General features: G+C 38.5%; 3 protein-coding genes and 1 non-coding gene across 12 annotated transcripts; 1 reads left to right on the forward strand and 3 right to left on the reverse strand.

Annotated features, from left to right (window-relative positions):
* Positions 1–24528: 24528 nt before the first annotated feature.
* Cpne3 (copine 3) lies at positions 24529–74254 on the reverse strand. Of its 2 annotated transcripts, none has more exons than XM_036179555.1 (16): positions 74144–74254; positions 59573–59712; positions 58695–58874; positions 56815–56889; positions 55138–55209; positions 51325–51408; positions 49381–49470; positions 44188–44286; positions 42843–42929; positions 41279–41338; positions 40622–40755; positions 36249–36303; positions 33244–33295; positions 29874–30007; positions 28601–28837; positions 24529–25536 (listed from the first exon to the last, which is right to left on the reverse strand). In XM_036179555.1, exons 2-16 carry the CDS (start codon positions 59702–59704, stop codon positions 25426–25428), a joined length of 1602 nt encoding a protein of 533 aa, XP_036035448.1. In that variant the 5' UTR covers positions 59705–59712; positions 74144–74254; the 3' UTR covers positions 24529–25425. The 2 variants fall into 2 exon arrangements, with proteins under 2 accessions (XP_036035448.1, XP_036035449.1); XM_036179556.1 differs by having other exon boundaries at positions 74140–74254.
* LOC118578910 lies at positions 55750–55868 on the reverse strand. Its single transcript, XR_004944301.1, has one exon. It is a non-coding gene; the product is annotated as a U5 spliceosomal RNA (small nuclear RNA).
* A 4969-nt stretch (positions 74255–79223) lies between the features above and the next one.
* Positions 79224–108891, forward strand: Rmdn1 (regulator of microtubule dynamics 1). Its single transcript, XM_036177715.1, has 10 exons — positions 79224–79459; positions 85681–85798; positions 94444–94531; positions 96043–96202; positions 100278–100367; positions 102704–102759; positions 104061–104148; positions 105352–105382; positions 107289–107422; positions 108048–108891. The coding sequence occupies exons 1-10, from the start codon at positions 79331–79333 to the stop codon at positions 108084–108086; spliced, it is 933 nt and encodes a 310-aa protein (XP_036033608.1). The 5' UTR covers positions 79224–79330; the 3' UTR covers positions 108087–108891.
* A 1913-nt stretch (positions 108892–110804) lies between these two features.
* On the reverse strand, positions 110805–227192 carry Wwp1 (WW domain containing E3 ubiquitin protein ligase 1). 8 transcript variants are annotated; one of them, XM_036177717.1, is made up of 25 exons: positions 227035–227192; positions 209722–209817; positions 188004–188094; positions 181873–182011; positions 181150–181274; positions 176716–176853; positions 176566–176632; positions 174022–174206; positions 155936–156263; positions 147676–147771; positions 145957–146131; positions 143434–143488; positions 143262–143346; positions 143018–143146; positions 141931–142006; positions 141760–141831; positions 138610–138698; positions 134312–134471; positions 131067–131200; positions 130833–130973; positions 127002–127122; positions 125079–125183; positions 121515–121611; positions 120647–120719; positions 110805–114285 (listed from the first exon to the last, which is right to left on the reverse strand). In XM_036177717.1, exons 3-25 carry the CDS (start codon positions 188071–188073, stop codon positions 114186–114188), a joined length of 2760 nt encoding a protein of 919 aa, XP_036033610.1. In that variant the 5' UTR covers positions 188074–188094; positions 209722–209817; positions 227035–227192; the 3' UTR covers positions 110805–114185. The 8 variants fall into 8 exon arrangements, with proteins under 8 accessions (XP_036033610.1, XP_036033612.1, XP_036033613.1 ...); XM_036177719.1 differs by having other exon boundaries at positions 176566–176629; positions 188004–188097; XM_036177720.1 differs by having other exon boundaries at positions 155936–156233; positions 188004–188097.
* Positions 227193–288358: the final 61166 nt, after the last annotated feature.

Here is a 288358-nt window from a genome sequence, read left to right on the forward strand (position 1 = left end):
ACATCAGATTGACAGTTCCTCAGTTTTCGGGGCCTACATGTACAGCTGTTTACAAATCCTTCAGGTTAATTAAGTGCCCTTCAGGAAGTTGTCCTCAGACTTCAGTTAGCACTAAGACAATTACCAGAGTTGCATGCTGGTAAGAGGCCAAAATCACCAGGCTAGTATTGAAAGTAATAATATACACAAAATTTCATTCTAATGAATGTCATTAGTATGTAATGTTGAGTTCTTTGTAATATGGCTCTTCCAAGTCCCAGAAGATGGCTATTGTAATAGCACTTTGCAAAGAAAATTTTAACAAATTAAATTGCTCAAAACTATACAATATGGATGGATTTAACATGCTTTGTGAAAATCAAAAGTTGTTTTTTCAAAGGTATTGTTTGATCAATTTTTACAAAAGGCTGATTGATATTTTTCATAATTGAAGAGAATATAAACAATTTTTTAAATGGAAGTTTTAATATTATGAAGAAAAGGTCCTGAAAAGAAGCTGTGCCTATAAAAGCTAAATGATGTGATTATTTAGCCTATAAAAGCTAAATAATCATTAAAAATTCAACGATTGTGGAGTGGTGGGAAGGTTGCACACGTAGATCCTATTCACAGATTTTCTTGAGCTGCTGTTAGTCTCCTCCAGACCCATTCATTACCCACCTCTGGGAATGACCTAATATCCTTGTATTAGGTCAATCCCTTTGGAATGTAGGAACAGGCTGTTTCGCTTCCACAAGCCCAAGAATGTCATTTGATAGCATCTGGAAGCTTCAACAGAGATTTCCCACTTACGTGGTAACCAAGGTACCTTACATACTCACCAGCACATGTGAAAAGTGTGTTGACTGACAACTTTCCTTGTTGTGTCACCATAAACACTTCGTGCTGCTGCCCCCTTTGAAAATGGAATTTGGGGTGAACTATATCTATGGCCTGGGACCTCATATTTGCCTCCAGAATAAACCATCTCTTACTCTTTCGATGGGAGACTTGTGTTTTTGCATCAGCAATATGTAGGAGTTAGGGTATATAACAGTGATTTTGAAACCAGAAAGAAGGAATCTGATAGCAAAAAAGTAAACAGAAGGAAAACATGGTGAGCTTGCATACACTTTCACTCTTTTTGACTTTTTCAAAAGAAAATCCAAATTCCCCATTGCAGCCCATGCTCTTCCGTTTTTGTTTATTAGTCCTCTCCCATTTTCCCTTTTCAGATAATATCATGTTTTTATTTCCAATCAGTAACACTGTTTCAAGAATAATCAATAACATTAATCAATGGCTCTGTAATTTCTTATATAGTGGTGCTGGTGAAGGACAGAAAGACCAGGAACTTATGGAAAGTAGGAGAGGAAACCCCTCACCTAGGAGTCTGATTGTAACCTCTGACCAGAGTCTAGAGTGATGGTTCACAGTTAAGAGCACTTGATGCTCTTCTGAAGGACCTGACCAGCACCCACATGGTGGCTACAACCATCTACAACAAAAGCAAAAATCTTCAGACCAGCTGAAAAGGGAGAATTCTAGTAAAATTAATATTTGCTGGGAAGGTTGTCCACATAGAATCTTCTAGGCTTTTTTTTTTAGAAATTCAAGTATTCAAAGTTGAAAAATCTACCAAACTACATTTCTGCAAAAATTCAGTGGTACCAAACACTTCGCAGCTGGTAAGACACAATAACCCTTTTGTATTGAGATGGTTTATGATAAAACAGCAATGGCCTAGGCATAGGCCTGAAGGTAGATAATCTTGGGTAGGGTCTCACTCCTTCCCCAGGCACCTTCTGGGCCTCTCATTCAAAACTGTCCACCTAATTTGCAATGCAGAGACCCCACTTGGAGGCTGGTAAGATTGCTCAATGGGTAAAGGTGTTTGCCACGCAAGCCTGGCGACCTGGACTTAAAGCCACAATAAAAGGAGAAAGCTGATTTTGAAATCTGTTCCCTGACCTCTGCACATTTACTGTGGCATGCATGTGTGCATTCCCTTACCCCTATCACACAATAAAAATATATTTACCCCCATCACACAATAAAAATATACTAAATAATTGGAGTAAAAATACATTGTACATTCTTGCATCCCTATGATCTAGAATTTACCTTATCAGTTGTAACCCTATAAGGTGTGCCCTCAGGAACTACCCTGTGATTTCATTTAGGTTTCTTAGCAACACCTTGAAGATAACAGCTTAAAACCCAGCAAATTCTGTGGGACTATTAAAAACACAGTGAAGTACAACTCTCCTAGAGAAGCCTACGCCCATGCTCTGGGGTGTGTCCTTCTTTCTAAGTATCTCTCTTTCTCTTGACCCTTGTGTTTAATTCTATATTAAATTATTTTCTTTATTAAACCCAACCCTGCTTCTTACTGCCTAGTTCTGAAATTCAGCATCCAAGCCATCAGTGTTGAGTTTGCCTGACTGAGTCAAGGTCCTTAACAGGCAGCTGAGTACTATAGAGCTGTGGCTCTGTTCTCTTTGCCACTCCCCATTCCACATTTAAAATCTTTCTAATTTTGGAGAGATGGCTCAGAGGTTAAGAACACTGGTTGTTCTTCCAGAGGTCCTGAGTTCAATTCCCAGCACCCACATGGTGGCTCACAACCATCTGTAATGAGATCTGGTGCCCTCCTCTGGCCTGCAGAAATACATGCAAACAGAATATTGTATACATAATAATAAATAAATAAATCTTTTAAAAAAATCTTTCTAATTTTGTTTTCTTTTTCAGTTCCTCAATTAACATCCAGCATATATTTTTCGTTCAATCCAAACAAAGACTCACTGTTCCCCTAAAGTCAGTTCTTTCACTGGTCTAACTTCTAGGTCCTCTTGCCATAGCATTTTCCTAAAACACCATTTTTCAGCATTTTACTTCCTTACTTGGGTATTAGTATTAGATAGGCTTTTTAAAGAAAGAAAACCAGTAGATTTTTTAATTCAGAATGAATTACACCATTGATGCTCTTGCTTCTCAAGCCTTTGGACTCAGAGTAGACTCCTCAAAGTAGCTTTCTGCAGGGGGCCATAGAATAAACAGCAGATAATAGCTATTATTCACCTGGTTGGCCCACCAGATGAATAACTGTCTGATGAGGAGCCACACTAGACAAAGACCATGGGGTCACTGGCTGTGGATACCATTTGTTTCTGTCTGTAATTATCTCATGTGTTGCCATAATTCCTCCCTAAAAAGAACAACTGTGGGGTTCTTCCCACAGCTCATTGGTGGTGTGTTTTATACTCTCTGGGTACACATATATCTGTGGATAGTCAGGAAGATGATTTCTTTCTAAGCTGTATAATTCTGATGAATAGAAACAACACTGGGATATTTTTCATAGCTCAGACTGACATTGGAAAATAACAAATTCTCAGTTACAAAGATAGCTCTTTATACCATTAGCTGATTTAAGACCTCAAAACAAATTTAAAGCAGACAAGTTGCCCCTTCATATGAAGTACACAATGACAGATTCCCAGGTGTCTGTTGAATCAAGGTCAGACATGAAGCAACTTTAGTGCCAGCTCTTCACTTGCAAAAGTCTGACTGATAACATTGAAGATATAACTCCCTTCATAGATTCTCTCAACAACTGACTCTCTGCACACTCTCTAACATCAGTTTTATGATGCAGGACTCAAGTCAACTAACTGTCTATTGTTTAGGTCCTGAATTTCAATGTTACTCTTAGTGGAGAAATACTGTGTGCTCAGCCTATGTGCCTCCTGACTTTGCTTTACAGACTGCACATTAGGGAACTTGGCTGACAGTCAAGTGTCATCATGGTCACTCACTGGCCATTCCAGGTGACATCCCAAGTCTGAGAGAAATCATGTGATTTCTCATGTGTTATCAGAATGGCTCTGTTTCTTGTTGTTTACTCAAGAAATGTTATGTGACCCTCAAAATGTAACTCATATATTTATTTGTCCAGAGTTTTTTCTATGAGAGATATGTGTAGATAGACCTGTGTAGAGGAGAGATGTGTAGCTGTGCAGGAGAGAGGGATGTAGTTGTATAGAGATGTGTAGCTGTGTTATAGAGAGATGTAGCTGTATATAGATGGATAGCTGTATAGAGATGTTTAGCTGTGTAGAAGAGTGATATAGCTGTGTGGAGAGATATATAGCTGTGTGGAGACAGATAAGTTTTCAGAGAAGATTTTTCAAGATGAAGTAAAAGGGAAAGTTACCATCAGAACACATGTGTTTCCTTTATTACCCCTCAGATAGAAAAGATTAGCTCTCACCACATTCATGGATTTTTTTTTTTTTTTTTTCATACTCTAGGCTGCTGGAGGCTGGCTCTCCAGGCAACAATAGCTTTCCTGGGTGTTTAATTAGAAAGGGAAGGTTTAAGGCTTAGTCTCCATAATTATGTGAGCCAATTTTTGACAATAAACACTTACATAGATTATGTAGGACATCTATTATATATTTTAATATCGACATTTACATATGTGCCATATAATATATAAGTCCATCTGTGATCTTTAATCTGCAAGACAGAGATCCAGGGCTTGAAAGATGGCTCAGTAGTTAAGAGTACTTGCTCATCTTACAGAGGACCCAGGTTCTGTTCCTAGCACTCACATAGTAATTCAAAGAAATTCCAGGTTCAAGGGATCAGATGTCTTCCTCTGGTCTTCTCAGACACTGCATGCACATGGTGCACATATATACATGCAGGCAAACACATATACATATAAATTATTTTTTTTCTTCTTTTAAAGACAGCGACCCAAGAAAGCTGATATCCAAATGCCTAAGAACCAGGAAAGCAGATGGTATTAATTTTCAGACACCCCAGGAGATGATGGTACTAGCTCAATCTGTCAGGCAAAGAGTAAATTCTCCCTCCATCCACCTTTTTTGTTCTACTTAGGCCCTCAACAGACTAGATGACACTTTCCCATGCAGTGAGGGCAATTTGTGTCATTCTGTCTACCAATTCCAAAGCAGACATTATACACACACACACACACACACACACACACACACACACACACACACACACACACCCTTGAAAAGACAACTAGAAATGTCTTGCCTCCTATCTGGGCACCTTGTTGATTGTTAAGTTGACATGAAAGTAAGTACAGGGACTCATATAGGACAAGTAAGAGACAGTGGCAGCAGAGACACCAGTCCATTCTATCACTCACCACAGCATCACAGGGACTTCTCTTCAGAACAGGATCCTTCACTGACTTTTCCATGTCACTACAATTGTGATCCTTCAACTATCTAAGTTACATTGTTTAAAAAGTGCAGTTTATGGGGCCTGAGAGATGAGTCAGTGGTTAAGAGCCCTTGCTGCTCTTTCAGAGGACAGAAATTTGTTTCCAGCACCCACATAGCAGTTCACAATCATCTGTAACTCTTGTTCTAGGGGATTCAATACCTTCTTCTTACTGCGATGGGCACCAGGTACACAAGTGCTATACATATATACATGCAGGAAAAAATACTCATACACATTAAATAAAAATAAATACAAAATTTTTCAACTGTGACTTATAACACAGTGTAAAGATTAAAGGATTTCCCTTTTCACAGTTTTATGGTATACAGTGTGTATGTTAAGATTTAGGACTAAGAGAGAAGAGCTAAAACTCAAGCTTATAAACCATTTATGTCCTAAGTCAGCACTGTTTGTTTAGGTCTCTTATGGTGTTGTTTGAGATGTCTTTAGGAAAGCACATATCATTTCTCTAGGGAATTTTGGCTTTATCAGTGAAGTCTGGTGTTTCCTGACTCTATGAGCAGGAAAGGCAAAATCAGATGCCAGGATAAAGGGCCTCTTTTCTTTCCTGTCCCTTCCCATGTCCCTTTAATTTTCTGTCTTTCTATACTGCATCTTTCATGCCACTTATATACTAGTTATGCTAATTTAATTAATAGGATCACAAACATACCCTTCACTCAAGCTAAACCTCTTGATTTTTATGCAACTACCACCTGGGCTGTTTCCTCTGGCTTTTGTCTCTTTTATCACTATGCATATCTTATACTTCCAAATATGGCCACTTATGCTCTCTTACAACTGCCTTTCAAAACCTGTGATGGTTCTATCTCAAGGGATTATCTTCTGCACTTTCAGGAAATGCTGCACAATACAACACTCTGTTTATCATGTGGTACCCCATAAAGTTGTGCACTTGCTATATCAACTAAAAAAGTTTTTTGTTTGTTTATTTAACTCAATGCTTAAAATTAAAGGAAAACCACAGTAGCAATTTCCTTCTGCTTTACTTTTCTCAGACAAGATAACTGACTAATGAAAAGTAATTGAGTAAATAAGAGTTTTAAAATAAACATGAAATTCCCTGTCCAGTGCCCCAAGCCTCCTCAGATGAGCTCTATGGCTGCTGTCACTAACAGGCCTCAGTGATACTGCTGAGACTTGGTTTTTAAGATAGAATCTCATGTGTCTGAGACTGTCCTGGAAATCACTAGATAGCCAATGATTACCTTGATCTTCTGATCCTCCTGCTTCTACCTCCCTAATTCTGGGATTACAGGCATATGTCACTAAGCCCAGTTTTATGTGATGCTGGGATTTAAACTCAGGACTTCATGCATGTTAAGCAAGCACTGTATTGAACTATATCCCCAGCTTCTTTATCTCTGAAACTTGCACTAATACAATCCAGTTTATGATACAGACAGCCTTCCAAGCCTTAGTGCTCTACCCTTTTGAGGTTTGCGTCAACTGAGGATTTATAAATTCCCCAATAGCTATTGCCTAATTTTCTTCAAGGTGGAAGGTTTATCTTCCAGTGGTCTATTTGAAGTTTCACTGCTATGGACAAAGACTTCCCACTGTTTTTGATGCCAAACAACCATCAAACACTGTCCCTAGTTTCCCAAAGGTCTTGTTGCCTACTGCTAGGTATCAATACTCATAATGTAGTAAATATGTCATATTGCCTATGGAAACATGTGGACCTTTCCAGTAGCTATACTAAAGAAAATGTTTCTCCCCATCACAGAAGTCATTCATTACTAAAGATCCTTAGGGAGTGATGGGGTATCATGAGCCTTTTGTCCTTCCATTACAAGATGCTGATAGGAACAATCCTGGGCAGATCTTGTGTGGGTAATCACAGAACTATTCTTCAAGAGCGACAAGTCCATGTAATGTCAATTCCACAACACTCCATCCTTTACTCCAACTCTTGCATGCTGTCTATCCTGTCTTCTGTGATATTCTCTGAGCCTTGGAGAGGGTGGTATAGACATCCCATGTGGGGTTGAGCATTCAATAATCACTGCTTCTCAGAAATTTGACCAAAGCTGAGCATAGTAGTCAGAGAGTGGTTGGTTATGCTCATAACAGACCTCCCACTATTGCACCAGTGGGCATGCCTTGCCCAGCCAGTTGTTAATGTATCATGCAAAATCCAGAACTGAGTAATACTGGTGATGTGACTTCTCCCTCAGCAGCCTGCTTAGAACTTTCAGACACTATGAGAGTTAGCTATCAGGGAAGTAGCTTCTATTTCAGTTACAACATGATTTCTTTATATCCTAAAACCAGAATATACAGTGTTCTGAAATAGGGTCTTACCATTTAGTTCTGTTGGGAAAACAGCCATAGTGGCATTTGCCTGTATAGTTTTGGGAGTTTGAAGGGTCTACCTGACCCGAACTCATAGGTGGTAGTCCATCCTGTCACTAGGACTTTCATCTAATAAGGCAATAAAAACAGTGCATCAAGAGGAAGAACCCTGGTTGGCACCTCAGGACCAATTCATACCCCTTAATTGCTCAAAGCTGCAGCTCACACAAAGATCTAACACCCTGCCATGGAATTTGACACCATCTGTGCAAGGAATTTAGATTTTTAAAAACCCAAGGCACATTCTATTCTTTCCCTTGTTTTATATATTTTAAATTTTTTGTCGGTGGATTCTGATGGAGTATCCACTGCAGATAAGCACTGGAGAGCTCCTGTTGCAAATCACCCTCTGGAGAGATGGAAGGATCTTTCTACTGACACTTGGAGGGGACCCGATCTGGTGTTGGTGTGGGCCTAGGGTTCTGCTTATGTCTTTCCTTAGGACAATAAGATTGCTGTTGGGTTTCTGAGCACTGTGTGTGCCCTGTGGCTACAGCTGAAGCCCAACTGGCAGAGACCTATTGGGCCTTCGTGAAAAACTCTCCCCTTCTGATGCCGATGGGGATTGAGAGCCCAATATGGCCAGCTTTAGGAAGCATTAATATAAGCCTAGGAACTGCAGTCATGCGGTTGGATTCTCCAGAAGGTAATGTATGGTAACTGCTTTTTCAAGTATGTTTGAGAACGTGTCACCCAGACACCTTGGAGATTAAGGATAAAACTGAAGATCACTGACCTCCATTTATTAATAGTAGCATGCCAGCTAAGCATTTTCATTTTCATAATTCTATTCAAGCTGGAGTAGTACCTACTTCTCAGGAGTGGCTCTGTGCAACATTTTTTGGCCTCCTGAAATTCATTTAGCCCCCTTTGAAGATACCTTAAAATTTGTGAGTCTGAATGTAGCCATTATGAGACCATTAGTTCTGCTCCTTGTGAGCTGCCTGTTTTTTCTTTATGGTTCTTAGTTCTTTTGCAAAGCTGCCAGCTTAAGCCTTGCTGGGATCAAGAAAAATGGGCCTCAGCGGTTTGTGTTCCTGGAGTTGTGTCCATGCCAGTGGATACTTACATGCTCCAGAAGAGAATTTGACATTGCTGATGCTGTTGTTGCTGTTACAACAGTGATGACCACTGCTACTATTGTTTCTGGGATTGCCATTTCATAACTAGTTACTACAGCTAGCACAGTGGAGACCCTGGCAGCAAAAGTAGCTACCACAGTTAATTAATCTTTCATTCTATTGGGAATGACAAATTTAAATCAATAGCTATATACATTTCAATTGGCTTTGAAGGTTATAAATTTACAAACTCAAGTTCCATTTGCTTTGGGGATACCATCTTACAAGGACTCCAGTTTACAGTAAGGCTCATCAAGGAAGGGAATGGCTCAGTTGCCTTTAGCCTACTGGCTATGGGTGGGTTAAGACTATTGTTGGCCTTTTCTGTGTCAAACACACAAACTGCAAGCCCAGTACCACTTAGAGATCTTTGGCAACAGTTAACTCTACAGCTCTCACATGATTGAGCCTGTATGATAATTAGTATTCAGAGACAGGTACTATCTGGGGGGCACTCACCAACCTAAGACAGAGTGCCTGTGTGGCCTGGACAGGTGTCTCCATGACAGGTAAGGTGACCTGCTGATGTCTCATGCAACCTAAGTCAGAAGCTCATTTTTTAGTAAAAGGGGGGACCTGTAGGGCCCTGGCCCCCCATTTTGGGTAACTGTTGCCTTGCTTGCTGACCTTGACCTTGATGTCCTCCCTATGCTAATTCCCTCCTGAATGCTTAAGGGAAGCTCTTTGTCTGTGTATCCAGCATATTGGGTGTTAACAGCTTAGATGTAAGTTTGTAAAACATCAGAATTGAACTTCTGCCCTCTGGGGTTCTCCCATTGTGCTGTAAGCCTGTATTTAAGACCTCCTTCCTCCTTCAATAAATGGCATTCAGCATTACAAAAAAAAAAACCAAAACAACAACAAAACCTCACAGGCCTCAGCTATATAATGAGATGGACTGACAAACCATCTAGTTCACTACAAAAAGTTCATTGAAGAAACCAAATATGGAGCCATCAGGTTTAGCACTTCTAAGACCACACCATAAATCCCACACTCTTATCTTAGCCAAGAGTCAAAATCTAGACATACAAAGTTTCCCAGAGATTACTTTTTCTTTCTTCCTCTACTACTAACCCATATGCCTGTCTTTTCTGAATCCATATAGTCTATGCTTATCAATCATTTGTCTAATCAACTGCTGACTCACTGAGTGACTGATAGTGCATAGATACCTGATAGTCCTTCCCCACCTACACCCAGAACTGACCTCTGTATAATGCAGAATGGGCTAGTTAACTGAAATTTATAATAAAATTTTCAGAGAAAAAAAAAGAAAACAATGATGCATCTAGTGGAAGCAATATAATGCTTTTTATTGAATTTTTAAAAGTTTTTAGACTTCTTATTTCATGTGTACATGCATTTACCTGAGTATATGTATGTACACAATTTGCATGAAGATGTCCATGGAAGCCAGAAGAGAGTTTCAAATCCCTTGGAACTGGAATTACAGGCTTGTATGATGTGGGTGATAGCAATAGAACCCAGGTACTCTGCAAGAACAGCAAGTGTTCTTAATGGCTTAGCCCAATGTCCAGCCCCTATACTTTTTTCTCTTTTACTTTGGATACAAATGTCTATTTCAACAAGCAAGTTCCTTTGATTTACAGAAGTTATTTCCTTGTTCTTTGCTCCAACATGTAACAAATAATTATCTCCTATATTATGTTGATCCACACCCTTAAAAACCTAGCATAATCTATAAACTGCTCTCTAGCCTTTAACAATGCCCAACTCAAGGCTGGGGATATAGCTCAGTAGTAGACTGTTTGTTTAGCATGAGTAAGGCCCTGGTCTCAGTCTCCAGAACATTATAAAAATCCTTGCTATGTTATGTTGTCAGTTTTTAATTACTTTGGATGACTCATCTATTCCATTTGGGCTTAACTTTAAAAAACTCTTCCTTCAGTTAATTGATTGGGATAGACTGAAGTTAGGACCATATCTGATAAACTTCTTTTTCTAATCCAAGAAGTTTCTCATTCAGTCTTCGTTAGCCTGGGCTTGGCAGATATACAGGGCACCAAAGACACAAAGAAAGTAGAAATGAGAACAGTCTGGAGCCGATGCTCAGAGTTGGCATATCAATCCCTCTACCACATTCTAGAGTGGTAAATCACCAATGTAGAACAAAAGACCAGCCCAGATCTAAGAAGTTGGAAAGTAGTAACTACTTCCTAATAGAAGGACTGAAAAGCCACATTGTAAAGCACCTAGATCTTCCTCAGGATTGTGAGCATTTCCCCCCCATCTATCACTCTGGTGCAGTTGTCATAAAATACAGAATTCCTACTTGATGAATAGTTTGGGGTACAGATATGCCTGTACCACATTTGAGACAGGTCTCCTTCTTTTTAATTTAAGAATTTTTGTTTATTTATTTTATATACCAACCACAGATCCCCCTCTCATCCCTCTTCCTGTTCTTCCCCAGCCTCCCCGCTCATTCTCTCCTCTAAAAGGGTAAGGCCTCCCATGGGGAGTCAGCAAAGCCTGGTACATTCAGTTGAGGTAGGACCAAGCTCCCCCCCCCCCCCTGCATCAAGTTGTCCCACCATAGGTAATGAGCTCCAGAAAGCCAGCTCATGCATTAGGGAGAGATCCTGATCCTACTTCCAGGGACCCCTCAAACAGCCTAAGCTATACAACTGTAGTCTGTATGCAGAGGGCCTGGTCCTTGCAGGCTCCACGGCTATCAGTCTAAAATTTGTGAGTTCCTACGAGCTTGTTCAGTTGTCTCTATAGATTTTCCCATCATGATCTTAAACCCCCCAACCCCACCCCCTGCCCCTTGCTCATATAATCCTCTTCACTCTCTTTGAGTGGACTCTCAGAACTCAGCCTGGTGCATGGTTGTGGATCTCTGCATTTGCTTCCATCAGTTAGTGGATGAAGGCACTATGATGATTGTTAGGGTATTCATCAATCTGATTACCAGGATAGGCCAGTTCAGGCACCCTCTCCACTATTGCTAGTAGTCTAATTTGGGATCATCCTTGTGGATTCCTGGAAATTACCCTAGCACCAGGTTTCTCCCTGATTTCATAATGGCTCCCTCTATCAAGACATCTCTTTCATTTCTCTCCCCGAGCTTGACCATCCTATTCCCTCATGTTGAGACAGATCTACTTTTATAGGTTTATTTATGAGATTCAATTTTAAATTTTGTCCTGTATTTTTGTTTGCTAAATCTTGCGACCTTATACAAAGACTGTGTTAAAAAATAAGGAAACTCTTCCTTCTAATAGAGAGCAAGAACTTTGTACTAGAAATTACTTTACAGCATACTTCACAAAAGTTAGGTTAAATGGACCCAAAGCTCTAAGATCTACAGAGAGGAGTAACATGACCCCTGTTTTGTAGTCTAGAGACAACTTCTGACTTAATACTGATAATAAATAATCCTAAACTAATATGCGACAGATTGATTCATTTTGGTTATATATTAGATAAAACATTGCTGCACAGAACTCCAATAAGGAGAATCTGCACTTTCTGTAATTTGAACATGTTCTCTACCTGCAATAATTCTGTTGCCTTCCTAGGAGAATTCTTTGTAAATCTTCAGCAGCAATTAATCACCACTCCACTTTGCAATTTATTATATCTAATCAAATCAAAGACACATGAAATTCATGTTTTAAGCACCTTATCCATAACACTGTAGTAAAATTTGATGTTCTCCCCTATGAAATTTTATGAGTGGCTATATTTTTCATACTATATCTTTTGGGACTAGAACAGATGATACAAAGGTCAAACAAATGAGCATCATTAAGCAATACAACCTGACATTTCTAGACAATAATTCCCTTGCATGAGGAAAGGGAGAAATGCCTGAGAGATCACACCCCTCTCTGTGTCTCTCCTCACCTCCTGTCATTGCTGCTCATTGTGAATGACTGAGTTACAAATTTCTGAGAACTCTCTTTGTTGGTAAATTGTAGGATTGTATAACTGAGTACATGGTGCCTCCTAAGGGTTATTAACCAGACTGGCAATATGGTTTCTCACATCCAGTTGCGGCTTCCTTCAGAATCAGAAACTTGAAAGGGAATTCAGATCCTACTCACATCCTCATTTAATGAAAGGTGGAATGAGATCCTATAATGTTGTGAAAGAGTATGGCAGATTTCAAGGACAAAAGTACCATTTTTTTTTTCAAACATGAATACCAGAGACACTCATTTTAAAAGACTATTTCAAGCAAACAAATATATTTCTTGGGGTCAAATAGTAGACAAACTTGCTGTGTTATACCTTTTTTTTAAAACTTGTCCCACAAAAAGAAACTAATCACAGATTTCACCAAAAAAGGACTATATGAAAGACTTAATATAGTTTTTAAATGTCACATTTCTAAGAGTAAAGGTATTTAGTTATGAAACAATGGATGTTATAGCACACACTCATCTGTTTATCCTAACAATGGCCAATGTATTTGCCTACTATCCTTTGGCACAACAAGAAAGCCTCTCATTGTCTCAATACTACAACACCTTATGCAGCCTTTCCACCCCAGATGAATGCCAAACACCCATGCAGCAAACCCATACCTTCCCATTGCCTTCAGTGTTCCTGTACTGAGAAATTCTAGAAGGAAGGATTTAAAATCGTGTACCCTGTGCAGAGGAAGAATCCCTTTCTATCAGGGAAGGTCATCCTCTCCTACCAATGGCACAGCTTCAGGAGGGACATGCATGGGATGGTGAGGGAGGATGGGGACATTTGCCTATCCAATGATCAATGACGTAACAGGTGTCACAGCCAGATCTTCACATTAGGTTCCTTGTACTGAATGAAAAAGACGTTCATATTTTAAGTTGTGAGATTTTCTGAAAATAGTTCACTCCTATCATTGTTTATGTATGTGTCCCTCCTCCTATTGTTCTCTTTCTTTAATTCTATTTTCTTTCTTTCTCTTTCATCCCTCACTCTGTTTTCTTAAGACAGGCTCTTACTATGTAGTCCACACTGTCCTCCCAGGAGACTGAGCAGGTTTAGAAAGTCCAGACAGCCTGGAACACTAGATGGATGAATCAAAAGTTTATACATACAATGTTAGGGAACATGTCTATCAATTTGTTATCATAGTAATAGATTCTTTTCATCTTTACCTTCACTTGTGAAAATAAGCCGTCAGTACTAAAGGCAATGGGAAGGTATGGGAGAGCTGCATGGGTGTTTTGACATTTCATCTGGCGGTAGAAAGTTGTATACGGTGTTATAATGTAAAAAATACTAGGGAGATTTTCAGAGAGTTATTGATGTCAAAGGCACAGTAGGCAAATGTTGAGGGCTCTGAAAATACCTGGCTGGCAAGGTAATGATACGTGTAAGGCAAGAAGGAAATCTGATTCAACATGACTCAGTTGCCAGTCTTGGTTCGAACTTCTAGAGTCTGACACCGGGTAGTTTATTTTAGGCATATTTAAGCACAGCACAATTTTAATGGAAAGTTTCCTTATGAAAATTAACCCAATCCTGTGTGTACTACAAAGTTTAAGACATGATGACATTGAAACTCTTTACAAAGTACATCTGACCTCTTCCATAAAGATGGGTTTAGTTGACTGAGAAACAATGCTAATGATAAGGTCTAAATCAGGAGAATGACTGAGATAATGATAAAGCCTGAGAAAGTCAGATGTGGTCTGGCCCTCCAGATAACACAGAGGTCACCTAGGCTATTAACCACTTCCACTCCATTTGTAAAGTACATGTGACATCTCAAATAAGGATGGGTTCTGTTGGAGTTGGGGATTTAGCTCAGTGGTAGAGCGCTTGCCTAGTAAGCACAAGGCCCTGGGTTCAGTCCTCAGCTCTGGGGGTGAAAAAAAGATGGGTTCTATTGACTGAGAAATAATGCACAGAATAAATGTATATAGAGGAAGAGTCTGGGATAAACGAAGAAGTCTAAGGGAGTCATTTGTGTTCTGGCCACACAGATAGCACAGGTCACTGAGCTATTAACTACATACATTCCCAGACTTCCAGGCTGAAAATAGGTTATAGATCTCTTCCTCTGAAGAGACAATCCAGCATGTTTAACATTCCTGGTTTCCCTAGTGCTTATCTGTGAGGACTAGGACCTCATGCCCTCTATAGGCAAATAGATTGGAGTTGTTAGGATAAGATGATCTCATGATCTTCTTGCCTCAGCATCCAGAGGGCTGGGATTAAATAGGAAAATCTAAAGAAAATGGGATGGTGGAGGTGGTGGTAGTGGAGGAAGTGGTGGACGTGGTAGTGATGATAGTGGATGTGGTGGAGGTGGTGGTGGAGGTGGAGTTGGAGGTGGTGGTGAAGATGGTGGTAGTGGAGGAACTAGAGAAGAACTGGAAGACTAACTTCAGTAAGGTGATCAGCAGAGGTCTCGTTGGTGATGCTTGAGGCAAAGACTTGCAGAAAGAGAGGAAAGGGAGCAAGGCACTTAAGTGACTACAGACGTTTTCAGGAAGGGATAAGAGGAAGCTGGGCACAGTCAAGCAGGAGCAAGGAAGCTCATATGGTTGAGACAGAAGGGTCAAGGCAATGAGTATTAGGAAAAAAATTAGAAAAGTAAAGAACAAGAGGAGCCATGCCAAGTGAAACAATGAAAATGAAAAGTGTGATGGGTTAGTACAACGAAGGCCCTGAAGAATAAAGATTAATTTGAGTTGTGGCACTAGAAGGAATGTGAGGATAGCAAGTTAGTACTGGAAAATGGAATACTAACCTAAACATTAGATATTTTTTTTTATTATTTTGGGTATGAGGATAAGGGGGGGGGCGGGTTAGTGGAGAGATAGCTTGGTGGTTATGAGTGTGTACTGCTCTTGCAGAGGATCTGAATTCAGTTCCAGCACCCATATCAAGTACCAAGAAGCTCATAACAGAGTACAACTCCAGATCAAGGGTCCTGACATCCCCTTCTAGCCTCTACAGGCACTTACATTCACCCACAGGCAGATACACATATATACACATAATTTTAAAATATAATACATCTTAGATAAATTAGAGAGGTGTTTGTTATACTACTAAATAGTTTAGACTGAACTAGAGAGAATAAGAATTTACTAGAAGGGGAGATATACTATAACTTATGATCAACATTCAAAGTCAAAAACCTTAAAGAGGAGGGAAAACTATTTCAGAGCAGAGTAAGCCTCCATGGGTGAATTATTCAGGAGCTGGGTGGTGAGGCCCCTCAAAGAGCCAAAGAGTTAAAATAACCAGCAAGTGGGTAGAATGAAGAAGTTAAAGTGCCGAAATTTGTGTGAGGGAATGTGCCAACAGTCTGGGTGGGGCAACGGATTTGTCCTATCTTTCAGAGGCCATTTGTGGGTCCCCATAAATGCCTGAAGGTATGAAGAGACAGCTTCACCATTACCACAGAGGACCTCACTTGCTTATTCCTGCTTTGTCTTCACATATCACCTCCATTTTCATATTATTAGGTCATAAGCTTTGGAGGTAATCAGATTTCTTTTAAAAAATTCCATTGTTGATTGCCAGTAGCAAGCTACTCAGTAACTATTTAGGCAAGAGGAAAATGAATACATTTTACAGGATGGTGGAATGTGAATGGCATATATATATATACATGGTCTTCAGGTGGTGGAAACGTTTGGGAAGAGTGAGGAGTTATGGCCTTGTTGGAGGTGTGTCCCTGGGGGCTGGGCTTTCATAGTTCAAAAGCCCATGCCATTCCCGTCTCCGTCTCCCTCCTTCTCCTCCTCTTTTTCCTCTCTCCTCTCTCCTTCCCTTCTTATTTCTCTCTCATCTCTCTCTTCTCTTCTTATTCCCACATCTCCCTCCCTCTCTTCCTCTTCTTATTCCTCTCTCCTCTTTTCTCTTCTTCTCCCCCCCCCCCTTTCGACCTTATGCCTGTGGATCAGGATGTAGGCTCCCAGCTACTAATCTAGTGCCATGCCTTACTTCCTGCTGCTATCAGGGGTTCTAACCCTCTGGAACTGTAAGCCCTAAGAAACATTTTCTTATATAAATTACCTTGGTCATGGTGTCATCACAGATACAGAAAAGTAATAGATGGGTGTGATGACTGAAGGACACAATTATTTCCTATACATTCTTTTTCCTGAGAACCTGTGGGGTTCCCGAAGTCCTAGAATTCTGAGTCCTGCCCTGAAGACCAGAGCTGTTTCTAAATCCGGTGACTGGTAAGTCTGCTAATGAATCAAAGATCCAGCTCTCCTAGAGCTGCACAATGTCAAAATTCTGCTTGAAATATCTTACCCATCATGGGAAGGGGCAGATAGCTAAGCCAGTCTCCAAGGTAATTTACAAACTCCTGTGATTTTTCTGGGGAATTTGGCAAGACATAGTGATGATTAGTGACAAGTGACAAGGGTAATGATCTTGTCACAAGCAAGACTGGCAGTTCTAGAGATCTGTGTAATTACCAGGTGTGTGCCAAACTCTGAACCATTGAAGGAACTGATGAGAGGGCCCAAATGATGATTTGATACAGAAGCAGACTTGTAGCCAAAGAATCTGGAAAAAGACCCAGAACCAAGTGTGTGCTCTAAAAGCTGAGTCACACCAGGTGACGTTGTCAACTCCCTGGCTTGTGTGTCAATAGAGTTTGGCAATGTGGTCTATGGAGCCCTTGAGCCTATGGTAATGATGGAAATGTAAGGCCCTTTGAGTCTTTCAAAATTACAAATATGCCTTTCCTAAAACCTATTCAACATTATCCTTCCCCTAAAACTGAGCCCTCCTATCTGCACAGAGGGCTCCCCAGGATGAAGCCCCACCAATTGCTCCTTCTTTCCACCCTTATATTGATTACCTTTTCTTGATTACCTTTTCTCACCCTTATATTCAATAAATGCATTTTTTTTTGTATTCTTAAAACACTTAGCTTCGGTGATAGTTTAAATGTAATTGCTCCCCAGAAGCTCATAGGGGATCATACTATTAGGAGCTGTGGCCTTGTTGGAATAGGTGTGACCTTGTTGGAGGTGTCGCTGGGGGTGGGGGGGCTTTGAGGTTTCCTAGGCTCAATCTATGCTCAATATGGACATATGGAGACTCCTTTTGCTGCCTGTGGATCAATATGTAGAACTCTCAGCTCCTTTTTCAACACCATGTCTGCATGCATGTTGCCATTTCCCATCATAATGGACTAGACCTCTGAAACTGTAAGCCACTCTAATAAAATGTTTTTCTTTATAAGAGTTGCTGTGGCATGTCTCTTCACAGCACTAGGAACCCTAAGACAACCTCATATTTGCTGTTTAATCTTTTTTTTTTTTTTTAATCAGTTACCATTCATTTCTTAGCCCTATTGAATTGTTAATGCTTCTATCACAGGTACAGATCAGTCACTGTGGAAGTGGGTTCCTGATGCAAAGGGTTAAGTTCAGCTCAGTTTCTTCTCCCCGGCTCACATATGTTCTCTGCCTTTCTACCATGTTATGACACAGCAGAGGCCCCTTCTAGACGCCTGCATCATGCTCTTGAACTTCCCAGGCTGCTGTGGGATGTTCTGTATGTCAAATGTGTTGCTCTGATTGGTTAAAATAAATAAAGTGCTGATTGGCCTGTAGCCAGGCAGGAAGGATAGGGTAGGCAGGCGGGACAAGGAGGAGGAGAATTGTGGGAAATGGAAGGCTGGCTGGAGAGACACTGCCAGCTGCCACCATGACAAGAAAGATGTAAGGTACTGGTAAGCCATGTGGCAAAGTATAGATTAATAGAAATGGGCTAAATATAAGAGTAAGAGCTAGACAATGGTAGGCCTGAGCTAATGGCCAAGCAGTTTAAATAATATAAGCGTCTGAGTGATTATTTTATATGTGGGTTATGGTACCGTGGGGGCTTGGTGGCACCTGGAAAGAAGGTCTCCAGCTAAAAATGGCACCCAATGTGTTGGCAAGAGTTTCCATCTAAAACCTGACAAAAAAGATTCTAAAACAGAGCTAAAAACAGCTTCCTAGTTGTCTCTGTCAAGTTTGCAGCAGCCTGCCAGTTTGAGCTACTATAGTGGGTTCCTGGTCTGACCTGAAGTGTGGCGGGAATGAGGAGTCTACAAGCGGCACTTTACTATGTGCTGCTTTGATTAGAACTGCTTCTGATAGTTGATACACATGGCTCCAGACCCAGAGCTAGCAGTAAACTGTATCACCGCCACTTTGGGAAGCTGAAGTGAGTGGAGCCAGCAGCCACAGTGGCGTTTTAGTCTTACAAAGATGGATATTACATAGAGAATCTGGTTTGTGTTGTCTTTGGGATTTTTAACTGCAGAAAAAGATTTGATGGTAAAAAGCTGTTGAGTTAAACCAATTTGTAAATTTTAAAGGTACCTTGACTTCAAAATTTGGATATTAGGATATGTTGCTTTGGAAAAGAGTCTCTGCTTTTGTTTCCACAGAAAGCCAGAGGCTGTGGATTTGCTTCAGATTAAGATACATCAGGTTTGATCAGCCAAGACCACCTGAAAGGTCTCCGATGACACCATGGCCCAGCTGATCCAACATCCAGAATGGTTTCAAGGCAACTGGATCAAAGGTTTACCCTCACAGACTACTCCATAATCCTAAAATTTTCTTTGTGTCCCCATAAGATACAACGCCTCCCTCCAGCAGGAAGTAGTAAGAGAAACTACGCCCAAATTCCCAAAATTATCAAGCTGGCTTTGGAGATGGAATTGGCTCACTCCTTCTCTAAACCCAGGCATATTGCTAAAAGAAAAGGTTAAGAGATTCTTGTGTCCCAAATCCAGAGCCCTCTGGTGTGGGACAGAGAAAAACCAATCTTTTTATTTAAATCAGGTTGATTATAAATGTGATCTCTTTCTAAAGAAAAAAAAAAGGGCATATGATATAGATATAATAGGATGAAAGGGTAGATTAATAAACTTACTTTTAAAGAACAACTTGTTTAAAATATTTTACATTGGTATAGATTTTAGTCTATAGATACAAACTTAAGGTTAATTTTGTTATACTGTATATATATTTCTACTCTCATCTGAGGTATTATGTTTATGCAACTCATTTAGATTGTAATGGATAATTAAGAAATAAAGATCAATTAGTCTTCTATGATAGTCAAACTTATAGTCATGTTAAGTTTTTTAGGTATACATAGATATATTTCAGATAGACAGGTAATCTTCAAACACTTCAAAGGTCTACAAAATATGGCATTTAAAATATTTTTAAAATTTAGACTTTCTGGACAGTGAGACATGTCTGCTCCTGGCAGCACCAATTTACTTCAGAGAGGAGGATGGGCACTGAAGACACTTCATATGGAGTTTATCTTTACCTTGGCCATTTGGGCAAGAAACTGTTATTGCCTGGACTGCTTGATCAACTGGACATGCAGAACCCATAGAGATGTGGCCACTGAACTTTGCTTGACAAAATGGTCCTTCAGGTTCCTGCTTCACAGAGGAAACTGCCAGACATTCTACAAGACACTGAGAGAAGTGACCAAGAGATTCTAGCCCTGTGGACTGAAGACAAATGCCCTAGCTTTACAAAGGAACATTAGGTGACTCTCCAGGCTGCCAGCTGTCTCTGTCTACACTACAAGATTCCCGAAAGTTGCTTGCATCCTCTCGGTTCTCAGGTAATATTATATCCTTCTGAGGTCTTTGATATGGTTGAAGACTAGATAGTTATAATTTCCTCAGTTATGATAAAAGATAGATATAAAATCTTAGACTCACAAATATGATAGATAGGATATCTTCTTTAATATTGTAACTGTAATTCTTGCTTGATAATTGTTTTGTTATCTGAAATTTTACTATATAGAAGTTAAAACCTTGCTTTTTGAAAAAAAAAGGGGGGGGGAAGTGCTGTGGGATGTTCTTTATGTCAAATGTGTTGCTCTGATTGGTTAAAATAAATAAAGTGCTGATTGGCCTGTAGCCAGGCAGGAAGGATAGGGTAGGCGGGCGGGACAAGGAGGAGGAGAATTGTGGGAAATGGAAGGCTGGCTGGAGAGACACTGCCAGCTGCCACCATGACAAGAAAGATGTAAGGTACTGGTAAGCCATGTGGCAAAGTATAGATTAATAGAAATGGGCTAAATATAAGAGTAAGAGCTAGACAATGGTAGGCCTGAGCTAAAGGCCAAGCAGTTTAAATAATGTAAGTGTCTGTGTGTTTGTATTTTAAGTGGGTTGTTGGACTAACAGGGCTTGGCGGGGGCTGGAGAGAAGGTCTCCAACTACACCAGCCTGGGTTATTTATGAATCAGTCTATGGTGGTTTTTAATAGCACCTAAAATTAGACTAATTTTCTATTTATTTCTAACTTTTCTATTGTTTTTCTTGTATATGGTATATGAATAAATGAATAAGTGTTTGAGGGATGCATAGGCCAGAGGACACCAAGTGTCCTCTATTTTTTCTCTGCCTTATTCCATTAAGTAAGGACCTCTTACTAAACCTGGTACTTGCCGGTTCCTAGCTAGGCTAATAGCTGTACCCATTCCCTCCAGTGCTAAGGTTAAAGCCTGTGTGGCCATGCTCGGCTTATTACAGGGGTACAAGGATCTGAACTCAGGTCCTCAAACTTAAGTAGCAAGTGGTCTTATCCACTGAGCCATTCACCCAGCTCCATTTTCTATTATTTTGGTAAGATGCAGAGAAATACAAATGAAAACAAAACAGTCATGTTACATCAAGAAGTGACTTTATCCAAAGGGAATTCACACAGAAGGCAGATTTGACACAAATTCATATATATTGGTAAGTTATGCACATACTGTGACATCCACAGCAACACAACTGCTCACAATTTTCACCCAGCTGCTACCTTACCTTACATCACTTTCCTGAAAAACAGACCAGAGCGTACTCTCTAAGACGGCTCTCTAGGAAATGTACGAAAGGAGGAAAGCAGGTCAAAATGCAGCACAAACGGCAATGAGGCCCCGAATCTATCCTGGAAAAGCTGACCAAGCACTGTCTAAAGTGAACACTTGTAAATCCCTCAAAAGACTTAAAATTGTAATGGCTTTTTAAAAAAATCAATTTTAAACAGAAGACGAGGTGACTAGACCAGTGGGAATACTATTTCTGAATATATGCATGTATTATCTGTGGTTACAGAGCAATGAAAATCAATTTGGTGATTTTCATTTTAGACGTATTTTACGAATGAATGGCATTGTTCAAATAATGGCACAAGGAAAATAAATATTTTAATATAAAATGGCATGGAAAGAAGTTAAGTACTGAAACTAAGAGTTTTATAAAATGACAATTTAGAAGTTATAAATGCTTTTATTTCAAACTGAAAATAATGTATGGATTGCTTTAATTTGCCAGAATTACAGTCTTATAAATAACATATCTATAAAAACCTGATCAAGAGGAGTCATTTAAAGAAAAAACTATTTTAACAGGAAACAATTCTGGTAAGCCAGAATATAAAACTGTTCAGACCAAATGGCAGAAAGATGGCTGCCAGATGCCCACTGAAAGCATGAAGAAGGGTCTACAGTTCTGAGTACTGTCTGGGGCTGAGCAAGCAGTGAGCTCTGCTTCAGAGCCAGAGAAGCCCCTCTGCCACTGTGTCACATACACCGAGAATCTGTAAGCCATTTCTGTGCTGGCTCCCTCTGTATGCAAAAGAAAGCCCTGAAAAGCACTGTGGCATCTTCCCAAGCACAGGGAACTGAGATGTGTGAAACAATAATGGTTTCAAAAGAGAGAAAAGAAAAAGAAAGAAAAGCAGTATTTGTTTCCTCTATTGATAATTGAATTGTTACTAATGAATCATGCTGTAGAGCCCAGGTTTTTGAACTGTGGGCCATGGCCCATAAGTAGTCACGTAACTGACTGAAAAATCCAACTTCAGTAAAAGGTTTCTAAGGTCTAATGCACAATGGCCAATAATTAATTCAAAAGCAACTGTCTAATGAATCTGAGGTGTTTCTGGAGGGGCTTGCCCATATTATATACTCAAGGGCACTGCAGCCTTGGTGCTGAGGACACACCCAGTTCACTTTGCATTACACAGCTGCCAGGCCATGAATAACAACAACAAACACTGCCCGAGTACCTCAGCTCCACTCAGGTTACTTATGTTTTAGGAATTACAGCCATTTTACTGCGCAAACTAGCTTTCTGAAGCATAAATGCTTAGTTATAGAAAACAAAGACTTCAATACCTCCTGCCATTCTGAATCCAGTAAATGTCAAATCAATATCTCTAGGTTGTATTGTGTTAGGAATTTTGATTTTTAAAAATTGTCAGCTTCAGCCTCGTTCAAAAATCTTTCAATGTGTTTTGGCTTAGGATAAGGACAGAATGTCCAACTTCTGAAACACTCCTAAACATATTTATGACATTCTGTACTATGTATTTATGTGACAATTATAAAATCAAAATATCAATCAAGTCTGAAGTACACCAAAGTTGCTCTATGTACTGCAATAGATCGAGCTGAGATCAAATTCTTATTTAAAAACAAAGCATATCCACCTCATGAATAGGCAAATATGCTTTCACCTTTAATAAATGGTAAAATTGTAAGTCTAACAAAAACTGTGTTAAATAAGTTTGTGTGTCTATGTGTATGTATGTATATGTGCAGTACTCATGGAGGGCAGAGGAGGGTATCAGGGCCCCTGAAACTGGAATTATGTGTGTCTATGTGTGTGTATGCTTGTGTGCAGTACTCATAGAGGACAGAGGAGGGCATCAGGGCCCCTGAAGCTAAAGTTACAGCCAACTGTATACAATGTACAAGCTGCCTGATGTAGGTACTGGGAACCAAACTCAGGTCCTCTGCAAGAGTAATATATGCTCTGAACCCCGAGCCATCTTTCCAGCCCCCTAAAATAAATTTCATTTGATTTACTTGCAATGTTTGATTTTATACCTACCTTAAATGCTTATAAAACTGGGGTTGCATAAAAATGTCTTGAGTGAAATGACTCAAAAATAAATTTAAGAAACCCTGCTATCGAGGTGCACTGCCTCAGGTTAATAGCACATACCAAGATGCCAGCTACCCAGGTGGGAAGGAGGCATCTGCTCACTGGGCTAGGCAAACAAGACAAACAGACTGTCTTTGAGCCAGACCTCAACAATAAGCTCTTTCTGAGAAGTCTGCAGAGAACAAAGACAAGGCAGCAGCAGAGGGACTCAGGAACACTGACAGGAACGCTGACTAGTGCTAGACTTCCATGTAAGAATATGTGACAATACACAATTCTAAATGTTAAACTGTTAGTGATGACTGGCCATTTCATAGACAGGCAAAGTATTTGACATCGAGAGTTTCAGGCAAATGTTTCAGAATCTATTCCAAAAATGTGGTGCTCAGGAAGCAGTATGTTTCAAAGGGTAAAGTTGAGATAATTGTATTCTTCAAAAGAAGCATACTAAGTCCATACTATCTAAATGTAGCCATTAGTAAAGGGTACTGTTTGTGTGTGTCGCTTTTTCTTTTTAAATGCTGTATCAGGTTTTATGCTTAACAGAATCCACTCTGAACTTAGGAAATAGTACATTATTGAAATGAAAAAGGGAATTTTGATTAATAAATAATGAACTATATGTTTAAAGAAAACAAAAATACCATTTTAAAAGGCAAAAATATCTAAAAAAATTTATACAAATCAATGCACAGGACCATAGTAAGAAAAGAATAAAAATGACCTCTCCCAATTATGCCATTAGATAGAAGAAGTGGATTTCTCAATTACTCATTTTTCTTTGTTATTTTGAAACATCTTCTCACTGTGTAGCTGGCTGTCCTGGAACTTGCTACATAGGCAGGTTGGCTTCTGATGATTCTCCTGCCTCTGCCTCCCAAGTGTTAGCATGGTATGCCACCATGCCTAGCCTACAACTATGAATTTTCATCTTAAATGTTTGGTCCTCACAGCTTTAATGGACGAACCAATCCCAATCACTTAGTTACCTTACACTGACCTAGTCAATGTAGCCTCTGGGATGACCTATCATTTGCACTTCCACAGAAGCTCAAGTGTCTTCTTTACTCAATAAAAGAAAGGCCAAACCTGACCATTTTGTGTGCAATAGTTCACAGTGAAAAGAAGAGATTTCAAAAGGCAAAACTGTCTTGTCTACAAGGATCTTTCCACTGGTTGATTGTACATTTTAAAAACTGAGTAAGCGCCTGCTTTTCATGAAGCCCCATGTGAAAACAATTATGTATAATGCATCACTGCAGCATGGAAAGGGACAAATATAAAGTCACAGGTACAAATTCAGTACTACTTGTTTTAAGGAGCTCTCACAGCCACAAGTACAGACTTGGGCCTGCAAGATATTTACTATAAACAGTATAGCAACCTGCAAACGATATCATCCTGTCATTCCTCATTCGCTCTGACAACATTTAAAAATAGCATTTTCATTATAGAAAGTAGACAACAAACCAACAAATCCCCACTTTTCCCATATTAAATTCAATTCCAAATAGCACTCTTAGAATTTCTAGACATCACTAACAATCACCGAATTTATGAAGCAGAGATGAATTTGCTACTGTCCTCTTCAAAAAATATAAAACATATGTTTTAAACAAATAAAATACATACAAAAAGTTGGGTTTATATTGGGAACACGGAGGGTGAAAAGCACATAAGGTAGATAAGATTTCATTCTGCATAAGAGATGGCATTGCTCCACGAGGCTTATGAATCCTGGAGTTGTCCTGGCTCCTCCTATTTCACAGCAGGGCTTTTGGGAGGAAGGAGTTTGTATGTGTTGAAGTAGCCCACCACCTGCTGGGGAATCTCTGCCAAGACACACTGTGCAAGGGCTTCTTTCGGAGCCTTGAGGAGAAACAAAATCACAGTTACTGTTACCAACTGGAGATTTGCTGGCTTGCTTATTTGTTTGTCTCTTGTAGCTCAAGCTGGCCTTGGACTCACTATACAGTCAAGTATGACCCGGAACTCTCCATCCTCCTGACTCTACCTACCAAGTGCTAGAATTGCAGGCATACACAACCACATTTGGCTAATATACTGGCTATATGATAAAAGATTACAGATAACTCAGCAGTCATTAAAATGTGGAAATTCCCAACCTCTAGGCTTGTACATTAGGAACAGTCCACATAATATGGGGAAAATAATCAATGTTATTTATAATTGCCATCATTATCATTGCTAATATCTGTCAAGTTCTTTGGTGCCATTCATTTCATATTTGATAATTCTGCTGTTGCTATGGCTCCTATGTTTTGAGGCAGGGTCTCACTATGTAGCCCTGGCTGGCTTGGAAATCACTATGTAGACCAGGCTGGCCTTGAACTTACAGAGTTCTTCTTGCCTCTGCCTCCAGAGTGACCTTGATATCTTTCCTGTGTCTGTTTGCTTAGTGCTAAGACTACAGGTGTGTGCTAACATTCATGGCCTATTTTTTAAATGTATCTTTAACTTTTTCCTCTTATTGAAGGTCTATATGAAAGTCATGTTAAAAGATTGTTCTATTTGTGTCTAAAGACTTTATGTTAGTCATACAAAGAGTTTATTAGTCATTCTCATGACTACTAAATGCAATCCCCATTTTAATTACCTATAAGTTCTATAGTAATACTATAAAAGAATTTTAAAAGGAGTTTTGGGTATCAGTCACCAACTGAAATGAGCATGTAAAAATCTAATGTATAATGCTATATGAAACACAGTCTATGATTACAGGAGTAACATGAGTTTAAACAGAATTGATTCTGAATGCTTATTTTTCCCAAGCAACCTTCATGTAAGGCCTTCCTATCAGCCTTTGTAAAAGAACCAGGTACTTTTTAAAGTCTATTCGTAAGTATCCCATGTTATAGAAGATGTACCATAGTTTCCTTCATCATTTACCTCTTGAAGGACATCTGGGTTGTTTCCAGCTTTTATCTATTATACATAAAGCTGCTAAAATATTCACATATGGGTTTCTATTTTTGCTTTTTTATATATGTGATGTAAGACTATATTTCATATAGCATTATACATTAAATTTTTCCATGTTCCTCTCAAAATGGTCAGCCTGGTCTACACTGGAAATTCCTGGTTGAAACTGTCTCAAGAATTCAAAAGTCAAACAAAACTCAGGAGCAACGCATCAACACCCTGGGTGACTCTAAGAAGAGCCGTGCTGGAAGAAAAAAGGCAGCCTTGTAGTACGTATACAGTATGATTCCATTTATGTAAAATTTACTTGTTTGTTTTCTGAGGTAGTATCTCTCCAAGCAGCCCAGACCAGCCTCAAATTTACACTTGCTGCCTCCCATGTGCTGTTGTTACTACAGGCATGTACCATCTTACCCAAATATTTATGTAAATTCCTGAACTTCTGAGATTATAGAAATGAACAGCTTAGTGGATTCCACGGGCTAAGGAGGCACAGGTGCAGATGGGAAGTAGATGCACCAACAAAGGCACAACATAAGGGCTCCCTGTGGTGATGAATCATAATTACATAATTCCTATAAAATAGTCTACAACGTATTAACATTGGACCAAGCTAGGTACAGTATCTTCTAACAGATTTTTATCTGACTCCCCCCCCCCCCCCCACCGAGACGTGTCTCCCTATGGGACTTTAGATAGGTTGGAACTCACTACATGGTCCAAACTGGTCTTAGAGTGAGAGAACTAAAGATGTATTAACATACCCTGCTTCTAAGAGCTTTTCTCCTAGAGGTTTGGCTAGTGACTTGTTTTTCTGTAGTTACAAAGTGTAGCTTATTTTGACTGCCCATTCAATAGGATCCAGAATCACCCAGGACATAAATCTCCGGCCTTCTCTCTGTCCCCAGAGCAGTTTAACTGGAGTGGTGAGTAGACCCACCCTGAGTATGAGTGGCACTATTCCATGCATCAGAGTCCTGGACTAAGCAAAGAGAAGTTGAGCTAAGCATCTGCACTGTCTGGTTTATGTTAACTTGATATAAGCTAGTTATCTGAGAGGAGGGAGCTCAACTAAGAAATGTTCGTTCTTTCTTTCTTTCTTTCTTTCTTTCTTTCTTTCTTTCTTTCTTTCTCCCCCCCTCTCTTTCCCTCCCTCCCTCCCTTCCTTCCTTCCTTCCTTCTTTCTTTCTTTTTTTATTTCTCTCTGTCTTTCTCTATTTCTCTCTCTGTTTTTTATTTCAAGGCAGGGTTTTACTGTGCAACCCTGGCTGTCCCAGAACTTGCTGGCCTTAAACTTAGCAGTATGTGCCTGCCTCTGCCTCCCAAGTGCTGGGATTAAAGGCATGCACCCCCGCCACCCAGCATAGAACGTTTTCTCAATTAGTGATTGATATTGGAGGGTCCAGCCCACTGTAGGTGGTGCTACCCTTAGGCTGGTATCCTGGGTTCTATAAGAAAGCAAGCTGAGCAAGCTAGAAGAAGCAAGCCAATAATCAGCATTCCTGTGGCCTCTGCTTCAGCTCCTGCCTCCAGGTTCCTCCCTGCATGAGGGACTGTGATAAGAAAGTGTAAGCAAAATAAACTTCTTCCCCAGGTTGCTATAGATCATAGTGTTTTATCACAGCAATAAAAACCCTAAGTAAGGCAGCACCCAAAGTCATCCTCTCTGCATGACTGTGGATGTATTGTGACCAGCTGCTCTAGACTCCTGCCATGCCTTTTCCACCACAATGGACCACCAGCCAAGGGAAGCTTTTCCTTCCTCCAGTTGTCTTTTCAGGTAACTTTTCACAACTATGAGGAAAGTAATTAATACAAAAGTAACAAAAAAAAAAATCAACATATTCATAACAGTTTCATTTTAAGTTTATCATACTATCATAGGAAAAGCACAAAAGATACAAAAATGCCCAATCAAATCAAACCTCTCACATGCAAAAGCAAAAGCAACCTGAAGGTCTGGGTTTAAGTCAGAAAGAGCGGCACTCACATTCTGGAATTGTCTGAAAGGCACGAACTGAACAATATCTCTTATGGCCACCTCTCCTGATGGGGAGCGGAGACTTCCTCCATCACCATCCAGAAACTCCATGGCACTGAAGTCAGCTCCCCCAACTCCCACGATGATGATAGACATGGGCAATTTGGAAGCATTGACGATAGCATGTCTGGTTTCATCAAGGTCTGTGATTACGCCATCCGTGATGATCAAGAGCACAAAGTATTGCTGCCAAAAAAGAAAACATATCGACTGAGCAGGTGAAGGTCAAACCGTAAAAGGAGTGATCTAGGTTAATGAGTCATCTGTCTCACTCATTTTCACTGCCAGACTGCCTCTAGGATACCATCTGCATAAAATATTCTGGAATTCTCTGATGACAAGGATCAACTCTTAAAAAAACTGAAGATTCATTACAAATGCAACACACCACAGAATAAGTTGAAAAAATACACAGAAGACATCTAAATGTCGAAGAGAAACCTTTCAAGTAATCAGAGGAATAAATACTCATTAAACTGAACCACTAAACATGTCAAAGGAGCAAGGGAGCAGATGAGAAGCCCAATCTCAACAGATCCAAAACTTCTTCTGCAGAAGTAAATTTCTTTTCTTTTGAAAAAATTTACAATTTTTTTTTCTTTTTGGATGAAACTTTCCAGTGCAATAAAATGTCACATAAAGTTGTCATTTCATTTTTTGGGCCAGTTAAATCTAGGATAGGAATAAGATTTATGACAGTAACTTATAAGTATGGGAGTGTTTTCTCTGACCCAGGCACTGTGCACTTTATATGAATTATCTTGTTTAACTTTTTCAGCACCTGCACAACAAGGTCCCCGTGACCCCTGTCCCTACTTCTAAATATACTACCGCTTGAGAGATTTGGTACCCAACATCCAACTGGTAATGGCCAACTAATTCAAACCTCAGTAGTATAGTTAAGTGATGCAATACCAGCAACTGATAAAAGTATTCAAAAGCCTTCTCATGAAGTATGTTTCTAAAAGTTAAGTAATAGCCCCCCCTCCCTTTTGGTAGAATCTAAACAAATTACTTCCAAAGCCAGAGAAAAGACTCACAAATGCAAGCATTATGTTGTTTTAGTGAACATTAGTAGCAACAGATACCTCTCCCAAACCAATGCTGATTGTATCATAACTTTTCACTCTTGATTTAGTATCCTGACAAACTCAATAAACAACAGTACGGCAACCAGGAAGAAGTACCAACCACACCCTGTTCCTGTGCCTAGAGCACTTACAGATGCTGTCTGCTGCTGTGTGGCTGCAGCTGCAAACCTGGCCACGTGATTTATAATTGGAGAAAAATTAGTTGGTCCATAGAGTTTTATCTGAGGAAGACAGGTCCGATAAGCCTCTATAATGCCTTGGATTCCTAGATCAAAGAAAGTAATATTAAAAATCCTCAAATGTAATTTGTTAGCCCACAGTACTGGGAAGCACAATTATATACATGTCAAGTCTGGTGAATAATAGCTGTTATCCCAGCTCTAGGGAGACTGAGGTGGAAGTATCAAAATCACCTTGACTATAGTGAGTCCCTATCACAACTTACAAAACAAAAGAAAACAAACAACAACAAAAAGTGCTTTGACTAGGGAAAAGTTTCACATTCAAGAGTTCTTCATGGTTATCTTTCATTATAAAAAGCTACAAACACAGCCTCTCCAAGCAGAAAGCATGCATTTTCATCTCAGATGGGACTTATATTTATGCTTAACTTTGATGTGTTTTTGATGAAAAAAGTGCAGCATCTTACAACTGTTAAGCAGAAAGAAAAAAAAATAATGAGAGAACATTCATTTGCACATGTGATCAAAGTTCTATAAAAATATAAGGTTATAAGGCTGATTGTTCTCAACAATTAGGCGATACAAGTAAGGGTCAGGCATGGTATAGTGGACAGCATTAGTTTTAATATTCACATGGGCTGTTTCTTGTTTCCTGTAGAAACTGTAAACAATTGGGCCTGCCAGTCTTATTAACAGCAAGTTGAACAGGGCTGTATATGATTCAATGCATGTAAGTGAACAGGGCCCCTGCATCTAAGCAGATGCTTTAAGAACCACTGCCTGTTTTCTCTAGCTCTTGTACTCTGTTCCTGGGTCACAGGACCAGCAGGTGAAGAGCTGGTCTTTCAGGCCAAGTCCCAGACTAAGAAACATAGGAGAGCTGGGTGAGGTGTTACATCTACAATCCTAGGACTCAGGAAACTGAGGTAGGAAGATGCCAAGTTTATAGCTTCAACTACATGGCAAGACCTATCTTATAAAAATTAACTAGAAAAGAAACATGGAAAACAGCTGTGATCTAGCTACAAGTCAAACGAGTAAGGCACAGATGTGTCACTGTAAGTCACTGAGGTGTGGAGACATTTCTGTTAAAACAGCATGGCCTGGTGAGCCGACTAGAATCCTGGTGAAAAGCTGTCTACAAATGAACATGCTAGGTATTTTGATTCTGTCTGTCCTCAATGATAGTTTAGGATACAGGCAAATGCTACAAATACCAAAAGAACTCCCTGCCCTATGTTTTGAAACCACAGATACTTGTTTATGGTATATTTTGAAGTTTTATTTTCTTACTTTAGTGTATTTTAAATTTTTATTCATTTGTATGTAGTGTATATGTGTGGTGTGTATATATGGTACATGCAAGCGAATGTGCAGGTATGTATGCCTGTACATGCCATACAGACACCATAACAAGGTGTCAGGTGTGCTCTATTGCTCTCCATCTCCTGCCTTAAAACAGGGTATGATACACATGATACAGGGTATCATTTTGGTTAGGCTGACTAACCAGTGAACTCTCAAGATCTACCTGTCTGTGCCCTCCAATGGGGCTACAGGAATGTGCAGTCATACCCAACTTTTTACATGGGTGTCTGGGATTTGAACTCAGGTCCTCATGTTTGTATAGAAAGTGTTCTTATACACTGACTTATCTCTTCAGCCCTGTAGAAAACTTTTCAACAAAAACAAGTCTCTTGCTTTAGATCATGGTGTCTCTTCACAGCAACAGAACACTGACAAAGACAGAAGTATTTTCTCCATTTGTATTATTATGCTTGCTTTGTATCCTGAAGGTATTAGGTATTAACAATTTACTCTCTTCACAAATATAAAGTCTTCAACTACTCACTTAAAACTGAATTATACTGAAATACTTCCTTGCATTAAAGCAATAAGTAAAATGTCATTTTTAGGCAACTAGGCTCAATGATATCTTTTTAAAAAGGGAATTTAACTTTGGTGCCTTAAGTCTTCCCTTTTCTATATAGTGTATCTGTAATCTACAACCAAATTGGTTGTTTTTCCAGACTATGGGATGGGGTCACACTACTTTTTTTTTTCCCCAAAGCTGAGGATCAAACCCAGGGCCTTGTGCTTGCTAGGCAAGTGCTCTACCACTGAGCTAAATCCCCAACTCCCACACTACTTATAGAGCAATAAATTATAGAATGAGTTGTCGTATAACCTAAGTTATATTCCAAAAACAATTCCAATTTCAGATAAGCACCAAGGACATTTCTTTATTTTATTTTTAATAATAAATGGTTTTTATAAACTTTATCATAAAACTTTACAAATAAATAAAATCACAAACCAAAATTAACACACTAACAAAAGCACATTTTTAAAAAGCACATTTTAAAAATAAACTCAATTACAAATATCTAGACATAAAAAAATGGTCACAACCATGCACTAAAAGTGCCTTAAAAGAATACTGAATTAATTAGTACAGGAAAGGTATCTTAGAACAAAGAAGAAACAACCCCCAGAAGTAGCCCTATGCTCTTCTGACTTGTGAGTCGGAAATACAAATACTCAAAAAATACTCTTTGTCTCTAGAAGCTACTATACACTTTGTAGATGTAAAAGGGACCCTCTGCAGGGTATCAATTTAGAATATAGAATTTTAAGTAATATCTCCAACTACACAAACACACACCTACTTTTCCTTACCCAAAACGTTGTCTTACATAATTTAGTAGGAGTCTTGGTATTGCAGGTTGGTTGTTCAATCTGATTTTTCAAAAAATTATTTTTAAGGAGGAAGCACTTTGTGCATCTGAAGCATAAAGAAAAAGTGAAATGGAAGGCAAACACCAGCTTCCTGCTGCACACAGAGATGTGCTCGGAGCTCAGCTCTGTCCTTGTCACCGTCCTATCTAGTGAGTGAATACTGAGCAAGCACTAAGAAATGGGAAGCCCGACAGTTTTTACTTGAGAAGAGTGACTGCTTCTCCAAACGTTTCCTCCAGAGTCTTTAATAATGAACTACTCACTTATGGGAAGTTTATTTTATAGTCAATTTATTTTATGATGACTTTTAGTGACCTACTCCTAAGATGGTAAATGGTTTTGTTCTACTAAGATTCTTAAGGTAGAAGGGATTACCCTCCATCATCATAGTACTAATTCGCCTCATAATTATCTTTACCACTGTAGTCACCAACTTGGGGTGGTTTTTCTGCTATACACAACAGAAAGTTAATGTGTCACAACCTGAAATTTAGAAATGAAATATGAGTAGCTCCAACCTGAAAGAAAAAGACAAGAAGGAGTGAGGTGGCCTTCACGTTTGGCTTCTCGGCTTACTTACCATTACAGTAGGGGTTAGACGGGTTAAAGTTCATTGGAAACTCATGAGACACCTGCCAGAAGAAAAGGACTGGTGAGGCCTGTTTGCTAGTCCAGAGTAACGCTTTAAAAGGTTTCCTGGCAGCTCGGCCCTTTCCAGGCCTGAGCCAGTGTAGACACAGACAGCTCCACCCCCTGACTTCTTGGTCTGCAGGGGCACACTCAACCAGGAGCCCGCCCAGTGCCTCTGGCACCGGGTGGTCTGGCACCACCATTATCAAGTGTCACCCAAGTTTTCTAGGCCCAGACATGTCAGAAGAAAAGCAACAACTCTGCGCCATGCCCTGAGCCAGGGCAGGTAGGACTCAACCATGTGCCTGCCACCTGTGACCCAACCAAAAGCCATGGCGCCAGGATGGTTGGGCACCATTATGGTGAGCCAGTACAGTGTGGGGAAATGAGAGAGCGAGAGGCAGATCTGAAGATGTGAAGGTGGTGAGGAATAGGCTAACGTGAATGGTTTACTAGCCACCTAAATCCAAGGTGACATTGGTGTCCAAGCTATAGCCAAGGGCCAGGTCTTTGAGTTCTGAAGCAGCTGAGGGGCCTGAGTTGATGTCTGTGACTCCTGTTGCCATTGTCAGCTATGAAGAGGCCTTGGTCTGGGCCACCACTTGGAGCCATGATGGTGTCTGAGGGCTATACTGTTGCAGGGGCCATGCCAATCGGGGTGGCCTGCACTACCACCTGGGGCCATGGTGATATCTTGGGCCTGGCTGCTGCCAAGGACCACAGCCAGGATCTGAGTTGATGTTCCTGGTCTGTGATGTTATGGGGGACCACGCTGATGCCCATGGTCTAGGACACAACCTCTGACCATGTTGGTGTCCAAGACCTATGCTGCTGCCAGGGCCAAGCCAATTGGAGTGGCCAGTGCTGTCACCTGGGGCCATATCTGGGTCCATGGCCCTGGTTTAGCCAGGGTCTGTGTTTATGTCCATGGCTCCCAAGACCACTGAAGGCTGTGCTGATACCAGGGGTCTGAGCTGCCAACTAAGGCCATATTGGTGTCCAAGGCCACACTGCCATGGGAGCCATGCCACTCTCAGTGGCCTGCTCTGCCACCTGGGACTGTGGTCACATCCAGGCCCAGGCTCCTGCCTAGAACCATGTCTGGATCCATGTCCTATCACAGTCAGGGTCTGTGGCCCATGTTGCTAGCAAAGACCACACAGATGCTTGTAGCCATGAGTGTGTCCAAGGGCTATGGTGTCACCTGGGCCAGTGTTGCTACTGAGGGCCATGTCTGCATTCATGGCCCTGCAGCAGCCAGGGTCTTGAGTTGATGTCCGTGGCTCCTGTTACCAAGGGCCAAATGACCAGGGTCTGGTCAGCCACCAAAGACCATGTCAGTGTCCAAGAACCATGCCACTGCTGGGGCCATATTTACTTGGGTGGCTGGTGCTGCCACCTGGGGCCATGGAGGCATTCAGACCCAGGCTGCAGCTTAGAGCCATGTCTGGGTCTGTGGCCCTATAGCAGCTGGGGTCTGGGGTGCTGTCCACAGTTCCTGTTACCACTGAGGACTCTGCAGACGCCCAGGTTCTGGTCAATCACCTAAGACCATGTTGGTGCTCCAGGGCTGTGCTGCCACTAGGGCCATGGTGACTTCTAGGCCCAAGATGCTGCCAAGGGCCATGTCTGAATCCATAGTCCTATTGCAGCTGGGGTCAGTGATGATGTCCATGGTCCATGTTACCACAGGGGGGAGGGGTCACTGGAACCATGCTGTGTTGAGCCAGTTCTACCCTTCTTTGGCCCTGGCTTTTGCTGGATACTACATCAGGAGAGCTGGTCCCGCCCATCAGGGAAGAGCTGCCCCCTCCTCTATCCTCCTCCCACCCCCACGCCTATCCTGCACTCAGGAAAGACGGCCCCACCCTTCACCGCAGGCATGCGCCTCACCTGGGCAGCACATTAGAGCTGACCCTGTTGTTAGGGACACAGGTAAGCCAGCTTTGAGGGCGTGAGAGCAACAGAACTGCCCCGTCCCACCTTGTCTGCCAGGAAGCGGCATGTGTGAAGGAAAGATGCCCTCCTCCCTCCACCCCTTGCTATCCTTCCTCTCTCTGCAAGCAAGAGAGCTGGCCCTGGGGTCACTAGAGTGTGAACTAGCCTTGCCCCTCACAAGCTGGAGCAACATAAGAGTGGGCTCTGCACCCCACCTGGGCAGCACACTAGAGCTGATCCTGTTGTCTGTACACAGGTAAGCCAGCCCTGAAGGCACAAGAGCTGCCCCCACCCCAGTCCCCTATAGCAATCAGGAGAGAGAGCCCTGAACCCCTCCCGGGCAAAACAGTAGAGCTGGCCCTCGTCCTGTGAGTGGGGGTGACCTGGATCTGAGGACCTAAGAGCAGGAGAACTAGCCCCACTTTTTGCTGGCCACACTGGGTAACTAGCCTGGGCAGTGCTAGAGAGCCACCTGGGTAGTGAAGATGAGGGAAAGGTGGCGGGATGACCAGTCCAACTACCACCCAGGCCCAGAACCAGGGCTATGAGTTGGCCCACCCTGACATCTACCTCATCTATGAACTGTTGGAGCAGGTGAAGGGGATAACCTATAGATCCAAAACTGCAGGATCTCTACAACACAGGCAGCAACAGGATATCCAAGAGGAGCCCTAGTGAGAGCCCATTATTGGTGGCTTAGCAGAAGCTAGAGACCTTGAGCCAGACCAATGACTGGCAATGAACCCTTGCAAGTAAAGATGAATGGACAACGGGTAAATTGTGTGACTCAGTAGGCCATACTACAGCTTCCATGACAGCATGCTTCTCTTTTTCGTTACTACTGTTTGTTTGTTTGTTTTGGTTTTTCTTTTAAATTTGGTTTTGTCTGGGGGAGCGGGGAGAATGTAAGACAGAGGGAAGATGCAAGTGTACAGGAGATAAGTGGGATTGGAATGCATGATGTGAAATCCACAAAGAATCAATAAAAGTTAAAAAAAAAAAAAAAAAAAAGATTACCTGCCACTGAGGAGGCACCTGAGCTCCAAAGCCAAAAGCTGGAAACATCTTATCACTAAAAAAGAAGAGAAAAACAAATAAAACAATTTTTGCTTAAAAAATATATATTTACTCACAATAAAAATAATATGTTTATATTTTAAAAATTCAAAGCAATAAAAACTTATAAACAAAAAAATTATCTAGTGTTCCCTATACTAATGCTGATGCTAACACTGGAAAACACTCATTTTAAGTGTTTTTCTGTGCATTAAAGGGAGAAATTTCTTCCAGATTCTTTTGGTATATGTGGTATGCATGTGTGATATCTGAGTGTGTGCACCTGTGTATAACTCATGGAAGCCAGAGGCGGACATACGGTATGTCCCTCTATCATTCTCCACCCTAATGCCTCAAGAGAAGCATAAATTAAAATTTATGGGGCAAGAGATGGCTCAGTGGTTAAGAGCACTTGTTCTTGATGAAGGCCTGGGCTTATTTCCCAGCACCTACTTAGTGGCTAGCAAACATGTGCAAGTACAGTTCAGGGGATCCTATATTTCTTCTGACATCCACAGGCCCCTGCACACACGAGGTGCACATACATACACTCACACACACATATATACTCATTAAATAAATAAATAAAATAAGTCTCATAATCTACTACTTTCCATTTAAACTTTGTGCATTATTTCCCTGAACAAATATGAAGCAAAAAAAAAAAAAAAAAAAAAAGAACAAAACACAAAAAGCACATTTTTGTTTTAAGCAAGACTGTCTGGCAGAAAAACCAGGCCTCAAGTAATGAGGTTATTTATAGCATTTACTTATATCATCTGATGTGAATATTCATATATTTGACCATAGAAACACTGTGCAAAATGTCATCTATTATAAAACTCTCAAGTTTCTGGAAGAAAACACATGTCTATCTGGAGCTGTGGTTTATGGACACAAAGTGTGGACCTGAATATATAACGTGTGAATTGGTACTTCCAGGTATGGGTATTCTCCCAGAGGCACACTGATGGATGGCCAATGTGCCTTACTAGAAAACACCACCAAACAGTTTTCTACCGGAATAGTCTTTGTATGCTCACCCGTACTTACTACATTTATTTATTTATGTGGGTAGGGGATCACGTGCTTGCTACAGCATGTACGTGGAGAACAGACGGCAACTCAGATGTCAGGCTTGGTAGAAGCACCTTCACTTGTACAAGCACCTCACTCCTCCTGTATTATTAATTCTTAGCACTTGGGGTTCATTTTCCATTTACGATAGAACCCATGTCATGTCAAAAGTATGTTTCCTAGTCCCTAGCCTGTCTCTAATGTGGTTTAGAAACTTCCATAGATTTTCTTTTTAAATTCTCTCACAGAATTTCCTCTTTCCATTTCTGTTTCCCCTTCACCACTTCCATCTTCCAACACTGACTACAGGCACACATAGCCATGTTAAGCTTTTCTATGGGTGCTGGGGATCTAACTCAGCTTCTTTTGCTTTCATAGAAAGCACTCTTACTCACTGAAGCCATCTCCCTACCAACCTCATGGATTTTAGTATTAAGAAATGTGAACACATACAAATTATTCCAAGATTTCAGCCTCTGTTGTCTTACCAGCCATACACACTGAAGTTATAAGCCAAACATATATTTTTTTCTCCTAAAAATTTTCAAGTTTACTTTTGGTATTAAACTTCTCATTACTCTGAAAAGCACTTTGAAGTAGAATGTGAAGCAGAAACGTCTGCTTCCCGACAACAGCACTCCCTCCCTTAATAACAGACACCTGAAAAGGTGATCACACCTATTCCAAAAGCCAGTTGAGATCAGGTGGCTAGGTTCTAGCCCAAGGAGATATGAGTAGAAGGATTTTTTTTTTTTCAGCAGCATCTGAATCATGGCCATAAAGGGGAATACACATACACTCCTGGGCCCCTTTATCCTCAGAGGTCTTGTTACCAGGAATAGAATCTATAAATTGAAGAGGGCAAAAATGTCTGAACAGTCCTGAACTCACTGCTATTTTGTTAGGCTGCTTTGTTGAGGAGTATCTACTTCAGGTTTATAATGTATGGTTTATCATACTTTGCAGGTATGAATTATGGATTCAAATTCAATTCTTTGTTTTTTGTCTTGAGACAGGGTTTCACTATGTAGATCTTGCTGTCCTAGAATTCACTATGTAGCCCAGGCTGGCCTCAAACTCACAACATGCCACCTGCCTCTACCTCCCCAGCGCTGGAATTAAATATATGCACCACTATGTCTGGCTTTAATTTCCATCCAATGAAATATGTTGCTGTTACAATCCTTTCCTCTTAGATGCTCTTCTTACTTAATTCACTTATGTGTACATATAGTTCTATTTCTTACCATACGCTTGATTCAACTGGTCAAGTATAGTTCTATACTTGAGTTGTAAGATAAATTTTAAAAGCTGCTAGAGCAGGGATGAGAGAAACTCAGAGATTAAGAACACTTATTGCTCTTGCAGAGGACCCAGGTTTGGTTCCCAGTACCTAATGGTGGCTCACAATCTTCATAATGCCATCCTCTCTGACCTCCACTGGCACCAGGCACACACATGGTAGGCATAACACACATACAGGCAAAACACTCATGCACATAAAATAAATAAATCCTTTCAAAAGTTAAAAACAAAAACCAAACAAGAAAACTGCTAGAGCAAATTCCTCTTGTCTTTTCCTCTCCTTCCCTTCTTTGCTTTAGAAAAATGTCTGGATGATTCTGTCTCCTCCTAGCTAGAGAATTTTAAGACTTGTCAGGACTCTACTGTAATTCTGATTTAAACTGATTAATTTCACATCATTATCATAGGATCTCTCTATTTAAACATGGTTCCTTCTTGGTTCTTCAGTACAATTTTTAGTTTACCTTACTAAAATTCTGAGATATTTTACAAAAATCCTTTTCATTTATTATGACTTGTACCGTGACTTATATTCACCATAATTTTTAGTGAATATAATTTACTTCATTAGCTTAATGTGACAATATAATTTTGTTGTTTCTGACTAGTAAGAAGCTGATTTTTTTCTTATTCTAAATTTGCCCCTTTTTCTGAACTCTAGATACATTCTAAATTTTTAAAATTCACTCATTTAGGTTTGAATTTATTAATTACATGTTTTTAAGAATTCATGTGTGAAATGACTCCGGCCTGGTACCCTGTTGATTGCCATCTGTTACTCATCATCTATTCTGACTAATAAAATGATCTCTGGCACATACTAGCTGTTGTAAGAAATTAATAATAATAATAATAATAATAATAATAAGAAGAAGAAGAAGTAGTAGTAGTAGTAGTAGTAGTAGTCATATAGTTTTATGACTGCAAATTGAATCCAGGATTTTGCACAGGCTAGGTACTGGTTCTACAACTCAATACACCCAGGACTCCAAATATAGTCAAAATCTAACTACTGCAAATTCATTCAGAATACTTTGCAGCAATTAGATTAAGATGCTCTTTAGCCTTGTCAAAGCTCCAATTAAAAAATATTTTCAGCCGGGCGGTGGTGGCGCACACCTTTAATCCCAACACTTGGGAGGCAGAGGCAGGCGGATCTCTGTGAGTTCGAGGCCAGCCTGGTCTCCAAAGCGAGTTCCAGGAAAGGTGCAAAGCTACACAGAGAAGCCCTGTCTCAAAAAACAAAACAAAACAAAAAATATTTTCAGCAGAGTGTGTTGATGCACTTCTTTAATTCTAGCGCTTTCAAGGCAGAAGTAGATGGACCTTTGTGCTTTCAATGTCAGGCTGGTCTACATACTGAGTTCCAAGCCAAGGAGGAAAATAGTGAGAGCCTTTCTCAGAATAAATGAATGAATGAATGAATAATTTAATTATTGCAAAGAACATGTATATATGCTAAGAATCAATTTTATTACTGTTTACAAGATTATGTCACCTAGATTTCACTCACATATACAACTTACCCCTGATTAAAATGCCAAGGAAATCAAATAAAAGAAATGAGTCATGCTGACTCCATCAACCATTAAATGAAGAAGCTATATCTAACACATTCTAACTAGTCACAGCAAGAGTAAAGATCAGGGAGCTGGAGAGATGGCTCAGAGGTTAAAGAGCACCGACTGCTCTTCCAGAGGTCCTGAGTTCACTTCCCAGCACCCACATGGTGGCTCACAACCATCTGTAATGAGGTCTGGCACCCTCTTCTGTATACATAATAAATAAAAAAGTAAAGATCAAAGGGAAACAGGGGAATACAAAGATGACAAGTTTGTGAATGAATGCTGCTCTATTCCCACTTCTATTAGAACACCAGCTGATGAAACAGAAAGTGCCCTTTCTAAGGAATTAGGAAACATGTACTTGAGGATTTCCAAAGTTATACTCACGCATCATAATCTTGAATTACCAATCCCACAGACCAGATGGCAGTCAGATACTCATTAACACCATTAGGACTGATGTAATGCAGGGAATCTGAAGAACTGGGGTCACCATTGGAGCCAGTGAAGTCCACTCCCACCTGCCAAGACAGCAGTTCTTACTAAAGAGAAGGCAGGGCTGCCTGAGCTCCAGGTTCAAGAAAACTTAGAGACAAGTTCCCAAATCATCCCAGAACCTCTACTGCCAACTCCCAACAAATGCTCAGGACATTTCCACAAACAACTGAACAGGCCTCAGCATGAAAACAACCTGTACTTCTTTTTCTAGATGAAGAATCATGAATCACTGCATGTAATGACCGTTATTTAGGGGCTGTTTTTGCATGTTTGTTCTCTATTCCTTAAATTACTGCAGGGTAACCACTGGTTTGTGCATATCTGCTTTCTCTAAAGAGGGAGAGATTATTCATCAACTCATCAACTAAGTAAAAACCTCCATGATGAACCTAGATGGTCCACGAGGAAATTATGTTAAACAGACTGTATAAATTTCATAACAAGGCAGCTTGGCAGTAGGAGAATGCTGCAAAATGGAGTGGGGTGGGGGTGGGAGGGTGGAGGCAACATCTAACAGCCTATGCTAGAAAACTCAGTACTACTTACAGTAAAGTTCAGCTGGCACCCTCCCATGATGTAGTCAAGAAATGTGCACTCTACAGTAATCTAAAAACAAAAACACATGTATGTTAAAGCCGAACTCAGTCAGCGGTGGTGCACACCTTTAATTCCAGCACTTGAGAGGCAAAAGTAGTCAAATCTCTGAGTTCGAGGCCAGCCTGGGTTACACTGAGAAACCCTGTCTTGATAAACCAAACAAAAATAACCAGAACTCTCCAAGTACACAAGAGAAACAAAAGGCTCCTTGGTATATGCATTTCAGAATTTGTAAGCTGACCAGGACACAACGTAAATACATGAAATTCACTTCACATTTGAGCATACAGAACTCCTCCCCGAAATGTCAGGACTTATAAAGACTTTGCTGCAGCTTAAGCACAGCAGTATTAAGGTAAAATATCAGGGAGAGGGTTCATGTCAGGTCCCTTCTGAGAATTCACAGGCTGTTAGTGACTGCTGATGGAGAGACATCTTCTTCAGGTATCACCACTGGTATGCTACTCATGCTCCTGTAAACAACCCTAATTAAACTGATGAGTAACACACACACACACACACACACACACACACACACACACACACACACACACACGGGGGTGGGGGAGAGGGAGAGAAGGGGGGCATGAAAGTAAAAGGAGACTAGTTGGGAAGAGGAAGGACAAGAGAGGGTAATGGGGGAAGGTAAATATGAGCAAAATGCATTACATACATGTATGAGAATGTCATAACAAAATCCACCATGGTCAACTAATGTATGCAAATAAGAACATAAAAAGACATCACAATATGACTAAAATAAAAAAGATTAGAATATCAATGGCAAAAGAGGTGATGTAGTCACTGTAAGTTTTATGTAGTAAGTCTAATATACTGCCAGTTTTAAAAGCATCCAGTAATAAAGCTTTAAAGGAATAACAAAAACAAAACATGCTTTCAGTGTGGAAAAACTTGGCCTTTCCCCACCATTTATATAACATCTTATGATGAAATTATACCCAGGAAGATGTACTTGGTTATTTCCAACCTCACATTTCCTCAGACAGAAGAAAACTTTATCATTCTTTATCCTTTGCTAGTAAGTTGCCAATGGGCTCAGTGTTGAAGAGCTCCTGCTGTTCTTGCAGAGAACACAGACAGGTTCTCAGCACCCGCATGGAGACTCACAACTATCTTATAATTCCAGATCCAGAACACCTAACACCTTCTCCTGGCCTCCACAGATCACTGCACACATGTGCATGTATCTCACACATAGTATACATACCTACATGCAGGCAAAACACTCATATACATTATATATATATATATACACACACATATACATATATACATTAAATATATATACATATATCTATATTAAAAGTTGTCAAACCTTGGAAGCAGAGTTACTTGAAAGTTTTTATACTTTCAAATCCTGTTCTTTCCCTCAAGATGACCACATGCTCATGTGATTTCCACCTGCTTAGAGTCAATATTTGTTTGATATAAAACCACACTGATACAAGAAGTCAGAAAGTGAACTCATTACAAGTGGCTAAGGACTACTGACCTCACAGTGCTTTACACTGATAACACCTGAATTCTTATAGCTTTTTTTCTTTTGTCTCTTTTTTTCATTTATGCATTCATATTCAACCTATGGAAGGAGAAAATGAAATGGTAAAATGTTTTCAAGCAATAGCCAAATTACTAAAATGAATTTCAATGAACCTTTTCCCTTAAAATCAAATCTTAAAAGAAAAAGAAAAAAGAAAGTAAATGTTAATCTTTTGAACAACACAAAACAAAAAAAAAATCCTAAGGAAAGAAAATGGACAGAATAAACAAAAATACATGAAATCCAATCCTGTTGCCACAAGAAATTACACTTTAATATAAATATAAACTTGACAAGAATGGCAGTCTTGTGTGCATGAATCTTGAGCTTAAGATATTTCCTTACCAAAAGATACACTCCTCACAGCCTGTGCTGGGCTTCTGTTGTCTGTGGAAGTGTAACAGGACCCCAGACCTTGGCACAACTGACTCCTTGATGGAAGTACCATTCAGGCCATATGGCTTATTAGCAAGCAGACAGCACCACCCGCCAAAACTAAAACAAAGACCTAATCCATCAAAATCCATAGTTCTGGGAATGTCTCTAAATGTACTAACCTTGCTTTTTGGCTCCTGTAGTTCTGCTTCTGGCTAACTGTTCTTGTTAACTGAAGTATGTCAACCCTGAACATGGTGTTTATGCTTTCTCACTGAGAAAGGCTCAGAGCCACACCGGGATTTTAACAAAGACTTCCTATTGGTTTAAACCCATGTCTGAGCAGTTTACCTGGTAGATATCCCACAATGAAAACCTTTCCAAGCTTCAGAATCAATGACTATTCCATGGTTTACTTGTACATCAATGATTCTTGGGCTTACCCCTAATTATCAGTAGTTCAGACTCTGTAGGGAGGTGTGAAGTCCTTCCATGTAAATAACAGGATATCTGCCCTGCTTAGCCAGCCATGGGGGACTCATACCTACCACTGAAGGTGATTGTGCTCTGTCTTCCCTATGCAGGCAGAGCATGGTTTCAACCAGCACTGAACTATGATGTTTTCCCTTCCAAGATAAAGGAGGAAAGTCTACTTCCACTCCTAGAGATGACACTGTAATGGTCTCTGCTCTCTTTCCTATAGTTTGGAGTCCTCACTTAGTGCTGGTCACCATTGCATTGTCTCCACGTAGTAAGACACATACCTCATGTATGAATTATGGATGACTATTAAACAAAAGATTTTAGAGCTTAATGCAATATAGAATAAAAACATGATAAACTAATTGCTAAGCCAAAGAAAAACATAAAATAATAAACAGGTAAACTATAATGTTTATATAACTGCAAAGGTGTAACTTACAGGTGAGTTTCTGGAGGCTTCTTTGAGTTTTGTCATGGTGGTTTGAAATGTTCCAATAAGATCATGTGATCCATCATTGTCATAATCATAACACTCTACCTGGAATTAAATATAATAAAAATATACAAAAATCGGTACAATTTTATTAAAAAGTATTGGCTGACATTTTAATTAAAGTAAGGGAAACACCCTTAATATTAGTGTCAAATTGGAGGAACAGGAACTAACTATCTAGAGAAACGATGCTGAAGTATGTTTAAACCAGAACTATCCAGAGAACAGGACCTAGACCACAAAAGATGAAAGCCCAAATATGGACTGCATTTCACACAGGAAGCAGTTCCCAGCTCCTCTGCCACGCTCGCTGTAGATGCTGAGAGAAGATTAAGTGCAATTATGTCTAGTCTTTCATTTGCTTTACTTAATTATCACTATACAGGAGGTAGAAGCAAGTATCCAGCAGCTAAAAATGACACAATAAGTCCTAGATAATTTAGAGTTCCAAGAAACATTTCTGATCAGCTGCAACCCAAGGAATATGGGCTTGTAATTACAAGTTCGACATGAGAGTCAGATTTGGTCTGAAGATTGGAAATCTTACAACATGAAGGAAAACTCCAGGGTGAGAAGAGTTAGATACTCAAGTTTCCACACTAGGTCACACTTACTGTTCCCATGGAAGAAGGAAGAAATGTAGAGTTCTAGAGTTCTAGCCTTAGATCTGAATCTTATTAAATGCACACTACTTCTCCTTCCATCTACCCTTCTCTCCTTGCCTGTCTCAGAAAAAAAAAAAAAAAAAAAAGGGAAAAAGAAAACATTTATTTGCTCTTAGTAGGGTTTTTGTTAGTTTGTTTTGTGTGTGTATGTATGTGTTAACTGGCAGATGGAAGAAAAAGTAAACCTTTTTTAGAAGTTTTTTTTTTTTTTTTAGAAGAAAAAGAATGCTACAACTTTCCTGTTGTAGATTATTATTTTAATGTTACATTTGTTTATGCTGTGGAACATTTGCAAAGATGTGTTGCATTCTTTTTTGTTGCATTTGACTAACTCTATGAAGCTGTCTTAGTTTGCCTGTCTAAAACACCTGATACTCTAATAAAGAGCTGAATGGCCAACAGAGAGGTAGGAGAAAGGATAGGCGGAACTGGCAGGCAGAGAGAATAAATAGAAGGAGAAATCCAGGAGGAAAAGAAGAGCAAGAGGGATCAAGGAGGAGGACATCAGGGACCAGCCACCCAGCTACACAGCTAGCCGTGGAGTAAGAATGAAAGTAAGATATACAGAAGTAAGAAAAGGAAAAGGCCCAGAGGCAAATATTAGATGGGCTAATTTAAAGGTAAGAAGAGCTGGCAAGAAATAAGCCAAGCAAAGGCCGGGCATTTATAATTAAGAAAAAGCCTCCATGTGTGATTTATTTAGGAGCTGGGTGGCAGGGCCCCCAAAAGAGCAAAACCAACTAACAACATTTTCTAATGGGAAAATAAGGTGCTGTGTTCAAGGCAAGCTATATTCAGGGAAAGCTAAAAATTGATGACAGGGATGTGAACTTCTAACATGTAATTTCAACACATCAATTCATTTACATGGATATTTAATGTGTACACAGTGCATATTCTCTAGATAGACCCAAGAGTTACACAGAATGGAGATGTTGTTACTATTATTCCCATTTTTCAGAAATGGAACTTGAAGAAATTAAGTGCAAAGCCAATAGATGCATCTTGTGTGGTAAGCAAAAGAGACAAAGTAAAATCTCACACCAAAGACACTTCTGAAGACTGTGCTTCAAAGCAGAAGCTTCTGACCAGAAGAATTTGCATCTGCCTTGGAGAGAGCTCCACAAAGCTTCCAGCCTTCATGAAGCTGTAGTGACCCACCAAGGTACAATGCTTAGGAATCTTACATGCTCATCTGGCAAATGATGGTTTCTTCTCAGTTCTATATACCAACTGCTTTTCATAACTGGATGTCTTAGGGTTTCTATTGCTGTGATTAAATACCCAGGACCAATCAATGTGGGGAGGGAAGGGTTTATTTCACTTTCACTTCCACATCACTGTTGATCATCAAAAGAAGACAGGAACCCGAATAAGGTAGGAACCTGGAGGCAGGAGCTGATGCAGAAGCCACTGAGGAGTACTCCCTACTGGCTTGCTCCCCATGGCTCGCTCAGCCTGTTTTCTTATGGAACCCAGGACCACCTGCCCAGGGGCAGCACCATCCACAATTAGCTGAGCCTACCACATCATTCATCAATCAAGAAAACGCACCACAGCCTTGGCCACAGGTCAGTCTGGCAGGGACATTTTCTCAAGTAAAATTCCTTCCTCCAAAGTGATTCTAGTTTGTGTCAAGTTGACATAAAATTAGCCAGTACACTGGAAGGCTTTCATTCATTACTTGTATTTTCATTATTCTTCAGAAACTCTTAAAATCAATCAATCAATCAACCAATAAAACAGGTACATTCTAGAATTGCAAAGTGCCTCATTTAAGGAAATCCCTTATAGACATTTTTGCCTATGACCAAGTCTGACAGTTTGACTCCTGCCCTACATATTCAACACCCAATTTTGAACCAACAGCTTTTATCTGATTGACACTGTCAAGAGGAAAAAAATAAATAATTGATTTTTTTTCTTAAAGGAAGCAAAGTTTCAAAGCAGAAAACAAACCATCTTAATGACTGAATGAGATCACTTTTAGAAGACATTCTTAAATTATGGCAAAACAAAACTTTACATTTTATATTCCATAGAAAGAACATCAATTTACATGAAAGCCAAATAATGGCTAAAACGTTAAAAAAAAAAAAAAGTTTAGACCAATTAAAGCTTTAAGAAACAGAAAATACATCTTTACCCTCCAAATTCTGATTACTCACTACAGGAAATAAATGGAAAAGGCCCCTCTTGTCCTTTCAAAGGCAGACATAACATCGTCAATGCTTCAAGGAGTATGTATAGAGTTTAAACACCAGTACTATTCACTATTTAAGCAGCAGTATCTGAAGAGCTTTTGAAATTTAAATGTATGCATATATACATAAGAGCATATGTATATATGTAAAAACTGTACACACCACACAAGGCATCCTTACTTTAGGCAAGGTGGCAGCATGCATGATTATTTCTCTTACTCTCTTCATCTTTTAAAAATAACACATGCTAGGATGACAGCACAGTGATGGAGCCACAGAAGACTGACTTTATTCTCTGCTCTGTAATTCTTTACCATACCTTTAAGTAATTTCCAAATAGTAAGTAAACTGCAGATGTGGGACTATTTGATATTGCAAAGAAATACAGAACTAAAGAACAAAAGTGAGTGATGATGTAGAAAACCAAGTGTGGATAACTAAAAACAAAGAGACTTTAAGAATGGAAGACATTTATCAGACAAAGCCGAGAAAATCAGTTTACTTACTATAACAAATTGGCCCTGAAAGCATGCCACTGTGAGCAAAAAATGTTTTAGAAACATGGTTTTATTGTTAATTTGTCAGAAACAATCAAATAGTCAAGGCATAGACTTTTGCCCTCTCTAGATTTGTCTTAAAATTAGAATTTGTAGTTACTTTGATAATATTTATACAATTCATAGTATATTTATATATTTATACCATAACTGTATTTTCACTGCTCTTTGACACACTATATAAATCACACATAACCATAACTTTTTAAATTCTCTATAAAGTAGAGACAACTCATTCTGAAGCTCAGAAATTTTAGTTGCTTTTAATAATAGCTGCATCTCTGCTGCTGTTTTATCTGTTACAATGTTTTCACTTTCAATATTCTATCTTTACTCTCTTGTACAGTAGATATTACTATCTACCTTATTAGCAAGGAGATTAGGTGACTTGTTTAACATCCTTTATCTGGTTAAAGAGCTAAATCAAAATGTAAGCTACGGTCTGACTCCATGCTGTTATGTTATGTTATGTTATGTTATGTTATGTTATGTTATGTTATGTTTTGTTTTGTTATGTTATGTTATGTTATGTTATGTTATGTTATGTTATGTTTTGTTTTGTTATGTTATGTTATGTTATGCTGTTTCCTATCATCTTTCCCATTTTTACTGTATTAATTACAAGAAGAAACACCAACACCACCTTCATCTGTTGAGGTGTAAAGGGAAGAAAGCTTTCTATAAGGACTTGTGGTAAGCCAGACAGCTCAGTCAGGAGAACCTGAATTTGGTCCCCAGACAGAACTCAACCTATGAAAAGGAGGACGTGTTGGTGTTTTAAGTTTGTGTGTGTTCAACCGGCTGGTTGTTTGGGTTTTGTTTTGTTTGGTAAATACCTATGAATAAAAACATTTAAAATAACTGTAATCTGCTTTTCCTTGGCCCTACAATACCTCCACTGTTTTTCTGCATAAGGACAGGAAGGCTGTGATTTCTCAGAATAACTAACACCTGCTTTTCTTTTCAAAGGATACACTACAGGCAAAGAATGTAGTCGATGCTTCATATTTGCTGAGCAAAAGTATCTCATTAAAAAGAAGACATATTTAAACTGAATGTATTATTTTTTAAAAGTTTAAAATGAAACTTTTATGCTGTACCCTTAAGCATTAAGTCACTATATTAGATAACAACAACATACTCAAATACCTATGCCTGTAATGTCATTTATTTAAAAAATGCTATCTTACATATTATTTTAGAAAGTAGGTAAAATGTATTCATCTGTAGGAGTTGTATACCATGTCTAAGTTGTTATAGTGTGCCTTGAGGTTTTGACTTTATAATGCTGTAAAGGTAACACCATTTAGTAGACACTGCATGGGTTTTGAATTCTAATCTTCCCTGTGCTAGCAACATGTGATGATTCTCTTGTAATGCTGGGCAGTGGCAGCAAGCCAAACCTGCCAATCAGCCACAGGATCACCATGGTAAATACCAACACTTAACAGTGTACTGGGTTGCTGTAATTTGGTAAGTTAGGTATATTAAATGCATTTTAAATATCATTTCTTCCCTCCTGTACTCCTTTTTCTTCCCTTTTCTTTCTCCCTGTCTCTCCCCTCAAATAAACAGGCCCTCAAGATCACTAAGTAATGCTCTAACCAAACTACACTTCTAGCCTAACTTATGAGGATTTCGATTTATGATGAGTTTATCAGGATTTAATCCCATAGCAAACTATAGAGTATCTGAGTAGTAATTGCAAATTACCTTAATGGTTTTGTCCATATCTCCATAGCACAGAGAGTTAAGAGAGATTTTAAAAGGCTTCCACACAGGATTCAGGTTGTTTTTTATGACCTGTAAAGAATAAAGGATCTATTAGAACACATCAGTATCTTTCTCTTGCCTTTCCTGGGTTCTTGCTACATTCTTACCATTTATCCCTCATCGTATCACTCAATTAATTCCAAGAAAAATTAGTAAGATAATATTTTATGATTATTATGTGGCAAGTATAATAAATTGTCCAATTGTAGTACATTCTGAGTAAAGAAGAAAGGTGCTTGGGAAATATATGTACCTAATAATAATGTATACTTAGAAATGGTAGCATGTGGGTTTTTTTAAAACCAGGCATTTCACCATAGTCCTAGAGGATTAAAAAATAGAGCAGGATAAGAATGAACCTTGTGAGGTTAAGAGCACTGACTGCTCTTCCAGAGGTCCTGAGTTCAATTCCCAGCACCCACATGGTGGCTCACAACCATCTGTAATGAGATCTAGCGCCCTCTTTCTGCATACAGAATAAATAAATCTTAAAAAAAGAAAAAAAAGGAATGAACCTTGTGGGTCCTGGGAAAAATAGTTCAGCACTGACTGCTCTTCCAGAGGACCCAGGTTTGATTCCCAGTACCTACATGGTGGTTCTCAACCATCTGTAACTCCTATTCTAAGGCATCCAGTATCTTCTTCCGACCTCAATGGTCACTGCATGCACACATGCAAGTACAACACCCATATACATTTCAAAAATTAAAAATATAAATCTTTCTGTGTTGAACATGAATTGGAAAATAAAATCTAAGTTGTGAATTTTTAAGTTTCAATATTACATAGACATATAGTATCTTTCTTATTATGACCATTGAAAAAGACTGCAAGCTATGATATCCTCATATGAATTAACACATCTAGCACTCAGATCTTGACATCTATTTTATATGGTAAGAACTGGCCCCTTCTAACTCTGAAACAGAACAGCAACAACAACAACAACAACAACAAAACATATTCTATCAGTGCTGACAAAACCCCAGGATCCATTTGAAGATGCACCCCCCCATCAAATCTGGGTTTAAGCAGTACAAATATTAATTTATGATGGCAGTTTGTGAGTTTACAATGATAAATAATCCATTCTACTCTCAATAAGTCAAGCTGTTCTATGACATGAAAGTATAGGCAGGTAAAAATAAGCTTGTAAGTGGAAATTGGGAGCTTAATAGAAAAATATAAAACATGAGCCTTCCCTTGAACCTAGACAAAACACAATCTACAGAAAATATGCTTTACTCTGAGGACATCTGAGCATGGATGGCACTCAGAACGGCATTAGTAAATCAATGGTAATTTGCTTAGGTAGAGGGATATATAGCGTTTCCTTATTCTTTTGAGAGACGGTCTCACTATGTGGGTCTGGCTGGCCTAGAACTTAATTTGCAGATAAAGCTGGTTCGTAGAGATCTGTCTGCCTCCAGAGTACTGAGATTAAAGGTGTGTATCCCCCACTCCTGGTAGTCTTTACTCCTGAAAGTGCCTGATACAACACTGAAAGGGAATCTAGATGCTTGCAGTTTACATCAGGATGGTTTTCCAAAAGAAAAATAAATTATCTGCATAAGTGCGTGCGTGCGTGCGTGCGTGCATGCGTGTGTGTGTGTGTGCATGTAGTATGTCTTTTTTTAAGAGAAAAGAGTAAGCAAATGAGCATGTTGACATGTCTCTGGCTGCATATAAACCTGAATGAAAATGACTATTTTCTGTGAGTTCGAGGCCAACCTGTTGTACACAGTAAGTTCCAGGACAGGCAAGGTTATGTGGAAAGACATATGTTATGTTCCAAAAACAACAACAATAACAAATATATATTGGTTAATTCTTATTATAATGCCAAATAAAATGATGATTCTCCTTTTAGATTCAAGTACTTACCTCTGTTCGGTGAACCATCAGCCAGTGGCCATCTGATGTCTGCTTGTGAAACTCCAAGTATGGATCTGACTTTCCAAACAAATCCTACATTTAAACAAATAGTTTTCACTTTCTTATGAAACCCTGTGTGAACATACCTTATACATGATACGCGCGCACACACATGCACACGCATATGCATATATACATATATATGTTTATATAACCACACAGGTCCAACTCCATAGTACAGATATACCAGTTGCAAGCATCCATCCCATCACCTCTAACATTAATTTAGAAATGTGCAGAAGTATACTAGGGAGGAATAGTAAGACATTTGTGATGAGTAATCCTGTGTATCAAACGCACGGCACTTTAAAATGCACTGATAAAATGTGTGCTGGCTTAATGTCAGCATTTTAAGTTTCCATTCATACAATATTAAATACATAAATGATATCCTAAACATTAGCCTCATTAACTCTATGACAGACAGGGCTGTCAGCCATGGAAAGGGAGAAGGAAAGGCTTTAATAACTTTCCCAAGGCCACGTACCTTATTAACTGATAAATTTGGGCTTTAACTTTGTATCTCTTCCTTCCATATCTGACTCCCTTTCACCAATTCTAAACATATTTTTTTCTTCACACAAAGGAGCAGAGGTAGATACATAGTATATAATAGAAATCAAAAATACAAACTGTATCCCCTATACCCTCTGTACCTCACCACATAATAAAGTTGGTTAATGCATTTAGACTGCCTCATTTTTAGGCCCCACTCTCCCAGGTTCATGCTGCCAATAGAGCAGAAAACAGTATGTACCTACTAAACTAGATCTAGTTAAAGGCTGGGAGTGGATACTATAAATACAAACCCAAACACAATTATGTAAATATAGAGAGAATATGTACAAACATGTACATGTATGTGTGAACACATATAGGCATAGGTATGTACACATATGTATAAGTATGTGAACGTCTATGTGTATATGTGCACATACACCTATGTAAAATCTTAGGTTTTCATGAAATCAAAGTCACATATATAAACATTTCAAAATAATACTTACAGGAAAATAGCAAGAACAGAAAGAGAGAAGCTAAATCTCTTGGATAGACTTTGTTTTACAGATTTAGGTTGGAAGCCACAGGCCTTGTTTCTTTAGAGGCAGGTGTTCACTATGAAGCCTGGGGCCTCACACTTGCAGTGTGCCTACCTGCTTCCTGAATGCCAAGTCTACAAGTGTAGCCACCACAGCTGGCTAAGTTAGAGTGCAATGATCGTGCCTCCTTGTGTGTGGTGACGAAGTGAACTGGAGCTGCACAGACTCGGCAAGCATACACCCAATGTGTGCTCAGACCTATAATCTCAGCACTTGGGAGGCAGAGGCAGGAAGACTGACTGTCATGAGTTTGAGGTTAAAAAAAGAAAAAATTAGGAAGAAATATTTAAAAACCAGTGGGGGGAGCTGGAGACAAGGATGACTCAGCAGTTAAAACACTTGCTGTGCAGCCATGGACCAGAGTTAGGATCCCAGCATACACATAGCAAGTCAGGCATCTCACAGACATCTGTAACTCGAGATCTGAGGGATCCAGTGCTTCTGTGCACCCAACCACATGTGCACAGGCACATAAATTCACATATACTCATAAAATTAATCTCTAAAAAAGGTATTTTCTCAACATCTGTATACTACAAGGGCCTAGAACCAAACCACAGGTGACAGCAGCAGCAAATGGGAAGACCTCTATGCCAGTGTAGCCCAAATACACAACCATGCCCCTTTTAATGTACCAGTCTGGGGCAGAAATGACATAAAATTAACTTGGAACATCATGTCATCTGACAGAAAAAGAACAAGGAGACTATCTATAGATTCCTGTTTGTACCAAATGGTCTCAAACCTGAGGCTGAGACCGGGATAACTTGACTATCAGCCAAAATTCACTTGTTGTAGTTAGCAATTATTAATGTTTAAATCCATGAGTTTATAGTTATTTAAAGAATAAAATTAAACAACAAAAAATACTTAGTAGTCTGAAGGATGCTAGGGAACCAACTTATTCAGGAAAAAAAAACAAACATGTTTACAAAGGGTATTAAATGTTTTGTCTTTCCTGTATAGAACATACTTCAATGATAAATAATCAACAGATAAATATTGGGGTTAGATAGATGGTTTAGCACTTAAGAGTACTTGTTACTCTTGCAGAGTTCTCAGGTTCACCAGCACCCACAAAGTGACTTACAACCATGTATAACTCCAGTTCCTAGGGATCTGAACATCTCTTCAGGATTCATGCACATACACATAGTCAAAAGACACACACATAAAATAAGTCTAATAACACACCCCAAGAGGAGACAGAGACAGAGAGAGACAGAGACAGAGACAGAGACAGAGAGAGAGAGAGAGAGAGAGAGAGAGAGAGAGAGAGGGGTTTAGTCTTGGGAAATGTCTCTCTATGGAAATGAAACTCTAGGAGAGTAAGAATATCACTGTTTCATAGACCTGGAAGACAGTATATGCAGATAGCTAGCTAGCATCAATAGTCATTAAAATCACCAAAAATATATAACTGAATATTAAGCCCCTGGTGGAGTTACACACCACAACTGATGAAATGGTCTTACCAACAATTCAAAATACCATCAGATAAGCTTACTGAAATCAGGAAACAGAGAATAAAGCATGAGAAACGATGCCACAGGGATTTGGTTAGCCATATGCTGAATGTCCACACTTCTACAGGACAAAGGAATCTTTTTCTAACTATAGTGATAGACGAATGGATGAGTGGACTGTGGTGGTGAAGGAAGGAGTAAGGGATAGATGGCAAGAAAAGAAAGACACAACAAAGAATTTACAGATCAAAAATTATCTTGAGGTATTTTAAATAATCACACTTTAAAGGGTCTTTAGAAACATATCAAAATATTTGTGCTCAAGATGGCATGGTGCCTGAAAAGAGGAAAAGTGGATAAAAACAACAAAATTCACCATGAATCACAACTGTTAAAGGTGGGTAAGAGAACATGGTATTTGTTGGATTTTGTTTTGTTTTGTTTTTTCAAGACAGGGTTTCTCTGTGCAACAGCCCTGGCTGTCCTGGAACTCGCTCTGTAGACCAGGCTGGCCTCAAACTCACAAAGATCTGCCTGCCTCTGCCTCCGGGTACAGGGATTAAAGGTGTACATCACCACACATGGCAATATGGTATTTTTAAAAATGCTATTCTATTAACGTTATATGTTAATTTTTAAAGCCCCTGGAAACTAGTCTTAAGATACTTTCACTGGGCGGTGGTGGTGCACGCCTATAATCCCAGCACTCAGGAGGCAGAGCCAGATGGATCTCTGTGAGTTCGAGGCCATCCTGGTCTACAGAGCTAGTCCAGGACAGACTCCAAAGCTACACAGAGAAACCCTGTCTCAAAAAAACAAAAAAAAAAAAACCAAAAAACTTTCAAATTAAGTTCTAAGATAAACAAAAATGGTGAAGAACACTGTATACTATTGTGTATTCAATACTGAAATGCAAACGGATTAACTGATTTATAATTAATAAGCCACAGGTATTTTGCTTCCCTCCCCCCCAAAGGTTATTAACATACTTTCTGGAACTTTCCTGTAACATTAATGCTTATATTCCTTTAATTGCACCTTCATGAAAAAGCTGAAGGGAACTAGGTGCTATTTAAGTAGATGGGGGGGAGAAAGGAGGAAGGGGAGGGAGGTAAAGGAGAATGCTGTGCTCAGATGAACAACAGTTCATAGAAAAAACTGGTACTGTGCTTGTGAAATACCCAAAACCTACCTACCTTATTATCCAGTTTTCTGGCTTCCATTTCAAACAAGACCACTCTGTTATCCTTGATTTCTTCTGCTGAAATCTACAAGGAGATAAGGTAAGTGAAAGGAAATGAAGTAATTATAATTTAAGGACTTTCTTATAATTGTACTTGCAGCAGAGGGGATTGAATCCAGATCGCAGCACAAGTCAGGTAAGCATCTTACCAATTGATAAAAGTCTCTGTAAATGTGCTTCCTGAGCAAGCTGTTTCAGGTGTGCGCAGCAGGGGTGAGGTATGCAGATCTTACTATACCATGTATTTGTAAACACACTTTCACTGTGGATTTGGTCAAGAATGTTCAAGAGTAAAAATAATGACCAGAAGAAAAAAAAAAAGCGGTTCTCTAAATATTCCTACCCCATAGAAAAATCAAAGTACCAGAAGACTGAAGGATATCCCTTATACAAAACCAGCTAAAATTCTGCACACATCGCCATGAGGGAAGAATAACTAAATCTTACATAGAGAACTGTAAACTGGAATATGAGGCCAGCGCTTTTCAGCCAGTGTAACTGGAAGACTCATTGTACCCTAAGTCAAACCCCAGGCTATCTCAACTATCTTTGCTTTTAGCCTCCCCTATAGCAAAGGCTCAACAACAGAAAAAAGAAAAGGTTAAGGCTCAGAACTGCTCCTCTCAGTTGAAATCCTTAGTAAAAGGCAAAAGACTTATGTGATTTGAAGTGAAGCCAGTGTCTTAACTATTGACAAAGTTCTCTGTAGCATGAAAGTCAACCCTCCCAACAGTCTAAATATTCTTTTGTTTCTGGAAATCTAAGATAGAGACAAAGAGCTGCTGAGAAAAATATGCGTGACAATTATAATTACCAGGCTTCCAAGTCACAGAAAACTAGTTAGAACACTATCATTGCAGATGGAAACACTACAAGATAAGGTATTCAAAAGCTTGTTATCTGATAACTGGAAATCTAAAATACAGTAAAGCATATACATGCACTTGGTCAGAGCTAGTAATGAGCAATGCAAAACCTAGATATGAGGACATGTAGCAGAAGCGATAACAAGAAGCCACAGGAAAGCGTTTCTTGAGCTTTTTGTTTCGTTTTGTTGTTATTTGTTTTATATTTTTAAGACAGAGCCTCACTATGTTGCTCTGGCTAATCAAGAACTCAATGCAGGCATAGACCAGGATGACCTTGAATTTTGGGGGATTCTATTGCATCGGACTTCTGACTATTAGGATAACAGGGATGTACCACCATGCCTAGCTAAGAGTTTATAAGTTCGATGGCCACTTTATAATACCCATTTAGAATAAAATCCATCGTAGGAAGTTTGTGTCATGGTAAGAGGACCATGTTTCCTTTGCAGAGAGCCCAACTGATTCATTTAGTTTACTAATCCTTTCTTCTCTAACGTATGAACAGACACATTCATGGAAGAGGTGCACCTCACCTTGATGGACAACTTAAAAAAACTGAAAGAAGGAATTCCTACAATTCATTTTTTTCTCTTCTGTTAGCAAGAGAGTTTCCATTTCTGATGACTATTAGGCCAGGGTGAATGGAATGCAATGTTCAAGATCAATGGATCAGGCATGGCTATAGATTATTTGCTTGTTACAAACCATCTTATTAGACTTAATAGACTATCTCTTGAAGCAAAAGTTTATATTATCTTTACCGTAATACTCCCTTTGCCTGCAGGTCTGCCATTTCTGAGCACCAGTGGTCGAGTTAATTTCTTACTGGAAACAATCTGTCAAAAGCAGAAAGTAATATTGCATCATGTGAGCTGCTGAACTGCATACTTAAAAAAGAGAAGTTGAATATAAAGTTCATTTAAAGTCATTAGAAAGAGTGACATTAAAACCACACCCTTTAAAGACATTGAAAACACATCTGCCCATTGAAAACCCATTTGAAAAGATTTCAAAGAACTTCACTCTGGCAGCTATTATCGCCATACCCATTAGGTTGTTGACTAAGAATGGAAGAAAAGTCCAGATTTTAATCTGCTACACAAAGCGCTAGGCTGAAAACCCTCTGAACGTAAAGGTGGGCCTCAGAATACTCAATAAATGTGATTCAATCTCCCAACTGGCACAGAACTTTGATAACTTTCCAGAAAAGCTCATATTGCTTAAAATGATATAGTATGTCTCGGCTCTTTGAAATTGTCTCTCAAATTCATTAGAATTTTGGCTACATTGTGATTGTTTTATTCTGCAGTTGATAAAAGTGCTTCTAATTATTTTTTAAACTACTACTCATGACCAACACAACTGGTCAGTTCCACACTGCCCTTGAGACATGAGAACTACTGGGTCTGCCAAGTGATTCAAACCTGGAAAATAAACGCAGAAAAGCCGCTCTGAAGAATAATTTTAACTCATTGAAAATAAAAATGACTCTAATTTCCCTGTGGTTTTCTCAATTTATACAAATGATCAGGACCTTTGTAAGCAAATCAGAGTTAGGAGCAAAAAGACAAACCCCTACCTAACCTGAACATGCTCATCATATACTAACTAAGACACAGGAAAATAAGACATCTAAAGAATAAAATGACACACAGACAGTGCTAGCTCAGGAAAGGATGCTAAGGAGTCTAAGGGGTCAGAGAAGGTTTACGGGGAAGAGAGAGTTAAATGACACACTTACCAATGTAGGAAGGAGAGAGCAGGGGAAAGAGCAGTAACGAAATTACAGTTATGATGTAGCAACCAAGTCATTTTACGGTGGGAGGCCACCACAACTTGAGGAACTGTATTGAAGGGTTGCAGCACTAGAAAGGTTGAAAACCACTGCCCTAGAGTCTCACTGGAGTCACCTGGAAGGTACACAAACCTAATGCAACTAATATCCAAAAGGTCTATTACAGACTTACCAACTTTAAAAAGTACACTAACAACCTGTGGTGGATTAAATAAGAATGGCCCTCCACAGGCTCATATATTGGAAAGGTTGGTCACTGGAGAGTAGTACTACTTCACAGGGGTTAAGAGGATGGCCTTGTTGAAACAGGTATGCTCTTGCTGGAAGAAGTGTGTCACTGGGGGTTAGCTTTGGGGTTTCAAATGCTCAAGTCAGGCCCAGTCTCTCTCCCTGTTGCCTGTGCATATGGATGTAGAACTCTCAGCTACCTCTCCAGCACCATGTCTTCCTGCATGCTGCCATGCTTCCTATCATGACGATAATGGACAAAACCTCTGAACTGTAAGCAAGCTCCAGTGAAATGCTTTCCTTTGTAAGAGTTGTGTGATCATGGAGTCTCTCCACAGCAATAGAACACTGATTAAGACATAATGTTTATCAAAAGCACTCAACTCTTTGGTTTAAAAATCTATATAAAATAGCTGGGTGTGATGACACACACCTGTAATCACAACACTCTAGAGGCAGAGGCTGGAGGGTTACCATAAGTTTAAGTTCAAACAAGGTTACATAGTAAGTATGAGGCCAACCTGTTATGTAGTGAGATTTTTATCTCAAAAATAAACAAACAAATAAATAAAACAAAAATCCAGACAAAATTAAAGGTTACAAAAAATAAATACTTACTTGTCCAAGAGTGACTTCACATTCTCCTAAGAAGTCATCATCACTCAGCTCGATAGTTTTGTTGTCGATGTCAAAAATTCCAAATTTCAATTTCTGAACCACTTCAAAGTAGTAATCAATAATAAATGTCTTAGAAAATTTGGGACTCAAAGAATTCTTAATCCTTTCTGTCCGTTCAACCTACACTCACCCCAAAAAACACAAGAAAAAAATTTCAGATCCAAGAAGTACTTAGATTTTTAGCATCTTTATGTACTAATTATAATTATACATAAGCATGAAGATAAAAGGAAATTTCTCTTCTTAAAATTTGTGTGTGGGGGCACACAGGTAGTATGACATGTATGAAGTCAGAGGACAATTAGCAGAGGTCAGCAGAAAACTGGGAAGAGTCAGTTCTCTCCTACCATGTGGCTTCTGGGACTCAAACACAAATTGTTTTGTTTAGCCTTCTTGCCATTGAGCCATATCACTGACCTATTTATCATTTATATTTTGAAACTTTCTCTATGAACATGAGGGATTGTGCTATCAAGGGCAAATTTGTAGAAAAAAATGCACCAACAGATACGATGGTGCAGCGCTGCTACTGTTTGTGGACGTGTGTGGGTGTCTCCCTGCACAGACATCTGTGCAACACACGGGTACAGTGCCTGCACAGGCCAGAAAAGGTGTCAGAGACCCAGGAATGGGAGGTACAGGTAATTGAGCTACCATGTGGGTGCTAGGAATAGATCCCAGGTCATCTAGATCAGCCAGGATTCTTAATCTCTAAGCCATCTCCTCAGTCTTATAGTATTACTTTTAACATTTTAAAATAAACTCTTAACACTGTAAAAAGGAAATGTGGACTGCTTTTCACCAAAATTATATATTACCTCATACCACTGTTGACCACTCGTGCTCAAAAACAGCACACATAAAGGGTCCGACTTTGATGTTACATCTTTATCCAAAAGGTTGTCACAGGAAACATTTAGTTCCACCTTCGTGACACACTGGGCAGCCATGTCTTAAGCTGTGGGAGAACCAATGAGAAACATTATCTTTAAGAAGCACACTCACTTTTAATGGAGATAGCCAAATTACTAACACAAGCCTTCAACAAGTACTTACTGAGCAGCTCTGCTAGAGGGACTGAATTTGAGTCTCTAGAGGATGGGGGTGTTTAGTAGCTCTTAGTCCAGTGATACTTTATTCTTTTACTGAGTAAAACCTGCTTATGATCTAGCAGTAAAATGTACCTTTCAAGATAGCAATTAATATGCATTAATACTCTCCTTACCTTATGTATTACAAAATATATTGGTGAACTGTCCTGTTCTGTTTAGAGCTGAATCTGATAGCAAGTTCTCAAAGTCGAGCATGTTTATCAAGTGTCTGAGACCCTCTCCTGGGACAGGCTGACCCCTAACCCCAGTGACAGGGAGAAAGGAGAAAAGTAAATGCCTAAGGGTATTAAAAACATCCCATCCTTACAAACAAGGTAAACCTTTACAAACAGAGTCACTGTGTTTATCCTATGATATAAAAATGTAGGTGAGGATGAGAAGCCAAATGTCATACACGAAGATGTTCTTCCTGGACTTTCAACTGGAAAGGTCACCATGACAGGTTCTGTAGGGCCTCACTACTCATTCCTGATAGATGCCGATTGATGATGTTTTGCTATTTGTCTGTTTTTTCTATCTATGTGGTTTAAAGTGCAACTTGGGCATCATCTCTTGATGATTTCAACGAGAATGCTCCACAAGTAGCATCCAGCAATTAGTGTGTATGGCTTGCCATGGCTTGCCAAGAAATACCAGTTAGTCTAACTTCCACAGCTTCAACCACCAAACAAAATACATTAACAAGACTAGGGGTGGTGCAGAGCACATGATGGGTGCTGGCCTTGAGGAAGCATTCACAGCCTGCTTGCCGGCACATGCCTTTAATCCCAGCACTTGGTAGACAAAGGCAGGCAGATCTCTAAATTGAAGGTCAGCCTGAGTTCCAGGACAGCCAGGACTATATGTAGAGATCCTGTCTTGAAAAAATCCAGAAAAAGGGAGGGTAGGAAAACCGTGAGTACTGATAGTGAAGTGCTTTCCTCCACGGTATCAACAAGAGGAACTGGGTACCACACTTCTGCACTGGATGTCAACAGAGCCAGCTGTGCAGCATGAATTAGGAGTTCATGGTGGCAGAGCAGGTACTGGGCTACAAAGACACTTCCTCCCAACACCCTTTGCATTGGGAGTGTTCAGTGCTGTCTACTTTTGGAATTTAGCAGAGCTACTAGGCCAACAGGAATAAGTCTACTCAGCATCTTGTTTAATATTTAAAATGGCAGTAATCAACCACAAGAAAAAAGAATGGTAAGATCCTTTGATAAGTCCAAAACACTCGCGTGAATGTTCATGTAGATGTGTGTATGTGTGTCTGTTAAGAATGTATTTGGAGGTCAAAGATCAATGGTAAGTGTCTCCCTCAACTACTTATTCTCATTTTAGAAACACTGAACCTAGAGTTCAGTTTGGCTAGGCTGGACAGTCAGTCAACAAGTGCCAGGGTTTTGTCTGTCTTTGCTAGTCCCCTTCCCCCACAGACGTTTTTTTACATGGGCGATCCAAATTTAGGTTCACATGCTTCTTAAGAAGCAAGTGCTTTATTGTACTGACTGAGAGCCATCCTTCCAGTCCCACCATTTACTTTCTGTAAGTACCAACAACCTTCAACACATGTTAAAAATCAACACTAATGCCTGTTCACCTGAGAGCTATTTCTTAAGGAATGACAGTTCCCCCAAATCTCCAATTTGCTTCCTATCTTCTTTGTCCAGAGATATTACAACAAAATTAAAACTACTGCAACATCTACAAAATTGCACTTAGCTCTGTTGGTTGGATTTTGTTTGGTTTTCTGTTATTTTAACAGGTATCAGAATAGTTGAGTACTATAGTATTAATGGTGTATACAAAGGCTATAAGGGCAAGAAAAAGCTACAGAAGCTGCTGGAGGACAGTTAATATAGTATGGGGCAGATTTATCTGAAAAGAAGTGGCAGGTAACACAAACACAGGAAAAAGCAGGGCACAAGAAAGCAGAGGGAATACCAAAGTATGTGATATAAAAGTGAACTCACTGGAGAAAAACAAACCTGACAGGAGACTGGACAAGTTTAGAGGGCCCAACAGACCAGAGTGCTAAATGGACGGATCAAAACAAGTTTGTACATACAACATTAGGGAAGACTTCTGTCACGTTGTTAACACAGTAATAGTTTCTTTTCACCCTTATCTTAATTTGTGTGTGTGTGTGTGTGTGTGTGTGTGTGTGTGTGTATTCTTTCTTGAAAATAAAACACAAGAGGCAAGAAAAAAATGGAGGAAAAGAAAAAAAAACAGCGAAACACAAAAACAGTGAATTAGAGGATATGTACATCATGGAAGCCTGATGTGTCAGCAATGGGACCTTGCCCTAAATCCATTAACTAGTACATCTCTTCCTCCTCCCACCTGAGAAGCCAAGCATAAACTAAGGGTGTTATCTTAAAGTCTTCATACACATCTGCTCATGTTTACCCTAAGTCTCTCAACACTCAGGTAGCTAGTTGGTCCACAGTGCCCTGTAAACCTTCGGCTCTCACCTGTGCCCTGATATACAGGTTTATTTTCCCTCCTTCTAATGTCTATTATATTTAGTCCTGAAGCACCCAGTATCCACTATTCATGACCACATACCATGCTCTGGAATCTCATTCTATGATTACTATGTGACTAAGGCTAGATCCTTATCTGTTTCCCCATCTATAATGTAAGTAATTGTCCCTACCTCAAGGGGCTGTTCTGAGAACTGAAAAGTTATTTAAAAAGTATACAAATGTTTACTATTATTATTTCAGGACTGTTTGCCTCCATGCACAGTGTAATCCTTTCTAATCCCACATTTCCTGTATTTAATTGTTAAATTCCACGAAGATTTTCCTGATTATGCCAAAACACATTAATTGCACCCCCCCCCAAAAAAAAAACTCCTGCAGCTCTCATAATAACAGATTGGAACAGTATAAGAAAACAATATCAAATTTTGAAAGTTGGGTGTGGTAGTACACCTCTATCTATATCCATAGTATTCAGGAGGCTAAGAAAGTCAGATCACATCCAAGGTCAGTCTAGGCTACATCAAGATACCCTGTTTAAAAACAAGTATGAAGAAATGCACATCTGAGACAAATTTAGCACCTAGATCCATCTGTGTAACCACATGGAAAAAACTTCAACTTCCTAAGCCTAGATTTCCACATAGAAATAAACTAAACCTGGAATGTACAAAGCATATTGCTTTTCATCTCAGACACAGAATCTGTGAAAAAAAAGTTTTATCAAAAAAAAGTTTTCTTTTCTTTTGCATAAGGTAGTTTTAGAGTCTTGTAAGGTACATGTCCACAGTACCCAGTTACAAACAGAATGAGTATGATTATTAAAGAACATTGTTAAAGATCAGCATAGAAAATTATCTACCACCGACCAAACAGGTTTATATTTCTAAAGATGGAGAGAACTCAACCAAGAATACAAATATTTACGTACAAAGTGAATCTCAATAGAGGCACAAAGTATCAGTAGAGCAGTATTTTTCTCTCCTGAATCTCTCAAACAAAAGCTACACAAACAACATGCTGGTATGGCAAATTATTTAAGGACTTGCTGACAGTTGCCATTATTACACTATGGCCAGGAAGCAAATTCCCTCCAGTGCAGCATCTCCATTTCCCCAAACAAGCCAGACTGCTGTCTCTCTGTGCTATTTGCCTATTTACGTCCAGAAACCCATTACACCGAATGGCAAATGCAAGAAATTAAGTAAACATTTGGGTCTAGAACTTTGCCAATATGAACATTCATATAAATACTCTTGGCTGGCATGCTTTTCAGCAAATATTGAGTACAAGATATGTGAAGAAAACAGTGTAATCTGCTGTGGATATCGCTCTGTGTAAATAAAGTTCTGATTGGCCAGTGGCCAGGCAGGAAGTATAGGCGGGACAAGAGAGAAGAGAATTCTGGGAAGTAGAAGGCTGGGGAGAGACACCGCCAGCCGCCGCCATGAAAAGCAACATGTAAAGACACTGGTAAGCCACAAGCCATGTGGCAAAGTATAGACTAACAGAAATGGGTTAATTTAAGATAGAAAAGGGAGATAACAAGCAGCCTGCCACGGCCATACAGTTTGTAAACAATGTAAGTCTCTGTGTGCTTTCTTGGTTGGGTCTGAGCGACTGTGGGACTGGCGGGTAACAGAGATTTGTCCTGACTGGGCCAGACAGGAAAACTCTAACTACAGTAATCCATGCATACAGTGTAATGGGAGAAGATAAACCAATGTTCTGTATTCTTTGAGGACAGAAAATAGGTCATTTTTCTGCAAAAAAAAAAAAAAGACCAATCAGAAGAATATGTGAGCAACTAAAGAAGACTCTTTATGCTTTCTCCCTAAACAGGATCATAAAGAAGATACCAAAGGAAACATTTAAGATGAGGTGCTTGCACCAGGCAGTGGTGGCGCACGCCTTTAATCCCAGCAGAGCCAGGTTGATCACTGTGAGTTCGAGGCCAGCCTGGTCTACACAGTGAATTCCAGGACAGGCACCAAAACTACACAGAGAAACCTTGTCTCAAAAAAGCAAAAAAGAAAAAAAAAAAGGAAAGAAAAAAAGAAAGAAAGGGAGGAAGAAAGGAAAAGAAAAAATGAGGTGCTTGGCTAACAAAATCTGTAAGCATACTGAACAGAATTCATTCTCCCCAAATTTTACTTTCTAGAGCAACATAACAGACTATACAAATCAAGTGAAAATTAAGACATGAAGTAGAGCCTGAGGTGAATTTGAAGTACATGGCCACTGCCATGCCCTGCTGAAGGCCTCCTGTTTGTCAATGTTTCACAATAAACAATTTAAAGGAGTAAAGATTTATTTTATGTCATTTTTTCCACTTGCCAATCAGTCATAATGCATTTCTAAGTAAAAAGAGGCTGCTATCAGAGTCAATTTCCAGAAGGTGGGGGGGGGGGGGCAGGAGTTACAGGAAATAAGTGTCCTATCAGACCAAAATAAACAAAATAATGGTTTGGGTTCCTGGTCCCTCAGGCTTGTCCCTTCGGTCTGGAGATGAGACACAACATCACAGTGAAAGCATACATGGCGCAGAGGGCTGGTGACGTCAGGTAGACAGGAAGCAGAGAGACTAACGGCTGTGCATTCTACTCCTTCCTTCTCTTTCACTATGCCTGGGTCCCAAGTCCCTTGGGCACTGCCATCATCTCCTTTCAGGATGACATTCCCACCTAGCTAATCCTTTCTGGAAATGACCTCAAGCACACCTACAAGTGTGCTAAACTAATATCTTAGATATTCTCACTCTATTGAGAGTTTAAAGGCAGCCTGGACTATGTCACATCCTGTCTCAAAAACTCAAACCAATTCACCACCAAACAAAAGGAGAGTTCCTTTAAAAATATTAGATAAGGGCTGGGGATGTAGTATAGTTGGTAGACTACCATGCATGGAGCCCTGGGTTTAATTGCCAGCACCACATAAAACTAGGCCTAGTGTACACCTGTAATCTAGCACTCAGGAAGTAGAAGCAGGAAGATGGAAGTTCAAGGACGTCTGAACATAGAGAATTCGAGATCAGCCTGGGCTAAGTAATAAACACACACAATACTTACCCTATGGTTACTAACTTAATAAACACCAGACCAAAGCTACAACACTGATGTTTTATCGCCTCATGACAAAATGCTCCCAGGGTAATAAAGTACCTCTAATTAATATCTGCCTGGTGTAATAGTAAAAATATTTAATTGATTCTGCAATTCTTAGCATATCAAATAAAATATTTATCATGGCACAAATGAATAGTGAAATGGCATCTTAATAGTATTAGGTTAATATTTAGGTTGTAACTGTTAACATCTTTCTTAAACAACTGTAGCCAGAATAACAGCAGTCTGTCAAGGAGGGGAAGGAGTGGGGTGGCTTAGATTATACAGCAGCTCCTCTTTGAGACAGTCCATTAGTCTGTAGGTTAACTTTAGGTTGCTTAATGCTAAGAAAGGTTTTACCCCTTTCTATTTTACTTTTTACTGATATTTGAGAGTTTTGTCTACATGTCTAAGTGGATAACGTGCATGCAGTGCCTGTGGAGGCCAGAAGAGAGCATCAGTTCCCATGATACTGGAATTAGAGGCCTGTGAGCCATCACATGGGTGCTTGGAACCAAATCTGGGTCCTCTGCGAGAGCAGCCAGTGTTCTTAACTGCTGAGCCATCTCTCCATCCCCTTTTCTCTTTCCTAGGGCATGTCCACATTTTCATGTCTACCATGCACATACTGCTGGACCATCTCAGAACAGCAAAATGTATTCTCAGGAACTATCAGTCAGCTTTCTGTCCCTGTGACAAAATACTTGAGAAAACGCAGCTTTAGAAGGAAGGGTATGTTTTGGCTCATGGTTTCACAAGTTATAGCCAATGGCTGAGTAGTCTGGTCAGGTTTTGTTGTTGGTTTGTTTGGTGTGTGTGTGTGTGTGTGTGTGTGTGTGTGTGTGTGTTGAGGCATTGCGTCGCGACAGAAACAACTAGAAGAAGAATATTGTTCATGGAATGGCTTCCAGGGAATACAGAGAAAAGTAGGCTGGAGAAACAGATGAGCAGGTAAAGTGCCTCAGTTCCAACCCCAGAAAACACATGAAAAAGCAAAGTGCAGTGACACTAGTGTGCAACCCCAGCGCTGGGAGGTGGAGCCAGATGGACTTCTGGACCTCATTGGTCAGCCAGTTCAGTCAGCTAGCCTTACTCTACATGCTCCAGGCCAGTGAGAGAGCCTGTGTCCAAACAATCAAGGCAGATGGCACTGGCGCACAAACACCTAAGGTTGGCTTCTGGCTTCTAATACACACCATGCATGAGCACCTGCACATACATGAACATGCACACACATGTACATATATACCCCATTAAGCTATGAAATTAATAAATGTACAAATCCCTCAAGAGACAGAAGTAGACATATCTCTCTGAGTTTGAGGCCAACCTGATCAACACAGTGAGTTCCAGGACAGACAGGTCTCACTCCCCATGGTGAGACCCTGTCTGAAAAACAAAAACAAAATAACAAAAATAGATAGATAGATAGATAGATAGAGGTATGAACCCATTCAGAGAGCCCCATAATTCAACCACCTCCTGAAGTTTCACCTCTGACCACTGTTACCATGAGGACCAAGCCTCTAACATGATATCTTGGGGGACACTTAAAATCCAAACCACAATACATATTGTACTTAAAAGCCAGATTCTGGTTATGGGTGTAGCTTAGTGATAGAGTGCACTTTCTATACACCCAGGCCCCCAGAATCCAAATAAATAAATAAGCAACCACTTTAAAGTCTCACTTTAAAAGAATTTAAAGCTAGGTGTGGTAGCACAGCTTGTACTAACATTTGGAAAATTGACCACATGAGTTGAAGTCCATCCTCCACTACATATTAAGTTTTAGTCTAGCCTGGGATACATACGACCTTGTATCAACAATTAAATTAAAGAAAAAAGAAAATAAAGTTGAATTCCACAAGAAGAGAGTGACACCAAGGGTTATTTCTGTCTGGCTGCTGTTTCTATCCTTGCCATAAATCTGAGAAATGAAAATGAGAAATGTCAAGTATAAAATCACTCAAGACAGAGAAGAGGACACTGTTCTCACCTTAGTATGAAGCAAACAACAAGGGTCACTGGAGAAGTGAAGAAAGCAGACTCTGGCTCTGGATTAGACATGTGATGGGGGCATGTGAGCAGGGGCTTAACTTCTGCAGGCCTTGCTTTTCCCAGTGTGAAATCCAACAGCGACTCAGTATCTTCAGGTAATACCTCATGTCTCTATAAGTTTGTCCTTTTACTCTAATGTAATAACAGTGAATTTACAACTTGTGTAGGAAGTGCTACTCAAGGACTCAAAAGAAAACACCAGAATATTTATAACAGCAAAAAGAAGAAATGGTTGGAGAAGGATGGAGTTGTCCAAACTCAGCTTCCATCAGCCACTTTCAAAAAAAGCTATACAAATGTACGTGTGAATACTTTCTCACTAGTCTGGAATCTCTGTCTGAAACTGACTAAACTCACATATAATGTGAAAAAGGCAGCACACCCCAACAAGCAGGCGTAGCCTACTGGGCCAACACAGCACAAGGAAGTGAGTTTTACAAACCCATGACAACTCAGTCTGAAACTCACAGAACACATCATGCCAGAAAAAGGAAACAGATTTTGGGCACCATTTAAAAATTTTGGTGTGTATGTGGGGAGAGGAGGGGGTTGAGATTAGATTGTCTCAGTGGTTAGGAGCACCTAGGATTGATTGCAGCATCCACATCAGGAGGCTCACAACCCCTGTAACTCCAGCTCCAAGGGATCTGACACCCTCTTGTGGTCTCTGTGGATATCTACACACATATGGCAGGCACATACAAACATACACACAAATACACAAACACAAATAAAAATAAAATAAATCTAAACACTTTTTCCAAAATAGTAGAGCATGTCTTTAGCATATGCAAGGCCAGGAGATGCCTTCCCCATTCCCAAAAGGTTTCCAAATTCTTGAAGTAAAATCTGAATGGTGATACTGCTGCTGACCCCTGGGCATGAAGAACAGAGGAAAGCCAGCTAATAAAAAAGTATTAACACTGGATCAGTAGCTTAAGAAGTACATATGGGCCAGGCAGGGACGGCTCGTGCCTTTAATTCCAGAGACAGGTGGATCTCTGTTACAAACTGCGTTCCAGGACACCCTGGGTTGTTACACAGAGAAACCTTGTCTTGGAATACCAAAACCAAAAAACAAAACAACAACAAGAAATACACATAGTTTTACTTTCGTCCTTATTACCAGAAAGTGAACTACCAACTCAAGCCCCTCCCTTAAATTCTCTCCAAAATCCTGAAAACACATTCTATGATTGATTCAGAGTAAGAAGGAAACTTATTTCTTAGGTTTTTACTTAATAAACATTCTAAACTTTGCTACTGTTCTAACCTTGGTCAATGTACATGCATTCTAGAAATGTCATGGGCTACACATTGAAGGGGCAGATCACCAGACAGCCACATGGGAATTCGATGGCTAGCACTGAATATCAAGCTGACAGGATCTATAAACACCTAGGAGACATGTAATCAGATGTTTCCTGTCCCAATTGCCCAGTCCCAAATAACAACTCAGAGGCTTATATTATAAATGCTTAGCCAATAGCTCATGCTAGTTACTAGCTAACTCTTACTTTAACCCATCTCTATTAATCTATGTATTGCAGCGTAGCTTGTGACTTTACCTGTCCTCTAGTATGTCTTGCTTCCTGTGTGGATGATTGGCATCTCTCTGACTCCACCCTCCTTCTTCTCCTTCTTCTCAGTTTGGCTTTCCTGCCTAACTTCCTGTTCAGCCACCGGCCTCTTTATTAGCCAGTGAGAGTGATACATATTCGTGTATTGTTTGTTCACAGCAGAGACAAGCTTCTAGGCATGGCCATGAAGGAGTTTCTACAATCCTCTCTAAAGGACACCATTCCACGAGTGGGGTTCCAGACTGAATAAAAAGTAGAAAGCAAGAGGAGTGCCAGCTTCCAGGGCTCTCTAAGGACAGGTATAAAGTGACCAGCCACCTCCCATTCCTGCCACTGTGTCTTCCTTGCCACAGTGGACTTTACACTTCCTTGAGTGGGTTCTGTCCAGTATTTTGTCACAGCAGTGAGAACAGTAATTCACACAGGTTTTAAAAGAAGCAATGCCAGCACCTCACTTTAGGACACAAGCATCTGAGCACACCAGCTGTGCAGAAGTGTGGACATGTACTCAGGCATATCATCTGCTGAAACTAAAGTCCTTTGAGTCCCCTTTGCTTGGAGCTCTATGAACTTTCCACCGCTCCTACCTCCACGTGTTGAGCCATGGGAACTTCCCACTGCCCTGTGAACTATGTCTTGACTCCACACACCAGCTTTTTAAATATGGCTCCCTTTCTTCCATTCTTAGCTGGGCACTTGGGACCATTCTGCTGGATAAGATCAGCATTTCACTTGTCACATAGTGCCTCTCTAGTTCATAGTGAACAATAATAGAAAAGTTCTTTTAGGCCCGATAGTCTGACATGCCAGGATCCCAGCATTTAGGAGGCTGAAGCAGGAAGAAGTGAGTTCAAGCCCAGCTTGGGATCTTACCCCAAAATAAACAAATTCCTTAGTTTAAAGCTGAAACAATGACTACTTTCATTCTCAAAGTTTGAAAGCTGATAGTGTTCATGGTGTTACAGATCATGTTATGGCACTCCTAACATAAATAAATGATTATACATTGCACAAAACTATGAAGATGTTTAGATATTTTCTGATTTCAAAAATATTCATTTCATGATTGGTTACCATATACATCATAGATGTTTTTAACTTTCTGGCAAATCCTTTTACATTTCCCAATTACTAACATTTATAACATTATTACTTATTCAATACTCATTCATCAAATTCCCATGGATCACCTGCCCTGTGCCAGGCACTATTCTGAGTTGTTGGGGATCCAACACTGACCAAAACAGACTCTTGCAGTAATGTGATTACACTATATAAAGATAAACTCGCTGAGTAAAATTAACAGCATGTTAAGTGGTAGTAAAGGCTAAGGAGAAAAGCAAAGCAGGAAAGGAAAACAAATATTGTAGGTGCGCTGTACCTTCTAGATATTTTATAAATTTCTTTTGACAATACCATCAGGAAACATTTGTTTCGATTTTTACTTGTGGTGATAAAAGCCTGGTGGTGGTATTGGTGGTGGCAATGAGCACACCTCTAATATCAGCGCTTAGGAGGGAGACACAGGGGACTTCTGTGAGTTTGAGGCCTGTCTGGTTTATAGCGCAAATTCCACAACAGCTAAGTCTACACAGAGAAACCCTGTCTTGAACCTCCCCTTCCCAAAAAAGACCCCCAAGCAGACGGAACTGGACTTCCACTCCTTTTCACATATGTATGAAACGGATGCACTATGTCTAGTTCCTGTAAAATTAGCAAAGCGACAATGTGGGTGTGGCTTAAAGTGTCATCATATTACTCTGGTGTTCTGGTTTGCTTTGCTGTTTCTTTTTCTTTCTTTCTTCAGGTCCTTCCACTCCCTTGCAAATATGAATTTTAACATATAGTGATTGTCAACTTAGTGTCTAGAGGAATTGTAAAACAAAAGCTTCATTACAAAAGTAATGAAGTATTTGGGTGTGGTTGTAAGGACCGGTAATCCCAGAACTTGGTGTCTGGAGGGAAGAGTTGAAGGTCATCCAGGTCCACCAGGCTACCTAAGACTTATCTTTACAAAAGAAAAAAAGAAAGCAAGGGAAGGGGAGGAGAGGAAGAGTCAGGCAGTGGTGGCACTCGCCTTTAATCCCAGCACGTCGGAGGCAGAGGACAGCTAGGGCTATACTGAGAAACCCTGTCTCAAAAAACCAAAAAAGGGAAGGAAGGAAGGAAAAAAGGAAAAAGAAAGAAAGAGAGAGAGAGAGAGAGAGAGAGAGAAAGGGAGAAAGAAAAAACAGCCCAAACAGAGCAAAGCAAAACAAAACACCAGAGTAGTATGATGACACTTGAACCTGCACCCACATCCCACATTGTTGCTTTGCTAATTGTACAGGAACTAGATATAATGTACCCACTTCATAAGACGGTATTTCAAAATAGTTTACTGACTGTAATAGTCCTTTCTCATGGAGGAACTATTAATGTACTAAATACCTAATACACAACGGTGAGTGTGACTACAATATCAACTAATTTTCATGTCTTTTAAAAAGTTATGATTCCATTCAGTTAACCTTGTGTGTGTTTGTGTGTGTGTGTGTGTGTGTGTGTGTGTGTGTGTAAATATGGAATGAAAACCCTTTCTAAAAAGAAAGAAATTCCCAGTATCCCACTCCCAGACTTCTTCAAATACATTTAAACCAATACATAACATAGCTACAGGTTTAAACATAGCTATCAGAATCTTATCAAAATGTATATATAGTAAGTTCAGTCGGTTATCAGTATGAGAATAAAATCTTTGATAAGTGATTAAACTCTTGAAAAGTCTTAAACACATCTTTACAAGTCTTCTAGCTCATTCATTTCAGTTTTAACCTAGACATCAGTACCTAAAGACAAATTTAAGAACATAAAGGAGGGAAGGAAGTTAGATTGCAAGATGAAGGTAACAGAAAGGACTGGGCAGCAAGGGTTTGGACTCCTCAAGGGCCCAGGAACTAATGGAAGTTATTGATTCTTACTAAAAGGTCCATTACAGAGACACTGCTTTGATAAGAATAGAGCCTCGTTATGAATATTTAAAGGTGAAAATACCATGACATCATTTTTTGCAGCCAACATTTTCTTTCTTGATTTGGCCACCAAGCATACTTAAATCACTGAGGAAAGAGATTTTTAGAAAAGAGGTAGTTTAACAATAACAGGTAAAATCCAGGGATGGCAACAGAAGATGGCAAGAAACACCACGTAGAAAAGTAGATAAAGGCTGGGTGGTGGTGGCACACGCCTTTAATCCCACACTCGGGAGGCAGAGGCAGGCGGATCTCTGTGAGTTCCAGGCCAGCCTCGTCTTCAAAGCTAGTTCCAGGAAAGGCGCAAGGCTACACAGAGAAACCCTGTCTCGAAAAAACCAAAAAAAGGGAAAAGAAAAGAAAAGCAGACAAAGAATTGACAGGGCATAAGAACAATATGAACTGGATGTCTGACCAGATAGTGCAAAAAGAATTCTGTTGTGAAGAATGTCAATAAATATTTTCTTTAATTTTATACGTGTTTATTCCAGTGTTGGGGGACTGACCCCAAGGCCTCCAGTTTGCTAGACAAGTTCCCTTACACGGAGCTACATCACCAGTCACATAAAATATCTTAAAATATGTAATTGTTAGCTTTCTTACATGTAGTTATTTTATAGATGACTGTCTATAAATGTTCACATTTCTTTCTTTCTTTCTTTCTTTTTTTTGACAGGTTTTCTCTGCCTTTGTAAAGAATTGAAACAAAGGCAAAACAAAAAGGCCTTGAAAAGCAGATTAATCCTGAGAGTCCATTAATGTCACTGCAACTATTCTCATAGGCCATCTTTTCTCAGTTCCCTTTCCTAAGCTTTGCTGTTTCCCTCTACCTATGTTCTAGGACTGAACAGGTTTTATTTGGGTACAACTGGCTGACAAGATGTGTGGGAGTATATAAAGTTTATCATTAATTGTGTACCAGGCACTTTGCTGAATGCTTTACAAATATTTTACTTAATCCTCACAACTCTATGACATAGCAGTGCTGTATCTATTTTACAAATGCAGAAACACGCCTTAAAGGGTTGTGAATCCTACCCAAACGTTAGACAGCTAACACACCTCAGAACATACTTAAAACTAGACAGATAACTTACTTACTCATGAAATCATGTTCGTTTACACTTATAAATCTTATACTACAAAACCATACAGACCTGGATCGCAACCTAATGCTATCACTTGACACACATACAGCAAAAGTGAGTCAAGCCCAGTTTTCTGAAGAATGGAAAGATAATAGCACCATTTAAACTGTGGGCTAACATATATAACAACTGTCTAGCACAGTGGCTGTGGATCACTGCAGTATAGTACTACTTTTAAACTCGCTCTACCCTCTATGTGATTATTCTGAGGCGGTCACAAACGGGTAACAGAAAGAAGCAAAAGTTGGGGATCACCGTCAAGTGCGTTAGGTCCAGCACTAACGGTCACTTTGCTCCATCAAGTTTCTGAGCGAGAAACAAATGCCACTGCCCTTCCTCCACGCCCTGTGGCAGTGAGTCCAAAGCACCGGGCGGACTTTAGAAGCCGGGACAGGTGCAGGAGCTGCTAGGACTTCACGCAGTCCTGGCTTTGCACCGAATTCAGTATCACCTTTTCCCACACGGTGCAGCCTCTCCTCCACCGTTCCACCCCCACCCCCCACCCCGACCGGTTCATCTGGTTCACGGATCTTTCCCAGCTGAGCGGGACCGAGATTTCGGAGCTTGTAACCCTTCGCCCCACCCTGCCTTCCCTGGGGCTCGCGGATCCCTGCAATCCAGGTGCGCGAGCTGCAGGCCCGGGAGGCGCTCGCGGCCCAAGGCTGACCCCGAGCGCCGAGCCTCGACTGGTCGGCGGCGGACCCGGCTCGCGACGCCCGGGGAGCTCCCAGGGTGGGCACCGGAAGCCCGCGGAGCACTTCCAGCGCCCGGGCCCGGCGGGCCCAGCGGCACGAAGCCTGCGGGCCCTAATTTCCCTCCCCTAGGACCAGCCGGCTCCCCGGGAGGCTGCAGGCTGGGGGTGGGCCACACGGCTCCTGAACTGGGAAAAGTGACGCACTCACGTGCGAGGTCGCCGGTGAAGCCAAGTGAGGGTGGAGACCCGGCAGAGAGCACCGCAAGGTGGCCAGGAAAGCAGGGGCTTTACTGGAACCTGAGGGCTGGCCCGCGGAGGGGCGGGGCTCGTGGGCGGGGCCCTGAGCGGCTCGGGGCGAAGGAGGGGCTTGTGGGTGGGACGAAGATGAAGTTTTGCTTTTGGTAGTGAACTTGCTCCCCACCCCATTTCACTCCAGTTTTCTTTGCTGAGCTTCTGACCGCTGACGTTTTAAGACTTCTCACAAAACCCGTAGTTGACTTTAGGCATTAAAATATCAGATCTGGGGGGCTCAGAGGTTAAGAGCACTTGCTCTTGCAGAGTTCCCAGTTTGTCGTTCACAAACATCTGGAACTCCAGAGGATCTGATGTCTTCTTCTGACCTCCAAGGGTAGCAGGCAAAACACTCATATATATAAAATAAATAAATCTTTAAAAAAGAGAACAGATCCAGACAAAAAAATTTAAGAATGAAATGCCAAGTCTTAACCATCCTTCTGCAGAGTGGGTCCAGTGTGCACACTCCCTGAGTCATTTTACATGCTTCATTTTATTAAAGCATCACAAAAGCCTTGTAATGTGTTTAGTGCCATGTACCTTTTCACAAGTGAGAAAGGTACAAGTGAATAACAAGAAATGTGGTAGATAAGTAGTTGTTCTAAAGTCATCAGACTGATCTCAAAAAGCCTATTGTGATGGGTGCTCAACGCCACATCTTCTACTGCATGAAAATTTAAAACTTCTGCTCAAGAATGGGATAGAAATAAACAAAGACAAAAGCACAGTAGTTACCACGAACCTGGCAAAAGTTAGTTCATTTAAATTGATGAGAACAAGGGGGTGAGAAGAAGCACTCAGTAGAAATAGCCAAAGAATGGGATATGATATATGTGCTACCAGAGGAGAAAATCTCAGTCTTACCCAGCAGTGAACCCTGTAAGCTACAGCAATGACCAGCCTGGAAAGACAGGCCCCACTGTGCAATAGGGGCAGGAATTGCATGGGAATCACCAACCACTTTCCGTTTGGATTTAAGTTCCACTCCACAAAATGAAACTCACACCTGGCACTGTTATCAAGGCAAGAACTACAGCTAGACAGGTCATAGGCCCTAAGCAGGAACCTAGCACTACTAAATGGACAGAGTATTAAACTAACTCCTAATGACTTACTGCTAAACCCACAGATTAATGCACCTCTCAGCGATCAGCAGAGAAGCTTCTATTTAACACAGAGTCCCACAAAGAGCCAAAGCACAGAGAATAAGAGATGAAGGAAAGCTCAGCCTTAAATGGGATATCTGTATCATACCCCCCACTCCCACCCAAGACCCAGCAGTGATCATTAAAGCAGGCAGAAGAGAAAGAATGGTCAGTGTCAATGAGAATGGCCTGGGTCAGTGAGTGACTACAGTGAAACTGTTTTCTGGGCAGTTTCACATACGAACCCACAGCAAGTGTGACAGCATGCAGAAGGCCTGCCAAAGCTCAAGTTAGACAGCAGGGAGAGAGGGCAATGGGCATGGGGTCTCACCCTTGGCAACTGATAGCTGCTGGGAGGAGGAGAGTTAGCCCCTCAGAGGTCAACCATGCTCCCCTTTAGTCTACTCGAAACACGGAAGGCCCCATCCAACATAACATGTAAATTAGATCTGACCTAGTCACACAAAGAAAACATTACAAATTCTTACAGTGTCACTGAGAAACTGTACTGCAGGCCACCCACCTTGTCTCTGATCTTTATCTCTTACTTCCTCCTTGCTTGCTGGTCATGAGAATTTCCATTTGCTTTTCCAGAGCAGGACTTTGCATATTTATTTTACTCTGCACAAAATGCTTTGTCCCTAAAGATCTTCGTGAGTCACTTCTTCGGGTATTAATTCAAAAGTTCTGAGAGGCTTTTTTTCTGGCCATTATCCAGTTTAGGACTGGAAAGTTTGGCCGAGGTAGTTGCGCAGTTATAAAGTTCTAAATACCTAGCATAAACAATATTTAACACTGGAAGGGGGATAAAAGAGAAATAAAATGAAATTGCAATGCCTCACCGAAACATATTTATACCTCTTTCTCCCTTGTCTTCCTAGTTAGCATTTATCACCATATAGTATTTCATACTGTTTGTACTTTTCTTGTTACTAGAAGAGTAGGAAGCATATTACATAAATGAAAACAACAAACAAGGAGAACATGATGCTCCCAGGGATGGGTGGAGGAGAAGGTTATTGTAGACGCAATAAGGCTTTGAAGAACACAGCCAGAGGTATCTGGAAGTGTCCAGACTGAACAGGGCCGTGAGAGGAGGGAGTGTGGGGGAGTGAGAGAGCAAAGGAGAAAAACCAGGAGCCAGGAGACCAAGAAAGAGGCGTAGCCACAATGGCTGGTTATATAGGGCAGAGCTGTAGTGTTTAGGGTACAGGGAGGGGAATGCCAGTCAGGAAGACCCAGTAACAAATAGTTGCAGAGAATCTTGTGGCCAGAGTCTGCTTTGATATGTTAAATAGGCACCTCATTTAGCCATCTGTCCGAGGTTTGAGACCTAACATTATATACACATAATACATATTTATTGAATGAAAGGAAAAATTGGTTCATATCTTTTTATAAGTGAAAAAAAACAGAGTAATTGAAATTACAGTATAATGAAAGCATATGTTACCAATTCCTCCAAAATATACTCCAGACAAACAATCACAAAAGTAAAAGTGAAATTATGAATTAATAAATTAAAGTATATTTAGGAGGAATCAAGAGGCATTTCTCTAAGGAAAGAGAAATGGAAATCAGCCAGGTAAGAAAGTCTGGTCATACGGGGAAAGGAAGAAGTTATTTGGTAGTAGACTATGAAGGGATACTGGCAAAGAAAATATCATGTAGTGAAGCCTGCAGCTCTTTGTAGTATCAAAAATACAGTGGGGATGAAACTTACTGAGCTGCATGTGGTGAAGGGGAAAGAGAGGGGTCAGGGAATGAAGCCAAAAAGACACAGAAAGAGCAGACAGTGTAGTCTCTGGGTGCCGGGACAGTATGCCTATAACAAACTTAAGAAGGGGAGTAAGTGTCTGATCTACCTTTTATTTCCTTTTCTTACAGCGCCAGGGATCAAACCCAAGGCCTCATATGTTAGCATTCTTTCAGCAAGCTACAGCACCAGCGCTTTATATCTATTTCTTAAGCAGATCCCATTGCATGCTAGGGATTATAGCTCACATTTGCAAGGTCCTGCGTTCAAACCATGTGAAAAAAAAAAAATCCTAACTTGCCAGTAATAGGACAAAATCATATCAAAAGCTTCCGTAGGCAAATGGATGGAAAGGATATATCACATAACAGTTCTGCCAAAAATACCAAGACCAAAACAACAACAAAAAAATGACTGCAGTTAACACAGGAAAATAGGTAGTGCAGGAGATTGAACCTCTGGTTTCATTCAGGTGAGGCAAGCACTATGTCCCTAGTCTCTAAAGTGATAGTGCTTGACAATGGAAAACCAAGTAAGGTTGTCAGAAAAGAAGCTGAGCTATATCTGAATTTCAGGTAAACAAGTTTTTCAGCATAAGTATAACCAAAGAAATATATTATGGGTAAGGCCATGCATGCAACTAGGTTATAGAGCCTTTGACTAACCTGTACAAGGCCCTGAGTTTATTCACAACAACACAATAAACCCAGAATTCATTGTAGCTGAAACATCAGAATTGGAATTTCAGCATGAGCATGGCTTCCAATGGTGTATAAACATATTATTTAGTAATATTGAACTAGCCAGCAGTAGAGATACATAAAAGTCATTCCTTCTGTGGAAATGACTAGAAGTTGAGAAGGATATACATATTTTCAATATAATGTATTTTTTATCATTTATTTAACATATGAAAATTGACAAATAAAATTTCATATATTTATTAAATAGGGCATGACGTTGTAGCATATATACATGAGTTGCTAGTATCACATTATAGTTGATCTCCCAGACAACTAGAGACCAATACAATAAATGAATTTAGAATATGAACTAGAATGTCGCGCGGCGGCGGCGGCGGCGGCGGCGGCGGCGGCGCACGCCTTTAATCCCAGCACTCAGGAGGCAGAGCCAGGCAGATCTCTGTGAGTTGGAGGCTAGCCTGGGCTACCAAGTGAGTTCCAGGAAAGGCGCAAAGCTACACAGAGAAACCCTGTCTGGAACCACCACCACCCCCCACCCCCACCCCCCGCAAAAAAAAAGAAGTAGAATGTGGGGACTAAAGAGATTGCTCAGAAGTTACCCCTTGTAACTCCAGTTCCAATTCCAGAGATATTCATTCTCATTTCCTCTCTCTTTTACACACACACACACACACACACACACAACACACACACCTTTTTTCTTTATTGAGACAGGGTCTTCCAGATTTCAGGCTAGCACCTAATTCATTATGTAGCCGAGGATGGTCTTGAACTCCTGGTTGTGCGTCACCTCTCTAGCAGTGTAGGCATGTGTTCCCATTCCAGTCTTTTGCAGTGCTGGGAATTGAACCCAGGACCTCATGCAAGCGAAGGCAAGCGCTCTAAAAGTCTGGCTATGGTAGGATTCCTCCTCTTCCTAATATTTCTTGACTCAGACCTGGTGGGGCTTTGCTTTCCTTCTCTTCTCGATCGGCTCCCAACTTTAGTTTCCACCATCTCCAGTCTGTGGATTTTTCCACTGTCCTCCGTGTGTGAGGCAATTTAATTCATTCAAGCGCTTATTTTCAAAAAGCACCATAAGTGCCAGGACTGACTTTACTTTCGGTGACTTTGGAGAATTATGGAAAAACTGCTTTTAATCACCTTTTCTTTTATGCATACATTATTGGGTCTACTTCAGAACTTTCAGTTCTTCTCTGTTAATTTACACTCTGGCCAAAGGAAGGACAGCTTTCGCAAAAGTTACAACAGACAGCCGCCACTGGCCAGAGGACGGCTCCCTCGCTCGCCGGAGCTTGCTGCGCGCATGCGTGATGTGCCCCCCTCCCCGAGTCCCGACGAGTCATTTCCGGTCTCCGGAACCCGAAGCCCGGAAGCGGGCGTGGCGGAGTTGCTGGCCAGGAAGCTGGAGACCGGCGTTCCGGTCGTGCCTTTGGCCCCGCCCCGCTCGGTGGAGTCCTTGGGGCGCGCTCGGTCAGGCTGGTGAGCTGTCAGTCATGGCGCTGTCCTCGCGGCTGTGGCGCCCTATCGGCCTGCGGCGCGGAGCCGCCCAGAGCGTCTGTCAGCTGGCGAGGGCCTGGGGCAGCCGTGGGCACTGTGGCGCCCGGGGATTCCTCGGCTCCGAGGTAACCCGCTGTCCTGGTCCCGCCCTCTCCCTCGGCAGGGCGCCGGGGGTGGTGTCCCATCTCCAGGTTTGGAGGTCCCGCACCCCGGCTAGACGTTCGTGGAGCTTCCGCATTGCAAGCCTCCTCCGTGACGGCTGGCCTTGGGGCAGAGGTGTTTGTCCTCCCTGCCCTCCCTGTCCGAAAATAGAACAGGAAGGTGCAAGAACTTTGACCGTTGAGAAAGGCGCTTTCTGCCGAGCCGCCCAGGGTTATGGCACTCAGACAGCCCAGCCTGATGGCTCAATGCTGTAGTCCACCTACTAGGCAGGAGGGTCGCAAATTCAAGGTCAGCTTGGGGTATGGAGCCCGTTCAAGGCTAGTCTGGGCAATTTAATGAGCCTTTGTCTCAAAATAAATAGTTAAAAAGAAAGAAGCTCAGGGTTACAGCCCTTGCCTAGCACCCGGGGGCAAAATTGCTTTTGATGTAACTCTGAAATTTTCAGTAAATAAGAGAATTTATTTTTTTTTAAGTAATTATCCTCGAGTTTCTTGGTTTCCATACATGTTAATGCTGTCTGGATTTTGTTTTTTAATTGCCTCAGTTCTGAAACTTTTACTAGACTGATCATAACCCTATTTATTCTTTTATTTTTCTTTTTGTTTTTTTGTTTGTTTGTTTGTTTGTTTTCAAGACGGGTTTCTCTGTGTTGTTTTGGAGCCTGTCCTGGATCTCACTCTGTAGACCAGGCTGGCCTCAAACTCAGAGATCCACCTGGCTCTGCCTCCTGAGTGCTGGGATTAAAGGCGTCTGCCACCACCGCCCGGTGACCCTCTTTATTCTTGAAAAGGGATGGCATTGGTCCCTAAAATATATTTAACTATTTTGTTATTGTAAGTCCTAAAAGACGCTTTTAAATGCCTGCTTAATACGAATATGTATTATCTGTGGTGTGTGTAGGTCAGGAGTCTAGGTATGGCTTAATTGGGTGTCTAGCATACATCTCTCATGAGGTTAAGTCAGGCTTTCAACTGTTGAGGTCTCATTTAAAATCTCAGGATTTTGCTTTATTTTGTGGTTGTGTTTGTTGGCTTGTTTTGACAGAGCCTCCCTAATGCCTAAGGTTGGCATTGAATTTAATGTGCAGCCCAAGTGGTTTTCTTGCCTTAGCCTTCAGGTGGAGGCCAGAAGAGGGCATCAGATCCCCTGATCCTCCAGGAATTGGAGTTTTTAAATGGTTGTTAGTCACATCATGAGTGCTGGGAATTGAATCTGGGTCCTCAGGAAGAGCAGCCAGTGATCTTAACCACTGAGTTACCACTCCAGCCTCTCTTTTGCTCTTTTGAAAGCTCAGTTTCTGAGGAAAGAAGGAGGAAGTTCTGCTGCCACACTCTCAGATGGCAGTAGGCAGGTATTTTCTCCTCAAGGTGTTGTTGCCAGCAGACATTGCAGCTGACTTTCCCCAGGGTGGGCAGGGGGTCAAAGAGGATAGCCAAAAGTCAACTTTCCTTAATCTTTGACAGTAAGGAGGTCAGTAAACCCATACATAGTACATGTAAAGAAAAATATCACACAAGGGATAAATTGCCTTCTTATTTTTGAGGGTCGGGGAGTCACACAGGGTTTCTCTATGTATCCCTGACTGTCCTGGAACTAGCTCTGTAGGCCAGGCTGGCCTCAAACTCACAGAGATTCACCTGCCTCTACCTCCCAAATTCTGGTATGAAAGGTGTGTACCACCATGCCCTGTGATAAATTGCCTCTGACAACCAGATTCAGAAAACCTTATAGACTCTGCTGCTTGATCCTCTGACCCACTGTGGAAAGACAGGACTGAGTCCCCAGAATTATTCTCTGACCTCTACGTGTCATCTGTACTCATCATACAATAATAAGTACAAAATTTAAAAACCTTCCTTATGAACTGTTCTATTTCTGATTTTAGTCTAAAGATTATAGGAAATCAAATAACAGCCTAACGAACAGTGGTGCTACTAAGTGAGCTATGACTGCTAAAAGAAATTTGAGGGTAAAGGGGAAGTGACATATTTTGGACTGTGTGAAGAGGGCCAAGTTGACATATGGATAGGCAAGTAGTGCAGTAGGTCTGCCAGTTACCTTTTGAATTTTTAGCATGTAATTATTTCTTTGTTTTGTTTTGTTTTGTTTTTGAGACAGGGTTGCTTTGTAGCCCTGGCTGGCCTAGAACTCACAGAGTTCTATCTGTCTCTGCCTTCTGAGTGCCAGGATTAAATGCAAGTGCCACCACAATGGGCTTATATATAATTCTATTTTCCAGCCATGGTAAAATATTCAAAGTATTTAATATGACACCAAGAAAGAGGCTTTTCATTCATCACAGGGGAATTCTAATATTTAAGAGGAAGATATTCTGGTGAAAATTTCAAAGAAAGGAGGAAGAATTTTAACATATTCCTTTCCATCTAATGATTTAAAAAAATTCTGGCTTTAAAGTTGGTAAAATTAATGGAGAAGAAAAAGTAGGTCTGGGAGCATACTTCTTTTATATAAGAATGGTTTTTAAAAATTGTAATTACATTATACTTTCCATATATGTGTTCAGATGCATAGTAGAGTGTACATGTGGAGGTCAGTGGAAAACTTGAGGGATTCTGCTGTGGATATCATTCTGTACAAATAAAATGCTGTTTGGCCAGTGGCTAGGCAGGAAGTATAGTCGGGACAAGAGAGAAGAGGATTCTGGGAAGTAGAAGGCTGAGGGGAGACACCACCAGCCGCCGCCATGGAAAGCAACATGTAAAGATACTGGTGAGCCACGTGGCAAAGTATAGACTAACAGAAATGGGTTAATTTAAGATAGAAGAAGTAGATAACAAGCAGCCTGCCATGGCCATACAGTTTGTAAGCAATATAAGTTTCTGTGTGTTTTCTTTGTTGGGTCTGAGCAACTGTGGGACTGGTGGGTAAGAGAGATTTGTCCTGACTGGGCCAGGCAGGAAAACTCTAACTACAGGATTCTGTTTTCTCCTTTCATCCTGTGGGTCCCAGGGATTGAACTCAGGTCATAAGGCCTTGGTGGCAGGTGCCTTTATCCACTGAGTCATCTCTATGGCTCCTTCAAGACATTTTTGTGGTTAAGAACTCATTATAAAAAGTGTTACATTCTACTTTAGAGGTACAAGGTGAAGTGGCATATTCTAGCTGTTGGATACATATCTGTATCTTGGAGGTGTCCTGGCCCTTTGATTTTAACCATAGAAACATTGTTTTTAATCTGCTTTCCCAGATAAAGGGTTGCTTGATATTAATCAAACTGATAAGAATTCAACAGATGAAATGTCAGTTTATGAATTTACAGTGAGAGATAGTCACTCAATGGCAATATCCCCCTTTTAAGAAAGTTGTGTATTCAGCACAAAAAGTTGAGCATTCTAAATGTTACATTTTTCTCAAATTACAATAGTTTACACAACCTTTCTACTGTGTGGATTAGTAGGGTACTAATACTTAATGTTAAAAATCTTGGTCTTTCTGGTTTTTTTTGTTTGTTTGTTTGTTTTGTTTTGTTTTTAACTATAAACCTGGCATATTCTCTCCCTAATCCAACTTTTCTTCTCCTCTTTCTCCTTTTTATTTTTGACAAGATCTTGTGTGTCTCAGGTAATGTAGCCAAGGGTAAGGGTAACTTGAACTCCTGACCCTTCTATTCTTACCTCCCAGTTTATGAGGTGCTGAAGATCCAACCCAGGGTTTCCCTATATGCTAGGTAAGATTCTACAAGCTGGTCTACACCACTAACCTGCCTTTAAAAATGGAGAATTCATTCAGAACATGAAATACTATTTTGCTGTTGATTCATTTTTAATTCACAGATGCTAATTTGTTGTTGTTGTTTTGTTGTTTTGTTTTTCGAGACAGAGTTTCTCTGTGTAGCTTTGTGCCTTTCCTGGAACTCACTTGGTAGCCCAGGCTGGCCTTGAACTCACAGAGATCCGCATGGCTCTGCCTCCCAAGTGCTGGGATTAAAGGTGTGCGCCACCATCACCTAGCCTAATATCTTGAATATTCATTTTTAACAAAACATTCAACAAATTAGGACGTGGTGTATTTTCCCTTTTCTAGTCTAAGATTATATCAGAAGTTTAGATGTGAATTAAATATGGATTGTGAGAAAAATCTAGATGAGTCAGTGGTTTTTTGTTTGTTTTTAAAAACTGGACAAGTAGGCTGGAGAGAGAGCTCAGTGGCAGTTGTTAAGAACACTTTATGCTCTTTCTTAGAACCCCATTTATGTTCCCAGCACCTACATGATAGCTTACAACCTTTGGTAACTCCAGTTCCAGAGGATTTGACACCCCCTTCTGACCTCTGCAAGGTCCAGGCATGCACATAGAACATATACATACTTTCAGGCAAAGCACTCATGCACATAAAATAGATGAATCTAAAAATAAAAATAAAACCAAAACAAACAAAAAAGGGATCAACTAGGAGAATACAGCTCCCATTTCTTTAATAGGGGACTGAGAAGAGAGGGTTTGGTGGGAAGAACCCTGTCTTGAAATTCATAATAGACTTCACATAGAGGCAGATGTTGAGTGGCTCTCCAATTCAGAAGAGACATCCAGGCGAGAGATAGAATGGGCCAAATCTGGCATTTAAAACTGAGAGGAAATAAGGTCACAAATACAAAACAGAGGTTTAGGATTAAGCCCAGACACATACAACAGGTATGGACACATTAGAAATGAGTTAATAAAAGAGATGGGAACAGTCATGAGACAGGAAGAAATCCAAGGGAATAATATTTCAAAAACAATCTGAACTGCTTTAACAGTAACAAAACACAAGCTGGGAAAGTACATTACAAAAAGGATGATTTTGAGTTGATAAGTATGTTTATCATCTTGGTTGTGGTGATGAAAATGTGTTTCCCCAGTTTATACAAGTTAAAATTGTACCCTCAAGTATGTAATTTATTATATGTAAATATTCCAAAAAAGATGGTTTTAAAATTTAGTGTCAACCCATGACTTGTCTATTTTTATTCTTATAATGTGTTTTTCTAAGAGAAAATAATTAGCTGTTAAATGCTGTTGATATACCAGAGTACAGTGAGAATTCAGAATTGACCACAGGAAATACAGAGTGAGCATTCTTACAAGTACTTTACCACTGAGTCACATATCTGGTCCAAGGTTGTTTTCAGAAGGAAAATAAATTAGCTGGAACCTTGTAATCCCATATCTGGAGGCAGAGACAGGAGAACCAGGAAGATACTCAAGTCCAGCTTGTCTTATAAAGTGGGATCCAGTCTCCAAAAGATTGAAAAAAAAAAAGTTACAGGCTGCTTTTTAATAAAGAGAGCAGTTTGTTCTTATGCTGATCAAATTATTTGACAAAAAGGAAAAAATGATACTGTGTCAAATAGAAGAGTGATGGAAAAGGGGAAGAGTTGTAGGAGTGACATATAGTCCTTGTAATTGGTCAAAATGATCTGGTTATAAATTAATTCCAAATCTGCTTGTATATTTTGTGGTTTGAGACTGGGCCTCAGGTCTATCTTAGTTGGCCTTGAACTGAAACTCAGCAACTCTGTTGCTGAGACTGGCCTTAATGTCTTTCTGGTCTGCCTGCCTCTTAACTCCTGAGTACTGGGATTATAGGCATGTGTACCATACACATCTTAAATATGATTATTATTCATCATCTATTTAAAAACTATAGGGTCTTTAGACAATATCCTCACTGAGAGCTGTATATATTTTTATGTGTAGTAATTATAGTTTTCAGCTTGTCTGTAATTAGTATTATGTATTGGTTTAGATTATTGAATTAATTGATTAACTTATTATTAATATTATTCCATACAATTTATAGTATCTGTGTCTTTGTAAAAGATTTCCATAATAATGTGAGTCATGTTTGCTATATTAATTAATCAATTAATCGATTGATTCATTCATTTTGAGGTTGTGGGTTTTGAAACAAATGTCTCGTTCATGGTGCTCTACCCGAGTTACATTCTTAGTCTACAATTGACCTTTAGACAAACTGCTGCCTCCATTACTAAGATATACTGTATGTAAGGTTTGAAATAGTTTTACTGAGGAAGTGGTATTTTTTTTTTTTTTTTTTTAGCTTCTATCATTCTATAGTTACTTGCTTTGGAGGTGGGAGAAAATGGGTATGTTTTTGGTTGGGGTTGAAAATTCTTTATGATTTCTGAGTTTCATAAATTTAATATATTATTTTTCTCTAGGTGATAGGAAACACAAGACCTTTCAAGAGAGGCCTTTTGTTTTCAGCTTTGTCTTATTTGGGCTTTGAAACCTACCAACTCATTTCTCAGACTGCTGTGGTTCATGCCACAGCCAAAGGTAAGTATAAGCTAAAGATCTTGAAGATTTTTTTGTAGGTGGGTGAGTGAATATGTAACCCTGTGCGCATAATGCCAGAGATTGGTGTTGTGGTTTCCTCTTTGGCTCTCCCAACTTTTTTATTATTTTTTGTTTATGTAAATGGGTGTTATGTCTGCATATATCTGCACACTAGAAGAAGGCATCGGATTCCAAAGGAGTACAGCTTTAGACCATTGTATGTCACCATAGGAGTACTAGGAATTGAACCCAGGACCTCTGGAAGAACAGCTAGTGCTGAGCCATCTCTCCAGCCCCGGCAACTGATTCATTGAGACAAAGTCACTGTACCTGGAGCTCTGCTTCCCAGTGCTGGGATTACAGATGTGTGCTACCACAGTCAGCTGTTTATATGGGTGCTAGGGAGCTAAACTAAGATCTCCATGCTTATACAACAAGCTCTTTACTCTCTAAGCCAGCCCCTTAATTTTGAGATTTTGTCATTAACTTATTTTTGAATATATAATGAAATTAATAGTATTATATGTTCTTCTCTATCAGTCAGTGTGTATGTGTATGTATAATTTATTTAATGTGTGTGCTTGTTGGGGTGCCACAGCATAGTATCAAAAGTCAGTGAACAACCTTTGGGAATTCTTTCACTCTACTATATGGGGCCAGGAGATCTGTCTTAACTTGTCAGTCTTTGTGGGAAGTCCTGTTATCCACTGAGCCCTCTTTATAGGACTCTTGAGCTAAAAAAAAAATTTTTTATATCTTGAAAAGTTTGAAGGTACATTGTATGTATAGAATGAAACAGAATAGCAAAAGACAATGAATGGCCTACAAACTATAAACTGTCGATGTATATATAGCAAAAGTTTGTCAACTTTTGCTTTAGAATGACAAAATAATTCTTTTATTTCTCTAGTGCCAAAGTGTTATACTCGATATAATAAAGCAGCTAGCCTCTAGTTTAGAATTTGGAAAGGGAATATTTTATTTACAAATAGAATGCAACTTGGTGTCAATGATCAGGTAACTGGTTAAAAAGTGAGAAAATTCCATTTCTTCTTTGACATAACATAAATGAGTTAAACACTTTAAGGCTTACCCATTAAAAATGTATCTCATTAAGTCGGTTTATATAGCAAGGGGCAAACTTTTTCTATATAAAAGGAATACCACTTCAGCTTATGGATCAGTCCTTTTGTATCCCTAAAGGAGAATGTGATCAAAGAAGAGAAGTACTAAATACTGAGCTGATATTCTTTTAAAGTTCTGATACAAGAACTTGAGGTTGTTATTATAAACTAGTTGGTAGGGCTTAGTGTAATGGTGCATGCAGATCTCTGAGTTCCAGGCCAACCTGGTCTATATAGCAAGTTCCAGGACAGCCAGAGCTACATAGTGAGACTCTGTCTTAAAAAGAAAACAAAACGAAACAAAAACCAGAAAAACAAAAAGAAAACTCTAGTTGCCTATTTCATTTATATGGAACTGTCTTGTCTTTAAGAAAATGGTACCCAGCTGGGCAGTGGTGGTGTATGCCTTTAATCCCAGCACTCAGGAGGCTGAGGTAGGCAGATCTCTGTGAGTTTGAGGCCAGCTTGGTCTACAGAGTGAGATCCAGGACAGGCACCAAAACTACACAGAGAAACCCTGTTTCAAGAAACAACAAAGAACAACAACAACAAAAGAAAATGGTACAAAGGCAGGTGGATCTTTGTGAATTTAAGGCCAGCCTGGTCTACCTAATGACTTCCAGATCAACCATGGAAAAAGTTTCTATATATCTGTTACATTAAAAATACATTTTCAGGAGATAGGCCTTCTTGAAGCCCGTGAGCTTTTTTTTTTTTTTTTTTTTAAGATTTATTTTATTTATTTTTTATAATGTATACAGTGTTCTGCCTACATGCATGTTTGCAGACCAGAAGAGGGCACCAGATCTCATTACAGATGGTTGTGAGCCACCATGTGGTTGCTGGGAATTGAACTCAGGACCTCTGGAAGAACAGCCAGTGCTCTTAACTGCTGAGCCATCTCTCCAGCTCAAGGCCCATGAGCTTTGTGTATGTGTAATAGAAGGGGTGACGGTATGGGAGGATATGTCTTCTGAGGGGCAATCAGGAGCTGGGATGTGGGACTCCTATATATAAATTACTAATATTGCCATTGGATGGGATTGATTGATTCACGCATTTACCTCCCTGCAGCACATATATATTTTGGTGAACCGCTAATTCTGATTTTTGCTTCTTGTCTGATTCTGCCCATGTTTTTTGGGTTTTGTTTGTTTGTTTTGAGACAGGATCTCACTATGTAGCTCTGGATGGCCTAGAACTTTATATGCAGAAGAGCCTGCCCATATCTAGCTAATTCTGTTTTAAAAACAAACAAACAAACCAGTTAGGTCACCAGGGCATGATGCTGCCCACCTTTAGTCCCAGCACTCAGGACATGGAGGCAGGCAGATTTCTTTTAGTTCCCGACTAGCCAAGTTACTAGTTAAGACTCTGACTCAAAAATATAGAATTAAACCAAAACAAAACAGTGGATCAAGTAATAAAGTATAAGGATATGAAAATTTGGGGCAACATGGCAGTGGTGCTTAGTCTGTTAGATGAATATGAATTAACAAAATGCATTGTTTGCAAGCTCCTGTGGAATATTTTTAAAATACTGCATACTTGGACATAGGTTTGGTGCCTGTCTTTCCAGCATCCTACAGACTGACACAACATTCTGGACCTCATAGGATTGATTTCTTTTTTCTTTTTTCTTTTTTCTTTGGCTCAAGACCAACTTGGGCTTCTTAGAAAGTCACCTAGAAAATAAAACCAAGAGGAATAAAAAGGAACCTCTACTTGGTATTAAAGAAGGTTTAAATTTTTTTCTAATAATCAGCACAAGGCCATGGCAGATTAGTTATTTGCCCTTGGTCCTGAGTTCAATCCCCAGTACTACTAATAACATTACTATCATTCTTTCCCATTTTTCAGCTTTAATGTAACTGGGTCGGAATCAACAATAAAAAGCTGGCCAAGGAAATCCAGTATGTTATAACTTAATTTCTAAATAATTCACAAAGAAGGATAAAATGTGGACTAAGTTAAAGTGGAAATTGGAAGAAAATTAATAGCCTTAACTGTGTTTGTTAAAATAGAACAATGGAGGACTAAAGCATCCAACTTCCAATACTAGGAGGAGACTCTCAGAATACTCAAATTAAGTAGAAGGAAGGAAATAACAAAAAATAAACAGGAACTGGTGGTCTGGAGAAGTTGGGATGATCCTTTTTAATGGCTTAGTAAAATATGGACCACTCAGCTAGTAAACATGGAATAAACTCCTCAGGTAGTAAATCTCAGAAGTAATGGTACTATGAACCAAGAGCGAAAATATTTTTTGGTGGGAAATTCGAGCAAGCACAGACCATATAAGAGTAAAAAGGTTGCCTTAAAGACAAAACAGTAGTCCCCACACTTGAGAGGCTGAGCTGGGAGAATCTAGTATCTGAGGCCAGCCTGGGTTACACAGAGAGACTTTGACTCAAAACTCAAGCAAAAGACTTAGGTGTGTAGTACAGTGGTATTGTGCTTGCCTAGCACTACAAGGCCTTGGGTTCATCCCCAGTAGTGTTAGAACAAACAAAAATGGCAAAGTAAGACAAAAAAACAAAAAAACAAAAACAAAAAAACAAAAAAAAAACAAAAAAAGCATCAGGAAACTGAAATCCAGAGGTATATTCCATAGGACAGTGATTAACTTCAGATATTTTATATTCTTTTATATTTTGAGATGGAGCTTTACTATGTAACTCTGACTGGACTGGAACTGAGTATGACACCAGGCTGACCTCAAACTCACAGTGGTCCAACTGTCTCTACCTCCCAAGTTGTGATTAAAGGCAGTACCCCCAGCCCAGCTTCAAACATTGTTAGATACAACATACAGGTGAAAAAAATTAAAGGTGACTGTTTTAGTCATTTGTTCTACTGTCATGAAGAGACACCATGACCACAGCAACTTGTATAAAAGACAGCATTTAATTGGATCTTGCTTACAGTTTCAGAGCTTTAGCCCATTCTCATCATGGCAGGGAGCATGGCAGCAGGCAGGCAGGCAGACTTGGTGCTGGAGAGGTAGCTTGAGAGTTCTACATCTGGATCCACAGGGAGCAGGAAGAGAGAGACACTAGGACCTGGCTTGGGTTTTTGAACCCTCAAAGCCCACCCCCAGTGACACTTCTGCCCGCAAGGCCACACCTCCTAATCCTTTTAAATAGTGCCACTCGTTGACTAAGAATTCAAATATATGGGCCTATGGGGGCCATTCTTATTCAGATCACCACAGATGACTAAAGAAAGAACAGGTATAGAATATATCAAGCCAGTAGAGAGGAAAGAAAATGAAATTCTCTTCAGTACACACTTGGGGAGGAAATAACAAAGGAAAGAAACAAAGGCGTTGGTGTTGCTGTCTCCAAGTTGGCTTCCCTTTAGGCCCCTGCCTCCTTCCTGCAATGCCTGCCCTTGTGTAGTCTTCCATAATGAGCTGGCTGAACTTCCTGGCTAGTGTCAGTCCTGTGGCATATTGGCACAATTGAGAGTGTGTCACTTCATACCTACTATGGATTGTTTTCTGGGCCTCATAATACCAATCTTTTTCTCTGTTTAATCAAGGTACTTGGCTCTTTGCATGCTAGGCACACTCAACTGTTATGCCCATATCGCGGGTACCACCCCCAAAAGACCATGACAGAGACCAAACCCCGTATGTAAAAGCAAAAGCCTTTATTTCAAACTCAGAGCTTGGTCTCTGTCTGTCTGATGCAGCGGTGAGAGTAGAGAGCCCAAGCCTGGGCAGGGTGGTTTTTATCATAGCAGAGGTTGGGGTGAGGGGGTTTCCAGGGTTTAGGACTCTGATTGGCTGACATTTGTCTAAGGGTATAGGGAATGTTTGGAACGTCAGGGTAGGGGTCAGTTTATGCCTTTTCCTGGATCTGTGTGTTGCCTGCCAGTAAGCTTGTCACAGAAGCTATGTCTGGGCCTCTAAGCCTGTCACGGCAGCTGTTTGGTCAAGCTGCTTTGGGCCCTCCACACAACCACTGTGGATTTTTTTAGTTTTTTAAATGGTAATATCTGTGCTTTTACCACAAGGTGGTAGCAAATACCCAGTCTGGCAAGAAGTGAAGACACAGTGAAGAACTTCAAAAATCATTTCTTTAAAGTGGATAAATTTAAACTCTATGGGATAGATTAATATATTCACAGTGCTCTCCTGCAGGTGAAAGCTTACTGTAAACTACTTAGAAGTTGAGTTAGTCACAGGTGAGCAACCTAAAGATTCTTCATGTATAACTTCATTTCCCTTTTTTTTCCTACTTTTGAAACATCCTTCAAGGATGAAGAAACCTACAGATGTTCAGTACTACTTAAGTAATATTACCTACTTAAGTAATATTACCTGGTGTTTTGTTTTGTTTGTTTGTTTTTCAAGACAGGGTATCTCTGTGTAGTTTTGGTGCCTCTCCTGGATCTTGCTTTGTAGGGTAGGCTGGCCTTGAATTTACAGAGATCTGCCTAGCTCTGCCTCCCAAGTGCTGGGATTAAAAGCATGTGCCACTGCTTTTCCTGGTATTTTTAATAGCATTGTTTTCTGTACTTGTGAGACACACAGAATTACTGGTGTGAAAGATTTGTCTCAGATCTGGATGATGATGTCGTATTGATCTTTGACTGTCATATTTTCCATATATTAAGTCCTATATAAAGAAAACATAGAAGTATGAAATTTTTGGTCGCCTAAGAAAACATATTTTTGGTTGTGAGCCTAACCTTTAACTGCTGAACTTTCTCTCCAGCCCCCCTGAGCAAAACTTAAGGAGTGTTTTATCTTTGTCTTGATGACTCTGATGTGACTGCAGTTCATTTAACAAATGAAAAACTAGAAAGTCAAAGTTTCCTAGCACATATACATGCCAGGTTTTACACCATTGGCATTTCTTTCTTTGAAAAGTTTTTGCAGAACTGTTATGAACTTGTGTGTATTCATTTCAGGTCAAGTTTTAAGATTTCATTGTATAGTTGTGTTTCTTACCTCATCTTAAGATATCTATGTTGTCATAATTTATGTTGAAAGTAATTTACTCTAGATGTTTAGATTGTTTTCTAGAATGTGGTTTCTATGTCAGCAGCATTGTTTATTTTTAAATATTTCAGGACACTGCAGAATATTAAATCAGAGAACAACCAATTTTCAGATAGGTGCATGGAGTGGTCTGCATGCTCCTACCAGCGTACCTATGTGACCCCATAGTACTATAACTATTTTTTTTCTTATATGTCACATACTGTGTGGTATTCAGAATTCCTACTTAGAATCGGAAGAGATTACACATATTTTTAAATTCTGTATACTATAATGTATTACAGTATAAAATTTAATAAAGAAATTGGAGCTAAGCGGCTTGAGAAGTTATTAGAACATACACAAAAAGTTTATTCACTGCACTAATGTAATTTTTAAATTACTGGCAGGATGAGATACAGAATTCCTGTTAAGAGCATTAACCAGTTTTCAGGAGTTGTAGAGTAATGAATAAAATTAACTGCTGTTTATATATTTTCATGTAACTATTGAGATTACCAAGTAATATGCTTTAATATTGTATTAGTATTTTTGTCACTATTCTGGCAAAGTTGGTAACTTAAGACAGTACAGACTTATTAAGTTATTCATTGTGGTACTTGTCTAATCCCAGAACCTGGGAAGTAGAGGCAAGAGTGTAAGTTCCCTGTTACCCTGTAATATATACTGAGAGTTAAAATACATAAATGGACTAGAAAGATAGCTAAGTGATTAAGACTACCTTACTGTTCTTGCAGAGGACTCAGGTTTGATTTACAGCACCCACATAGTGGCTAGTAATTGTCTGTAACTCTAGTTCTAGGGGATCCAATTGTCTCTTCTGGCTTCTACAGGTATTGCATACACATAGTACAAAGACATACATGCAGGCAAGACACCAATACACATAAAAATAAAAATTAATAAACCTCAAAAATATGTTAAAATAAAATTACTTAATTGTAAGAATGGTGAAATTGCTACTTATCCTAAAACCTAAAAATTGCTACTTAACCTTTAAAATCAGACCTGACAAATTAACTATTTATTCATATATAAATAATAAAATGGAATGCAATTGAAGCAAACTTCATAAATTAACCAGCCAAATGAATATATTAGAATTCATCCTAACTAATCAGATGTAAGTGCAATTAGTAAGAAAAAAATCTTTAATAAATTTTAGTGATTCTTTACTGTTGTCATCCAATTTATAAGTAATGTAGTTGGTAATATTAACTTACAGTATGGCTATGCCATGAATTTCATGGTTTTGTGTTGGTCTAATAGATTTTAATTTTTTTTAACTTAAACTTTTAACCTCAAAAAGACTATGACTAAAGTATATCAAAATGGGGCTGAAAGTGTTAAACACTGGCTGCTCTTCCAGAGGACTTGGGTTCCATTCCAGTACTCACATGGCAGCTCATAATCATTTTAACTCCAGTTCCAAGGGGTCAGCACCCTCTTCTGACCTTCTCAGTCACCAGGTATACACATGGTGCACAGACATACATGCTGGCAAAACATTCATATACATAAAAGAAAAAGAATTTAAAATAAAAAAAAAATCAAGATAAATAATAAATAGAATACAAGCTTATAGGAGGAGTGGATAATATGGTATCCTTATAGAAGGCAAAATTGAAATTCATGTGTACCTTAGTAATGAATGGAATTTTCTGGGATTCAAACTTACTGTGTTTTCAGTAAACAATCAGATTTTGGGGGCATTAGATTGTAATTAATATTTTAAGATCAATATGTATTTTATAATCATATGTAATAGTTTCAAGACTTGCATGGAATGCAATGCCAATAAATTAAGTTACAGATTCTCTGTGTGGTTAGCTTTGTCAAAGTTTGTGACAGGTTTGACTTTTTCTGTAACACAGTGTATGTATAAGTTAGATAATAAGAGAATATAGTAAAATAGTATGTTTGTAGTTCTGCAAGTAAATAAACTATATCATTTTCTTTAAAAACTTATTATTTATTTATTTATTTGTGTGTGTGTGTGAGAGAGAGAGAAACAGGAGAGAGAAAGACAGAGGGGGGGTGGGGATCAGTATGAATGAACATTTATTTACCCAAGGAGGACAGAAGAGAGTGTCTGATACTCTACAGCTACAGCTATAGATGGTTGTGAGCTACCAGACATGTCTACTAGGAACTGAACTCTAGCCTTAACCACTGAACCATCTCTCCAGTCCCTATAGCATCCTTTCCTATAGGGCAGGACACTTATTTAACAGCAGCAGCAAAAAGACTGTAGTTTCTGTGCCATAAATTCCTCCTAAGGAGTCGTTCTCTTTCATTTTTTAAAAGGGTATTCCTCAAATTCAGTACCCCATGTTCTCTGGGTGTGTCCTTTCCAGTTCCAGTAGGGTCACTTCCGTCATCGCTTCATGCTTTCTTCTACTTTTATCTGCATTGTTCAGAATTCCTGATTTAAAGGTAGTTTCGTGTCTGATTTTGTTAGCATATATAACAGTGGTAATCTTTTTTTTCCCTTTCTATGATTTTGGAAGTTGAAGAAATACTTGAGCAAGCAGACTACCTATATGAAAGTGGAGAAACAGAGAAGCTTTATCAGTTGCTCACACAGTACAAAGAAAGGTAAGCAATGTATGATTTACCTGGGTTTGAAGTTAACTCAAAAAAATTTTTTTAACAATGAAATGATTCTTGGTATTAAAATTTTTATATAACATTATTTTTTTACTCAAAGTAGTATTTCTTAGAGTTCATTATTTAAAGTAAATGATTGAAAAGTGCTATTTGAATCTCATTGATTTGTAAAGACTATTCTTATTTTACTGGAATGTTGAAATATTTTTTTTTCTATTTTGCATTGGTTCATAAAAGTATCACTAAATATATGCATTTTCTCATCACCCATATTTCTTGTTTTTTAAAAAAGTAATTCCTAATTAGAATAAGATTTAAATGACTTTACTGGAGTTTTGGACAGTTCTATGGCACTACTGAGTGGCAGCTGTGTTTAGAGTTTTTAAAGAAACACCAAACGCTTCCGTTTTCTGTTTTTAGTTCTAGATTACATGTTTACTGTAGAATATCAATGTGCATGCTTTCAGGGGTAGGGGTGGAAACCTCAACCCTATGAGTTAAATATGGCTAAATGACATTTCTAGGTATTTACTTCTGGAAATACTGAGTTGCTTTTCATCTACTTTTATTAATAATTTCACCCCGCCCCATTCCTATCAACTTCAGTTGCTAAGTATCTATAAAATCAGTCTTTAGTTTTACTTCGTCAGTGTTTTTTTATGAGTTGGCTGTTTTAGCATTTTAAATTGCTTATTTAAAAAGTAAGCTATGAGGTGTAATTTTTCCATGTAACTGAATAATAAACATACTTTTTTGATACCTTTAGCTTCAACATTTAAGTGAATGCTATTTTTCATCAACAAAGAAACAAATACAAATTAGGCTTTAAATACACACATTTAGTAAAAAGTAATTCAAGGTTAAAACATTTTTTCTGCACTGTGATTTTTAATTTATTAACCATTTTTTGTTTTATATGATTATATTTAAATAATAGTTCTTAAGGAGTCTAATGCCCTTACTTCAACTATGTCATACGGCATCTGCATTTGTTCAATCATTCATTCATGTACAAATAAGTAACTATCACACATCTCTTTTTGCCAAATGTATTTGGGTAAAAGGATTTGGCAGTTCCATTTTTATAGAGTTTGATCCTATGCATAAAGCTAATGTATTTTATGGTACTATTTGATCCAGTTAGGAGTTGTATGAAGTACAATGTTAGTAAATCAAGCCTCATGTTATATATTGAGCTTGAGGACAAGTGTTCAAAGAACTGAAATACAAAAATATTTTTTAAAGAGGTCACTGTTTTAGATATTTGTGTGTGTGTGTGTGTGTGTGTGTGTGTGTGTGTGTATTTGTATGTAATTTGGAAAATTTCAATAGATTTTAGCAAATAAAGGCTTTTATGAAAGAAAATAATAGTATTAATAATGCCTCTTCTATGATACCTGATACATCCTAACTCAGCTGAAAGAACTTTCATTAGTGATACAACATTTAACAGTTTTTCAGTGTGAATTAAGACAGTTTTATATCTTGTCCAAAATTAGTGAAGATGCAGAGTTACTGTGGCGTTTGGCACGAGCATCACGTGACATAGCACAGCTTAGTAGGACTTCAGAAGAGGAAAAAAAAGCTTTGGTGTATGAAGCCCTAGAGTATGCAAAAAGAGCACTAGAGAAAAACGAGTCAAGTTTTGCTGCTCATAAGGTGAGTTAGTTAATAAAACGTTATGTGTTAGCCCTAACTTCTGTGAGGAGAAAAAATGCTCCACTCTAAAGGACTAGAAACAGGATTGATACAGTTTTGAGTTTGAATAGCTAGTCTAACTCTGTTAGTATGCTTGATAAAATATTTTGTGAATGCTTATGTGTGCCTATTTTTAAACAAATGATTGAAGTCACTGATCTTTATTTGTAGTTAGTATAGCAAGCACTTGACATACTATGTTTAATGTTGAGCATATTGGTATAAACCTGTAATCTCAGCACTGGGGAAGGAGAATGGAGAGTTCCAGAATTGCTTAGGCCACATTGTAAGTCCTTGTCTAAACACCCCGCCCCCCTTCATTGTTTTCTAAAAACAGCTTCCTAGTTGTCTCTCTCAAGTTAGCAGCAGCCTGCCAGTTTGAGCTTCTATGGCGGGTTCCTGGCGTGTGTGTCTGACCTGCAGTGTGGCGGGAATGAGGAGTCTACAAGCGGCACTTTACTCTGCTGCGTGGTGGATTTAGCCTTTGTTAAACTTCCATGTATGGGTAGGTTTAGTGCTACCCACAGTTCTCAGAAGCTGTGCTTCCTTTTCTGCATTCCTTTTCCTCTCGTCTGACCAGACAGGATAATCTCAGTGCATATATCTTCATGTTAGCTGATGTTTTTCTTCAGCTTGTTCAATTCTGCTGATGAGCAGTTCAAATAAACATATGTATAAATTGTAACCTGTAGATTCTCTAGTGCTGGGATTACAGGCATGTACCTGTAATTCTGTCTAGCTCTTTTTCAGTATTTTCACCTCAAAAAAATTTTTAGCTCCTTTATTGATATTTTTATAGAAAAACCTTATTCCTTTTATTTAAACAAATATTTTATTTTCAAATTTTATGTATGGAGTGTTTTGCCTGTGTGCATTTCTATACCACATGTGTGCTAGATCTCCTGGAAGTGGAGTTATAGACAGTTTTAAGCCATTATGTGGGTGTTGGAAATTCAAACTTGGATCCTCTGAAAGAACATTATGTGCGCTTTATTGCTGAGCCATTTCTCAACCCCTTTTAGTTTCTAATTAAAAAAATACATTCATCTAATGTGTATGTGTGTACACCTGAGCATGCCATAGCCTGCCTGGGAAGGTCACAGGACAATTTGTGGGAATTTGGTTTCTCTTTCTACCGCATGAGTCTTAGGGATTGAATTCAGGATCTCAGGCTTTGTGGCAGAGCCATCTTGCTGGCTATTAGCCTTAGTTCCTTAGACACAGTTTCTGTGTTCAAGTATGAATAGTATATCCAAGAAACTTTTGTCCGTGACATATGATGTTACTGTGGCCTTGTTAGGTAGGTCCTTAATGATGTTTTAGTTCATTTCTACTGTACCTAGTTTGTTCAGAATTCTTATGAATGTTAAATCTTTCTTCAGCTATTGCAGTAATCATGATTTCTGCATGTTGATGTAGTGTATCACATAATTTAAGTACACTGAGTAATCCTTCATCTCTGAGAAATCCTGCTTTGGTGAATAATCTGGTCACTTATTCATTTTTGTAAATAACCTTAATGTGATACTGGACTGATTGCTAATACTTTCTTGGGAGTTTTGCTGTTGTATCTCTACTGTTGTCTTCATTGTTGTTGTTATCTTCCTTTGGTTTGATAACATCCATACATTTGTTTCTTTAATAGAGAGACTTTAAAAAAGTTAAGTAATAACTACATTAATATATTAAGAAGTAATGATTTTTACAGGACTGGTACTGGTTTGTAAATCTAAAAGCTTGAACTGATTCCTTCTCCCTACTTTAACCAAAGAGGAAGGGTATTCTCCATAACATGCTGCCAGGAACAGGGGGTGGCAATACACTGGCAAATGTCTCCCTCTGCCTTTCTTAGTACTTCTTATTAGAAGGCTAAAACTAGGTGCTGTAATTTCATCAATTTATTCCCTTAGCTCTTATAAGGGATTTGGGGGTTTCAGCTATTAAATTTGCTATTCTAGGGAAGAGAAAACATCTATGAGTCTTACTCTGCTACTGCTCTCTTTCCCTTCCTCCTCTAACTAGTACGGAAATGATTCCTGGGCTATGTTCTCAAACATAGTTAGAAACAATCTGATGCTTCAGAGACTTGTCTTAAGGTCTGTTAGGCAGGACTAGAGCAGCATCTATATAGTTCCAATTTTAGTGTATGTGCTGCCCAAGGGAGCACTAGAGCAGCATCTAGATTAGTTCTTCCTATAATTGAGGCAGAGCGAGATAGGATGGCTTACAGTTGTAACTCCAACAGTGAGGTGGGAAGTGGAGGCAGGAGAATATCCATAAAGCTAGCAGCTGGCAGCCTAGAATATGACAACTGGAACAAGAGATTCTTAGTCCCCCAAAGAAAGGAGAACCAACTCCCAAAAGTTGTGCTCTAACCTCCATACACATTGTCTCACACACCACCACCACCACCACCACCACCACCACCACCACCACCACCACCACAACAACAAGAGAAGTTTAAATGTAAACTCACTATAGATAGTGGACATTTTAGAAATTGGAATGGGTGGATATGGAAAGAGAAGACACTAACTAGCATACTTCAGCTATTGCTAGTATAAGCATGACATCAGCTCTTGCTCGTATAAGCTTAAGGAATAGTCTAATAAATGGTAAGCTAATCAAGGAGAAAATGTTCCATGTTTGTTTTGTGTATAGGTAGTAAACACTTTCTAGAGGCTGGAAAGATGGCACAGAGCATGTGTTAGTCTTGCAGACCTAGGTTCAGTTCTCAGCACCCACACGGTAGCTAACAGCCACCTGTAACTCTAGTTCCAGGAGATCTAATGCTCTATTCTGTCCTTAGTGCACTGCACATACAGTACACAGACATACATGCAGACAAAACACCCATATATATATAAAATAAATTATTTTTCTTCCTTTTTTCTTTTTGATTTTCAAGACAGAGTTTCTGTGTAACAGCCCTAGCTGTCTTGGAACTAGCTCTGTAGACCAGGCTGGCCTCAAAATCACAGAGATCCACCTGCCTCTGCCTCCCGAGTACTGGGATTAAAGGTGTGCACCACCACTGCCCGGCTAAATAAATCCCTTTTTTAAAAAAAGAAGTTTTGTGTTTGTGGTACAGTGGGTTGTACGTGATACCCCAACACCCTGCCATTGAACTGTATCACTAGCCATTCATAAGAGATTTATTTTATTCAATAGCTCTGATATGTGGAAAGAGATCTGAGCAGCAAGTTTAAAATCCTGTTTAACCCTTCTAATGAACTGAATTTGTACTATTGGATAACAGAGATCAAATAATAGTAGTCTATAGAGAGGTGTGTATATGTGTGTTTCAAAATGTGCCATTTTATTTCTACTAAACATGCCAGGACACAGAGTTTCTGTGGAAAGTAGATTTAAATAAATTTATATCTTTTTATTGTGTGTATTTGGATCCTATAGCTATAGCTCATACAGAGGGGAGGAATATAGAAGAAACTGTTGTATGCACAGAACTCAAAGGCAGGTCCTTCTGGTCCCCCAAGAAAGACTAGCTCAATTGCTCCAAGTCTTCACAAATATTTTTTAACTGCAGACTTTTTTTTTCCCAAACGTACCGTAAATCTGGTGGCTCTCCATAACACCTGAGTTCGTGAAGTTTAGATATTTAGACTTAGTTCTTTGTAGAGAAACTCAGATCGTCTCAGTTTTGGGTCCATTATCCAACAGTGGCTATGAAGGTGATGTTATAGCTGGCAGTTATGACTTTCTATTTACAGCAATACAGATGTTGAAAAAGGAGATGAGACGGTACAATGAGTCATTGTTACAACCCTATCTAAAAGTATATTCAGATGTTATTTCTCATTATATTGGCAATTGTCTTAGATTTCACCACTTTCTACATTGTATTATAGCTCTGTGTGTCCTATCCTTTATTTCCTAGGGGGGGGGCATGTCTGCTTTTATTTGTACCTTTTGTTCTTACTTCATTATGCTAAGTAACATTTTGCTAAATGAGAATAATAATTGGAGAGAATTTTTTATTAAGAGTATTCTCATCTTTTATTTTTCCTACTTTTAGTGGTATGCAATCTGCATTAGTGATGTTGGAGACTATGAAGGCATCAAGGTTAAGATTGCAAATGCCTACATTATCAAGGAACATTTTGAGGTACTGATTTAAGTTCATGAATTTAAGAAGTCAGTATTTTTCTGAGTGGATGTGTTTTAGTTTCAATTACTGTATAGAGAACATGTTACTCCATACTTGTAGGCCAACTCTTGAAAGGCAGAGGCATGAGATTACTTGAGCCTAGGAGTTAGGGACCTATCTGAGGAAGCAGAACAAGCAAGACCTATCTCTTTTTAAAAAGCATTGCCAAAGCCTAGTGGGATACAGCAATAATAGTTCATGGTTTCTTCCAATTTTCTGGGTCAATTGAATGAATTAGTGCTTTTGCCTTGCTTGGTAGAGCTACGACCATTATATGCTTTACGTGGGCTGGGAGATTCAAGATGGCCTCTCACCTATCTTAGTTCCTCTCTTTGTCCTGCTGTTTAGGGTCTAGCCCAAGCTTCTCTACAGTGTGAGAGATGGCATTCAAGAGTGAATGCTCCAAAAGAAACTTTTTAAACCATCTGTAGCACAACTGATAACACTATATTAAATTTAAAAATTTGCTATCTGTAGTGGCACATGCCTTTAATACATGTACTCAGCAGAGATATCTGTGAGTTCAAGACAATTCTGAGAGACACTGTCTCAAAAAAAAAAAAAAAAAAGTCACAGGCTAAACCAGTTTCTGTGGAAGGTTTTGAATGCCCAATAGTTAAAATATAATAGTCTAATACAATTGACACACCTTTATTAGTAGTAATAATTTTGTTTATGATTATGCTGTGTGTATTTTATGTTGTTTGAAATTTCTTCCTAAAGTTAATTTACTTCTTTTAGTAATTTTTGTTCAGTGGTAAAAATTACACAGAAATCTATATATTTCATATTCTATGTGCACACTATTTCATTATTCTTACACAGAGAACAAAACTACCATAGAAATGTTCAGCATTTAAAAATCTTTTATTATTGTAGATCTCAAAGCACATGTAGGAATGGGCTGGGTATGCTACTCAGTAACTCTTCAGGAGCTGAAGAGTTCCAGTTTCTGGCTTATATAATTATTAGAGAAAAATAACATTGGACTAGGAATCAAGACACCTAACTTCTCAAACAAGCATTGTTACATTTTACAGTTTGTTTGCATGTCCTATATTTTAATGTACTTGAATTAAGATTGCACCACAGAATTAGTGTTACCTTATAGTATAAATTAGGAGTAGTAGTATTCTTTTTTCTTTAATGAGTGTTTTGCCTATACATATGTATGTGCACCACCTGCATGCAGTGCCCAGGGTCAGAAGAGGGTGTCAGAACCCCTGGAATTGTACTTACAGATGGTTGTAACATGTCACAGGGGTATTGGGAACCAAACCCAAGTCCTTTGCAAGAGCAGCATGTGCTTTTAATTGCTGAACCATCCCTCCAGCTCTGGAAGCAGTATGTTTTATTCTTTTTAAAGTGGTACATAAAATGGTTTTGTGTCACATTGATTTGGGGGGAGGTGATAAAGGGAAGACTTTTCTCCAATATTCAATTAAATTTGACAAAAACGATTTATTTATCCTTCCTTCCGTTTATCTTAAAGAAATAGTAACAATTGTACTTTATTAAACTATTTTCAGAATTAGATTAATTTGTATATTTTATGGGGTTTCTCACCTCCTAAACCAATTTCTGAAACTTGTAAAATATATCTTTAGTCTAAGTCTTTAATAGTGTATTGTAACAACTTTAACCAATTAAGAATATGGGGGTGAAGCGACAGCTGTGTATAAAATATTTGACATGCAACCATGAGGGCCAGAGCTTAACTACTCAGCATCCATGTAAAATGTTAAGTGTGGAGATGTGCACTTCTAAGTCTAGTGTGGGCTGAGGCAAAGGCAAGAGGATTCTGGGGACTTGCTGGCCAGCTGGTCTAACCAGTCAGTGAGTTCCAGGTTTGGTAAAAGACCCTGTCTTTAAAGTCAGGGTGGAGAATGATTGGGGAGACAATCTGGCTTTAACCTCTCACCTAAACACATATAAACACACATGGGGGGCAGTGAAAGGAGGAAGAATGTATCTTGAGGGAAAATGCTGTTTTTGATTACAATGCAGGTTTTGGGGCTAGAGAGATGGCTCAGTGGTTGAAAGTGCTGAGAAATGCTCTCTCAGAAGACCTGAGTTCAATTCCTAGAACCCACATTAGGTGGCTCCAGCGCCAAATGGCCCAACACCCTCTTCTAGTTTCCATGGGTACCTGCACATATGTGGTATTTATTCACACACACACACACACATACACACACACATACACACCCTTACCCTTTAAATTGCAGGGTTATACTTTTCTTTTTTTAATTCACTGCTGCTTTGGTGTTTAGAAAGATTTTATTTCTTAACAGAAAGCCATTGAGCTGAACCCTAAAGATGCTACTTCAATTCACCTTATGGGTATTTGGTAAGAAAATTTCAATAATGTTTCTGTCCTATTTAGTGTGATCTTATTTCATACTATGTATAAGCAATATTTTATTTTATAATATATATCTAAGCAAAACAAACTATTTAAAGTACTATTTAACAGAGCTGAGTATTAAATCACTAAATAGCACTTGTGTATGTATTCCTAGAACATAGTCAATGTAGGCAGACATGGTAGTGTATGCCTGTAATCCTAGCACTTAGACAATGGTAGGAAGATTAGTGAGTTCAGGGCAGCATTGTTCACATGAGACCCTGTCTGAAAACCCTTTCTCACCACCAGAAAAATAAAAATCCCAAGAAAACTAAAGACTTTAAGATTTTTTTCTGTAGACCTTTAAATTTCCTTTCTTGGTAAAGACCTCATTTACAGTACTAAATAAAACTGCATTCTTATAAATACAGTAGGTTGCCACAGGAGGTCTTTGTATCTTCAAAACATCAGATTGAGATTTGAATATTCTGGAGAAATATGTAATCTTTCTTCCAGTTTCAATGTGACCTTGTGTCCAAAATGAGGAATTATTTTGCTGATATGAGGGCATACCAATGTTTTAAATATTTGCTGGTATAAAAGTCTATCATACTCCTTTACAAAAGAAATACTTTTCAGATGAACTACCCACTGAAGATTAATAATTATCAAAGGATAGCCACTTAATCAATAAGCAAACGTGTGATACAATCTATGCCTCAAGGAGTTCAGTCTCTAGTCAAAGATCTGAAATGTTTTTTTTTTTCCTACTTCAGAAAGTTGTTATTATTTTTGGATGCTAATCATTTACTTCACTCTTTTTTAAATGGGCATAAATTAGTGGCCGATATTGTTTTTCATGTACAATACATTGTTTTGTCATCTAAGAGAATTCAAAACTAGTAGTAAGCCAGGCGTAAACCCTTCAACAGTGAAGATGAGCAAAAAAGGACGAGGAGTTCATGGCCAGCCTGGGATATGTGTAACCCATTCTCAAAAGACAACTTAGATCGTAACAGCGACCCTGTGTCACTTAGTTGTTCTAAGAGAAATGTTGATCCAGGACCTGGCACAAAGTGACCACAGCTGTTTCCATTTAATCACAAAATAGACTCAACTCCTGAAACAGGTCTGTCTCTAGATAATAAACTAAGTATGAATATTAACCAACTACGTATCATGTAAAGTTCCAATTATTTAAAAATATAATAGAGGATTCCTTTTATAATTCTATTAAAATGTTTGGTTCTCTGGGTAAAAATGGTACAATTTGAATGTGTAATGCTATCCTTCTTTCCCTGTAGGTGCTATACATTTGCTGAAATGCCTTGGTATCAAAGAAGAATTGCTAAAGTGCTGTTTGCAAATCCTCCTAGTTCCACCTATGAGGAGGTAGTATGATGTCCTTTGTTAAGTTAGTACCGATTTCTTAACTACAGTACCATTCTACAGTGTCCACACATATGGAGATCTGATTCTGATAGAAACTTGAGCAAGTTTCTAATGATCCAATTCAACAATATCACAAAGGCTTAATACTTACTGTCCAGGACTGGTGAGTGCTTTTTTTTTTTTTTTTTTTTTTTTGTCTTGTTTAGGTGAGTGGTTTAGGCTGATAATTCTGGTATATTGTCAGCTAAAGTAGCTCATGGGGAAAACAGACCTCCATTTTCTATTTGTAATCTATACCACATAGAAGTCATAAAATGAGAAAGAAATATAGTAATTGTTACCCAGTAAGTTTTAGATATTATACATAGCAAGTCATCTAGAGAAATGAAGAACATGTAAGAATTTATTTTTAAAAAGATTCTTGAGTGTGAAAGGCTCCTCATATTTTAAAGGCTGTTTGATTTTCCTATTAAAATAAAATCTGAAAAGAATTTGTACACAAGCTTTAAAGTCCACCCTTTGGATGCTGGGGTTTGAACCAGGATCTTACCCACTGACCTAACTTCCTAGCCTACTGAATGAAAATCTTAAGTTTATTTAATCACTTAATTTTCAAAATATAAGGAACTTGGCAGTTGAAACAAATTATCCTAGTATTTCTCCTATCATAGTAAGGAGTCTTTGTTGTTATTTGTTCCTAGGAATCTATGGTATACAATCAGATGTTAAGGAACCTGGTTTCTTTACATTCCCAGCCAAAGCCAAACCAAACCAAATACACACACACACACACACACACACACACACACATCAAAAAGTATAAGCAGTGAATGAATTCACCATTTAATCATATCTAGTTTGTATTAGAAGTGTGACTGTCATGACTTAAGAGAATGGTAGCAGCTGAATTCCACATGATCAGTTCCTTAACTTTGTGCCAGGATAGTCTGGTACAAACACTTAAGTAGCAACCGGGTAATTACAAGAAGTGATCTTCATTATTAAAATCATAGTTTTTGATGACTTAATAGTGTTATATTGAACCTATGTTAATCTCCCTACTGAACTTATTTCTTTTAATAATCATTTACTTTCTGACACCTTTAATATAAGAATAAATCTTAAAGAAAATGTGTTTTTTTCCCCCTCAGTTATTGAATCTAATTCTTTCCATTCTATGTTACTCTTTGTATTCTTTAACAGGCTCTGAAATACTTTCACAGGGCAGAACAAGGTGAAATAATTTTATTTCAACTATTTGAATAGTATTGTCTCGGTGTTGACTATGTCATGGAAAATTTTAAATCAAGATAAATATATATTTTGCTATATCTTTCTCATTGGGATAAAATTTAAAAGTTTTTATGTATGGGTATTTGACCTGCATGTGTGTCTGTGTACCATGTGTATGTCTGCTGTCCTTAAGAGACCAGAAGAGAAATCAAATGACTGAGTTTTAAGCAAATGCAGGTAATCATAGTTCTATCCAGGAAAAAGCAGGCTTTGTTTTTTTTTAAAAAACTATTGCCTGGTATGTGCTATGCATGTGTTCTATTACCAAGCTTCATCCCTGGCCTAAGAAAGCATGCTTGGAATAAAGAAAGGCCAAGGTTATTAAGAGGAAACTATGTGAAGTTAGAGCTGAGTGTGGTGTGCATGCCTGTTGTTACCACCAGCACTTAGGAGACTGAGGTAATGTGAAACTGAGTTACAATGAATTTTTCAGTTCCAGGCTTACCTGGACTACACAGCAGAATTCTCTCCCAAAAAATAAATAAATAAATAAATAAATAAATAAATAAATAAATAAATAAATAAAAATAAAACAGAATGTGAGAGGATTCTTTCATACTTACATTCATAGGCTTCTTAAAAAATATTTTTATTTAATATACATATTTATGGAGCATTGGTAATTAAGTATATTCATACATGAAGTAATTATCAAATCAAAAGTTATCTCCATCTCAAGCATATATCATCTTTGTATTGGGAAGTACTGGAGTCTTGTAAGTCTGAAAAATATGTAGTAAATTTTTTTTAAGATTTAATTAATTAATTAATTAATTAATTAATTAATTAATTTGTTATGTATACAGTGTTCTGCCTACACACCAGAAAAGGGCACCAGATCTCATTACAAGTGGTTGTGAGCCACCATGTTGTTGCTGGGAATTGAACTCATGACCTCTGGAAGAACCACCAGTGCTCTTAACCACTGAGCCATCTCTCCAGCCCCTATAGTAAATTGTTAAAAACATTTCCCTACTTTTGCAATCCCCTATCCAGCTTCTGGTAACCACTATTCTATTCTCACATTGGTAATCTTTGTACTTTTCAACCAAGAATATTCTCTACTTTATTTGTTAAAATCCTGTTCATCCTCCAAGATGTTTATCTATCAATTAGTTGTTGTCGTTTTTGTTTATTTGTTTGTTTTTTAAATGTGTCTTCTTATAGCACATAAGTTTTTATCTGGCAAAGCATTTAGTTGTGTTCATGTTTCTCTCTCTGTACATAAGTATAGGAGACATTTAACGAATAGATTAAATTTATATTAACCGTGACTTCATTCATGCATTCCCTCATTCACTGAACAAATGCACTAAGTGTATTACTTTCCCTACACTATTCTAGGCGATTGGAATACAATAAAGATGGGTGGTTTAAAAAGAAAATGGTTCTTATATAGCTCATGTTCTATCAGCATGAAGATACCATATAATAAATTCTTAAAGTGAGACATTGGTATAGAAATATATGGAGCCCATAAGTATATTCAACACATAATTAATCATCTTGGGGTGGTTTGTTTGTTTGTTTTGTGTTGTTTTTCGAGACAGAGTTTCTCTGTAGCTTTGGAGCCTGTCCTGGACTAGCTCTGTAGACCAGGCTGGCCTTGAACTCACAGAGATCCACCTGCCTCTGCCTCCTGAGTGCTGGGATTACAGGTGTATGCCACCACCGCTTGGCATATTAAGGTGGTTTTTGAAAGGTAACAATTGAACAAAATAATTATATTAGCCTAATCATTGTTTTACCACACAATTTTATTAGAATTTAGACCAAAAAATTTAAACCTATAAAAATAAAAATGCTATTTCTCTGGAGCTGACTTTGTTTCTCTTCCTTATGTACAGTGGATCCAAACTTCTACAGCAAAAACTTGCTGCTTTTAGGAAAGACATACTTGAAGCTAAACAACAAAAAGCTTGCTGCTTTCTGGCTGGTAAAAGCCAAGGGTTATCCAGCACACACAGAAGAAGATAAACAGGTAAAATATCTGTAATAAAGTAAGGCAGATAGGCTTTCATTGAGGCATTAGTAAATAAATGAACTGAGAACTTCTTTAAAAGCATAATTGTTTAAATGCATAGTATTGTGGAAAGTACAAGTACCCATTTGTTTATTTACCTTTACAGTTTAACATGAGAACCCTTTAGTTACTATCACCAAATGTTTGAAGTTGCTTGCTGCAGTGTAGAATTAATCGATGTGTATCTATTTTACATATATATATATATATATATATATACACACACACACACACACACACACACACACACATATGTATATATATGCATATGTGTGTGTGTGTATATATGATCAGATATGATTTCTAAAACGTAAGAGTCAACTTGGTCATAGATGCTTACCAGACACATACAAAGACCTGGTTCCATTTCTGACACTGGGGGAATGGACTTGGGGGCAGGCTATGGAAGGTAAAGAGAATGAACTAGAGTTCTCTTGGGGTCTCATCTAATCATCACTGTCCAGGGACCTTATTCATACCATGTCTTGTCTTTGTTATCTTGAAACTCCTAGAAACCAGTCTAATTAACAATTTTCAGATTTTGGCTGCACTATTTATATGTAATGTGTTTTTTTCACTTTAGATACAGACAGAAGCTGCTCAGTTGCTTACAGGTTTGTGACAAGAACTGAGAACTTTTTGGAGAAGGCAGCAATGTACCTAATACTTTGCACTTCATTCATTTATAAAGATGATGCATTAACCATAATGATTCTGTGGGTTTTTTCCCCCAGTTCATTGATGTGTGACCATTTTACACAATAAGTGTACAAAATTCTGGTTTTCTTCATAAGTAAATGGGTAAAAGAAACTGCCACATTGCCTTAAGAGTGGCAGTAATACACGTCTCTTGTTCATACAGACATTTTCAATTTGGAACACCAACAGGAAAAATGGTATGGGATATATAAGAATTGCTCACATCAAGATGAGAGGTTTTTGAAAGAAACCTTTGTGAATAGGTGGCATATGAGGGAATGGTTTCCATGTTGTAACTGACTGAAAGTTGGCTATCTTAGAGAAAAGGAAAAACAGGAGTTAGGTGTTTATGATGTTGTAGGTTCCTAGCATAAAGAACTTAAGTGATGTGTCATAGGAGACAGCCCAGATAAAGAAAAATACTGTGGAATGATTTTCCTTTTTAAAATGTGTTATAGCTTCATGTATGGGTTGAATTTGTCACCTGACAAATTGCAATCCTTTATAGAATGGAGGGACACAGACTTCAGGGTGAGAAGGAAATAGATGTATTTAACAGGCAAGGTGCTGTCACTTCAGTCTGAGGCACCACCACAGCAAACTTAACATTTTGTAACACCTGAAACTTGAATGCCACTTACACTAAATAAATGTGAGACTGTGTATAAGTCTATTTTCTCCAAAAGACATGAGAAGTGTAATGTTTTAATAAATTCCAGCAAAATGTGTAGGTGTGTGCTGTTCCTGTTTTACCATGTAAACTTTCAAACAAACATTGGAAATACATCCTGTACTTGGATTTAAGGTGTTAATACATTGCTATATCATATTTATATATGTATATACTATTCATATATAATGGATTTTTAAACCTTTGATATCATACCCTTATCTCAGCTGCTTTTCAGAATAAGTACACCTTCCAAAACAAATATATCACCACACCTAGTACATTACTTCGTAACAAGGCATACTCAGATTTCCTTAACTGTCCAAAAAAACTGCTTTTTGAGACAAGAATTTGATTTGCAGCAGACAGTTTTAGTACAGAAAATTTTTTTTCCCACATCTTACAATATAGACGTTTTGGAGAGGCCAATCCAGTTGTTATCAGCTGTCCTTCATTCCAAATCACCCTCTGAGAATCCATGTTTCATCTTGTCTTCTGGACTCCAGTTAATTATATTCAGTCTTCTTTGGCTTTCATATTCATGACTTTGAAATTAACTTGTTTCATTTTCTAATTTCATTTCCATTTTTGACACATTGTGTTTTGCTTAAAAACATGATAATTGTCTTCATTCGCATGTTTTTGGATTTGGGTTTTTTGTTTTGTTTTATCTTTTTCTTCATTTTTTTTCCCTTCTTGACTTTTGTTAGCAGCCACTTCATATCTTCAGTAATTGTTGAGTTATGAACTTTAGCTACTTTTCATATTCACATTAGTATATTATGCTAAAGAATTTAAATTTTTTACATTATATCCAGGTCCTTGTACTTCTTAAATAAGGGCTTTTTTCTTTCTTTTTCTTTCTTTTTTTTTTTTTTAAACCAGATATGTATCCTGGCTGCTTCTGTGAGTTTACCCCTTAGAATGGCTTTTTTAGTGAATTTTTGTTGCCACCTCAAAAGTCCTGGAATCAATCCCTAGTACTCACACACAAAAAATTCTGGAGAGTTCTTTTTGTGAAACAAGGTATTTTCCAGTAATGAAGACTTTTGTTGATTAGAGGATCTATCTTCTGATGCTTTATAGACCTTCTTTATTTTAAAATAATTAAGATTCACAAGAAATTATATAATATAGTACAAGCAGGTACTGAATACCCCTGTTCCTATTTGCCCTTGAGTGTCATGTAACTATGGTTTTAAAACAAACTAAGAAACATACTGGTATGATCTGTAGATCTTAATTCAGATTTTACGACTTCTAGATGTCCTCACTTTATGTCTAGTTCTCAGTAACTTTATTATACAAATTTTTATAACTACCACCACAGACAAGATACATACTTGTTTTACTCAGACATCCAGTGCTCTGTATAGCCACAATCAGCAACTTTCAGTTCCTCTTATATTCCTGATACACCCTACAGCTAATCTGCTATACATTTGTCATTTCAAGACTCTTAGGAAAATGAAACTTCTGGAATATAATCTTTGGAGATTGTGCCTTTTCACTTAGCCAGATCATATACTCTTATCCATCTGTTGAAGGTATTTAATTTTTTCTGGTTATTGGCTATTAAAACTAAAGCTGTTTTACATTCATGTTTATTGTGGCATTGTTCACAAACAAGTTATGGAATCAGTGTAGATGTCTATCAAGTGAACAAAGAAAATGTATATATTAACAAACCAGTTTTATTAAGCCATAAAGTGAAATTACCTCATTTGCAGCCAAAAGGATGGAATTGAAGATGATCTTGTTAAGCCTATATAAGCTCAGATGGATACTGCATGTGGATCCAAATTAAACAAACAAACAAATAACATGAAAGTAGAAGGCAGATTACTTGGGAAGAGGAAGGAGGTGATGGTGAGCTGGACATGTCAGAGCACATGTGAAAATGTCACAGTGAAACCCATTATTTTGTATAGTGAATATATACTAATAAAATTTTAAAGCTGTTATGACCTATTTTTTTTTTTTTTTTTTATATATTTGTTTTCCTACATGGGATAAATGACCAGGAAGACACAAGATTCTATGTATTTTCTAAGTCCTTGTTTTTACTTTCAGGAGCCTTATTCATAAGATTTTACCTTCGTTCTTGATGTGGGCCCAAGGGTGAGACTACTACTCAGAGAATACACCCTTTAATGCCATTATCTCTCTTTCCTGTAAAATTCCCATCTGACTCCGTGTGCATTCCAGACCTCACTTTGTTTGAGAAGGTTAATTTCCCCATGCACATAGTTTGTTGTATTCTATATGCTAACATACTACAGACATAGCAGTGGGTGATTTCCTCTCCTTAACTGTGTCTCCTACCTTTGAGGACTGTATAAAACCTGAATTTGGATTTGTTTATTGGTAGTGCAGTGGCTAGGGGAGCATAGGCCTTTGAGCACACCAGGGAAAAGCTGGAGGTCTTTTTGGTTATTTTGTTGTCCCCTTTCCCCTCATATTCGGCAGTGAACCTGTAGTCACTTCTTGATAACAAAATACTCCCAGTGTGAACCATCAACAGGCAATGGATGCTACAACATAGCTTGTCAGATTTGTCTCATTTTTAAAAAGGTATACTGAAAAAAAAAAAAACGCCAAGTTAACCACAAGGACCAAGAGAATAAATAGTTCATGAGAAAAACATAGAATTACTACTTTAAAAAGAAATACTATCATCACTTTAGTTGCATTCTCCTTGGTTGAATTTTGGAGTAGAGCTTTTAGAATTTAGGACATAGCAATTTTAGATTTATGTCAAATTCCCAGGTGACATTAAACGTGATCTCTATGTTCAACAGATTAAGAAGTAGGGCATGTTACAGGAGAACTTTTATTTCGCATTTCAATAACTGATTTGTTTTGCTTCTTCATTGTTTACTAGATTATGTTAATGTTTAAATGTTAGGACACAATAAGCCTACAATAAACTACATTTGTTTGGCCTCAGCTTACTGAGAATACTGTAGTGCAGGAAACATGACTAGCCACAGGGCAAGGTTAGGCCTGGTTCCAGAAAATGAACATGTAGCAATAATGTAGCAGGAGCATCTACATGGTTCTCCAAGAACCAGAGTCTCCTAAAGAGACAGCTCAGGGCATACAATTGTAAGAGTTTTCAGATTCAGGGAAACTCCATTACCGCTCCCTAGTATATATCAGGAGCTTTCTCAGTTCAGAAGCAGCTTACTCTTAGGGTCTTTGCAACCCCAAACAAAAGCAAGGTTGTCTGGGAATTGAGTAGATATACGACACCTTATTTAGTTTTCAGGAGAACTGGGTGAAGTCAGCTGGAGGAAATAGTTACATTTTCATTTTCAACTGCCTAGAAAGTACAGAAAAGAAAAAAAAAAGGCAAGGACAAAACAAAAAACCAAATAGCAGTTTCTTTCCCCAAAGATAGCTGGCCGAGTTGAGTGGTAAAATTGTTTTAAGCCTATGACCCATTCCCTTGGCTCAATTTATTGGTGATATTGGGAACCATCACTATTATAATGTATTATTAGCCCATCTCTGAGTCTCCCACATCTCCCATTTTGTTATGACTGTGTAGTGGGTCCAGTTCAGAATAGGGATGGGAAGGAGAGAAGACAGGAAGTGAACCACATCTCTTTGATTTTTATGTCCACTACTGAGAAGATAAGAGAAGTCTATATGTCTTAAAAATATAACTGCATACGAAAGATTGACAGGCCTGATGAGGTCTGCAAACTAGTCTTCACCAGAAAACTGGATTGGTCTTATGGGCTGTTACCAGTGTGAAGTAACAAAAAGGACCAGCTCCCTGAAATCCCACCTGAAAGCCACCTTGAACCATGTCTGCAAAATGATAGTCTCAAATACTTCCACTGAATGAAAGCCAATACTTTCGATCATAGCAAGTTTATTATTTTACAGAATAATTTATGCATACTTTAAGAATGGCCAACCTCTACTATATAACTTGTCATATATTAGGATTAAAAAAAATTCTTTAAGCTTGAAAATAACCAGATTTTCTGTAGTTTATCAACTAAGAAAATTACTGGTTTTATTTTTTTCTTTTTGAATTTTGAATAAAACTGAAGAACATAATCTAAATATGTAGAAAAATAAAATCTTGGCAAAACTAAACTAGTGAGTAGAAGTTGTAATTCTAAGTGAACTTCATAGTTACAAAATTTTAAGTTAATGAACTTCGAAGTGCATATTGAAAGGATAAAAATGGAAAATATTTTTATATTAATTAGGAAGCCCAGTTTGCTAAAAGTAGCAATATCATTTATATTAGATTTTAATTTTTTCTATACACCATGAATGCCCTCATAATGAAAATCAGTGTTATTTGGAGACAACTTGAACTATATAAAATGGGCACGAAGGATTTTTTTAATGTACCTACTGAATTTGGAAACAAGTTTCATGAATTTTAAAGGAAGGGGGATATTTAGACACTAATAGAAAATTCTTATTGTGAATATTTAAATACTTATGCAGCTTTTTGATCCATTTAGTTTAATTACATCCTAATTTCATAAAACTAAACCTTGAGCACAAAAGCATCAAAGTTCAGTACCTTTATATATCCCTAAGTATTAAACTATCAATTTATTATTAATTAAATTTGAAGCACATTACAAGTTTAAAAATGTTAAGTACAGAAATGCCTGATTCTTTGAAATTCCACAAATATCCAGCATCCCAAAGTAACATGTAAATAGACCTCTGCTGCTCACCAAATCAATTCCAGCTGCTCCTAGACACTACTGGATCTATTACATTTCTTCTGTGTTTACTGATATAACGATGATGGGAAATTTTTATCTATTTATTTAGAACTCGGTAAGTTGAAGTACTTGTCTTCAGAAAAGCCAGCAGCATTTTGAAAATACACTTAAAGACTTGGCCTAATCCCTACATACCTTCCTGAACAGTCATGCAACTAAACACAACCAGATGTCACCTAGGGAGAAGAACATGGAACATTTGCACTTTTCCCCTGGATAACAGAAACAAGGCAAAGCAAATTCAGAGCTTTTTGAGTGAATGGCTGCCAAGTTTAGTACACCTGGTGCTCTATAAAACTAGAGCCACTGTCATATGCTTATATAGATATATACTTCTTAATAAATTCTCTTGCTTCAAAATTTAAGAATGATCTTTTTCCTGGTCAGTCATTTCAAGGGAACAATAAATAAAGTAGAAAATGATGAAATGTTTTGCATATTTCTGTGGAAGAACGGAAAACATTGATACTTTGAGAGATTCAGAAAATTAACTGTACAGAATGAACAGCTTATATACACTATCTGTGCAATTTTTCTTGGCTGGGGTATTTAAATGCAAGAGCTCCTCCAAGACAAGAAGCCACATTCATTCTTGTCCAAATCCCTCTGTCTCTTCTATTGCAAAAAGAAGTTTTTCCTTTAGTTGTTCATAACTCTTATATGGTGGTAGATCCAAGCGATTAAAACTGAACAAAAACAAAAACAAAATCAGACGTTTTCAATAAAATAAACTGAAGAGATTTTTAATACAGTATTCTTAAACAGCACATTGAAACCTTGAATATTATGTATGTAAAAATTTTGCAAAAGGTATCCTAACATTTTAATATAATTAGCATATTAACTAACGCATCTAAGTTTCATAGAGGAATCTATTCAACTTTAAGACATAAAAATCTATATATTTGCCGATGAATAATGGAATTACAAATAATATCAATATGTATGAAGACTAGATTAAAAATGGGTTTCCTTTTGCTATTCCTGTGTTATGACAAAATCATGAGTCCACATAACTTTCCTTAGGTTAAGAACTAATTTCATCCATTCATTATTTTCTGAGAAATTTTGTGTGCAAGATGTCCCAGTAGCTGGTAATACAGTGATGAAAATGCTCAGTCCGTTCTCTCATGGAAGTTAAGTTCTGAGTAGAGACAGTCAAAATAGATACATATTTGTCTCCTTTAATAATCCTACCATATTAAATTCTATAAAAACTGACTATTTTCTAGTCCTTCCAAGATCAATTCTTTTCTGAGACTGAGTGATGAAAAGAAAAACATTGAAACTAAAAAAGAATAATATTCCATTTCTAAAATATATGACTAATTTCATTAGACTCAAGTATCCATGGTTTTGACAGCTTAGTGAACATCCAGGAAAGAGTCAAAACCTTTCTATACCTTCATTTTTTTTGTAAACACTTATCATTTGTTCTTGCCCCCAACCATGCAAGTTAGGAAAGGCGATAACTAAGAGTCTTGAGGAAAAGGCAGCTAATTTCAACAGTTATGAAAACCATCATTAACATTCTAGTTTATTCATACTATAAAACAAATATATTGATGGTAGCAATTTAGACTTTATATGATTGCCTTTCATTTTAAACTATGCTCCAAGAAAGAAAGAAAGACTCTTAATGGTAACTGAGGTTAGGAAAACAACAAAAAACCCTTTTTCAATATACTCCTATACCAAAACAATACTTCACATACCCTTTGCCAAATTCTGTCATTCTACTATTTTTTCCTCCTGATCATTTTTGTTGTCATTATACATTTTCTGGACCATTAAGAATTTGTCGCTCTGCTTACTTTCCATCCACTTCCTTTCTTCACCCCCTATGTTGCTTTACATCACTGCCTGAGTCACTTTGCAAAAAAGACACACTAGCTTAGACCAATCTTAGAAACCTTTTACTACTAAATCTGCAGAAGATGTAGAATGACTGATGGAAGCCTAATAACTTAGTTTATGCTTTTTAACATAATACATGCTTTTTTCTAGTCACATCCTTTGGCCTAGAATACCCTTACATGTGAAAGTCTCATCTGTTCACCAATAATCACCCTAAATGCTAGAGCTTCTAAGATGTTTATCTATAGCATCTTACATCGCTCTTTATTTCGATTTTAGCATTCTTATTATGACTTACAGTTTTCCCCCCATTAGATTAAGTGCAGAGTCATCTCTGAATTACTAGTAAATACTTAATTTAGGAAATGTTAAGCTGAATAACAGACAACAATGGATTATGTGAAAATGCTCCAAAGAGTTTCAAGACAGTGGCCATTATGTTTGTGCTGCTTCATAAAGGACAGAGACATATTAATAAAATACACTCATTTTTTTAAATTGGGCACTGATTATGTAAATATCAAAGTACTGGTTTTTAGGTCTGGCTTTGAGTCTGATGTACTCAAAGTAGAATAAATCAAATTTGCTACTTGTACAAATCTGTAAAAAGGGAAGAGACTTGCCCATGTATTTTCCATGTAAACTGAAAAATTAAATGCTTATTATTTATTGACTCTGTAACTAGGAAACCAAAGCCGCTACCTCACTATGAAGATGATACTAGTAGGACTCCATAAGTAATAATGCCCCATCTTACTGAGAGTCATTAAGGCTAACTATATTACTGATGAGATCACCATTTACCTTAGTCATTGTTATTAATCAAAATCTTTCTGATCACCTATTTTTTATCCAAATGCTCATCAGAATACTCATTTGTATTGTCCCTTGTTTGAATTAAATCCCAATCCTATCTCAGACTTTCGGGTCTGGTCTGAGTTTCTGATTCATGGCTTTTAGTCTCTTATAGTCTTAACTCTTCATCTCTTATCATAAGTGAAATCCAACAAGGTGAAAAATGTCATTTCCTCTGAAGACAATCAGTAAAAGTGTTCCTTTTCTGATGCACACCCAGTTCATCAGCTACATGTTCTTGGTTGTGTTTCATTCATTTAAAGCTTTGGTTTAGAGGACTGACTTCATAGTATTTACATGTAGATGAAAACAGATTTAGAGGACTTACTTCATAGTATTTACATATAGATGAAAACAATGTCATGGTCTCCCACTTCCTTGTCCTTCTCACTCTTTAGTTATCTGTTGCTCTATTTTCTTCAGTTACTGACCTCAGGATCTTATCTTTAATAGTATCACCACCAATGAAGAACATTTCTTACTTAATAGTGTTTTCTTAATTGTGTCTTTTAAGTTTATTTCAATGAAAACGCAAGCCTGTTAAGCCAATACTCTTTTACCACCAAACCAAAATTATACTAAGAGGATATAAACAACTTTAAGCAGATTAAAACAGTAACCAGCGTTGCACAATTAAAAAAAAAAAGTTTTAAATGGACTCACTAATAAGTGCCACCAGCCTTTTAAAGAAAGCTAAAACTAGCACTCCTCAAAACATTGCACAAGATAGAAAAGGAAGGCATTTACTACATTCATTTTATGAGGCTAGTATTACCCTAGTACCCAAAGTAGATAAGCAAAGAGAAAATTACCGGCCATTATCCCCGATAAACACTGATGTAACAGTTTTCGAGAAAATACTAGTGAATCAAATTCAAGAGCACACCAAAAAGATCATTCATGAAGCTGGAAAGATGGCTCAACAGTAAAGAACACTCACTGTTCAATCTTCCAAAGGACCCAGATTCATGTCCTAGCACCCACACAGTGCCTCACAACCAACTGTAACTCCAGTTCCTAGGGATCCAAAGCCTGACCTCCAGTGGCACAGATATGGAGTACAGACATGCATACAGGCAAAACACTCGTGCATATAAAATGGAAAGAAAAAATATTCACCATGATTGAGTTTCATTTCAGAAATTCAAGAACAGTACAAAATATACAAAATACCTCATAGAATTACACACAGATCAGAAATCACCTTATCATATCAACAGATGTAGAAAAGGCCTTTGATAAGAGAACAACCCCTCAAGATAAAAGCCCTGAAAAATCCAAGAGTTATATAAAAAAGGACATATACAACACCTATAATCAACATTATGGTAAGCAGGAAAATAAACAAAATCAAAGCATTTTCACTAACCCAGGAAAAGAAAGAATGTCTAATTTCTCAACTCTTAGAGTTCTTTTAGTCTTAACTAGAGCAATAACAGATGGAAACAAAAAGGAAAGGAAGAAGTCAAGTACCTTTAGTTGCACAGTATCATTCTATATGTCAGATACTATAAACTCCACCAGATTTTTAGAACTAACAAGCACTTCGAAAGTAGCAAGACACAAAGTCGACATATAAAAATTGGTTAGCTTTTTTATACCCCTAGAATGAACTTGGCAAGAATGAACTTAAGCAAGAAGTTCTATCCACAATAGTTCTGAAACAAAACAGAATCCCACTAATGAATAAAGTTAGCCATAAAAGTGAAAGACCTCTACCTTGACATCATTAAAACTACTCAAGATAAAAACAGAAGACACCAAAAGAGGGAAAGAACACTTACACTCATGGATTAGTAGGATTAATATGACTATATTACTGAAAGAAATCTACATTCAATGCAGTCTCCAATGACATTCTCACAGACATAGAAAACTAAGTCTTAAAATTCATATGAAAACAGTTATGTCATCCCATAGGTTTGTACCTAAAAGACTCTAAATAACATGCCACAGTGATTCTTACAGTCTATGTTTCAAAAGATGCCAAAGAGAAAGAAAAGCAATACTGAGCAAAGAGAACAATGCTGGAAATATTACCTTACCCAATTTCAAGTTATACTAGAAAACCAAAGAAACAAAACAGATAGATCAATTCAATAAAATAAAGGTCCCAGAAACAGCTAAAGCCATTTGACTTTTGACAAAGATTCCAAAAATACACACTAGAAAAAAAAAAGATACCTTCTTCAACAAACAGTGCTGGAAAATGGGTGTCCATGTGTAAAAATATAAAACTAGATTACTATTTCTCATCCTTTACCTATAGTCAATTTAAGATGTATCAAATATCATAATGTAATACTTGAAACAGCTAGAAGAAAACCTAGGAAAAATACAACAAATATAGAGGATTCTCCGAAAAGGAGTCCTATATCAGGAAATGAAACCAAGAACTGATAAACAGGTTTGCATGAAATTACAAAACTTCAGCACTGTGCAAAAAGAACAAATGAGTGAGCAGACAGCCTAGAGTGTAGGGCAAGAATCTGCCAGCTATACATTTGATAAAGGACTAATGACAAGAGGACTAATATCTATAACAAGAACTAAAAATACTAAATACCAAAAGCCAAGCAAACCAAATGGACTAATGAAATGAACAGGCAGTCCTCAAAACAAAGAAACAGCCAATTAATATGAAAAAGAAATGTTCATTGTCCTTAGTCATCAGGGAAATACAATCTAAACTACAATGAGATTTCACATCATCCCAGTCAGATGGCTATCATGAAAAAAAAAAAAAAAAAAGGACACACATTCTGGTGAAGATGTGAGGAAGACATAACCCTATGTACTGCTGGTGAAAATGTAGATAATCTATCTGCTATGGAAGTCAGTGTGGAGAGTTCTCAAAAACTTGAAGTAGAACTTCCACATGATGATACAGTTATGCCATCCCTAGGTATGTACCTAAAGAACTCTAAATCAACATGCCACAATAATTCTTACAGTCTCTCTTTCAACAGTATTCACAAAGGCAAGCTATGCTATCAGCCTACAGGTCTTGAAACAGATGAATGGACAAAGAAAATGGGATGCATATATAGACTAATAGTTTTATTCTGCCACAAAGAATAAAGTTATGTCATCCTCAAGAAAATATTCAAACAGATAATCATATTAAGCAAAGTAAGACTTAGAAAGACAAATATTATATGTTCTCTTCCATTTACATATCCTATATTATAATACATGTATATGGGACATAAAAGTAGATGCAAGACTATAAGAATGAATGGAAATAGTGGGAGATGAGATAAAGGAGGGAAAGAGGTTGGATTTAGCCAAATAAATGATATATTTACATGAAGATGTCTGTACTAAACCCATCACTATATACAATGAATACATGTTAATAAACTTGAATATTAATGTTAGAAAAGGCATATATTCAAACATCAGGATTTAATAAACAATGCTTAGTGCTTCACAAAGCACTGGCTTTACTTATTTTGATAAGCACATGTTCTTGAAGAGTATCAAAGAATAGCTTGGCATTCCTGCTTTTATTTGTCCTAAGGCACTACCAAGTTTTAACACTATTGTTTCTGTACATGTAAATACCAAGGCAACAAAAAGCCAAATCATGGCTTAGGATGAAAACAGCATTGAGCTCCTGAACTACTTATCATTTGTGGTTCGGACAATGTAACATTCCCCTGCATTCTCTTTCACTCACTTTTGTTATACCTTTACTAAATGATTTCTCTTAAATCTCATTATTTGTTATTTACAATTTTTAAGCCTTTAAATTTCCTTATAAGGAAGTCCAAATTACAGTAATAATATGGGCAAAATCATGTATTTCCAATTATGTTCATATTTTCTGACTCACTAAGTTCCAGTCACTTCAGTCAAATTTCAGTTCTTGATTCAGGGGTTTTGCTTTCTTCAGCATTTATTTTAAGAATAGTCTACTTTCCCTCATAGCATGCTATTTACTAAAGTTAAGTTAAATATTACCCTTTCCAAGGAATCTGGCTCACTATCACGTCCAAGCAACTCACACACTCCAATTGCTACAGTACTCTTTTCTCCTTTCAGCTATTTGTTATCTTTTCTGTCCTAAAAAGGCTCATAAAAATGCAAAGAGTAATTCCATCCTACTTGCTATATAATGGGTACTCTAAATATTCATTAAACCAATGGACATATTCTCAAGTATTTCTATTAAAGCTATACAATCTCATTCTAGAGTACTTAGTTACAGAACACTATATGATTCTGTCACAAAGTGTAATGAAGTAGCTATAATGGCTCTTACCTGGTAACAAACAAATAAACAAAAACCTCTCTGGCCCTCACCTTCCTGTTTAGGATTCTTAAACTTACCATGTATGGCTTCTTGGTAACCAGGTGTCTTTGCCAACTTTTTCAATACAAAACTTTTGAGGCCCATTACTTCCTAAATCAGGAACATAAGAGAAGAAAATATTTATCTGATGGTCCTTTAAATCTAACAGAAGCATGTCATATTGTTATATGAATGATATAGAGGAAACTAAAATTTTCATAATTATAGTCTACTTCTGAACTGAGAAGCTTTTCGGTGCTGCAGAGATAGTGAAGTAAGAATTACATCCCTGGAGAGAAAGGTAACTATTTTCACACAATCTTGCTTTCCTAGCAATGACCCTATGGAGTAAAGCAGTAGCTAGCTCTCTTTGATAACACTTTCATTATCTCACAGACTGTGGCGGTTTGAATGAGAATGGCCCCCCAGGCTCCTAGAATCAAATGCCTGGTCACAAGGGGTGGGATGGATGAGGAGGTGGGGCCTTTTTGGAGGAAGTGTGTCCCTGGACATGGGCTTTAAGGTTTTAAAAGCCCATAGTAGGCCCAGTGTCTTTCTCTTCCTGCTACCTGTGGATCAGAATGTAGAAATCTCAGCTACTCCTCCAGCACCATGTCTGCCTACATGCTGGCATGCTCCCCACCATGACAATGGACTAACTCTCTGAAACTGTGAGCAAGCCCCAATTAAATGCTTTCCTTTGGAAGAATTCCCATGGTCAGGGTGTCTCTTCAGGGTAGAACAGTGACCAAGACACAAATGCCTTTGGTATCCTTGATTTTTTTCCTATTGTAAAAACCTCACATATAGTCCAGAAAAAAATAGTCATTACATTTAAGTCTACTGTATGTCTAATAGCTATTACACAAACTAACTTCAGAGAAACTACAGTGAATCTGCACTTACCCATCAGCTCAGCAAATCCTCCTAGAGGTAAACGGCAGGTTCCAGTGACAAACTGCAAGAGTCGCATTCTTACTTCATTATCAGTCTCTTTCACAAACTGTATGACAAAATCAAATGTACTTTAATAAAAATAAGGGTCAGCATCCTATCAATAATGAACAGGAAATAGGTGAAAATGTTAAAAAAAGTGAACACTGACACTGACTCAAGTAATGCAACAAAAAGTGTAATACTACCACTTAGGTGCACTGTAGATCTCACATCAATTAACCCTCACAGTAACACTACAACCAGCCACTATCACAGCTATCATACAAATGGGAAATAAACAAGAAGCTTCAAAACCTTAAGTCACTTGCCTACAGTAATGTCTCTAAGAGGTACACTTGTTTCTTCCTGAGAGCTGGTGTTAAGCACTGTGACATGTGTTTCTCATTTACTTAGACGTCACAACAATCTATGAGGCAGCTGCAATCATTAGTATTCTCACCATACATGCAAGAAAAGGGAGGCCTATAGAGTTTAAGTAATTTGTCTCTTCAAACTGCTAAAAAGTAGAACATTTGAACTCTGGTCTCATTGAGCCCTAAACTACTGGTAAGCTATGTCAACTACTTCCTTTTAAGCTACAAAAACAAATGAACACTTCCCCACTGCTTTTCTCTGTGATATTTTCTGCTATTAAACATTTTACAAACTTTCTATGCCCTTCACTAATACCTGGAACACCAAAGATGTCTCCAAAATAGACATTTGCTGACAAGTTCTTTTGGAAGAGGAATATGAATGGCAAATAATGAATGGGTTGGTTCAAATATAATGAAGTCAGTAACTTAAAAGGGCAGTTTGAGAACAAAAAGGCTTCTTCAAATAGGAAATACACAGGAGGTGGCTAATTTTCATTACAGACTTGATTGGATTAATTAAAAGCCTAAAGCCTTAGTAAGGCACAAGCTTTGAATGTGTGTCTGAGGTGTTCCTGACAGCATTAAGTGAAGGAAGAAGACTCTCCCCTAAAGGTGGGAGGCACCATGCCAAGGGCTAAGTCCCAGGCTGAATAAAAAGAAATGGGAGCAGGCCATCTCTACTTCCTGATCTGCATACCTACGAACAAGCTTCCAAGGTCACTGCTGTAGCTGCTCTTAACATCATGCTTTGCTGTGATGGCTGGTACTCTTAAAACTGTGGGCCAAGAATTTGTCAAGACTTTGGTTGTGGTAACAAGAAAGTAGCTAATGTAACAATTTAGTTAAACATAAAACGCTTTGCTAATCCACATCGAAAACTTTGCACAGAATTGTGCTGAGGCACACAGTCCATTGTGGGGATATGAAAGCCAGCTCTAAACTAATGGCACTGTGTTTTCTGCCTGTCCAGAAATGAACTGCTCTATCTCAGTCATTAGAGTGCTCAGACCTCAGTAATGATTTACACAGGTTCACTGTGATGACTAAAAAAATGTAATACGGAGCCAGGCATCCCTGAAGGGCTGTTGACCTTTTGCTCTGGACATCTGGGAGATCCTAGTGGCCTGCACGTGTGGTAAGAACAGTCATGGGCTGTGAGGTATTGACAGCTGCCTTTGTTTCTGTAAAACCTGCTTGTTGCTATGGGAAAGAGGATGAAATGGTCTTTTTATTACTATATGGGGGGAAAGTAAACAACCGGGAAGTAAAACAATTTTCCTGCCCAGCTGTGGATTTCCTGGATAGTTGTGATACATGCCTTTCTGATGTTTGCCTTAAAACCACACCTTAAACCTGCCCCTTCTGCATGGCATACTGTTTGGTTCTAACACTGCCATCCTTCTGCTAGCAATAAGAATAAACTCATTTAATCTAAATTTGAATTGAATCTGTCTCTGGTTTTCCTAGTGGATTCAAATGCCACAATGCCATCAAGACACAGGAAACACATTTTATTACCAGCCTGACATAAACCTCACCATTTTACCTAAATCAAACAGTTCAGAAATACAAATACTTATTGGGTTTATATGACTTCAAGTTCCTAGGTTATTTAGACACACATGTCCAATGCAGGTCTTTAAAGTGTAAGGAGACAGGAAAGGGTGCAAAGGGGAAACACCTGTGCACACTGTCTAGTCTGCATTTCTGTATTTCATCTTGAAAGCAGACTTACTCCTGTGTAAATAGAAGAAACAGACACTAGTTTTTTTAAATGCTTTCTCAGCTTGGCCTCCAACTACTAAGCTCCTCTTCCCCTCCCTTCCTACCTTTCAGAGATGGTATATTCATATCCTATAGCACATACATACAGAAAATAAATGTTATAGTTCATTCAATCCTATCCTGGTAGACATTTGAGTTCTGTTAGCATACAATTATTGCATTAAGCACTTTGGTGTATGCCATTTTGTACATACTGATGAATATTTAAGACAGGTTCCCAGAAGGGTCTATATATTAAAATATAATGAACTAATGAGGATCATTCCTATAAAAAGAAGTACCTTTTGGAAAATCTCCCCATGATAATGTAATACCTAGCTTTTCACCTGAGTGTGAAAATAGCCAGAAGTCCAGTCGTTAAGTAAGTTGCTCACTTGAGTTATAGTAAGTAAAACAGTTATAGAAAGAATATCCCAGTATTAGAGATTTAAAATCCTCAACTTATAAAACAAAGCAAAACAAAATGTCTTATAAAATCTGCTTAGCCGGGTGGTGGTGGCACACGCCTTTAATCCCAGCACTCGGGAGGCAGAGGCAAGCGGATCTCTGTGAGTTCGAGGCCAGCCTGGCTACCAAGTGAGTTCCAGGAAAGGCGCAAAGCTACACAGAGAAATCCTGTCTCGAAAAACCAAAACAAAAAAAAAAAAAAAAAAAAAAAGAAAAAAGAAAAAGAAAAGAAAAAGAAAATGTGCTTAAATAGCTAGGTAGTGGTGACTCACACCTTTAATCCCAGCACTCGGGAGGCAGAAGCAGGTGGGTCTCTGTGAGTTCGAGGCCAACCTAATCTACAGATTGAGTTTCAGGACAGCTAGGGCTACACAGAGAAACCCTGTCTTTGGGGAAAAAAAAAAAAAAAGTGCTTAAATATTAGAATGGTGCACTTGGATGTTCTGCAACCTACCCGATCACAGTTTAAGCCAAAACATAGTAGGAAAAAATAGTCATTCTTGTGTATTACTGTCTAAATTATTCCAATTCTTTAGTAGATTATCACTTTCAGAAGAATTAAATACCCACATTGATAGAGTCTTTAAAAACATACACCTGGCAGCACTGGATGAGCTGACACAAGAGGAAAGCAAATTCAAGACCAGCCTGGGTTATCCAGGAAGACCCTATCTCAATGGACGGCCCAACAAATCCCCAAACCAGCCAGACAAAACCCACATGCCCTTTTCTGGAAACACAGAATTCATAGAACAGTTGTGATACCACTAAAGGCCAATCTTACTTCCATTTAGAAAATAGTGAGAGTTAGAAGGCAAAAACACAGGTCCAAACACTCTCAAAAATAAAAACTGCTTTAAGACCACATTTTTATGAGAAAATATTTTCTTCAAATGATTTGTCTCAAAAAAGATAAAGCAAATACCTGCCAAAACCAAATAATTTGCTTGCTGTTTCTTGTATAATGTCGGTAAACAGTGTTTCTCTGCCAGTCTGCCAAGTCAACCTCTTGCATGCCACACAGCATAACCTGGGAAAGAAGCACGCTATCAGCCACAACAAAGACTTGGGACCAGGGGAAGTTATTTGTTTGTATGTCTTTTTATTTATTTATAGGAGTTTCTGAAAATATATTTTGTGTAGAACAGTTTGTCCTGGTAGTTTCTGCCAGTGTGTTGGTGTTTTCTTTTCCCTCCTTCCCAAGGCAGGGTCTTACTATGTATTCCTGTTGGAAAGTAAGGGGTGGTGGAGCTCACCACATATACCCAGCTACCTTCAGCCCTAAAACTAATGGCAATCCTCCCAGTGCTAGGACTATAGGTATCTGCACCACGCCTAGCCTTTTTAATTCCTTAATAGTGAACAGAATTTTTACTTTTAAGGAAGTCAGGCTGTTTTCTTTACAGTGTTAAAAAAAAAATTCTCTGTAAACAACTTCTACCTATATTATGAATATTTATATTTACCTGCAGGTGTTTATATAAACACACATTTCATTTCCATAGGTAAGCACCTAATGGAATTTTGCTAGGGCATGAGGAAGACATACATTTAACATTGTAACCTGAGAAATTACCAACATTATCCAAAGTGGGATTTCATTTAGGCTACTATTCTCTTGTTTTATTTTAGGTTTTCATGTTTACAGTTAATATTCATTTAAAATTCATCTTTGTTTCTGGGTTGAGGTAGTGGCCAAAGTTAACTTTCTTTCACATGGATATCCAATTGCTTCAGCATTATTTGTTGAAAGGGGTTTCTCTTTTCCACTGAAAATAATTTGGCAATACATGTGCTCTGTTTCTAGATTTGCTTAGATGCCATAAATCAAAATGTATACATTTGAAATATGCTACACTGAGGACATTATGGTAGTGACATAAGCAGTCTTAAAAACACAAAGATGACATGATTTCATTTAAAGGAGATTTAAATAGTCAGAATAATAAAAATAAAATAGGGGAACATGAGGCTTTGTGCTTAATGTGTGTAGAGTTTCAATTTTTATAAGCTGGAAGAATTCCCAAGACTTCATATGATGTATAATGATGCAGTGATACTTAATATTATTGAACTGCATACTTAAAAATCACTGAAGTGGTAAGTTTTATATGTATTTTACCCTATATAAGCAAAACCACTTCTGATGCATGCCCATCCTTACATGCAGACAGGACAACTAAGAATTAATTTAAAAATCTCATCTTTCAGGTTAAGTCACTACTACAGTAAGATTCTTGAAACTGCCCTAAATTATTAACAGTGATCAAATCCTGTTTTATGAGCCTTAACAGGTGACACAGATTAATCATATTGTCCTTGTAACACCATTGATTTTTGTTGTTGTTGTTGTTGTTTGGTTACTCCAGACAGGGTTTCTCTGTGTAGTTTTAGTGTCTGTCCTGGATCTTGCTCTGCAGACCAGGCTGGTCTTGAACTCAGAGATCCGCCTGGCTCTGCCTCCTGAGTGCCAACACTGTCTGGCAACACCATTGTTCTTAAAACATCACAAAACATAAGACACACCCAATGCCAGCTACATTTAGAGAAATGAGAAAATTCAATATTATACTCAAATGTGTGTACCTTGTGAACAAGTATAAAAGAAGCCAAACATGGTGGATCAGCACTGGCACAAGACACCGACAGAGGCTGAAGCAGGAGGATCAGGATTTCAAGGCCAGTCTGAGCAGAAGCAGACCTGGTCTTAAACAAAGGAACAAACAACACTGACCAGGGAGAGGAGAGGTGAGGTGGGGGCGGGGTGGGAGGTGGAGACAGATGGAAGGACAACACAGGGATATTCCCTCATCAGCATTCCCTGCTATCAAATAAAAAGGAGCCTAACCTCCAATTCTTTTTCATCAAAGTACTGTAGCCACTGAAGGGGAACAACTTCATTAAACCCATCAAGGAAAGCTTTGGTCTGTTCTTGTACTCCTCGAGAAAAACGCCATTCTGTCATTAAACTGAAAATAAAGACAGTATTTGAAAATAGGTCATTTATATATGAAGCTAAAAGAAAATACACTAAGAAAGCCTTAAATTCCTTCTCTTTTTCAAAATATACTCCCCAAATGTATACACACAACAAGCATATATGCATGCAAGCATATGTGTGATTTTAGAGTTAACATGATTTTCCATTAACAAATTCATTCAACCTTTTTATTTTCATTTTTTGAGATTATAATTTAATTATAACATTTCTCCCTTCCCTTTCATCCCTCCAAATCCTCCCATATACCTCTCCCATATTCCAATAAAAGGAAAATACAGAAGAAATAACATTTCCTGACACATATGATCTACTACAATTATATAAAAAGTACATAGACAACTTAAATAGATCTATAAAAAGCAGTGCCGGCCTGTGGTGGCACACGCCTTTAATCCCAGCACTCGGGAGGCAGAGCCAGGCGGATCTCTGTGAGTTCGAGGCCAGCCTGGGCTACCAAGTGAGTTCCAGGAAAGGCGCAAAGCTACACAGAGAAAAACCCTGTCTCGAAAAACCAAAAAAAAAAAAAAGGCAGTGAGATAGAAAGAGTAATAAATTATCTTCTAAGTAAAATGGCTGAGGCAGGCCTATATGGATTCACACTTACAGAACTAACATCAGTGCTCCTCAAAGTAGTCCACAAAATAAAAGTCAGTCAGTCATTTTACAAAGACAGTAATCAACTGATACCAAAACTTCACAAGGATAGACAGGCTGACCGATAACAAACACACACATGAAAAAGAGACTGAGACTCTGAGATTATAGGGCAGAAATCACATGGGATTTCAGAAGATGGAGAAATGGCCTTTGATGATGTACAATCCTTCGAGACAAAAGGCCCGAAGAATCTAGTAGCAAGCACCAACATCGTGAAGGCTGTAGCTGACAAATCTAGCCATTGCAGGAAACCTCAATGCGTTTCTGAGCAGGGCCAAGACAAGGTGCTTACTTATACTTAGTAGACCACTTGAGTCTTTGCCAAGGAAATAAGGAAAGAAAGAAACAAAGGCACAAGCAGGAGCAAGTCATATTCTTTCCACTGGCAGACAGTATGATTCTGTATACGACAAATGCAGAAAACTCTTGGAACTAACAAATGCATTCAGCAAAGTAACAGGACAGAATCAAGACACATATATAAAACAGTTATTAATAATTTTTATAGAAATCAGCTAACAGTGTTTCTATATGCCAGTAATGAGCATGCCAGTAGTGAGAAATAAATTAGGAAACTAATCACATTCATGATAGACAGAACATAAATCTTAGGAATAAATCTAATCAAGAAAGTGAAAACCTCTGTAGTGAAAATATTAAAACACCACAGAAGGAATCTGAAGAAGACAGAAGATAGAAGCCACCCATACTCATGGAGAAGCAGAATTAGTATCATGGAAACAGCTACATTATCAAAAGCAAGGTAGAATGTGGAAACCTTGTCAAAATGCCAATGGCATTCTGGAAAAAAAAATTAGAAAAACACCCTAAAAATTGTAGGGAAATACAGAATACCCTAGACAGCCTGGCAATCTATAACGAAAAGGAAAATTTAAACAGAACCACAGTCAAAAAAATAAAACAGACATTTGGATCAATTCAACAAATTACAGGCCCCAGAGTTACAGAGCCACTAGACTTTTGTCTAACGAATGGGTAGTTCTTGAAAGACGACATACAAATAGCCAAAAAACAAACAAATAAACAAAAAACATAAGAATGTTCAACATCACTAGTCATCACAGAATGCAAATTAAAACTACACAGAGACTATCTGACCCCAGAATAGCTACCACAGAAAAAACAACAAATGCTAGCCAGGGAGCAGAGAAAAGAGAATTCTTCCATACTGCTGATGAGAGTGCAATCTGCCTTGCTACTATAATAATTAGTAAAATGAAAATTAGAACTATTCTTAAGGAAGAGCATACCAAATATTTATTCAAAACCAAACAGCCCTGAAAATATCCATATAACTAACATTATAGACTGAACAGCTATTTAGGAATATGTGTGTGTGTGTGTGTATAAACATATACACATAAAACAACGTTAGTGAAAAAAGGGGGCTATGAATTTGAAAGAGAGCAGAGGTACATGGGAGGGGGTTTGAAGTGAGAGAAGGCAAGAGGGAAATGGTAATTATATATAAACTCAATCAGATGACAATGGATAAAATTAGAGATGATTATATTAAGTGAAATAAACTAGATTTATAAAAACAAGTATTTCATGCTTTTACTTGTGAATCCCAGATTTTATAAAGATATATAAATCCATAATTTTTCTTCAAACATGTATTTTTCTTTTATGTATATGGGTATTTTGCCTGCATATACATATGTGCACCATGTGAATACCTGGTGCCTGCGAGTCAGATCTCCTAGATTGGAGTTATATATGGTTGTGAACTACCATGTGGGCGCTGGGAACCAAACCCGGGTCTTCTACAAGAGCAGCAAATGCTCTTACCTATGTGACATGAAAACATAAAAGAGACTAGGGAAAGAAGGAGAATATTAGAAGGCAGTGAGGCCCAGAGGAGGAAAGGAAAGACTGAATATAGTCAAAGTTCAGGATTACTTGAAACTTCTTTATAAACCCAGCACCATTCACACTGAATATAGATAGGCCAATGAAACATTTATTATGTACCAGTTTAAAAAAAATGGTAACGTGGGCCAAGTGGTGGGGATGTGCACCTTGAATCCCAGCAATTGGGAGGCAGGTGGATCTCTGAGTTTGAGGCGAGGCTGTTCTACAAAATAAGTAAGGAAGCAAATAAATAAATAAATAAATAAATAAATAAATGAATAAATGAATAAATAAATAGAAATTTTAGGGTGGGAATGGAATGAAATGACTGTGAAAGGATAGTTTCCAGACATGATTTTGCCCATTCCTAGTATAGCCTATGTCCCTTCATCTATAAACAAACAAGCTACACAGTTTTTGCAAAAACATTTTTTTAACTCAAATTTTATTATAAAGAACTTAAAAATTTTAAAAAGTCCACACACCAAAATTATCCAGACCTCAAGTATATACATCTCAATAAACTTTCACTGGATTTTATATTTTCACTATGGAACATATTTGTATGCATTTATCCATCATCACAAAATGAAACAGCCTCGACAGAATTAGAACTAGAAAAACAATAAGGTTTATATCCTCCTTCATAAATCAAGTGTCAATAACCTGCATTCGGTTTTCCTTATCATCACCTAGTATCTACCCTTTCCTGTTCTCCTTTCTCCACGTTATCCTGTGACTGCACATGCACTTTACACAAACACACACACAAACACACAAAACTGGCTAGGATCCACATAGGAGGGAGAATATATATATATATTTTTCTTTTTGAGATTCTGAAGACTGCAAAGTCCCTTTTCAGCACCAGTGTTCTCATGTCTTCTGATCTGGTCAGGAGGGGGATGCGTGTTGCAAATGCAATGGGAAAGGGAAGGATGACACACATTTTTTTATTTCAAGGAATTTGGGATGGGAGATGTGGATCAGCTTTAGAGAACAAGGATCAGGCCCTAGCAGAGCAAGAATCTGATGAGAATTTCCCAAAGGGTAAAAACTAATAAAGTTAAGAGTGTATATATAGGAGATTTATAATTAGATTTCATAAATTCTATACACTGGGTTCAATCAGATCTATCAACCTACCCAATATATTCATCTTTGTTTTCTTCAGTCACTAGGATATTGGAACCTCCCAATTTCAGATCATGTGAAGTAACTTTCCCTAGAATCTCCATGTCAACAGAAAAATACATTTCTAAGCCACATTCTTCAATGTTGTTGTCTCTGGATAAAAAAGATAGCATGTGAGTGTGCACACAAACAAAGTTTACAAATGGGTTTTAAGTAAATACCTCAATGAAAAAGAAATCTTCAAACCTTATCCAGATAAGGGAGTTATAAAACTCAGTGTCAATAGATTCCAAATCCTTAATAGTAAGTTTTTTACTTAGCATACGCTTGTAGAATGGTAAAGAGAAGCCAGTATCAATAAACTTTCCATGGAATAGTGCCTGTTAAGAAAAACAAGACATTTTATTTAAACTTATAAAATAATCTTTAGAGCACAGTGATAAAACAGAAGTCATGAAACTTTACATATTAAAAAGCACTACTCAATGGTATAAATTATGAAAATTAAAATATGAAAATGCAAAGCATAGAAAACAAATGAAAATGAAAATTTTATTTCACAGATCAAACATATAATGTAACATATAATGTACAATCAAAACTATATATGATTTGGTACTTTATTATCAACTTCCCCTGTTTTTTAGTATATTCTTAATAATTAGCTTAATTAGATGAAGAAATGAAAAGCTCCATGCACCTCTTTCCATTTATTTCCTATCTGCAGGAGCCCCATGTCTTCATACCTATGTACAGCATAGGCATGATGTACATAACATACATACATAGGAATATAGGAAGAAACACCAGTGATTTTTGATTCTGAAACAATTATATTGGCCCTCAGCCACATATTCAGTTTATATTCAATCACAAAGTCATTGAAATTATCCTCTTACACAACTTCAAACTCTGCCTACTGTATTTCAAACAAAATCCCAAGCCTAGATAAAAACCAACTTAAAATTGACTCCATCTATACCTTGCCCAGCAACCTCAGAGGAAGCATTATTCCTTACTATATTCAGTTTCCCTGTCTCAGATGACTATTCCCCAATGCGCCTTTGTCCTCAAACACTTACTATACTTATTATTGCACATAGGAAACAGCAACCAGGAGAGCTTTTGTGCAGTCTACCCACTCTGCTCACCACTAGCATCTGAACTCCCACACTCTTATTGCAAATAAGCTTTTTATTACTTTTGTGAGTAGTACAGACTGCTCCCTTTTATCCAAGGCATTGCTCCTTGTATTATTGACTTCATCAAATTCTTTGTTTTCAATTGAGTTTGGTGGCACATGGCTATAATCCCAGCACTCAGGAGATTGAGCCAACAGGTTACCAGCCTGAGCTACAATAAGAAAATCTATTTTGCTATCAAATTCTCTATGATAGTTTACTACAAACTTTTAACAGATGCTTATATTTTGTTTGAATACACAACAATTTTTACATCCTAACACTCATAAACATTTTCCACCTTGCTAAATGGTTGATGCAAACCCATCAGTAACATATGAAAGGATTAACCATGGTATCTTCTTTGAAAAACACTTCCTTCTTCCATTTTCTTCTGGTAATCACTTAACTTGATTTTCCAATCTCAGGTAGTTTTGTTTGTTTGATTTTCTCACTCCTTTTCATCTCCTCAGCTTACAAATATCCCTTAACTCCCCTGTCCATATTATTTCTTAACACAACCATGAGCTTTTGATAGTCTCTACTTGTTTAGAATCCCAAATGCCTCTTTCTAACCTGGACATCTCCTCATTGCCAGATAGATATGCATACCTATCTGTTGTATACCTCCACTGAATGCCATATGCAGTGAAATGCAGAAGAAATCCAACATTCTTGATTTTCCTTACCTCCTGTGTTTATATGCTCTTGCCACCAAAGCCTCGTCTTAGGAATTGACAATTTCAAGCAAATGTATGCACCATGTATTTTGATGCCTCACTTTACACTTATGCCTTGCCATTAATCTACCAGGAAACCTAGTTCTTTCTAATTTCCAAATATAGCCCAAATCCAAACCACTTCTTAAAACTATTACTACACTATATAGATCCAAAATCACTATGAGATCTCACTGTGACCTCCACAAATTGTCTTTATGTCTCTACCTCTGCTTTCCCCTGTGCATAGTTGTAGGATTTCTTGTTGGTATTACTTAATTCATGACACTAACTGATCTCCTCAAAACCTTTATATGACTTTCCTAAAAGTTCTACATGGTATTTCTCAATTTCACCCCTCACATTGTCTTCCATATACTTTGCCCCAGCCATGTTCTTTTTCAACTAATGAGGCATTTCTAAACCCTGCGGCCTTGTCCTGCTATTCCATGAGCCCTAAGTGCTCTTCTCTAAGGTATGCATATGACCCAGTCTCTTCCTTCTTCATGTTTCCATTCATATTCAACCTTCAAAGGTCTCCTTTAATCCACTATATGAAAAAGCAAGATCTCCCTAGATCCTCCTTCACAGAATTTAGATTCCAAGAGTAGGAACTGCACCATTGTTATTGTTCTTTAATACCCAGTGCCTAGAAATGGGCATGGAATTATTGTAGATCATCAACAAATATTTGCTACATGAATCAATGGATAACATAGTGTAAAAATAACAAACACCTTTCAAAATGCAACAATTCACAGGGGCAACTGCAAAGCTCTGAAAATTCTAAAAGCACTAAGCATACTTACTCAGCAACTCAGATTTTCTTTGGGCTAAATAACTACATATACCATCCCTTTTTCCCTACACTAAGTGAGTAACAAATAGGTTTTTACTTTTTTCTAAATTTTATTTATTCTTCCTAAATTTCATCCATACATATAATGTATGTCTTTAATCATATTCCCATTATCATGTTATCCCCCTCCCTCTCCCACTCAGCTTTTCTTCTTCCGAACAAATTTCTCCCCTTCTACTTTCATCTCTCTTTCTGCGTGCGTGTACACACATATGTGTTTAAGCACACACATCCCATTGTATTTAATCTGGGCTGCTTGAATGAGCATGAGTGAAATACTGTTACATAAGGAAGGGAAGTTTACTGATTGCTCCACCACTGAGGAATCTGACACTTGCCCCTAATAACTGTCAATTGCCTGTGACTACTCAGGGAGGTTATAAAATTTCATTCAAAATATTTTTATACAATACACTTTTGCACATGTCTATGTATGTGGCATGCACGTGTGTGTGTGTGTAGGCTGATGTTGAGTCTTCCTAAATTATTCACCACAATATTGACACAGACTCTCCAAATCAAACTTGAAATGTGCAGTTTCAGCAAATTTACTTAGCCAGCTTGCTCTGAGGATCCAGTATTACATCCTGAGTACTGGAATTATATGCAGGCTACTGAAGTCCTTGAGCCTGCTTGGCAAGATAATTTACCCATTGAGACATCTCTGCAGCTCCTGGAACACTTTTGAAATAGGCAACATGTAAACAAAATAACTGAAAGTTGAGAACTCACCATTGCAATAAAGCGACCAATAAAACAGAAGTATGAAAGATGATCAGGATTTATGGTTGATGCTGGATTTATCTGTAAACAATAGTTATTCTTGCCTGCATACTCAAATAAGCAATACATTGGGTTCAAAACTTCATGGGAAAGCAAGAAAAACCATTCTCTATAAGAAAATAAGTCAAGATTACTTTTAGTATTCACATATATGTGTATTTTTAATAGGTCTTAAATATATCTGTAAGTAAATGTGTGCATGCACACACATACATGCGTGCACGTATGTACACACACACACACCCACACCTAATCATTTCTTAGCCCTCCTCCATTTATATTTTATGACCTGGCTTTCCATTCAAAGCCACTGCTGGTTCTGCGTTGTCAAACTGCAAGCTCACTGGTCCTCCCCGGTAGTTCTTTTCTGCATCAAACTTTTCTTTGGATATCTTTGCTCAACTTTAATTCAAGCTATGCAGATTACACTTTTTCTCAATTCACATTTCAATTCAATCTCAGCAATTTCTGAAGCAATTTCAGAGTATGGTTCCTATCTGTCATTGCATTCATTGTGCAATAACAACCTGAAAATGTATTTTTATGCACAATAGCCTCTAAGGCAAAAACCATGTCTATATATTTTCAGTATTCTTAACTCTTATAGGTATTCTATAATATATATTTAACAAGCTCTTTGTTACGTTTTTGGATGTTCCTTATTTTGTTGATGCTGAGAACGGAATCCAGAACTTCATGCATGCTAAGCAATGGATAAACCACTGAGCTATGCTCTGAGCCTCCATTACAGGTTCTAGTAAATATTTGATGGTGACTTGCATCACATAACACTGCTGCTATGAAACAGTGAATTGTTATTTTGTTTTTGACATAAGGCCATACTTCCTATCTAAGGCTAGAATGAAACTTGATATGCAGCTCAAGCTGAGTCTGAGTCTGCAGCAGTCCTCCTGCCACAGGTTTCTAAGGCCTGGCATATCTGGCTTTTGTAGAACAATTTAAATTGCATTACAAATGAATTCAAAATGGTGTGAAAACTAAAAAGTGAAATCTTTAAATGTGCTAAGTGCTTACTAACTTTTAACTACCTATTTTGCTATACTTAAATAATTTTTAACACAAAATAAACATCTATAAAAAGTTCTAAAGCAAGATTCCAAACTCAAATATTTACTATGGTCAGTGTGAGTTCATGGGGCTTTGCCTTGTGACAATCCCCATTCTTCATTATAAGCCTGCTAATAAATATTACTGGTTTAAGGAAAGAAAACTTCTAGGCACAATAACCTAGTCTTCATATGATGGTATTTTAGACAGTGGTGGGTACTTGCTATTGTGAAGAGTATATGCTATCCTAGAGGATTCAGCCAATCAGTGCCAGTAACAGCAGAAATGTGGGTACAGTGTTTTTAAAGAAAAGCCACAATTGTTTTTCTTGCCATTGTTCTTTGTTTGGTGTCTTGAGATAGGGTCTCACTATGTAGCCTTGACTAGCCTGGAACTTGCTAGGTAGACCAGGCTGGCCTCAAATGAAGTCTGTCTGCCTTTGTCTCCTGGGTGTGGGGATTAAAGCTATCACACATTTACCTCAAGAAAAGACACAATTTTAATCTTCATCTCAATCTGGTAATTTGTATAATACTATCAAGCAATTTGAAAAACTTTTAAGTCATCATGGGTGACCTCTACGCCAATTCCTATGATCTGCTATTTTGCTTACCAATATTTAATAGAGCTTTTAAAACATTCCCTGAAACTACCTGTAGGGTACAGACAACAGTCACTAAACAAAATCAACTATGAATTAATGTAAATTCGTATAATTAAATTCAGGCTCCAAATACTAAGTGAACCAAGTAAACTTTACTTTGTGGATGGCCTGAAGTAAGACATTTTCTTCAGAAAAGAGAAATAAGTAAATCTAGTAAGAATGTGTTTATATGTGTGTGCAAGCACGCATACACACACACACACACACACACACACACACACACACGGAATTAAATTTCTAACTGCTTCAGATCACTTTTAGAAAGCAGCAAACCAGAGAAAACTGTATTGACCCAAAAGAAGAATGGATATATGACAAAAGCCTTTATCCTAATACCAACACAAAAGAAAAGTTCCTAACCAGCAAGAGGCAGAATTGACTTCAACACAAGCTCAGCTCTGCACTCTCAAACTAGACACAAAAGGCTGAAAAAATCATGACCTAATACATAAGAACTAGCATGGCCTAGAGAAGAAAATGAAGAAAACAGAAAAACAGCAAATGAAGAAAAATCACATGACAAGCAGCAAAACATAGGGCAATCCTGCAAACAGTGACATGAGGGCAGGCTTTAGAAAACCAAAACAGGAATAACACTAGGATCAAATGATAACAGACACATTAAGAGAAAATATGATAGACATGTAAGACTGACAAAGGAGATTCCACATACCCATGATTGATGTTCCTGAAGAAAGAAAAGAACAAATAGAACAGAAAAAAAAATATTCAAAGATAAAATAGAAGAAAACTTCCCAGAAATTAAAGCTCTTAACATGTTCCTTTAAAAAAGACCAAATGCCAGGCATGGTGGCACATGCCTTTAATCCCAGCACTCCGGAGGGAGGTAGAAGCAGGTGGATCTGTGAGTTCGAGGCCAGCTTGGTCTACAGACTAAGTTCTACCCAGACAAGCCCTGTCTTGAGAAAAACAAACAAAGGAAAAAAAAACAAGCAATCTGCAATGAAACTAGTGAACTTTAAAGGGCCGTGTGAACACCTAGGGAAATTTTCTGATGAAGGTTTGGCCTCATACTTCATAGTGCTTACATTTGATGCCACACGATAGTGAAGCAGTACCGAAGAGTACTGGATAGACAATGCTGTGCAAGAAATGTCTGTCTAGAGAGGCTGTTTAAATAACCAACAAGGAAAATACTTCCAAACATGTAACAACTATAGGGACATATCCCCCCATGAACTCTTGAATAAGCACTTCGATGGTGAGTCTAACCAACAAATGCATGATCAAATCAAAAGTTAGGAGTAAGAAAATAATGATACACAAGAACTGATTACATGTATTTAAACTGTCAAAACAAAGAACTGGAACCAAATAATTAAGACAAACAATGGTTCACAAAAGAACATAAATGTTATCATGTTAGACACTGAGGAAAAAAAAATGTGTTCTCTCTTTTCTAAGATGTACCTTTCTTTTCAATGCCTGGGCATTTCTGAAATTGAGAAAAATTCACTCAAAATTCACACAATATGAGTATTTATTGGATAGAAGTGCTTACTGAAGACATATAATAATGTTTTGGATAGAGAAAGAGGCTAATAGAAACACTGACAAACCCACAGCAATATTATGTACCTACTTCTACCAGTTGTGACCTGGTTCTGCACTTCTCTCAGCTATATTGAAATTGTGGTTATCTAATTATATGAAAATCTGAATTCTTAGGAAGACAATAAAACTGATAAACTTAAAAAATGTAAATTTATATTTGTGTGAAGCAATTAGGGAGAAAACAAAGAAAAAAGAATTTTCATTAACTACTTCACAGGTATCTCTTAGCATTGTATTCAGTAAATGTAGACAATTTCATTTTCCAAATTAACTCAGAACAGAGCAAAAGCATAAATAAAAGTAATAGACAATGTTGTAATAGCAAAATTACTAAATATCCTCTGTAAAGCCATTAATTATGCTACACCCATATGTGAAATACTAACCATCTGGTAAGAACTTTAGCATATACAGGAGAATAATCATAATGGTTGGACCCTGAACATGCCATGCAGGCAGGATACTATGATTCTCTGATCCCCAGAACCCATGTGTTCTGGGCATGTGGTAATATAACCAACTGTAATCCCAGTACATGGGATGTGGAGATAGCAAATCCCAGAAAAAGCTGGCTAATCACACCAGCTCAAATGTTGAACTCTAGATTCAGCAAGAGACCATGCCTAAACATTTAATGAAGGAAGGGATAGAGGAAGACACCACAAGTCAACCTCAGGCCTCCACACACATGTGCACACACCCCTACATAGCATACACCCATGTACACACATATGTACCATACTCATGTAAGTACACATACACACATACCATACATATATACATATGCAAAAAAATTTGTAATAATGTTTACCCCCCCCCTCAAAAAAAAAACTCTGGTTGCTACTAAAAAAGGTAATTTAATATATTTATATATCTTTTTAATAATACATCCAGTGCAGATGACAAAATAGACTTATTAAAAGTAACTTTTTAACTTTACCTTGCAAGGCCACCATAATCAAGGCCTTCTTCTCCTCTAAATATTACATATAATCGCCTCCTTAAGTCATACGGTTTTAATGCCATAATCTAATTAAAAACAAAAATATGAATATTTAGACATTTATACACTGTATAAGTTACTTCCAAAATAATTCAATTTAAATTTAATCTGTAATTTCAAATGCACACATTTCACTATCTCATTTAATTCTGCACTTCATCTGATTTGTCCCATAACTAGCTAAAAATGGAAAATCCTTCAAGTTTTCTCTGACTCACTTTCATATATTCTTCCCCCTTCTGGTGTTACAGGGTAGTTGTACTTAAGTGTTAGTGGGAGGAGAGGAAATGTTAGATTACATTTTTCTCCCCTTCCTTCCTCGAGTTTGATAATCTTTCAACTTGTGACTGGTAAGCTCTTCTCTGTAGCAATATTGTAAGGTGAAAGGACTTTCTGAGTCCCACCTGCATCACATCTTCTATCCCTGAGGAGGACAGAAATTCATCTGCAATCCTTACACAATGACTTATATTTACACAACAGCATGCTCTAAAATAAGATCCAAATACATTTTCACAGTCAATAAGTTCCCATCAAAGTTAATCATAAGCATGCTCTACTGGGGATAAAAATTTGTATCTACTTCCAAAGTAAAAAAAAAAAAAAAAAAATGTATCTACTATCATCCAGCAGAATTGCAGCCAAAATTACCAGGTCTGGGTCCAAACACAGCTCACTAATAGTATTCCCTAGGAAGCAATTATAGGCTTAACCCCATATCTGAACAGACTTAAAACAGGAAAAGTAAAACAACAACTTATATAAATTAGATACACAGTTGCTAAAAGCAAAAGCAATTCAAATACATCTCTGAACAAGCCATTTGTAAAAACACACTTGAAAACTTAAAACAATTATTTGGCTCAGAATTAGTCACCCATACACAAAAGCAGTTTTGATAACTGCTACAATGGCTATCTTTTCTAAAGCAGAACAATAGCTAGTAAATGAAGATATGATATAAATGTCACCAGAACATCAGTATTACTATTCCATCTTAACCTATACAAAAAAATAACGAACAATAATAGCAACCAGCATGGCACAATAACCCATAGTAGTGGCAAACATACCTTGATGGTAACCAGCAGCTCTGTAATTGGACCTAAGATTGCTTCAATAAGAGGGATACCATGCCTGGTACTGGAAACCTAGCCAACTCCCAAGCACTAGTGAAGTCATAGATCCTGGAATAGAGCCTGTTTACTAAACCAGCATAATCTCTAACTATATTCTCAATATTTGCCCTTATACCCTCAGATAAGTATAGTTCTCACTCTTCATCAAAGAATGTTCTCTTTGCAACAGAGACTAATACAGAAAACAACCAATTAAGATGTAGAGTTGTGGAGCCCACTCCCAACTGCGATATCTGCAAAACAACTCCCACACCTCAAGCTCAGAGAAGATTGCACAAAAGGCATCAGAAAGATTGTAAGAGCCAAAGGATTAGGGAGTTTGTTGTGAAAGTGTTAGAAGCTACACCCATAAAGTCTAACAACATGAGTGGCTAACCATAAGTTAGAACAAGGAGGACACCAAGGGACATGCTAATATGGACAGGGGAAGGTCCTCAAGGACTCAGCCCTGTTTAAAGAACTACAGGCAACTAAGGAATGATGAGAGGAGGAGAAGTAATCTTCCTGGGGAAGAGCACGCCAATTAGCTCTCTAGTACCATATGGTCAGCCATAAAAACATATACACACCAATAATATTACACAGAAGAAACAGGTTGTATTTATGTATTGGTGAACATCAATATATATAACATATATGTATGTAATAATAATAAGTAAAATCAGAGGCCAGAAACTTGAAAAAGAGCCAGAAGGGGTATATTAGTGTTAAGGGAAGAAAGGGGAAAATGATGTAATTATACTATAATCTTAAAAATAAAAGAAATAATAAAAAATTAACAAAATTCATATTTGAGTACATAAAAAGGTTACAGTCATTGCTTTAGAGTGTAAGATCATGAAAAATTCTCTACTTCTTCTTAAAAGAATGACATTATTCTGTTTTTAATAGTATTCTGCAGATGACTCTAGAAAGGCAGACAAGTTAGATTCATGCATTCATTCATTAAGTATTGACTGAATAACTGTCATATTAAAGGCACATACATTCCAGTAAGAGAAACAGGGAGGGAGCAGTACTATGGAAATAAGGAAACAAGTGATTTGAAAACGACCACATATTGGGAGGGAAAGCAGAGACTGAAATTTTAAACAACATGCTTAGGCTAAATGAAACAGTGAAACCTGGTGGTCAGAATGAACATGAGTTACTAATGGAATACTCAAATGGATCCACGAATTTGATCTGTTAGCATTTTCACAAAGTTTACAAATGTGAAAACAGACTTGCTCCAATGATGTTCAAACTTTATTTTAGTAAGAATACACCTAAATTATTTTATTTATTTATTTGTTGGTTGGTTGGTTTTGTTTGTTTCTTTGTTTTGGTTTTTCAAGACAGGGTTTCCCTGTGTAGCTTTGCGCCTTTCCTGGAACTCACTTGGTAGCCCAGGTTGGCCTTGAACTCACAGAGATCTGCCTGCCTCTGCCTCCTGAGTGCTGGGATTAAAGGCGTGCGCCACCACCATCTGGCGGTTGGTTGGTTTTTTTAAGACAGATTCTCACTATGTAGCCTTACATGATTTCACAGAGATCTGCCTGTCTTTGCTTCTAGAATGCCGAGAATAAGGCGTGAGATGCCACATTCAGCTACACCTAAATTCTTGATTCTCAGTCTCCTACTTTAGCTATAAACTGGAGATGATGGTAGGAATTCTCTCACAGAGATGCTGTGAGGAGGAAAGAAAAGTAATTAAAAAATTTTGTCAATAGTTGACAGTCATCACTTATTACAGAGTAAAGTTTAATTTTATTTTATATATATATGAATGCTTTGCCTCCATGTATGCCTCTAGCCCACATAATAAAGTTTAAAGTAGTTACTAATTTAGCCACTCAAGAAATGAGGCTTATTATTAATGTTTAAAGACTCAAAAGTTTTTTACTCCCTTTAGAAGCACAGAAAAAAATAAGACAAGAAGCACTGTTTCATTTTGATAATACCTTACCTGTTGGAAGGAATCTTCAAATAAAGTCTGTCGGGACACATTGATCTTTACGTGACTGGGTAGTGCATTAGACTAAAAATAAAAATATCATATTGTGTAAGCCACAGCATATGTATTATATAATGATCAGACTAAATGATTATAAATGAGATTTATTTACCACTTTAGTACCTGGCACAAGTAACGGAAGTGGGCAAGTTTCCACTTAAAGCTGCGTTCATAAGCAATCTGTGGACCACCTTTAGTTCTAAAGAGAAGCATAACAAACAAAACTGTAATATTAAGTATGAAACTGTGCATGATAAGCCCTTAGTTTACAGAAGTCCTAAAATCTACTATAGACTACTTAAAAGAATTTTTGATAGAATGTTGGTTTTTTTTTTTTTTTTTTTTTACTATTTTATTTGTGAAAAAAAAACCTACAAGAATTCTGATAATTCTTAAAGCTGAGGAAGTCAGGGATTCTATAGAAGAGAAACATGAGGAAAAAACCCTGTACCTCGCCTTAAACTTGATCTGAACAAAAACAAAGCAAAGCAAAATTAAATTCTTGGAGCAAGTTACATGCAGATCATGTGACTCAGCAGGACAATGAGAAAAGACACAGACACAAGATTCAGCTCCGAGTAGGAGGCCCTCTTGCCTAGAGTCTTAACAGAGAATATAAGGCACTTTCATGTTAGACTGAGCACAAAATCCTGTCTTTAGCTGTCACAATCAGGGAAGTTCCTTCATCCAAGAGAGTTTACTAAACACTTAACATGGAGAAAAGTGGCTGTTTTATGTAAGAAATGCACCAGTGAAGGAAATAGACAAGAATGTAAAAAGAAAATTATATATTGTGTATTTTAAGGAAATAAATGGCTTATTGCTTCTGAAAGGAGAAAAAAGGCCTTGTTAAAAGAAAAAAAAATAAATAGGAAAATAATATAATCTCTCTCTCAAAGGTCATGAGAAGATAAAAATGAGCTAACATATCTAAAATGCTTAAAACACTCTTTGGCATGTAGTAATTTCTACACACATATTTGCTATTGTTATTATATAAAATAATATATAATGAATATATATTGTTTAATTAAAATGTCATACCACAAATCATTCTGGAACAACATAGAGCAAAAACAGTTATAGTTAGAAATTACCTCTACATGTTTTCTTAGCCAAAAATGACTTGTTTCTAAATTTGGGGATACATTAGAGACTAAACCTCCTGTCTTCACTAAGTAATATTTTTAACGTTCGGGTTTCCACTTACACGGATGACTTCCCATTGCGAGGATCTTTGAATGTTGTTGTTCTTGTGTTATGATCAACAAAGTACCTAACACCTTCCCGCGTATACCTGATTTCCCAGCCTTCTGGCAGGGGTTCTTCATTTGGTAAGCTATAAGATAAAAATCACAATCATAAGGTGGGTGTGTTTTAGGTACTTATAGCTCACTAATTCCATCCATCCATCTACTCATGTGTGATAACTTAAGACTGTAGTATACACATACCCTTGAGTTCTTGGGTCTTCCCATTGGGTTGTTTTTGTATTATGATTCACAAAGTAAACTCTGTCTGTTGAATCCACTCTTTTTTCTAAAACATAAAGTATGATTAACATTTAATAACAACTTGATACCTATATACATTACACATATTTTTATAAACATCCTATCAGCTTACCCCAGCCTGGTGGTAAAGGTCCATATGGATCATTTTCTGCAGCTAACATTGAAGCCTGGTTGAAAAAGAGGTTCAGGACAGAAATAAGATGGCAATTTTAGCCAGAAATATACTAATATAGTAAGCAATTTACAGTCATATCTTAGAATTTTTTTAAATATTATGAAGTAATAGGAATATAGCAATTTCAAGAAACAAAGTTCAAAAATATTATGGAGAGTGGCCATCAGCTGATATAATTATTAGTAAATGACTTAAAAACATTATACTAATATCAATTTCCTATTTAATTTCCTAGTCCTTTCTAAGGAATAAGAGATAGGTGAACAGTATATAGAGAATGATGCCATTTAAATGAGACATTATTTTTTCAAAAATAGAAAATTATAGTATAATTACTCTGCAAACTAATTATTCAATGATAATCTATACACATCTTGATAAATATTTGATCATACTACCACAGATAATGCTAACTCATTATCTCTCCATCTTTATCTTGTCTTTCTGAATAATTAAACCACTAGTTTTGTTTGAGCAATGTGTCCATAAGGAATAGTCCACTGAATCTGAATTAGTAATGTATAAAGTGAAAATTCTGGCCAATGAGGCAGAAGCAGAAGGCCCTGATCCTTTGCTAAGGTGTCCTTTGCTAAGCTGCTAAGCAAATATACAGGGGCTTGCTAAGTACAAATGCCTGCTACAGGAAAGCTCTCCCTTTTCAGTTTACCCTTCCCTTTCATGGCAGAGACTCTCGAAATCAGGCCAAGGACAGCAGCTCTTTATTTTCAAAATAGCTGGCAAAATGCATGATGATAGAAGGTGCAGGAAAGACGCATGGTAATAGATGGTACTAGTAAGATGTGTGAACAGGTGTAGGAAAGATGCATGGCAATAACTGGTGCAGGTAAGATGATGAGTGACAATGGATGGTGCAGGAAAAAATGCATGGTAATAAATGGTACTAGTAAATTGTGTGAACAGACTGTGCAGGTAAGATGCATGATAATAGATGGTGCAGGTAAGATGAGTGACGATAGATGGTGCAGGAAGGATGAGTGACGATGGATGGTGCAGGAAGGAAGGATGAGTGATGATGGATGGTGCAGGAAGGAAGGATGAGTGACAATGGATGGTGCAGGAAGGATGAGTGACGATGGATGGTGCAGGAAGGATGAGTGACAATGGATGGTGCAGGAAGGATGAGTGACGATGGATGGTGCAGGAAGGATGAGTGACGATGGATGGTGCAGGAAGGATGAGTGACGATGGTGCAGGAAGGATGAGTGACGATGGATGGTGCAGGAAGGATGAGTGACGATGGATGGTGCAGGAAGGATGAGTGACGATGGATGGTGCAGGAAGGATGAGTGACGATGGATGGTGCAGGAAGGATGAGTGACGATGGATGGTGCAGGAAGGAAGGATGAGTGACAATGGATGGTGCAGGAAGGATGAGTGACGATGGATGGTGCAGGAAGGATGAGTGACAATGGATGGTGCAGGAAGGATGAGTGACGATGGATGGTGCAGGAAGGATGAGTGACGATGGATGGTGCAGGAAGGATGAGTGACAATGGATGGTGCAGGAAGGAAGGATGAGTGACAATGGATGGTGCAGGAAGGATGAGTGACAATGGATGGTGCAGGAAGGATGAGTGACAATGGATGGTGCAGGAAGGATGAGTGACAATGGATGGTGCAGGAAGGATGAGTGACGATGGATGGTGCAGGAAGGATGAGTGACAATGGATGGTGCAGGAAGGATGAGTGACGATGGATGGTGCAGGAAGGATGATGGACGATGGATGGTGCAGGAAGGATGAGTGACAATGGATGGTGCAGGAAGGATGAGTGACGATGGTGCAGGAAGGATGAGTGACGATGGTGCAGGAAGGATGAGTGACGATGGATGGTGCAGGAAGGATGAGTGACGATGGATGGTGCAGGAAGGATGAGTGACGATGGATGGTGCAGGAAGGATGAGTGAGGATGGGTGGTGCAGGAAAGGTTCATGACAAAAGATAATGCAGGCAAGATGCATGGTAAGAGATGCTACTCTAAAAGGCAGAACTCAGCTGCTTGACAGCACTGTTAAGTCAGAGCACGCCTCTTTTTTCTTCTTTAGCCCTGGTATTCTACTGAGGTAACTTAACTTGCATCCATTTAAGAGGATTCTGCTATTTAGCAGAAATTATTTTGACACATACCCAATACCTAATTTTGTCCTGTTTCCAAATTTTCATGGACATAAAGTCTTACACAGAAACAAAACAAACCTCATAGTACAAACTTTCTTATTTACTATATACAGGATGAGCACCCTAATCCAAAAATCTAAAAAACTCCAAAGCCAGAAAAATTTCAAGAATGTTTACTCATTTATATGTATTAGAAATAATATTAAAGATTAACCAAAAATAAAATGAAGCAAACAAACCACTGAAATGTAATCTACATATTTTAGAAAGCCACCAAAGTAAGGGAAAGGTAATATTTAACACCTTATAATTTGTTTATTACCGAATAGAGGTATCGTTGGTTGAATTGTTGCATAGCTCCCTGCAATTGATTCCGCTGAGATTGCCACTGTTCAAAATTTCGAACAGATTCCATGGTAGGTCGCTGCCAAGTTGTTGTTCTGGTGTTATGATCCACATAATAAACTCTTCCACGATCATCAACTCTTCTTTCCCAACTACCACAAATAAGCAATAAAAATGAAGCAATGAGTAATCTCTTGATAAATTAAAACATATGTATTTCTACTTTATTTACCTATTGGCATTGCTAAGGATGGAACCCAGGCAACTGAGCATGTTAGGCATGTTCTCTACCTGTGGACCTACATCCCAGGCTTGGTCTTTTGAGACAGGGTGTTACAGGGAGACCACACTGGTCTTAATCCATGGGACCAGTTGGCTGTCAACTTACAGTTCTCCCGCTTCTCCCTCCCAAGTGCTAGAGTTACAGGAATATGCCACCAGGTCTGGCTATCTTTATTCTTCAAAAAAGAGGATATGAATCTGTGAAGCATTTATCTTTGCTGAATTCCTATTCTATTACAGACAGACTTACTCCTCACTAATTCTTGAGAAACAGTTTTCAAGCACATTGGCAGACGGAACCTAGCACTTTTTCAGTTTCATTTCCCAGAGTCCCTGAGAAGCCTCATCTGAGCTGCTGGTCCCAAGTGTGCCTTGTGTGTCATCCTGCCCTGCCACTCTTGTAACCCCAGAAGAGCAGAGGCCATGTTCTAGATCTCTTATCAACCAGAATTCTACTCAGGCTCCAGGGTTCTGTTTACTCCTTGTACATCCCAAAAACCTGGGATCTACTAAGCCAGTTTTTGTCATTAATTTTATACTATGACTAAGAATCCCCTCTGGATCCAATTCAAAAGTCTTTCAAGCTTACTATTTAAAATATAATGGGATCTGTTGACACAGAGAAACCCAAACTCAAAGTCCCTCTAAAGATGTGTATATACATATACATGTAAGTATATATACGGGTCAAACAAAAGAAATATGTGTCTCTCCATAAATAGTGATGTGCATTATTATATTTCATGAGATTTAATAATGTAAGAGATATTAGACTGATCCCAAAATTAAAATCTACAAGCTTAGTTACACATAAGCTTATATTAAATCATATAAAAAGTTATAGTTTTAAATAATTCAGTTTTAAATAATAAAAAGTGTACTAAATAAAGTTCCTGCTACTACCCTGTCTCAAAGTCAATGATAAACTGATGTTCCTTTGCTTTTTAAAATAATTCTTTTATGCACTGCATTGAACAGCTAAGTTATATTATACTATTGAATTCCCCTCCAACATTCTCCCTATGCTTGGAATACATTTCCTTCAGCCTTTGACTCCCAAATGCCTGGCTTCAAGTGTCAAATGATGTTCAGATGTTGTGAATTCTTTTTTAATGAAGGAAAGAATTTAGCACTTGGTCCTATGGTATTAAGAACTTATCACTGGAAAACATAGATATGGTGTTTCAATATAGCATACCCAAAGGTTCATTTTAAATAAATAGGATCACCATGTTATAGTTATTCATTTAATCCATCCATTGAGAACCATAATATAAAGTCTATTATTTCACTAAAACCATTATCCAAAAATTAAACAGATTATCTTTAAATTCTTATTTATGAATATATCAACAAATTTAAAACTTACACACAATAAAAACATAACTAAAGATACATAAGGATAATGCATTACCCTGGAGGCAAAGGCTGTGGTCTTTCCCATGTGGTAGTTCTAGTATTATGATCCACATAATAGGTTCTACCATGAGGATCTTTTCTCTGTTCCCACCTATAATAAAAGTACAAAAATAGAAATAAAAAATAAAAGATTAGGAAATCTTAAAATGTTATAGAATTAGGAACATTAAAAACAGGCTTTACTTCCAAGGAACGCATGCGTGTGCGCACACAAACACACACACAAACCAAAAAAAAAAATACTATAAACATTTTATTTGTGGAGTTTTTTTTTTTGGGGGGGGGGGTTCCCAAGACAGGGTTACTTTAGCTCTGTCTGTCCTCGAACTCGAACTTACAGAGATCTCTCTGCCTCTGCTTCCAAAATGCTGGGATTAAAGGCATGAACTACCGCTACATTTATATGGCTATAAAGTTATTTTGACCTCTTAACTATTGCTTCTTCACAACAGAACTGGAAAATGAGTAATTGTTGTTAAGAAAGAAAGCAAAGAATACTCAAAATTTTTTAATTTATCAATTTACACTCTTCAAAATTAGCAGAAAAGAAAAATAATCAAGAGTAAAATAATCTCAGCAAAGAGCAAGCCTAAGGTACTAAATGCCAATAAGAAATATCCATTTTGTTTTTATTTTAAAATTATGCATCTAAAAGGTTTCCAGCAGAAGCACCTTAAAGACCTGTGGTGGTACTGTCCCTGCCAAGTCTGTCATCTCCGTGTGCACAGTCCCACTGTGCACATCTACTCCACTCTTTATTTCGGTAGTCCTTAGAAAGAACATCACAAACTTATCTTTTCCTGAAAGCCTCTCAATGTGTTTTCCCCACTTTGATTTTCTTTTCTTGGTTCCCTAGTCGTCTTCTCTGCAATTTTCTCAATATGACATATTAGGAGGGAGAAAACAAACAAACAAACAAACAAACAAAAAAAAACTTGGACCAGTTTTCATAGTGCTGGAAAGTATAAGGACTGCTTAATGAGAAAAGACATCAACAATCTTACCCAGCACCAGACCTGCATGCTAATACCAACCTGCCAGGCAAAATGTGCCCACTGGTCAGACAGTGGTTAGACCATTTATAGAGTAAGCAGCTATGTTCTTGAATGGATTTGAGGCTTGCTCTATTGACGGGAACTCATGCCTGGTATTGTAAAGCTGGTCAAAATCCATGGGTAGGACAGTCACAGGTCCGAGAGGAGAGCCCACTGATGCTGTTTGCGAGAACATCATGTTGTCTAACCACCTACTAAATATTTGTATTTACATAAACTTGTGCTGTTCTATACTTTGGTCAGAGAAGTGTCTTAATGCAGAGGGTAGTGGTTACACAAAGCCTTACAACTGTTCAAAGTGGTAAAAATAAGTGACTGTGACTCCTCAGCTGTAGAAAGACATCTCTATCAACCCCCTTGTGAAGGCTCAGGGAACGCTATGGAAGAGGGCACACAAAGAATGCAGATCCAAGGAAAGGTAGGAGTGTTGTGAAATGCTGTCCTCTGGATGTGTTGTGGCTGGTGAACACATAAACTCAGTGGCAAAGTTACCTGTTTAATATCTGCACAAGATCAAGCCAGTTAGCACTAACATTGAACAGGGAGGGGTTTCCAAGCCCTACCACCCAGTTGGGAAGCTACTAGTAGTTGATAATAAACTGAAAGTCACTTTTTGAGAGGCACAGGCACCAGTAAGTTGGTCATGACCAAATGAATGGTCCCACACCCATGTGCATACAGACAGCATTAACTGAACTCAGTGGGGTAACAGGAAAAAAAGGCAGTTGAGAGGGAACTGTACTGGGGGAGGGGGTAGCTTGAGGGAGGGGTGGAAGAAATAGGATCAAGATGCATTATATATATATATATGTGTGTGTGTGTGTGTGTGTGTGTGTGTGTGTGTGTATTAAAATTTTCATGTTTATGCATTTCATCTTCATTTTCAATTTTAAAATAAAACAAATTGAATATATATATTCATTTCTGTTAATCACAGGAATCCAATTTAATTTAACTCACTGTCAGAGAAGCCTTCAGTTATTAACTTACTTAAGACTGCACATAATACAGTCATTTTCTAAGGAAAGGTTGTACCTATACATTCATATTTAAAAATAACAGGAACACAAATTCATTCAACAATTTGTCACACCTAAGAAAGCGAAGACATAGACTGCTCAAGTAATGTCCATGAACAATAAAAATGCCCCAATTTATACTTACACTAAAACCACAGAAATTATTAATTACCTATTAAATTATCAAAGCATAAAATACTATACCAACATTTACACTATTCTGCACTTCAAAAATACAAACTATTCTTATCAGAGCACATCATTAAAATAAGGGACATGACATTTTAGATTTGCTTCATTTGTTCCTTTTAAGAAAGTTTATGGGAAGGAAAGATTTAAATAGAGAACTCAGATTTCACGGGCATTTCAGGAATACTTATAACATACATCTCAGGCCATTCAGTTATTTGAAAGCTTAAAAACCAAAACTAGGAGCATTTCAGGCAATTTCCAGCGATGGTACTTTTGCTATTTTTAGGTATTAATTTATAAAATCAGTCCTTATTGCAATACTCTCTGGTTTCAAAATGCACTCTTTATTGGTTTAAATCTAGCTTTGATTTTTATCAGAATAATATATACTTTCAAATAGTTCATAATACCTTCATAGTAGTTAAATAGTCTCATATAGTCTATGAGTCACATTGATCAAACAAACACACCTGCTGCCCCCATCACTTTATATTCTCATCCCCATGGCAACATTTTTAAACCATTTTTACATGCTCTATCTGGTATTTAAATGCTCTATCTGGTATTTACCTCTTTTCTTATCAACATGCTTAACTTCATATGACTTACTTAATTTCAAGTAAAATGTACTGACTTCTGGCTGTGAAAAGTAAAGCCATAGGTCTCTTTCCTGAACATCTAAAAACACTTAACACCCTCTTCCCAACCCAACTAACATCCTTCCAACTGTGCAACTGGTTACTGAACTTTGAGTTATATGCAAGTTCCCTCAGCACTCAGGTAAATTTGTTTCCCGCTTCTGTTGATTCTGACAAGTCTGTTGCCACTCTCATTAGTATAAAACCTGGTTTGTTTTGCCCTTTAACAAAATCTCTGGGGGATGGAGAGATGGCTCAGCAGTTAAAGGAACTGGTTCAGGACTTCGGTGCGATTTTCAGCAACCACATGCTGACTCCAGTTTCAGGAGATATGACTTCTGGTCTCCACAGGTACTGCATGCATATGTTGCACAGATATACAGGCAAGCAAAACACTCATGCACATAAGCAAAAATAAATATTAAAAAAAATCTCTGGATGTACTTGAGATTTCTTTTGGTGGGGCAGGAGAACACACAACAGAATAAAATGTTCACAGTGAATAATTTAAAATAGGTCTCTTTTCACTTACTATCAAGAGTTTTGATAAGTCTTTTCTCTAAGAAAAAAATTGTCTATCATATTTGTGAGTTTCTTGTCATGTTATTACAGATCTCTTCTTTCTTTTTTCTGAATATCCACTTAACTTTTTGCTCTATTTGCTGGCGAGTTTCTTTACCTTTATCACCTAAAGCTTCCACTGAGTTAGTTTTCCTGGATACTTTAAATTCTTTAAATATTCATTTTGCACAATACCTGGCTATGCATGTGACACATTTTCTTACCCTCTGATAATATTGAAATAGTCTCTTTTCTTCAAGCAGCATTTTCTTTTTCTAATTAATTTTAAAGTTTATTATTATTATCATCATCATTATTGTGTGTGTATATGTGTGTGCAAGCCACTGAGTGCATATAGAAGTCAGAACAGCATTTGTGAGAGTTGGCTCTTTCCTACCACCATGTGGATTCCAGGGACTGCATGATACTGGGCTTGGTAGCAGGTATCTTCATCAAAAAGGCATCTCTTAAGAACTCAAGTAGCATTTTCTACACTGTTTTGTCCCCTTTTCACATTACAAGGCTTCCCTCAGATATCTAATGAGTAGGGTTCTAAAACAGGGCTTCTGAGTTATAACATTAATTGAAGGTGATATTATACACTGTATTGTAGCTTTGTTAGCAAACCATATTTACAGTCTTTGCAGTAGGCAGGAGCAGAGAATCTTGAATAAAAGTCACTTCTAATTTCCTGAGTAGAGAAGTAAAATCCTAGTTCTCAGTATCCTGGGACTTCTCTGAGAAAGACAGGAATTGTGTGTTTGGAATGTTAGATGTTTCTTTATTCATTAGCCTCATAAAGTTCTCATCCATCCTGACTTTTTCAATGTACCTGGTGTTGCCAGAAAAGAAGCCCCTACACAGAGCAACAGACCTAGCTCCAGGGAGGAAGACTAGAAAATTTCTTATTTAACTTTTCTGTCTCTTCTCCTTTTGTAGTATGGGGATTTAACCTAAGCCCTTGCAGCACAAGTGCTCTGCCACTGAACTATGTGTATCTCCAACCCCTTTAAAATTTTGTGGTTTGAGACAGAATCTAAGTTGCCCAGGCAGGTCCTAACTTCCAATCTTCCTGACTTAGCCTTCCAAGTAGATGGGACTAACAAGCACGTACCACCAAACCCAGCTTTAAACTGACTTGAGTCAATCTTGCTGTTTATAATGTTATCTATAGCACAATATGTCATGGTAATACTATCTGCTGAGCCTTCTACAAGAGCTTGTGTTCACATGGAGCTTACTCACCAACAGTCCTGAATTCAGTAGTGTTGGGATGCTAAGTTAGGCACATTTAGGAGTAAACTCCCATGGAAGGCTTCACTGTCAGTTCAAAGGGAACCTAAGGAGAAGGACCCTGCTAGGTCATTTCCCGATCTCTGATCATCAGACATCTCAAGATAACATGTTTATAGTTTTTTGGGTTTTTTTTTTTTTTTTTTTTTTTGGTTTTGTTTTGGTTTGGTTTTTGGTTTTTCGAGACACGGTTTCTCTGTGTAGCTTTGCGCCTTTCCTGGAACTCACTTGGTAGTCCAGGCTGGCCTCGAACTCACTGAGATCCGCCTGGCTCTGCCTCCCGAGTGCTGGGATTACAGGCGTGTGCCGCCACCACCCGGCATGTTTATAGTTTTAAACTGCCAAATTTTGAAGTTCTTATGATTTATAGCCAGCTTGAGAACACCACTTTAAGTGCTTCTATAAAATATATTTTACTCTTCATTGCCTTATCTTTGGACCATTTTAAATAGAGATAAGTAGTTGACCTGTACATAGATATGGGAAATTTGGCAAGTGTGTTAGTATTTGTATTACTTCTGCAGAGATATTAAAGCTAAGTTCTAGATCTTGTCTTGCCCCCAAATAGTACCAAGAGAAGGGTGTATTTGAAGGGTTAGTAGTAGTAGTAGTAGTAGTAATAGTAGTAGTAGTGATGATGATGATGATGATAATGTAGAGTGAAGGGGTAACCTCCAGGAAATGAGAGAATTTATTGAATCTGGTCAGCCCCACACTATCATTAAAAAAAAAGGTTTTATTATTATTTATTTAAATGTATGTGTTTGTGTCTGTGTGCATATATATACACATGTATGCAAGTACCCAAAGGGACCAGAACAATATGTTGATGGCCTGAAGATAGAGTAATAGGTGGTTGTCAGGTGCCTGATTTGGGTACTGAAAAGTGAAAGTGGGTCCTCTGGAAGAACACAAGAGCTCATATCCACTGAACTATCTCTCCAAATCCCTCCACCCAAAAAGCTTTTAATTTAATTTTTACATTTATTTGTGTGTTTGGTTATGCATGCATGTATTAATACCTTTTCCCACCATGCCATCTTGCCCATCCAGGACTTTACCACTTGTATAGGGTACATGGGTATAACTCTATTGGACTATCACTGTGAGTCACGTAGACAAATCCAATGTAGCCTTCATTACCTTACTCTACCCCCAAACACTCTCTTTTTCATTGCTGAACACCCACTCTGGTCACCAGCTGCAAGGGTCATCCTGGGCAACTATCAGGTCCTACTGGTAGAATCTTACCCCTGAAATGGCAGTTCAGCAAGGTGCCTCCCCTTGAACCTGCTAACAGGAGGGAAAAGAGGGCACACTAGGACCTAGGATGCTCTGAGCAGTTGTGAAACTGGCCAGACTCTCCTATGGGTCAAGATCTCTGACCACTGACTGTCATCTGAAAAGGACAAAGAAGGCAACTGATATTCAATATACCTACAATATGCAGTGTTCTATCCCAGGCAGAACAGCCGAAGCAGTACAGGCATTTTTATCTCTTTTTATGTCAGTACCTAAATAATACTCTTAACTATGCCTCCTGGCTCACATATCTGAAACTGTTTACTATTTAGCACTTTACCGGTTTACCCTGATGTAGTACACAGAATGTAGAGAATCATAAAGAAAACATTCAAATGTGTCATTCTTGTTTTCTGTGGCAAATAAAACAGTTTATGAAAGATGGACTATAATGAGAACACAGTGATTGATTTTTGGACCTCCTGGCTTTTCTTTCTCTCTCCTCAAACACAGACCATGCCCCATACTGCCTCTCCCCCTCCAGACAAAGAGGCACAGGACACATTACTGATGTACTATATCCTCAGCTTAGGATGCCATGGCAAGAGGGCTGTGTGTTCAAGGCCAACTTGGGCAACAGAATGACTAAATTACCAAAGATGGAAGACAAAAAGCAAGGCTTTCTGAAGGAGAGGTGAAGAATAATGTTGTCAAGAAACATGAGAGGACCATGCAGAAGATACAAAAGAAGCTAAAAGCAAGTTCTGACCACACATAAAGGTACCAAAACTAAAATGATAAGATCTACTAGGGAAGCACATGCAGATCAGTCTGAAACCACAATTACACAGTGGTAAAACCAAATGAACAAGTAACAAGCACTGAGAAAAAAAAGTTTCAAAAACAGGAAAAAAGTCTGAACACAATACTGTGATGAGCAACAAATGAATAAGGTTAATCAGAGCCCTCTAGGGTAGTTTCAAAGGCTTCAAGTCAACATTCTAATTACTGTAGGCTGTACTGAAAACTCATGTGGTAATCTGAATGAAAATGGCCCCCACTGGCTCATATATTTAAATGGTTGGTTTATAGTAGACTGGATTTAGGAAGCATTAGAAGATGTGGCCTGGTTGGAGGAGGTGTGTCACTGGGGGTGGGCTTTGAGGTTTCGAAAGCCCACACCAGGCTCAGGCTCCTTCTTTTTCTGCCCACTGCTTACGGATCAGATGTGAGCTCTCAACTACTGCTCTAAGGCAATGCTTGTCTACTGCCACCCTCCCCACTATGATGGTCTCAGACTAAACCCCCGAAAGTAAAAGGAAGCCCCCAACTAAATGTTTTCTTTTCTAAGTTGCCTTGGTCATGGTGTCTCTTCACAGCAATAGAACAGTGACTAAAACAAGTATTATATTTTTATAAAAGCAATTTCAAACTATATTATGCACACATGGCATCAAGTCTAAATCTAAACTTGTATCTTAAACATACACAAAATGAATGAATAATTAATATGAGTATCTCCAGTACTAAAAAGAATAAGTAAGAATAAAACAATCTTTAAAGAAAATCATTTGGAGTTAAATAATCATACTTAAAGGAGATTAGGAAACTTAAAGGACATTAGGAAAAACTAAGATCAGGAAAATCCAGGCTGGTAATAGAGCCCTTTGGAGACTGTCATCAGTATTCACTAGTATTGGAAATGGATGGCTAGCTGATATCAGGGATGCAAGATGACACACAAGAACTAGAGTTATGACAAGTGTGTCACGGTCACTACGCCTTGCAGATTCCCACCAAGTTTGTATGTTCACTTTGTACAACACATATTTTGGCCAGATAAGTGGTTGTCAACTACAAAAGGCAGTTTCACTGGAGCAAATAAATAGTATGAATGTTCCAACTTATAGTTAATTTTTAAAAAGATTTATTTTTATTATTTTTAATTATGTGTATGTCTGTGTCAGTGTAGGAGTATGAGGTATGTATGTACATGACTGCAGGCATCCACAGAGGTCACAGGAATAGTACCTTGGAGCTGAACTGTGAACTTCCAGACATGGAGTTTGGGAACTGAACTTGAGCTCTCTGCAAAAATAGTATGTACTTTTAACTGCCGATCCATTTCTCCAGCCCCTAGGCTTATTTTTTTCAACAAAAGAAACATTTCATGTACATATTCAATAGTCATATACTTCATCAGAAAATTTCTACTTAAATGGAAGTCAAACATTAAAAACATTTTCTTGACATACCCTGATGGCAGAGACTCTGTGTGGGCATTTCTAGACCGTGGCCACAGAGGTTCCGCAAACCCTTCTGGCTGCCTTAATTTGTCAAAAGCAGAGTTATTTCTGGAATCAGAGTCAGGGTCTATGAGGCTCCGAGCTTCTGGTCCCACTTCGGCACTGGTAGAGGGAATACATTCACTGTGTTCTGAGGATGCTGGGGGTTCTTGGACAGGAGGCTCTTGGATGGTGGTGCTAGTGCAATTAGAAGTCGAGGTGGTTTCTTCAGATGGTAGTGGAGTACCCATGGTGGAAGTATTATCAACTAGGACAGATGAAGATGATTCTCCATTTACTACAAGGGAAAATAGCAAAATGACCTATGACTGAATTACCTAGTCAATTTACTACATTTACTCCATGTCCGATGCTCAATTCCAACTCAGCAATGTACCAGATACTGAAGAACATAAAATAATGTTTTTGAAATCAATTTTTAGGAATAAAGTAAATAATAAAAAGTTTAGGAAATTTAAGAATAATTTTAGGTAAACGATAAAGTTTTAAGTATATATACTAATAATTTTAACCAGGCAACATACCAACACTAAGAAAATAAATGTTTTCCCTCTAGATCAACTTTAAATCTCCTATTTTATGTAAGTGGCAGCTAGTCTCAAAACAAAACTAAATAAAAACTCTTTCATCCAATAAGAAGTACATGACTGCATTTATTCCTAAGAAAGTACCATAGAGGACTATAAAAAAATACCCAACAGTTTATTCTAAACTATTTTTTTTAAGTTTTTGAGATGTCTCATGAAGTTACCCAGGCAGGTCTTGAACGTGAAATCCTCCTTCCCCAGCCACCTGAGTAGCCGGGATTACAGGTACATCACCAAGTCCAGCTTCCATTATACACTTAAGAAATAACTCACTGCTGAGACTTACTGACACCTTTTTAAAAAAATATTATTTCAAGTGTAATTGATCCACTTAGACTATATGTACACATAAAATTGAGTCAAACCTGTGCTGTGGGATGATCCTTTTGTACACTGTGAATATGTATTACTCCCATTGGTTAATAATAAGGCCACTTTTTGGCCTATGGCAAGCCAGGATAAGGTTAGGCAGAACAATCAAACTGAGGACTCAAAAAAAAAAAAAAAAAAAAAAAAGGCGGAGTGGAGGGAAACCACACGAGACAGCTACTCAAGAAGCAAGATGCTAGAGGGCCAGTAAAGCCATGGCCACGTGTAATACATAGATGAGAAATGGGATAATTTAAATGTAAGAGCTAGTTAATAATAAACCTGAATGGACACTGAACATTTGTAATTAATTTAAGCTTTTGTGTGTTTATTTGGAACTGGGCAGTCAGGACAAAAAACTCCGCTTCCAGTTACATATGGTGCATGAAAATACTCATAGAGCTTGAAAGCCTGAGAAAGCTTTAAAAAAAAGGGTTCTAGATACACAAAAACTGAGTCAAGAGCAGCTTTATAGTTCATGTCTCTCATGGGGGTCATGGTACAAAGACTTGTCCCCTGGCTGCCACATGTGTGCTTGAGCTGCAGCATGGCGAATTCCCATAGTTTCAGGGGCCCCCAGTACAAGCAAGTGTGCACTGCGTGGCAGGATTAGGGGTTTGGCTCATACAGACAAAAGAGGTTAGAGATACACAGGAAGGGCAGATTCAGACAAAAAGGCCTCTACACAGATCACAACATGTTTAAACAATATGTGTAGACTAGGGAGAGAGAAAGGGTAACAGTCATAGATTAAAATGATTTTAAAGTAATAATAAAGTTCTTAAAAAGGGAAAAGAATAATAAAAAATATGATAAACCATGTAAAAATGGGAAGCAAATGGAGTCTGGATTCTATACTTAATTGTGTGGCCTTTAGTTTTTTTTAACTGTTAATGGAAGAATGGTAACTACTGAGAGACATTGATTGTAAAAGCTACTAAATTAAACCAACCTATATGTTTTAAAAAAATACTTTGACTCCAAAATTTAAGTCAAAAGACATGTCACTTTGGGGGAGAGGTTGTGTTTTTGTTTCCATAGGAAAAGAGAGGCTGTGGATTCATTTCGGGTTAAGAAAAATCAAGTTTGAGCAAGGAAGACCCCCTTAAAAAAATCTCCAAAGGGAATTGATGGCCCAGGTGATCCAACATCCAGAATAGCTTCCAGGCTGCTGATTAAAACATTGCCAAGATTTAACAATTATCATGATTTTCTCAGGGTACCTTACAGATTATCTGTGGTGATATATTGTGTCCCCCAAAATATTGTTAACCCTAATAAAGCTTACCCGAGGATCAGAGGGAAAAGCCAGCAACTATATTAAACACAGAAGTCAGGCAATGGTAGTATATACTTTTTATCTCAGCATTCAGGAGGCAGAGATCCATTTAGATCTCTGTGAGTTCAAGGCTACACGGGGAACAGAGCCAGGCATGGTGACACATGCCTTTAATCCCAGTACTAACCATAGAGGTCTGGAGGTCTGTACAGATAAACAGGAAGTGATGTAGCTGGGTGGAGAGAGGAAGTGAGTAGGCAGAACAGAAAGGCATATAGGCATGGGTATACAGGAAGTAGATCTTTTTGGAAGCTGAGGAGTTGGTAAGGTGAGGTTGGCTGTGGCTTCTCCTATTCCTCTGAACTCTCGGTTTTCACCTCAATATCTGGCTCTGGATTTTTTTATTAATAAGACCATTTAGCAATTTATCCTACAATTACCAGAGCCCACCAATCAGTAGGAAGTAAACTAGAAAACTACGTCCACGTTCCCAAAAATATTGGTTGGTTATAAATGTTTGTTTTCATTTAAGGGGGTTTGGTTACAAATTGTTATTGGTCACAGTCAATCTCTTTCTAACAGAAGAAAAGGTGATATGATATAGAAATGATGGGGAGAAGGGTAGATTATTGAATCTACTTTAATCCAAAAAACAACTGTTAATCTCAAAATATTTTAAATTGGCATGTATTTTAGTTTATTTATACAAATTTAAAGTTATTTCTGTTATGCTGTATTATGTTTCTACTCTTGTTTAGGATACTGTGCTTGTACAGCTCATTTAAAAATATAATGTATAATTAAAAATACAGATTAATAATCATCTATAATAGTCAGAATTATAGTAATGTTAAATGTTTTCAAGGTCATACACAGATATATCTCAAGAAGGTTACTGGTCCTCAAACACTTCAAAGACTTACAGAATATAGCATTTAATGTTTAAAAACTTAAACTGTTGTAAACAGTGAGACACATCTGCTCCTGACAGCACCAATTATTTCAAAGAGGATGATGGATATTGAAGAAACCCCATATGGAGTTTGTTTTCTTTATGGCAAAAGCTAGCCATGTGGACAAAAAAAATTGCCCTTGCCTCAACTGCTCACAGTTACTGTCCAAACTGAACCAGCAGGAAACAAAGAAAAGTGACTGCCAAACTTTGCCAAGACAGGGCAGGACAGTCCTTCAAAATTCCATGCTATAGTCTGTCAGATACTACAGACCTGTAGGCCAAAGACTGATGCCCCAACATTACAGAGGAACTTTGGGTGACTGTCCAGACAGCCTGATATCTCTGCCATTAGGTAACATTTTACTCTGCTGGGATCTTTGATGGTGTTGAAGGCTAGATGTCATAATTTTTCTTAGTTATGATAAAAGGTAAATTAGATATGAAACTTTAGACTCACCAAGATAAGATAGATAACTGAATGAACTTTAGACTCTCCAAGATACGATGAATAACTGAATATTTTCTCTGATTTTGTCCAATACAAATCGAATGGATATTGTAACTATAATTCTTCCTCAATAACTGTTTTGTTGTATGTAGTTTTACTATGTTAAAGTTAAAACCTTTTTGATTAGACAAAATGGGGAGATGCTGTGTGATGACCCTTCTGTACACTGTGAATATGTATTACTCCCATTGGTTAATAATAAGGCTGTTTGACTTATGGCAAGGTAGGATAAGGTTAGGCAGAACAATCAAACTGAGGACCCAGATAAAGAGGGCAGAGTCAAGGGAGAAGACACAAGCCTACCACTCAAGAAGTAAGATGCCAGTGGACTGTTAAAGTCACAGCCACGTGGCAATACATAGATATATAGAAATGGGTTAATTTAAATGTAAGAGCTAGTTAATATAAGCCTGAGCTAACGCCAAGCATTTTGTAATTAATATAAGCTTTTGTGTTTAACTGAGACCAGGCAATCAGGACAGAAAACTCCACTTCTGGTTACAAACCCACAAGGAAGAAAATTCAAGATGGCAGATTAGAGTCAACAAGCATTTGCTTGCCTTTCTCTGAGGGTGAATCAAAACACTAAAAACACTGCCATACAACAGAGTATAGGAAGAGACATGTAAGGTAGAATAGAGAATGAGGAAAGTGTACCTTAGTACCAAGTATGGCAAAGACAGACACAGCAGTCTTAACACACTTCTGAGATCTGCAAGGCACGTGGATGCAAGGCATTTCCTAGTATATATCTGTCATGTCACAGAAGGGAGACTTATATTGACAAGGTAGCATGTGAGCTTGCTACTTGATGAAATAAGTCTCTACATTTTCCTGTCTCCTAAAAACTTGGAGGAAACATTGCAGTACTGCTTCAATGGATGTCTACCTTGAGATATTCTAGTCACACTGGAGTGTACCTGAAACAATCCATGGACTCCATCCATGTGGTGGGAAATTGATCGTAACAAGGTAAACCTTATTTTTTTCTGAAACTGATGGGTTGAGTGACAAGTTTAAGGACTTTGAGATAATGGGCAGTCATCCAAGACTATGCAGAGGAGCTAGGACATGAATGTGATTTACAGAATTGTCAGAATCACAGTGATGTACTGCATGAGACCTATACTCATCAACCCCAAATGGGTGCTCTGTCCTCCAAGTGGATTCACAAATGGCCCTGGAAACCCAAATGTACCACAGTGTCTAGCATCAGCCGAGTCCCAGAAGTGCACTGAGCAAAGTTCTCCACTGTGAATTTCTGCTCAGTGGGATTTTTGCACCTGGCACTCCCACCTACTGGCTAGTAGGGTAGCTGAGGCCAAGATGGGTATGAAATCACTACAATGGCTACCTGGTGAGCAACACAAAAGAAGGTTGGAGTGAATGACACTCAGCTTTTGCTTTCTACAAGGGGCATATACATTTTTAGGAGAAATTTATAGAGAATTGTCTAGAAATATATATTTTAAATATATTACCCAATGACTTTATAATCAGGAAAGTTCAAAAAACCATGACAATGTTTGGAAAGAAAAAGAAAATTAAATGAGTAAAATCAGAAATACACAGAACTTTATTGTAATGAGTCTGAAATGTATTAGGCAAATGAAAGAAACTTTAAATGACCAATGAGAGCTGAAATGGAAAGATGATGGGAGAAATGTTTCCCTCAAACACTGGGGGTGGACAAGGTTTGTAAAAGTTCTCTAAGCTTTATAGATATTGTATTAGGAAAAAAAAGAACTTTCAATCTATATAAAACATTATCCCCAAACCATAGGCTAACAGGATATATAATAAAAAATAATTCAATATTAGCAAATTAATGTATCATGGCAACTGAAAAAAGAATTAAAGAAATATTATTTTCAATACTAGCTAAAAAAAAGTATACAATAAAAAACTAATGAACAAAGTAAGAATGATCATAATCACTATTCCAATTCAATATTGCTTATTATATTTGACAATGTATTAAGACTGGAAAAATCGGCGCCAGGCGGTGGTGGTGCACGCCTGTAATCCCACATTTGGGAGGCAGAGGCAGGTGGATCTCTGTGAGTTCGAGGCCAGCCTGGTCTACAAAGTGAGTTCCAGGACAGGCTCCAAAGCTGCAGAGAAACCCTGTCTCAAAAAAAAAAAGACTGGAAAAAAAAAAAAAAAAAAAAAAAACATTAAAAAGGGAGCCAGGCGGCGGTGGCACATATAGTGTATGTTGTAAATATTCTCCCTTATATATGAGTTTTACCCTTTTTAGTGATTTTTTCCCCCGAGACAAGGTTTCCCTGTGTAGCTTTGGTGCCTGTCCTGAATCTTGCTGTGTAGACCAGACTGGCCTCAAACTCACAGAGATCCACCTGGCTCTTCCTCCCAAGTGTTGGGATTAAAGGCATGCACTGAGACATTTATAAAAATAAAATGACTCAGAATAGGTTAAAAAAAAATACCTTTGGATGAGAAGGTGGGAAAATATAGCTCTGCTTAAATAGAAAGGCTGGTAAGAATGAAGAACAACAGAGGTTGGGGATTTAACTCGGTAGTATTTAGTTTGCCTAGCAAGCGTAAGGCCCTGGGTTTGATCCTCAGCTCCAAAAAAATAAAAGAAAAGAAAGGAATTCTCATTCCTTGTTGGTGGAAATGCATAGCACAGCCACCTTGGAAAATGACTAGGCAGTTTTCTATCATACATTCTACCGATCTACTCATTGTCAACCAAAATGAGTTCAAAGCTTATGACCACACTAAAAACCTGTACACAAATGTGGGAAGAATCTACATTCCTAATTGCTTATAACTCAAGAGACCAGGCTGCTTCAATGGGTGATTAGATACACAACAAAGAAAACAATAAAAGTCATAGTCACAGAGAACCTGAGAAGATGTATACACGTTCCTAAGAGACAAGAGTCAATATGAGATGGGTGCACACTCCATAATTATAGCCATAAGATCTTCTGGAAATGACAAAAATATGAAGACAACACAAAGATCAGTGATTCCAGGGGAATGGGGAAGAGTGAATAAAGTACAGGGGAATTTTACAGTCAAACTTTTCAGTATGGTACTATAATGACAATATGCATTCCTCAAAACCCACCTAAGTAGTAGACCTCAAGAAATGAAACTTTATTAAATTATACATTTCAATCCAGTGTTTCTATCTGATTGTGATTGTTCCATACTTTGTGATAATACATGTTTATAACTTATGATCATACGTGTTTATAAATTGTGATCCTTTGTCTTCATTATTAAATTAGTTTGATTTTGCAAAAAAAAATTTATTTTAGTCAATAACAATTTAATCATAATGGTTTGCTAGTTCTAACAAATGCAAGATGTCACTGGGAAACTATAAATACAATAGGAGAGGCAAATATCTGAGATCTCCATTATTATCTAGCTAAGTTGTTCAGATCCTGAAGTTCTAGACTCAAAAGATCCTCCTCCTACGTTGTCCTCATCCAAGTAGACAGGTCTCCAGGCATGTGAAACCTGCCCCCAGTTTGGCTTAACAAATAGTCTTAATCACTTTCAGCCACTAAGATTTTGGGGTTATAATTCTTTCAAATAAAGTAGAAAAAGATAGAAATACTAGAGTATTTGGATTCCACTTGTTATGACTTTGTTATGGTTTAAGTGTGTATATATAACATTTTTGAGTGACTGAAATAATTAGGTCATTGAAGCTTCTGCCCTTGGAAGGACTAAGGTAGTTCTCACACAACATCAAGGCAGTTCCTAAGAGAGTGAGTTGTTATGAAATATTAAGTCTTACTCCTAGTTCTCAGAATTCCTGTCCTATCAAGTCATCATTCTCTTTAATATATTCCAACCATGAGGACCTCCAACATGAGGTCCTCACCAGAATTCCAAAGGAACTAAACTATTATGAACTCTCAGATTAGAAAACAGTTAACTAAATCTCTCTCTTACACCCCTCTCACCCCCACCCCCGGCAGAGGATCACTATGTAGCCCTGACTGGCCTGGAATCTACTATATAGATAAGGCTGTCCTTAAACTTAACAGGGGCAGCCTGCCTCTGCCTCTCGAGCACTAGAATTAAAATATTTATTTGCTCAGCCTGGAAGGAGGGGACTGGACCTTCCTGTACTGAATCCACCAGGTTTAAATGAATCCCCAGGAGAGTCTTGGCCCTGGAGGAGATGGGAATGGAGGGGAGGGGATGGGGGAAGGTTGGGAGAAGATGGGGAAGGTGGGGGCGGGAACAGGAGGGGGGAGGACAGGGGAACCCATGGCTGATGTGTAAAATTAAAACACAAATATAATAAAAAAAGATACCTTGCCAAAAAAGATATGCAAAAAATAAATAAATAAAAAATAAATATAAATAAAAAATATTTATTTGCTAGCTACACAGTCTTTTGAGTATTTTGTTATTTTAACAAGATCATGGTACCATTTTACTACTTTTCAAACTATGACATGAAAACTGGTTGTTTGCTTATACAATTTCCTTACAGGTAAATCATTTTAGAGTGGCTGCATCTACAAAGGGAAAGTCTGTGAGGCAGCCCTGTAGGACAGCCCAGCTCTGTACCTCATAATAACGGTAGTTAGATGAAACACACTGAAGCAATTAAGCACTCACACACAAAGCAAGTAGGGAGAACTGCGCACAGTAACAGTCTGAGCTTGAGTAGCACCAGGTTCCTGACTGGTGACTTACTATAGTCACAGATAGGTTCAGTATGGTAGAGGCCAGTACACAGGACCTTCCCATATATTTCTCTGCAGTTTTCTCAGTATTAATAAAAAGAGAAAAAAAAAGTTTAACACGACTATAGAATAGGTTTGTCTGATATCATATCACACTTATCTACTATACATATATTATACATGTGGTAATAACTATACATTAGAAAAAGTCATCTCATACTGGAAGTTAGAAAGGATTAAAGTGGAAAAGAATATAGTATTTTCTTAAATACCACTTTCCAAGAACTATGGTAGATATTTTTTATTTAATATCTCATTTAACCCTTAAAACTGAGTTATAAAGCAATTAATTAAAAATATTACTCCTCTTTATACAAAGAGATGCTAACTTTGAGGGCATTTTTGTCCCCTTTTAGCAGATTAAGTTTACTCTTTGCAGGTTTACTCTATCTCTCACTATCCCATTGTCTCACTATAATCGAGAATAAATATTTATGGCAACTAAACTCAAATGAATCTTCTTAATCAAAAGGGAGAAAAAGCCTTCATGTACAATACTACCTCTGGTGGGAAATTATTTCTCTGAACTCCTTAGTATTGGCCCACATTCATTATCTGAACCCCTTGGAGACAAATGTATTCCAGAATTCATGTTCTAGAATTTAGAACAGTAATATGGCATATGCATTATATATCACACCAACACCCAAGTAGGTTAGAAACCAATCCTGCCTGGTAGAAACCACAAACAGCCTCATGCCAGTTGAAATGAATTTACAAAACACACACACACACACACACACACACACACACACACACACACACACACACACACTCTTTTTTCTTCCTAGAACCCACTTTGTGTAGACCAACCTGGCCTCAAACTCACAGAGATGCCCCTGCTTCTACCTCTGGAGTGCTGGGATTAAAGGTATATGCCACCACTACTGGGACATTTCAGAAACTTTGAATTACAAGTATATTAGAATAACTTCTTGGGAAAAAAAAGTTTACTGAGCTCACAGTTCAAGATTTTCAACAGTATACACTAGCATTAGCTGGATCTAGCAAACAATTGGTGGTGAATGGGAGAGCATATAGGGCTCCACACTCATTACCACAATTCCAATAACAAAAGCTGGCTCAAAGACTTGAATTGAAAAAAGGAATATTAGTGATGAAGTTCAATGGTAAAGTACTTGCCTCCTCTCTCTAAGTACCTGTGGCAATACCCAGCATCCATCTCCTCAAAAGGGGTTCGGGAATACTACTTGGCACCTACATATTAAACGAACAGGGAATGCCCATTTCTTGAAAAGATATCTGAATTAATTTTACAAATAAGTAATGAACTATCACACAAAGACATCAGCTAACTGGTTGCTACTAACACAAATGGTTTAGAAGCCCTTTAAACTAAATGGAATGAGGACAGTTACACTATTTTTAAGAAAATCAGAGCAGGTAAAAAGGTTGGGAGAATGTTCTGGGAAGCCTATCTCAATATGAAAGATAAGAATCAGCCTTTTGAGATCAGCTCTATGTAACTAAATGTGAACAGGAGGTAGTATAAAGCTGAAAGCCAATGAGCTAGGTATTAATTCCTATGACCCCTCTGCACTTCAGTTTTTTTGCAGCAAATGGAAAATATTAGTACATATCCCAAAGAACGACTGTGAGAGTAGCTGGTAAATAGATATTCATTGTTTAGTACATGAATAGCAGATGTCAGCTGTTAAGACTGCCCTAGCTTTCTTTATAAATTCACAAATGCCAGGGCATTATTTATGATGGAATTTTCAATGCTAGTTCCTCATGTGTGGGTTTTATTTTTACCTTGAAATTTAAGATAAAGATGAGTAGAAGAATGTGAATAATAAACTTATCCCCAATGGAGAGAGTATATAAAATATTCAAAAAGCTATAAAGTATGTACAAGAGATTCTACAATGCTAACTGTACAAAGATTAATTCTTTCATGTTTCATCAACATCTGAATATGCCCAAAGTTAAAACATGGAATAACTAAGGGTAGTTTCACTAATCTACTAAGCACTTTCACTAATCTACTCACACAGATAAATGTTTCAGAAATAAGAGGAAATTCTTCAAATTCCATACATTTAACAGGCCTTTGTGAAGTGATCATTCCATATTTTTTTAATCATTAGATTATTTTCATGAATAAGGAATTGACTTAATTATTGGTCATGACATCTAATTACTGCAAGAGATGATGCAACTCCTTCAACTCCTGAATCCAAAAACTATTACATGAAACAAACTCATTTGGTTTGGTAATATGTGAGTGAAAAAGTTTTGGCTTTTTGCTTTATAATTTTACTTTTATAACCTTTTGGAAGAGTTCACCAGGAAATAACTGTTAAAATGTAAGTTTCAAAAAGATTTTTACTTTATTTTGTTTTTTCCTGTTCTTCCCTATGGCTTACTATCTGGTAACTGAAAGGTCTTTTAAGCTAAAAAGCATTAGACCCATGTAAAGAAGCTTGGCGCTCAGACAAACCACTCTTCTATCCTGATATAAAACTACTATTAATCTTTCTATATCTACTTCTTCAGACTATATGCACATTCTAATTTTTAAATTGGCCCAAAAGGAAGCTCACGTATTGAGAATATGGAATTTTGTCCAGCTATAGGATGAATTTTAAAAACATAATATTAATTTCTCATGTATTTCATATAATATATGTTGATCATATTTGCCCTCTACTTTTCCCAGACCTAATACCCTTTCTCCAATAATTCCAACTTTACTGTTGGAGCCCATTTTTAGGCTTCCTAGAGGCATAACCTCGAAGGTCTGCAGAGAGAGAATGAATGGACCACAGGCCTGAGTACAGGTGTCTGAGATGGTCTGCACTTGGCTGTGCTGGGGGGAGGTCTTTTGCTCTACCCCTTGTCATTCATTTAAATATCTTAGGGCAGAGACAGTGGAGGGTCAATGGATTAGGATCCAGGCTCTCTATCCTTCTAACTAATATTTCTTGATGCTTCTACTTAAGAGTACTCTGGGGAAATGTGCCACAGATGGCACCTGAAGAGGGGCTAAGAAAAAAAAATTATCTATCCATCTATCTATTTATTTATACCCAGAGTACTTGGAGAAAGCAGGAGTTAGGTCCTGCCAGTTAAAGCAGTTAAACCAATCCAGTTTTGTATTTAAAAAAAAAAAAAAAAAAAAAAAAAGTTAAATGGGGCAGGGGGTTTTATCCTCAGGAGAAAAAGTAAAAAGGGAATGGAAGGATATCTGAATATAAGACTACAGCATAGAATCTTCTCTATCAAGATCTCTCTCTGTCTCTCCCTTAATTTCTATCTATGAAAAGTAAGGAAAGTATGAAATAGATAGATAGTATAGAAAAAACTTAGAAGAGTAAGGTAGTGTAGAAAAAAAATTATAAAAATAGCATAAAGAAACCTTAGGATAAGATAGGCAACTAGACAGAGAAACTAAGTTTTAATTTTCTAACTGTGGGGCTATGAATGCAAAATGGGAAAAATCTATCCTCTTTGAGCTTAACGGGCAGAAAAAAAGATTCTATGGAAGCTTTTGGCCTGGAGACAGCTAAAATGCTAAGTCCAAGCAACAGCGGAAAGAGATTTCCCCTGCAGTGGATGCAGACGGATGAAACAAAAATCCTTTGCTCTGTTAGCAGTGACTGAGAAAACTTGTACAACACCTTACCAACAGAATGAGTCTCTTTGCCATTGATGCCAAAAAGTTTAGTGAACAGAAGTTTTGGGAAAACTGAGTGGTTTCTCTTTCAAAAACTGAAAGATTTCTTGGGGAAAAACTTAGTAATCTCTCTCTAAAAAACTAAAAAGCCTTTCAGAACTTTCTCAGTTTCGCTTTCTGTAAGGTCAAAATTAGATTCACTTGGAAGAGTGCGGGAATTCACCTGTGGTTCGCTCTAAGAAAAAACAGAAAGACCTCTTAGAATAGGGCATAACCTCTCTAAGTTCTGTCTTTCTTTCAAGCCAGAAAAAAACAGCAGCCAGAAGTTCCCTGTGGTTATAGCCCAGTAAAAAAAAGTGCAGCCAGAAAGCTGCAGCAGGGACAGCTTCCCCAAAAGTGAAGAGACAGGGGAGGGGCTGCTGGTGAAATGGAAGCAATGGAAGCTTTAAAAATCCTCTCTGCAATGAGGCAGGCAGGGCTTGTGTTCCTAAAAATCTCTCTTCTAAGCTTTGTCTCTTCAGGCCAGTAGAAATCCCTCTGCAACTAGAACCTAGTCAAAGAACACGGGAAAGTGCAGACAGAGAGCCAAATGGGCCAGGAAACTGCTGGTATGGAAGAGGCAGTAAAGCCAAGCCTCTCAGCTGCAGCTAAGGCATTGGGGCTTTGTTTGGCGCGGGGGGAGCTCTATCAGAATGAAAAGGTTGCTCATCATTGCTTTAACACAAAGATCCCCTGAAAAATACAAACCCTCTCTGTTAGCGTTTTATCTTCACTTCTAACCAACAACTGAGAAGCGATTAGCCAGCACCTCAGAGTTTGAGTGCATTCCAGGAATACCAGGGTTTCTGCAGTTGTCAAGCAGCTTCCTTGAGTGTGGAGCTGAGGCAGGAGGATTCCTCCCTGATGGGAGGGGCTGCTGGTGTGGAGAAGGCATTGAAGCCAAGCTGCAGCTGTGCTGCCCAGTCAAGGACACTCGGGAAAAAGCGAGCCAGGACAAGATGGAGAACCATCCAGGAGAAAAGCTCTCTTTTCTATCAGGGAAAAGACATTTCTGAAAAGCTTTATTTCTAAGCACGTTCTGATAGTAAGTCACAACATGCCCACATGGTTGGGCTTGCCCAGTGGGCCCGTCTAGTTATTTCCGGTTCACAATAGCCATTTCCAGGTCAAAACATCTTGAGTGACTAGGACTCCGTGGCTTTGCATGGTTGCGTAAAGCGTGCAGCCATGTAAACTATGCGCACGCGTGGAGTAGCCACACGCGGTCCTGTATACATGCGCGGTCCACTCTTTAAAAAGCCAGCACCATTTTGCACAGGTCTCTCTTCTTTTCTCCTCTCTTCCTGTCCACGTGTGTTTCCCCCAGGCCTGTCTCGTCTCTTCTATCCTAGATTAATAAACAGCTCTTCTGTGGATTTGTCGTGTTCAGGACGTGTTCCTTGCGGGGTAAGAGCGCCACCAAAATAACTAACACTTTCAGTTTCCCCCCATTGACTCCCAGTGAGGAGAGGGAGGGAGAAGCAATAAGCCACTGAATGCATGCAGAACAACGGATGAAACTAGCTCGGGAACTAGGTCAGGTGAAAGGCCTGATCAGGGAAACACACCTGTCCTAATGTGAGCTTAGGGATAACAAAATCCTCCCTTGATTAAAAAAAAAAAGTAAAAGCTTGATTTCTGAACACAAACCACACAGATCCTGAAAACAGAAACAGAGAAAGGACAAGAAGGGACAGATTCCTCCCCAAAAGGTGCAGGACCTGGGGAAAGCTGCTAGAGTCTGAGGTAGATTCAGGAACAAAAGCTCCTATCTCCAGAAGCAGCTACCCTAGGAACAGAGTCACAGCCTGAGGCATCTGAAGCTCTGCATCTGGGAGAACAAGCAGGACTAGATAAAGATCTATCAGGGAAAGTCTCTCAGAAGGAGCTGTAAGAAGGCTCTGCTTTAAGTGCTTTTGTTCCTTTTCACTGACTGGCTGGGCAAATGAACAAGCCCTGAGGGAGTTTTGATATCAGGGATGCCAACCTCTATGCTCGCTAACACTAAAGGCACAGGTGTGATTCTGATCTGATGAAAGAAAAACACCTGTTAGGGCCAGCTCAGGGAGAATAGAAATCTTTTGTTTCAAGAAACCTTCAGTACTAAAGAAAAAAAAAAAAAAAAAAGCTCATTTGAAAGCAAGTCTGGTAAAAGGGAACCAAAAGTTGACTCCCGGACCCAAAAAGAATTATGGGAAATGGAGTTCAAAAGGTAGCTCATAACAGCAGGCTGATATACAGAAATGCATTCTGGGAAAGGTAGTTTTTTCAAAAATGATGGCAGTATTGCCCAGAAAAACTTTTTTCAGCTTGAAAAAAAGCTCATGGTAAACTTAAAATACAGCTTTTAAAAAATTAAGAAGGAGAAAAATTGTCTGAGTTTGTTGAGTGTCAGCCCCAATGAAAAATTGTAAGAACACTGAACTCAGAGCTATGCTGCTTTTGGCTTTACAGACTCCTTTGAGAAAATGCCTAATATTGCCTAATAACTGCGCAGAGTTTATTTTTTATAGTAGCTGGATGACAAAGAGCTACCTATAAGAGCAATGAAGTCATGTAGAAATACATTAAGCTTTCAAGACAGTAGCAGGGGAACCTGCTAAATGATGTAGGTCTGGAACCCCACTCCAACTTAGACAATCATCTTCTCTTGATGGGAAATTGACTAGCTGAGCAATTCAGAAACAGAACGTTCCTTACAAGGTTTTACTTCTTATTCTATTTTTGGGTTTCAAATGAAGTCCAAAGAATATTACTCTCTGTCTTGTTGGAAGACAATGTAACATCTCTTCTAAATGTTAAGAAATCTTTTTAAAATCTCTTCTAGGTGTTAAGAAATCTTTAGGTGTTTGCTAAGTTACATATTTGCTAATGGTAGCCCTATAGAGAGTTTGTTTAATATAAGTTTGTAGAATAGATCTATAGAATTTCTTTAAGACATGTAGTAGGGTTGGGGATTTAGCTCAGTGGAAGAGTGCTTGCCTAGCAAGCACAAGGCTCTGGGTTCGATCATCAGGTCCACTCCCCCCCAAAAAAAGAAAAGGAAAAAAAAAGACATGTAGTAATAAGCTTGTAAGAAGTATGATAGTTGTAAATGTAAGTTTAAATAAGAAGTGTATAAGATATTTGCTAAGGTAGTTCTATAGAGTTTCTTTAAGTTTTAGGAATAAAGAGGCTTAAGTAAGACTTAGGTAGAATAAGGTGAAATATAAGCTTTAGGTCTTAGGATATGGTATATGGTGAAGGAACCTGGGGGCATCCATAGGCAACTGCAAGCTGGCAGTCTGAGCAGTTTCAGAAACTCACAAAGCCACTAAGAATGGCTGATGCCAGAGCCAGCACAACAACCATGGCCAGGCATCTGCAGCTGAGACCCACAGAACATCAACCCAGTGCAGAAAAACCTGAGCTAGCAGCAAAAACATTGCAGTTTCTATTTGACAACTAAAAGAAAGTTCCTGTTGAGAGGACTTTGCACCAACCAGCTCTTGTGGAGATAACAGTTTTCGCTCTGAGGGAAAAACTGCCATAAAATGCTAGTGTAACTGCAAAATACCTCTGCACTGAGAATGAAAGTTGCAGAGACACTTGTTTGAACTAAAATTGTTAACTGCAAAAGGTTTTTGGTTGTAAAACGTTTCTTCATATTTGGAAGTGGAAGTCTAATACCAGAATTCATTTGAACTTTGTGAACTTGAAAAAAGAGATAAAATTACAAAAAGGTTTTGGTTATGAGTTTCTTCATATTTGGAAGGCTGATACCAGAATTTGAATTTTAGGACTTAGGAAATGAATTAGACAGGAGTGATTTCATTGCAATGGGACAATTTTGAATTTACTTATGTATATAGATTCTATCAACATTGGTGATTTATGGAACTGTTTATGTAAAAATGGAACTGCTTAAAAATGGAACTGTTTATTAAATAGAAGTTTAGAGTTTTTTTCTAAAAAAAAAAAAAAAAGAAAAGGGGGAGTGTTAACATTCCTCAGTCTACTTAATTTAAAAAATATTTTCATGTTACTTGAGTGAATTAATGTTATGTTTTGTATAGTTCTATTTAAAAATTGTTTTTGAATGTAGGTTTGTAGGTTGAATGTAGGTTTGTAGGATTTATAATGGTGACTAGTAATATTTATGTTAGAGTTATTATGTTAACCTGTTGACATTGATGTACCATGGTTTGGTGAAGTTAAGGAAGTATTTAAGTTTGATGTGAATGTATCAAAAGTTTATCCTATGTTTTGTTAGCAAGAAATTCAAATGCTTCTAACAAGAATTTGCTTTAAGTTGTAAGATTGAAAGAATTGTTACTATGTATAGCAATATTTATGTTAGAATTACATTAAGCTGTTAATGTAAATGAAGCTAAGGAGTTTTTAAGTTTGATGCAATTGCATCAAGAGTTTTTTGATTTAAAGGGCTTGATGCAGCTAAGACTGCTGTAGTCACCTTAGACCTATTCCAAAAAAGAAATGCCATCTTTATCATCCTCTACTCCTATACTGGGAGGTATGATAGCTATAGAGAGTGCTATTAGCTCTTAATGGGGAGTTGTTTGTTTTTTGTTTTGTTTTGTTTTTTTGTTTTTTTGTTTTTTTCAAAACAGGGTTTCTCTGTGTAGCTTTGTGCCTTTCCTCAATCTTGCTCTGTAGACCAGGCTGGCCTCAAACTCACAGAGATCCACATGCCTCTGCCTCCTGAGTGCTGGGATTAAAGGCGTGTGCAACCACCACTCAGCAGAGTTTTTTTTTTTTATATATTAAGAAGGGGGGACCTGCTGGAGCCCATTTTTAGGTTTCCTAGAAGCTTTACCCCGCAGGTCTGCATAAAGAGGATGATTGGACCGTGGGCCTGAGTACAGGCGTCTGAGATGGTCCGCGCTTGGGGGGGTAGGTCTTTTGCTCTACCCTTTAGCATTCCATTAAATACCCTTGGGCAAAGACAGTTGAGGCCCATTGGATTAGGATCCAGGCCTCCCGAGTCTACCCTGTATATTCTATCTTTTTCTCTCCCCTCTATCCTTCTAACTAATATTTTCTGCTGCTTCTACTCAAGAATACTCTAGGGAAATGTAGGGGTAAGGGATGGGCCCCCACACTTTACACGCTTTTTTTTTTTTTTCTTTTAAAAAATAAACCATTAAGTCCTATTTGCGCTTCTCATATAATCATGGGTGTGGGGTCACACACTTAAAGAAAACTGACTTTCCAGAAGCCATTAACTGTCAATAATTATTTAGGAGTAAGCGCTCAGGAGGACCTGTCCCTTCATAAGATGGGTTTTACTTGGCTTATACTATCATGATATGTCATTTTTTTCTGAGAGAGAAACAACTAAGTTCACTCTTGTATCTGTCTTCTTAGAAGTATGGAACACCAAGTGTTGTTCATATCATGGCATATTTTCAGATAAATCCAAAAGCATTATAAAGTCTTCCTGGGATTTTTCTTCTACAGCAGTATAATTATTCCCTTGTGGAAATATAAATTTTCTGAACACACCTCTAGCAAGTTAGCTACTAAAGGGGAATCCATATGATATGCTGAAGAGAGTTAAAGAAACCATTCATTACTAACTTTTGCTAACAAATCAATGAATTCACTCAAGTTCTTTCAAAAGTATACTTTATATCAATAATTAAATAGTATCTTTGGCCTAAAGCCCAAGAATCTTACATCATATTAGCACTTGCTTAATAAAATGTTGTGATTTTCCAACTGTTTTTGGAATACCCTCTTAAATAATTCTGAAGTCTAAAAGTAAAATAAATAAAATAAAAAAAATTAGTATAACCTTCCACTTTATATTACAGAAGATAAAGAATGATAACATAATAAAGGAAATGGAGACATAAATACATAAACTTCTTTAAGTTTCACTCAACCAATGAGGCAAATATTCAAGGTTACCTGTGTCACTGGTGGACTCAGATGTGAGTGGTTTTGGAGCTGGAGTATTTTTGGGTCTGGCAGCAACCTGAGACGGGGATGAAGGTGTGTTTTCTCCATTAACTACATGTGAACAGCATGAGTTGGGAACAACAGTATTTGTTGGTACATGATTATTTATTCCAATAGTACCTTCAACAGCCAACCTTTAAAAAGAAAACAAAATTCTAACTTCAATGAGCTAAGTACAATAAAACAATTTGTCAGCAGAGTTTACATAAAAAAAAATTTACTGACTTTCTAACGTTCAGTTAGGAATGCTAGACAGAGGAGAGAAAAAGATACAGGCTGCTGTTAACATACTCAACTACACTACCTTCAATTGTAAGTGTCCACAGCGGCAGACACACCAAGTATACTGAGTGTATCTAGGCCTTAAAATTGTGTATTTTAAATAAGAATATTAAGCTACTTTAAATGCTCTGAGAGCAACTTCAAAGGCTCATGAAATTATATGAAATGTCCAAAAACTAATCCTAACCTTGGAATTATATTTAGCAGTGAAGACAAGTAAGGTATGAACAACACTTCCAGATAATTCTGATGTCTGTATCCCCCCCTCAGCCATCTAGAATCAGTGGATTCTAAAACAGAAGTCCTTGGGAGTTCCCCTGATATCACAGGACTCATTTTGAAAAACAAGATGTGCTATTATAAAATAAAACAACAGTTTTGGTGGTTTTGTCTTAAGACAGACAGGTCTTTGCAGAAGGGCCAGGCTAGCTTAAAACTGAGTGTATAACTCTGGCTAGCCCTGCCTGAACTTGCAGCAATTCTCTTGCCTTTGTCTTTCAAGTGCTAGCATTACAGGCATGAGCAACTAAGTATAATGCAGGATTAAATTTTAGGTAGTAGTAAAATAAACTTTAAAATCTAAAACTGTATTTTAAATAATTTATATACATGTCACACATTAATGCATTTTAATCCACAAACTTACATTGTTTCATTCATTAATTTTTCTCAGTGCAAATTATAATCTGGATACTGTTTATTTAAGGCAAATACAAATTTGAAAGCATAGTTTCAAGTTTGTTTTTTTTTTTTTTAAACTGTACTGGGTGGGCTGGAGAGATGGCTCAACTGCTAAAGGCTCCCCACCCACCCACCCAAAGGCAGTACTGAGAGTCAAAGCCAAGTCTCTGAATATGGTAAGTAAATGCTCTACAAAGGAATTATACTCCTGACTCTCTTTCACAGCTTCTGTTTTGAGACACGATCCCACTGAGCTATCCAGGCTACCTCAAACCTGCTATCCTCTTGTTTCAACCTCCCAAGTATCTCAAACTGTGCGAGTGTGTCACATATCCAGCTTGTTCAAGTGCTCTAATGAGAAGCTTTCAACAGTAATTAAGAATAATGTTATCAGTAACTGAGCAGCATCAAAAAGGTTATACTTTGCCCTTTATTGGCATATTTTCCCAGATGTACCAAGTCAATTATATAAGAATATATTTTTATATTTTTGGATTTTTTAACTCCACCATATTTGAATTATTACATACTTCCACTCCATCTACATGTTTCAAATCATCTTTTAATCATCACAAAATGTGAATGGCAAGGAGGTTTTGAAATGGCAGGATGAATTCTGAGGCCATAATCTGTTAGTCATTTATCTTGTGAGCTATAGGAAAATGCCAAATCAATAAGGTCTCCTTCCCACACTACTCACTCTTTTAGCCAACAAATTGTAAATACTGATTGTAAAAAGACATTTTCAATAAGAAAGGAAGAATGACCACACTCCACAGCATAAGTGAATAGTTGAAACATTGTGCTATGTAAGAGAAACATTTGTTTACAAAAAATGGCCAGAACAGTGATTTTCTTATGTTTTAGATCTTAATAAGCTGTTACTCTAAAGTTTCTTTCCCCAGCACTCGGCAAATAACATCTTTATATTTAAGCTTTTAAGTTTGTATTTGTATTTATTAATATATTTTTGGTAGTTTTTGACATTGCTTCTTTTAATGTATCCCAGTTAGGCTTTTAAATTTTATGACAAATACTAAATTGAGGTTAAGAATTAAAACTTCTGCCAGGCAGTGGTGGTGTACACCTTTAATACCAGAGTTCAGGAGGCACAGCCAGGCAGATATCTCAGTGTGAGGTTCAAGGCCAGCCTGGGCTATAGAGTGAGTTCTAGGACTTCTAGAATTGTTACACAGGGAAAACTTATCTCTAAACACCCACCCCCCAAAGTTAAACTTCTAAATAGGTTGTGGTGTGTACCTTTAACACCAGCACCTGAGTGGCTGAAGCAGGGGGATCAGAAGTTAGAGGTTATCCTCAACAGCATAGTAAGTTCGAAGTCAACCTGGGCTATATAAGATCCTGAACACCCCCACCTCCACCCCATAATATAATCATAACAATCAAGAAACTGAAGCAGGAAGGTCATGAGTTTGGAGCTAACAGAAAATAAACTAAATTGAAAACACAAACTTCATGCCTGGGAAATATTATAACATGTACCACAAAAAATAAAGTAAAGCACTCTACCCGGTTGTGGCCCGTGTTGAAGAGTCTCCATCTTCATGTAAGGCATCACCATTCTGTTGTATTTCTGCTAAACATCAGGAAGGAAAGCAACTCAGTTTCTACGTATCTGTCAATTTTCTTTACTAATTTAAAAACATAAGCACAGCTTACTGGTTGGAGAAGAGTTGTGGTTTGTTAGATTTTCTTGTTCAATCACTAATCCATCAAGCACAACTGTCAATTCACCAGTTTGCACTATGCCATTCTTGTTTTCCAAGGAAAGTTTTAATAGTTCTTTCACTTTTTCTACTAGAAAAGAGAAAATTCTAATTTAAAAACATTTGCCACATACAAAAACATGTTTTAGAGATACTTTGATTCAAGAACTGCTGTATTTCAGAACCTGACTGCTGCATTTGGAAGTAATTCTTTGCATGTATATCTGTGGACCTTGTATTAAACTACAATAGGAATAATTCTATTCATGGACAGTTTAGTGACTCTTTGTCCCAAGCTCCACACTTTTGACATCATTTTTAATTGTTTCTGTGCACAGTATAACCTTCAGAGGATAAGCTAATACTATCTAGATAATAAGTACAATAGCTGTGCAAACTTGTTTCTGAGCAGGAGCCCAAAGACCCATGGATGAAGCACAATTTCATCCTGAGAGTCAAGAGTCATAGTTAACAATTCCACCTCTGCCACTTACTAGCTATACAAAGCTAAGTTACTTAAGCTTTAGTTAGCATCAGTTTCCTCACTCTTCATTACAAAATGGAACAATAAGAACATCAAAAATGTGCATGCCTTTAATCCCTGCACTCAGGGGACAGAGGGGTGAGTTCAAGGCCAGCCTGGTCTACAAAGTGAATTCCAGGACAGCCAGAGCTAAACAGGGTTTTGAAAAAAAACCTGTCTCAAAAAAAACAAAACAAAACAAAACAAAACACATCAAAAAGGAACTTCAAACCCAGTGGAAAATTATAAAGACCTAATTCAAAATAGCACAGAAAGTTGTAGCACCACACCTGACACAGTTGGTAATCAATAAATACTACATACTGTGATGACAGCTTGGTGTTTCACATGCAAGGCCAAATACTTCCCTCCCATTAAATCTATTCTGATTTAAATGCAAAGCCATGTTGATTCAACTTCCATACCACAGAATATATATTAAATTTACTTGGAAATGAGAAGAACTTGTGAAGACAACAATGAAAGAGAATATACAAAAGAAATATGGGTTTTCATGCCTAAAATACATTATGGGCCAGTCAGCGATGTACACAGAGGAAGCAAGATGTAAAAGTACCGATAAGCTGCAAGCCATGTGGCAACTTAACAAATTAACAGAAATGGGTTAACTTAAGATATAAGAACTAGATAGCAAGAAGCCTGCCATGGCCGTACAGTTTATAAGTAATATAAGTCTCTGTGTGTTTACTTGGGTCTGACCAACTTTGGGCCCTATAGGGACTGGAGAAAACTCCAGCTACATCTGGGCATGGCGGAACATGACTGGGATTTTAGCACCCAAGAGGCCAAGACAGGAGGATCATGAGCTTAAGGACAATCTGGCTACATAGTAAGACCCTACCTCCAAACAAAACAGAACAAAAATTTAATGACTTTGTAGGATACTATTGCTGGTTTTCTAAAGCTCTCTGTTCACTGTACAAATGTTTATAAAATATTTTTCATCTAAGTACATTCTGCTCAAGTAGATCAGATACCTAAATTTATACAATTTGTAAGGATTTTATCTCAAATTATATTGACATTATAAGTTTCCTAGAAGATGACTGCATAAAATAGATAACTCTACACAGAGGTTAAGTGATTAAATATTTATATGGAGGTTAAATACAGACTAACCTTCAGAACAGAGTTAGAAACAATCTAAATGTACAGTAGTAGAAACACAGATAATGATCTAAGAATCCAGGTAAGGTACCGTACACTTACAAAGCCTATTAATTTCTGTACCAAGACAAATGACATGGCCAAAATAAGCCAAGCAATAGCAGATAATTAAATTAGTATAAACCATAAGTAATATATTTTCTTTCTTAAAACTCCTGGTATTCAAAAAAAGCTTTCAATTATATGTGGATTTTCAGAAGGATTTTTTTTTTTTTTTTTTTTTTTTTTTTAAAGCTAGGGGACAATATTACTAAGAGTTTAATAGAAAAACACCCAGGGCAAGCAAGCTGTGAATCTCAGCAGTTGCCCACAGGAGAAGAATGGAGGCAAGAAGTGAAGAGCCATGCTGTTTGCATTACCAGCATGGAGGTCTCCACCTAAGGGAATCAATCAGGCAGACACATGGTGGAGAAGGGGTTTTAAAGAAAGAGTAAGGAAGCCCAAGATATATATATATATATATATATATATATATATATATATATATATATATATATAAAATATTTATATATAATCCTTAGGTTGTGACCAGCATCCAAAATAAAAAGACAGAAGGGAGAAAAAGGAAAAGCTGCAAAGGTGAGCAGACTCAACGAGCATCATGGCAATTTCATGTTAGCTTGGAGGAGCTGTGTGGGAGCAGGAACTCTGGGAAGGAAAAGCACTGTATCTCATTAAAGCAGTAATAATTTGTTAAGGGGAGCCCATCTTCCTAGAGGTGATCCCTCCATCCTGAGGGGTGATGCCTTGGCCCATGGATTTACCTGCCCAACTGATAGTTAGGTCTCTATCCAGATCAGAGATTCTATTCTATTAACCAGAAATTTTTCCTTAATTTTGCTACTCTCATATTTCCCCCCACTGAAGAAGTAACTGTAAAACCATCTGGGCACCAGTTCAGGGATCCAAGTCCCTAAACACTTTTGTCATCTCCAGCCTATGGCAAAGATGAGACTACTAAGAAGCCCAAGGACAGCTCTGGCTTTTACCCAAGAAACAGATTATCTTGAGGGGGTGGGATGGGGTGCCTTTTTATCCTCAATGACCTAGCCAATTTTTCTCTCCTGTTCCTATCATTCACTTCTCTGAAGAGGTGACACCAAATGCCACTGTGGAACTGGGACAATGACTAACCTGACTTTGTGAAGAACTTAAAAAAAAAAAAAAAATCAACTTATTATTTCAAGTACTTACATTTTAAATTCTTAACCTAGTAAACCAATGTTTAGGGGTTTTTTTGTTTTGCCAGCATGCTGTAGATTGAGCCAGGGGCCCTGCACATGCTAGGCAGGTGTTCCACTAAGAGACATCCTCAGCCCCAACTTTGAGCAATTACTGAAAAAATAGCTAAGAAACTGAGGCAATGAGCACAAAGATCCACAAATGTCAACAGAAGTATTACTTCAGTGGATTGTTGAACACTGCCTAATATCAGGAATAACAATGTAAAAACCACTCTGTGGCTCTAGAGCTGGAGACAATTAAGAGTGCACACTGAACACCCATATCAGGCCTTACAGCTGCCTGTAAATCCCCCTCCAGGGGAATCCAATGCCACCAGCCTCCATGGGCACCTGCACTCACATGTACATATTCTCATACAGAGACACACATACACAGAATTTAAAAAGTGAAATAATTATTTAAAAAATCTTGAACTAGTATCCCTTCAGCAGTACTTGTGACGTGATTCAGAGAAGATGATTGTCCCTGTGCCAAGGAAATGATATCATGAACTAGAATTCTGGTTTTTAAATCTTCAGTGAATTACTAACTTAAGATTAGATTTAAAACCACAAACTCTTTCTAAAGTATTATAAATCTATGTATATACACATGAAGTTTTGTATACAGTACTACTATAGTCTAAACTGCTTTAAAGATCCCAATGCCAAGAAATTTCAATCACAGAACTATGGTATTTATAGTATACTGTTGATTTTTTTTTTTTTTTTTTAAGAGAAGAAGATGATTAGTTCAGTGGAAAAGTATGTCTAAAACAAGAAAAAGAGAACAAGTTATTTAGTGGTTATCTTCAGATAGAATTGTAATTTCCATGATCTGTGATTTTTCTTTCCTTTTTTAAAATTTTTTGATTCTTTGTGAATTTCACATCGGGCTTCCTGATCCCATCCATGTCCCTGTCCATTCATATCTAACCTCTGCTCTTGCAACCTCCTCACTAAAATAAGAGAAAAAGAAAAAAAATCTCACCATGGAAGCTGTAGTGTGACACAACATATCCTTTAGTCCATAGATCTTTACTTGCAAGTGTTCATTGCAAAGAATCACTGGTCTGGTTCCAGGCCTCTGGCTTCTGCTACACTGTCAATACTGGGCCCTTACTGGGACCTTTTTGAATATACTGTTGTTGACATGTGTCATGGAGGTCCTGCAGCTTTGGATATGCCACCATGCTTGAATTAGTTCTTAAAGTACACAGGTAAATAATAAATGAGTGGTGGGAACTGGTATCAGAGAACTAGCAGATGATCTCCAGTGTGAAGAAAGGATGGGAAAATACTGCCCACTGTACATTACAACACAGAAAGCAACCACTGGCAATTGTAAGTTCTTTATAAACACAGCACTATTATTTCCTCTCTGGACTTAGAAGGCTATGTTTAAAGTCTCTGAAGTAATGTATAAAGAAACGAAGGTCAGAAAGCCACTTACATTTCCTGTTGTGTGTTAACAGCACTTGTTTCAAGTCCACTGTTGCTCTTCCTAACAGAGCATCTGCTTTTAAAGTGTGGTGACTCCAAACTCGAAACTCCAAGGTGGTCTGTGGGGTCACATTTCTGCATAAATAACATTATAACAAAAATAAATACAGTATCGCTGTGAGTACTGATTCTTTTACCTATTTCAATGATTTTTCCAAAACCATGAATTCAATTTAATACTGTATGAAATAATAAATTTCTTGGATCAGAAATGAAAATAACAAGTATTTACAAATACATTATCATTTTAAAAACTATATTAGGATTTTTGTAGTTAACAACCGGCACTACACTGATTATCTTACTGAGACCTCAGAAAAACTTCTTCGGTGGAAACACATTTCTACAGATGTTTGGAAAGGCTGGTATTAGCTATAAAGCTTCTATTACATGTAAATTTATATTGTTTTACTTCAAAATGCCAAAATTAAGAATGGCTGACTTTATTTCTGTATCAAACATTCAGAGAGAATAGGACCATGTGGAAATAACTGTCCATAAAACAAAAACACAATTATTGTGCTTCCGCTTTGAGAAAAATAAAATTAAAAATATCTTCGTATGTTAAATTCTTAGATAAAGAAAAAAACCTTATATTTGAAGTCATTCTAAAAAATACAAAACGCAGCACATGTAACTTGAAGATTTTGTATCCTTTATATAAGATACTCACACAGTCAGTTGCTCATCCCATTTTGGATTAGAAGAGCTACTGGATTTTGCTGTTTTCTTAATCTCTCCATCTACAATGATTTCAGTATATATTGCTGTTCCAAACCAGTTTTTTTTTCTTTTTAGTTTGGCACTAGAAACTAACAGAAAACAATAATTAGTTGTCAGTACGTACAACCAAAAAATCTGTGCTGCCAACTAGTAAACCAATCACAACAATAGAGTTCTTTCACTCTAGCACATGTCTCACTGGTAAAAGGAGAAGCTACTAATGTCTGAAAGCCATCTCATTTTCTCAATAACAAATTTATTGAGATAATTCATCCATTTGAATAGGATAGTTCATTCATTTTAGATTCAAACTTGTACAAACATCCAAATTAATTTGAAAACATTTTTGTTAATTCTCCCAAAGAGCAACTGATCATTAAGGAGCAATATTCTTATCTTCTGCCAACATCCACCAATCTGTCTCTATAGATTTCCTGTCCTGAAAATTCTGTACAGTGGGATCATATACATGATTTCATGACTGCCTTCTTTCAGTTAACATATTTCTAGGTTCAACCAATGCTGTAGCATGCATCAATACTTCATTCCTTTTTCTGCCAAATACTATTCCATTATTCCATTATTGATATATCACAGTTTATTTATCTATTAGTTGACAGGCATTTAAATTACTTTGTGGTTGTTGTACATAAACATTCATATGCAAGTTTCACTGCGAACATGTTTTCATTTACTTTGGACATAAATAGAACTGCTGGGTAGCATAGTAAATCTCTACTGAATAAATGCCAGACTATTTTTCCAAAGTGGTCTCATCATTTTTTTTTTTTTTTTTTTTTTTTTTTTTTTTTTGAGACAGGGTTTCTTTGTGTAGCTTTGGAGCCTGTCCTGTAACTCACTTTGTAGCCCAGGCTGGACTCGAACTCACAGAGATCTGCCTGCCTCTGCCTTCCAAGTGCAATTAAAGGCGTGCGCCACCACCACCCAGCTCGGTTTCATCATTTTATACTCCTGTCAAAGTATAGTGGAATCTGATATCTGTGTACCTATTGATTTATATGTTGATATATATTTGAGGGAGTTTTCACAATGTAACCCAAGCTCGACTTGAAATCACAAGCCTCTCCCCTGTGTCTCCCACATTCCAGGGGCCATCAGTGTATACTACCGTATACTACCGTATACTACCTGAATAGTTTCTATCATTACCTGCTATTTAAATATAATTTCAAACTGTACCAAGGACTGTGATAAAAGTAAATGCCTTCATCTACATGGTATTCACTATATATCAGTGGCCCATTTATTATAAATTATTGAATGTTTAACCTGGAAAAATAGTTTCAAACAAAAACTTATTTAAAAATTTTGAAAATCAATATGTCATCATGAAATGAAAATTAGTCATAACCTTTTGCAGAAAGGCAATTTTAAATTTACTTTACCCAAGGTAGTATGGAATTAATTTAGCTTCAACATGTGCCTTTAATGATGGCAACTGTTACTCCAAACACAGAACTGTGCACTTTCAGGGCGCAATACTAACTACCAACCAGTGAAAATAGCACATTATGAGCACCTCTATAACCAATTCACTGCAACTATCCTGGGTATGAGATGACAAAAGAAAAGCACCAATGTTACACTCCGGAATCGTTAAGAAAGAAAACAACATAAGCTTCCATTCTACTGAGAGAATTAGTCAAATAAACCAATGAAATATGAGGTGAAAGTAATGTGATAAAGTGTTTGAAATAGTTACCCCTGTGTTAATATGTAAAGAACAACAAAAAAGATTATAAACAAATGTTTATTAAAATACTGGCAATGGAGTGCAAACACCGTTTATCATAATGTCTGAAGGGCTACTGGGAGGGTGTTAGTTTTAAAACTCATCCCATCCTTTGATGTTGCAAGTTGCTCTAAGTTTACTACCAAAGGACTGATCTAAGGGGCCAGACCTGTTACCTCTCAAGAAACTCTCCATCCAAATAGGTTTCATTCCAGATAAAAGTTATTTCTCTGATACATATAGGTCCTATATATCTATAGTGATATTTTATTTGTATTGAAATGTGATTTTATTTGTATGTCAATAAAGTTGCCTTGAGGTCAGAGCAAGCCAGAGCAGAAGCCGAGCAGTAGTGGGGCACGCCTTTAATCCCAGCACTTGGGAGGCAGAGCTAGGCGGATCTCTGTGTGTTCAAGGACACAGCCAGCATGGCAGACACACGCCTTTAATCTCAATACCAACCATAGACGACCTGGAGGTCTGTACAAACAGGCAGTGACAAGGAGGTCATGTGGCTGGGTTTACAACCAATGAGAAAACAGCACAGAAAGTCTTTAAATAAACAGGACGCACAGAAGTAGGTCTCTTGCGGAGAGGAGGAACCGCAGAAGCAGTGAAGGGTAAGGTTTTCTGCTTTTGCTCTGACCTCGTGGTTTTTAACTATGCAATCGGTTCTGTGTTTCTTATTTAACAAGCAGGATACATCTACATCTATCCACACATTGAAAGTAAAGAGAAGGCAATACAGGATCATGTTAAAAGCATAGAAGTGTAATATATGTGGGTTCATGTTTTAACTGCCATTACTAGAATCCTGACCTGAAGGAGGTCAATTAACGGCTCTGCCCCTCCATTTTCTCACCTGAAAAACAGGGGAACAATAATATCCAATTCTTAGGATTGGTGAGTGAAGGCATGCAAAAGCACTATCATCATCAACAAATTCCCCGCATCCAGTATGGTGACTATGCCTATGCTATTACTAATGAGTTAACTGCAGACCCACTCAAAATATGCCCACTGTGTTTCTTTATTTGACAAAGTGCTTGACAGTACTAAAAGCTGCTAATCTCCTAAAAGCTGCAGATCTACCTTCTCCACTCAACAGATTTTTAAAAATATCCTTTTTAACTCAAAAATCTGTAACATGGTGGCTCAATAGTACATATAAAATTAGTGGTATGTTTTTAAATAAAGTGAATGCTACAATTTTAAACAGGAGTTCTAATTAGTGGGAACAGGATAAATTACATTTTCCCATTTACTGGTTTACCTTTGGTGTTATACTCAAAATGCCCTTCACAGTAATACTTTGTAAATATTGAAAATTAGCAGACTTTGGATGGGGTTCCTTAATTTAAAAAGGTCCAGTAACAGTAATGTCCCTAAAAACATGTATTAACAAATGTATATGGTCCACATGAAATTTACCATAAAACTTGAAGGATTGACACCAAAGAGAAAGAAAATTATTTGATGTATTCTTATATCTGGGAATTTTAAGATAAAAGCTTCAAAACATCTCTAATTTAATACATCATTTTACAACAATAACACCAAATTACTGGGTTTGAGTGTTCAGGGTAGACACAGAGAGAAATGGGGAGCTTAAACTCAAATAAGGAGCCAAAGAGAATAGCCAGCCCAGACAAATATGCTTAAGAAATGAGCTGCTTAAAGACTTCTCCAAAGCTATGTGCTATAAAGTGAAAATAACTAGATAGTCTAACAGTGATGTAAGAAATAGTATAGAACAAGTAAGGCAGTATCAACAAGAAAAAATGGTTAGGTCATAAATAATTAAATGCTTGAGAAAAATCACCTATGGCACATAGAACAAACACTAAAGATGCTGACAATTTAAGTGAAATTAAGGGCCAGTGAGGTGGTTCTGTGAGTCAGGGCACTTGCCACCAAGCCTAATGAATTAAGTTCCATCACTGGAACCCAAATAGGAGAGAGATTCCCACAAGTTTTTCACTAATCTATCCATGTACCATGGCTCATGTATGTGCACATACATAAATAAATGTAAAAATCAATATATTTTTAAAGTGTAATTGAGGTACCATTAGACACAGTCCAAAAAATACATAGCTATATAAATGCTACTACAGCAATAATAAACAATTAGTTTTTAAGTCAAGAACTATATATACCTTGCAAACTTTGCATCTGATCCTTTCATGTTGAAAATCTTAAAATCTACAATACTGAAAATTACTTACCTCTGCATGCTATTATAGTTATGTTTGTGGTATAGTAAATTATCATATTACATTGGGTTACCTTCTGTTTGACTTTTTGATCATGGTTTTCCTGTTTCTAGGGTATTTATTGGTTGACTGAGTGGTTAGTTTTTTAGAAGCTGAAATGAAACTCAAAGCCTCGGATACACCAGGAAAGCACTATATCATGGAGCTTCACCCACAGCACACTGTTCTTCTATGTTTGTTCCCTTCAATCAGCTATAGTTTAATGGCAGAAATAAAGAAGAGACATGGGCCACAGTGGCACACACATGTAATTCCAGTGCTTAAGGCCTAAAGGAGGATCATGAAGCCACCCTGAGTCCTACAGAGAGACTGTCTCAAAACAAAAAGGGAAAGGAAAAAAAAGTATGGTGGGTGTGGTTATTAGTATATGCCTGTAGTCCCAGTACTTGTGAAACTGAGGCAGGAGGAACACAAAGTCAACACTAGCTTTGGCTACATAGTTCTAGGGCAATGTAAGCTACATAGTAAGATCTTGACTCAACAAAACCTAAACTAAACAAGTTCTGTCTGCCTTGCACTTGCATTTGAAGATAGACCTCTCAGCCTCCTGTTCCTGCCACTTGCTGCCATGCTTTCCTCACTGGAATGGGTTCTTGCCTCTCATTAACCATAAGCCCAGATAAACTGTTTTTTTCTGTAGGTTGCCTTGGCTATGGTGTTTGATCATAACAATAGAAAAGTGATAGAGAAGTTGGTACCAGAGGGTCAATTGTTGCTGTGAAGAACCTAACCAAGTGGTTTTAGGAGGAATGTGAAAAAGTTTGAAACTTTGTACTAGAAAAACAGTTGAAGACTGTAAGCAGAGTTAATGAGCCATCCTACCAAGAGATCAGAAGACCGTGGTGCTAAGATCAAATATGTGATGAAAAATCAGCTCAAAAGGTATTTCCTAGGGGAACAACATTAGCAATTGGACTTATGGCCTTTTATTTGTGTCAAATTTTGGCAAAGAATCTAGCTACTTTTTTTGCCTTGTCCTAAGAACTTGCCTGAGGCAAAAATTAAAAAGTAATTGACTAATCTTTTAGTGGAGGCAATTTCAATGCAAGATAATAATGAATTTGTGATGTGATTATTATTAAAAATGTTTATTTGTGTCTACAATGATAAAGAGAAAATTGGGCAGAAATAAATGCAAAATGTAGAGTTTGGAGAAGAAAAGAAGATCAGATCTAAAGAAGCAGCCAAGGTTTGAGTTGAAAGAGATAGGGAAATTAACATCATTAAGAAGCAGCCTCCTGCTTAGCACCAGATAAAGGGAAGGGTACCCTCAGGGCAAGACACCCCAACAACTAAGCTTCCAACTTATGAATGAATATAGGGTACTTCCTGCCCCTAGAAACCAACAGAAGAAAAGCTCTGCTGCTAATGTGATATCCACTCTGGGCTGGCAGTCTGATTATTCCCAAGCTGCTGGCTTTAGATGAATGAACATGCAAGAGCAAAGGGGTTTACAGACAGACAACTACTAGACTTCAACAACAGAGGAAGCATTGCATGATGGTGCCTGACTGTTTGAAATAAAAGGGCTAATGGAGTAAGCTGGACTGAGGATGTAGTTCAGTGATAGAATGCTTGCCTAGCACCCACAAGGCCCTGGCTTCAATGTCCAGGACCGAAAAAGGGGAAAAAAGAAAAAAAAAGAACATGGTTTGTGATCAAAGGAACAAAAAACTCGAGTCTTGAGACCGCAACTGGCATCCTCATTCCTAAGAGAAGGCAGTGGTTTCTCTGGACTTCAGTCTCCGTGTTTATAGTCAGAAGTAGTAGTTTTTATTACTCAAGCGATTGTGAAATGAAGAGCATGGATTTTACAAAGTTATTTTTACTTTAAAAACAGAAATGAACAAAATGATAAAATCAAGGCAAGGCAAAAAAAAAAAGATAGAACATGAAGGCAAGACACTAAAACCCAGTGCTGCCTAACATCAGTCCAACTTCATTGTGTATGTCTCAAAAGCACCACTTATGGAATATATTTACCTAATTAGGTATGCAAAATTCCATCTCATCTACCCATCAAAATACTACATTATTACTAAAATCACTTACCAGTTACCTTTAACTGTAACCTTCCACTGTGGTCATCACTAGTGTCAGACCTCGGTGAAGCAGTGGCCATGTCCCAAAATTCACCTTGACTCTACTAAAAAAAAAAAAAAAAAAAAAAAAAAAAAGATAGTTTTTTCATGTGTCAGAGAGATTTCAATTTTCAAGATGATTAAAACCGTTTAATCAATGAAAATTCATACCTATCACAAGTTCTCAGATATCTTTCATTTAAAATTAAGACAGTATACAAACCTTATATAAGAGTGGGGCCATTTAACCATATCTGAGTCAATCTGAGCAACAAAGTAAATGATAATACTAAGAATCCAGGATCATGTTGATTTAAAAATGAATATATACCTGAATATGAAAACATATATTTATACATTATTGATATCTCCTGAGTATATAGCCCTTTTATTTTTAAATACTTCAGTGTGTATTTCCTAAAAATAAAAACATCCTCCTAAATAATCACAGGACAATAATTATATTAAGAAAAATTTAAACTGTACACTTAACCAATAATTTAAATTTTGTAAAAAATAAATAAATAAATAAACAAAAAGCAGAGCTAACTACAGCTTTCTTCTACCGACCAAATATCTCAAGGCTCAGCTTCTATCCACCTTTAACCTACTAAAGATTAAAGTGGGCTATCCTGGGAAATACTGAAAAATACTAATGAATATTAATATTTATCTTGCTTTTCCCTTAATTTGTCATCTTTTCTGTGCTCCATTTAGATCCTTCCCCTAAATTCAGAGACCAATATTTTAAAACCATTACACTTTCTTCACTTGCTTAGATTTGCATAGATTATGTTTTGGTATATAGACACATGTGTATGCAGACATACACAAAAAGTTGAGAGTTGCTTAATCTATGATCAAGACCTCATTCAGGTCAATATACTTATTCTATAGAAGAGAAAACAGGTTTGCAACTGATATCTACTTAAGAGTAATCAGTTGTCATGCTCATGTAAGAAAACCAAACAAGTCAGCCCTAAAAACTTAAGATACAAGTAACATTATGTGGATTAAACAAATGGTATTTATAAATATGTAAGTATATATCTATACAATTTTGCATACAATAACAAATTAATGAAAAGCAAGACCATAAATTTGAAAGAGAGTGAAGAGGCACATATGGGGCTTGGGGTGTCAGGAGGAAAGGGAAGGTAGAAACGTACTTACATTAATCTCAAAAATAAAAAAGTAGAATGAATTTTTAAAAAGAAATCAATTGAAATGGAACACTTACATTATCAACTAAGGGAATAAAATCAATGGAAATTGAAGGCCTTTTCAATTTTTAGCAGTCTGGTCTACTAGATAATAATGAAAGACCTTCCTTCCTGCTTTAACATAAACACTTTCTGTGTAACTCAAAACCAACTGTCTTATTTTCTAAGTTCCATTATGTTCTTAAGTGTGGAAGTTATCAAGCCTATACCACATTTATATAATGGCAGCCTTAAAAAAGACAGAGAGATGAAAAGATAGTAAGAAACAGATAATTCAGTGTATAAAGGCACCTGCTGTCAAGGCTAACAATCTTAGTTCAATCCTTATACTCCACAAATTGTCCTCTAACTTCCATGTTTTATTTATTCCACATAAACAAATAAAATGACTTGTAAACAGTATAGACAAACATCTTATACTGAGTGTATATACTGATAGTTGCAGTGCATGGTCAAGAGAAAAAACTGGGCCTGCTGAAAGGTGAAAGGAACTGAGACGTCATTGTGAAGACCCAAGACAAAATTACATCAGAGCACCAACAACCCACTGACATACACCGTTAGGACAACACTCAAATTTAGACATGGAGTTTACTGAAAATGAAGAACAGCCTAATCTGGGCCTATAAGTAAGAGTCAATGGAAATCCAATACAATAGTTTCTGACTGTCAAGAACTTTCAAAGTTACAACTGTATACTTTTAAATTCTGGTTTTATTGATGAATGATGAAATAAAGTATGGCCAATCAAGAAAAAAACTATAAAAAGATAATATACAGGCACCAGTCAGAGGAGTGGGTGAATTACCCACCTGCCAGCAGGACTGTCCCACTGCCCCACTCCTTGGATTCTGTTCCCCCCAAGACCCATTCCACCACCCAAGCTTTCCTGCCTCATCACCCTCTCTATGACTAGCCTTTCCCCCCCAACTCCAGTAGACTTTATTGGCTCACGTACAGTCCACACCAGTCAGAAGAAGAGGTGAGTGACCTGATTCCTGCCAGCTAAGCTGTCACACTCCCCAGATTCTGATCCCCAGGACCCATTCCACGGCCCTCCCCTACCCACCTCATCACCAGCACCACTGCTGGGCACTGCCCCCAACTCCTGCAGAATCCCACTGTTGGGGTGTAGACCACACCAGTCAGAAGAACAGAGACCTGCTGGACCAAAGCCAAACTAACCAGCAGGAGGCCAGTTCCCAACTTAGAGAGAGACTCCCTCCCTATTAAATCAAAGGTCATGTTGGGAACTAGAAATCCAGGCCACAAAAACTGGAAGACCAAATAGAAAACAAAAATCAATGGGACAAACTCAGAAATCAAGGACCTAGACCTATAATCATCCTAAAATCAGGTACCTAAACACCAGTGTAAGAATACAATCAACAATAGCCAGGTCAATATGGCACCACCAGAGCCCTATGACAGCAAGATCTGAATATTCCACGGTTGCTAACACATAAGAAAAGCAGTAAAACAACTTTATGAGGATGACAGAGGTCCTTAAAGAGAAAATAGAAAACTCCCTTAAGGAAATCAAAGAAAAGACAACCAAAAAATCAATAAATCCCTTAAAGAATGCCAAGAAAAGGAAGAAAAGCAAGAGATGAAGGTAGCTACTCAAGATCTGAAAACCAAAATAGAAGAAATAAAGAGAACACAAACTGTAGTTGGAGTTTTTCTGTCTGGCCCAGTCAGGACAAATCTCTCTTACCCCGCCAGTCCCACAGTCGCTCAGACCCAACCAAGAAAATAAAGTTCTGATTGGCCAGTGGCCAGGCAGGAAGTATAGGAGGGACAAGAGAGAAGAGAATTCTGGGATGTAGAAGGCTGGGAGAGAGACACCACCAGCCGCCGCCATGAGAAGCAACATGTAAAGACACTGGTAAGCCACACGCCATGTGGCAAAGTATAGACTAACAGAAATGGGTTAATTTAAGATAGAAAAGGTAGATAACAAGCAGCCTGCCACGGCCATACAGTTTCTAAACAATGTAAGTTTCTGTGTGCTTTCTTGGTTGGGTCTGAGCGACTGTGGGACTGGCGGGTAAGAGAGATTTGTCCTGATTGGGCCAGGCAGGAAAACTCCAACTACAAATGGTGCCCAACGTGTTGGCAAGAATTTCCACCTAAAACCTGAGAAAAAAAAGATTCTAAACGGAGCTAAAAACAGCTTCCTAGTTGTCTCCCTCAAGTTAGTGGCAGCCTGCAGGTTTGAGCTACTATGGCAGGTTCCTGGCGTGTGCGTCTGACCTGCAGTGTGGCGGGAATGAGGAATCTATAAGCGACACTTTACTCTGCAGCATGGTGGATTTAGCCTTTGCTAGTTAAAAAAAAAAAAAAAGAAAAAAAATTTCTGGGCTATGCGCTGCTTTAATAGAACTGCTTCTGATAGTTGATGCTACACATGGCTCCAGACCCAGAGTTGGTGGTAAACTGAACCACCGCCATGTTGGGAAGCTGAGGTGGGTGGAGCCAGCAGCCACAGAGGCGTTTCAATCTTACAAAGATGGATATTACACAGAGAATCTGGTTTGTCTTGTCTTTGGGACTTTTAACTACAGAAAAAGATTTGATCGTAAAAGCTGTTAAGTTAAATAAATATGTAAATTTTAAAGGTAACTTGACTTCAAAATTTGGATATAAGGATATGTTGCTTTGGAAAAGAGTCTCTGCTTTTGTTTCCACAGAAAGCCAGAGGCTGTGGATTTGTTCCAGATTAATATACATCAGGTTTTATCAGCCAAGACCACCTGAAAGGTCTCCGATGACACCATGGCCCAGATGATCCAACATCCAGAATGGTTTCAAGGCAACTGGCTCAGAGGTTCACGCTAATGGACAACTCCATAATCCTAAAATTTTCTTTGTGTCCCCATAAGATACAGCACCCCCCTCCAGCAGGAAGTAGTAAGAGAAACTATGCCCACATTCCCAAAATTATCAAGCTGGCTTTGGAGATGGAATTGGCTCACTCCTTCTCTAAACCCAGACATATTGCTAAAAGAAAAGGTTAAAAGATTCTTGTGTCCCAAATCAGAAGAACCCTCTGGTGTGGGACAGAGAAAAACCAATATTTTTCTTTAAAGCAGTTTGATTATAAATGAGTTCTCTTCCTAAAGAAGAAAAGGGGATATGATACAGATATAATAGGATGAAAGGGTAGATTGAGGAACTTACTTCTAAAGAGCAACAACTCGTTTAAAATGTTTTACATTGGTATAGATTTTAGTCTATTGATACAAACTTAAAGTTAATTTTGTTATACTGTGTGTATATTTCTAATCATGTTTAAGGTATTATGTTTGTATAGCTCATTTTAAATTGAAATGGATAATTAAAAATAGATTAATAATTAGTCGTCTATGATAATCATACTCGTAGCCATGTTAGTTAAGTCTTCTAGATATACATAGACATATTTCAGATAGATAGGTAATCTTCAAATACATCAAAGACCTACAGAATATGGCATTTAAAATACTTTTAAAATTTAGACTTTCTGGACAGTGAGACATGTCTGCTCCTGGCAGCACCAATTTACTTCAGAGAGGAGGATGGGCATTGAAGACACTTCATATGGAGTTTATCTTCACCTTGGCAAAAATAGCCATTTGGGCAAGAAACTGTTCTTGCCCGGACTGCTTGATCGACTGGACGTGCAGGACCCATAGAAAGGTGACCACTAAACTTTGCTTGACAAAATGGTCCCTTCAGGTTCCTGCTTCGCAGAGGAAACTGCCAGACATTCTACAGGACACTGAGAGAAGTGACCAAGAGACTCTAGCCCTGTGGGCTGAAGACAAATGCCCCAACTTTACAAAGGAACATTAGGTGACTGTCCAGGCTGCCAGCTGTCTCTGTCTACTCTTGCAAGACTCCCGAAAAATGCTTGCATCCTTCTCCCGGTTCTCAGGTAATATTATATCCTTCTGAGGTCTTCGATGTGGTTGAAGACTAGATAGTTATAATTTCCTCAGTTATGATAAAAGATAAGTTAGATATAAAACCTTAGACTCACAAATATAAGATAGATAGGATATCTTCTTTAATATTGTAACTGTAATTCTTGCTTGATAATTGTTTTGTTATATGTAATTGTACTATGTAAAAGTTAAAACCTTCCTTTAAAAAAAAAGAAAAGGGGAAGTGCTGTGGATATCGCTCTGTGTAAATAAAGTTCTGATTGGCCAGTGGCCAGGCAGGAAGTATAGGCGGGACAAGAGAGAAGAGAATTCTGGGAGGTGGAAGGCTGGGTGGGAGGAGACACCGCCAGCCGCTGCCATGAAAAGCAACATGTAAAGACACTGGTAAGCCACAAGCCATGTGGCAAAGTATAGACTAACAGAAATGGGTTAATTTAAGATAGAAAAGGTAGATAACAAGCAGCCTGCCATGGCCATACAGTTTCTAAACAATGTAAGTTTCTGTGTGCTTTCTTGGTTGGGTCTGAGCGACTGTGAGACTGGCGGGCCTGTCCTAATTGGGCCAGGCAGGAAAACTCGGCCAGGCAGGAAAACTCCAATTACAACAAACTGAGGGAATTTTGAAAATGGAAAAGTCTAGATAAGTGAACAGGATCTACAGAAGCAAGCATCACCAACTGAATTTAAGAGATGGAAAAGACACTGAAGATACAATAGAAGAAATAGATTCATCTGTCAAAGAAAATGGTAAATCTAAAGAAATCCTAACACAAAACATCCAGGAAATCTGGGACACTATGAAAAACCAAATCTAAGCATAATAGGAATAGAAAGAGCTAAAAAAAAAAAAAAAAAAAAAAAAAAAAAAACAAAAAAAAAAACCCAGCTCAAAAACCCAGAGGATATATTTAACAAAATTATAGAAGAAAATATTCCTAAGCTAAAGAAGGACATGCCTACAAATGTTCAAGAAGCTTACAGAACATCAAATAGATTGGGTCAGAAAAGAAAATCCTTGAGCCACATAATGATCAAAACACTAAACATACAGAACAAAGAAAGAATGTTAAAAGCTCCAAGAGAAAAAGGCCAAGTCACATACAATGGCAGACCCATCAGAATCACACCTGACTTCTCAATGGAGAATCTAAAAGCCAGAACTTCCTGGACAGATGCCAGCCCAGACTATTATACCCAGCAAAATTTTCAATCAACATAGATGGAGAAAACAAGATAGTTTATGACAAAGTCAAATTTAAACACTATCCACAAATTCAGCCCTATAGAAGGTACTAGAAGGAAAACTCTAATCAAGGAAATTAACTATGTCTATGAAAACACACTAGCAAATCCCAAAGGCACACACACACACACACACACACACACACACACACTACAACTACCAACACCAACACCAAAATTAACAACAATTAACAATCACTGGTTGTTTAAGATCTCTCAATATCAATGGACTCAATTCCCCCTCAAAAAAAAGACACAAGCTAACAGAATGGTTACAAAAACAGGATCCATCCTTCTGCTGCACATAAAAAACACACCTCAACATCAAAGACAGATATTACCTGAAAGAAAAGCGTTGGAAAAAGATTTTCCAAGCAAATGGACCTAAGAAGCAAGCTGATATAGCTATTCCTATATCTAACAAAATAGACTTAAACCAAAATCAATTAAAAAAAATGGAGAAATACATTTCATCTTCATCAAATGAAAAATGGTATCTCAATTCTGAACATCTATACCCCAATGTAAGGGCACTCACATTGGTAAAAGAAACATTACTAAGCCTTAAATCACACAACAAACCCCACATATTAATAGTGAGAGACTTCAAGAACCCACTCTGACCAATAGAAAGGTTGTCCAGACAGAAACTAAACAGAGAAATAATGGAACTAACAAATGTATTGACTCTGATGGACCTAACTTATCTACGGAAAATTTCACCCAAACACAAAAGAATATACCTTCTTTTTAGCATCTCATGGAACCTTCTCCAAAGTTGACCATATACTCGGACACAAGTCTCAACAAATAAAAAAAAAAAAAAAAAAATTGAAATAACCCCCTGTAGCTTATCAGACCACCATTGATTAAAGCTGGATTCCAACAACAACAGAAAGTATAGAAAGCCTATAAATTCATGGAAAAAGAACAACTCTCTATTGAATGCCTACTGGATCAAGGAAGAAATAGAGAACTTAAAGACTTCCTAGAATTCAATGAAACCAAACACACAATATACCCAAACTTATGGGACACATGCAAGCAGTACTAAGAGGAAAGTTCATAGCACTAAAAGCCTGCATAAAGAATTTGAAGACCTCATACTAGCAATGTAACAACTCATCTGAAAGATCCAGAACAAAAAGAAGCAAATTCAGAAGGAGTAGAAGATAAGAAATAATCAAACCCAGGGCTGAAATCAACAAAATAGAAACATAGAGAACAATACAAATAATCAATGAAACAAAGAGTTGGTTCTTTGAGAAAATCAACAAGATAGACAAACCCTTATCTAAACTAACCAAAAGGCAGAGAAAGAATATGCAAATTAACAAAATCAGAAACAAAAAGGGGGCCATAACAACATTCACTAAGGAAATCCAGAGAATCATCAGGTCATACTTCAAAAACCTATGCTCCACAAAATTGGAAAATCTAAAAGAAATGGACAATTTTCTTTGTAGGTACCACATACCAAAATTAAATAAAGAAAAGATAAACAATTTAAATAGATCTATAATCCCTAAGGAAACAGAAGCAGTCATTAAGTCTCCCAACCAAAAAGAAAAAAGAAAAAGAAAAACAACCCCAGGGTCAGATGGTTTCAGGACAGAATTCTACCAGAATTTCAAAGAAAAGCTAATACCAATACTCCTCAAATTGTTCCACACAATAGAAACAGAAGGAACATTGCCAGATTCTTTTTATGAGGCCTCAATTATCCTGATACCCAAAGTACACAAACCACAACAAAGAAAGAGAATTACAGACCAATCTCCATCATAAATACTCAATAAAAATACTGGCAAACCAAATCCAAGAATACATCAAAAGAATCATCCACCATAATCAAGTAGGCTTCATCCCAGAGATGCAGGGATGGTTCAACTTACAAAAATCTGTCAATGTAATCCAGCCTATAAGCAAACTGAGAGAAAAAAAAAAAAATCACATGGTCATCCCATTAGATGCTAAAAAAGCCTTTGCCAAAATCCAACACCCCTTTCATGATAAAAGTCTTAGAAAGATCAGGGATACAAGGGACATACCTAAATATAATAAAAGCAATATACAGCAAGCTGACAGCCAACATCAAATTAAATGGAGAGAAACAAATTCCATTACAATCAGGGACAACACAAGCTGTCCACTCTCTCCATAGCTATTCAATATAGTACTTGAAATTCTAGCTAGAGCAATAAGACAACAAAAGGAGATCAAAGGGATAGAAATTGGAAAGGAAGAAGTCAAAGTATCATTATTCACTGGTGATATGAGAGTATACATACATAAGCAACCCCCAAAATTCCACCAGAAAACTCCCACAACTGATAAACACCTTTAGTGAAGTGGCAGGGTACAAGATTTACTCAAAAAAATCAGTAGCACTCTCTACAAATGATATAATGGGCTGAGAAAGAAATCAAGGAAACATGACCCTTCACAATGGCCACAAATAATATAAAGTATCTTGGGGTAACTCTAACTCTAACCAAACAAGTGAAAGACCTGTATGACAAGAACTTCAAGCCTTAGAAGAAAGAAATTGGAGAAGATATCAGAAGATGGAAAGATATCAAATGCTCATGGATTGGTAGAATTAACATAGTAAAAATTGCCACTTTATCAAAAGTAATCTACAAATTCAACACAATTCCCATTAAAATCCCAACACTATTCTTTACAGACCTTGAAAGAACAGTACTCAACTTCATATGGAAAAACAAAAAGCCCAGAAGAGCAAAAACAATTTTGTACAATAAAAGAACTTCTGGAAGTATTCGCCAGCTCTACTACAGAGCTATAGTAATAAAAAACAACAACAAAACAAAACATGGTATTGGCATGAAAACAAACAGGTGGCTTAAAAGAACTGAATCAAAGACACAGACATAAATCCATACACGTATGAACACCTGATTTTTGACAAAGAAGCCAAAATTATACAATGGGAAAAATAAAGCATTTTCAACAAATGGTGCTGGTATAACCATATGTCAGCATGTAGAAGAATGCAATATATCCATATCTATCCTCCTCCACCAAACTCAAGTCCAAGTGGATCAAAGACTTCAACATAAATCCAGATATACTGAACCTAATAGAAGTGATAGTGGGAATTAGCCTTGAATGGATTGGCCTAGGAGACAACTTTCTGAACAGAACACCAATAACACAGGCACTAAAATCAACAATTAATAAATGGGACTTCATGAAACTGAAAAGCTTCTGCAAGGCAAAGGATACCATCAATACGACAAAATGGCAGCCTACAGAATGGGAAATGATCTTTACCAACCCATATCTGACAGAGGGCTGATTTCTAAAATACATAAGGAATTCAAGAAACTAGACATCAAAACACCAGATAATCCAATTAAGAAGTAAGTTACAAATCTAAACAGAGACTTCTCAACAGAAGAATCTCAAATGGCTGAGAAACAGAAATGTTCAACATCTTTAGCTATCAGGGAAATGCAAACCAAAATGACTCTGAGATTCCATCTCAGAATGGCTAAGTTCAAAAATACAATTGACAGCTCATGATGGAGATGTGGAGCAAGTGAAACACTCCTCCACTGTTGGTGGGAGTGCAAACATGCACAGCCACTTTGTAAATCAATATGGCAGTTTCTCAGAAAATTTCAAATCGATCTACCTCAAGACCCAGCCATACCACTCTTGGGCATATAACCAAAGAACGCTCAATCATACTACAAGGACATTTGCTCAACTATGTTCATAGCAGCTTTATTTGTAATAATGATAACCTGGAAATAATCTAAATGTCTCTCAAGCAAAAAATATATTTTTTTAAAAGTGTGGTATATTTATACACTGGAGTATTTACTCATCTGCTAAAAACAATGACATCATGAAATTTGCAGGCAAATAGATGGTACTAGAAAAAAAATCATCCTGAGTGAGGTAACCCAGACCCAGAAAGACACACATGTTATATACTCACTTATAGGTGGACATTAACTGTAAAGTAAAGGAGAACCATGCTACATCCCCAGACCCAGAGAGGCGAAGTAACAAGGAGGGCTCCAAGAAGGGAAGCTCACCTCTTTAGGAAGGGAAAATAGAGATTGTGTGGGTAGACCGAGGGTGGGTGGGGATTAGGTCAGGGTGGAAGTACAGAAAGAGACAACTGCAAATGTGGGGCGTTTTGGGTGAGGTAGAAACCACTGTGCAAGGGAATCTCCCAGGAATCTACAAGGATGACCCTAGCTAAGACTTCTAGCAATAGGGGATACATATTCTGGATTGACTATCTCCTCTGACCAGGCAAGGCATCCAGTTGAGGGATTGGGACACCAACCCGCCACATAACCTTCAGCCTACAACCTGTCCTGCCTATGGGATGTGTTGAGGTAAGGGTGGTGCTGAGATTGAGGGAGTGGCTAACCAATGACTGATCCAGCCTGAGACCCATGCCAGGAGAGTGTGCCCACCCCTGACACTGCCTGTAGTACCAGGACCTAGAGGCTGAATGGCTCAGAGACCAAAAAGAACCAAATACAACTGGAGAGAAAAAAAAGTCTTAATACAAAAGGGTGTGCTTAGTCTTACTGCAACTTGATATGAAAAGATCATGTCACATAAAAAGAATACAACAGGGCTGGAGAGACAGCTCAGCAATTATCCAGAGGACCAGATTGAACCAATCTCCAGCACCTACACAGCAGCTCACAACTGTCTGCAACTCCAGTTCCAGGTGATCTAAAACCCCCTCTGGCCTCCAAAGGCAATAGGCATGCATGTGGTGTACATACATACATACATACAGACAGAACATCTACACACATAAAGTAAGTTTTAAATCAAAAGAGAATATAATGCTCACTTGCTCTGCTTCCTTGGGTTCTCTTTGGCTGTATCCATTTATTGAGACTTGTACTGCTTTGTTTGTTTGGTTGGTTTTTTGAGGGGCTCAGAATTCAATCTAGGGCCTCACAAATGCTAGGCAAACACTCTAAAACTAAGTTGCATTTTCCTTGTATTTGGTTTTGTCTTATGATTCTGAATATGAATGTGCTCAAACATTAGCCACAGCCCAGGGTCTTTCATTACTTTTAGTGGGCCTGAGATTATTTTTAAATGCCTTACAAAATGACCCTAACTTGGATCTGGCTATTCTTTTCAGTATTAAACTAAGTTTGAAGGACTGAAGTAAAAGGTAACCACAAAAATATTTTTTAAAGATTTATTTATTTATTATGTATACAGCATGTATGACTGCAGGCCAGAAGAGGGCACCAGATCTCATTACAGGTGGTTGTGAGCCACCATTTGGTTGCTGGGAATTGAACTCAGGACCTCTGGAAGAGCAGCCAGTGCTCTTAACCTCTGAGCCATCTCTCAAGCCCCCAGAAATATTTTTATTATACATCATTATAAAATTTATTTATACTTACTGTATATCAAGGACATACTTTAGAAACATGATTATGATGCTGATGCTAACCTGGATCATATGTCTGAGGAAATGTGTGTTTTTTTTTTTTTTAAATATTTATTTATTTATTATGGATGCAGTGTTCTGTCTGCACACCAGAAGAGGGCACCAGATTCCATTGTAGATAGTTGTGAGCCACCATGTGGTTGCTGGGAATTGAACTCAGGACCTCTGGAAGAGCAGCCAGTGCTCTTTACCTCTGAGCCATCTCTCCAGCCTGGAAATGTGTGTCTTATTCCACTACTGAAGTTGTTTATCCTCTTTCCCATACTGTGTTCTGGGAGGAACTCACTGTGGGTAACCTACACTGGAAGTATGGAATAAGTTATTTCCCACATCCTTGAGGACAGACAAACATATTCTAGCTGGAAAAGATTTTTAAATGAGAAAATCAACAGCTTGGGCTGAATAGTGGCAAACAATTTCAAAATAAACTAACCCCCCCCCAAAACCCAAACAAGAAAGAAAGAAGGTAAGGAAGATAGGGAAGGAGGAAAAATACCACAGGTTAAAAACTTGAATGGATGCTGGGCAGTAGTAGCTAATCATAGAAGAGGCAGGCAGAACTCTTTGAGAGATCCAAGGTTACATAGAGAAACACTGTCTTGAAAAACCAACCAACCAAACCATCAAGGAAAAAAACTAAACAAACAAAAAACCTTGAAAGACAAAATAACGATATATACAATCCCAGAAAAATGAAAACAAGACAGAAAATGGCCTAGTTTTCAAAACTAGTGAAGGACATTTATCTGAAATGTCAAGAAACATTGCATTGTTTGAAAAAAAGTAATATAAAGGAATTCTTGTTTAAGAAAATCTAATGTCCTCTTCTGGCCTCCAATGGGTACATTTGATGTACCTACACACGCTCAGGAAAACACTCATATGCATGAAATAAAAATAAGTTTTTAAATAAAATAATCAACCACTAAAGTCTCTTTGGAGAACATAGAAGGCATGAAAAAACTGCTTAGATAAACCAATAAAGAATGATCAATAGCAAGCCTTTACTTAAGAAATGAAAAGGTCATGTTTCATACAATTATCAGAAAGGTGATCTGAGGTATAAAAGAAAAAGGTGAATGAAAAAGCTAGACTACAAGTAAATCTATAAATACCGTCTATTAAGAACCCATTATTATAGTTTCAATGTGGAGACTTGAGCAGAAATAAAATTACTGCCCCACAGAGGTACTACAATCTGGCTGAACATTAACTTTAAAGATTTCTTGGCAGATTTTCAAGAATGATCACAAAGAAATGGGAAGACAGTTTCCAAATTATAAAGGAAAATACAGAATAAAAAACAATTCAATTAATCAAAAAGGTTAGAAAGCAAACACAAATTAAGAATCCATATATAGAAATTGCTGTGGATATCGCTCTGTATAAATAAAATGCTGTTTGGCCAGTGGCCAGGCAGGAAGTATAGGTGGGACAAGAGAGAAGAGAATTCTGGGAGGTGGAAGGCTGGGGCAGAGAGATACTGCCAGCCGCCGCCATGACAAGGAGGATGTAAGGTACAGGTAAGCAACGAGCCATATGGCAAAGTATAGATTAATAGAAATGGGTTAATTTAAGATAGAAGAAGTAGATAACAAGAAGCCTGCCACGGCCATACAGTTTGTAAACAATGTAAGTTTCTGTGTATTTACTTGGTTGATTCTGAGCATCTATGGGCCTGGTGGGTAAGAGAGATTTGTCCTGACTGTGGGCCAGGCAGGAGAACTCTAGCTACAAGAAATAGAATAAACACACAAATAAGAAGGTTGGGAATCAAGAGAGAGAGGAGGAGGAAGGGAGGGAGGAGGGGGAGAGAGAAAGAAGAAGGGAGGGAGGGAGGGAGGGAGGGAGGGAGGAAGAAAAAAAAGAAGGAAGCATAAAAGAAGGAAGGAAGTAAGGAAAAGAGAAAGACAGAGGGAGGAGAGGGAGAGGGAAAGAGAGAGGCAGGGGGAAGGAAGGATTATTAAGGAAAATGATACAAGGTTCAGTTCAGTTAGAAGACGTAAAGCCAAACTGGCATACTTTAAAAATAAACAAAATCACATATTCTTTCTCCCAACATGATGATTTAGCAAGAAAAAAATAAACCAAGGGGAATCCTACTTTCTGATAAATGCCTTATGCCTCAAACTAATCTGATGAAGTAATAGAATGGATGATCGAGGAGCTGTCTTAGCCACTTGGCAGAGTGATGAAGACAGCAGGTAGAGGGCATCTCCATCTGACTTCTCCAGGTTGCTGGGCTTGTGTGGTTAATTGATTGATATTTAGTGCTCCAAAGGATTCTTTAATGGAGGTTTCTGTCACATCACAAATCAAATTCCCTAGAAAGCAGTGTAATGTCTAAACGTGTGAAGATGACACTGGCTAATATTGGATTCTTAAACCACCTGTGGAATAATAGGCAGGATTTAGCAGTCATTTCATCATAGCAATAGACAGCCTCTCCAAAAGAGAACATACAGAGAAGTGAACTCTGTACTTGATTTTAGTGCTCACACAGCTCAACTTCTCAGGAAGAATCAACCAAGAGAATGAGAAACAGTAGGCCTTTGTAGAATGAATGTAGAATGAAGGCAACGAGAAGATCCTGCAACAAAGTAAGATCAAGACTGCAGATCTATACCTGGGTCAAAGAAAGCTGAGGGACATCCAGCTGCAAGCTCTGTGCAGGAATATGCTGCTCACTAGGCTGATGGTGAAGAGAAAAACCTTGCTAAATAGATGCCAATACCCATGGTTTCTCCTCTCTCTCTCTCTCTCTCTCTCTCTCTCTCTCTCTCTCTCTCTCTCTCTCTCTCTCTCATTCAGAGCAAGCCAAATCCCTAATCACAAGTCAAAACTCATTATCTATTAGTGGTGTGAAGAAGCTTCAAAGACTATAAAACCTACAAGAAGAAAACTAACTATTCCTGGAGATCAAATTTTTCACATTTAATCACAGGTGAAATGGACAAAAAGGGGGAGAATTTAATGAAAAAATAAAACAAATTTATGTCTATTCTAATTTTTAGTAAATAAAAACTCTTTTAAGGACTAAAGGAAGTAAAAAAAATTACAATACAATATTGAAAATTTCATTGAATTTCAAGTAATGTAGTTTCCTATTCTCTGACCATAATAAATTCAACTAAAATTCAATATCAAATTAAAAGCTACTTTAAAAAAATTTTTTAGAATTATGTTCATTTAATAAACCATAAGCACAATTTTCAAATAAAAAAGAACTGAATGTCAAAAAAATTACATATAAAAGTTTGTGGAATACCAAACAGTTATGCTTACAAGCAAGTGACCTAGGAAAAAAGAAACTGAAGTCATGAGTTAATTGGATATAATAAACCTGAGGAAAACAGTAAAGAGATGAACTAGAAAAAAAAAGTGATCAAAAGTATCTTTAAATAAAGACGGAGGGAGGGGGGGCGGCTCAAGACAGTGTAAACAGCCCTGGTTGTCCTGGAACTCACTTTGTAGACAAGCTGGCTTTGAACTCACAGAGATCCACCTGCCTCTGACTCCCAAGTGCTGGGATTAAAAGCATTTGCCACCACACCCAGCTCAAAACCTATTTCTTAGAAAAAAAAAATCCTCCTGCTTTGTGGAAGAGAGATGGCTCCAGGGAACCCAGGTTCAATTCCCAGGCTGTTCCTTTCCTTTTAAGAGGTCAACGTACAAGGGCAAGAAGCACAGTCTCCCTCAGGCCCTATAGCCTGAGGTCATGGGCGGAGTGAATATCACTACACTGCTTAGGTACTTCCTCTGAATTGAACTATTTGCTGCTGGAGGGAAGAGGGAGATTCATAAGAAAGCTATGAAAATGTAGGCTTAGAAAGTAAGACTCATAACTTCAGACCTTTTTAAGATTCACAAGATCCCTTCCCCAAGATTACACAATCAATAAGAAATTGCTGAGGAGGAGAACTGCCTGAAAATTCGTCCGGGAACTAGCTCTAGGAATGCAGTTTTTGTGAGTTGTCACCCACGCTAGGGTGATGCAACTACAGAGATATTCATGTTCTTCAAAATAACCCCAATGAACTCACTGGTTCACCAAGCTAGACTTGGATGCAATTGTTTCTTTGTTCTGTTGTCAGTGCTCTACCTGGAAAGAAGAGATGTTTGTTCACGTCTCCCAGGAAAATTAACAAAACAACAGTAAACAAATGGCTAGCAAGATTGATGAAGAAACAGAGAGGCCTACCTAAAAAAGAAAAATGCATGCACGAACATAACTGTGTGACAGATGTAGTAATACACAACTAAAAGGAGTTTGAAGGGCCCCAGATCTAGAGCTCTGTGAAAGCCAGGAGCTTAAACACCAAGTGTAAGAAACCAGGTGGTGGAAAGTCATGACTCACTGGAGAGCCCCAGCTAGCAGCAAAGAATAAAACCCAGGCTAGCCTGAAAATGGTATGAAAAGCCCTGAGTGCAACAAGAACAGAGAACTAGCTGCAGCCCACAATGATGAAGATGAAACTATCAATGACTGTCTATGAAGCCTGCCATAAAAACAGCTGGACAACCGCAGATAGAAATCACAACAGAAGACTATGGTCCTCAAAGTATCAATATGGAAAAATATGAAACTAAATCTCTACCTCATATCGCTTCATATATAAATAAACCAAATCAGGATGTACTAACAGTGAAAATATGAGATGCAACCTAGCAATGTAAATATGCAACAAACTGATACTGCTTTACATTTCTTCTAAGGGCTTCTTAAACAAGACAGACAGACCAGCCTTACTAACCAAGAGAGAAAACAGAATTTTGATGACATGCAAGCTGATAGCTTCTATTTATCATAAAACATAAAGAAAACTATAATAACTAATTTTTCAAGGCTGGTAAGATGGTTCAGCAGGAAAAGGATCTTGAGTTTAATCTCTGAGGACAAGATCAATTTCAGCAAGTTGTCCTCTGACATATGCACACAGGCCTAGACACATATCCTGCTGTACACACACACACACACACACACACACACACACACACACACACACACACACGTGTAACATGAATCTTAAAGAGTCTTATTAATAAAACTCAAACCCGAGGTCAGTTATTGGGGTGATTGCTGGAAGATCAGAGAAGCAGAACAAGCCACAGCTATCTCACCTTGCTAGTTCCTCAGTTGATCTTGTTTCCTCAGGCTGGAAGCTTCTGAGTCCTCCTCTTCCACATGAATCTCAGCTGAACTGTGTTGCTCCAAAGCTTAAACTAACTACATGGTTTTTCCTCCCCTAATTCCTGGTCCTCACGCCTTAAATACCTTTCTCTTTCTGCTCCCACTCCCTGGGATTAAAGGTTGTGTTTCTGGGATTAAAGGCGTGGGTCACCATGTTTAGCTCTTTCTAAAGTGGCATTGAACTCAGAGATCCAGCTAGCTCTATCTCCCAAGTGCTGGGATTAAAGGTGTGTACCACCACCACCCAACTTCAGCTATAGCTTACTCTTCCTATTTTCTAGCCACCATTTTTGGCTTTGTTCTAGTGGCTGTCTGTTCTCTGACCCCAGATATGTTTATTTCAGGGAACACACAATATTTGGGGGAACACAATACCACCACACACACGATAAATGTAATAAAAAGTTTTCACTAAAGTATAAAGAACACCAAAAGACAAGCTATGAGCTGGGAAATGCCTATAAAACAAAAATCTAAAGATTAGGGTCTAAACTATGTAAGAATGCTTACAAGAACTGTCAAGATAGGTCAGTAAAGGATTTGCCTTGCAAGAACAAGAACCAGAGCCCAATCCCTAGAACCTATGTAAAAAGTCAGAGATGGTGGTACAGCCTAGGCTATCTACATAGTGAGTTCCAGGAAAGTGAAAGGCCTATCTCAAAAACAAACAAGACCCAAAAATCGGGGTTGGGGATTGGGTGAGAAGACAGTACCTAAGGACAACAGCTTAAGTTGTCCTCTGGTTTCCACTCATGCACACACAGCATGTATGTGCATGCTAACACATAAATGCATGTATACATAAGACACAAATACTGTCTTCAAGTAATAAGAAAAAGATAATTCATCAAGCAAAGTGGCAAACTCTTGACTGGAATTTCAAAGACAACAAAACTTACAAAATGGACAAATGCATGAAGAAATACATTATGTCACTATCTACCAAAAAAATACAACTTCAGATGACAGGATTCCACTTTAAAGTTTTAGAATAGTAAAAATTAGAAGAGTTTGCATGACATATTGGCAAAAAACACAGAATAGTGACATATCTAATAGATGTCACAGAGGTATAAAACTGGTAAAAATACTACTGAAAAAGAATTTGATATTTGCTGTGGATATCGCTCTGTGTAAATAAAGTTCTGATTGGCCAGTGGCCAGGCAGGAAGTAGAGGCGGGACAAGAGAGAAGAGAATTCTGGGAAGTAGAAGGCTGGAGGGGGACACCGCCAGCCGCCGCCATGAAAAGCAACATGTAAAGACACTGGTAAGCCACGAGCCATGTGGCAAAGTATAGACTAACAGAAATGGGTTAATTTAAGATAGAAGAAGTAGATAACAAGAAGCCTGCCACGGCCATACAGTTTCTAAACAATGTAAGTTTCTGTGTGCTTACTTGGTTAGGTCTGAGAGACTGTGAGACTGGCGGGTAAGAGAGATTTGTCCTGACTGGGCCAGGCAGGAAAACTCTAACTACAGACATTACCATGTGAAGTTGAACATTCATATGCTTTTTTATGGGCAATTCTTAATTTTATAATAAAATTATACTTGCATTTTACATAGAACCATCCTACATGATAAAAACAACAAAACTAAATCTATTCAAACCCCCATTGGCTAATTAGGCTAATTCACCTACTAGAGCACTATAGTGTAGTAAGAGTGAATGAACTACAGCTGTAGGCAATCACATGAGTGAGTCTTAGAAATGTACCAGTGAGCTGGGAGAAAGACAAGACTTCTGAGTGCTAACATCTTCCTCTCCCTCAGCCTTACACCAGTTCTTAGCACTCTGTCACCAAGAAATTCTCCTAATCCTAATAGCAAAGAATGAAAATGTTTTTTTTTTTTGCTTGTTTGTTTGTTGGTTACTATAACCTCAACTTTAGCTTCTAATTTCCTTTGAAAATGCCATGATTCCATAGCTGAATAAAGAAAACCAAAAACACGGGTAACTGTGGATGACAGCCCTCAAAAGCCTTCAGAGCAAACACAAAATTATATGAAGCACATTTGAAAGCTGCTAAGGTCCAAAGAGGCCACCACATAGCAAGCTGTCACTTGACTCTTTGCAATTATTTTCTGGTTATAAGTCTGAATTTACATCATTTACATAATGTGATGCTTCTATGTGGCCTTTTATCTTCCAGTATTTGCTTGAAATGTATAAATATCTATAAATTCGATGTTCCTCTAAAATAGAATACTTTGCAAGTTTTAAAAACACGCTGAATGGATACTATGGAGGTTTGAATGAGAATGGCCCCCATAAGCTCGTGTGTTTGAATACTTGGTCTCCAGCTGGTGAAGTTGTTTGGGAAGGACTAGGAGGCCTTGTTGGAGGAGGTGTGTCAACAGGGGCAGGCGTTGAGGTTTCATTCCCAGTGCACTCTGTCTTCTGCTTGTGGGTCAGGATATGAGCTCTCAGCTGCCACTCAGCTACCACCACGCCTTTGCTCTGCCAACAAATATGTTGACCCTCCTGAACCATGACTCCAATTAAACTTTCTTTTATATGTGGCCTTGGTCATAGTGCTTTTTCACAGCAATAGAAAAGTGACCAAGACAGATAAATTCAAAAGCATTTTCTTTTTGTATTAAAAAAGAGACAAAGTCAGGTACAATGGCACATGCTCTAATCCCAGCAAAGGAAAAAAGAAGCAGTAAGATTGAGTTCAAAGCTGGGGCCAGCCAGAACAACAAAGCAAGACCTTGTTGGGAGTGGGTGGGGAGTGACAAAAGCAAATTCAAGATGACAGCTTCATCTGAGTTGGAAAAAGAAAGGATTGTGGAATACGGGAATCAATCACAGTTAGCCCCTTAACCCTGTTGGCAGTGATCTACTATTAACTTTGAAATGGTTGGCTCACAAGTATTTATGTTTACCACTAGCTTCTATATGTGACACATAATCTGACATATTCGAACTATATATTTTTCTCTTTTTTTTGCGTGTGTGTGTGTGTGTGTGTGTGTGTGTGTGTGTGTGTGTGTATGTGGTATGCAGGCACATGTGTATATATATGTTCATGTGAGAATGTGGTATTATATACATGGCAGCATAAAGTTGACTTCAAATGTCTTCCTCGATTGCACTCATTTTATTTTCTGGCCGTCTATTACTGGACCCTAAACTCACCAATTCTTGTTAATCTAACTGCCCAGCTTGCCTTGGGTAATCCCTTCTCCACTTCCCTAGTATTAGCATTATAGGCAGCTGCCAAGTCTACCCAGCTTTTACATTGGTTCTGGGGATCCAATGGGGTCCTCATGCCTAGATAGCAAATGCTTTATTTATTGAGCTATCACCGCAGCCCCAGTAATTGAACAATGCATGGTAGTCAAGACAGTAGACAGAGAAGAGGGTAAGTCACTAATCCATCGATTGTGATGTCCATAGTCTATGATGGAAACAAAGGGAAAGGTAGAGCTTTCAGCCATTTAATTAGTGTTCCAATAAAGACAGTTCTTTCTCTGGGCAGTAAATGACATACAGGCTAGAAAGTACCTTTTATTTGGAGGCGGACTTAAACAAAAACAAAAGCAAAAGACTTCATTATTCCATTAGACAGATATTTGCTGAGAGTAAAGAAAGACAAGCAAGTATCAGATTAGTACTCTGAGAAGAAATTTGTAAACACTACATAGATAGGTGTTGTTTGAATCTAGATGATCTTTTAATAAAAAAAAAAAAACAGAGCCAGACATCAGGGTGAAAGCTGATCAGAGAAGCAGAGCAGCTAGCCACTAGTTCTTACCTCTATGAAATCCTCAGCCTAAAGAGAGTGAGTTTCAAGCCTGGCGGTGGTGGCGCATGCCTTTAATCCCAGCACTTGGGAGGCAGAGCCAGGTGAATCTCTGTGAGTTTGAGGCCAGCCTGGGCTACAGAGTGAATTCCAGGAAAGGCACAAAGCTACACAGAGAAGCCCTGTCTCGAAAAACCAAAAAAGAAAAAAGAAAAGAGTAAGTTCCTGATTCCTCACACCTTATACCTTTCTCTGCCCTGCCATATTACTTCCTGGGATTAAAGGCATGTGTGCTTCCCAAGCAAAGGCATGAGATCTCAAGTGCTGGGATTAAAGGTGTGTGTTACCACCACCTGGCTCTGTGTCTAATCTAGTGGCTGGCTCTGCTCTCTGATCCTCAGGCAAGTTTATTAGGGTACACAATATATCACTACAGATGGGGACTTTTCTGCCAGTTTTAAGGCTGCTTAATTTCTCTGTACTAATGAACTTGTCTATATGCTTTTGTTTTATGTAAATCCTCTATACACTGTAATCCTTAGACTAAAGAACATATACATACTAGAAAACATGATGATATGATTCAAAAACTGAACCTCAGGAAGTGTTTAAAGTGTATAGCTTCATTTTGTAAATTTTTTTATTTCTTTTGAGTCTCTCAATGTAGTCCTGGCTAGCCTGGAACTTGCTATGTAGACCAAACTTATAGAGATCCACCTGCCTCTCCCTTCCAAGTGTTGGAACTAAAGATGTGCACCCTGCAAAAAATATTTTTATAAAAATACATTAATTGATTTATATAGGTATAAGAAGCAACAATCAACATATACTTAGTTTGACTACTAGCTACATAATTTTCACTTAAACAAATGGGGTCACTTACTGTGTATCAGGAATTGTGCCAGACACTGAGGATACAAAGATGTGCAAGATACGAGTTCTTCTGTCAAGGAGCTCATAGTCTGGCGAGGAGACAACCCTGCGAACACAAAAGTTTTCCGTGTGACACAGAATGCCTAACACTTCCTCTGGAGTACATAAGGAAAGCAGACAGCCCTCAAAGAGTGGAGGCCTCACAGAGAAGACATCCTGCACATGTAACTCCGACTGTCACTTTTTATTTGATTTTAAAGAAGACTTGTGCCAGACATCATGGCACACACATTAATCCCAGCACTCAGGAGGCAGAGGCAGGCAGATCTCTGTGACTGTGATTACACCCTGTCACAAGAAACAAACAAATTATGTGTATGGGTGTTTTGCCTGCGTGGTTACTAGAATAGGATTGGCCCCCATAGACTCCTGTTTGAGTGCTTGGCACACAGAGAGTGCAACTAGAAGTGGACCTTGTGTGGCCTTGTTGAAGAAGGTATGTCACTGTGGAGGCAGGCTTGCAGGTCTTATAAGCTCAAGCTAGGCCTAGTGTGATAGTCTCCTTCTGATGCTATGGATCAAAACAGAACTCTCAGCTCCTCTAGCACCATGCCTGCCTCCATGCTGCCATGTCCTGCCATGGTGATAATGGACTAAACGTCTGAAAATGTAAGTGACCCCCAATAAAATGTTTCCTTTATAAGAATTGCTGCAGTCATGGGATCTCTTCACAGCAATAGAAACCCTAACTAAGACAGCCTGAATGTATAGCTGTGTACCACATACATTCCTAATGCCCATGGCATTCAGAAGAGGATCCCCTGAAATCGACGTTACAGAAAGTTATGAACCACCATATGGTTACTAGGAATAGAACCTGAGTCCTCTGGAAAAGCACCCATTACTCTTAAGGGCTGAGCCATCTCACTAGTCTCAAAATTCTTTAAACTATGTTTTATGTATATGTGCATGTGTGTGTGTCACATATATGCAAATGCTATGTGCTCTCTAATTTCAGAGTACTACAAATACAGTGTATTGCCTATATTTAGGATTTCCTTATATTCTCTGAAGCTGGATAAAAACTCTGTGGCATTTTCTATGGGTTGAACTGGACAAAATCAGCTTAGATGTGCATGTTGTCTCCTCTTCTGTAGAGTTTAACCTAATCTTATTTGGCTGAATATCCACTTTGTTGAAAAGTTTGGGGAAAGTCAGACTTTTCTATTTGTCTTGTCTCACTTACTCTCCGAGTTCTTGAATCTGAATTGACCCTACAGTCTTTCTCTGTTCTCACATGCTGGGTACCAAGTACTACAGGAAATAGTCATACCAACATGCAGATGTTGTCCCTGTGCGTTTATGAAAAACACCATAGTAATACTGCTTAGCTGTGGTTGATCACCTTTTCTTAGTTCTCTCAGTAATTGTTTCAGAATATCTCCTCCATGAACAAGTCTGTTGTCTTCTATAATTAATACCTCTGACAAACTTACTCCAACTATTTCTTCTCCATTGACTTAAGCCTAGCTATCTCTGATACGGGGATATTCACAAGTTTATTTTGAACATCATACTCCAAATGAAAATTGTCTACCTTCTCAAAATTAGAATAGCAACTAGCTTTTGATAAGTGACTATTTTTAACTATGCAGTCACTCATTTCAAAACTGGGGGAAGGAAACTAGGTGTGGTGGTGCACACCTTTAATCCCAGCACTCGAGGCAGAGGCAGGTGAATCTGTGAGTTCAAGGCCAGCCTGAGCAACATAATGAGTTCTAGGACAGCCAGAGCTACATAGTGAGACCCTGTCTCAAAAACAACAAAAAGGGGAGGAGAAGAAAATGGGTTAAAGGTTGTTTGTTGTTGTTGCTGAGAATGGGTCTCACTATGTCACTAAGCAGCTCAGACTGCCCTCAGATCCTGAGTGTTCGAATTACAGAGTGCACTGCCAGCTCTAGAAGATGTACTTGCCTGCTTACTTCAAGATACCACTGTAAAGTCAAAGCAATAAAACAAAATAACAAACAACACTCCTCTCCCAAAAAATCTGTTTAGAATGACCTGAATTGTCTGCACATGCAGCACATACTGAGCATAGTATTAAGGCTTTAGAAGTTCAGTGAAATATTGTCCCAACTCCTTAGGCCTGGATCAATCAATAAACAAATGCACTGATTGTCTAATCTGTAAAGACCAGCACAAATAGAAAAATAACAGAAGACAAAGTCCAGATTCACCAACAGGGAGTATAGTTTTGGAGACAATATTACAAAAAGGAAACAACCCAGTAACAAGATAGGGCAGAGAGCATCAAGTGCTAGAGAAGCTTGGCCCAAAGACAGGGAACTAAAAAGTTACAAATCCTAAATTGAGGCAGTTATTGTATCAACAGCACAAAACTTAAAACTCAGCAAATGTACAAATGATAAATGTGGATGAACCTATCAGTGTCCCTAATACTCAATTTAGCAACTCTAAAGCACACAAAATTATTTTATAAAAATGTAAACTATAGAATGTGATATTTAACTTAAAATAAAACAAGAATGTTACTTCTACATAAAGATAATTTATAAAAAGATATTTCTAGGTATTTTAATAAAATTTATAAAACATGACAATAATAGGAAAATAGCCTTGTTTGTCCAGGACCATCTACATTTTAGTTTAGTATCCTTGGAAACTCCTCAGTTCTGTGGGAACTGAGACATTCAATAGTTTTAGCGACCAAGGTAATGATTCCACCTGTTTTAACTTTTTCTATGGATCTCAAACTAATAGAATCCTGTGACAAAGCAGTTTCCTATTTCTCTGTTTCTTAAAACTGTAGAAAGAAAACCAGATCAGTCACACACACAATTATATCACAGGGACTGCATATGAGAGATGGGGAGAAATGTCTCTCTTAGCTCTAGAAATATTTTTTAACAAACTCTACATCATTACTTCTTTGACTCCTAAAGACCCAGACTCCTGCATAAACTTCTTAATGCTCAGGCCATCTGTTCTTCCCATCCCAGGCCTTCATCCCAACTGCATGGCCCCTTGACAAGGTAAGGCCTTCTACCAGTACCTCACCATCTTGCAGCTTGCCAGTCTTCAACCTTTTCATTAGCACACATGACCCTCATCCTTATCTGATGGGCCCTTCTCTACACACAACCCTGCAGAAGCTGTCTCTACCACGGTGCCCACTTTTCTTCTCAGGCATGCCCCTCTGGATCTTCTAAGGACAATAGCAGCAGTGCCATCAAGCCTGCTCATCGAATGTACTCTACCTCTAGGCTACCGCCAGCTGTCTTCTAGGTGGTTTTTGTATTGTATTGTATTGTCTTGGAGGGTGGTGGTGGTCTTTTTTCTTTCCCTCAAAACCATCAACAGAATGACCATGCATCTTCCTCCCCTACTTGCCCCAATTGAGAAGGGTCACTTGAGCCCAGAAGTTCAAATGCAGCCTTAGCAAAATGAGACACTACATCAAGGGAAGAAATATTATCATCAGAATTTTTTAAAGGTTACAAATCAATACAAATAAACCCTCCTCCAAGAGTCATCAGTCTAGAAACACTATTTTACAATAAAATAAAGTCCCCTTAATTAAGTAAACTTAAATTAGTCAAATAAGAAATGGATGACAAGCCGGGCGGTGGTGGTACACGCCTTTAATCCCAGCACTTGAGAGGCAGAGCCAGGAGGATCTCTGTGAGTTCAAGGCCGACCTGGGCTGCCAAGTGAGTTCCAGGAAAGGTGCAAAGCTACACAGGGAAACCCTGTCTCGACAAACAAACAAACAAACAAACAAACAAACAAACAAAAAATGAATGACTGAACATAGATGTTTTTTTTAAGCTTGGAATTATTTCACTGAAAATACTACTTAACTCATAAAACAAGAAATATTAGTAAATCATCCATTATTGTTCCAATCTGACTCCTGTTTCATTTTATGCTATTATTTTCCCCAATCACACTTTTTATTTTTAACTCTAGAGCCTATTTATAAAAATTGTCAAATACAAGTCAGGTAGAATCCTTAGATAATATCAAGACATCAAATATGGAATTTATGTTCGTGTTTGGAGAACTTTGAAAACAATATTCCAAAACACCACAAGATGGTGATATTGCACCATAAAAAGGATGTTTTAAATAGTTACTTTTTTTGTTATCATCGTCCCCCAAACAAAATAACTTAACTCTTTTCCAAGAAAAGACATTAAAAAGTTTTTGTTTTTGTTTTTAACTAGAAAACACTAGTCAGGAAAACAAATTTAGCAGCAAGCCTCTGGCCTTTAGCCCAAAGAGGTTAAAAACCCTAGACTAGGGGTTGGGGATTTAGCTCAATGGTAAAGCCCTTGCCTAGCAAGAGCAAGGCCCAGGTTCAGTCCTCAGCTCTGGGAACAAAAAACAAATAAAACCCTAGACTAATAAAAACCCAAGACTGGTGGCTATGCCCACACTGACCTCCTTCCCTGACCAACTCTATCTACCCTCAGGATCATCATTAAAAATTTCAATTCAGTATATGTTTTACTTGCTAAGCCTAACAATTTTTCGTATACTTAATTTAAAAGGTGATTCCTACTTTTTTCCTTTCTTTTGCCTTTTTTTTTTTTTTTTTTGAGAGAGTCTCAAGCTCAGGCTGGCTTCAAAACTCAGCAATCCTCTGTCCCCCTACTTCAGCCTCCAGAGTACTGGGATCACAAGTGTGAGCCAGTGTGCCCAGCTCCCATTCTTTTTTTTTTTTTTTTTAAATTGTCTTAAAAACATATCAGCATAGGATTACACCTGAATGGTGTTGAGCACAGGAAGTTTAGGTACTTCCTTTCTTCCTGTGCTATTTCTCAACATCTTATAATATGCAATACTATCTTCAAAATGGGAAAATACTAACTTTAAGGCAAAAAATTATACATGTAGTAATTTTTCCTCTTGCCTTATTGAACACTGTAGAAAACAGATTTCCTACTCAAATGCTGTACAGTACCAATTTAAAAAATACTATTCAAGAATAAATACATTAAAACTTTAGTTCAAACTCTAAGACTGAATCCCAGCTTACAAACAGAAAATACTACCTAAATACTCTTATTCTTGTGTACCCATCGGGAATACCTATGTCCACAGATGTGGTGTCAACTAAATGCAATGGCATAATATTTGTATAAAATTACACACATCCCTCCCATATATTCTAGTCACCTGTGGATTTCTTTTAAAACACAATGTAAATCCTATGTAAAATAGGTTACACAGTATTGTTCTGGAAATGAAAGCTGAGGAGACCATGAATGTGTTCAACACATGGGGAACTTGTTCTCAAAATAGTTTCAGTACAAGGGTGCTTGAACCTGTGAGTGCAGGACCTACTGATACAGAGGGTCAAATGCATTTGCCGCATCATGAAGTAGCAGAAAGCATGGTCATAAAGACCTGGGGTTGAGGAGGAGCTCACAAGCAGATGAAGAGACTTGGGGACACAAAGCCCTAAAGATCCACCAGACCCACTCCCACTGAACAGGTTTACTTTTCTTCCACCCTGCACTAGGCCCTAGGCTATCATGACCAAAGCTAAGTTCCCCTCAAATATTTCCTTATTATTTCTAAATATATTACAAATTCTAATTTACCACCATTTTCACAGCCATGGACATTTCCTAAACTCAAATTCCAAAGTGACATTTTTTTGTTTTGTTTCAGAAGAATATGTTGGGGTAAGTTAACACAAAAAAGTTTTCAAGTCGGATAGACCTAAGTCCAACTTCAGCTCTCCTACTTGTATATATTTAACCTGCTTCTTTTTCAATCTGAAAACTGAGATTGCCTTTTAGGTGCTAACACTAACCCTAGGAAAGTAGAGAAACTCTTTATAAAATCAAGAATACAGGCAATGCCTAAGAGGAAGAAGTGAGATCAAAGCCAGCCTGGACTGTTGAAAAACCCTGTTGAAAACCAACAAAATACTAACAAAACAATTTCAAGGTAATTCAGAGCTAGTCAAATAGATAAGCAATATTTTATATTACTATACATGTTCTCCTTAAGAATTTTAAAGCACAGAGCAAGAAATAACTTCTCACTAAATAGTCTTCACTCTTAGAGAAAGTTAGAAACCACAGAATTTTGAAAATACACAAAAAATTTCAAAATTATGTAACCAATTAAAAAAGCTAAAGCTAGCTGGATGGTGGTGGCGCATGCCTTTAATCCCAGCACTCGGGAGGCAGAGGCAAGTGGATCTCTGTGAGTTTGAGGCCGGCCTGGGCTACCGAGTGAGTTCCAGGAAAGGAACAAATCTACACAGAGAAACCCTGTCTCCAGAAACCAAAAAAAAAAAAAAAGAAAAGAAAAGAAAAAAAAGCTAAAGCTCAGATCCTAGAATAATGTAATCTTTATTAAGTTTAAAATATAGCCAGGCGGTGGTGGCGCATGCCTTTAATCCCAGCACTCGGGAAGCAGAGCCAGAGGGATCTTTGTGAGTTCGAGGCCAGCCTGGGCACCGAGTGAGTTCAAGAAAAGGCACAAAGCTACACAGAGAAACCTTGTCTCAAACCCCCCCAACCCTCCCCAAAATAGTAAAAATACAACTTGTTATCCACAAATTCCAAACACAAAAAGTCTTAAGATTGAAAGCTCTTCTCCCTTACCTGCTGGTCTGCACTTGTTTTAGCAGTGAAATCTGGCTACTTATTGCTTATTCACACTTCAGCAGTTGCTAAAGCACAGGTCCTGCCTCAGATCTTCCCTGCAGTTTTGCATAAACTGGATGTGGATGTGAAGTACCTTGCTTGAATAATTGCTTTCATGCTTTTTTTGAGGGGAGGGCGGTATGAGTGTGCACCATATGCATGTGTGTACATGTGAGCACCCTTTGCCAGAGGGCACTGGGTGTTGTCTTCCATAGCTCCTCTACCTTATTTATTCCCTTTGCTGTCTTCAACTAGGCTGGTGGACAACAAGCTGCAGAAGTCCTTCTGCCGCTGCCACCCCAGCCCACACCCCTACACTGGGGTCAGAGATGCACGTGGGTGGGCATTTCTACATGGGCGCTTGGGATCTGAACTCATGTCCTCATTGTTGCATAGCAAGGGCTCTCACCTACTGAACGGTCTCTACACTAAATCCTGAAACAGGTCTGAATCAATGAGTGAAAGTGTAGTACAAACATTCCAGAGCGATGCTCAATGTCAGGCTTAAGTCAGCATATATGTCTATAAACTCGGCGCCATTGTTCTCACTTCACATATCAACAGACACACAGTAAAACTCAAGTTGAGTCAGGTTCACACGAGCACTGTCATGAGGAAAATGAGTACCAGAACTCAAATCTAGATTTGTATTCCCTTATATAAGGCCTAGGCTCACACTTTAAATAAAAATCTAAATTTCAGGCTGGAGAGATGGCTCAGAGGTTAAGAGCACCGACTGCTCTTCCAGAGGTTCTGAGTTCAATTCCTATCATCCAAATGGTGGCTCACAACCAACTGTAATGAGATCTGGCGCCCTCTTCTGTATACATAATAAAAAAAAAAATCTAAATTATGGCTGGGCAATGGTGGCACATGCCTTTAATCCCAGCACTCAGGAGGCAGAGGCAAGTGGATCTCTGTGAGTTCGAGGCCAGCCTGGGCTACCAAGTGAGTTCCAGGAAAGTCGCAAAGCTACACAGAGAAACCCTGTCTCGAAAAACCAAATCTAAATTACAAAGAAAATTTTAAAATGTATAATTACCAAAATGTTCAACCTAGAAAAATAAAATTTCCGGGGTTGGGGATTTAGCTCAGTAGTAGAGAGCTTGCCTAGCAAGCTCAAGGCCCAGAATTCGATCCTCAGCTCCAAAACAAAAACAACAAACAAACAAAACAAATTTCCAAATGTGATGTACACCTTGCATTCTGGGTATTCACATCTAAATACTAACATTATATTCCACAGGTCACAGGATAAAAAGAAACAGTCTATTGTTGTCTTTTCCTTGGTGAAAAGAAGCACAAAAACAATGGGCTCCTGCAACAGAAATGCCAACTAACTCATTCCAACTGACAAGGAACCAAGGCTTGGGATGTTTTTAACATGGAATACTTGTTTTTTACTTGGAATACCTTTGTTTATTTCAACCATACTTTTGTTTTTCCAGGAACTGTCCCCAGTTTAAAGGTTACAATAAAAGATCTGGCTGAGGGCTGGACAGACAGGTGGATTAGCAGCAAGAGCCCTGGCTGCTCTCACAGAAGACCCAGGTTCAGTTCACAGCACACACATGGTAGCTCAGTCATCTGTAACTGCAGTTCTAGCGGTTCTAACGTTCTCTTCTGGTTTCTGTGGACACCAGGCACACATGGTACACACAAATACACACAGGCAAAACACCCATTCACATAAAAGGTTAAAAAAAAAGAAAAACAAGTCTGCCAAGTGAGATGGTGCATGCCTTTACTTCTCAGCACTTGGAAGGCAGAGGCAGTCAGGTCTCTCGGAGTTCAAGGCCAGCCTGATCTACATAGTGAGTTCTAAGACAGCCAGAGCTTCATGATGAGACACTGACTCCAAAAACAAAAGAAAACAACACAAATTTAAATCTGATTGAATTTGGAAGTCCTGCTGGTCACAGAACTGAGGAACATTTAAGTGACAGAAAAGTGCATAGCCATCATCCGCAAGTAAAAAGAATTTGAAGTTTGTTTGTTTTAAACCCTTTTTCATGCTTTTCTTCCTGAGTAAACGTCCTTATGCCACAAAACGGCTTTTTCCCAAAAGACATACCACGCCCACAGTTAACCTACTTTCTATCCAAAAGCCCAAATTTCAAACCTGACACACTTCAATCAATGTATCTATTTCTGAGCTGCCTTGTCTGAGCTAAGTAAAATACAATAAGACTATCTAACCAATTATTATAATTTCTAATTTAACTCTTTCAAGACTGCATTTAGAAGAAGAAAAAATGTCTTCATTCAAAGGAATTTCTTTGTTAGAATGGGGAATGTTTTTGAACAAGGAAGTCAGGGCACTTCACTTGCCTGCTCAGGGCTATACGCCCTGTGTAGCAGCTTTCTGCAGTTTGTATCACATCTTTGACAATTATCTTAAGCCTTTAAAACATCTGGAAGGTTCAGATGTTAAGCTCTCTTTATATTTACTCTTCTCATGGGTTGTAAGGAACCTATAAAAACAGTCACATTAGGGTCCCAAATTACAGAATCAGTTTCTGTCAACCGTTTATCAAATGAATGTACAACATCATCAGAGATGTTTACTAGGTGAAGAGTCCTGAAAAATCTTCTCAGGACCATATAACCCAGGCTCTGAAAGACAGTAATAATCTGTATGATAGCAAATACCTCCAGCTGACACCCATGACTCTTAATGCAGAGGCTAAATCTTGGCCAACTGGTCCGTACTGAATTTAACCTAATCACGTTTGTTAACAATTGTTGGGCCCCAGGTTATACATTCTAATCACCGACAACTGATGTACCACCAGTCCACTGTGTCCTTACTCTTTTACAACTATTTGTTCAGCTGACAGGAAATTTGCCATACACTTTTGTGTGCACCAAAACTAACCTCTCACTGTCCTTAACAAAATTAGTGGGCCAGCCACAGTAAACTACCTACTGGTTTGAACTATCAATTAATACTTAATTAAAAGTAATAAAAACTTATGGGCTTATAATATTGAAGCTACTATGATTTCCATTGTATAAACAATCTTTCAATTAAAATCCAAAATGATGCCATTCTTTCCACTTTGCAACTGAAGGAATTGAGGCAATACCACAAGTAAACAGCACAGACAGAAGTCAGATCTGCCTAGTTATGGCTAACTCCTAGGTCAAGAGAGCTTCTGTCCTTAACAATGGAAGCAATCTGCTTTGCCTCCTTCTTTGTGGCTGTTTGTTTGCTTTTTTCAGATATGGTAGTGTGTGTGTGTGTGTGTGTGTGTGTATGTGTGTGTGTGTGTGTGTGTACCGGCCTCAAACTGGAAATCCTCCTGCCTTGGCCTCTGAGTAAACGACCATGCCTGGTTTAACTCATCTGTACCTACAGTAAAGAAGATCTTATAGAGAGAAGACTCACTCAACTAACTCCCCCCACTCTAACTTAGAGCACACAAAATGTAGTGCATGTTGGCAAGTTAGGATGGATTTCCGCCAAAGTATCCTACTTCAAGTCAGGACTCAACTGTTTGCTTCCACCCACCTTAATAATTATAAGTGTACTAAACAGCTATCCAAAGAACTTGTTTTCTTTAGTTAAAGCTACAATAGCTAACAATTCTGTTAGTGCTGGGACATTTTTTAACTATCCGGGTAATTAAGAGGCAGGAAGAAGGCCAAGAAATACCTTAATATAATTCCAGCCATCCTGCCTGCAACCCAGCCTTCACTAAACCATGTTTGTCAGCACGCTCAACCCCCAAACCCCTTCAACGTACCATTCTCAGAAATATGCTATAGGCTGCAGGGGCAGGTTTTGAGTATAACCGTTTCAACTCAATGCATTACTTCATTAATCTACTATGATACAAAGTAATAAAAACTAAACATCCACTTTAGTCAATCATGCCATTACTTAGTAGCTAATTTGAACAATGCAGAAAGATACTAGGAAACTAAGACAAATTACCCGTAGGGTCAAAATAGGGAGAGAAACCCAGCCAGCAACTGATCACCTGTATCAGGAAAAAAGGAACACTGACTCCTGACTGCACTCCTTCAGAAGACTCCAGTAAATTCTCAGATCCTACAGTGTATTCCTTCCACTAGAAAGGTCCGTACCAACCTTTTTCAAGATATTCCAAACAAAAAATCCGTGAGGTTCATGTTGTTCAAGACTGATCAAGCAACTCTGATCCCTTGGGTCTCACATTTAATCACAAAGGGTGAAGAGATGGCTCTCTGCTTACCACAGATCACTCTCTATATGAGGTACTGTCTGACCAACACATGACACTGGGCAAATCATTTCTCTGAATCAATCTGCAGTCATGGGGCCTGCACTTTCTTAAACCCCATTGTCCTCAAATAGAAGCAGCAGTCTCCCCTGCTACCCTAGCATGCCATATGTCACTGCAGAGCGTGCCACTTCTATGAACCCCAGGCCTCATATATGCCAGGCAAGCATTCTCCGAGTGAGCCTCTATTACTTTTTTCATTCGGGGGGGCAAAATACCTGAAAAAGCCAAGTAGGGAAAGAAGGGTGTGTTTGGAGCAGTCCTCCCCAGCAGAGAAATTGTGATATCAGGAACATGCACCAGCTGGTCACATGGCACCCAAAGTCAGGAAGCAGAGAGCTGCCGGTGCTCAGCTACTTTCTCCTTTTTCAGTCAGTCCGCAACTCCAGACCCCGAAATGGTGCTGTACACACTCAAAGTCTTCCCTCTACAGTTAAACCTTCTCAGAGCATGGCCAGACACACCCAAAGGTATGATTCTAGATTCAAACAAGATTAACTATCACATAGCTCTTTAGCATTTCTAACCAAGGACAGAACCAGCCAGCTGCTTCTATCCGAAGTAAACCAAATGTACTATCATTTGTACTTTAGACTCAACTTGCCCTCTGGCAGGCCCAGCTCAAAGTTTTGATTGGGGAAATCAGTAAGCAGCTTAGGCTTCAGCTTCCAAAGTATTCTAGAAGATGTATCTTTACATAATATAACGGATGCTGTTCTTATATAAACGCTGCCATAATCCATTACAAGGTAACCCCAAATGGATCCAAACACATGTGGAGTAGTAGTAACTTCTTGTCCCAATATTGACCAAACCTGTGATTTCACAGCATGAGGCAGAAGTGATTTTGTGCCAGTCCCAGGAAACACGCCTTAAGAAGGCCTGGTTCCTTCATCTTTTGTACTCTTCAGAGCCCTAAAATACAACAACATAAAGCTCACAACCCTGTTGCGAAGGCCACATGGAGATAAAGGACTTCAAAAGGAGAGTGTGCACAGCCCCAGCTGAAAAGCCAGTTGAATACAGCCACTGTAGTGACTGTGAACAAAGCCAGAAAACACCCAAGAGGGACAACCTGTAAGCAAATAAGATGATTGTTTTCAGTCACTTGGTTTCAGGGTTGTTTGTTAGAGAGCAATAAAGAGCTGAAACAATGCTACTGGGCTCTTTGTGTTTCTGCATGATTTGCCCAAATACCACAGAAAAAGGAGGGGTGTCATTAATTTTACTTTCCCAACAACAGCAGATAAGGTCTATGCTTTTCTTGATGCCAAAACTCTAATGAGCTCTAAGTTCTAGAGAATAGGCTTCCAATGTATTGTCTCAAAACTGTACCCCATCGACTAACACAATGTCTGACCTACAGTAACATACAGTATGTGTTGTGAATAAATAGTACACTTAGGAAATGTCAAGACTAAATCAACACATGCTATTCTCCACTGTAACTTAGAAATCATATGACATATGATCCTCTTCAGAAAATTAACTGAAAATGAATCCCCATTTCACTTCTCTTATCACATAATGCCTCCTGATTGAAGGACAGGCATATTCCTAAGGCAGGCAAACAACTCCAAAAATTGTTTAAATATGAAGTCGAAGTGAACTAAGAGCTTTTATACATGGACAGGGGTGATATAAAGTTTGGTATACAATGGTAAAAAATCATAAAACATCACAATATCACTTTGAAATAAGATTCTGACTTCTGTGCTACACACACACACAAATAAATGAATAAATAAATAAATGAAGCTTTTCTAAGACTATGCTTTTATATAAGATAATCAAGTTCCATCTTCAAAAACAGAAAAATCAACAAATTTTCCAAAGTAAATTAATGTCAACATTTTACCAATGTTTCTTCCAGAGAAGATGTCCATCTTTATATCTTTAAATTATTTGGTGATAAAATATTTATAAATTTCCAAATTACTGACCAGTAGCCACATCAAATGAGGTTACCATGTCAACACAAGGAATGCAACAAACACTTCCAACAGGTAGTCTTCATACACCTTATAACTTCAAGGTCCACTGTAGGCAAAAGATCAGAAATTTGGTGGGAATGATATTGAATTAAGAACAGAAATGTAGGTTATAGTTCTAATTCTAATCTGGGCTGCTAACTAGTCATTCAGGACACTTAACCTTTAAAGCTGCAGTGACCCATCTAGATTAGAACATGATGGTTTCCTCTCTACCCACCTAACTGTCAAATGCCTCAAGAATCACATGATAAAATGTAAAAACTACCATAAAAAGAATGAAAAATACCAGGTTGTGCCATGAGCTACTCATCTCCATATCAGCAAATAAAGGAAAATCCATGTGTTTTTGCCAGACATTCTTCCACTTGTATTGGGGACTAGCTCCTTGGATACCACTCATAATAAGCAATTTATTGGGTTTTCCACTGTTCATTATAATTACATCATACATCTCTATGAACATAAAATTATTTTGCCAGGTATGCTGACACTGGCCTTTGGTGCCACCACTTGAGAGGCAGAGGCAGACCTCTAAGAATTCAAAGTCCACACAGGGAATTCCAGGCCAGCCACAGTTACATAGTAAGACCCTGTCTAATGATTATGAAATCAAGGTTTCTATAGTTAGAAAAGAAACCAACTAATAACAAGGAGACAATCCCTCCCACCAGAAAAACAATCTTATAAGGGTACAGAGAAGTCAACTCTTAACTAATCAAACTATGCCGTAACTACCATAGTAAGAATTAGCTACTTAATCCTCTTCAGAAAATTAAGTGAAAATGAACCCCATTTCACTTCTCTTATCACATAATGCCTCCTGATTGAAGGACAGGCATATTCCTAAGGCAGGCAAACAGGAATAGGAAAGACTAAGGGTTTCTTCTTCCACTGCTGGTACCTCTACCATCGCTTCCCTGATTCCTAACTGAGAGCTACAAAGACAGTCATAATTAAAGTGGCTGAACTGATATTGCTATCTGTTCTCCACACACCATATCATTCCTCAGTCTCACCAGTTCTCAAGTAGACAGAAGGAAAGATGAGTACAGATGTTCCAATGAAAACCTAAGCACCAAGAATCACAAAACTTAACTGGAAGGAACCTCCTGGCCTCACAAGATATTAACTATATCCAATCAACAGTAAATCAGTTGTGTTGTCTTTGTACAAAAAAAAAAAAAAAAAGAAAGAAAGAAAGAAAGAAAGAAAGAAAGAAAAGAAAAAACGAAAGAAAACCACAACTGTTAACAACTGCGGATTCTATTTTACCACATGCAACTGGACTTGTGAAAGACAGCTATTGGGCAAGTTTGTTCCAAAATATAACAAATGAAAGGCAGTATCATAGAAAGTGTGAGGTCCAACACAGTGCATTATTCTGTCGCTAGGTACTTGCACAATATACATCTACAGTCAGGGTCATTAACTTTCCTGTAATTCTGAAGCCCCTCCCCGCAATAGACAGCCCATGAGTTTCATGTAGGAGCTTCATGTAATCCACAGACTACCCTAAAAATCACATCCACAAAGCACAGGCGCATCTGGCCAACAGATTTCATTAGTTTCAACAAGGGTTAGCAATCCCCAAAAGACTATGAACCTTATGATCTCTTCCTAAGGATAACACGGCTAAGCTACCACTAGTCGCTCTATGGACCTGAATAAGAACCATTATTTTAACTTTTTTTTTTTTTTTGGGGGGGGGGTGTTTGAGACAGGGTTTCTCTGTGTAGTTTTGGTGCCTGTCCTGGATCTTGCTCTGTAGACCAGGCTGGCCTTGAACTCAACAGTGATCCACCTGCTTCTGCCTCCCGAGTGCTGGGATTAAAGGCGTGCTCAACTGCCGCCCAGCTATTTTAACTTTTATAAAAACAACTACTTTAGCTCATAGTAGCACATACCTTTAATCCTAGCACAGAGCAGGCAGATCTCTGTGAGTTCAAGGCCAGCCTGGTTTACATAGTGAGTTCCAGGGCAGCTAGAGCTACATCATAGTGAGATTCTGTCTCAAAAAAAAAAAAGAAAAAAAGAAAAAACAATTCTTTTGTGGAAGATGTGCTTGTGTCACTGGGCAAGTATGAAGGTTAGTTAGAGAACAACTTTGGGAGTAGATTACCTTACTACCCAGTAGGTTCCTATTAACGAAATTAGGTCATCAGGCTTGGCAGAAAGCACCTTTACCCAGAGTCACCTTGCCAATTACTTTAACTTTCTTCTTTTACCTGATCACCAAATTCTATCCTACTTTTTTTGTCCGTTCCATTTGTTCAGACCCTTGCTACCTATGATGATGGAAATCCTGAGGTTTATGAATCTTCAGGTTCTTCCCACCTCAACTCATACTACCCAATGCTACTAGATTAATTCTTCTAAACAAAGGTTTAAAATTGTTCCACTCCCAACTCAAAAGTCATCTGTGGACCCCTCGCTGCCTAGCAATCTAGTCATTAGTCTGACATTAGCCATACTCTTATGCCGTGAGTAGTGGCACACCCCTTTAATTCCAGGGCTCTGAGGGCAGAGGGAGGTGGATATCTATGAGTTTAAGGCCGGTCTGGTCTACATAGCAAGCAAGTTCCAGGTCAGTCATGGCTACACTGCAAAGCCTTGTCTCAAAAAGAAAAAGAAAAATTTTGTTACTGGTCTTGGTTTTTATTACAGGCTTTCTGACCCTATATCCTAAGTACAAATCCTTTTAGATCCTTCTTCTTGAATTACCTTTCCCTGCTTATGAAAAATCAGTCGTCCTTCAACCCAGCATCTTCAAAAGAGAAGCCCCTTAACTCATCTGAGAACTACGTTCTCTCCTCTTGAATTGAGAGAATTTTTATATTTATGAAACCAACACACACACACAAAGATACTCTAGGCATGGTGGCATAGGCCTGTGAGCTCAGGTCTGAAGCAGGAAGATGGCAACTTCAAGGCCAAATTGGGCTACATAGTGAGATCCTGCCATGTATTCACACAAACACCAAAGGAGTATTTGTGTATAATCTAACATACATACCTTCCTCCTTATGCTGTAAAGACATAAGCTGCTAATCATTTACTTCATCAATATAGTATACTCCAATATAAACTCATGCTGTCATACAGTTGATGCTTAATAACTGTGCAAGGGCATAAAAGAAATTTCAACCAACTGAAGACATTACATCTCTTTGAAGGGAAGAGACCTGATCAGCCATGTCCTGGGTTTCAAAAGCAGCATATCAAAAGCAGCTCTGAATGTTATGTGAAGAACTGTTTGAAAATGTTAATAATCTATGTCTCAAAGAGCTAAGCCACATTCTTCACACATTTCAATTTCAACAGCTCCCAACACTTGGTCATTATACTTTGAATTTAAAATGTTAACTAGTTATTAAAAAACGATACTTGTCAGTCAGTTTAAGTTTATTACTTCATGGCTATTGCACTAGTCAGATAAATGAAAGAATGTCTTTTCTAAAAGGTAAGTTTTACTAACAGTTACAGACTTGGTGAGACATGTCAAGTGGATTTGTACATAAGTATAAAGTCTTGCAGAAACTTACAGACAACTGTGAAACTGGTATTTCATGAGAGAAAAATCAAAAAACAAAAAAACACCAAACGGGAGTGGGAAGATAACTCTGAGTGTTATTTTTCTTGCAGCATTTTAAGAGTAGAAATTCAATCGTACTGCACACAAAAAGATAAAAATCTAATAGAAAAAATACCAGATATCCGTGTATTATTTTACGGTGGAAGAAAAAAATAATTCAAAAGAATAACAGATACATCTTCTTTCTGGTGATAAAGGCTTCTTATGATCGCTTAACGCAGAGGAACTTCAACTCCAAAGCTAAGAGTAAAGGAAACGGACACCGAGTCCTTAGACACACAAAACTGATCATTTAAAGACTGTAAAGGCGATGGGCAAAGTACCAATCCTAACCACACTTAAATCTTAAAAGAAGATTTAAAGGAAAACGGCCCGAATCACAAGATGGGGATTAGAAAAATTTGCAAGGTCACTTGAACCTACCAGGTCACCAAAGGTAGAGATTGGGGGTGTTGGTGGGAGGAGGTGCGGAGTCAGTGAAAAACCCTGAACGCTAAGAACACGTCAGGAAAGGACGTCCTGAGGCTGGCGTCCCGGCTCGCGCCGGTGGGATCCCGGGGAAAGTCAGGGCAGCAGTTCTGAGGCAGGCAAGCAGAAAGGCTAGCGAGCCGCCGGCCAGGAGGCTGAGCACTGCAGTCCCCGAGACACTTCGCCGGCTCCGGTGTCACCCGCACCGGCTGGTGCCAGGGCCAGCTCGGGGCAAGCCCGGCGACCCCACCCCAGCGAACTCCGGCCCGGCCGCCCTCCAGGCTCCCTCCCGCGTCCCACTGTGCTCACCGGCGCGAAGCTGCGGCTCCCGGGGCCCGCGGCCACCGCGGCGGCGCCTCCTCAGCCCTCCGCGCCCAAGATCGCCATCTCGCAGCAGGCGTCGGCCGGGCAGCCCAGGCCGCCCGCAGCCACCCGGATCCCGCACGCCAGGCGCGCCGACACCCGGCCCTCCCCCCACCCCACCCCGGCCCACACCTCCCTTCCTCGGGAACGCGCAGCGTACTCGCGACGCCGGCGCCGCGCACGGGCGCGCCTCCCCGCCGGGGCCGCGCCGAGCCTCTAGTCCAGACCCGGAATCCGGCGGCCCCACGAGCATGCGCAGCGAGCGCCCGGCGAGCCCTCCTGAGGACTGCTCCGCAACTCCGGGTCTTCGCGACGGCCGAACAGAGAAGCAAGTCAACCAATAGGAGGGAAGGGGCGGGTCCAGGGCCGGAAAGGGGGCGGGGCAGCCGCCAGGAAGCCGGTGGGGACTTTCGAAGCTGGAAGCTTACTGTTACCTGGTCTGTTCTTCGGTCAGCTGCAGAGCCTCGTGCACAGCCTCAGGAAGCATCCTCCGGTCACTTACGTGCTTACTCCAGCACTTCACACTCCTTGACATCGCTTCATATTTTGGGTCCATTAGCAAAATGGTCACACGAAAAGACTTGCGTTTGTGTTGGTAATCAAATTGTTCCCTACCCTTGACACCATGCTGGCCGAATAACAAAGCTGCTGCTGATTGAGCAAATGCACGTATCCATATCGGTGCAGCTAAGCAGTACAGCAATCTTGAAAGGTAGCGTCTCTTGACTCCACTACACAATGAGTCAACTGGTTAGAAGAGCTCTGTTGGTGATTTACATTGCTCTTGTGAGAAAGGTCACATTGCAAATACAAGTCAGTGATGACCACTTACCATATTCTACTTCAGGGAAAACAAAGTTCTTCCGGCATTGTGCAGTTGTTAGCCAAACACCTCACCTAGGCCCCACAAATTACTTACACCCACCCCAGAGTCTACTGGTTCTCTTGCTTCAGAAGTTCAGAAATGCTGGCTTCTCTTCAAATAAGATCTCTCCACTGTTGCCTGTGACACCTTCGCATGTCTGTAACCTCACTGCCCCATAGGTAATAACTTCTCAGCATAATCACCTTTTAAGGCTTCCCTGTTCCAAAAATTTTTTGTTGACTTTAAACCACTTTTCTGATTCACTTTTTTTTTTGTCATCGTTGTAACTTTTGAAAGAATAGAATAACAAGAATGCTAAGACTCCATGAGAATTTGTATGACTCAGTAAATACCTCTTGAGTGAACAACTGTACATTCTCTTCCGCTCTGGTGCAGTAGTTACTGCCCCCAACTTTACATATAAGTTAGGTGTGTGTGCACATGATGCACAAAAACCACTCGAAAATGTTCATGACAATTTTACTTGTCATTCTATTCCTCTTGCTGTGGTAAAATACTGTCAAAAACGACTTAAGAATAAAGGAGTTTATTCTGGCTCATATCTGGTTGCAGGAGCTTGATATGGTTGGTCACAATAAATCAGAGGTCAGGAAGCAGAGAGCATGGCAAGCTCATCGTGCTTCTTCATTGTATGTAGTTCAGAATCCGTTGCCCATGGGATGGCCCTGCCCACACTTAAGACTGGTCTTCCCACCTTGGTTAACATAACCAAAATAATCCTTCATAGACAATGTCAGAGGCCTGTCTCCCAGAGAGTCTAGATCCTGACAAGTTTCCAGTGATCATCAAACACCACACCACTCTACAGGTTACATTCATTGGCTCCTCAGCTTTCATGACAATGTGCTTTTCAAAGCACCTTCAAGCTCATATGCTCTTGGTGTTATTAGGAGATCACCGAATGTGCTCACTTGGTTCTGTGTTTAAACCGTGCTGCCTTAACATGGCCTGGACCTTTCTGCTATAAGATTTCTTTAAATAAATGCAGCAGCTGCTTCAAAGCACCCTTCAGGGCTGCCTTCCTCCAGAGCTTGCGCAGATGCCTTCTTCTGCCTGCTCTGCCTCACTGTCTTGATCCTCCAGTGGCTCAGACCTTCCCCTTTCCCTGTGGTCCTATAAGAAGTTCCTGGGGTTCTCCTATCCCAAAGTAGATACCTAATATCAAATGTTTGTTTTTTTGTTTGTTTTTTTGTTTGTTTGTTTTACTATTTCCTTAGTTTTCAATGAACACTGTTATAAGTATCTTTTCATCAATCATTTCCCAAGTCCTTGTTTACCATCTCAACTCCTCCAAAGTAATCACAGGGTGTGAGTAAGTTTAGCCCTTTGGAAACACATTGGCAAGTTGCCTTGCAGGGTAAATGTAGGCTTAGGTGACACGTTGCTGGGATCAAAACATAGCTCTGCCACTGCAAGTGAATTCTCATTTTTAGGACCTTAGAAACTACCCGAGAGGCCTCTTCTTCCATCTGAACAAACAAACAAAAACCTCTGCAGACTGTATTTTCTGGTTGCATTGGTCCATGGAAAATGTGTTGACATTATACTTTAAAGAACTGTATTTGGTATTTACACTTTTCCCTTCAGTCTTCATGGAATTTAAACTGGTTTTCTGGCCTCTGAAAGTATTGTGAATCAGAGCCATTGCACCCAGGCTGCCTAAATGCATGAGCCAGCCCAGTTGCCACTACAAACTATGAGTTCCTTGATCTGATTGTACCTAAGCTAGAAAACTGGTATGGTGATGACTATATGATATAGTAAAAAATAATTTGCTACAAGTACAATACTTACAGACATCTAACACATAGGCTAGTCAACAAACTACTGTTGCTGTATTATTACCAATTTTTCTACATCACTGAATGAGATTACTGTGCCCAAGTGATCATGGTTCATATCCATGCAAGCAAATATGTACTTATCCATCATTACTCACTTTCTTACAGAACTATTCACTGCCACTTCATATATATAGATATTGATTTAGGTGAGACATTTGTCTTTTTTATTTTTGTTTTCTTCTACACTTCATACATCCATTTCATCCTAACAGCATATAATTTGTCTGTTTTCTATTTGCTTAACAATTTACTGTTTCACTAAACAATCACCTAGCATTTGTTTTAGAGTGATGAACTAATATTTTTCTCTAAGTAGCTCATGGTACTTTCCATTTTATTTACTAAAGGACTTTTCTCCAATGGTAGTGGTCTTAAAAAAAAAAATGTGTTCACCGCTGGGCAGTGGTGGCACATGCCTTTAATTCCAGCACCCGGGAGGCAGAGCCAGGCGGATCTCTGTGAGTTTGAGGCCAGCCGGCTCTCCTAATCGAGTTCCAGGAAAGGCACAAAGCTACACAGAGAAACCCTGTCTCGAAAAACCAAAAAAAAAAAAAAAAAAAAAAAAAAAGTGTTCACAAATTTGTGGACACTTCTTCCCTCACAAACTAGAGCCTAATTCTCTTCCAGTATGGCCCACAGTTGGCAACAAGGTTCTAACATACACAACAAAGCTGAGTTGTCACTTCTGATGTTGGGTCATAAAAAGGTATTGTGGAATATTACATCATGCTACAGAATATTATTTTAACTGTGTAAAGTTGTGTTACCTTTGTTTATCTGCATTTGTTTAATGGTTTAAGGATGTGTGTTTAATTATGTAAAGATGTGTTGAATTTGTTTCACCAAGCCTGCCTAAGGCACCCAATTGGTCTAATAAAAAGCTAATGGCCAATAGCTAGGCAGGAAAAGGATAGCAGGAGCTGGCAGGGAATAAATTGGAGAAATAGAATAAATTGGAGAATAAATACAGAATAAAAACAGAATAAATCGGAGAAATCTCTGTCGAGAGGAATAAGAGAGAAGAAGGAGGAGAGAACAAGGGTAATGCCTGGAACGAGAAGCCAGGCAGCTGCCAGCTGGCAAACACACAGTAAGATGTACAGAAAGAAAACAAGAAAAAGTAAAAAGCCCCAAGGCAAAAGGTAGATAAACAGGGTAATTTAAGTTAAAAGAGCTAGCCAGAAATGAGCCTAAACTAGGCCGAGCATTCAAAACTAATAAAAAGTTTCCATGTCATGATTTGGGAGCTGGTTAGTGGCCTAAAAGAAAAAGCCTAATACAAAAGGCATGCCTCTGTCCTCTCAGATCATTAGCAAGTAAGGACATGCTAGGCAGCCCTGAGAAGGAACCACATTGGAAGAAACTATGGCATCTTGCCTGAGACCAGGAAGGACCCGAGGCCCCTGCCAATTACCACTTGAGTCACTTAGAGAAGTGGATCCTTCAGTACTTCAAAGGATATCATCTTGACCACAGTCTCACAGAGATATGAAATCAAAACCACTCAGTTAAGTCATTCACCTGCCTGACCCTCAGAACAGTGAATTTAATGGAATGGCTTCATTATAATTGTAGGCCACTAAGTCTTGGGACATAGCTTGATATCCAGCAATAGAGAACAAGTTCACTAAAGTGGTTCTTAACCTGGAACAATTTTGCATTACAGAGGAATTCAGTGATGCCTTGAAGTTGTGTGTGTGTGTGTGTGTGTGTGTGTGTGTGTGTGAGAGAGAGAGAGAGAGAGAGAGAGAGAGATGGTTTTTTAGGAAGGTGGTTTTTTATTGCCATGTGGAGAGTGGTACTAAACATTCTATAATGAACAAGACAGCTTCCATCCCCACTCAGGCACGAACCAAATTTCCCAGCACTATGCTAACTGCACCCGCCTGTCCACATTCCCTAGACAGTAAGTTTCCTCCTCCATGTGTGTTGGTGAGTAAGGACAGCTTTGCTTCAGACCCATTATTCACTTGAGTGTTCCTCTCATTGCTAGCCTTTCCTAGTGCTATTGCCCTCTACAGCTGGCGGGAGCGTGAACTCTACTGGCAGTGCTGCTTCCTTCAGGACTCCTCCCAAGACAGAGAAATTAGCCAAACTACCTACCTCGGAGCAACTCTCTCCTACTCATTGTCAGGTAAGGCACAATGGTGTCAAGGATATTAGACTTAAGAGTTGATAGTAGGGTCGCCGGGCAGCAGTGGTGCATGCCTTTAATCCCAGCACTCAGAAGGCAGAGCCAGGCAGATCTGTTTAGTTCAAGGCCAGCCTGATCTACAGAGTGAGTTCCAGGAAAGGCACCAAAACTATACAGAGAAACCCTGTCTCAAAAAAAAAAAAAAAAAAAAAAAAAAAGAAAGAAAGAAAGTTGATAATAGACAGGCCTGGTGTCACATACCTTTAATCCCAACACTTGGGCAATGGAGGCCGGTGGATCTCTGTGACTTTGAGACCAACTTGGTTGACATAGTGACTTCCAGAGCAGCCAGGGCTACACTGTGAAACAGTGGGACTGTCTCAAATACATACATACATACATACATACATACATACATACATACATACATACATACATAAATAAATAGAGTTGACAATAAACTGAAGCAACTGTGTCTTACAAAACCATCTTATTTTTGTTCACTGTAGGAAATTGGCTCATACAATTACAGCAGCGGGAGGAAAAACACACCGTGTTCAGTGAGGAAGAATCAGAAAGAAGTTTGCACTTCTTGCATTTATTTTTCTGTTCTATTGACCTTCAAGGATGGTTCTCTCTCATGTCCAAACTGTGTCTTCCTCACTAAGCTCATGGGCCCACAAATCATTCCTGTCTGGAACTACCCTCACAGACAAACTCAAAAAGAATGATCCTCCTCCTCTTCCTGTCTCTCCCTCCTCTCCTTCCTTCTTATTCCTCCTCTTCTTTCTTTTTTTTTCTTCTTTAGGTTTTTGAGGTTTTATGGAGACAGGATTTATGTAACGTAGACTGACCTTGAATTTACTATATACCTGAGGCTGATGTTAAGATTCTCATCCTCCTGTCTCTATCTTCCAAGTGCTGGGATTATAGACAAGACTGCAGTTACATCTTTGTGGCTGTGATAGACTTAGCTCTCTGCTGTGGTCAAGGTACAAGTTGGTTACATAAGTGTGAGAACAAAGAGATCTTAGTTTAATTAACCATCAGCAAGGCACCTACCTGCACAGTGGATGAAGGCAGTGCCAGCCACAGCTAACGGCCAGCCAATAGTCAAGGTCAGCTGCTGTGTTAGTCACAGTTAGCCAAGGTTCTCTAGAATAGCAGAACTTATAGAATGAATCTCTTTCTATATATAGAATGGGGATTTATTAGAATCACTAACAATGGGCCATGGTCCAACTAATCCTACAATGGCTGGCTATGAATGGAAAGTCCAAGAATCCCAAAGTAGCTCAGTCTAAAAGGCTGATGTCTCAGCTGGTCTTCAGTAGACACTGGAATCCCAAAGAAGTAGTCTTTAGTGCCAGTGAAGGAATGGACTTGCTAGCAAGATGAGAACAGGCAGGCAAAGAGCAAAACTTCCTTCTTTCATGTCTTTTTATAGGCTTCCAGCAGGTGTGGCCCAGAGGTAAAGATGTGTCCTCCCAATTCAAGATCTGGATTAAAGATGTGTGTCTTCCTACCTCAAAGGTCCTGACATTCTACTCTTCTAAAAATATATTTATTAATTATACTATGTGTATTTGGAAGGGTGGGTAGGTATTAGGGAATATTATTTTAAGGTGTGACACTTTTGTTTATGTTGTATTTGTTTAACTCTGTGAAGCTGTGTTACTGTGCCTGTCTAAAACACCTAATGGTCTAATAAAGAGCTAAATGGCCAATAGTGAGGCAGGAGAGAGAGCATATAAAAGGAGAAATCTGGGAGAAGAAGGAGAAAAGAGATGGAGGAGTGAGAGAAGGGAGGAGCCAAAGAAGGAGGAGAACTCCAGGGGCCAGCCAGCCAGCTACGCAGCAAGCCACTGAGTAAGAAACAAAGAAAGGTATATAGGCATAGAAAAGGAAAAGCCTAGAGGCAAAAAAATAGACGAGATAATTTAAAGTTAAGAAAAGCAGGCAAGAATCTAAGCCAAGCTAAGGCCAGGCATTCATAAATAATAATAAGCCTCCATGTGTGAATTTATTTGGGAGCTGGGGGGGCGGGCACCCCAAAAAGAGAAAAATACCACCACCAACAGGTAGGTAGGTAGGTAGGTGCACATTAATGTGGGCCAATGTACTTGTATGCGTGGAGGCTAGAGGTCAACATTTGGTAATTTTCTCTATTGCTCTCTACCTTGTTTTGTTGTTGTTTGGCTTGGGGGGTTGTTTTGTTTTTAGACAGTGTTTCTCACTGAACCTAGAGTTCACAAACTAGCTAGAGTGATTGTCCAGTAAGCCCCAAAGGTCCTTCTGTCTCCACCTTACCAGTGAGAGAAATACAGGCACATAGCATTACACTTGGCTTATTTGAGTGGGTGCCAGAGACCTGAACCCAGGTCCTCTTGCTTCCATAACAAGAATTTTGTGGACTGAGCCATCAGTCCAGCCCCACTTCTGATGTTAGTACACTATATTTATAATTAATGTGTGGCAAAGAAAAAGTTAGAGTTGTTTTTCATGTTTTATTATTTTGTTGCAGTTGCATAAAAGCATCAATTGTGGTAATGAAGACATAAGGAATCTTAAAGATACATCTGTTAAATGAGTAAAATAATCATGGGGATAATGAAAGTGATCACAATGTGGGTATCTTAAAATTAATGTGCATCATTGACCTTGTGCCCTGATCCACAGAGTTTGCCTTACTTTCTGCATAAAGTGAGATTGTTAGCCAATGTACTTGGTTATTTGATTTTTTTTTTTTTTAGATTTTTTTAAAAAAGATTTATTTATTTATTATTTTTATACAGTGTTCTGCCTGCATGTGTCCCTGCAGTCCAGAAGAGGGCACCAGATCTCATTACAGGTGGTTGTGAACCACCATGTGGTTGCTGGGAATTGAACTCAGGTCCTCTGGAAGAGCAGTCAGTGCTCTTAACTACTGAGCCATCTCTCCAGCCCCTGTTATTTGATTTTGATCATAAATATTATTTCAAAATCCATGTAACTTATAGAATAGATGTTGTTGAAAGTTAAATAATTAAATGAGATTCTTGTCCATATGGACTTTCTATTTCAATTATCTGTGACCAAAAAGAAGGATGATCATATATGACTATCCAAATAGACTCTGTCTGAGAAGGCTTTCTAGACATGATTATTAATCTAGGTCTTTAAGAGTGAATACAGTTTTATAAAGAATAGAGTGATTTACAAAAAATGGAGGCATGATGGTGGGAAGAATTAGTGTGTACAAATGTAAGAAAAGCTGTCACTCTAGCTTCTTGTAAACTATTTTTGCTGCATGTCTTTATTCACTATTGCTTCCTATTTTGCTGTGCTAATCCCAGTGTACTGATATTTTCAAAGTGTTTCTTTTTTATATATGCAATCAGATTTCCTGTTGTGGAGTATTGTTTTAAGATGTGTTACATTTGTTTATGCTGTGATATTTCTTTAATGATGTAAAGATGTGTTGCATTCTTTTATGTTGCATTTATTTAACTCTGTGAAGCTGTGTGGCTTTGCCTATTTAAAATACCTGATTAGTCTAATAAAGAGCTGAATGGTCAATAGCTAGGCAGGGGAAAGGATAGGTGGGACTGGCAGGCATAGAGAATAAATAGGAGGAGAAATCTGGGAAGAGAAGATTGAGGAATAAGAAAAGGAGGAGAGAAGGACATCAGGGGCCAGCCACCAGCCACACAGCAAGCCATGGGGTAAGAAGTAAAGAGAGATATATAGAATAGAGAAAAATAAAAGCCCACAGGCAAAAGACAGTCAGGGTAATTTAAGAAAGGCTGGCTAGAAACAAGCCAAACTAAGACCAGACATTTATGAGAAGGAATAAGTTTCCATGTATTTGGGAACTGGGTGGCAGGCCCCCAGAGAGTAAAGAATAAAGAGTAAAAAACAAACAACTATAATCTCCCTTTGGAAAATGAACAAATTTTGTACTATACTCTGCTCCTGTGATGACAGTTCACACATTTATACAAAGGAACTTGCATTTTAGGCAACTACCTACCAAGACCTGCACAAGTTGAAGCTGTTGTCCCACTCCCTTAAAGAATGACCTCTTTGATAGCTGTGAGTGATCACTGAGTTTCATAGCTTCACCAAGCTCTTTGTAATTTCACTGTATGGTAACCCTTGCCTGACTTCTAACCCTGCTCACTGTCTAAGAAAACCTCCCTTCTTAACATACCCATTTTTTTACACCACAAGGTCATAAACTTGCCAGCCCCAAAGGCTTGCTACATAGAAACCAGGGGATATAAACTCAAAGTTCTATGGGTCAATCAGGTTATTTTTCATAAGAATTTTAACTAAGAGCCCTGGAGTTTTATTCACTGATCAGTTGAGGGTGTGGAAGTGGCAATATTTGGCCAGGCTTGTGTCAAATGGCATCATAGCAGCTCTGAATTCTCAGGTTACCTGGAAGTCATCCAAGAACAGAAACCAAGATCCTTGTGAAGAAGTCCAGCCCCATAAGGAAATTAACCTACAAAGAGGTGCAGAAAAGGGAAATGGTATTGTCTAAAGAGGAAAAAGAGAGTGAGAAAGTCAATTTTCTGGAGATTTTTTTAACATTTATGAGGCTCTATAGTACTATTTGTAGTTGGATAAAATAAGACTCTCACTTATCCTTTAAGTAAATTCTCTTTTCCCCTTACCTTTTGAAGTAAGTTTTGGAGATTCTCAAGCAAATAATTTGGAACATACATTGACATAAAGTGTCTTCATATAGTATCCCCTGCAAAGGCTCATGAGTTAAGGGTTTAGTCACTTTTATTTGCATTTGTGGCCACTGGTTGGTTGTCCATACCTCAGTGGATGGCCCTACATGCATGCATATAAAGTCAGTATTAATTATAGTCAGTGAGTTAGATTTTGTAAATTTTTAAAGAAGACAGAGAATATATATTTGGGAGGTTCTGTGAAGTTAGAGAGGACAGTTAAGGTCAAAATGTATTGTACACTGATATAAAACTCTCAGAGAATTAGAAAAATACTATATTAAAATAATAAAATGTTAACATTTTACTATTTTCTGGACATCAAGTAGTTGCACTCATGAATTTACAGAACCTGTAGTTATCTGCACAAGGTCAAGCCAGTTGATAATTCTAGCATGATGGAGAGGTTTTCAAGGCTCTACTCCTCACTGAAGAGCAATCGATGGGTGTTAGGGTAACAGGAATCATTTTTCTTTGAGGGTGTGGCCACTGATGGGGTGCCTATGTGTCTGCAGGTAGCTCAAATTGAACTCAATTGGTTAAAAAAAAGGGGGGGGGGTTAAAAAAGATGAGAGAGACATGTGTTGGGGCAAATATCCTAGAGCAGTAGAAGGGAATATTTGAGTGTGGATATGATCAAGATGAATTGTATACATGTATGAAATTATAAATAATAAAACTATTTTTAAATTAGAGATGTTAGCATTTTAATTTTCTGAAAAGATTTTATTTCCAGCTAGTAGATCCAATCCTCACATAGAGATTGGATTATGAGAGCTGTACCCTAATCAATGGACTAGCCCCTTGAAGATGTCAGAATATGACATTATGGAGCAGTAGTGAAGTGTGCCTAGTTGGAAAAGTAGGTCAATGCCTTGGAAAGATGTAACTTGTCCCTGACACTTCCTGATGTCTGCTGGCTTCCTGGCCCAGCATGAGGTGAGCAGTTTGCCCACAGTGTACTGCTACACCACAGGCCCAGAAACAATGGAACCAGTAACCATGGTCTGAAACCTCTAATATTGTCGGTAAAATAAACCTTTCTCTATTAAGTTCTTTTCTTAGGTATGTTGTATATAGTGATGAAAATTGCTTGGCACAGCCCTTCAAATTCTTGGCCAGGTAGAAGTCCCCACAGTTGCCTACCTCTGTTTGCCTACCTCTGACCACAAGTGTACCTCCTAAAAACCTGGCATTTTTTTAAACAACTGATGAAGTTTTCTTGGCAAACAAACAGGCCTAGAATTTGGTTTTCTCATTTAAGATCATTTGCAACCAATATTTAAAATATAATATCTTACCTTCAGTTGGCAAATCTTTCTAATCTAATATAAATTTACAAGACACCATGGGGCTAGAGCACAACTCAGTAGCTGAGCATGTGTGAAGGCATAGAGTTGATTCTCAACACTGGAGAGGGAAGATAGAAAAAAAAGAAAGAAAGAAACAGTAGAGCATTTGTGAGAATAGGCATGCTGGCAAAATTCCTGGTGTTGACATAGGGAAGGGAGAACCAACTTCTGCTAGAGTCACATTTTTGTGAAGTGTGTTGCCAGTATATTCCATCCAGGTCACAATTAGAAAGGGTAAGGTTCTGGGTCAAATCAAGTAGACTTGACTTGTCTTAGCAAGCAGAATATTCCAGATATGGCAGCACAGAGGAGGTGAGATTCAAGGTTAAGTGGAATCTGATATCAGTGGCATTAAAGCAATCAGGAAAAATAAACAAGCAGACCATAAATCAGGACATGCTTGGAGGGAGCAGTTATTTCAGTCAGGGTGTCTGCTGAGGGAGGCTCAAGTACTGGACCAGCTCCAAGCTACTGGACAGCACTAGTGTTTACAGCTATAACAAACCTTTTGTGGCCAAAAAAGTTCCAGGACCAGTCAGAGAACTTCAGAGATGTGTCATAGGGTGACTGCAGTTTCAGGCTTTGAGTAGTCCATAAACCCATTAAGGGCCCTAGGAGTGGGGGATCACTGGAGCTGCTTTGGCACCTTGGAGAGGATTTTCTTTCTGAATGCTAGAGTCTTTAATCCCACCATTCTGGCTTAATTTTTTCATTGCACTTATCATCATCTGAAAATTGTATTTATTTGCTTGCTGTCTGTCTTTCCACCAGTAAAACCAATTGTAGCATGAATCTTAAATGATCTTATTAATAAAAACAAACTCAGGGCCTGGTATTGGGGTGAATGCTGGAAGATCAGAGAAGCAAAACAAGCCACAGCTTCCTCACCTCACCAGTTCCTCAGCTGATCCTGTTTCCTCAGACTGGAAGCTTCTCAGTTTTCATCCAGAATGAATCTCAGCTGAACTCACAGCCTGAAAGCTTAACCAGGCTATCGTTCCTTGTCCTCAGGACTTAAATACCTTTCTGCCTCCTGCCATTACTTCCTGGGATTAAAGGTGTGAGTCACTATGCTTGGCTGTTTCCAATGTGGCCTTGAACTCACAGAGATTCAGGCATATCTGTACTGTGGAATGCTAGGATTAAAGGCGTGTGCTACCACTGCCTAACCTCTATGTTTAATATTGTGGCTGTTCTGTTTCTCTGACCCCATATAAGTTTATTAGAGTGCACAATATTTTGGGGAACACCACAACCAATGTTCTTCTAGAGCAGAGATTGCTCTGCTTCTCCCTCCTGCCCCATTGCCTTGTTCTTAATACCTTGAACAATATCTGGCTCTTGTTATGTTCTCAGTAAATACCAAATAAAGACCATGGACCAAGAGCAAACACTGCAGTCCCAGTGTGGTGATTCTGACAGTCCTTGTCTAGAATGCCTGGATGTTAATCACTTCTAGAAACAAATGGTGTTAATCTTCACCCTTCTGTTCCAATAAGGCAAGTCTTCTAAGAATGATTTATGTAACTGTCCTTCTCACTGTTCACTTATCTTTTCAAGCCCTCAGTGGTAAATGCTTCTCTCCTCCTATCTGTCTCAGATGTTTCTTCAAGTCTCCTTAACTCCAACATTCATCTAATTCTTCTTAATAAGTAAACTACTCAATTCTTACAGCTGCTAAAACACGCTTCCCATGGAAGTGTAAGTGGGCACTATTTTAGGAAATAGATGACATTGTTCATGTACTTTGCCCTTTGAATAACAGCCACATGGCCCACTGTGTACAGTGCTTGTTTACTAATTAACAAGCTGCCATCCACTGAGTCAGTCACCCTTCCTCTCTCTATTTCCTTTCCATTCTTAGAAAATCATAATATGAGTAAGTACAAATTTGGTCCAGTTCTTTCCAGCACGTATGATGGTCTTACTTATTCGTATGGTCATTACCATCCCTGAAATACATTTCTTTATAAGGCATAATCAAGGTGAAAAAAAAAAAAAACTCTATTACCAAAGAGGAGGTTACAGGTGGAGCTCACTGGTTGAGCAGTTGACTAGTATGCACAAGGCCCAAGGGTTTGATTCCTGGCACAATATACATGCAGACCTGGTACGATACACACATAAATCCTTGAAAACACACACACACACACACACACACACACACACACACACACACACACAGACAAATTTTGAAGATACATACATATACATATACATATACATATATATATATATATATAATATGAAAACTATACACAATCTCTTTTTTGAGAACATAACACTAGAACAAATTTATGAAGTTGAACAAAATAATCAGCTTTAAAATAAGGTGACTATATTTAAATTAGTGGTAAGTCAACTAGTATTTATTGACCATCTATTATTTATAGCCTTCTGAGGTGGATAATCAACACACTACAGAAGCACAGCTAAGGTCCAGACTTGCTGGGTCTACTGGGTAAGACAGGCCATAAGCAAAACCGTTAAAGGCAGAAATAAAAGATCAAACTTGTCCAGAATGGTCACTAAAGATTTCAGAGAGGAGGAAGAATCAAAAAAGGCTTAAGGATTAAATAACAGAACTTGTCCTGAGAACTTCTTTGTAAATCCTGAGAAATTCACAAAAATATGTAGCTGACTTGAATGTAATCCATGACAAAAAAACTTGGATAAGAGCTTCAGCTGGGAAGGAAAATTTGAAAATTTAAGATCTTTAAGAAAACAGTCAGGCTGGAGAGATGGCTCAGAGGTTAAGCACCGACAGTTCTTCCAGAGGTCCTGAGTTCAATTCCCAGCAACCACATGGTGGCTCACAACCATCTGTAGTGACATCTGATGCCCTCTTCTGGCATGCAGGAATACATGCAGATAGAATACTGTAAACATAATAAATAAATAAATCTTTTTTTAAAAGTTAAAAAAAATGAAACTTCTTTCTTAAAACAAAACAAAACAAAAAACAGGCAGTGGTGGCGCACACCTTTAATCCTAGCACTTAGGAGGCAGAGGCAGGAGAATCTCTGTAAGTTCGACGCCAGCCTGGGCTACCAAGTGAGTTCCAGGACAGAGACCAAAACTACACAGAGAAACCCTGTCTCAAAAAAAAGTCATTTCACTAAAAAGTGCCTCTTTTCTAGATGGAGATGTCATTTCTTTCAATAGCATCTGATTATTATTGCTCTATAAAAACTACACCAACTCAGTCGCTGAAAACACTGTGTAAGCAGCTAAGGAGATGATGCAGTAGAAGAAGTATTCATTGTGCAAGCATTCGGATCTGAGTTCAGATTCCCACCACCCAAGTTGAAGCTCCCATGGCATGCAACATCAATAACTCCAGTACCAGAATGGGAATATAAACAGATCAGAGACTCACTGGCCAGCCAGTCTAGCTGAAATAGTTATCTCTAAGTTCAGTGAGAAACCCTGTATCCAAAAGTAGAGTGGAGAATGGATTGAGGAAGACAGCTTCGCACAAGCCTCTGGCCTCCACACATAGCGTTCTGTAGTCTATAGTTCACCTGCATGAACACAAGCATACAACACACACACACACACACACACACACACACACACACACACACACACACACTGCAGATATTGCTTCTGCGAGTTAGAAATAGGAAGAGGGATCATATGAGTGAATGGTTTGTCTGTGATTCATGATATCTGGAACTTCAGCTAAAACGACTTAGAAGTCAAGGCTGATGTGAAGAAAAGTTCACAGGTCTGGTAGTTGATGCTGGCTTTTTACTGGCCCTTAGCAAGATGTTGAATACCCCACTTAACATAAGCCTTCCACATGAGCCTTGAGCTTTACAGGACAGATTGACTCAGACTTCTTACATGGCAGCTCCCATGACAGGTTCCAGCAAGTAGGAAGAAGCTCTACTGCCTTTTCCCAGCTAACATCAAAGACAAGCTACATCCCTTCTATCTGATGCTTTATCTATAAGAGAATCACCGCCCTACAACAGGGTCCTCATAATGCTACTAAAACCACTCTAATTCTTGTAAATTTGGGTCTTCAAACTGTTGAACAAAATATTAGACCCTTGACAAAGTTAAAGGAGCTATGTTTAGATTGTCTAGACCTGCTGGTGCTGCCCCATAACCTTTACCAAAATCCATTAAAGGACATCATAAGGACAGAAGGAAAAACACAACATAAAATAGAAATTAAACTTAAGAAAGAAAGAACCATGGCCCCATTTGAAAGTGGGTCTTAACAAAGTGGAGGCTAGAACACAAACTGGGCTGCTAGCTGACTTGCCTCTCCCCCATATCCATGCTAGTCCAGCCAACACTCTGGAGTTTTGAAGGGAATCCAGGATTTGAGCACTCCTGATTGCATCCAGCACTCTGTACAACCCTTTCCATACTGAGCATTGCACATAAACTTCAAATTGTCTGCATGCTTCGATTCTGCTCTCCTACGGTGGTGTCTGTACATTACATCCAGAAAACAAAACACACAAACACAAAATCTTTTTAAAATAATTTACCACTAAGCTATATCCCCACTCTTTTTGTCTTTTCTTTTCTTTCTTTCTTTTTTTCCTTTTAAACAAGTTTATCTTGAGACTGGCTCTCCATAGTTGCCTTACTCTGTAGCCTAGGCTATCTTGAACTTGGTACCTGCCCGCTTAGGCTGGGTTTACAATTCTACACCAACAGTGCTGTTTTCCCCTATTTTTCCATTTTGTGTTTGTTTTTGAAACAGTCACACAATGTAGTCAAGTTGGTCTCCAACTCAAAGAGATCCATCTGCTTCAGCCCCTCTGGAGAGCTGTGACTAAAGGCTTGTACTTCTATGCCCAGCTTTTGTTTTCTGTTTCTACAAGATCTTGCTAAGTAGCCCCGGCTAACTTTGAATTTAGGACTCTCAGCCCCCCCAGTTCTGAAAATACAGTCACACATTACCAAGTCTCGTATATGGGAATTCTTTACCATCACCTTTACGTACTATGTAAGGCAGAATAGAAAGCTGGGAAAAAATGAGGGGGCCCAGGAAGGAAAAGCACTCCCTTGATCTCAGAGTCTTCTTGAAGCCTCTTTTTAGTTGAGATAAGAATTCCAGCACAATTAGCAACCTTTGTTGATGTGAGATAATATTCCCTTCATAAACATATTTCATGTTAAAATAGTAATGAACTAAACCAAAGGCCTGAAAGTATGAGTTAGGTAGGACCTCGTTCCTCTCCCACACAAGTTCTAGGAATATTCAACAAGACTTCTATTTTTGTTCCGGACAGATACCAGCCTAGCTTCATGCTCTAAACTTTCACCTTATCAATTGTAATCCTTCGAGGCGCTCCTCAGTCCACTCTGTGATTTTGTCAGCCATTCGAGAATAGAGACACAAACAGCTTCACACTGCCACCCTCAGTACCCCAAGGAGTTCCCCTAGAATTTCAGGGATCTCCACTCAGGCCAACCCAGGGTTCATGGTTTCAGTCCTGAAAAGAAATTCAGGACTGGCCAGATAATGATGAAACAGAATTGGAAAGTTTATTAAAGTTGTTTTAATATTGACTTAAACATGAGGGCTAAAGACAGACACAAAAAAGACAAAAGTATGACACACCCAAGTAGCAGCCTGTTTCCACAGGAGAGTAAGGGAAAGCTGGATTATCCAGGTGTGAGTACAGGCTTCTCTAGGGAAGATTAAGGAATTATTGATTTAGAATTAGCCACATGTGTATTTCTTTGATGACTCTCTGGTTACATCTCAAAAGGTTGTTGAGAAACTTTTTTTTCTGCTGCCTGCGATGGTAAGAGACATAGCTGAGGTGGTTCTAGGGATGCTTCAGGTAGAATTATAACCAGATGAGGTAAAAAGAGGAGCCACTAAGGTTGCGCAGGGGGGTTAGTCCATGCCCTTTGCCTGTAAATGGGTTTCTGGACATTCCTAAACAAAATGCATGTTTGTGGCTAGGAAGAAAGAAAGGCCTCAAACAGAAGTTGACAATTGTTCTGAAATTATTGCTTTTCTTACAACAGACATTTTAACCTACTTTCTAATGTTATTAGATGATTCTCAGTAACTTGCACTGTAGTCTCATCATTAACTAAGCCCTAAATGAATGCAAAGTATCATTTTGGGGAAAATATGACACACTGTTATAGATCATATTGGCATTAAAATTTTTGCTTATCCTTACTGGCCTGTTTAGGCAGAAAGAGTTATCCTCAGGTTTGATCAAGTGATCTGCTTTGGTCAATGTAGCTCAGTGGGTAGAGTGCTTGATTTGAATACATGAAGCCCTGTGTTTGATCCCTATCACTGCACAAATGAGTGTGGTGGTATATGTCTGCAATCCTAGTGAAAAAGAAATAGAGGTAATGGCTTCAGTGGTTGGAGGTTATCCTCAGCTATTCGCTGAGTTTAAGGCCAGCCTAGATAGACCACATGAGACCCTGTTTAAAAAAAATAAAGGGAAAGGAAAGAAAAGAAAGGAAAGGAACAGTGGCTTATGACAATTCTGCTTGTTTGCTTTGTTTCGTTTTCTTTTGCTTTGGTATACACTCTCTATGTAGCTTTGGATATCCTAGAACTCACTATGTAGACCAGGCTGGCCTCAAACTCACAGAGATCCAAGTGCCTCTGCCTCTCAAGCACTGAGATTAAGGTGTACACCATGATGGCCCTAGCAAATTCTTAACAGAACTAACCAGAGATATCCTGAAGCTTCATTCTTCTCTCTGAGCTACACAATTGACAAAGCTCTTGCACAAAGCCCCTGCCATTTGAGTCGACTCAGAAGACTGTTTGTCTGCTGTAAGCTCTGTAGCCTGAAGCTGACCACACAGAGATAATGTGTGGAGACTGGCAAGTGCTGCAGCCAAGGCTTTACTCCAGCATTCAAAGTCCCTAGTACTTGTAGTTGTTCATTACCACAGCATAACTCAGTCTGTCAACTTAAATGCCACTTACTTACTATTTATAAACCTTGACATTCTAGTTCTAGTCAATAAATGTATGATAGAAATGACTAAGTTGGTCAGGTGTGGTGGTGCATGCCTGTAATCCTAGCACTTGGAACGAGGAGGCAGGAGAAGCTCAAGCTTGTCCTCAGCTTGGTAAGCCTGGGCAATGTAAACCTGTAGCTAAATAAATAGATGCAAAATGAAGTAACAGTCTGAAACTACATTAAAACAAGGACAGGGGATGGAGAGATAGCTCAGAGGTTAAGGGGACGTCTTCCAGAGGACCCAAGTTGTATTCCCAGCACCTCTATCTTGTGGCTCACAACCAACTGGAGTTGGTGTCAGGGAATGCAATGTTTATATCACTTTAGGCACCTGCACTCAAGTGCATAAGCTCTCTCTCTCTCTCTCTCTCACACACACACACACACACACACACACATACACACACACAATTCATAATTTTAAAATAAATTGTTTCTAAAAGACAAGGAGGGACTTACAGCTTTTAAAAACTGTGAAAAGGGGGCTGGAGAGATGGCTCAGTGATTAAGAGCACTGGCTGCTCTTCCAGAAGACCTGGGTTCAATACTCAGCATCCACATGGCAGCTTACAACTGTCTATAACTCCAGTTCCAGGGGATCTGACACCCTCACACAGACATACATGCAGGCAAAACACTAATACACATAAAATAAAAATAAATGAATCTTAAAAAAAGAAGCTGTGAAAGAAGCTAGGCGGTGGAGGCACACCCTGTACTCCAAGTGTTCAGAAGGCAGAAGCGGGCTCTGTGAATTTGAGGCCAGCCTAGTCTATAAAGCAAGTTCCAGAATTTCCAGGGCTGTTATACACAGAAATCTTGCTTCAAAACAAAACAACAACAAAAATAAACAAAAAACTATGAAATGGGCCTGGCAAGATGACTTAGCTTTCTACCAAGCCTGACAATTGGAGTTCAGTTCCTGGAATCCAGGGTGGAAGATGAGAAATGACTTCTGAAAGTTGTCCTGTGACCTTTTACATGCACAGCATGGCACACCACACACACACACACACACACACACACACACACACACACACACACCAGTAATACAATAATAAAATTTAAGTTATAAAAAAATGTGAAGTATGAGATTCCATTCTACTTGAAGCTTCCAAGTTAGCCTTCCTCAGTGTTCTGGACAGTGGTGGAGGACATCAGCCTCCTAGGCTATAGATCAAGAACTGTGTCAGTTACAGTATAAAATCAGCATGAACTTCATGTTTGTGTCTGTTCCCCAAGCTGCAAGGAAAATGGAGTATTGTAGAAAAATGATGAATGTGCAGTAGGTTTGTGTCCCTGCTGAGGAATCTTATCATTAAGGAACTGAATTTTCATAATGCACTGCAAGCAAACCCATACACCTTTTGTCCTGAAGAGAGACAATATGCTCATTACATTTCATAGCAAAGAAGCCCTCTTCTTCCTCTAGCAGGAGGAACTGACATTTGTGAAGAGTCCAAAACAAAAGATGTTCAGTGCCCCTACTCCATGGTGCTAAATTTCAAAAGAATTAAAATTACCTCCAAAACAGATATTATTATAAATTGAGATGTTATCCCCACCTAGGATCATGTATTCAATGCTTAACCCTGTCAGCCAGCAGCTCCATTCTGGGAGGTTGTGAAAACATTAGAAGGCAAAGTCTAGTTGGAGGAATGAGGACCGGGAAGAAACATTAGTCCTGAACCTTGCCTGTTGTTTTTTCTACTTCCTGTCCTCCATGATGTAAACAATCATCGTCTACCACAAGCTCCCACCCCACTGCTGTGATGTTCTACCCAGGTACACCCCTAAAGTAGCTCCAGACTAAATCTTCTGAAACTATGAGCTGAAATAAAGCCTCCTTCCCTGAAGTGTTACAAAAAGTAACTAATATGGATATAAACTCTGAACAATACTGCTTCAATTTCGACCTTTGTGCTTCCAGGGTCCCCCATATTAGTGTCTTCCTGGTCTTTTCATGAAGAAAAATAATAGAAGTGTTTTTATTTCCTTTACCTTTTCTATGCTCTAGACCTTGGTTAATCACGGAATTTCACCATTTATAGAACTTAATCAGGTAAGTCCCAGAGATGTTAATAGTAGATGCTAGGTTTTGTTTGTTGTGTTGTTATTGTTGTAGCTCTCATTGACACCAGACATGGACATGAGAGCCCAGGCTGTGCAGTCAATTGGTCCCACTTGAGCAAATCCCCAGACTAGAATTTAACCTTGGCCAAGTTTAAAAATGATATTGCTGCATAGTGTGAGAACCTTTGTGCAAAATCAAAGAAGCATTTTTCCCTTGTGGGATTTGACTTCTTGCCCAAAGCTTTGCCCTAAAAATCCAGGGGAGGGTGAAGAACTCAGCCTTAAGTCCAAGAGCCGATGCTCACTTCTAAGTCCCCAAGTGGAGGGTGAGCTCCTGGAATAGATACAAGTTCTGAGAGCCTGAAGACCAGTAGACAGAAACTTTCCTCAGTAAAAGTGGCCTTTGGGGTCTAGAAGAGGGCATTGGAGTGGGTCACCTAATCTACATGCCAGGAGACTGTGTAAAGCACTCTCCCTTTCTGAACTGCCATCCTTGTCTCATACTTCTAACAGAGAAAAGACGAGAGCCAAAGGGAATTTGAGAAGTTTCACTGAGACCAAAGTCTGCATTTATGTTATCAGTACTCCTGAACTAATTTGAGTCCAAGTCTAGAGGAATAAAGACAGGCTTTTTGAAGTATCTGAGAGCCACTAAATTATTAATTTCATATCTGCTATCCAAGTAAGCATGTTGGCATACTGCACCACGGAATTTATTAAATCAGAAACATTTATGATTATCAACAATATAATGCACATTCACTTGCAGAGCCCTAGGGATGCCCGAGAAGTGTTTGGAATGTGTCTCAGGTGTAATTCCTCTCCTACTGCTATCTTCTTCTCTGTGGCTTCAGTTCTCTCACTTCTTTATTTAGCAGCAAATTCTCCTGAAAGTGTTAATTGATGCATTTGCTTCCCCCAAGAGTGTTTTCCAGTCCCAGAAGGCAACTAAACACAAAAGCTCTTAAGGGAGAAGAAAGAATATAATTATGGGGTACAAAATCTGAGACTGACTGTAGAGATATTTTGGGGTAGTAGAGAGGGCTTGCTTCTCTCAAATTATATATCAGAAGCGTCTGCCTACTTTTTTTTTTGCCTATAGCATGCTTTAGCGCAGACTTTCCAGAGTGCTAAATCAAGGAGAGAACAATGTTGGAGATTTATTTTTCTCCTGGCAGACTTTAAGGAGAATTATTTTGGCCAGGTTTTCAAATTCCCATCATATTCTCCACTGCTGAACAAGTCTGAAAGTACATCATTTAGTATTGATTTTTTTTCAGTTGTAAATAATGATTAACTCTAAGATGTTATTTGTGTCTTTTATTGTTAGTATTTTCTTGCCTTGAGATTTGTCAAATGAAACCTTGATAATTAGGCTGACTCCATGGACACAATTCATTCTACTTTGCTTAGCAGCTCGCACAGTTTTAACAAGATTGTTCTAAAAGTAGGTAGTTGATTAATCAATCTGATTCCTACATGATAAGCATGGGCAATATCCTTAAAAAAAAAAAAAAAAGCCTATGAGCTCTCCTTGATAATTGGTATTGGCTAAATACTTAATTTTTAGCCCACTTTCCCTTCATTAGTTTGTCTATTATGTCCTTTATTGTTACAGAAAGATGTGTCAAACTATCTGCATTAAAAAAAACCTTAATCTGATATTTAAAAATGTTTCTATACTATTAGTCAAGCATCCTTAATTTCTGTTGGGCTTTGATCCTAATAATTCTAAATAGCCCTAATAAATTTAGATATATTTCAATTGATTTTTTTTTATTTTGCTAGAGGGGATAGTATTAAAATTAACTTGAATGTTTCTTCAATTTTTTATATATGTTGTCTCTGTAGAAAAACATTCAGTGTTTAAAATTACCACTGAAAAAAGCTCCATATTCACCCAGTCAGGAATACATTTTCTTACACAATACCTTAAACATGAATGAAGAGTGAAAATACAACTCTGTGGGATTATAGTATTATAACGTTTTTTAATATTATCTAAGGACTTCAAATACAGGGATGCTGCATAGGCAATTGCGGTGAGCTCCTCGACCAGTGAGGAAGCACGACCACCATTCAAGGATTCTTCTCAGATCACACTTTATTGGAGCGCCTCTTGATTAAGGGAGAGCGGGAGGTAAGGGGCCCCAAGAACCAAAAGGCAGCTGCTTATATAGGGAACCAAGCGAACGGGTCAATCTGTGATTGGATCCCACCAGAATGCAAGCACGGGGAGCCATGGGATAGGCTGAGGACATAAGGCCAAATTACCATATATGCGCATGCGCAAACCTCGAGGCGCACAGCCCAGCAAGCACAGCCAAATATGGAGTTGTTTACAGCAAAGCTGTCAGGAAGTCTGCGCCATCTTAGAATGGCAGCTCCCTACAGGCAATTTTTTTTTTTTTTTTTTTTTGAGCTGAGGATTGAACCCAGGGCCTTGCGCTTGCTAGGCAAGCACTCTACCACTGAGCTAAATTCCCAACCCCAGCAATTTTCATGTTCCTTATATTATCCCTCTGAAGAAGGAAGCCACATCCTATTTCTCTAATAAATATGACAATTGATTATAGGGAAGCCATATAACCTCATTTACATGTTATCAAAACCATAAAATGAAACAGGCCTATAACACAAGCGTATAATTCTACCACTCAGAAGCTGAAGCAGGAGGATTGCAAGTTAAAGGGCAGCCTGGACTATAAAAGGAGACACTGTGTCAGAAAACTAAAATTACTATCAAATGTTTCTTTCCCTGAGGTATCAGAGAATTGGTTTTTCAAATTCTACATAATGATGAATCATTGTTTAAATCATTAATATGAAATTTCTCTATACCTTTTTTCCAGAAGTTAAGTTAGATAATATATTTATATATACTACATAAATATGTAGTGTATAGCATATAGTAGCAGACTATATATATATATATATATATATATATATACATATATATGTATATATGTATATATATATGTATGTATATATATATATATATACACACACACACACACACACACACACATATATATATATATATATATATATATATATATATATATAATTTACTTTAGAAAGCACATCCCTTCACTAAAAAGAAAATCAAGTGCCTTTGGCCACAGAGCATCTTAGAGATGCCCAAGTCAGTGAGGTTTGCCATCTGGCCATCTGGTCCTACCTGCTTCCATACCCACTGGAGAAGTCTATCTGCCCAGAAAGGGTGTTTTCTATGACGGCACAGCTCCTTTACTTCCATTTCTTGATAAGCTGTAAGTGGCTTCTGCCATTTCTCCATTATTTCTGTTGAATTTTCCTTCTCTATTAGCTATGCAACATACTCTTTATAAAACTTATTGAAAATAACATTTTTTCTTTCCTGAAATCTATCTGGAGCCTCAGTTTCTAGTTAAGAGGGCAACCCCAATTACCCGTCACAGAATTTTAGTGCTACTGAAATTTAAAAGTTAATTTACTTCATTCTATGCACACCTCCTCATTGTCTTAAATCCCCAAGGAAAGCATTACTGTATTTTTACGCGATGAAAAAGAAGTTGATTTACTTGAACACCTACCCATGGGCAGTGGCGCTGCTTTGATAGGTTGTTTGGCCTGGTTAGTGGAGAGGGGGATCCTAAGAATGGGACTTCAGGGGTTATAGCTCAACCCCACTTCCAGCTCTGTTCTCTGCTTCCTGATGGGAATGTGGGAAGAGAGGCAGCCTCAAGCTCCTGCCATTAACATGGAGCCTGTGCTGGTTTCCAATGACAATGTCTGCACAGGCTCAAAGGTTTGAGTACTTGCTCCCAGCTGGTGGAACTGTTTGGGGAGAATTAGGAGGAGGTTTGTCACTTAGGGAAGGCTTTGAGGTTTCAGAGCACTAACACCATTTGAGTTAGCTCCCACTGCCTCCTGCTTCCAGATCAGATGGAGATGTGAGCTCCAGCTGCTACTCACTTCTGCCATCTGCCACCATGCCTTTGCTCCACCAACATAAACTCTAACCCCCTGGAACAGTAAACACTATTAAATGCTTATTTTATAAGTTGTGTTGGTCATGGTGTCTATCACAGAAATAGATCAGTAACTCAAACAGACTGATACCAGCTGCCATGCCCTTCCTTTCACTTCCACAATGGACTGTTCTCCGGCACTATGAGCCAAAATAAGCTGATAAACTGCTCTTCTGTATATATATTACTTAAAATTGTTTTATCTTGTAGATCATTCTTAACTTATCTTGTGTGATGCTGATACAAAATTGCAACCATCAACCCTGTGTTTCAGATTCAAGTGAGAAGTTATCTAAATTACAGGGAAAAAGAATTACAGAATCAAAGTGTCTCAGGATTAGCAGGAAACTTGCATATCTATAGCATGTCTACCTTGCACTATAACCCTCTTCTAGTAAGGAATTCTCTAAAGCTTTGAAAAAAGATAACTAACTATCCCTCTACTTTTCTTAAATTCATGATAAATTGAAGAGGTCTAACAACTTCAGTTAAATATTTGAAATAGTCATAATCATGCTTGTTAGTCCACATTCCTTTAGGCTAAACACTCCAAATGTACCTGTCAAACATGTGGTTTTGATCAGGTTTTCCAAATTTCTAAAATATGCTATGCCCCCAGATGAGGACAGATCCTTCATATACAGTTTTACAAATGTTAGGTAGAACAGGATTGTTTCTTTACAAAATGTTGGTATTTTGAATGTTTCAATTCAGAGTACACACACACACACACACACACACACACACACGCACACACACACGCACATGCACACGCACACACATACATACATAAATACACACACACATCAAAAAACTGTGCCTTGAGAATTACACTTACCAAAGATAGTAAATAAAAGTTCCAAAGAAACATATTCCACTAAAAACAGATAAAAAGAAAGTAGAAAACAATATCAAAATGATTAATAGAAAATTTGTAGTGGAAGGAAGTAAAATAAATTTTCAAGATGAACTGTATATTATAGGATAAGTCAGGATTTATAGAAAATTGCCCAACATAATTCTTGCTTTCAAATTCTTTCTATATAGACACTGCATATCCATGTTTTCTCATGGAGCCATGAGTGGTATGATCTTTATAGCCAAGATTCTTTCATGTTCATTTCCTCAAGAAAATGATGGGAAATTTCACGTCTAGAATGTGGCTAAAATTATTTCCAGCAATACATATATTTGTTATGTAGATTATTCTACTGGTGTATACTCCATCCTTTGAAGATAAAATGCCATAGACACTGTGACTGTGGAGTAAATGCTAAGCAGATCTTTGATGACTGGTTGTCAACATGTAATTAGGACTTTTGATGCTCACAATTTATTATATCTTTAACAGAGACCAGAAAGAGCAAAATTCTTTCTAATTATACTTCCCACTTGTTAAAGAGTTGTTGGTGTTATAATGTGTGCATAGGAATTCACAATAAAATCTAGATTATAAATCAAAATCTTTCACACTCAGACATAAAGGAAAAGGAATATTAACGATGTGTACATTAGCATAATTTGATTGTAGTCAGCAGAAACTAAACCTAGCTAAGTGAGACAAAATCTACTTAACAGAAAAATATGAAATTTATTTAAGACATTTGGGCTTGAGGATGGGTATGAACTGTAGAAGATTGGAGGGCCACTTGACAATGTTCTCACAGTAGGAACTGTCTTGTCAGGATTTGACTGACTCCAGATCTCTTGAATTCAAGGCCAGCATGATGTACAAATCAAGTTCCAAGATAGTCAGGGCTACATAGAGAAACCCTGTCTTGAAAAACAAAAACAAAAAACAAACAAGCAGAATTTTTATTAGTGTGGGTAATATTTACAAATCCATATGTATTTGCAATGCTAAAAGCTAAAAAAGAAATTAAAGAAAATCTATTAGTATAAGTTTAAAATAACAATAAACATGCAATACAAATAGCATGTTTATAAAAAATAGCTATAGTTTCCCAAACAAAAATTGTTTCACATTTTGCAAACATATTTAGTAGTTACCTTGGCAGCAGAAAGCTGAATTATCAAATTTACTTCTGTGTTCACTCCTTTGCAGTATTTTGAAGAAATATCTGACATTATACAAATACACAATAACAAAACAGAGAAGAATTTTAGTTTCCTTTCTCAGGTTATCATGGAAGAACAGTGCTAAACACAGAAGGCCACACAAAAGCAACTTAAGGGAGGAAAGATTCTTTTTGACTTATGGTTTCTGAGGGGTTTGTCATGGCCTGGAAGCCTGAAGACTTGGCTGATGGAACTGCACCTCAGTAGAGGATGTAGAGACCAGAGGCAGGCCAGGGTAGGGCCACCTGCCTCTAGCTTCCCTTCCCCATTTTCATCTCACATCACTTTTGAAGAAAGATAAAAACAAGAGAGAATTTAAGTTTCTACTGACTGATACTGATTTCTGAATAAAGCTCCTTTATGACTAAAGGTTTCTGGAAAGGAAATAGTCATTCAGGTTCCCCTGGGGCAACTCTGAATAAGGTGACACTATAAGTTGTTACCCATAGTAATAACATTTAGGCAACAGAACAATGTACACAGATTCTTAGATGGTTTGCCATTGCTGATGCCAAGCAGTGAGAAGAAAAGTCTGTCTGATGTTTTATGCATCACAAGTTTTGAAAGGTTATCATGCTTGAAAATGATTTTTCCTCTACTGGTTTATTTTACTCCATACAATTGTCATGAACACCTCTGCAAAGGGGCTGAGCAAATGAGCCCCATTGCATAAACATTTACAGCATTCTTTAATTTTGGACATCATTGGCCTTTTCCTTCAAAACAGCATTATCAAACATATTCCATTCTGAGAGAATTCTATGGAATTCTTTCAGTAATATTGAATAAACAAGAAAGAGGATTTGTGCCTCTTTTCTTCCTTATCTTCCCACACTGCATCTTTCCACCTTATGCTCTCTCTTTTCTGTTTACCCCTCTCTTACATTCTTTCTTATCTCTTCTCCTCTTCTGTCTCCATATCTAATGTTCAGTCTTGGTTCAGTGTCCACATCACTGCAGCCACATTTTCCCCCAGATTTGATTCTTTTGTGGAACCATCCATCTTTGTATAAGACAGGTATTTTCCTCATGCATTTAGGAATTCTAGTTAGTATGCTATGGAACAGATTGGGAAACAGATGAATTTCCAGATTTTTTACTTTCAAATACTGTTTAAGAGCATTTCCCCTAGAGAAAAGTAATTCTTTTTGGGAACATATGCTGGCTGCTACAATTGTGAATTTTTAGACTAAGTGAAAAGAAAAAGAAAAGAAAGAAAAATGAGTAACTTTTATCATGGAGAACTTTCCCCCAACATTAAACAGAATCAATACCTTGCCCTAATGCTGTGGTTCTGTCTCTCTTTACTGAGCCAGCAGTAACAAAGTACTAACAGGTGGCTTAAAGAATACCATTTTGCTTCTAGAGGCAGGAAATCTAAGATAAAGGTGTGAAAGAGGTTGGTTCCTGTTGAGAACAAGACCTCTCCCGGCTTGGAGACAGTCATCTTTTGCCTGTATCTTTACATGGCTATCCTCTTCAGCTTGTGTTCTAGTCTTCCCTTACAAGGACCTAGTCACACTGTATCAGGGCCTTTCTTCGAGCTATTGGTTTAATTTAGTTAGCCCTTTAGAGGTACATTCTACAAGCATGTTCTTCCTCTGAGGGACTGTGCTGATACAAAGTTTGTGTATGACTCTATGATCTAGTCCAGTGTTTTAAAATTCCAAACAGAGGACATCAGCTTCCTGGAAGATGAAGTTAACGTACTTTTCTACCCTCTTCCTATTGACTGTAACAATATGACATCATACTTAAAACAACAAAAAAATTTCTGAAAGGCACAGAAGAAATTGGACCAGAAGTGACATAGAAAAAAGTTTTCTGGGTTATTTATTTATTTATTTATTTGCTTTTTATAGTAATTCTTTACTATATGAAGATTATGTTAAAAAAAAAAAAACGAAAAGATGCTAGAGACCAGCACTGAACACTATATATGCTATGCTTTTTCCTGTATATATATATGTTAAAGATTAGTTTATATGTTAGATACAATAACAAAATAACAGCTACAATAAAATAGAAAAACTATAATGATACATTGCAGTACAAGTTATGTAAATATGGTTTCTCAAGATCTTATTTTACTTTCACCTTGCACTTGAAGCATTTGATGGCTTCACTGTTACATGTCAGAATTGCCACTCTGTGTGTGCTTTTGTGGCTATTATTGTGTGAAATAAAGGTCAGTTGAGTACCAGTACAGCAATGCTATGACTGTCTGATAATCACGCTGGATAATAAGTTATAATGGGTATGTACAGCATGGATCTGCAGGACAAAAGAGTGATTCACATCCTAGATAGGTTGTGCAAGATATTACCATGTCAAAACATAACAATATTAAACAATTAAAAAGGGCTAGGAACAGATGCACACACCCATAGTCCAGCTCCTGTATAGAGAGATGCAGGAAGGTCCCTGGGCAACATAATTGGATCCCGTCACTTAAAAAAAAAAATGGTTGAGCAGTAGAAGGAGAGGACCAACTCCCCAAAGTTGTCCTCTGACCTCCACACATGAGCCATGGCCCTTAGCCACATATTGAATAAATGAAAACATTGAAAAAATAAGTTCCAGGTGCTGGTGTTCTCCTACCCATGTAATAAATATTTAAACACAAACATTGATAAATATTAAATTAAAAATGGCTCGAGTTAAGAATGATGCTGCTCTTGTAGAGGATCCAAGTTCAGTTCCTAGCACCCACATCAGCTCATTCCAAGGAAATTAATCAGAGTCTCTGACCTCCAAGGGAACCTGAATATACCTGCTCCCCAACATATGCATAATAAGAATATAAATCTTTAAAAATTAAATTAAAAAACCACAAATTGCTTATTCCTGGAATTTCCCACTTAATATGTCATCTCACCCCACCACAGGTAAATAAACCCATGAAAGTGAAAATTCAGATAAGAAAAGATGGATCCTAATACACGTGAATTTTTCCTGTGTCCTGCCTGGCCTGTGGTCAGGACAAATCTCTCTCACCTGCCAGTCCCACAGCCGCTGGGACTCAAGTAAACACACAGAGGCTTATATTATTTACAAATTATATGGCCATTAGCTCAAGCTTATTACTGACTAGCTCTTACACTTAAATTAACCCATAATTCTTATTTATGCTTAGCCACGTGGCTTGGTACCTTTTCTCAGTTCTGCCTTCACATCTTGCTTCCTCTGTGTCTAGCTGACGACTCCTCACTCTTCCTCTTCCCAAAGTTCTCCTTGTCTGCTTGACCCACCTATACTGCCTGGCTACTGGCCAATCAACATTCTATTAAACCAGTGTACAAGGGCATTATTCCACAGCATCCTAGGGAAGCTGGCAACCCATAATGCCAATGTTTCAGAAAATAAAAAATCTCCCAAGAATAGTTTCATTGTTTTAGTTAATGATCAGGAAAAACATATTAAAACAATGCAGCAAGCTTGTAAATAATCCAGCCAAACCCTGGTGTGTGTGGCAGGGAGTAGGGATTGAGGGAGTCCCACTCTCACCCTTCCAGTAAGGCCTGCTGGGTAGGGTCCTGGCTTTGCCTCTGTCGGGCTGTAATGAACCATATTAACTCTCTACCCATTGATTGAAGGCTGGAACTTTCTGAGTTTTCCTCTGGGTAGTAAAGAGCTCTTCTCAGCCCTCCCTGAGATTGTGGACCATCCGGCAGACTGGATTTCCACTGCATGCTTATCATGAAAAGGCTTGGTTCCTCTTTCCCTGGAGACTCAGGATTTTAGCTTCCATTCAGCAATAGTGGCTGTGTGCCCCTCAGCTTGTCAGTGGGGACCATGTGGGAGACAATGAAGTTGGCTTTTTTTCTCCTAGACAGGAGGTTTCAGGAAGGGCCTGGTGAGGAGTCTGAACTCTCATTTTCAACCCAGGAATGATGAGAAAACCCTTCCCATCTGAGTAGTAATGGAGGTTGAGTGGAGAATCTAGACTTAACATGATTAATTGCAGCAATTCTAAGCAAAAGAGCCATTCAAGCATTGAAGCGAGATTACAAAAGGCCTGCTAACATACAAAATATAAATAAGATACAGTCTCACTGCATAATAAAAACGTCTGTGTTTCAATACAAATTTTACATACCACACCAGGAAGATCTCAATCTGAATATGGCAAGAAATCAATCATGTAGAAACTGACATACAAGAGACCTTAGAATTATCTGATAATGTTTTAAGAACAGCAACTATAAAAGCCCTTCATTCAGGGGTTGGGGATTTAGCTCAGTGGTAGAGCACTTGTGGGGTTCGATCCTCAGGTAAAAAAAAAAAAAAAAGAAGCATCCGCCCCAGAACTCCCATCTGGACCAGAGGTGAGTGCCTGGGGTTATAGTCAGAGAGACAACTGCCCCTGGGTCCCACCACTGGACACCAGCCATCCCAGGAGGACCTGCCCAACTTGGCCCTGGTTTCCAGCCAATCAGCGGGCCCTGCGGGAAGGCTCCCCTTTTCCAAGACTGCAGGCAGACACTGCAGTCTCCACAGCCACTTCCTGAGAATCAGACACCAGCCCCCAGCTTCCATCCTGCTCTGGAACTCCCACCTGGACCAGAGGTGAGTGACTGGGGTCACACCCAGAGAGGCCCTCACCTGGGTCACAGCCCAGGGCACCAGCCACTCCAAGGAAGACCTGGAGAACTGGGCCCAAGGTTCTGAACATAAGGCAGGATCCCCCATCCCCACTGGGAAGGTTCCCCCTCTCCAAGACCCTCTGGTGAACCCTACAACCTCCACGCCCTGCCCCCACACCCATCTGCCTGAGACCCTAGCCACTTCCTGAGACTTAGAAACCAGCCCCCAGCTTCCATGCTGCCCCAGAACTCCCATCTGGACCAGAGGTGAGTGCCTGGGGTTGTAGTCAGAGGGGCAACCACCTCTGGGTCCCACCCCTGTGCACCAGCCATCCCAGGAGGACCTGCCCAACTATGCCGCAGTTTCCGGCCATTCCTCAGGTCCTGTGGGAAGGCACCCCTTTTCCAAGACTGCAGGCAGACCCTGCAGTCTCCACACCCTGCCCCCACACCCATTTGCCTGGGACCCCAGCCACTTCCTGAGACTCAGAGACCAGCCTCCAGCTCCCATCTGCCCCAGAACTCCCATCTGGACCAGAGAGTCCCCAGCTACCAACTGCCCTGGAACTCCCATCTGGACCAGAGCTTCCATCCTGTCCTGGAACTCCCATCTGGACAAGAGGAGCTCCCATCTGGACCAGATAAGGAGACCCCAGGGACTTCCTGAGACTCAGAGTCCAGCACCCCAGCTCCTATCCAGCCAGCACTCTCATCTCGACCAGAGCTCCCATCTGGACCACAGAAAGGCTCCCTAAATCTGTCAGCTCTGTCTGGACCAAGTACACTGATAAGACCAAGAACAAACCCAAGAGGAGATGGGCAGACTTCAAGGCAGAAGTACATACAACAAAATAAAGAGCAATACAGCATCACCAGAACCTAGCCCTTTTCCAACAGCTAGACCTGAACATCACGGAATGGAAGCAGCAGAAGAAAACAACCTTATAAGTAACATCATAAAGGCTAGAGCCTTATATAGAAGAAATAAAAAACGAAGTGGAGGAACAGACAAACAAAAAATGGGAAGAACACTATAAAAAACTAGAGGAAAGGACAATTAAAGCAGAAGAAAACAATAAGTCCTTGAAAGAAAATCATGAAAAAGCAATGAAACAGACAAGGGAAACAGTCCAAGACCTGAAGAGGGAAATAGAAAAAATGAAGAAGACACTAGCAGAAGGAATGCTGGAAATATAAAATCTGAGAAAACAAACAGGAACTTCAGATGCAAGTATAACCAACAGAAAGCAAGAGATGGAACAGAGGATCTCTGGTGTTGAAGATACGTTAGAAGAAATAGATTCATCAGTCAAAGAAAACACTAAAACCAACAAAGTCATGACCCAAAATGTCCAAGAAATTTGGGACACCATGAAAAGACCAAACCTACGAATAATAGGGAGGGAGGAAGGAGAAGAATACCAACTCAAAGGCACAGAAAATATATTTAACAAGATCATAGAAGAAAACTTTCCCAACTTAAAGAAGGAAATGCCTATGAAGATACAAGAAGCCTATAGAACACCAAACAGACTAGACCCCCCCAAAAAGTCCCCTTGCCACATAATTAAACAACTAAACGTACAGAATAAAGAAAGAATATTAAGGGCAGCAGAGGAAAAAGGCCAAGTGACTTATAAAGGCAAACCCATCAGAATAACACCCGATTTCTCAATGGAGACTTTGAAAGCCAGGACTTGGACAGATATAATTCAGACACTAAGAGACCATGGATGCCAGCCTAGACTAATATACCCAGCAAAACTTTCAGTCATCATAGATGGAGTGAAAAAGACCTTCCAAGACAAAACCAGATTTAAACAATACTTATCCACAAACCCAGCCCTACAGAAAGCACTAGAAGGAAAATTCCAACCTAAGGAAGGCAGATACACCCATGAAAACACAGGCAATAGATAACACCACAGCAGTAAACACCAAAGAAGAGAAGTACACACACATTACCACCAAAAAATCAAAATAACAGGAATGAACAATCACTGGTCATTAATATCCCTTAATGTCAATGGACTTAATTCACCTATAAAAAGACACAGACTAACAGAATGGATATGAAAACAGGACCCATCTTTCTGCTGCATACAAGAAACACACCTCAAGTTCAAAGACAGACACCTCCTAAGAATAAAAGGCTGGGAAAAGACTTTCCAATCAAATGGTCTAAAGAAGCAAGCCGGTGTAGCCATCCTAATATCCAGCAAAATAGACTTCAAACTAAAATCAATCAAAAGAGATGATGAAGGACATTACATACTCATCGCAGGAAAGAACCACCAAGATGAAGTCTCAATTCTGAACATTTATGCCCCAAATACAAGGGCACCCACATATGCAAAAGAAACATTACTAAAGCTTAAATCACACATAAAATCCCACACATTAATAGTGGGAGACTTCAACACCCCACTTTCACCTCTGGACAGATCGGCCAAATTGAAACTTAACAGAGAAATAAAGGACTTAACTGATGTTATGACTCAAATGGACTTAATCGATATCTACAGTACATTCCACCCAAACAAAAAAGAATATACCTTCTTCTCAGCACCCCATGGAACCTTCTCTAAAATCGACCACATACTTGGCCACAAAGCAAATCTCAACAGATACAAAACAATTGGAATAACCTCCTGTGTTCTATCAGACCTCCATGGTTTAAAGTTAGATTTCAACAACAAAAAAACCACAGAAATCCTACAATCTCATGGAAACTGAATAATGCTCAAATGAATCACCAATGGGTTAAGGAAGAAATAAAGAAAGAAATTAAAGACTTCCTGGAGATCAATGAAAATGAATATACCACATACCCAAACTTATGGAACACTATGAAAGCAGTGCTAAGAGGGAAATTCATAGCACTAAATGCCCACATAAAGAAGCTGGAGAGATCTCACACTAGTGACTTCACTGCACACCTGAAAGTCCTTGAACAGGAAGAAGCAAAGTCTCCCAGGAGGAACAGACACCAGGAAATTATCAAATTGAGAGCTGAAATCAATAAAATAGAAATAAAGAGAACAATACAAAGGATTAATGAAACAAAGAGTTGGTTCTTTGAGAAGATCAACAAGATAGACAAGCCCTTATCCAAACTAACCAAAAGACAGAGAGAGAGCATCCAAATTAACAAAATCAGAAATGAAAAGGGGGACATAATCAGACAATGAGGAAATCCAGAGAATCATCAGGTCATACTTCAAAAATCTCTACTCCACAAAACTGGAAAATCTAAAAGAAATGGATAATTTTCTGGTACACATACCTAAGTTAAATCAAGACCAGATAAACCATTTAAATAGTCCAATAACCGCTAAGGAAATAGAATCAGTCATTAAAAGTCTCCCAACCAAAAAAAGCCCAGGACCAGATGGTTTCAGTGCAGAATTCTACCAGCTCTTCAAAGAAGACTTAATACCAATACTCTTTAAATTGTTCCACATAATACAAGCATAAGGAATATTACCAAACTCCTTCTATGAGGCTACAATTACCCTGATTCCTAAACCAAACAAAGATGCAACAAATAAAGAGAACTACAGACCGATCTCCCTCATGAACATTGATGCAAAAATACTCAATAAAATACTGGCAAACAGACTCCAAGAACACATCAAAACAATTATCCACCATGATCAAGTAGGCTTCATCCCAGGGATGCAAGGGTGGTTCAACATACGAAAGCCCGTCAATGTAATACACCATATAAACAAATTCAAAGAAAAAAACTACATGATCATTTCACTAGATGCAGAAAAGGCATTTGACAAAATCAAACACCTCTTCATCAGGAATACAGGAAACATACCTAAACATAATAAAGGCAATCTACAGCAAGCCAACAGCCAACATCAAATTAAATGGAGAGAAACTCAAAGCAATACCACTAAAATCAGGAACAAGGCAAGGCTGTCCCCTCTCCCCATACTTACTCAATATAGTACTTGAAGTTCTAGCCAGAGCTCTAAGACAACATAAGGATATTAAGGGGATACAAATTGGAAAGGAAGAAGTCAAGCTCTCCCTGTTTGCAGAGGACATGATAGTATACATGAGTGACCCCAAAAATTCAACCAAGGAACTGATACAGCTAATAAAAACCTTCAGCAACATAGCAGGATACAAGATCAACTCAAAAAAATCAGTAGCTCTCCTATAGACAATAGACAAACAGGCTGAAAAGGAAATCAGATACATCACCCTTTACAATAGCCACAAATGATATAAAATACCTTGGAGTTACTCTAACTAAGCATGTGAAGGACCTATATGATAAGAACTTTAAGTCCCGGCAAAAAGAAACTGAAGAAGATGTCAGAAAATGGAAAGATCTCCCATGCTCATGGATAGGCAGGATTAACATAGTAAAAATGGTGATTTTACCAAAAGCAATCTACAGATTCAACGCAATTCCCATCAAATTACCAACACAATTCTTCACAGATCTGGAAAGAATAATACTCAACTTCATATGGAAAAACAAAAAACCCAGGATAGCCAAACGAATCCTGTACAATAAAACAACCTCTGGAGGCATCACGATCCCCGACCTCAAGCTCTACTATAGAGCTACCATAATAAAAACAGCTTGGTACTGGCATAAAAACCGACATGTGGACCAATGGAATCAAATTGAAGACCCTGACATTAACCTACACACCTATGAACATACAATTTTTGACAAAGAAGCCAAAAATGTATAATGGAAAAAAGAAAGCATCTTCAACAAATGGTGCTGGCATAACTGGATGTCAATATGTAGAAGGCTGCAAATAGATCCATATCTGTCACCATGCACAAAACTTAAGTCCAAGTGGATCAAAGACCTCAACATAAATCCAGTTACTCTGAACCTGAGAAAGAGAAAGTAGGAAGTAGTCTTGAATGCATCGGCACTGGAGATCACCTCCTAAATATAACACCAGTAGCACAGACACTGAGAGAAACAATCAATCAATGGGACCTGTTGAAATTGAGAAGCTTTTGTAGAGCAAAGGACACGGTCAACAAGACAAAGTGACAGCCTACACAATGGGAAAAGGTCTTCACCAACCCCACATCTGACAGAGGGCTGAGATCCAGAATATATAAAGAACTCAAGAAATTAGACATCAAAATGCCCAACTGTCCAATTAAGAAATGGGCTGTAGAACTAAATAGAGAATTCTCAACAGAAGAAGTTCAAATGGCTGAAAGACATTTAAGGAATTGCTCAACATCCCTAATTATCCGGGAAATGCAAATCAAAATGACCCTGAAATACCATCTTATACCTGTCAGAATGGCTAAGATCAAAAACACAGAAGACAGCTTTTGCTGGAGAGAATGTGGAGCAAGGGGAACTCTCCTCCACTGCTGGTGGGAATGCAAGCTTTGGAAATCAATTTGGCGCTTCCTTAGAAAATTGTGAATCAATCTCCCCCAAGACCCAGCTGTAGCACTCTTGGGCATATACCCAACGAATGCTCAATCATACCACAAGGGCATTTGCTCAGCTATGTTAATATCAGCATTGTTTGTAATAGCCAGAACCTGGAAACAACCTAGATGCCCTTCAACTGAAGAGTGGATAAAGAAAATATGGTACATATACACAATGGAGTACTACTCAGCAGAGAAAAACAATGACATTATGAGGTTTGCAGGCAAATGGATGGATCTAGAAAAAATCATCCTGAGTGAGGTAACCCAAACTCAGAAGGACAAACATGGTAAGTACTCACTCATAGGAGGATACTAGATGTAAAACAAAGATGACTAGACTGCTACACAACTCCAGGGAAGCTACCTAGAAAACGGTACCCTAGGAAAGACACAGGGATCACCCAATGACAGAGAAATGGATGAGATCTACATGAACAACCTGGACGACAGTGGGAGTAATGAAGGGCAAGATTTGAGGAAAAGAAAGCTTTGGGGAGCAGGAGATCCCAGCTGGATCAAGAATAGAGAGGGGGAATGAGGAATAACAGACCATGATAAATGAAGACCACATTAGAACAGGAATAGGCAGAATCCTGGAGAGGTCCTCAGAAATCCACAATGATACATCCTGTGTAGACTGCTGGCAATGGTCGAGAGAAATCCTGATCTGACCTAGTCTGGTGTTCAGATGACTAAACACCCTAACAGTCATGCTGGAACTCTCATCCAATAACTGATGGAAGTGGATGCAGAGATCCTCAGCCAGGCCCCAGGTGGAGCTCCAGGCATTCAATTGTCGAGATAGAGGAGGGACTGTAAGAGCATGAATTGTTGAGACCAAGATTGCAAAAAGCACAGGGACAAATAGCGAAATGAATGGAAGCACATGAATTATGAACCAAAGGCTGTGGAGCCCCCAGCTGGATCAGGCCCTCTGGATAAGTGAGACAATTAAATAGCTTGAACTGTTTGGGAGGCATCCGGGCTGTGGGACCGGGACCTGTCCTTAGTGCATGAGCTGGTTGTTTGGAACATTGGGCTTATACAGGGACACTTTGCTCAGCCTGGAAGGAGGGGACTGGACCTGCCTGTACTGAATCCACCAGGTTGAAATGAATCCCCAGGGGAGTCTTGGCCCTGGAGGAGATGGGAATGGAAGGGAGGGGATGAGGGGAAGGTGGGGTCGGGAGGGAGGAAGACAGGGGAATCCATGGCTGATGTGTAAAATTAAAACACAAATATAATAATAATAATAATAATAATAAAAAATTAAAAAAAATTAAAAAGCCCTTCATTCAGCAACACACTTAAAATGAATAAAAACTTATAAATATTTAAAGGATTAATTCATAGAGGAAAGTTAAAAAAGAAATAAAGGAAATTTTTAGAACTTACAAGTATAAAAACAAAAAAGTTTTAAATTAGAAAATGGATTTACCAGAATATAGAAGAGAACAAAGGAAAGAATAATTGAACTTCAAGACAGAGCAATGGATTGAGTAATCTAAGAGTAAGGAAAACAAAGACAAGAAAGTATGAGAATTCCTGGGGCATGAAACTGTAAGATGTCTGTGCTATGGTTACTGGAAGCAAGGATGGGGGTGTAACAGTCAAAGAAATAATGGCTATAGGCAAACAGTTAAAACACAGCAGAATAGCAGTATCAAAGCCAAAAGCAAAGCTAAAAACAGCCTACAGATTCAAGAAACAGGTAAACCCAAAGACACATACACCTAGATACATAAGGGTCAGACTTTTGGAAACTACAAACAAGAGAATCTGAGGACATCTGTGACAAATGACAGCCTGGGAATGAGTCAGTGACTGCAAATCTCCCACTGGACATTATGAGAGCCAAGAGCAAATAGGACAGTGTTTGACAAATACTGAAAGAAAAAAGTGACAACTCAGAATTCTACATCTATGAAAACATCCTAGATGGAGGAAGAGGAAATCAAGACACTGGATGAAAGGCGCTAAGAGGGTTTGCCATGAGATCATTCCCAGGCAAACAAGTTAAAGGAAACCAACACAAATCTGTACCATTGAGTAAAGGAAGTATCTTAGAATATTGTAAAGAAATTAAACACACACACACACACACACACACACACACACACACACACCAAAAAAAACAAAACAAACAAACAACAACGAAAACCCTGGGAGCTGGAGAGATGACTCAGTGGTTAAAAGATTGCTGCTCTTGCAGAGGTTTGGGTTCAGTCCCCAGAACCCACACCAGGTAGGTTCACAACTGTAATTCCAGTTCCTGGGTATCTAATGCTCCTCTCTGGCCTCCTCAGGCACTTTCACACATGGTATACATAAACTGCAGGCCCATGCACACACAAAGAGACACAGACACAAACACACACATAAATCTTAATAAAAAATAAAAACACAAAACTGAGCTAAAACATATTAAATTTAGTAATGGTTATGCTTCTCAATCCACACAGAGATGTTTCAGACCATTATATTGGGGCTAGAGGTATAGTTCAATAGTAGAGTTCTTGCTTAAAATGTACAAGGCCTGAACTTGATCCCAAGTATAAGCGTGCCTGAGAGATGTGTAATGGTATGTGTTTGCCATGCCCATTGCCCTGAGTTGTTTTTAATCCCTGGGATCTGACCCATATGCCGGAATAAGAGAATTGACTCCCATAAGTTGTCTGCTTATCTCCACAAGTGCACCCTAGCAAATAAATTAATTAAATGATTAATGTAATAAAAAATTTAAAAGAATTATAAATGGCAGAGTATAAAGATATATAAAGGAAGGTATGGGTTCTATGCTTTGTTAGAATTGGTAAAACATCAACTCAAGAGACTTAGTAATTTATGTAATACTTACAAGTTAACACAATTCATATTAACTGAAGTTTTCTAGGAAATAAGTAGTTGGGTGGTTGATAGATTGGATAGGTAGGTAGATGTATTACTTTTTTGTGTGGTGTTGAAGTCTCTGTATAGAAAGCTAGTGCTCTAATATGAGCTACATTCCCATACATAGATATTTTAAAGAATTGTCTTGTATGATTAGGCAGGCTGTCAAGTTTTACATTTTCAGAATTAGCTGCTAATCTGGAGGCCCTACCAATAAGCCAGTGTTGCTGGTTATGTAGTTATTTCCTCTGAACTGAAATGTCCCCTCCAAGAGAGAGGAGGAAGACTTAAGACTGAGGAAACACAATTCCCAGGTAACCAAGAAGATTCTGGGTGGTACAGGATACTCTCTCTCATTATATAAGAATTTACTGGGGAAAGGAGACTCTGAGTAGCATGAACTGCCTGCATACAGGTCATGGAGGGAGCCACAAGGATGAGCTTTTGTGAGTCTTTCCTCTTGCTGGTAATTCGTGTTTTGGAGTCATCTGTAGGTGACCCCTTCCACATATTCCTTCAAGAAACCTCATAGACTCCCTGCTTCACTAAGCTTGTCTTGGGTGAAATCTTTTCTCTAGGCTGTCTTTAGTGCCTTATCCAGGACAAACAGAGACACCTATCTTCCAGGGAAAGTCCCATGACAGCTGCAGTTCAAGTCCAAAGGCCGTTGATGGCAGGATAAAAATGTTTTGATCTAGGGAACCCAGTCTTCTATTTCTTTGAGTCTTTCATCTGATGGGTAAGGCACACCTACACTAAGGAAGCTAATATGTTTGATTCTTTAATTAGTTTTTAAAATTTACATACAAAAGAATGAATTTCATGATGAAATTTTCCTGTACTTTTTCTTGTTGATCCTCATCCCCGCCCCGTGTTGCACCTCCTCCTCCTCTGATCTCTTCTGCTTTCTGTATCCTATTACTCTCTCTTTTCCCATGTCCTTGAGATCCTCCTTTCTCATGAATCATTTTCTTATTTCATGGTTCCTGTCCCCTACATACACATACATACATACATAAAATTAAAGTCTAAGATGCACATATGAAAGAAAAATACATGGTTTGTCTGAGTCTGGCTTATTTCAGTTAACATAATGGTTTCCAGTTCCATGCATTTTATGTCAAATGTGGTGATTTTATTTATTTTATGGCTGAGTAAAAGTTCATTATGTGTATGTATCACTTGTTGAGTTCATTTACCTCCAGTGTGCTGTCTTGTTCTTCCTCTCTCTTCCCCTTTAAGCCGAATTCCCTCATAGTCTTCCTTCTACTTTCTTGTCATACATACATACACACACACACACACACACACACACCATATACAGAGTCCATATATATATATATATATATATATATATATATATATATATATATATATATTTATATTGTAATTATGGGTTGCAAGCCAGGAAACATACTACATAAATAATGACAGAGGTTTTACAAAAATTAAAAATAAAACTAGCATATGACCCACCTACACCAGCCTTAGATTATACCCACAGGACTTTAAGTCCTTCCATAGAGCTATATGCATATCCGCGATGATTGCTGTACTGTGCTTAAGGACTACAAAATGTGAAGTTCAAACCCTACAGAAAAATACATCGGAATGAACATAGTGGGTTTATGTAAAGCACAAACTGTGAAACTTTCAGAAAGTAACAAGTGAAAATCTCAGAGCTGAGCACTTGTAGCTATTAGACAACATATTTTGAACAGATTCACAAAGCAAAACTTAGTAAATGGCTGTTGCACCATTAAAAGCCTTTGCCTGTGGCAGATATTGTTGAGCGAATGAAAGGATAGCTTACAGACTGGGAGAACAATTTGTGTTCTGCATCTCTAGGAGATACAAAGAATTCTCAGTTACCAATGTTAAAGAAATGAATTCCAATTTGAAAATGAGCCAAACTCAAGGAAACATTTCTTGAGAAAATATACAATGTCAACGAGTGTATAAAATGTGTTCAACATTACTAGTCATTTGGTTAATGTATGCCTCTTAGGACAGGGTTTTTTCTAATCATGAAAATATTAGCTGCTATATGTAAAATGGTACAGCCACTCTGAAAAAAAATGATAATTTGTTAAAACAGTTAAGTGTTGCTTACAAAATGATCCAGCAACTAAATTTCTCATCATTTGTTCCAGGGAGATGAATACTTACTTACATTAAATTTGTGCCAGTTTTTTTTTTTCAGAGCAATAATTGTTATAATAGTTAAAATATGCAAAAAAACCCAAAATGACTATTTATGAGTTAATAATTAAACAATCTCTCTCCATAGAATACCATCATTCATAACAACCAATACCATATATAGTATTTAGCAGAGAAAGGAAATATCACTAAACACAAAATTTGGATAGATTTAACCAGCTTTGTGCTAAGCAAACAACATTCTCAGTAAGTCACATACTATCTGATCTCATTTATGTGTTTAAATATTAGTATGAAAGAACTATGGGGATGGAAGGCTGATTAACAGCATCAGAGAGAAAGGTGGATTACTATAAAGAAGTACTATGGGTAAGAACTCTGCAGTAATGAAACAGCTTTCAATTTTGACTGAAGTAGTGCTTTATAAGTGTACATTTCCAATTACGTGTTATAGAGATACTCACATGTGTGCTGACGCTAAATCCCAGTTTTGAGGAGAACAGGTTGAAAGAGGCACAGGGCCTCTGTAATGCACACAGGATCTCTAGAATTTCTGTATTTACTTGTAAATTTAGTTATTTCAAACGAACAGCTTAAATATATGACTAACCTGGTTCAGACCAAATGCTAGTTATGAGCTGAATTGACTTCTTTGTTTAATCGCCCAACTATTTCAAGAGTGTTTGCATCAGAACTTGCAGTGAGGAATGCAAATGGCCGGCGAGCAGTGTGCTAGAGGACTCCTCAGTCAGTCAGAAAGTCTTAATTCAGAGGTTATCCCAGACATGAACTGGCAAAAGAAACATTATCAAAACTATAGTATAAAAAATCAATTGTAGATGTAAATTTTTTATCCCCAAACTCTGAATTATTACAAAACTGCAAACCAACAGACAAAAAGCCTGCAACCAGTCCTCTGCATTCCCATTTCATCCTGTTTTTTCCAAACAGCTTGCTCATCAAGATATGTCACTAATTGAGGCAGGTAAGAATATTTTCATGTTTCCGAAGATCATGGTGCGATTAAAGATTTGTCTGACAATTCCTGTTCATTTTTCTTTATTTCCTATGCTTTAAAATTAGAGGCTCATTCTATCCTCCTTTTTGGTCAGCATTTTCTGATTTTGGTAGCTGGGGCCCATCCATGCCTATGGACCTGGGAAGAGCCCTGTCCCTGAACATACACCTGTTCTGTCCCATCTCAGCTGCTTACTCAAGTGAGTGACTTCTGAGTCACTTGAGACACATTTTTATTATGAAGTGGGCTTATAATATTTTATCATACATCTGTAAATAGGTTGTTTATAATGCTGTGAAATGGCTGACTTCATGAAGAGGAAGATGGGAAGTTGACACAAGTCTAAGATATTTCTACTTGTAGGGTCAGACAAAAGAAGAGGATCCAGTTAAGAATCTAGGAAATTATGTTTACAGAGCTCTAGCAAACTTTTATAAATCAAGCGTATCAATTGAATCATAACTCACAGACAAGTGAAAGAGAGTAAAATGGGAAGAAGACATTTTTGGACTGTTTTGAGGTAGCTAATGATCTCCGAGAAGGAATGATGGATGAAACCACATCATGTCAGTTTTGTGGAATCAAGATACAACTATTTCTGTTTCATCAAAGAAAGGCATGTCAGGATCTTAACTTGATGGGGAGGCAGAACAGAAAACCTCCACATTGACAGTAAACCTTTGAAGGAATCAGCTGTTTTCATTTTGTTCCTCTGCTAAAGGGTTGGGGGAGGGGGACACAATTCAGTACCACACTCCAAAGGCAGATTTAGTGGAGTCAATACGTGGAAAGCTCTCCTCCAGGTCTCTCACTATTGGCATTGCAGATTTCAGAAGCAATGATGTTCACAGTTAGGGAAGTGTCACTGTGGGCCCAGGCAGCACCTTCGGCTTAATAAAATGTTTCTTGTATGTGAGTTATTTAAAAGCTTTTGAATTGACTTAGATGAAAGTTATTTGTTCTACTGTCTCTCCTTTTTAAGCTGAAAGGATGGATGATAAATGTATCTTATGTTTTAATTAACACAAATTCTAAGCTTTTATTTTTTTGTACAAGTTTTATTTCCTGTGAGTAAAAACAATGATATTAGAAAGACACCAATAATGTAAATTAGGCAGTATTTTAGTGATTGTGTTGGAACAAAGAAATATGAGCAAAGAAGACATTATATATCACAAAAATCTCAGAGAAGGTAACACATTAAACAGAAGTAGCACATCCAAGGATGATGAAGACAGTTACAAAACGCAGGGTAGGAGAGAGTTAATATTTTTTAAAATAAAACAGTAAATTTCATTTATTTTTTTTACTATAAACACTGAGAGTAAATTCCTTCTGTGCTTATGAGTGGTTCCTCTGTAATAAATGTCTATGGAGTTTGAGAAAGTTTCTGTGAAGCTTTAATAATTTCTATAGCTTTGTGTGATTTTAAACTGTACTGAATTGAATTTTAACCACACTAGCTTTACTAGGCATGTGCTTTTCAAACAAAAGCAGGATAGATTCTTTTTAATGGCAGAAGATAAACCAATTTGAAGGCATCTGTGTATGAATAAGAAATGGTTAATTCGCCTACAGTATAAAATATGCAAGCATTGTGAATATGATGGCACTTTAATGTAATACAAGAAATGTGCTTAAAATGTGGCCTGACTTAGTTCTTCTAAAATGCTACCTTTAAGACCAATCTGGTCATACTTTAATTTTCAGAAGTTTAAAGTACATCTTTTGCTTCTGCTTATATATGCTTATTAACTCAGGACTGCTATTGAGTGCCAACAATATGCTACAGATTACCAGGTACTTGGAGTGTATAAGTGAGAAAAAGAAGATTAAAATTAGTTTCCATAGAATTTAGATTTTAGCAAAGGAGGACAATGAAGAATACATATAAGTAAGATAGGCAATATATTAGATGTTCTCCTAAGGACAAGAAGGAATAAAAACAGTGGGAAAAGGACAACTTGGGCAGGAATTTCAGAGGAGTGATCACGAGAAGCTTCATTGTGGACCTGACACATTAACAAAAATTCTAAGAAGAATACATTCATCTCACAGGATAGGTGGGAGCAGAGCATTCAAGACAGAGTGAAGGCAAAGTTGCTGTCTTAGTTAGTGTTCTACTGCTGTTAAGAGACACTATGACCAAGGCAACTCTTATAAAAGATTTAACTGGGCCCTTGATTACAGTTTTGAGGGTTAGTCCATGATCATTATAGTGAGAATCAGACAGGCATGGTGCTAGAGCAGTAGTGAGAGCTTTAGATCCTGATCCACAGCAGAAGGCAGAGATGATAGATAGACAGACAGACAGAGAGACAGAGAGAGAGATAAATAGGATATTTTCAATTTATCATTTGCATCCAGATGCCTGAGTTTGTATTCACAAACCTGAATGGATGTGTTTATGATAGTTTGGGCTAGTGTTAAAAAAAAGCTTCAGTTGACGTTATAGGTGGGTTATAATTCATCAGTCTCATGGTGTTGGGTTTGCCTTGACCAAATAATGCCAGTAGTCATCAGGTGAGTGGAGGCTTTAAATATGCTTGATTCTTGATTTGACTTGGTCCTGGCTTGCCATAAAGAAAGCATGTCTTAGGTAGGATAGTACATACAGACCAAACCTGAACCTAACCCATACTCTGAAGTAGAGTTATCTAGCAGAGTCCAGTTCAAGTAAATAGATCTGTATTTGACCCAGATCTAGAGCAGAGTGTTTCTGTAAGCCACTGAGTTTGGTGTAACCATAGTTTTCCTGTGTCCACCCGGCTCCCGTGTCCTTGCATTTCTGCAGCTGCTCAGATCCAAATAAAAGCACAGGCTAATATTATTTAAAACTGCTTGGCCATTAGCTCAGGCCTATCACTAACTAGCTCTTACACTTAAACTCAGCCCATTTCTGTTAATCTAGATGTTGCCACGTATTCTGTGGCTTTACCTGTGTGCCTGTTACGTGCTGCTCCCTGGACGGTGACTCAGTCTCCTTCCCACAATTCTGTTCTCTGTTTGTCCCACCTATACTTCCTGCCTGGCTACTGGCCAATCAGCGTTTTATTTATACAAAGCAATATCCACAGTACTTCCCCTTTTCTTTTTTTTTCAAAAAGGAAGATTTTTAACTTTAACATAGTAAATGTACATATAACAAAACAATTACCAGTCAAGAATTATAGTTAAAATATCTAGTCTATTTGTATTTGGCAAAATTACAGCATATATCCTATCTATCCTGTATTTGTGAGACTAAGGTTTTATATCTAATTTACCTTTTATCGTAACTAAGGCAATTATAATTATCCATTCTTCAACTACATCAAAGACCTCAGAAGGATATAATATTACCTGAGAAATGGGAGAAGGATGCAAGCAACTTTTGGGAGTCTTGAGAGAGTAGACAGAGATAGCTGGAAGCCTGGACAGTCATCCAAAGTTCCTCTGTAAAGTTGGGGCATCTGTCTTCAGCCTATAGGCTTAGGGTATCCAACAGACTCATTTGTGAAGTAGGATGTACACAAGGCCTACAGTTTGACCTCACATTTGGTGAGAGTAGTCCATGTACCAGAAACACCTGAATTCCACTAGTGTTCTGTTATGATTCAGGATTTTAAATTCTGGAAATTGTTGATGGTTTTTTTTGTGGTTTTTTTTTTTTTTTTAATTCAGCTGTCCATTCTTCTCGGCTTGTGAGTGGCTTCATCTCTTTTACTAAATGCCAGTCTACCATTGAGAGGTTAGACTCTGTCAGCTTAGTTACTCTTTCAAGAATAACTGTTTTAGCTGCTGTTCCACTGCACATCAGAAGCCATTGGTCCATTGCCAGTTCAGTTGCTTTCAAAGAAAGGGGCATTGTACCTAAGTATAGGTGGAACAAACAGAAGAGAATTGTGGAAAGAGGGAGGCTGAGTCAGGAGACACCAGTCCACCATCCAGGGAGCAGCATGTAACAGGCACACAGGAAAAGCCACAGAATACATGGCACCATCTAGATGAACAGAAATGGGCTGCGTTTAAGTGTAAGATCTAGTTAGTGGTAGACCTGAGCTAATGGCCAATCAGCATTTTATTTATACAGAGCGATATCCACAGCAGTTTTGTTTTCTCTTTTTAATACAGCATCATTGCAGCAATAACAGATATGCAGACAGTACTTTTGCTATTGTTGAAACAGGCTCTCATGTATTCCAGGCTAGCCTTCTGCTCTCTGTGTTTGAGAAAATGACCTTGAACTCCTCAGCTTCTTGTTTCCACCTCCCTGGTATTGTGATTACTGCAGTATATAACCACACCTAATTTTATATAGTGCTGAGGTTCAAATCCAGGGCATCCTGCTTGCTAGAGCCACAATCCCAGCTCATAATTTTTTCTTGAATAACACATTTAAAAACATACCCCAAACTATGATAAAGAAGCAGGAGATGGGCAGATTCAAAAAAATTCATGATTCATACGGCTCAGGATTTGAACTCTGCTTTGTTCACATGATGTTGACCCAAAGGAAATGGATATTGATCTAATTCCAAAGAAATTTCTGTATCAAATTAGTGGATTAGGTTTAGTTAGGACAAAGGTGTTGGGAATCCTTGTGGTTCCCAAGCATAACCTGGGTACTAGGGTTCTCAGCACTGCAGTTTAACTTCTGCACCTGGCCAACCCTGCTTTCCTTGTCTCTCAAGGGTGTTCTGGAGATTATTTCCCATAAACTGTTTGCAAATCTCCATCTCAAGTGCATTTCTCAAGTAGGGTGACTCAAGACAATGAACCGTATGTAAAATTATATCTTTATATGGTAGCAATAAACAGTGACTAGACACATTTTATTCTCATACACATCTGTAAATGCTTAACAACTCCCTGAAATGACATACAAATTATTTCTTGAAATTTTATACTCTAACTTATCTAGTTAAGAGAATATTCTGTAAATTTTAACTAGCTGTTTTTAAAAGCTTTTTTTTTTTTTGAGCTGAGGATTGAACCCAGGCAAGCACTCTACCACTGAGCTAAATCCCCAACCCAAAAGCTTTTATCTACTTACTTTATGAAGTTATTTATTTACTTGACTGAACTTCTACTTTTTCCAGTAAGTCACCACAAAAATGTGTATGTTAAAGATATTATAAGTGGCCAAGGTTAATAGTTTGAGAATAGATTTTGGTATTATATATTTGTAGCTAAAGCCTCCTGAATGTCTGAGTATAAGTAAAATGAATTTTATAAGGGTATGTGTCATGCAACATACCAAATAGACATTTTGTAATGTACAATTTAATGGTTTGTTAGTGATTTAATAGGGGTTACTTTGGTCATTAGATTACAAATTCTTGCTCTCAGAGTAAAGTAGTCCACACTCTTGTTTTGTGCAATCATAAGTGAGTCAAGTTTGCCAAGGATGTGGAATCTTCAGTTGTAAAAAAAAAATCCTTAATAATTTGTCAGCAAATACATGTCTTAATTTCTTTTCCCTTTGCTGTAACACAATACTCTGACAAAAGAAACTCAAAGGAGAAAGTGTTTATTCTGCTCACAGTTCAGGGATGAGGCCCATCATGATGGGAAACCAGAGCAGGGATGCAGAGAACAGTGAATGAATGCTACTGCTCCATTTCTGCCTTCACTGATGCAAGACAGGAACCTAGTCAGGAAATAAGGAGTGGTCAGTCACAGTGGGCAGGAATCAAGATCATCCTCCAGAGCATGCCCACAGGCCCATCACCCAAGTCATTCTGTCAAGTTGTTGGTTAGCATTATCATATAAGTCTAAAATACAGTGTAAGGTGTGTAATAAACAAGTTTTCATGTAGTATTATTTGTTGTTTTAATGTTACAGGATAATATAAAGAAATTAAGAAATGATAAAAATTTCAAAAAGTATTTAAAAGTTACCACAAAGCAGCAGAAGAAACTTTACTCCATAAATCTACCTATCATCTATGTATCTTCATCATCATTATTATCTATCCATTCATTCATCCAGATGGAAACACATACTTATAAATTGGTGATAGTAATTTTAACAAGATCACATTCTAAATAAGGATTATTATATCTATATGTATTTGAGTTCAAGGAAGATAAAATTGAAAGTATATTATGCTCTAAAAGAGTTCTTGTTGTAGAATATTATATTAAAATGTATTATTTTTGTTTATATTGCATTTGTTTAACTCTGTGAAGCTGTGTTTCTGTGCCTGTCTAAAACACTTGATGATCTAATAAAGAACTGAATGGCCAATAGTAAGGCAGGAGAGAGAAATAAGCAGGGTTGGCAGGCAGGGAAGATTAATAGAAGTAAAAATCTGGAAGAATGAAGGAAAGAGAGGAAGGAGCTAGAGAAGGAGGAAGACTCTAGGGGTCAGCCACCCATCCACCCAGCTACACAGCCAGCCATGGAGTAAAAGTAAGATTACAGAAGTAAGAAAATAAAAATTTCCAGAGGCGAAAAGATAAGATAATTTAAGGAAAGCTGGCAAGAAACAATCCAAGCTAAGGCTGGGCATTAATAAGTAAGAATAAGCCTCTGTGTGTGATTTATTTGGGAGCTGGGTGGTGCCCCCCCCCATAAGAGCAAAACCAAAAAACAACAATTTTTCTTAATTATGAAGAAAGGGACAGTGAAAGCCATTAAGAAATTGAATTATTCTTTGACAGGCAGTGTGATGCATGCCTTTAATCCCAGTACTTGGGAGGCAGAAGCAGGTGGATCTCTGAGTTCAAGGCCAGAACCAATACTTCTTGAGTGGTTAGTTTTTCAAGCAAAATTCTAAATGACTCACATGTATAAAACCATGTCACCTTTAAAACCCTGTCAAGAAATATTTTTCCCATTTTTTTTAGGTGAAAAACTAGGGTACAGAAAACTGACACGATTGCCTAGGATTACTAAGAATGAAGCTGGCCAGAATTCAGACCTAAGCCCAGAATGAGGCAGGCTCCTGACTTCACAACAGAACCCCTTTTCACAGTTGTTACTCAGCTATTACAGTCCAATTGTATATTTCTTGATTATTGTTAGATCACATTAGTTTAGCATTTAATCAATACTTGGGTGGTTTTTATGCCTGCGTTCAGTTTTCTTATATGATTTTCTATTCATGCCTGAGGTTTGTTTGACATTCTAACATCTTCTTTGAATATAATCTTCATGAGCCTTGTGCTTTTTTTCTGTTGGGAATTTGCTTCATGTGTTTCTCCCTTTGGACTGTTTTATGCTGTGAGAAAACAAAGATAGCCTTATAGCAGATTTTCTTCAGCCTGATTCCTGATGAATATCTGTTTTCTTCTCACCTCATTTTTCTACTTCTTACCCTCTTCTTTTTTCTTTTCTTTTTTTTATAACTTCTTATTGGGGGCTGGAATGATAGCTCAGCAGCGAGTAATACTGGCTGCACAATCGTGAGGACCAGATCCTAGCATGCACACCTAACAAGCCAGGAGTCCTGCACATGCCTATGATCCCAGTTTAGGGTATATGGAATAACAGGAGGAAGGTTGGAGCATGCTGGCTTTCAGCCTTCCAGAAATATTAGCTCCAGGTTCAAAGGAAGATCTTGTCTCAAAGGAATGGGTGGCCTCTATATGCACATGCATACATAGGTGCTCACACGTGCTTGCACACAGGTGTGAATAAATTAACAGACATAATAAGGAATAAAAATATGATATATGTACTAGTTAGGGTTACCATTGATATGATGAAACACCATGACCAAAACAACTTAGGGAGGAAATGGTTTATTTGGCTTAAACTTCCATATCACTGTTCATCATTAAAGGAAGTTAGGACAGGAACTCAAACAGGGCAGGAACTGGGAGGCAGAATCTAATGCAGAGGCCATGGAGGGGTATTGCTTATGGGCTTGCTTAGCCTACTTTCTTTTAGAACCTAGGACCATCAGTCCAGTGACAGCATCACCCACCATGAGCTGGGCCCTCCCCAATCAGTCTCTAGTTAATAAAATGCCTTACTGCTGGTCTTATGGAAGTGTTTTCTCAATTGAGATTCTCTCCTTTTAAATGACTCTAGCCAAAACAATATATTTCATTGTTTTAAGAATTTATTTATTTATTTATTTACCTGTTTGGTTTTTTGAGACAGGGTTTCTCTGTGTAGTTTTGGACCCTATCCCACTGTAGACCAGGCTGGCTTCAAATTCACAGAGATCTTCCTGCTTCTGCCTCCTGAGTGCTGGGATTAAAGGCGTGTGCTGTCACATCCAGTGAATTCTTTTATTTTTAAGTGTGTGTGTGTGTGTGTGTGTGTGTGTGTGTGTGTGTGTGTGTGAAGGTGTCCACAGAGGCCAGAAAAGGGAACTAGATCCCTTGAAGGTGGAGTTAGTAGGCAGTTGTGAACTTCCCTATGTGGGTGCTGGGACTAAACCCAGGTCTTCCACAAGAGGAGGATAATCTTTTAACCACTAAGCCATCATGAAGAGATATTTCTAAAAATATTATTTTTACCACTGTGTGTGTTAATGTTTTCTATTAAATGAAGCATTTTCTTTCAAGTTTGTATAAATGCTCAATCTACTGGAATCATTCTTTATTTGAAGGTTATTCCTTGGTGGTAATTCCTTGAGAGTGTTTGTTCTTCATGAATTAAATTCACTAGTTTTGGAATGATCACTGTGGAGTTGTGGAAATCTGTGCTTCATATTTATTTGTTTGAATTTGATACTTTTAAGAACCAATTCCTTTTCTAATATTTTTATTTGGTGACTGATTTTATTGGTGACTATTTCAAACTTTCTTTTATATTTGTAATTAAACTTTCACCTTTGCTATTATACTTTGCACAACAATGATAATTTTTCTTTACTGTAACATTTGGGCATTTGAGTGATTTCATATAATCATCAATTTCATTTATTTTCTTTCTGTTTTATTTCATCACAATGTGTGCTGGTAGTTTGTGTTTTCTCTTTTTTATTTGCTAATGTTGTGCTATGAGTTTTCCTGTGGAGATGTGAACAAATAAAGAAAGAAACAGTGCACCTTTGGATTTGTTGGGGTTCTTAGAGGAATACAGGTTAGGGTTAAATGCAGGATCATGGGTAACTCAAATGCAGCTGAATCACTGAAAAGCCCACTCTAGCATGACAGATGACTCAGGAAAGCTGCATCTATAAGGATCCTTACACTCTGGATTGTGGTGTCACACACCTTTAATCCCAGCACTGGGGAGGCAGAGGAAGGTGGATCTCTGTGAGTTCGAGGCCAGTCTGGGTTACAGAGTAAGTTCCAGGAAAGGCACAAAGCTAGACAGAGAAACCCTATCTCAGAAAAACAAAAAACAAAAACAAACAAACAAAAAAGATCCTTATACAATTTCCAGAAGCGTGGCCAGAGAGAGACTCTTCTGCTTAGGGACCTTGTGAAGCTTGTAAGTTTCAGGAACTTCCTGAGTGGACCTTTTATGTCCTGAGTCTTACAAGCCTCCTTCCTCTCTCCAGGAGGAAAACTTGGAAGACATAGCTAACAACTAATATAGTAAATTATTTTCCTGTTTGTTTCTCCTTTATTTTTCACATGCTCTGTGTTCTGCAACACAATTTAAAGACATTATCTATGGCGTAGGATATGACAGGAAGGAAGAATTGCTCAGAGGAAAGTGTGTCTCCTATTGGCAGCAATGCCCAGGCTATGCTTTCCTATCTGGAATCTGGGGTCAGCTATCTCTTATAACAAGTGATTTTCAAACCTTGGAGATTTTACACAATGAAAGTTTGTTGTTGTTCACTACCATCTTCAACATGTGTCCTCTTGGATCACCATGGAAGAGAAAACATAGGCTCTTACTTGAATCTGAAAGTGGTGTTTGTAACTTGTTAGTATTTCATTGGTTGAAACGTTTCATGGCCTCGATGTAGGGGTAAATTGGCTTAAATATGCAGAGCAAAATTGTACTCAGGAGGAAAATTAAACAGATTTACTTACAGATATCATGGTTTCTTTTTTCTTTCTTTCTTTCTTTCTTTCTTTCTTTCTTTCTTTCTTTCTCTCTCTCTCTCTCTCTCTCTCTCTCTCTCTTTCTTTCTTTCTTTCTTTTTTTTTCAAGACAGGGTTTCTCTGTGTAGTTTTGGTGCCTGTCCTGGATCTCACTCTGTAGACCAGGCTGGTCTTGACCTCATAGAAATCCACCCAGCTCTGCCTCCTGAGTACTGGGATGAAAGGCATGCACCACCACCTGGCCAATATCATGTTTTCTGTCACAGTTTCCCAAGTCAGTGCCCACAAAGAAAACCTGAGCATTTGCGGCTTCATTCCCTATATCAGTGATCACAATGAAAAACTGAGGACTTCCTGGCTTCAGACCAGTTTCCTGGATAAATGAGGCTCATTGAAACATATTCAATCCCACGGTTAGTTTTTCTTATTTAACTCATTTTTCCCATCACTCATTTCTTTGACAAAAATATGATAAGCCATTTCATTTTAATCCAAAATCTAAAAATTAGAGTAACAGAGAATTCTTGGGAATTTGGCTCTGCATAATAAGAGGGTAGCAAGTTCTAACATTTCAAGTTCTTCTGAGCCATCTTCAGCATCACTGCTGACTGTGAGTTTCCCAGCTCTTGATAGATATGACCACCACATGAGTCTCCTCACTAGCCAATTCCCTCTCAACTAGACCAGGCTGATTCCTACTCAGTCTTCCACTTAGTGGATAATTTCTCTATGTCAGCCTGCAAAATTGTTGAAACAAACCAACCATATCTTTAAGTGGGTATCAGGAGGCATTCTGTCCTTTTATAACAAGCCTGCCCCTCTCTGAGGCAGCTCTCTCTGCCTCATTCTGCTCCTGAGTGCAGTCATCATTAGTACTGTGAGGTACAAAAGTTTTTTCCCTGGACCATGAGAGCATGTGACTAACAAAGCCACTGGTCTTCTCCTCTGTGCAGCACTGGGTGTAAACATTTGCACACGCTGTGCTATCATGAGGCTTCTCTCCTTCATCAGAACAAGAGAGTTAGGAGGTCTTTGAACACTGTATTACCTATTTCCCCCCGTTTTTGTGGTTTTTTTCCCCTCATAATTTTTGTTAAAAACATATTAGGTTGTAGATATCTTTTATGCTACAGGAAGACAGTTTTGAGGTAACCTTGTAAAGTTCTTTACCCTGATTTTGTAGAAAAGAATGAATGGAAGAATGAATGTAGGTGTGTTCAAGAACCTCCAGCACCATGATCTTTGATGACAGGAACAATAAATGAGAGATCTGCTCAGCAGATAAAAGTGCTTGGAGAGTAGGCCTGATGGCCTGGATTCGATCCCTGGAACTCATGGAGGGACCTAATTGCAGAAAGCTGTTATCTGACTTCCAGAGGTGCTCTATGACACAGGTGTCTCCCCACCCCCGACAGGAAACTATAATGAGAATGAGGCTAGTTGTACAGCGACATTTTAAATGGCATAAAAAATGCCACAGCCATAAAAGGGGACTCACTGAAGCTATTAAAGGGCTTAAACGACATGATGTCATTTTAATTTCATTATGATGAAATTCTCATTGTTTTATAAGAAACCAATAATGTTTCCATCAAAGATAAACTACAGCTACTGAATTCCAAAACAAATTCATCCCCAGGGAGACTGTATTTGGGGGCCTAATTCTACCTTTAAAGTTTAAAACATCCTCACTAAAAACTTTCAGATTTGATCCACATGCTCTCCCAGTGCCTTGTGGTGTCTGACAGTTGGGTGCCAATATGATGCGCAAGTGTATGGTGATGAAATGGGAGAGAAAGAGGCAGAATAGTTCATGTGCTGTGGTATGGGGCAATTCTGAAGAAGCAAGGGCTGTGAAGAATGGGCCGATGTTGGCAGCCTGCTTGCCACCCAGGAAGAGGATGGTATTTGGTCCTGGGCTGCTGCCTACAGCCATATCTGGGTCTTCAACAGCTGGAGTCTATGTTGAGGTCCATGAACCATGTTGTCACCAAGACCACAGGGATGCTTAGGGTGTGAGCCACCTGTATAGCCGTTTTGATATCCAAGAGCCATGCCACCACCGGGGCTGTATTGAACTGAGTGGCCTGTGCTGCCACTAGCAGACAAGATGACATCTGGACCTGGGCTGCTGCCGTGGGCCATGTCTGGGTCCCTGGCCTAATATCTGTCAGGGTCTGGGCTGATGTCCATGGCTCACATTACCACAGGGGTTTATAGGAACCATGCATGTTGAAATCCAAGGGCTGTGCTGAACCAGCCCTGTCCCTCATTGGCCCCATGGGAGAACTGATGGAGAGATGTCCTCACCCCTCACCACAGGTGTAGAAGAGCTGGCCCAGATGGCACGGGCCTAGGAGAGCTGGCTCTGCCCCTTACCGGAGGGTATTGTCACAAAGATCCTGACTGACTAGCTCAGATACCATTCAGACCCACATGCTGGGCCTTGGGTTGGCCCATCCTAACAGCCGCCCTACCTATGACCTGCTGGAGTGTGGGAAGGGACTAGTTCTGCAGAAGAAGATAGCTGCAGGAACTCCATGACTTGGGCCAACAACAGGATATCCGAGAAGCGTTTTGATGAGGGCCCAGTAATGATGTGTATCAAATCAAGGACTCTTTGCACTGAACATTTTTTTTTTTTTGATGGGGCTGATTAGACAAAAGGGTATACTGTGTGACACTCTGTAGCACCCAACGCCACTAGGATGAATGAAGAGGTGTGGAAAAGATGGAGGAGTGAGGTGGGCTTTTTGTTTGCTTGCTTTATTTTTAATTAATTAATTTTTGTGGGGAACATACTGCAGGAATGAGGGGCAGATATGGAGGGACTGGCAAGTGAGGAGGATTGGGGTACATAATGTGAGATTTCCAAAGAATCAATAAATAATTATGTTTAAAACAAAAAAGAAGAAAATAGTCTAAACAAATAGTTTCCCCATCAAAAAAACTTTAAGATTCAATAAAACAAAATTACATTTATTTATTTATTTGTTTATTTGGGGTGTGTGTGTGTGTGTGTGTGTGTGTGTGTGTGTGTGTGTGTGTGTGAAAATAAACCATTGGAGTCAGTTCTCTCTAACATGTGGGTCCCAGAAATTAAACTTAGGTCTCGAGGCTTGGTGAAAAGTGCCTTTACCTGTTGAGCCTTCTCACTGGCTCAAAATTTAGATTTTTTTTTTTTTGGTTTTTTGAGACAGGGTTTCTCTGTGTAGCTTTGTGCCTTTCCTGGGTCTCACTCTGTAGCCCAGCTGGCCTCGAACTCACAGAGATCTGCCTGCCTCTGCCTCCAATTTAGATTTTTACAAAGTAATCTAAATTGTTTTAGAATGTCTTAGCTTCTACCACCAAAATAATCCTTACCTTTTCTTTCAATTCAGCTTAGACTCAAACTCTAGACCTTCCTGCTTCAGCCTCCTCAGTGCTCAAATAACATGTATGAGGAGGCACTGCCCAGCTAGACTACTGTTGAGATGCTCTCTTTATATACCTGTATGTAACGAACTATGACTTTCCTTATCAGTGAATTTTTGTCTCTACAGACTTTCCACAAGTTGGCAATTATAAGAACTATCTTTTCACCTACACTGTGTTTGATATTAAACTTGATAACATGCCATATGTAGCTTCAGTGTCTAAATCGGCTTCCATGATCTACAGGGATTTTACTCTCACTAGAACACAGAGATATGGCTCCTACCCTTCCACTCTTCTGTGCCATTCATCCTCCCTTCCCCCTGGTAGTCTGGCTTCCTTCAGTTTTAGCAGTTTGCTTTGAAATCCACCCCCCTTCTTTTTTTTTTTTTCTTTTGGTTTTTTCGAGACAGGGTTTCTCTGTGTAGCTTTGGAGGCTGTCCTGGAACTTGCTTTGTAGACCAGGCTGGCCTCGAACTCACAGAGATCCACCTCCTTCTGCCTCCCGAGTGCTGGGATTACAGGCGTGCGCCACCACTGCTTGGCCCCTTTTTTGATTCTAGCTGTACTACAAAGTCAATAAACCTTAAAAAATTATTATATTCATTTATTCAGTGAATATTTTTAGATTATCCTGTGACCAAATGCTCAAGAAAAGCAGCTTATATATCAGATTGACAATTAAGATTAAACTATTATGTCAGATCCCAAGGCAAGTACTAGTTTCTAGGGACTATAACAGTACAACTAGTCTTTAAAATTTTCAGAATATATATCAGGGATCATATAATGGATATGAATGAAGATTTATTTAAAGGATAAAGAAAAGAGGTATCCATTACATTAAAATTCAGTGAAAAGCACAGCAATATGTTTGGTTGCTCACAGGAGAGTTATAGCCATTTTGAATCAATAAAACATTTCCACATCTAGAGATTCCTCTCAAATGTATCATCTACATTATGAGATTCTTGTAACATGGCCTGGTAGAATTATTTTTTAAGTAACTTTCATTTTCGCCATCTTTCTGAACACAATGGTGTTTATTTTGGTGTAGCTGGAATGTGCTGCAATCCAAGGGGACCAGGCATTCTTGCTATTCCCAATCCATCATGCTCCACTGCTCTAGTTACAAATGGGACAAGAATGTTGATTTCAATAAACTATCTTATACAAATCTGCACTTCATTTTTCCTGAATGGGAAACTACAACAGGAATAGTAACAGGGGAAGAGTGTCTCAGGCAATTCTACCTCATCCTGAAAGGAAAATGCTACTATCATTATCAGATAGGTGTCCAGAACGTCTGTGTAGATCTTTGCCAGCTCACTGAGAAATCACTCAACAACAATGTGTTCTAGCTTCCTAGTTTGTTGCTTTGCTTCTTATCTTGTAGGCTCTAGTTAATCAGCACATTCAAGTATCCTTAGGCAAAATGATCCCTTGTTTCGAGACAGGGCACACAGCTCTTACAGTCCATTATTGACCTGAGGAAATATGGTCTGTTTGAACAATTATGCAGCTGGTCTTGTTTCCATGTTTGAAACCACTAATGGCTCATTTATGAACTAGCACTCTGCCCTTCTTAACTGAATGGCAAGTGACTTCTTAGAGTGGTTCTCTGTAGATGACTGTGCCAAAATGTCAATTTACCATTTACAATTTCAATTTTAAACTTCTTAACCTTATTCCTTTGGAGTTGGTTTTTTTAACACTTCAAATATAAGGTAGACATTGAGAGAAAGAATGAATGCATAACATTATTAGTTCAGAAAATTGTTGGACAAAGATTTATTTCCTTAAAGGACCATTTCAGAAAAGATGTGGCAATTTTAAGCTTATGTGAAGTACCTAAGATGGTGATGACTGATGGCAACTATCACATAGAGAAAGCCTCTCTCGAAAAACCAAAAAAAAAAAAACCAAAACAAACCCAAACAAACAAACAAACAAAAAGAATCACAAACTAAAGATCAAGAAAATAAACAACACAGTTTAAAAAAAATGGGCCATGAAATTAAACAGAGAATTCTCAAGAGATGAAATGTAAATGGCTGAGAGACTTTAAAAATAATTTTACATCAAAGATATGCAAATTAAAACTACTTTGAGGTGCCATTTCATCTCAGTCAGAATGTCTAGGATTAAAAAGGAGTGGGGGTTGGAGAGATGGTTCAGTGTTTAAGGTCACTGACTGCTCTTTCCAGAAAACCTGGATTTGACTCCCAGAACCCACATGGCATCGCAAAATCATCTGTAATTCCAGTCCCAGGCGATTTGACATTCTTTTCTGGCCTCCATGGGAACTGCATGCATGTGGCGTGCAGACATGTGTGCAGGCATAACATTCATATACATATAAAATAAAAACTTTAGGAAAATTGTTTTAAAAAATGGTGACAAATGCTTGGGTGGATGTGGGGAAAAGAGAACACATATCCACTGATGGTGGCAGTGTGAACTGGTATAGCCACTATGGAAATCAGATTGAAGTTTCTTCAAAAAGATGGATATAGATCTACCACACTATCCAGGTATATCACTCTCAGGCATATACTTAAAGGAGTATATATTGCACTATGATGATACCTGCTCATTAGTGTTCATTTCTGCTCTATATGCAATAGCCAGGGCATGGAAACAGCTTAGCTGTCCACCATTTCAGGCATGCACAATGAAATATTGTGTGGTATACTTACACAATAGAATATTATTCAGCTGCTAAGGAAAATAAAATTGTGGAAATTTCAGGTAAGTGTATGAAGCTAGAAACATTCATTCTGAGTGAGGTAACCCAGACCCAGAAAGACAAACATGACATGTTTTTCTCTCATTGGTGAATGTCAGCTTTGAATCTTCAGATATGTGTGTTTCAAAGCAGTCAGGAAGTTAGTAATGGACCATGGCTTTAAAGAGAGGGGAAGTAGAACACAGTGGTATAATGAGTTAAAGGGAAATAATAGAATAGGAAGGGTTAAATTGGGATGGCATATAGGAGGGCAGGGTAAAGGACAGAATATATAGAGGAATGAATAATGCTGAGAACCTTTCCAAAAAATGTCATATGAAAACCTACCTACTGTAAAAGCTTCCCTATATTTAATTAATATATACTCCATAGATATATAATACATATATACATACATATGTTGAAAATGGAGTTACCCTACTAGATAGTTCATGCCTTTAATACTAGCACTAAAGAGACTGAGACAGGTGGATCTATGTATGTTCGAGGTCAGCCTGGTCTACACAAGAGAGTTTATGAGACCCCTGTCTTGGAAAAAAAAAAAAGGTAGCCCCTGGTAAGTCAACCACAAGCACATGCTAGCAGAAGGCCACATCTCCAAGAATATAGGGGTAGTACAAATTATATTTGCTTGTAAAAAAGAGAGAGAAAACATGAAGATGGGTGGTTAGGGAAAGAGTGGATCTCAGAGGCCTTGGGGGAAGGGTGAATATGATCAAAACACATTGTACAAAACTAATAAAGTGTTTAAAAATTACAAATGAGAATGACCAAATAGCAGGATTATCATCCTTTCAACACCAGGTACCACATTTCTCTGAATTTCCTTGAAAGCAACACCATGTAATTAAGTTACATATAACATCTTACAACTAAAATATGTTAACCTTCTATGTAAAGTTGTGACATGAAACCATACTTTCTTGATTACGACCAGGTAGGTGAAGGACACCCACATGCCCACCTGTGGTTGCTTGCTCTGGGCAGGTAGAAGAAACCACAGGCTGCCTGTCACCACAGGGTGGTTGGGCACTGTTATGGTGAACAAATGTATGGTGGAGTATGGGTGAGAAAGAGAAAGGCAGAATGGTTCATGTCCTGTGGAGAGAGGCAGATTTGAAGAGGTGAAGGTGGTGAGGAACAGGTTGATGTAGATGGCCTGCTTGACACCTGGGGCCACAGTGAAGTCTGGGCCTGGGTTGATGTCAAGGGCCATGTCTGGGTCTGTGGCTCTGCTGCAGCCATGGTCTGTGTTGATGTCCATGGCTCCTATTACCATTGAAGGCCATGAAGATAGGGCTGCACAGACTCTGCCCTGCCCCTCACCAGCTGCAACAATCAAGGTAGCAGGCAGGCCCTGAATCTCACCTGGGCTTAACAGCAGAGCTGACCCTATCGGTGAGGACACAGATAATCTGGCCTGAGTGGCCTGAGAGTGGGAGAACTGGCTATGCCCCTTACTGCATAGGGTGAGCTAGCTGGGGCAGTGTTGGAGAGAGGATGGCTGAGAGGTGGCAGGCTTATCAACTCAGCTACCCCCATGCCCAGAACCAGGGCATGAATTGGCCCACCCCAACATCCACCCCACTTATTTTGATTATTAAAACTATTTTTCTTTTTCTTTAATGCTTTGTAATTTTATATCCAATGTGTTGATGACAATATACTTTTCCAGTGTGTCCTGAGTCTACTTTCCTGGTTCACAGGAACTAATGTCAGAGTACCTTGTCCCCACTCTTTGTCTAGAGACATGGGTTTGGTAGCTTGAAGTTGGCTAAATGTAGGAGTATTTATGTCATAGGAAATAATGGTATAGAGCAAGAGCTCAAAGTTGAACATGTATAGAAACCAACACTAAGGAACCTACATTCATCAAAAAAGAGAGCTTCATGGAATTCAGCAAACAGATCAGGAGCAGTAGCTCTGACTTGCCTGCCTGCATGGTTAGTAGCAATGGGAAGAATTAAACCAAGGGGAAGAGAAGATTAAGTATTGATCAGATAGCCAGAGGGAAAAGATTTTGTGTTCTTCTGCACTGGTGTAGATGGTTACCATGCTATTTCACAGGCCACAAGCTTCCTTTGGGGAGGAAGTTCAGGGACATGGGATCAATTGAATTGCTGACTGCTGGAACAGACTTCTCTAGTCTATGTCCAATCCTGAAAATCCAGTTTTTGATGTTGTTGAAATGTCAGTGGATTCTGGAGGCTTTCCCTGACGAACAACAGAAACACTGTTATTTAAGGAATTTATATCTGAGTATGTCTAGATCCTAACTGATCTCAATAGCAGATACAACAAACCAGAGCTTTATTTTTTTTATTTTAATTTTTTTTATTTTTGAGAATGTCACACACATTTATACAATGAAATATAATATCTAAACATCTTCAACTCTTCAAATAACCCCCATGCTTTCCAGAACAATCTCTTGCAACTTCCTGTCTTAAGAAAAATTAAAAGTCTGAATAACTCATTGCTAAGAATTTATTAGCATGCTACCTGTCACCATTAGTATTTTATCAGTTAAATTTAAAAATACCAGTAATTTTAGTAAAGTCATTCAAGGGACTCTTTGTTTGTAGTAGATAAATCCTGAAATATTTTTAGAGAAAAGTTTTATTTCTATAGCTTACTTTCAAGAGGTTGGGAGACCGATTTTATACATATATATATATATATATATATATATATATATATATATATATATATATATATATGTAAGGCAAATATATATCACATAAGGTATATTTATAAAACATTTAAAAAGAATGAAAAAGAGACAGAGCAAATAAGAATGTTAAGACAAATAGGGCAGTGTTGATGCTGGCAGAGGTGGGCTGGAACCTGCTGCTGTCCATACCAACCTTGGGGAATCTTTTCAGTAGCCTCTACTTAGGTAAAGTGGATCCTTGACTTTATTACAGAAAAGAATTTCAGGATGACCCAGTATAAAGCAGAGTTGGAATTTATTAAAGG

This window comes from Onychomys torridus, chromosome 2 (assembly GCF_903995425.1).
Source record: "Onychomys torridus chromosome 2, mOncTor1.1, whole genome shotgun sequence".
Taxonomy (NCBI): domain Eukaryota; kingdom Metazoa; phylum Chordata; class Mammalia; order Rodentia; family Cricetidae; genus Onychomys; species Onychomys torridus.

Bases quoted from the DNA above. Each gene is read 5' to 3' on its own strand.
- Cpne3 (XM_036179555.1), bottom strand. From the start codon at position 59,704: ATGGCTGCCCAGTGTGTCACGAAGGTGGAACTAAATGTTTCCTGTGAC. The intron at 42,930-44,187 runs GTAAGTTACACC...CTCCTTCCATAG, and splicing joins AAGCCTCCAGAAACTCACCT to GTTGAATATGAATGCATAAA. The intron at 41,339-42,842 runs GTCAGTAGTCCT...TTTTGTTTTTAG, and splicing joins TCAGTGTAAAGCACTGTGAG to ATTACTGTAGAGTGCACATT.
- Rmdn1 (XM_036177715.1), top strand. From the start codon at position 79,331: ATGGCGCTGTCCTCGCGGCTGTGGCGCCCTATCGGCCTGCGGCGCGGA. The intron at 104,149-105,351 runs GTAGTATGATGT...ATTCTTTAACAG, and splicing joins CTAGTTCCACCTATGAGGAG to GCTCTGAAATACTTTCACAG. The intron at 105,383-107,288 runs GTGAAATAATTT...CCTTATGTACAG, and splicing joins CTTTCACAGGGCAGAACAAG to TGGATCCAAACTTCTACAGC.
- Wwp1 (XM_036177718.1), bottom strand. From the start codon at position 188,073: ATGGCCACTGCTTCACCGAGGTCTGACACTAGTGATGACCACAGTGGA. The intron at 182,012-188,003 runs GTAAGTGATTTT...GTTTTCTGTTAG, and splicing joins GTTACAGTTAAAGGTAACTG to TTTCTAGTGCCAAACTAAAA. The intron at 156,264-174,021 runs GTAACCTTGAAT...TTTCCCTTGTAG, and splicing joins TGAGTCCACCAGTGACACAG to TAAATGGAGAATCATCTTCA.